The 224913-nt window shown below is 49.4% G+C and overlaps 3 long non-coding RNA genes across 4 annotated transcripts; 1 reads left to right on the forward strand and 2 right to left on the reverse strand.

Annotated features, from left to right (window-relative positions):
* The first annotated feature begins 513 nt into the window (after nucleotides 1-513).
* LOC106728538 lies at nucleotides 514-124861 on the forward strand. 2 transcript variants are annotated; one of them, XR_004313324.1, is made up of 4 exons: nucleotides 514-634; nucleotides 11505-11644; nucleotides 124107-124194; nucleotides 124475-124861. It is a non-coding gene; the product is annotated as an uncharacterized LOC106728538 (long non-coding RNA). The 2 variants fall into 2 exon arrangements; XR_004313325.1 differs by lacking the exons at nucleotides 514-634; nucleotides 11505-11644 and adding an exon at nucleotides 123902-123947.
* LOC116658145 lies at nucleotides 26996-35268 on the reverse strand. The gene is made up of 3 exons (XR_004313322.1): nucleotides 34928-35268; nucleotides 33753-33984; nucleotides 26996-27584 (listed from the first exon to the last, which is right to left on the reverse strand). It is a non-coding gene; the product is annotated as an uncharacterized LOC116658145 (long non-coding RNA).
* On the reverse strand, nucleotides 72634-82806 carry LOC116658146. The gene is made up of 4 exons (XR_004313323.1): nucleotides 82677-82806; nucleotides 76369-76468; nucleotides 75414-76186; nucleotides 72634-74607 (listed from the first exon to the last, which is right to left on the reverse strand). It is a non-coding gene; the product is annotated as an uncharacterized LOC116658146 (long non-coding RNA).
* Nucleotides 124862-224913: the final 100052 nt, after the last annotated feature.

Below are 224913 nucleotides of genomic sequence, written 5' to 3' on the forward strand. Positions count from 1 at the left end.
AAGACCGATGTGACAGTGAATCCTATTCTCACCGTGAATATTTGAATGAATGGTTGGCAGCATAAAAGGGCAGATTTGGGAAGGCTGGATTTAAGCAGAGGTGATGGATAACCAGGAAGGAGGATGTAAAAAGAGACTGGTAAAGTGTTCTGAGGATGTGGGGTTGTCCTAGGTGGCCAGAGAAACCGTGTGGGAGAGGCAAGTCTTCCATTTATCCAGCTCCTTTAATTTGGGGGCCATTGGATGAAACACTGCATGTGTGTTGTTTCATTGTTTCTCGGAGCTCTGAAAGATAGGAAGTATCTCCATTTTCTAGAAAAGGAAGTTGGAGCCTAAGGAAGTGAAGAAAATTGCTTGAAGTTTACTTAGTAAATAAATGACAGGGCCAGGAATAAAATTCAACTCTGACAGCAAAGTCCAAGCTTTTTCCATTCACAGACGTCTTCTCGCATTAAGTCAACAGATGCTCATTACATGACTGCCATATGCCAGATACTGGACCAGAGGATCCAAGCTGCCTTCCCCAGAGGTAACGGTGGTTTACATGTCCACTTACAGTGCTTAAATATACCCGATTCTCCAGCCCATTCACCAAACTGAGTATGCGGTCTGGAACTCTCCAAAACCTGATGGTGTAAGTGGCTTTGTAATTTACATGTTCTTGATTATTAGTGAAGTTGAGCATTTCTTCAAATGGTTATTTTACAAATTTTATTTATTTTTCCCTAAATCATCATGACATACATTTTGTCCGTCTTCCGTTGGGTTGTTTATCTTCTTACAGATTTGTTAATGCTTTTTATGTATGATGAATAGCAATACTCTGTTATTTTATGTTACAAATACTCACTCCCATTAAGTTGCTTTTCATTTTTCCTTTGTTTTTAGTATTTATTTAGAAAGATAACTCCTCACAGCAAGATTATAGAACTGTTGCCTAATTTTTCCTATATTTGTATTTTTATGTAAAATGTAATATTTTTTTCTCAAATGGATAGCCAATTATCTCAAAGCCATCTATTGATTAGTCTATTTTTCTTTCATTGTATCTTAAACTACAATTTATATATGAATCTTATTACCAGAATCTCATCTGTTTCATTGATTCATTTAATTATCTATTCCTTTTTCAATACCAAATCCTTTTAATATAATAGCTTTATTGCATACAGTATATTTGTTATATCATTTTACTCTGTACAGGTCTTCATTTTCAGATTTTCCTTTCTATAACTGTATATTTTTTCTTTCTGAAAAAATACAAGAATCACCTTGTTAATCTTTCCACTGGGATTTTCAAGGGGGAATAACTTTAAATGAACAGATTAATACAAAGTATTTATGTTTTTATAGAATTGTATCCATGCTTTAATTTAGAACTTTAAAGTTTTATATTTTTTTGTCACATAGCTCAAACACTTTTCTTACTAGATTCATGCCAAGGTTTTATAATTTATGTTGTTACTGTGAGTGCGAGTTTATTTTTCCCAATAGTGAATGGCTAAGTAAACTGTGGTACATCTGGACAATGGAATATTAGTCCATGCTTAAAAGATATGAACTATTAAGTCATAAAAAGGCATGGAGGAAACTTACTAAAGACATGGAATGATGCATATTACTAAGTGAAAGAAGCTAATCTGAGAAAGCTATATAGTGTATGATTCCAACTGTATGACATTCTGGAAAAGGCAAAACTATGGTGACAGTAAAAATGTAGATAATGCAGGACACTGTGCACGTGTAGGGGGAGGATGTATATGAGAAATCTCTATACGTTCCTCTCAATTTTACTGTGAACCTAAAATAGCAAGTCTTAAAAAAAAAAAAAAAAAAAAGACCTATGCTGATCACAGTAACAGCAGAGATAACAGTTGTCCCTCAAGGTCTCTAAGCGGTAGAAGAACAACTCAGAACCCCCCTCCACACGTTGGACTTGGTGACCAAAGCCTTTAGTTGGTGTCAGAGAAATGGGATTTTTCTAGAATGGCCCTGGCTCACAGAAATAAGTGGTTTGTTAGGAGAAAGGATAAAGGGTGTGGGGTGAAGAACTTCTGCCCCTTGGAATGGATACCTAGTCACCCACACTGGGAACTGCCATCAGTCACTAATCCAGCTGAGTCCATGGGCACCCTGAGTTCTGGGAGCCACTCTAGCAAATTAGTCCCAGCTATGGAGAGGGTCGTGGCAGTCTGTAGCCAGTCAGTCAGAAGCACAGGTGACAACCTGGGCTTGTGTTTGGTGTCAGCAATGAAAGGCAGACCCATGGGGCTGAGCCCTTAGCCTGTGGGATCTGATGCTATCTTCAGATAAACAGTGTAAAAACTGAGTTGAACTGTGGGACACCCAGCTGGTGTAAGAGAGTTGCTCCTTGGTGGCGTGGGAACGCTCCCTAAAAAGCACACGTTGGAATTGGGTCCAAAACCTTATAATGTGTCATCTAAGAATGGTTATTGCAAATTTTAAGAAACTGTTGCCTGTCTTTTTAAAAATCCCTGAAAAAAAATTCACATAAAGGGCTAATTCATGGAGTTGTAAAGGGCAATGAGAATAAATAGAAGGAAAAGTTATAAAGCATTTCTTCACAATAGCATACAGTCCACTCTGCTACACTGGGAATTTCATTTATATATAGAATGTTTATATGAACGTCTTTGGGATCCAGCATAAATTTTTGATTGCATTTAGAAATACAGGGAAAAAAACATGAAATAGCAAAAATGAAAGAGAATTCAAGGTGAACGGAAACTCTTGGTCAGTTAAAAAGTTTCACACCTCCCTACCTGTCTTTTCTCTGCCTCCTGACTCAAAGCTCTAAGGCATGTAAACACTAGGAACTAGTGTTCCCTGCAGAAGCCTTCTTGGGTTATATAAAACCAAGACAGAGTTCTTAATGAATTAAAACACTGTGGAGAAAGTAGAGCACGTCTGGACTTACCAGCTCCTCAAAAGCAAGACTGTGCATTTTATTTCTTTCAACATGCCCAGAATGCACTGGAAAGACATTCAATAAATACTTACTGAATTGAACCTTAATGAGAAACAGACAATGCTGTTCTTCTAACTGTTGGTTCTATTTTATGGGGGCAGCTTAAAAATTAATCCTTTTGGATGATGACATTCAAGGTCAGGAATGTTCGTTCTCCTTCCTTCTTCTTCACTCTATCTGTGCAAGCCTTTTCAGTTTATTGGATTCAGTGTTCCTCCCTAAAATACTGATACTAGTAACCAGAATTACCAATAAAATGTTAAAAGCAAAAAAAAAAAAAATTGCTCCTGTTAAAAAGTTTTAAAAAGTAATTTTGTCAAGAAATTTTGTGTTCTCTTCAGGTCCAATAAAGGGCTTTGAGGAAAACGCTGGGGAGTTTTGTTTGCTGAAGTCCAAGAAAGACAAAAGGAACCTATATTTAAACTCAGATTGGACTTTGTACTTATTCAGCCTTCACTCAGAAAATATAAGTGCCTACTGCCTACCAGGCGATGTGATAACTGATTGTTAACGCCGGGTTAGCCGGGAAGTAGTATAATGTGAATCATTACAGAGCTTTGATCTGTAGAAGTGAGATAACTCTCTATCCCAGAGAGTTAACAGGAAAACAGGAAAGGGAACTAGGTAAACTCAAGGTGCCCACTAGCTCTCTAACTCTTCCTCCATGCTTATCACAAACCAAGACAGGGAAAATCTCAAGCATTCTGACTTAGGAGGTGTTAACAGATCATAAAGTTTGATAGGGTGAAACAAAGCTATGGGCACCACTCTGTTACCTAAACTTCCAGTAATGAAATTAAGTGAAATGAAACTAAGCATTAGTGGATAATGTAACTTGGTTCAGCGAATCAGTAATTATGGTAACTCCACAATCATAATGAACCTAATTGGTGAAATTTTTCTGCCACTTGAGAACCCAAGATGTACAAGATTAGGTCAAGTGCATTCCATTCTCGAACAACTAAAGAACTCTGGCTGAGACATTTCTAGACCCACCGGCTTCCTTAAGGATCTCTAGAAGTTTAGATACTTTCAGAGCCACCAACCATGTGGATCACCAGAGTGGACCTAGAGGACCATTCTCAGAAATGAATCTGGGGATTATACCAGATAGGTATGATTCTTTATCCTTTTTGCTATTCTGAATTTAATCTGGAATGACAGAATTAGGGTCTAAAAACAAACAAACAAAATGGCATCCAAAGGTAAAACAAGGGACTGAACCTCAAAAGGTGAGTTGGAAATGGAACTGGAGAAGAAAGCTGAAAATAGGCAGTGATGGACCTTATTTGCCACTGTAAGGAGCTAGACTGTTACTGACATTTGGGGAGGGAAAGTTCACTACTGGGTTGTATCACCCCGAGACATCTGGCATACCAGGCTTCCTGATGCCCAGCTGTGACTCTCCCTATACCTTGTTTTGGTTAGGAGTATTTCTTAATCAGATATTGAGACAGAATTTAAATGCAAGTAGTCTATTTGGCAGCTGCAAGAAATCCAGTAGTGGAGAGAGAAAGTGATACAAAGAATGGAAGGCAACCAGTTCAGGGTGTGTTATCAAGCTAGCTACTGCTGATAATACAGGTGACTGAGCCTAATCATGTAGGAAAACTTGAAAACAGCATAGAATAGCACTTTTTAGTTATCTCACCAGGGTGTAGGAGCAGAGGTATTTATACTCCAACTTCTGTTAATCTTGTTTGAAGGCTGCTGATATGATTGGGGGTGTAGAATATTTCTTCAAAAACAGATGAAGTTGGAAACATGGAAGTGTTAAGTCCCACAGGAGGGATGTATGCAGAGAACCAACATTGTTTGCTACCACACACATTTAGTTCTAAATGACCTTCTAGAGGTCAGTATTGATCCTAGCTTGGTCTTGCCCCACCCAACAAGTCAACTGCTTTGGGCTCTCACAAGTCACTGAAGAGTTTTAGAATGTGAAACAATAACTGTCACATGTGCCTTTTTAATAGCATACTCGTTTGGTTATAGAAGGAATGCAACATTGAAGGCCTAGGAGCCAGTTAAGAAGATACCACAGCAGAGAGAGCAGTTAGAAAATAAACAAATAAATAAGTAAAACAGTATGTTAGAAATCAATATGAAAAATAGGAAAAGAGAGTAGAGAAGGGGATAGAGGGTATCAAGAGGTTGAAGCAGAGGGCTGTGTTTCTAGACTGTATGGTTCGAGAAGGTCTCACTGGGAAGGTGATATTTCAACAAAAATATAAAAGAAGTAAGGGAGCAAGCCATGAAGGAATTGGAGGAATGTGCTCAAGGCTGAGGGAAAGTAAAGGCAAAAGCTCTGAGTTGACTATGTGCTTGGCTCTCACAGGGAAAAGGAAAGCGCCAGAGAGCCTGGAGTACTACGAACTAGGGGCTGGGGGCTGAGAGGGTGCAGCATGAAAGATCACCATGGTGGGCAGTCTCCGAGGTGGCTGCAGAGATCCCCAGCTCCTGGGATTCCCTCCTTTGTGTGATCTCTTCCTTTGAGTGTGGTTACACCAATTCACTCACTTCGAGCAAAGAGAAAATGACAGATGGGATGCTGGGAGCAGCCCTATGGAGAGGACCACACGGCATAGTGAGAAGCTGAGGACCTCAGTCTGGCATCTTTCGAGAAACTGAAGCTGGCCACCAGTTACATGAGTGAGCTTGGAAGTGGATCCTTTAGCCTCAGCAGATACTTGAAATGATTAAGCCTGGCCAGCAGCTTGACTGCAACCTCATGAGAGCCCTTCAGCCAGAGTTACTCAGTTCAGATGCTCCCAGATTCCTGACCAAATTGTGACCTAATACATAAAACAATTAAGTGTCATTTTATGCAGCCAAGTTTTGGGTTGCTTTGTTATATAGCTATAGATAATAGTCAGGTAGAGAACTGTAGTCAATTCTGTGATGTTACCTTTTATGCTAAGTGAGAGGAGAAGCCATTGGGAGGTTTAAATAGAAGAGTAAATTATCTAACTTACATATTTAAAGGGTCAGTTTGGCTGCTGTGTTGAGAATAGAGTGTTTGAGGGGAAAGGAAGGAACAGAAAGAATAGTTAAGAAACTACTCAAATAGCCCAGGCAACACATGCTAATGTAGGCTTTGACCAAGATAGTAGCAGTGAGAGGGTCAGAAGGGTTGTACTTTGATACAACTTAAATGTATACTAAACAGAATCTGCTAAAGGATTAGAAAGTGAGGAGAAAGAAAGAAGTCAAAGGTCACTTTGAGGTTTTAGGCCTGAGCAATTGGAAGAATGGGCATGCTATTAATTAAGCTGGAGAAGACTGTGAGAAGAAACAGGTTTGGGTGGGAGACAGGAGGTCAGTTTTGGATGTGTTAGGTTCAAGATGCTTTTTAGGCATCTGAAGGAGCTACTGAGCAGGATGTAGGATATTTCAGTCTGGGGTTCAGGGGGCAGGAATTGACTTAGAGACACAAGATGGGAGAGTCAGACTGCACACAGATGACATATAAAGAGAATGAGTATAGATAGGAAGAGCTGTCTGAAGTCTGAGGCCTGAGGTCCTCCAACATTGAGAATTTGGAGAAATGAGGCATAGCCAGTAGGAAAAATCAGGAGAGTGTGGTACCCTGGGAGTCAAGGAAAAAAAGTCTTTTAAGGGAAGAGTGATCAACGGTGTCTAATGCTGCTAATTGTTCAAATAAGATGAGGACAGAGAATTGGCCAGTGGGTTTGGCAGCAGGGTGCTTGATGCATAACCTTGCCAGAAACAGTTTTAGTTGGTGGTACTTGGAGTGAAATGAGGAGAAAACAAAGAGATGGAAACTGAAAACAGCAAAGGTAGGAGTTTGGATTGGTTTTGCTACAAAAGGAAGGAGAGAAATGGAAGGGACTAGAAGGGGAAATGGGGCTACATAAAATAATTGTGTGTTCGTTGTATATGGGGACAATCCAGCTAGGAAGGACCAAACCAGTGATGCAGGAGAGAGACAAGGGAGGTCTGCTACGGTGGTGACCCTGAGGGGACAAGAGGGACAGGCACAGGCCAGCCTTCCCTGGGGTCTCAGACGACTAATCCACAGAAACAGGGCACAGGGTAGGCGCACAGGTTAGCAGAGGTGGTGTGTGGTAGTAGGGCTTGTGGGACTCTTTTCTGTTTGTTTCCATTTTCTCAGTTAAGGAGAAAGTACGGTGATTGGCTCAGAGTGAGGATGGGGGAGGTGTTAGAAACTTGAGGAGGGGGTGTGAGAGTCATCTAGAAAAGCAGAAATGCAAACAGATCAGGGACAATGCCTGGCAACCCTAAGGGATCACTCAGTTAGTTGTCACCTATTCAAAAGCAAGACCAGTCAGCATATTAAAGAGTTTTTCTTGGGTTGTGTTCAACTGCATGGCCCACGCAGAGAGTTGGATTTATCCAGAACTGTGATTTTGGTAAAGGGGTATGACCAACGAGAGAGGAGGAGGGTGAATAGAAGAGCGTGTTGATAGTGATAAAACATGGAATTAACATCAACAAGGAGAGAAGGGAGGAAATGAGGGGTGAGGGACAGTGAGTGTGGATTGACTGATGTGCAGTGGGTCCTGGCAAGACAGGACGACTGTGGAAGTGCTGGAAGAAGCCAGAAACAAAATAGGAAACAGTGGCTGGAGGGTGGCGACTTGGAACTGAGATCCTGGCATGGATGCACTGGCTTGGGTGCAATCAATGTGGCAGATTGCTATCAGTATCCCTTCAGGAGGACCTAGGAGTCCTGTAACTCTGTTGTCCTGTCAACTGCTTGAGTCTGCTCTTTGGATCTGGGGAAGGCCTAGGAGATGAAAGCCTTTTTATTACAAACATGAAACAAGGGGGCACAGAGGGGCATTTGTACCCCAAAAGGCTCTTCAGGGTCCTGCTTGGTTTCAAAACAAGTTCAATTTTATTTTAAAAAGTTTCAATCAGATTTTATTTGGAAATTTTAAGCAGATTCAGTATATAATATTTTCCTGAATACTTATCATTTATTTTCTTTTAACTGTACAATGCAAAGCAAAAGCAATGGTGTTTTCACCAAGTCCATCCAGATTCCTTGCCATCCCCTGCAGTTTACTAGTGAATGGACGGACTATACTACTTTCCATGACTACCATGAAGTGACATGGTTGAGGGCCACTGATTTCCTTTGGTTGTTAGATGGAAACTTGACTGACCCATTCTGCTCCCAACCCTCCCATAAGACAGGCCCCAACCCTACACTGGAAATACAGTAAGTGAATGTCTTCTGGTTATGACTTTCTCAAAGGATGATGGTTATTTCTGCCTGCAAACCCTCCATCCCTGCCCTCCTGGTCACTTCCCACGTTGCTGAGCCGCCCAAGCCCAGGGCAGCTCCCTGGGACAGTGTGAAGCAAGAGGGTTTGTATGAACCTTACTGCTGATGTGATTCCTGCCTGGTAGTGGCTGACCAGCTCTTCTTCCAGCTCTAAGAGGAAGGGCCCAGCTTTCCAAGAACCTGTAGCTCTTAGAAAAATCCTCTCCTCTTCTCCCTGGTATACACATGCTCTTACTCTGCCAGCAGTGGTAAAAAACTAATACCCCTAATTCTCCTCTTTGGCTTGGAATTTTCTTTCCTTTCCCACTGGGTCTCTGGAGGGAAGGAAAGTAACATTAAATTTGCTTGTGTATTTATCACAGACTGTGAGGCTGAGTCTCTGTGTAAGAACCATTCATCTGGCAGTGACGACTACACATTAGAATCACCTGGAGAGCTTTAAAAGCATACCAAGCCTGGGCTGAACCCCAGACAGACGGAATCAGGATCGCTGAAGGTGGAGTGAGGGCATCAGGAGATTTTAAAAGCTCCTCTGGTGCTTCTAGTATGCAGACACAGTTGAGACCAACTGCTCTTAGCTCTACATGTGAAACTAGAACATTAGGGTCTTTAGTTGACAAGAAGTAACTCAGAAAGATCTAAATTTCAATCTCTGTATCAGTGGCATAAGATTACACGTTAGAATCCTAATCAAAAATTTCAGAGAATTTCCCTTCTTGACCACCAACTGTCTCTCTTTTTCTCATCTCTACAATTTGCAGGGTTCTTTGGGGAATTTTTACAGGCCTGTTCTCATGAGACAGACACAGTTAAGTATAACTAATCCAAGTTAATGCTGGGGTAGTGTCAGACAGTTAAAAGACACTCCCTTTTCCAATTCAGTCTCTTTTCCAATATCATTCATTCTCCTTTTCAAATTCATCAGTTTATTCCATGAATATCTAATTATGTACAAGGAAATTCTCAGATATTGTGGCATAAAAAGATCTTGGGACACTTCTGTGGTCTTCAAAGTGCTTTTGGTCCAGTTTTCTACAACTAACTAAATCCAAGGCAGTGTGTGATGCCTTGAGTGAGGTTCAAAAGTTTTATACCCCAGGAGGGTGGAACTGAAGCTCAAAACAGGCTGGAGCCACGTGGGGGTCGGTCCATGTCAGCAACTGGCACTTCACAGGTGATGAGATTAGGAAACAGGGTGGGTGGTGTGGATGACAAAGAGGCGCTTCAGGAGATGATTTTAGCTTCCGGATGAGCAATGAATTAAGATAGAAAGAGTAACTTTAGCTGAGGCAGGGAAACTAATTAGAAGACTACTTCATGGTTTACGTCGCTGTGAATTAATACGGCCAGACAAAACTCATCTAAGTGCAAAAAACCCCAAACCAAAACAAAACTCAGAACCACGGTTACTTTGCGGAGGAAAAGTGGGAGATGACTGACAAGGGGTATCAGGAAACTTTGGGGGGTGATGGTAATAATTCTGTATCTTGATACAGAATTGGGTAAAAGGGTACATTCATTGGTAAAAACAGTGAATGGACACAGAAGATTTGTACATTACATCATACATGAGTTTTATCAAGGAAGAAAAACTGGCAACAAAGAGAGACCCAAGGTGATGACATTTAAATTGAGTATTTACAGGGACGTGCATTGATGACTGTAATTTATTTTTAAACGCCTCCAAAACTAAGATGGACGGATGGATGGAAAGACATGCAACAAAGCGAGTGTACAGTGACTCGCTCACAGTGGGCACGGATGTTTGTTATACAACTCTTTTAACTTTGCTCTGCGTTTACAATGTTTCCTAATAAAACGGGAAGAAGAAAGGCTCTGAAGCCGAGGACGAGACCAGCGGTATGTCAGGCCTTGACTGACGGGGCCCGTCCTGGCGGAAGGCGGCAGGGCGGCGGAGACCCCGCTCCGGGAAGGACCGGGCGGGGACCCGGGGGACAGCCGCGCAGCCCCCTCGCAGGAGCGCAAACCCGCCGGAGCCTCGGCAGCGCTCACACCGCTACTGTCTCACCCCCACAGCTCTGTACGGAAATCACTCGTTTTCAGATGAGGAAACAGACGCCCAAGCGGGGTTAAGTCCTCACAGGAATGGGCAAGTCAGAAGTCTGAGGGGAAGACGACGAGTAGGATTCTGAGATGAAAGGACATTGAGGAGGTAACGTTACTGACCTTTTTGAGTTGGTCCCCTACAAGGTCCTCCTCCCATGTGTCACTCGAGCCAGCAGAACCAGACGGCCATTCCGTTCAGAAGCAAACGAAAGCAACCTCCCGGGATAAGAAATAAGTGCACAAGCTCGCGCCAAGCGGGGCGGCGCCATTTTATAGGTTGGGGAGGGGGCGGGGTTCTCGTGGGTGGGCGTGGCTGCGCCGCTCAGGCTCCGGGTCCCGAGCAGGTGCAGCCTCTCTGCGAACGGCCCGCCGCCGCCATCTTGAGTCCCGTGCTGTGGGCGGGGCTTCTGCGCACGGAGCCGAGGTGCAGGTGCCGCTCTTTCGCACCAGGAAGTTGGTCTGAAGGGCCCGGCGAGGCCTCTGCACGCGGCCGCGCCACCAAGCACGAAGGGAAAGGAAGGTTAGACTTCATTACCCAGGTTCTGTTTTCAGTTCCCGGGGGTCGTTCCGGGCTTTGCTGGTGACAGGAATACCCAGTGGGGAATCAGAAAGCCGCAGCTCTGAGTCCGAGGAGAAGGCCGCACGCGTAGGCTTGGTGACGTCGGAGGACCCCCCGCCCCGTGCCGCTGCGGCAGTGCTGAGGGCAGGTGGGCACCTGAGGAGGCGGGCGGGCTGCAGGGAGCGCCGGGGCGAGTACGCAGGGGCTGGGGGAAGCCCGGGCCGCGGGAGGACCCGCGGGGCCGAGTGCGGCGGGTCCGGGGCTCCCGGGCGCTTTGCCGCCGCCAGCCGGAGACGCACCCCCGCCCCTCCCTGACCTCGCCTGGGCGCCCTGACCGGCGTGCCGTGCACGTTTGTGGCTTGTCACCAGTGCTGCTTCCCCTCTCGCATGATTGTTTTTCTTCTCCAGCCCCATTTCCCAGTCATGTGGGGTCCGCCTGGGCCTTCACTCAGTGACCTGGGGTAGTCGTGTCCTCAGCCCCTGCTCCTGACTGTGGACCCCAGAAAGGGCAGCCCGGTGACCACAGCTGGGCTGAGGTGCGGTCACTGCTGCTGTCTCGTCAGCTGGTCACGGCCCATCAAGCTTTGACCATTTCCCTTTGGATTCTCTTTCAGGCCCACACGAGTCGGTACACAGAAGAAGTGGGGGTGAGCCAGTGCCAGAGGGGCGCACTGTCACAGCGGAGCAAGGAGATCCGAAGACGATGATCTGCAGTCTTGGCGGATACGGAGGAGACTTAGCGGGATGCGATTAGGTAAGACCTTGGCAGATGGCCTTCGTTTGTTGTCTGACTTAGTAAGTGTAAGAGCTTCTGGTGGAAATACCCACAAACTTTCTACTGTCCACTTTTAACAGTCTATCCGAAAAGCAAACTATATACAAATACGTTTTAATTATTTTAAATTGGCATATAATTGACATATAGCACATTGTATTAATTTTAGATCTACAACCTAAATGGTTTGATGTGTTTATTGCAAAATAATTATCACAATAAGTTTAGTTAACATCCATTGCCACGCATAGTTACAATTTTTTCCTGCGATGAACACTTTTAAGCCTACTCTTTAAGCAAGTTCCAAATATACAATACAGTGTTGTTAACAGTCACCTTGCTGTACATTACATCCCCAGGGCTTATTTCTCTTACAACTGAAAGTTTGTACTTTTCTGACCACCTTCACCCATTTCGCTCACCTCCCCCAACCCCACTTCTAGCAATCATTCTATCTGTTCTCCATATCTGTGACCTCGATTTTTTAAAAAATTGAAGTATAGTTGATTTATAATAATAGTTTCTGGTATACAGCATTGTGATTCAGTATTTTTACAGATTATACTCCATTAAAAATAATTTAAAAACAATGGCTCTATTTCCCTGTTCTATGCAATAAACCCTTGTTGCTTGTCTATGTTATAATTATATATAGTAGTTTGTATCTCTTAACCCCACATCCCTTATTGGCCCCTACCAGCCCTCCTTTTGTAACCACTAGTTTTCTATATCTGAGTCTGTTTCTGTTTTGCATATACATTCATATACATTATTTTTTAGATTCTAGATACAAATGATATCATACAGTATTTATCTTTTGATGTCTGACTTATTCACTAAGCATAATATTCTCTAGATCCATCCACATTGCTGCAAATGGCAGAATTTCATTCTTTTCTTTTTAATGGCTAAATAATACTGCATTGTGTATATATATATACAACTTCTTTATCCAGTCATCTGGTGATGGACACTTAGGTTGTTATGTCTTGGCTATTGTAAATAGTGCTGCTATGAACATTGGGTGCGTGCATTTTTTCTAATTACTGTTTTCATTTTTTCTGGATATGTAACCACAGGTGGAATTGCTAGATCATAAGGCAGTTCTACTTTTAGTCTTTGTTGGAACCTCATACTGTTTTCCACAGTGGCTGCACCAATTTACATTCCACAAGGCTAGGGGACCCTGCGCTGCCCTCTCGAGTTCAATTTTTAAACAAGATTTCACATGTAAGTGAGAAAATTCAGTATTTGTCTTTCTCTCTCTGATTTTATCTCAGTATAATGCCCTCAGGGTCCATCCATGTTGTCACAAATGGCAGGATTTCCTTCTTTTTTATGGCTAAATAACATTCCATGGTGTGTGTGTGGGGGGGGGGGTGTTCCGTATTTTTTAATCTGTTTATCTGTTGATGAACACAGGTTGTTTCCATGTCTTGGCTGTTGGCGATAATGCTGCAGTAAACATGGGGGTGCAGATATCTTTTTGACTTAGTGTGTTTGTTGCTTTGGCTAAATCCCCAGAAGTACAATTGCTGGATCATATGGTAGTTCCATTTTTAATTTTTTCAGGAACCTCTGTGGTGGTTTCCACAGTGACTACACCAGTTTACACCCCCACCAGCAGTGCACAAGGATTCCCTTTTCTCCACATCCTTACCAACACTTGCTATTTCTTGTATTTTTGATAATAGCCATTCTGACAGGTGTGAGGTGATATCTCATTACGGTTTTGACTTGCATCTGCCTGATGATTAGTGATACTGGGCATCTTCCATGTGCCTGTTGATTGTTTTGTCTTACATACAATATATTTTTTAAAAAGTTACATAATGAGAAGGAAATTATTGGAGGTTTCAAGAGTGTTGTTTCTGTAAAGTGGTGAGGGCAATTTCCAAATTTTAGTGGAGGAGGAAGCATTGGATGATGGGGAAATTGAGGTAATTAATGTAGAATTGGAGATCATTTGTGGTAATGTCTGGCTGTGAAAGGCAAAAGGGGAAAGTGGAATGGTTAGGATAGCAAGTAGAAAAAAGTTCAAGGGCTCTTGGTGAAAAAATACGAAACAAGATCTCCTAAACCTGAGTGTTTTATATGACAAGCATCGTGCTGGACACTGAAAATACAAGAGCCATCATAGCACAGCCTTGCCTTCAAGTATCTCAGAGTCTGTTGGAGAAGACAGATACATTAACATGTCGTAACCAAAGGGAGTGTGAAAATGGAAGCATCAGCATGGGCACTTAAGGGAAGGAGTGTCTCACTGTGTCTGGGAGCATTGGCAATGGCTTCATAGAAGAAGTGGCATTTAAGGTGTGTCTTAATGATGGAGTAGCTTGGAAGGATTTAAGGGAAAGTGAATTTCCAGTAAGAGATACAGCATGTGAAGAGGCTTCAGAAGGTGGGGGCGTACGACATGTTCGAGGATTGATGAACAGTTCAGTTTGACTGTTACAGGGTGAATGAAAGGGGGCAGAAGGAGATAAGGCTAGAAAGGTACACAGGACCAGATGGTGAACAGGAACTTGTCTTATCTGGTAAGGAGTTTGGATTTTATTCTGTGGGCAATAAGGAAGTCAGGCTGAGGAGAATATAGTAAAACTTGTGTTTGAAAAAGATAACCAGGGTCCAGGTGTGACAGAACACATAGATTGCACAATACACCCTCTAAGAACAGCTAGAAAAGTCAGGCAAATCCGTAGTCTAGAAATAAGTTTTGGAAGCCTCTACGTACTGCTGAGCAAGTGGAATTAAGGGCACAAAATCCTGGAGAAGGGAGGACCAGTGCAGAGAATTGAGCTGACAGTGTACAGCCGCTTTTCCCTCAGGGCGCTTGTTGATTCTGGGTGTAGAGCAAGAGACCAAGATTTCAGGCCAAGAGATTGCGGATATGATTCCTGCTAAGAACAGAAGAGGTTTCTTACCAAGACAAAATTAGAGACTTAGAGGCTAGATTTTTTTGAGAAAAGAGGTAGGCAACTGACCCCTGTACTCTGTTGGATTTCCCTCAAGACATCTGCTAAATTCTCAGTTTAACTCTGTTAATTTCAGGAGACCTCAAATCACTACAGTATTGAGTCCTCCAATCCGAGAACATAATATAACCTTCCATTCGTTTACAGTACTTCAGTTTCTCTCAGTAGTGGTTTGTAGTTTTTGATGTAGAGGTGTTAACACTTTTTTTTTATTAGATTTACTCCGAGGTTTTTCATCTATTTTTGAAGTTATTGTAAACTGTCATCTTCCAAATTTCATTTTTCTGTTGGTTTGTTGCTAATATTAAAAATACGATTGATTTTTTTATGTTGATCTCACTTCATGAACTTGTTAAATTTACTGAGGAATTGTGATAGTTTTTCTGTGGAGTCTTTTGAATTTTATAAGCACAACATCTTGTTGGGTGAAGATTTCTTTCACCTCTTCTTGTTATGAGTGGTGAAAGTGGAGATGACAGAGGCCCTTTGTGGATTGTGATCCCTAATGACAGACTCCCCTGAGAGCTGGCGGCTGAACGAAGAGCACTACTTGTGACTTGTGTCTTGGAATCCCAGTCTGTTGGAATGGCTGCCAGCTGTATCGTAGTGTACGCGCTTTCTGGGTGGCAGAGGCCAGACTGAATATTCTCACTAGTCATCGACCAAGCTCTCAGGGCCTAGAATAGCATGAAACTGAACCTTCATCCGGTTTTTACATCAGGGACCTACAGCAAAGTTTGTCTAAACAGACGCCATTCTGGTGAGAAGCGTGACCTCACCGGTGTGTGAGGCCAGCTTGAATAACGGGCGTACAGGACCTATGCCTGTGTTCTGCTCTGTGGTTTTCCTTCTTATGACAGGTGACGCAAAAAACAGACTAAAGAGAACAACCGATATCTGAGAGGACAGAGTCCACAGAATGCAAGATACTCAAAGCAGATCTTTACTAGAGTCGCTGCACCCCAGGAACCAGTTTACACAGACGTCTTCTCCTACTGATCTAAATTCAGAAAAAGAAAAGGGCTCTCACCACTCTGGCTTTTAACAGACCAACTCCACGTGCAGAGATGTGGGGGACTGATGTGGTAGGAATCCTCCCCTTCTGCCAGCGCTGACCAGAAGTCCCAGGACCCTCAGCGGCAGCAGCCCTGGAGAACAGCTTCCAGCCGATACCGTCTCCTGGCTCACTTGCCAAAACTGTAGGGGAGAACGACTTTTCCTCTTTTCTCTTCTAAGCTCTTTGACTGGTCTAATAGTTAAATTGACATGAGACAGATTAATAGGAGAAATACGAATTTAATTCCTGTATATGGGAGCTCATAGAAATACGAGACTCAAAGAAGTGGCCAAAGCAGGCAGCTTTTATACCTATTAGACAAAGAAACAATAAATTTGTGAAGAATTGACAAGACAAAGAAGTTTGGGCTTTGGGTAGTAAATTAGTGTAGAAGTAACAGGTTTGTTTAAACAGTCTTCTTGGCTCTAAATTCTCTATCTCTGGTGATAAAGATGTCTGTCTACCTCCTGGTACAGGGAGGGTACCTTTCACAAGGGAGATTTATTTCATACTTTCAGGGGAACAGAGGAGGGATAAGAGTGTCCTTCATGCATTGGCTGTTTCTTAAGTAACTTTTGTTCAAAATAATCAGTATGCCAAAGTATCATATTTTGGGGCGGCCTGCTCTGAGCCCCATCAAACCCAAATGTTTCCACTTTTTAAAATAATCTTTATACAAACCGTGGGGGTCCAGTGGATCCCTACAGTAGTAAAGTAGGGCTTAGTCACATCTTAGAACCTACAAATTCAAGTTTTTAAGGAAATAATGATTTTATTTAATTCAAAATAAAATACTCTCTAAAACTGTGAAATAGGATATCTTTTCACAAATAGGTATAATACTCTATTCTTTATAAGCATACATTTTAGTAGTCTGAAATTCTGATTAAAAAAAACGTTTAACAGCTGGATATCTCATCTTTGCCTGGAATAGTGAGGTATGCATCACCAGAAGGGACTGGAATGTCTTTTCTTTCTTTCTTTATGATTCCTTGTAGCCTGCCTATCATCAGGTTGCTGACGGTGGAGAATCACTGCTAGATCAGGGACCAGAGTATCCTCAATAATCTAATCATCATCCTCTTGATAAAGTTTGGCTTTCCTCACCAGGGAGTGAGCTCTTGGAGATCTCTTCCAGACTGTTGTGAGGATGCTGCGCTAAACTCTGCCAGTGTTCTACCAAAAATTCTCTTCCTTGAGTACTAACCCTAATGTTTGTGAGACAGGATATTGTCCTGGGGCATTTAAAAAATGTTGCTTTCAATTTTACTACTTTAAAAGATTTATTGAGTGCCATTGAACCAGAGACCTTTGGAAAGGTCTTATTACAAAAAAAGCCTCATGGTTGAGTAAGCCTTTTCCAGGAACAAGAAAATCAAAGATGACGAAGAATCCCGGAAAAAGCACATATGAGTATACGCACCACATCAGCCCTGTTTTATTTGTCTCACAGTGGCACCACTGAAACACCTTACTGACATCTATGCAGAAAATATCCCATACCTCTGGCCTTTGAAAATTCAATTTTAACATTTCCACTCCATTTTTAATGATGTAAGGGCTCTTTGGGAGTTGCTATACCAATTTTAGATTGGTTTTGAAGTTTTATAGCTTAAGGCTTGGCTTTTTCCACGGCAGAAGTCACTTTATTTGAATACCAGGGTGTGTTTCTGCTCGATCACTGGCAGAGACGATTGGAAAAAAAAAAAGTGTGAAATCTTACTTTATTGCTACCAGAAAATATTAGCCATACGGTGGAAATGTGAGAAACCCCCCACTTTGCAAGAGGAATCCAGTGTATCAGGCCTCTTGGCTCCGCTGAGATGGGTGACGGGTTCTTAGCACTCTGTACCCAGTGCAGAGAATCGTTTAGCCAGTTAGTGTCCTAACCGGAGGGGGACATGGTGTTCTCCCTGCTGCCCTTCCCGCCGCCCTTCCCTGCCGGCTAGAACGTGCTGTCACAGCTGGAGCTCCAGCACCAAGCGTGGGGGACGAGGAGGCAGAGCAGCAGGTGGGAGGAGTCTGGTTCCTGATGGTCACAGAGCTGCCAGCCTAGCCAAGCCCAGGACGACGTGCCCGGGAAAGGCCAGGTGTTAAGCCCAGGTGGCTCTTAACCTTGAGGAAGACATTGAAGGGGATCAGAATAGGCCACCCCGAAATATGCCACTGAGGCATAAGAATCATTTTGAAATGAAAACAGAGAGAAAAAGCAGACACCAGGGAAGCTTTCTGCCTTCTACCTATCTGCCTCAAGGGAGGATGCACATTTCCCTGGTGAAGGTGTCCCCCCCCATAACAGGAAGTGAGGCTCAATCTTTGTCACAGGAGATGGAACATACCGAGATGCACCTGCATAAACAGACCTTACTGAATACCTTCTGCTGGTTTCTCCCAGACGTTTACTTTCCCAAATGTACTGCCCCTGAGAGCCCAGACTCTTTTCGTTTGTCTTGGCCTTTCTGTACGAATTTATCGCCCTTTGTTAAAATGGTATATAAGCCTCTGATTCTGGTCAGCCTCTTTGGGAATTTCATTTTGTTTCTCTGAGGCCTCCCATATACACACAGAATGAACATTTTCCTCCCATTAATTCTTCTTGTGTAAGTTTGATTCACAGACTGAGGGATTTATGGTATTTAACTGCAGGCACACTGTTGTACAGCAGACCCCAGGCATTTCCCACCTTTCACGACTGGCACTCTCGACCCTTTCTCTACCCACCCCCACTCCCTGGCAGCCCCAGTTCTGCTGCGTTCATTTCTGCTTTTGTGAGTTTGATATCTCCAGATACTTCATTTAAATGAATTCACGTAGCATTTGTCCTTCTGGGACTGGTTTATTTTACTTAGTATAACGTCCTCATGGTTCATCCATGTTATAACATGTTTCTTTCTTCCATGGACAGATTTCCTTCCTTCACAGGGATAAATAATATTTTGTTGTATGCGTAGACCACATTTCTTTATCCATTCATCAATTGGTGGATATGTAGGCTGTTTCCACATCTTGGCTGTGATGTGAATAATGCTGGAGTGAACCTGGGAGTGCAGATAGCTCTCTGAGATCCTGTTTTCAATTCTTTGGACAAATACCCAGACATGGAGTGATAGGGAGCCTCCACACTGTTGTCCATACGCCAGTACTGTCTGTAGCCCCTGAATCTGGTCATTTTTGTGCAGTGTCATCTAGGCCACCCCTGAAATGGATGCTGTCGTGTATTTCTGGTTAACAGAAGGAGACAGAGGAACATGTTAAACCACACCCCAGGGGTGCAACCAAGATGCTCACAGTCTAGGTCATACTGTCTTTTGGGCCCAGCAATGCTGCTGCTCAGGGTGTCCCCCTACTTTGTGCAGCCACGCCTTTAGAGTAGCTCTCGGGTCTGGCTCACATGTCCACACTACAGAGGTCCTGACACTGCATGGGCCTGAGAGTGATGTATCCAGATCTATCCCAAGCGGTTTGCACTATACTCAGACTCACACCGTCTGCCACTAGGATTTGGGCTTTCCCTACTCTTCCACACTAATGAACTCCTGCATAGAACTTTTTCTTCCACTTGTGAGTTAGTTTTCCGGGGCTGGCTGGAACAAAGTACCACAAACTAGGTGGCTTAAAACAGAAATTTACTTTTTCACGGTCCTGGAGGTTAGCAGCCCAAGATCAAGTTGTCAGAAGGGTTGGTTCCCTATGAGGTTGTGAGGGGGAGTCCGGTCCACGACTCGCTTCTGGCCTCCGGCTGCTGGCAGTGCTGGCATCACCTGCCTTGTCAGTGCGTCACTCCAGTCTCTACCTCCATATTCACATGATGCTCTCCTGTGTGTCGCTGTCTTTGTTCTCTCTTCTTATAAGTAATATTTAATTCAGGCCCCACCCTACTCCAGTGTGACTTCATCTTAATTACTTACATCTGCAAGGACCCTTTTTCCAAATAAGGTCACATTCTTTTAGGACTTCAGCGTGTCTTTTGGGGGGACACAGTTTGACCACAATAACTAGTCTGGTGTTGTGCCTGCTACTCTAAGCCCACACCTGCCTTCACCCCTCCTCCATGAGACACAAAACTTGGCTCTTTTAAAGGAAACAGGGAAAGTGCTCCTCGTAGTTTTCCACCATGTGCCTTCAGGAAAAATTAGGCACAGCTTATTTTCAGAAAAATTTAAAGATAACCACAGTAGATCTTTTAATTCAAATTGAAAATGCATGTATTATTTTTATTGATTGTAAGTGGAACACATACCCACTACAAAAATTCAGATAATTTAGAAACATCAGTAAAATATAAAACAGATCTGTCTTCTGATACAACAGAGGAGAGGAAAGGAAAGAACACTTTGTCAACGTGGTCTAAATTGTTGGAACCAACCCTCAGCCTGAAAACACCTAAAGTTTTGGATAAAATATAAAAGATACTTTATTAAAAGCATCAGGAAACTGCCAAGGTGTAAGGAATTGGCTATCCAAAATCTAACAGCAAAGCAAGAAGGCATTTGAGGGCATTTGCTGACACCAGTGCACCCAGTCTTTGGTTTTGATGACTTCAGGAGGTGACAGAAAGCAAATTCCATGGTCAGCCTAAGAAGCGGGGGGTTGTGGAAAGGGCTAGACCCCAGGGTAAAGTATATCAGAAGTGAACTCTGACCAGGCATCTGCAAGAAAAGTTGTCCCTGAGCTGAGCAGAGGTGGAGTGGAGGGCAGGGAAACATGTCCCAGATGTGGTGATCCTTAGCTCCCCACCTGTATCTGTAGCACACACTCATGTCTCCTACATGGTCAGAAATATTTAAGCCTTAAGTGTATTTAAATGTTAGCTTGGTACAATCCCTTTGGAAGGCACTCTGATAGTTTCTCATAAAGTCATTCCTGTACCACCCACATGACCCAGCACGTTTACAGAAATATTTGTAAGTAACTGTTCATGGCAACCTTATTCATAATGACCAAAACCTGGAAAAACTTCAAGTGTCCATGAACTGGAGAATGGATAAATAAATTAATATGTATTTATGCTGTGAATTACTAGTCTGAAATTAAAAGAGCAAATTACTGGTACACACAGCATGAATAGATGTCAAAAACATAAGGCTGAGCTAAGTAGGTAGACACAGAATCATGCATACTCTATGATTCTATTTATATGAAATTCTAGAGCAGGCTAAACTGATGTAGAATGACAGAAAGCAGATTAGTGGCTGTTTGAGGTTGATGGTGGGAAAGAAGGATTACCACAGAGCACAAGGGAACTTTCCAAGGAGAAAAATATTCTATATCACGATGTCAGTGGTGGTTACGTAGCTGTAAACATTTTCAAAAGTCACTGATATACATATATATGTATATATATAATTAAAATATGTAAGTTTTATGTAATTATATCTCAATAGCATTGTTTAAAAAGTAAAAAGATAAAATCAAGTAAGTGGCCCTGGACTGACAGAGCCACAAGATACCTGGCAAGTGGGTAGAGGTACTTCTATCTTAAGCCTCAAAAGAATGTCCACAAGTAATTTTTTATGGACAGCACCTAGCACACAATAAAAAAGTATCATAGATACACTGTATCGTGGACAGGAACCTAATTTTTCAGATACAGCCTTGCAAAGACTTTAGGTAATGAAATTATTGATCATAAAACAGTCATATTCACTATGTTTAAAGAAAAATTATATATGGGGAATAGAACCCTATGAAAAGTGACCTGGTAAATCTAAAAAAGAACTAGAAAATAGAATAAGAAATGGAAAATAAAAAAAAAAACTTTAAAAATGTTTTAAAATCCAATGTTGGATTGTTTAACAGAAGGTTCACCTCTGCTGCAGAGAAAATGAACAAGTTGAGAAGCAGGTCAGAATACATTATCCAGAATGTAGCATAGAGAAACGAAAGGAACAAAAGATAGAAGAAGGATTAGAAAGTTGAGCTCTAAGATGTCTAACTGGAGTTCCAAAGAAGCAGAGAAAATGACAGGTAATGTTTGAGATGATTGTTGAGGATTTTCTAGAACTAATGAAAGACCACCAGTTCACAAATTCAAGAAGCCCACTGAGTGAAAAGAAACTCTTTTCTAGCTTCAGGTAGATACCATAGTCCAATAACAAATCTTAATAAAACTCATGAAGGACAAAGAACATCTTACAGGCAGCTACATTCAAAATACTAACAGCGCAAAAGCAAGCTTCTCAACAGCGGCCCTGAAGTCAGAACTCAGCATACTGCCAACCGTGTGTTCTATAACCAGCAAAAAATACCTTTCCAAAAGTGAGCTGGAAAGCAGCATCTTCCGATAAATAAAAACAGAATTCACTCTCAGCAGGCCCCCACTTAAGGAAATACTAATGAACATACTGCAAGCAAAAGAAGATAATCCTAGTGGAAGATCTGATGCGCAAGAGAGATAAAGCTTAAGGACAGTGGTGAATACCTGGTAAACCTAGTGAACAGTAGACGAGGAATGACGGCATCTGGTGGGACTGAAGAAGCAAGGTGGTGTCAATCCAAGACCAGCGTGTAAATCAGGAAGAAAGCAGGCAAGGTAGAGGAAAAGAGACATTGAATACTTTTTTTCTTTTGAATTTCCCTATTTTTTGGTACGTCAGATAAGTGGAATCACAATATTTGTTCTTTTCATCTGGCGTATTTCACTTACTATATTTTCAAGGTTCATCCATGTTGCCACAGGTGTCAGGTTTTCTTTCCTGTTTAAAGCTGAAGAGTATTCCATTGTGGGTGATCCACATTTTGTTTATACTTTCATCGATCAGTGGACATTTTTTATTGTAAGCTATAATGATTTTACTATTGTCTCATTTTTAAATTGAAATATATTTGTACAATAACTGTAAATTTAAGGTGTATAATATGTTAATTTGATACACATACATTGTAACATGTTTGCCATTGTAGCAATAATTAGCACTTCTGTCACATTACATAATTATCATTTCTTTAGTAATTGGAATTAAGTTCTAGTCTCTTAGCAAGATTAATGATTATAATAATACAGTTGTCTGTATTGACTATACTGTGCATTGGATCTCTAGGACTTTTTACTGCTTGTTGCAGGTTTGTACCCTTTGACAACATCGATCTGACCCCTGCCCCCAGAGGTTTGTGGGAGGACGTCCTGCTGAGGCCCTGATACAGGAACAGTGCCATTTATTATTGTCATCTGCTTCATTCCATCTCTCCTCTCTCCCCCAGTCCTGGAGTCCCTTCTCAGAACTCTGGTGATGCTGGGGAGGTGGATTACTCCCCCTGCAGCCTGCACAGCTTGTGTAGCGAGGTGGTCACTCACCACTTTAGCTTTCCACCTTCTCTGCTGGGAGGCCCCAACAGCTGCCACCAAAAGCCCAGGCCCCTGCAGTGTTGCCCTGGGGAGGGGGCCACCTTCATGAGTTCCTGACTCTTCTCTGCATCCAGACTCATCTCTGTCCCACTCCTGTGGAGTGCTGAAGTCTTCCCTCAGGCAGGCTGGAGTTCACAAATTCTCTCCGCTGTGGGTATCTGCTCAGTTTTGCGCTCTCCAGGTTCTTGGTTTCTGGTCACCACGAGCAGGAGTGTGGCAGGTTCACTGCCTCTTTGGGATCTGCAGCCCTTACTGAGGTCCTGTTTATCTTTGGATGAACAGATGGGCTGGAAACCTCCCGGGTCCCTTGGTGTAATGTGCAGAGGTGCTTTTGTTCAATTATGGATGTCGGATTGATTGTCGAAAAAGGGGGTTGGGGAGGAAGAACGACTTACGCTGCTTTGACGCTGGTGTCTCCTCTTTTTCTCAGTGGACATTTGAGATTTTTCCATCTTCTCGCTATTCTGGATGAAGCTGCCGTGAACACTGATTTACAAATACCTGTTTGAATCTCTGCTTTCAATACTTTTGGGTATATACCAAGAAGTGGAATTGTTGGATCACATGGCAATCCTATGTTAACTTTTTGAGGAATCACCGTATTCCACACCGGCTGCAGCATTTCGTATTAACTAGCAGGGGTGTGTGGGGTCCTGACTTAGCCACATCCTTGCTAACCACCCTGAAGGGTGTGAAGTGTCGTCTCATTGTGATTTTGATTTGCATTTCCTTCATGGCTTGTGGTGTTGAGCATCTTTTCATGTGCTTATTGGCCATTTGAATATCTTCGTTGGAGATATGTCTATTCAAGTCTTTTGCCCATTTTAAAATTGGGTTATTTTTGTTGTTGTTGTTGAGTTTTAGAAGCTCTTTATATATTTTGAATATGAAACTCTGATCTGTATGCTTTGCAGATACTTCCTCTCATTCTTAGGTTTGTCTTCTCACTCTTGATACTGTTTTCCAGTGAGTCAGAGTTTTTGGTTTTGAAGAAGTCCCACTTACCTATTTTTACATTGTTTTGCCTGTGCTTTTGGTGTCACATCCAAGGAATCACTGCCAAACCCAATGCCTTAAAGCTTCCCCTGTGTTTTCTTGTGAGAGTTACCTTTATGCTTATGTTTAGGCCTGTGATCCATCTGAGCTAACATTTGTGTGTGGTATAAGGCAAGGGCCCAACTTCACTACTTTGCAATGTAGAGGTCCAGTTTTCTCAAAATCATTTGTTGAAAACACTGTCTTTTCTCCACTGAATGATCTCGGCACCCTTGTCCAAAATTAATTGGTCATAGATGTAGGGGTTTATTTCTGTGCTCTCTGTTCTGTTCCATTGGTCTATCCCTGTGCCAGTATTTACAGTTTTGGTTTGTTTTTGTTTGGTTTGTAGTAGTTTTTAAAATAACAGGGGTGAGTCCTCCAACCATGTTCTTCTTTCTCAAGACTGTTTCAGCTGTTTGGAGTCTCTTAGAATTTCATATGAATTTTAGGATGGATTTTTCTATTTCTGCAAAAAACATCAGTGAGATTTTAATAGAGTTTACATTGAATATGTAGGTTGCTTTGGATGGTACTGTCATCATAACAATATTAAGTCTTCCAATCCATGAACATGGGACATTCTTCCATACATTTGTGTCCTTAAATTTCTTTCAGAACTGATTTGTAGTTTTAGTATACAAGTCTTTTGCCTCTTTGGTTAAGTTAATAAGTATATTATTCTTTTTGATACCATTGGAAGTATCGTTTTCTTTATTTCTTTTTTGGATTGTTCATTGTTAAGGTATAGAATAGAAATGCAAATTATTTTTGCATGTTGATTTTGCATCCTCAATTCAGCTGAATTCATTAGTTCTAATAGTTTTTTTGTGGAATCTTTACAGTTGTATAATCATTCTTTTAAAATGTTTCTGTAACTTTGTAAAAACTGATCATGTAAAGGCCACAAAGAAAAATCTCAGAAAGTTTTAAGTTAGAAATTCTGACACTTATGCAGTAATGTTAGCAATTAGTAACAAAGCAAAAAGAGCCCTCCCCCCAACAGGTGTTCTGCTAAATAAATTTTGAAGTTCGGAAAAAATTTTAAAACTGTGGTTTTACATGTTTACACTACCACCCACTAGTCTCCTGTTCCTCTTTTCCGCATAAGAGGTGACGACTTCTTGGTTCTTCAGAACGTTCTCCCTGAGCAGATGCAGTCCTGCTACCAGCTCCCTCTGCGTTTCTCTTACTGGAAATAACTGAAGTTGTCACTCTGCTGGCTGCTCAGTAGCTTTTTTTTTTTTTTTTTAATATTTTCATTGAAGTATAGTCAGTTTACCGTGTGTCAATTTCTGGTGTACAGCACAATGCTTCAGTCATACAGGAACATACATATGCTTGTTTTCCTATTCTTTTTCACCATATTTTACTACAAGATACTGAATATAGTTTCCTGTGCTATACAGTATAAACTCGTTGTTTATACATTTAGCTTTTTTAAGAATTACTCTCTTCCTTCTCCCCCACACTCCCACCCTCCTCCCCCACTGGCTGTTTAAACTGGAATTGCTACCCATGATCCAGAGAAGTAACATAAGCACAGTGCTCCCTGGTCTCCCACACCTGTGCCTTCAGGCACACCCTGTGGGAAGAGCTGTTCCTTAAAGAGCCCCTTCCCCATCTTATTCACAGGACACATTCACTCTGTTGGAACCCCTGGGAGAGTGTTTTATGACTGACACAGGCTTCAGGCCTTGGGGGTGGGGTCTTTCAAAGTCTGCCCGATGGGGTCTGGATTTTCCTAAGCAATTAGTGTTTCCAAGGACAATGGGTGAACTGCAGGAACCTTGGGGAAGGGGGTGGCCTCATAACCATGAGTCATACTGTTTGTTTGTTCATTCATTTAAAAAATATTTACTGAGCTCTCGCGGAAAGCCCAGCCTTGCTTAGGTGCCGAAGGTAATAATAGCGAGTGCTGGGACTTGGGACTTGAGCAGCACCAGTTACCAGCGGCACTGTTCTAAGTCTGCACGTAAACCAATTCAGCAAATGAGCCTGTCTGCGTGCCAGGGAGACACTGCATGCGGTGTAGCGGGACAGCGGCACAGCTGACACAGCCAGATGGGGCTCAGGAAGGTGGTAAACCAGGCTGACGCTGACATATGCATCCACCAGGAAAGGGTGAGAACCTGCTTCATCAGGGGAAGGAAGGGGCAGGTGAAGGTGGAAGGCTAGACAAGGACACGCACAAACTTGGGCACCAGGATGGTCCATGGCACCTGGGTGCATGGAGGTGGTGAAGGCTGTTCCCACAGCTCCTGCCAGGGTCATGGGACTCCTGCCTTTGGCCCAGCCTGGACTCCAAGCACAAGCATTCTGCCTGGAGGCACAGCACCGGTCCCCCGACTTTTCCAGCCAGAAAACTACTGCACGTACCCCTCCAAGAAGGCACAGCTTAGAGCTGTCATCTCCTGGGTGAACCCAGCTTGCATGTGAGGCTGCCGGAGGCCAGCATCTAGGAGGTGTGCATGCAGGTGGGTCCGCAGGCCCCGCACTTGCCGGGCCTGGCACTGCGCACAGTGCTTCCCCGGGCAGCACTGTACACAAGGCCCCCCTGCTGGCCAGGTGGACCCAGGGGCCTGATTCAGCTGCAGAAGGATGGAGAAGACCAGGAGATCCTGGGGTGGGGGTCAGGGAGCAGTCTGGCCACCAAGGTCAGAATCAGAGGTGACAGGAGGTTGCCAGAGTCCTGGAGACAGGAGGAGCCAGAGGCCGAAGGAGATGCGGCAGGCCCACTCAGGAAGCCGGTTATAGATCCAAAGTAGTGCTATTTTCATTGTAAATATTGTAAGACCAGACAGGAGAGTGCATTTCTGGACCAAATGAGGTTTATTTCAAACAGCTCTGTTGCAAATGCCCAATGAATTTTAACCCGAATGGAGTAGAAGCAATCTGTGTCAGACCTGTTCTAAGTTCCCTGGTCCTGCCCTCAAAAGGAAAGACACACTGAACCGAGGAGGCCTCATGGCAGGAACAGGGAGGTCCCCCTGCAGCCTCCCACACCCAGCGTGCTGGGCAGCAGGCCTGCTGCCGGACACCCAGCTCTTCCTGGAACTTGCTGCACTGTTTTCCTTTTCCACAGCTTAGCTCTGACCTGGCATTGGAAAATGGATTAGGCTTCTGTACTTTGTAGGTTGTGAAACATTGTACAACGTGAACAGAATGAAATAAATGCATGTAAAATAGAAAAAAATAAAAGATCAAACCCTGTACAGTCTTGGAGCCTCAGGCCCTTGAAGACTGGCTGAACTGGTTACACAGGCTGCCACTTCCTTCTGCCCTGGTTCCTGGCAGGTCAGCAGCCTTCGGCACTGGGCTTGCCTCCGGGAGTGGCAGCGCAGAGGCCCCGGTTCAGAGGGGTCATACTCCTGGATTCTTGCTGTGTTCTCGTTCCCAGGCTGCTCCTTAGGGGATGCTACAGGCTTGACAACCTTCTCTTCCCTTTGTCCTCAAAATGGGGGGAGACTGGAGTTTCAGTCTGCCGTCCGTGGAGGGCCTGACACACTGGCAGCAGAGACAGGAATTAATGCCTCGAAACATTGTTTTAGTTGCGAGAAGAGTCTTAATGATGCAGCAAAGGAAAGGCTGCACAAAGTAAGGACCTGAGGTCCTCTAAATAAATATTTGTTGGCTGAGAGTGAAATGCAGGGTAGCTGTTTCTCTCCAACCAGAGGCTAGGCAGTCACTTAGTGATTCCATCTCTACAGCAGTGGGTCTCAAGATGAGGACCTGGACAAGAAACCTTAGCGTCACAGGGGAACAAGGCCCCATGTGACCTGGGTCTCAGCAAGTCCTCCAGGTGTTTCTGGAGGCACTCGGTCTCTTTTCTTCCGCTGTTTCTCTGCCTGAAAGAGTCCACTTGACACCCTTCCTGTGATAGTTAGATTTTCAGACTCAGATACTCCTCCAGCGTCCTCTCTCAAGAAAGAAGTCAGGGGACTTTGGCTTTTCAACAGACATCTGTAACCTCCAAATCCAGTGTGTGACTTGTTTTTATACAGCTCTAGAAATAAGGAAGGTTTTACATTTTTAAAAGGTTGTTAAGCAAGCATACTTACAAACAACAAAGAAGAATAGGTGGCAGATACAGTATGAGCCTTGAAGCCCAAAATATTTACCATCTGGGCCTTTAGAGAAGGAGCCTGCGGACCGATTCTGTTCGCTAATGTCCCAAGAACCTTCTTTAATTTGAATTAGCAGTCACGTTGCTTCTGTAAATGTGTTCTGTTCTAACATCCAAATTCATGGTAAAATAAACTTGCCTTAATTTATGGAATTGTGTTTTTCTGTTTGTGAAATTTAAACTCTGCACTGCTTTTTATGACTGCCTAGCCTCTGAATGGAGAGAAACAGCTACCCTGTATTTCACTCTCAACTGACAAATATTTATTGAGAGGACACAACAGTTAATAAAGTTAAATTTTGCTTCTGTTTCCTTAAGCATGCGTTAGAGGAGTCTGACACAGGACGGGTGCCACATGAGTGTAAGGGACCTGGGGACACGGAGAAGGGGACACTCACTTAGTATCCCGTTACAGGGATGCACTCTCACTGATTCTTCCTGTGCCCCGAGGAGAGAGATTTTGCTTATTTCAGTCTTTCCTTTTTTCTCTCAAAACAGCGTTGCTATGTGTAACCATGTCCACAGCTCCTTTCATCCACATAAGACAAAGTCCCAGGAGCAAAAGAGTTGAAGGCTCTGGGCTGAGACTGAACACACCAACGGACAACAGCCAGATGGTTGTCTACATAGAATAGAGCTCTGACCCATAATCTGCAGCAACCACCCCAGGAATCCAACCCATTACCTACAGTCACCAGTTCAGAAAACCAAATCACTGTCTGTAGCAACCAGTACAGGAAGCCATACAATAACTTCTCTGTAATAATCAGCCCAGTTGGCCAGGACTTGATTAACAACTGATAGCTTCCCTAATTTTACCCCCGTTTCCAACGTAGCACCAGAGAAATCCAAATACACACCCCTAACCAATCGCACGTACACCCTCTTTTACGTCCCCTGCTGACAGCTTCCCCAGGTCAACAGCCTCCAGTCAGGGCACACCTGAAGCCTTCCCTTGATTCCACTGTAAAGCTTTCCTGCTCCTTTTCCTGGCTTTGAGTCTCTGGCAAACGTAAGTGTGGGATTTTCTCATTTGGTTGGTCTTTGTTTATTTCCATAGTTATAGTGAAGGTCCCGCTGATACACGACTTGCACTGCCTGTTGCCATGGAGCCCAGCCCTCAGCCAGGTGTGGACCCTAGGTTTGGACCCCAGGGGCCCCTTGCACCTGGCTGCTCACAGCACTGATAAGGTGGCTCAGCACTGGGTCTAAACTCCACTCTCTCTGTGTTGGGGTCCTTAGCTGTTCATTCTCGGTTTGAAACCCAGCTTTTGATACTGATTCCCATTATTTTGGCCTCTTTAGTGGAGTCAGGCCATTCTTTCCCATCCCTTTTTGCTGTCTTTTGTTTCTCAGTTTTGTGTTGTGCTGTCATAAGAAGGAGAACCACGGGGCAGGACACAGGCTTTTGTTTGGGCTGACTTTGCAGATCTGTGCATCTGCAGGTCTCACCAGACCAGCGTCTACTGGGACAAATTCTGCATCGGGTCACCAATAAATCTGATTAATGAGGCTCCCCTTCTGTCTTGATTTTGTGTCCTGAGAGTTTTGAGAACAGAGAATGTTCTCGCTATTTTTCTGCCTTTTGGGGGCACGGATTGTGGGGAGTAGACTCCTACATTTGGAGGGAGCCAACTGTCAGGCAGGGGGCTGAGACATGGGGAGATAAGCATTATGTTCCTCCTGACCGTTGCCAGCTCTCATGGGGTTGTCTAAGTCTAAATCCTCTCCTATACCTTGAAAAAGTGCTGCTGCTTGTATGTACTGTCTTTACAACCCTAATCTTTGTGCCTCTCTTTCTAAGTGGCAAAACTTCACCAAAGATGATATAGGCCTTCAGTAGCCACTCTGGGGAATATTTGATTTGAACACAATTATTTATTTGAGAAGAAGAAAGGAAATAATATTTCTTGGACCCAATGGGCAGCATTTTTTTATTGATATGCAGAGGTCTCCAAACAAAATTCTGAGTCAGAAGTCTTCACTAAAAGTTTCTTTGACTGAAGCTGATGAGCAATTCAGCAAACCTGAGTAAACTAGACCCATTTTGATGTCCAGCTGTCCTTCTCCTCCTCATCCTTTTGATCCTCCTCCTCCTGTGCCTCCATCAGCTGCTCTCTCAACTTCTCCTTCTTCAGATGCCCTAAGTTTTCCAGACAACTCTCCTAACACCCAAAATGCAGTTGTTTCCCTCCCACGAGTCTCATATGCAGACAGCTGTAGAATTTAAACCTTGGATCTGAGCTGAATTAAAAACTATAATGAAAGATTTCCCTAAACTCAAGCAAGACCAGCAGATATTTACAGAAGAACTTAAGACATAAGACCTAGGATTACCTGACCTATATCAACTTGTACACATGCTGGTCAGAACCTCAGATGCTAAATCCTGGATGAGGAAAGCTGGTTGGACTGACCTAGAAAAGGATCTACAGGATCCATCTTTCCTCTATAAACTCAATGGTCAAGAAAGTGACAAAAATATAGGTCAAAGTCTCCTAAAAGTCCTATTTCAAAACTTTCTAGCAAAAATCGAGTGCACCATAATTTAATCATGCAAATAAAAAAGATGAAACTATGAATATGTGGAGATTTAAAAACTTGTTACTGAGCAACTATTGTTCAAGAAGAAATCGAGAGAAAAAAATACCTTGAGACAAATGAAAATGGAAGTATAACATATCAAAACTCACAGGATGCAGCAAAAGCAGTTCTAAGAGGCAAATTTATAGTGATAAATGCCTACATCAAGAAACAAGAAAGATATCAAATAAACAACCTAAATTTATACCTTAAGGAACTAGAAAGAGAAGAACAAATGAACCCCGAAGTTAGTAGCAAGGAAGAAAATAACAAAGATCAGAGTGGAATAAAATGAAACAGAGACTAAAAAGACAATAGAAAACACCAATGAAATTAAGTTGATTCTTCGAAAAGATAAACAAAATTGATGAAACTTTGGATAGAGTCACCAAAAAAAAAAAAAAAAGAATCAAATAAATAAAATCAGAATGAAAGAAGAGATACTGCAACTGTAAACCACAGAAATACAAAGGATCATAAGAGAGTACTATGAACAATAAAAGGCCAGGGAATTAAACAAAAATGGAGAAATGGATAAATTCCTAGAAATGGATACAACCTACCAAGACTGAATCATGAAGAAATAGAAAAATCTAAACAGACAATTACTAGTACAGAGATTGAATCAGTAATCAAAAACTTCGCAACAAGCAAAAGTCCAGGACCAGACAGCTTCACTGGTAAAGTCTACCAAACATTCAATGAAGAATTAACACTAATTTTTCTCTAATCCTTCCAAAAAACAGAAGAGGAAGGAATGCTTCCAAATTTATTTTATGAGGACAGCTTTACCCTGATCCCAAAACTCAGACAGGGACTCCACAAGAAAAGAAATATCCCAAGTGAGCGAGATGCAGGAACTCTCAATAAAACATTAGCAAACCAAATTCAACAGTGTATTCAGAGGATGAGACACCACAATCAAGTAGGGTTTATCCCAGGGATGCAAGGATGGGTCAGCATTTGCAGATCAGTCAGCCTGATACAGCACACTGACAAAATGCAGGCTGAAATCATCTCATCATCTCAGTAGAGCATCTGACATGATAAAAACTCACAAAGTAGGTATGGAGGGAACCTAATAAAGGCCATATATGACAAGCCCACAGCTGACACCGGTATTCAGTGGTGAAAAGCTGAAAGCTTTTCCTCTAAGATCAAGAACAAGACAAGGATGCCCACTCTTGCCACTTTTATTCAGCATAGTATTCAAAGTCCTACCCAAGGCAATTATGCAATTAAAAGAAATAAAAGTAATCTAGATTGGAGAAATAAAATTGTCACTCTTTGCAGATAACATCAGATGATCTATGAAAACCCTAAAGCCTCCACTAAAACACTTAGAACTAATAACCAAATTGAGTAGAGCTGTAGAATACAAAATCAATATGCAGAAATCTGTCATGTTTCTATACATAATAACAAACTGTCCAAAAAACTGAGAAAATCATCTCATTTACACTTGTATCAAAAAAAGAGTAAAATACCTAAGATAAATTTTACCAAGAAGGTGAGAGGCCTATATACTGAAAACTAAAATGTTAACGAAAGAAATCAAAGAAAGTGCAAACGAATGGAAGGACACTCTGCTCGTGGTTTGGAAGACTTACTATTGTAAGAATCTCTCTCTGCCTCTCTCTGTCTCTCTCAGCCTCGCCTCTGACTCTGCTTGTCTTTCCTGCTCCAGAGAGGCTCCATCACAGAGCCAGGGCAGGGCCCCGGGAGATTGAGGCTCACTTCTTTAAGACCTTGCAACCAGAGAAGTAAAAAACTCTTCCAGGCCACCTTCAGTTAAAAACAGCTCTGCGATGGGCTCTGATTGGCCCAGCCAGTGTCTGGGGCACTTTGGGGTTGCTGTGATGACAGCCCCCTCTAGGCCACTGCTTTGAAAGAAAATTTTCAAGAAGAGCGGTGAGCTAGGCTGGCCCGGAAAATGGTGCCTGCAGAGGTTGTCTTCCCTGTGGAAGAGAAGAGGGCCACCTCTGGGCCTGGGGCGGCTCCAGATTTGCCTTCTACAAGCCAGTTTGCACATTGCAGTTGGCATTTGTCTGCTTTCGTATTGGAAAACATCTTAGGAAGTAAGGTAAAATGAAAAAAAAAAAATCCTCCCATTTCCTTTGGGAAGGGTGGACAGATGAGTGGAGAGGCTGAGTGGTGATGAGGTTACAGGTTAGAAGGTGGCACAACTTAGTAGAATGGAAACCGTCCTAGTCGCCTGGAACCCAGATGTGTAGACTGTCTTGATGGGGCCCACGGGCAACCCACTTCAGCATCCTGGAACCCCCTGAGCAAATGCCACTTTGGGATAACAATTTATTTTGTGGGTCACAGAGTGTCCCAAAGCCTTAAATCTAAAAACAACATTTACTGATGTGACTTGATTGTAACAATGCAGTTTGCTGTGTTTATATGTAAAGGTGTGAGAGGCTTTTGTTTATTTTATGTATGTAAAGGATTGGTCTGTTTTTGTTTGTGGAGAGCCCAGCTTTGAAATGCCTGGTCTCTCTCTTGGTGATTCCACCAAAGGTAGGGCCCACTGACTTTCTCTCTGCAGTGGTCCGAGGCAGCCCAGTGCTGTGATTGGGGGCTGCAGACACAGTGTGACTGGTCCCCACCCAAAGGATGCAGAATTCAGTTTCCTGGGCATCTACAGGCTGGCTGAGCAAATTAACTGCCTCACAACTCGATGGTTGACACCAGAACCAGCCTGGAGTGGTGAGCTGTGCCCCTTAGACCCCGTTGTTGCTGGATCTCTGACAGTGCCAGGAGGCGTTCACGTTAGCTTGTAATGCGTGCTCGTCTTGTGAGTCTAAGTAAAAACTCATTTACTAAGAAAAAGATAAGTCTCTCAGCTCTACTCTTGGAACTGTAAAGTTTGTCTTAAGGGGACTGCGCGTAAGCCCAGTCAGTGCCCTGCTGTGTGCCTTTGAGTAAACTGCCACAGTGCTCGGGGCGCAGTTACCCACCTGCAAAACTGGAGGGCTGGACTGAGCTCTGCCAAAGGCCCCTCTCAGCCGCAGGGCAGGGCCCAGTGCACGGCAGTGCCTGTGCGTTTTTTCTCCTCCCTCCTGCAACGCAAGCTTCTGCGCGTACCTCTGACTGCGCTGCGGGCCGAAGGTGAAACCGCGACTGAGCGGGCCTGTGGTTCACGCCTCTCTTCTCCTACTGGCTAATCTGCTTCGTGAAGTATCCTGTGATCTGGGGAAATGGAAGAAAAAGAAACCGTGAACCCGAAACTCGCATCTCATTCTAAATTCTGCAGATGAGTTCATTAGTCCCGCAGGATCTCCAGAGCACAGACGTCCACAGTTGCTGTGGGGGAACGTGCTGTGCGGCGCGAAGCTGGCAAGAAGGGGAATCTTTTCCGTAAAAGCCTACAGTGCTAATGATTTTTAAAAAGGATAAATTTTAAATTTCAATTAAAACATTAACACAGTGTTCAAAGGCTTTCTAGCTAAAGCTTTTACTGGAAAGCTTGTACTGTGATTTGCACATTGTGCACAGCATTATGGCTGTTTATTTGTGGCTGTTTTCTCTTCGGCCTGCCCCGAGCCCACCCCCCACAAGGTCCCTCACCAAACCCAGCCCTGTGGACAGCATCATGAGTGTCTTTTGGACCAAATTTTCTGATCTCAGGTCCAGGATTTTTGTTTCTTAATAACAATAATACAATATATGTTTAAAAATACAAAAGATTAGTATGAAATTCCATATAGCTTTAATCAGGGAAAAAATTTAAATAGAAAAAATTTAACACAATGTACAAGGCGAGAATCTATCTGAGAGTCTTTGCACTTGGCTAGAAAAACCCACAGTAGAGTTTATTCTCTAGAAAGTAGTAGGCAGACTATGGCCTGGACACCAGATCTGGTCTGCCAGCGGGTATTGTGCCGTTCTTGCATTAAGACTGGTCCTTACACTATTAAATGGTTGTGTAGGTACACACAAAATATCCTCAATTTTGCCTGTTGACTCTCAAAACCTAAAGTATTTTCTTTCTGGCCCTTTAAGAAGTTTGCCAACCCCTGCCCTACTTGAAAGGGGTAAACAACTCATGGAGCATTTCAGCAGTGCCTCCTGGAAGGAACACTTACAGCAAGCCCAAAACCTTTGGTCACAAAGTTGTTGCACCAGCACCTACGTTTGTAAAGCGTGTCCTCGCCGCTGTGACCACTTTCACTTTTATCTTGTTGGTGTGATTCCAGGTCCTCATGTCAGAGATTGTTCCACTTTGTGAGCAAAGGAAAAAAACCACAGATAAGTGATATCAAATAAAAATACAGTAAAAGAGAAGGTTGTCAGAAGATCCTGACTTGATAGTGGTGTATAAACTAATCTGAGCAGGCTGCCGTCTTGTTGTGTTTGTAACTCCAGACGTAAACTTGTTTTTGTCTCAGGCATGTGGGGCTCTGCCTGTTGATAGGAAAATTCTCTTGTCGTTCCAAAACTCTGTCCTAGGCAAGGTAAACAGCGGTGCCTGTCTTGCTGTGAAACAGATAAAGTGTGTTCCACTGGTTACGGAGACTTGGAAACGAAAGACACCCCCGTCTCTTGAATGTGAGACATGGAGCCAAGAGAAATAGGTGGATCACCAGGCTTTACAAAGGGAGTTCACAGTAGTCTCTGATAGGATGGAATAGTATCTTTGAAAGTTTCAAAACACAGATAAGATTAACTCATTTGTATTTCTTGGGAGTTACTCTTGAAACAGTAAGTTCCAGCCAGGTTCAGGCTGTTCCCGTGTAGTCAATACCGCCACCTGCTGGCCTCATCATGGAATTCTGTTTGTGTCAAGGTTTATAGAAACTGCTGTAAATGCAAAACTCCTCTACTTAACAGTTCAGACTCTTTACTTTCCCTTACCAGTGGACTTCACAGAAATGTGCCTTTATGTGTGATTGGTTTTTTCTATATGAGTTGATATGTGTTGGGATCACGTACGGCTACAACCATTTCCAGTATACTTAAGAAAGTTGCAGGAGTTATAAATCTTTGTGGTGCTAATGATTCCTTTTGTAAATATCTCTGGTTCCAGCTTTTTTGTCTTTTCATTTTTATTTATTTTTTTAAACTTTTTAAAATTGAGCTATAGTCATTTTACAATGTTGTGTCAAATTCCAGTGTAGAGCACAAGTTTTCAGTCATATATGAACATATATTCATTGTCACATTTTTTTTTTTGCTGTGAGCTACCACAAGATCTTGTATATATTTCCCTGTGCTATACAGTATAATCTTGTTTATCTATTCTGCATATGCCTGTCAGTATCTACAAAAAATGTACGCATATTGAAGATAAATTAAGGAAAAGAGGTGAAACTTGCATTAGCTGTTTGTATCTCATTCATTAAATGGTGAGAGGGAAGTTTAAAATTACTGGTTAAAGTGAGGGTCCAGTGACTGATTCTTTGTACTTTGAATCCATTCTTCGTGGATCTAGAACACTATTATTTTAATGGAGCTACATTGATTTAATCATTAAGTCCTGATGTTTATGTCTGTATGTACCTTTTACTGCAGAAAGCCACTTCCCAATAAACGTGCTGGGAACCACACATTTGATTAGAAATTAGTTTAACCAAACATTTTTGCTACTGTTTCTGTAATATGGCTGCATTTGACATTACTTTTGTATTCGTTCTGAATAGAATGTGTACAATCAGTTTAAAACATAGAAGCTGCGTGGAAGAAACACATATAAGTGACGTTTGTGCAACTGTAATGGGCCAGATTCCTTAGAAGTGGGGGTGGAAGGGTGGGTTGGTTTAGGGAAATCTCCATAAAACCATAAATGCTGTATATTTTGTGATTTTTAGGTCAGCTAAAATATCTAAATCTGCACAAAATGATGATACCATACTTCAGTTTTCCAACATATGTAACTTGAAGGGTAAGCATTAATGCCTAAAGACAGGAACGTCTGTTCCTAGGCACGATTTTAGAATTGCAGGCTAAAAAACAGCACCTCCCCCGAACACTAGTAGGCATACATTTAGACTTAAAATAACTTCTGTAACGTTGGAAGTTGGTGTTGGATAACTAACAGTGTTTGTATGAGCACACAAATCAAATATTTCAGTTAAAAACAGATTCAGTTTGTATCCATAAAGCAACACAACTTAAAATTCTAAGTAAGTTTTAAGATTCTTGGAGAGCAGCCCAGGTTTCTTCCTTGGTGGCTGCAGTCCAGTCAGAGTGCTGGGTGTATGTACTTCTTCCGACAGTAGTTTAAACCACTACTCACTGCAAGCGCGGAATGACTGACTCTGCGGCCCTGCCTGATCCGGCCCTTTTTTGTTGGGGGAATGGAGGCCCTGAGTGGCTAGATCAGGTCGACTACGCTGTCAAAATGTGTTTCTGAGTCAGGACAAGGATGGAGGTTTAAATTAGTGGTGGTTTTGACTCTGAGTCCTACTTGAACAGTGAACTTATGGAGCATAACTAAGCCATTTTTTTTTGGACTTGCCCACACATTAATTGGCCCACTTTTTTTCCATCATATTTTAAAAGTCTTTTGGCCCTCAAAAGTTTTTAAAATTTATATTGTGTGTTGATGCGTAAAATGCACAGCATAAAAACCCAGCAGAGTACACGTGATTTCACAATTAGAGGCTTACATCAAGGGATGAAGCCATAGTTAGGTTTTAGGGCTCCGTGCAGCCATTAGACCTGCTCTCGGAGAGGGAGGCTGTGCCACCATGGGGGGCAAGGAAGAGGAGGTAAGTTACTGCCAAGTCCTCGGCTCCTGAGCATCACCTCCCACACTCTCCGCCGCCCTCCACAGACACGGTCCCAGGTGATTGCGCCTCGGCCAGCTGTTCACTCGTTCGTTCACTCACTCCTTCATTCTGTATCTGCTGTGTTTATTGAGAACCTATTACAGCAACACCTCTGCTAAATAATATATGGAAGGAGAAAAGATTAGAGATTCAAAAAAAGTGCAGCTGTATTTTTTCTAATTCTCGCTTTTCTTCTTGTGGGTATTTTTAATCCCCCTTTCCAGCAGACCAGACTCTGAAGTTTCCTTGCCTTTTCCTTCTTGTCAGCACCGTTCCCCAGGGCTCCTGCTCAGAAGCAGCATCATGTTTTATTAATAAGGACTCCTGAGACCTCTAGTTCAGATGCACACTCAGAAAAAGCTGGCATGCTGTATTTTTATATTAAATTAATATGGATTAGCCCATGGATGACTGGCTACATTTTACCTCAATCTTTTTAAGTGTATATATGATAGCATGTCTTTCTTCCTTCTCAAAAATGTACTTTAATAAGAAAAATTCATTTTAAATCCTCCAAGTAGAGATCATCATTTGGCAGATTATCTATAAGCAAGTTTTTCCCCCCTGCATCCTGGGACCTCTCCTCTAACTCGCCTGCAGTCTTAGTCTGGTGAGCTCACGAGTGGGAGCCTAGTGCGAGATGTATCAGCACGTAGAACCGGGCAGCATGACGATGTCGCTGAACCAGCTGGAGAGCCACAAAGTAAACTAGTATAAGTGCTTTTTCTTTTCACTTTAATAATTTGGAAATCTGTTACGTCACACAGTACGAAATGCAGAGGTGAGGTTCCAGGATGAGCAGCGCAGTGTCATCACGAAGGAGGAGCTTGCGTGCTCCACCCTTCCATGCCGGCATCTCTGCTTGCAGGAGACAATTACACATACCCTGCCCCTCACCACGACGGCTGCGCTCTGATCCCCGGGAACTGTGAATAAAGCAAGCAGCAGTTCCCTACTGTGAATTTTTGTCTGCATTTTTTAAGCCAATGAATTCATGGGTCACTGTAAACAAAGCATTTATGCTGTAGTGTAACTGGCTGTACGTGTTCCTGCCTACAAACCAAGTTAATGCAGGGTGTGCAACAATCACATTCAGTATCTGAAGATCAGGAGGTGATCATTTAAGCATTTTACATCCTAACATTAGATACTGCCTCTGTGTTTCTATGTTGCAGTTATGTTTTAGGAAACCCTGCAAAGCAGTGTAACTTTTTTCCATCTCCAAACAATGGGTGATTTTCAGAAACAAATTAATGGTGTTAAGAGGGAAATGCTTGGATTCCCAAATCCACTCCATCCACACCTGCTCTTCCCCGCCCCCCCCAGTCTAAGTCCTGTCTCCTGCCTCGGCTCTGTGGTCGCTTCTGGCTGGTCTTTCTGCTCCCACTCCTGTCTTCCCAGCCAGTTCTCCACAAAGCAGCCAGAGTGGCTTTTAAAGACAGTGGTAGAGTAAACCAATAAGGCTCATGATTTCCATCATTTCTAAGTGGCAGTTCAGTGGCATTAACTGCATCCACACTGTTGGGCAGCCGTCACCGCTGTCAGTCCTGGAACTTCAGTGCAAAGCTTGTGCCTGTGCCGCCCGTGGTCCCGTCGCCCCTTCACTGTCTCGGCGGTGCGCCTGGTCACCACAGTAGGACTGTGGGAAAGCCCTGGACCAGTGTGGTTGTGAGGACCCGCGGAGGAGATACCTTTAGAGTTCCCACGTCGGGGACTGGCTGTCTCTTATCTGTCATCTTTAAGTATACCATACAGGCTGAGCATATTTCCCAGTACCCACTCTGACACAGGCTCATGACCAGGACAGACTACAAACGAAAGAGCCCAGTGTCAACGACAGTCCAGCTCTAGAAGCAGCAGCAGTGGAAACCACCAGACTCATCAGAATGGCAACAGTTAGAAGGCCGGGTGACGCAAGCGCTGACAGAAATGTGGGGAGACTGGGGCGTTGCTAACAGGAGTGCAAACTGGTCCAGTCACTCTGGAAAACCCTAGTTTCCGTGTGAAGTTGAGTGTGCATCTTCCCTCGGACCCAGTGGTCCGCTCCTGAAGTTGTGCAGTGTGCTGCTCTCACAGCCCCAGGCCATGGCGCTGACTCAGGACCACGAAATGAGTGGCCGGAATATCCGGGAGGAGGTCCCCCCACCTGCCAGGTATTCCAGAGATCTAGGCCTGTCCCAGCAGCGGTGCCTGAAAAGGAGAAGTGATGACTGCCAGTGTGTTTCCAGGACTGAGCGGAAAACAGTCATGCCACCCAGGGAGTCCTCACCTCATCGTGGACCTGAAGAAGGTCTGAAGCCGTGTGCCCCCAGGGAGGGAGGGAGGCCTTGGGAGAGTCTGGGTCCTCCCAGCACTGGGAGTTGAGGGGAAGGGATGCAAGTGGACTCACACAGACAGAGAGGAGGGGCTGCGGGGCCTGGGAGGACCCATGTGGCCAGTAAAGGAGGGGTGCGGTGCCGGGGGCCGTGAGAGGCAGGCCAGGGGACCTCAGGGCTGCTGAGGAAGGTGGTGGGGGAGCCTTCCAGGGTTTCCACATCCAGAAGAGAGCAAGGGAGTGCATCTCCTCCAAGGACAGAGGAATCCTGACCCTGGAAGTCCTGTCAGTCTGTAGGGGTGGCGGGGGGGGGGGTCCCCGCTCTGATGAACCTGGGGGCATGCACACGCTTGAGGTTGCCAGCAGTTCCCTCGTGCGGCCCCTGCTCACACCGCGCTTTCCTACCGGATTGCGACTTTCTCAGAAGTGCGGCCTAGCGTTTCCTCTGCTCTGTAGCTCTGTGATCCGGTGCAGAGTCCGAGACACAGCTGTTCTTTGTAAATGTGAGCAGAAGGGGCCAGGGGCTGATGGGCTGCAGAATCAGGTGGACCTTGTGGAGGCCAGAGAGAGGCGGGGGAGCAAGTGGAATCCCAGATGCCGAGGGGCTTCCTCAGAGACCCCCTTTCTGTTTAACAAGAGGGTCACGGCTTACTCCAGGCCATCGGCCCAAACACCCAGTGAGGTAGAGTCACTGCTTCCAGACGGCCCTCCTGAAGGAACAAAGTGTGGGGAAGGCCACTGTTGACAGGGGACGGCTATTCTGTAATCCTGCTGTGTGCTTGCTTGTTGCGGCCCCTTGGAAGTTCATCCTTCCAAACTGCATTTTAAAATCGGGTTTCGTGCTGACCTCTTCTGACCCAGCCAACAACCGAGAAGGTTCTGCCTAGAAAGTTGAATAATGGTTGCAGTTGGAAAAGCAAATGACCCACATTCCAAGAGCTGTTGCACATAGTAGGAATTTAATTCACAATTGTTGATTGATTTACTTCCCTGGAATACATACACTTTATTATAATGCTTTGTACCTGATAGTCCATAAAGAAAAAGTGGGTCATTTCTTCCTAAAGTTGAAGAAGACTGTTCTCTTGTTTTGAAGAAGATTTTTCTTTCGTTTGTTTTCTTTGTTTTCATTTCCACAAATCTTGACCTTTGCTAAGAGAGTTCAGTTGTGGTTTCTCTGTGGTATTTGACAGATTCCAACTGAAGTAAAATCTTCAATCGCAGTAGACGTTGCTCCCTGGAGTGGAAACTTGGGGACGGCATAGTCCAGCCCATTGAGGCTGGTCTGTCTGCTTCACGACAGGTGGGTGCAGACACTTACAGACGGGCTCTGTGGCGCTTGGTGGCTGACGGTATTGACACAGGCCCGTGCAGACCAAGCTCTCAGCAGTCTCTCAGAACGTGATCCTGTCCTCGGAGGAAGGTGCGTTTCAGTGTTTTCCAACTATATGAACGCACCCCCCACGTACTCTTTTCCTGCTCTCCTCTCCCCTCCCCCACAAGGAACTACTGCACACAGTGAGGAGTCACGATGATTACCCTTGTTGAGTGTTTGTGACAGGCACGGTCGGTGCGTGGTCACACGTCCTCCTTGGGGGTGTTATTTTTACTTCCTCAGGAGATGAGGCCTGGAGTGGGTAGGTTTCTTGTCCAGGAGAGAGCAGCTCGGGCTGGAGACGCCAAGACCGTTGCTCTGATCTGGTTAGAGCTTGTGGCTCAAGTTCATCCCTGCCCTGCCTGGCTCTGTTTGGACTGTCCTGCTGAGATGAGCAGGACGTAAGTGCTGTGACCCCTGCCACATACGGGAACTCAGTTCTCTGTCTCCCCACCCTCTGCACCTCTGGCAGGACAGCTCCAGGCAGGAGCAGCTGCTTAGCTGGGCCAGGGGTCCTCCAGCAGGACCTGTGCTGTGGGCAACAGAGGAAGCCCCCGAGGGTCTGGACTTGCCTGCTGCCCTAGCAGAACGTGCCTTATTTTGCCTGATTCAGAACCTTGAGCCTCACGACGTCTGGATCCCTGTACATGAGGGAAGTGTATCAGACAGTCTATTCTGGTAACTATTCCACTGGCCTCCGGTTACTCATTGTGCTGCTCAACATGCTGGAGGGTTTATGCTGATGAGGCTGTGGGGACGAGGTGCCCCACGTCCCTTCACGTCCAGGGATAAGATAAGGGTGAGGGCTGGGAGGTGCGGTGTGGGAGGTACTCAGAGGTGGCAGCTCCAGTCTATAATCTGATCTCTATGTCGACTTTCGTCCTGTTATGAAAAAGTGAAGTAAGGATTTCTAAGATCCTTTATATGAGATAAAATTAGGTCCAGATGGTTTCACTGGTCAGTTCTTCCAAACATTTAAGGATGAAACAATAATTAAGTTAGACAGACTTTTCCAGAACATAGGAAAAAGGGAATGCTTTCTCTTTTTACGAGGCCAGTCTACCCTGAATATCAAAACCTGAAAAAGACATTACAAGAAAGGAAAATTACAAGATGCTAAACTCCCCAACAAAATTATTAGCAAACGAGATCCAGTGATGTATCAAAGGGATAATACATCATGCCAAGTGTGGTTTATTCCAGGAACCCAGGGTGGTTTAGCATTTGAGACTCAATCAATGTAATTCATCAGATTAGTAGGGGAAAAAATGGGGAAATCATATGACCATGTTGATGGATGAAGGAAAAACCCTGTACAAAATTGAATACTCCTTCATGATAAAAAGTCCCAGCAAACCAGGAATAGAAAGTTCCCTAATCTGATGAAGAACATTCACAAAAAAGAGCAGTAGCGTCACACTGGGCAGTGAGACAACACTGGGGAAACAGGCCTTAACCAAGCGGACTTCAGATGTGCCAGAGCACCCCCCTTCCACAAGCTTGTTTGGTGAGTGTGTGTGTGTGTGCGTGCGCACACACGTGTGTATCAGCTTCATAGGCTTCATCATACTGTCTCTCCAAAAGGACCCACACCTGAGTGCTTTCTCACTTCCGTGTTGATTAGAACACTACCTGGGATGTTGAAACTAAGGCAACAAAGCTAAACAGCCCAAAAAAGAAACCTGACATTCGACCAACCGACCAAGACCCCTTCCTACTGAGAAGCTGCTATGATGGTGCAAACGGGGCCTTTGAACGAGTTCTTACTGGAGTCTGGCCTTTGACACTTTATGCTGTTTAGTTCCTGAGCCTCCTTGAACGTTGAAGAGCTTCGTCAGAGCGTCAGTTCCGTCTAGGCCAGTGGTTCTCAGCCTGAAGTGTTCAGACAGCCTCTTTTAAAGAAAAAAAATCCTCACAGAATACCCTGGGGTTTAAGTATGTTTAATATGTGAGTATGTGCAGTCAAAAAAACTATGCATAAGCTCCATTTATTTATAAATTCTGCAGATACGTTACAGAATTTTATATTGTAAGTCTACATTTATGTTTATAGTGCTTTATCTATTGATCAGTGCTATAAAGGATTTTATACCAAATCACTGCTTTCAATGTGAATACAGTATTGAAAATTAAGGTTTAGTTTTTCCCATTTTTAATTCAGTATGACCATTTTATCCTCTTCTGCAAAGTGATTCTGTTCTCCCATCATTTCTCTTGATTCAAAGCACTAGGAGGTGGTGCTTTAACTCTCTGCTATGCCTTCATTGGTCTCAATGCGTCATTTAGATCAGGGTGGGCAGACTCTGGCCCTAGGCCAAACCCAGCCTGAACCCGGTTTTGTAGGTAATACTGTATTGGGACCCAGTCACGCCATTTACTTCCGTATTGTCTGGGGCTGTCCTGCACGTTCGCCACATCTCAGCCATTTTCTGGGAATCTTAAGTGAAATTCTCTGCCAATGCAGATGGCAGGGAGTTGGCCTGATCTTCCACAATCTGTGCTCCCCTTAAAACTATTTCAGTGCAGGAAAGTGGTCAAGAAAGCAGGACTTGAGAAAAATAAGGGCTTTTCCTTCTGTAGTTTGAAAAGAGGTATTTGGAACACAGCCTCTGAAAGCAGAGAGGATGCGTCCCCATCTCTCCTGCCAAAAGGACGTGCTGAGGGCTCCCCATGTGCCGAGTGTTCCGCTGGGTGTGGGGAGACAGCTGTGAGTGGACAGGTGTGCTTCACCTGTTGTGACTCCCAGCCTGGCAGGGCCGGGGTTTGCACGAGCGTGGGAGAGGCACCCCGAGCCCCTGGGACCCGGAGGTAGGGAACACAGGTTCAGTCAGGCAGGAAAACACCTCAGGAAATCGGACTTCAGCTGAGGCCGGAAGCACGTGTGGGGTTACACAGGCCAAGGTGACTGGAGGGGAACTGCAGGCAGCACGGAGCCTGAGCCCAGGCATGTCAGTGGAAGCTTCTGAGGAATGAAGAAATGAAGACGTCTGCAGACATGTGGGTCGTGTATCCCTGAGGACTTGCAAACTCTGCTTTTCAGCCTCCCCTTGCCTCATCTGGGGTCCACGTCCAAGTATCGAGACCTCGTCCCTGTCACAGTTCACAGCTGGAGGTAGCTACGCCATTGTTTCAGTCGGCACAGAGGGAAGTGGTGCTTTCCCACCCACCTAGTTTCCACATAATCTCAAAAGTAATAAAGCAGACAGGCCAGTCTGTATTTGCCAAAGTCTCTTATGCTCTGAGCTTGTAATATATTGGCCTCTTTCTCTTTCCCTCAAAGAAGGAAACTTTGCTCTCATATTTCTTTCTGAGCAAGACAGATGCGCGCACACATATTTCACAGGAGGTAAGAGTGCCTCGCTTCAAGTTCAAGAATGCTCCTTAGTGATGCTTTCTGCCCCTTCCTCACTCAGGCCGATTAGATACAGATGCCCTGAAAGAGACTGGGAACCTGTCTTATTCTGCAAAGGACGACGCTAGAGGAAGTGTAGAGGCAGAGCCTACTGAACGTCTGTGTGTCCTCACAGCCAGCCGCACACCGTCTCTCGTGAGCGGCACAGATGTGTTTGCAACCAGGATTCACTGAAAGACCTTTAAATGAAGTCAGCAGTAGAGGCCCTCTTCCTGCTCGTTCAGAGAAGCAGCCCCCCTGAGCCAGCTTGCTCTGTGTCACAGGCGGGCTCCGGTCCTTGACGGCCGCGGGGAACCCGGAGCAGAGAGCACACTTTCAGGGCTTAGCCTCGCTCCCAGCAAACATGCCAGGGCCCTTGGGCAGGTCATTTATACATTTGGGCATCAGTTTCCCATCTAAAAATGAGATACTTGCACAGATAATCTCTAAAGTCCCTTCTGGCTGTGACGTTCTGTGAATGAGTTTAACGAACATGTTTAAAATCCCTAGACAGATGGAAATGGAGGTTAGAAGTTTATTTACTCAGCGTTTTATGGGAAAACCAGCCCGATCACTGAGCCCCTGCATTGCTGGCCATTGTCGTTTATGCTAGTCAGCTGTTGGTAATGATCATAATTTGGTTTGGTTTCATTTCAAGGGAAACTGGGAGAGGGGAGGTTTTGCACTGGATGTAGAGTCTATCAGATGACAGCTAATATGTCCCCCTGCCGCCCCGCCCAGAGCTTTTACCTGAAAGAGGACTGTTCCAGAACACCTGGGTTCTTTGCATGAGTATCGTGTTATTCTCATTATGAACAAGAACATGAACAATTATGTAAAAGTGTGCACTGGGGGAAAATTCAACACTTTTCACAAGGGAATGGGCACACAAACCCCACTTTGAACCTGCAGCCCCAGGCCAGCCAGCACAGCACAGGTGGGAGCACGCAGGTGAGGGTGATGACAGTGTGCGGCCGCTAGCTCACCTGTCCTCAGACACCTGTCCTCAGACACACCTGGCTCTTATTCCCAGCATCAGGGTGGTTGGAGTGGGTCCCCTCCGTGGCACGTGTCAGTCCCACCGTCTCCTTGGCCCACTCCTAGTGCTGTGTCTGGTTCTCCTTCTCCCCTTCCATCTCATCTCCTCTCTCTTCCTACTCTCCTTTCTTCCTGACTCCTTCTTCTGTTCCAAGGCTGTAAACATGGGCAGATTAGAAAGAAGTGGTGAAAACAGATGTCCTGTTTTAATATTTGACAGTCACTGATACAGCACAAAGTGCAGGAATACCACTGGCATCTGGGAGCACATCTGTATACTTTATTCCTCCCGCAGTGTGTGCCCGGGGTGGTTATCTGCCCCCTGTGCTGTGTGACCGGTGCTAAGCTCAGCCCTGGCAGTGACCAAGGGGAGGGCACGACGAGTTTTTTTATTTGGGGGAAGATCCTTTCTATTCACGCCGGGAGCATCTGTCCCTTGATATAGACACATCACACAAACACGTGCAACACACGGTCACAGCCACATACCTAACACACCTCACAACCCGACACACACACACCACACAGATCCTCTCCACCCAGTAGACACACATACCAGATGTGTGCCCACAACACACATGCACATGCAGTTGTGTGAGCACACCCACAGCCAGATGGGGAAAATCAGGCTCATCCAGAGTCACAGCCAGGAGTGGGGCCGCTGGAGTGAACACACATGTAGAGAGCTCAAGGTGCTTTTCTAATGAAGAGTCTCCCCAAGCTGCCTTTCCCTTATTCTAGGGCTTGGTAGCTCTTACAGTGACGAAAAGAGGGCATATATGCCGAACGTCTTTTATGTAACTATTTGCTTGGTTTTGGTATCTCATGATTTTAAAACAAGCAGCCCCCACCCCAGTCCACCCACACTGTGGTTGATGGCAGCTACCCTCGGGTTGGCCCCGTGTGGTCCAGGGTTTGCAGCAATCCAGGAAGGAGATCGTCTTCCTGCTTGGCCGAGGAGCCCTTTGGTCAGCACCAACCTGTCTCCTGGCCACATGAGTAAAGATGGAGGAAGAAGCCCCAGAGGGAAACCCAATAGTGTCAACCACAGAGGGTTCATGGACGTGCCCAAAGGTCCACCCCGCCACCCCCAACCCCCGTCAGCCCAGACTAGGCAGCGTGTTTCAAGAGTTACCATGGTGATGACCGTTTACAAGCATGAGTCACCTTCTGTTTTTAGGAAGCCCTCACTTCGCACGTCTCTTTTAGCACAATTCCACTGAATGTGGCTTGGCTGCCAAGGGCAATGTGGCAGTGAGTTACTTGAAAATGTGTCACAAAAAGCCAGAGTCCCAGCCCTGGCTCACCTGTGGACCACATAGATGGCTGTAATTGCAAACAGCTGCCACCCACCACCTACCAGTAAGAGAGGTTGGTTAAAAAAATGTTAAAAATAGAAAGTCTTGCAAGCATCCAGTTCATTTGTTGACTCAGAGGTGGTTGCCATCAAGAGGACTGTTCTGAACATACCACCCCCACAACCATGAACGTCTCAGAGAAGGTGCATCTACCAGGGTGAGCCCGGTAATTAAAGACAGTAACACAATGACAGGAGCTCCCGCGTGTTGAACATTTACCGTGTGTCCTGCCACTTCAAGCATCATGCATGACTGACTCAGGTGAATTCTCAGTACCCCTGGGAAGTCAGGACCCTCCTGTCTCACTGAGGAGAATCTTTCTGAGAGAGGCGGAGCCTTTATCAGTGTGACGGAGGCTCTGGTCTGTTTCTGCAGCAAGCCATTCGGGGTGACTAGAATCCTTCCATAAAGAGTGTTCCTCCACTAGTCTTGTGAGGGGCTCCAAAAATAGTGAAGAAGGAAGAAACAGAGATGGAGGGAGGGGAAAATGGAAGAAAGGAAAAAAGGAGGGAGAGAGGGGCAAAGGGAAGGCCCTGCAGTCAGTTCCAGGTTAAGGACTGTTAAACTGTTCTTGTGGGACTTCTCAGAGCCAGTGCTATTTCTCAGAGGTCCACGTTTCCCACCCCTGACCTCGGACGCACATTGCAGCACTGATCTCATTGACACTCAGGGCTCTCTTTCAAGTGCATGTGATTCTAGGCATTCTTAACACCTTTGAGGCAACGGCGGTTCCTTTAGTATCTCCGGTTCCTTTAGTATCTCCGCAGCAGGAGGCAGTGAGATAGTTATGTAAGAGGTGTCTCTTTCCCACCTCTCCTCCCAGGTGAACTGATGTGAAAAGTAAATTTGTGTTTAAATGTTTACAACTTGTTTATTCTGCAGTCTTTTCTTGCTCAATCTTGTTAAAAACAAGGAGAGAAGAATGAATGTCATCTGATGGTCAAGTTATACAAAAATTAGTCCACTCTACTAAAATCCAGTGTGGAAATCGGGTAGAGAGGGAACTAGTATAGTGGGAAGAAGACTCCTTGTGACTTTACTCAATTCATGTATTAGTTCTAATGATTTTTTTTTTTTTTGGTGGCATCTTTAGGATTTCTTACATACAGTATCATGTCATCTGCAAATAGTGGTAGTTTTGCTTTTTCTTTTCCAGTTTGAATGCATTTTATTTATTTTTCTTGCCTAATTGCTGTGGCTGGGACTTCCAATACTATGTTGAATAAAAGTGGCAAGAGTGGGCATCCTGGTCTTGTTCCTGATCTTTGAGGAAAACTTTCAGCTTTTCACCATTGAGAATGATGTTAGTGCTTGTCATATATGGCCTTTATTATGTTGAGGTATATTCCTTCTATACCACTGTGTTGAGAGTTTTTTTTTTTTTAATCATAAGTGGATGTTGGATTTTGTCAAATTTTTGCATCTATTGAGATGGTCATGTGATTTTTAGCCTTCACTTTGTTAATGTGATGTGTCATGATTTGCAGATGTTGAACCATCCTTGTATCTCTGGAATAAATATCACTTGATTGTGATATATGATTCTTTTAATGATATTGTTGCATTCAGTTTGCTAATATTTTGTTGAGGATTTTTGCATCTATGTTCATCAAGGATATTGGCCTGTAATTTTCCTTTTTTTTGTGGCACCTTTGTCTGGTTTTGGTATCAGGGTGATGCTGCCCTCGTAAAATGTGTTTGGAAGTCTTCTATCCTCTTCAGTTTTTTTTGAGGAGTTTGAGAACCATGACTGTTAACCTTTCTTTAAATATTTGGTAGAATTCACCCGTGAAGCCATCTTGTCCTCAGCTTTTATTTGTTGGGAGATGTTTGATTACTGATTCAATCTCCTTGCTAGTAATCAGTTTATTAAGATTTTCTATTTCTTCATAATTCAGTCTTGGGAAATTGTATATTTCTTGGAATTTATCCATTTCTTCTAGGTTGTCCAATTTGTTAGCGTATAATTATTCATAGTAGTCTCTTATGATTCTTTATATTTCTGTGGTATCAACTGAAACTTCTCATTCATTTCTGAAGTTATTTATTTGAATCTTCTCTTTTTCTTGGTTAGTCTAGCTAAAGGTTTGACTTTTTTTTATAGTTTTAAAGAATCAGATGTTAGTTTTTTTATTTTTCTATTTTTTAAGTCTCTATTTCATTTATTTCTGCTCTGATATTTGTTATTCTTCCTTCTACTAATTTTGGACTTCGATTATTCTTTTTGTAATTCCTTTAGGTGTAAAGTTAGATTTTTTATTTGCAATTATTTTTGTTTCTTGAGGTTGGGCTATAATACTATGAATTTCCCTCTTAGAACCAATTTTGTTGCATCCTTTATATTTTTGTATATTGTATTTTTGTTTTTATTTATCTCAAGGTATTTTTATTTCTCCCTTGATTTCTCCTATGATGACCGATTGATTGTTCAAGAGCATGTTGTTTAATCTCCATATTTTTGTGGTTTTTCTCACTTTTTCCTTGACTGATTTCTAGTTTCATACCATGTGGCTGAAGGAGATGCTTGATATGATATAAACTTCTAGGATTTATGAAGATTTGTTTTGTGACCTAACATGTGATCTATCCTGGAGAATGTTCCATGTGCACTTGAGAAGAATGTGTATTCTTCTGCTTTTCATGGAATGTTCTGTAGCTCTCTATTAACTCCGTATGGTCTAATGTGTCATTAAAGGCAAGCGTTTCCTTACTTGATTTTCTGTTTGGATGATCTATCCATTGATGTAAGTGAGATATTAAAGTCTCCTATTATTGTATTGCTTTTAATTTCTCCCTCTCAGTCGGTTAATATTTGCTTTATATGTCTTGGTGCTTCTCTGTTGGGTGCATATACATTTATAAATGTTATACCCTCTTGCTGTATTGACCTTTTATTATTGTGTAATGCCTTCCTTTGTCTTATATTGCAATCTTTGCCTTAAAGTCTATTTTTTCTGATACGAGTTTGGCTACTCTGGCTTCTTTTCCTTTCATTTTCCTATGCATAGAACATCTTTTTCCATCCCTTCACTTTCAGTCTGTGTGTGTTCTTTCTTCTGAAGTGAATCTCTTTTAGGCAGAATATAGATGGCTCTTGTTGTCGTTGTTGTTTTCCCTCCATTCAGCCACTCTATGTCTTTTGATTGGCGTGTTCAGTCCATTTACATTTAAAGTAGTTATTGATAGTATGTAGTTATTTCCATTTTGTTAACTGTTTTCTGGCTGTTTTTGTGGTTCCTCTCTGTTCCTTCATTCTTCTTGTTCTTTCTTTCCTTGTGTTTGGTAGTTTTCTCTAGTGCTATGTTTAGATTTCTTTCCCATTTTCTTTTGTATATTTACTGTAAGTCTTTTTTTCTTGTGGTTACTGTGAACAGTAGCTTGTTTTAAATGGGTAACAGCTTAAATTTGATCACATTTCAAAGCTTTATCTTTTTACTCCTCCCACCATTTTATACTTTCAATGACACATTTTACATATTTTTATTTTATGCATCCCTTAACTAAGTACTGAATTTTAGTTAATTTTATTACTTTTGTCTCTTAATCTTCATGCCTGTTTTACAAGTGATTGATCCACTGCCGTTATTATACATTTACCTTTCCAGTGAGATGTTTACTTTCTTGGGTTCTCTTATATTGATTAGTGTCACTTCTTTTATGCTTAATTAGAAGTCCCTTTAACATTTCTAGTAAGGCCAGTTCAGTGGTGATGAACTTGCTTAGTGTCTGCTTATCTGGAAAACTCTTGATCTCTCCTTCAATTCTGAGTGATAACTTTGCTGGGTAGAGAGTTCTTGTCTGGAAATTTTTTCCTTTCAGCACTTTGCATATGTCATGCCACTCCCTTCTGGACTTCAAAGTTTCTACTGAAAAAATCTGCTGATAGCCTGGGGTTTCCCTTGTATGCAACTGTTTTTCTCTTGCTGCTTTTAAGGTTCTCTCTTTAACTTTTACCATTTTAATTATAATGTGTCTTAGGATGTGTATCTTTGGATTTATCTTATTTGGAAGTCTCTGGACTTCCTGGACCTGGATGTCACTTTCCTTCCCCAGATTAGGGAAGTTTCCAGCCACTATCTTTTCAAATAATTTTTCTGGCATTTTCTCTCTCTCTCTCTTCTCAACTGCCAGCACCAGAATTAGCAAGGTAGCCTGAGATCACAGAAGTGGCTCCAGCAGCGACTCTTTCCCTGGGGAGCATCCCAACTGATTGCTGCCTCTCTCTGGAGGCTTCGAGATTAGTAAATGTGTCCCCTTCCCTAATGGTCTATGCACTTTTCAATCTGGTGTTTTTGTGCTGGCTTTTAGGCTGAGTGAGTCTGCATGTGGGCCCTTTAAGAGCAGACTTACAGTTTTCCTGGATGTGTTTCCTGATGGTTTTCAAGGCCAGGTGTTTGGGGGCTTGTCTCTCGGGTGCAGGACAGAGGAGCTCACATCCCTTTCTCCTCAGGGAAGAGATCTGTGACCCCTCCCTGTCGTGGGTTTCCATGGCTGGGGTGTGGGTTCTTCCTTGGTGAGACCCTCTCTCTGCCTCTCCCAGCCATCTCAGTGCTATCCTCTGTTATGGAGACCATTCATCTAGTTTTCAGGTCCCTTTCCAAGGGAATTATTTTATACATGGTTGTAGATGTTGTGTCCGTGGGAGGAGATGAGTTCAGGATCTTCCTACGTTGCCATTTTGGAGTGCTCTCTTGCTTCTTAATTATCTCTGCTACAGTGAGACAGGCAGCCTCCATCAGGGAAGAGCTGACTATGGTCAAAGACAGGGAGGGGAGGCCCAGGAAAGTAGAAAGAGCCCTGCCTCTACGCATCTGCTTCTCCTGGCCAAGTGCCCTGCTGGCACTCTGGGTAATATACATATGTTCTGGCCATGCTGTTAAACTCAAGTTATAGTATCTTGTTCCTTCTGCAAACACAGAGCCAGTATGAATGGCATTCCCAGTAGCTTTAGTCAGTGGAAAGACTGAGCAACAGAACCCATCTTGTGGCCAGTGAACCTTCAGCACAAGCACATCAAATAGATAAAGCCCAGATTTTGACTACATGGCAGAAATACACGTGTATGTCTACGTATGTGAATGGTTGAGTTGTGCTGAGGAATCAATGAGGACATGGCTGATGGAATAAATAAGGCTCTAACACACACACACACACACACACACACACACACACACACACACACACAAACACACGTCAAAAAGTGCTGGCTGGATGTCCCAGATGTACGATTAATGTGTGAGGTACACACTGTCCTTGATTCAGGAAATAATGAATATGGAATGTGAAGGAGATGAGTTGAGGGAGAAATATCATGATGGTATTTCTCTTTGGGTAAAAAAAGTCCTAATTTTTAAAATTTTTTCAGCATTGATGGTACCAAGAAATTATATAAATAGTTCTGTCTAATTTTGGTAGAAACAGTTTCCCCAAATCGAAGTGGAAGTTGATATTAAAATTTTCTGAGTAAGGAATTCATTCTTTGGACACTGTGCAGTTTTTAAAACCAAGATAAAAGTGTCACTAAGGAAAGGAACCCAATTGGATGGGTGGTAATTGGTCACCGTCTAAGTATTACTAACCTTTTTGGAAAGGACATTTAATCTTTAGATGGTTATTCCAAATTTGACAACCCATTTTTTGCTGAAGTCACAGTCTCACTGCCTGCTCTTCTCTATTCTTTCTTTTAAAAATAAAACTACTAATTCTTTGAAGGAGAACATTGTAGTGAAATTAGCCAGGCAAAAGGAGCCCAGGAGTTACGGTCTTTGATCAGAGCACAGAGTATTGCTTTATGCTAAATGAGAAGTTTAAGATGTCTTTACTTATGTGAATTAAGAAATAAGGGCTGTGTTGAATATCATAATGTAAATAAAAGACATTCTTGGATCGTGTCGTCTTAGGAATGCCTTGTTGCAGGCAAATGTCAGCTGCCAGAGAAATGAAGATAGATTGAATGGTCTAGGAAGTGAGCCAGCACCGACTGATGAAGGACAAAGCCAGCCACCCTAATTTGATGCTGGCTCACTTCTGCCTCACCCCCCTCCTCCGCCAATCCTGGTGCCTTAAAAAGACGTATTTTAACATGTGGCTGGCATCCTATTTAGTTCCTGGCTTCCTAAATTTTGTTTTCCCCTCGACAAAACCCGTTATCGCAGTGACTTCTGTCTCCCCTGACTCATCAGGGGTAGGTGACTGAGGCTGACTTAGCCCTCTGTCTTGCGTCCTCTTCAAATGTCTGTCCACACGACGGACAGCAGGATCTCATTACACAAACTGACACGTCAGGCAACCAGGTATTGGTCGTCGAGGCAGCCTTGTCTAGGAAGTGACCAGCGGCAAAGTCTGAATTACTTTTGGCAACATTTTCAAGCTTTCTGTTCCAGGAAGAGGGAGATGATGACCATGAAACCCAGAAAAATTGGTTTGGGTCAAATGATAGGATACATGATACGTTTCCTGCTTTGGAAAATGGCACGAACAGGGGAGGGAAAGGTAATCCAAATGGCCTTTGGTTAAGAATGTGTTAGGCTCTCAAAGTCCACTGAGGTATGTGTTTAGGGTCTGAAATTCACAGGCATAAGGCAGATGTTTCAATTTCTGTGCTCATTTCAGGAATGTGAGTGAAAACAAAACTGCTTAGAAAGTATCCTTGAGATTTTATGGTACGAGTGCTTACTATGCTGTGACATTTTATGGGAAGAAATATTTTTTTAAAAAGATGAATGTGAAACTTAGAGAAAAAGAATCTTTAGTTTCTTTGCCCAAAAAGGATTTCTTCTCCTTTCTTTCTAACCAGTTTGGTTTCTTGAATCTTTAGTTTCTTTGCCCAAAAAGAAGGATTTCTTCTCCTTTCTTTGTAAGCAGTTTGGGTTCTTTCATCATTGTAACTTGCTTTTGGTTTTGGCAGTTAGTATTGTAAACTCCTGGGTAAAGAGGTTTCTGTTTGAAATTCTAAAAATTCCTCCGAGCAGTCACTTCACACCCACGTAGCCCACACTTGAGTTTACCCTTGAGTTTTCCAACCAGGACACTTCCTTAGAGCAGCTTTTGGGGGTCAATTTTCTGCAGCATATTGGGTTGTTTAGAATCCACCCAGATGCTCTGCAGACGTGGAGAGCTGTTACCTCATCGCCAGCAGCGGGACGCTGTCACCTCTAGGCTTGTGCTGGGCTCTAAGTGACAGAGTACGGTTCACGTATCCTTGATGAGTAAGTTCTCTTTTCACCCGTTAATCCCTGTTTTTCCCAAATAAAAGGCTTTTTTTCACCCCTACTTATAACTCTCCCATTTGTTCATCATGACACGTTCAGAATGGTTTCCAGTCATCGCTGATTCTCAAAAGACCCAGCGGGGCCAATGCCAGGTGACAGCCCATCAGCCCCGCAGGCTGTGAGCTCATGTGCCGTCATCTGAGGAATGCGGGCACATTTCACCTTCTGAAACGTGCACGTCATAGAGGTGATTTTGAGAAAAGAGATTCAGATATAAAAAAAGTTCTTCTCTCTATTTTTCTGTATGTTTGATCATTTTCTCAATAAAAATTTAAAAATGTCTTGACAGACTCATAAATTGCTCCTCAGTATTTGTGAATTCGCCTACTCACTGACATTTGTCTGTAACCCCGGGATCAGCACTTCTGGGGCTTTGGTGGTCGTTTGTGGACATGCACAGAGCAGCAGCAGATTGGGTTGCCTGATGCACGTGGTCTCAGGTGAGGTGGATGCTCTGCCTCTTTGGTTCAGTTCTCATTCTATAAACAAGTGTCATTTTGCAGGTCAACTTAGGGCCCCGGTTTTTGCACTTTTGTGCCTTTTGTTGGTGATTTCTCTGTTTAGTGGCCCCCAGGTGGAGTGATGAATGCCATCTGGTCCTCCTGAGAGCATGACTGAAAGTCATGACTTCTCAAGGAGAAAATGCGTGTGTTGGATGAACAGAGTCACAGTGCTGCTGGCCCTGAGCTCGGTATTAACGAAACAGTAATGTATATCAAAGAAGGTATCTTTGAACAGAAGCATGCATAAAGCAGGTTCTGTGTTGATCAGTTAACAAAAATGTTCTGATCAGAGGCTCGTGGGAGCCTAACCCTGTATTTCCCCAGGAGCCATGGCTCAGTATCTCTCATTCAGTGCTCTGCAAATAAGGAGTTTTTGTGTATAACTGTATCTCATCTACAACTAACCAGCACCGGAAGGTGCTGACTGTGCTGTTCAGCATAGAAGGTTGCTCTGAGAGCCCGCCCAAGGTGGCGCTGTGGCTGAACATCATGCAGGTCAGGCTGGTCATGGTGCACCTGGTCCCCCTGCTGTTCGCTTGGTCCGTTTTAGACATCACCTGGTTCTGTTCCCCGGACTGAAATGGGACCCATAATGCTCTTCAGAGAGTCTTCTTTTTATAATTATCATCATCATCATCATCATCATCATCATTATCATCATCATTTTCTTTTAGTTTTGGCAACTGGCTTCTTGTGAATTCCCCAGGAAAGAAGTCCTGTTTAAAATTATATTAAAGCAAAAGCTGGCAGGTGTGTCCTCATTGCCTCTTTCTCAGAGTTCAGAGTCCGATAGGCTGCACTGTCAGGAAGGTGAGGGACACTGAGCCCTCCTTCACCAATAACGTCTTTCGTAGCCCCAGGACCTGACACGGCGCCTGGCACCCAGGAGGCGTGCGACTGGATGAATGGAGTACTAATTGAATGTGGAGTCATAACGTGTATTAATTTAAAAATCTTACAAAATAGGTAGTGACTAATGTTTAATGTCACAGCTGGGAAACGCTGCCCTCAGGCAGAAGCTGTCTCAGATGTTTAGAGACTAACTATCGGTTACAGAACCTGTAAACTGCACAGAAAGTTTACATAAGTGTCTGTAAAACACACGTATTTCTTGTGATAAATAATAGGGTTTATGTATTTTATTGGCTTGGCAACTGACAGCAATAACTATAAATAAACAACTGAGGTAAACTTTATTAGTTAGACGCAAAATAGTAAAATACTGCCCAGGGGACAGAAAAGCACATTTAAATAATGATATCCTGGCTTGGGAATTACTTCACAATTAAGGTAACTCCTATCAAGAGGGCAGTATTTTCCAGCTGTTCTCGGCAACCTTTACCACTTACATGATACTTTTTATTTTTGTTGAGTAATAGAATCAGTTAATTCTAAGCATTATAGTTTATTCTGCACTTGGTCACTGTGCTTCTCAAGAGCTGATTTTTTTTTTTATCCAGGCAGTTGAATAGGATATAAATGTCATTTTAATAATAGGAACTGAAAATTTAATAATATGGTATTAAACTGTAAGTATAAGTGAATAATACTAGTTCTAGCTCATTTTATTTCCTACATAATTCTGGCCCTATTAATGGAATTTCTGCTCAAAGGAATGCTGTATTGCAAGGTTTTTTTTTTTAAGTGAAGAAGCTTTCAACACAAACAAAGAGTAAAAGGAAGATAAATGTTGAGATATGTACATGGGTTGTTGGAGATACTTAAGTGAGTACTTATGTGGATTAACTTTCCTCTGCTTGAAATGTCCAGAAGGTAACAGGCAAGTAGAGGAGGTTTTCACTTGGAACATTTCTTTAACTCTTCGTGTAATTTGTGGTGCATATATATCCAAGAATACATCGAAAAAACAAAAAAGTGTTTGCATAAAGTGAAAGATAAAACAGAAGCTCTTCCTACAGAACAGAAGAAATAAGCCAAACGTTCTACACAGGGTTTGCATTTGTAACTGGGCTGAAGGTTACTCTAAACTTGCCAGAGAGATGTTACCACAATGGCTTAAATTAGTTCTTTTAAAAATAATAAACATAATTTCTCTCTGTTTTATTTTGGCACATAGATGGAAATATGGCTAGATTATGGCAATAAAAAGCATTATTAGCCATTTTATACGCTTAGTCGCAGAACTTTCACTAAAATGAAGGAAAATGAAAGTTATAAATTGAGAGATAATTGATCAATTAAAATGAACAAATGTATCTATTATACTCAACTACTGTATATTGAACCTTTTCCTGATAAAAACATCTTTTTCTTTCGTTTCGCTTTTCCAGCCCGTTACACACACACCCCTCCCCCCAGGCCCACTGCCATAGGCCAGTGGCCTCACCACGCACCATGCTTTCGCTGACAGCCATGCAGCCAGTCCACCCAGAACAGTCTGTGGGGCAGAAAAAGTCTAAAGTTTTCTTTTGGTTGTTTGCATCTTGGAAATTAAACAGAAGTAAACCCCAGTCTTCCTCTTCCACTGTCCCGAACAGATTATTTTATTTTATTTATTTTTAAGTTCTTTCAGCAATGAAGAACAGACGATTAAAGGGATGGGATACTCTTAAAATACCTTTTTTCCATAGACTTGCCTTATATTGTAACTGTGTCCAGGAACTGCCAGTCTTGGCGCTGTGGGCATGGTGACTATTTCTTGGCTGAGAGACAGATTTCAAGCAAGTACTTGCTTTACACCCACCCATCCAGTCCCAGAAGCTTGCCTGCTCACAGGTGATGGGCTTTGTGCAACTAGGCCTGTGCAAGGCCAAGGGGAAGTACGCACAGTATTTTTATTATAGGACTGTCCTTCTTAAAACACAGCCCAAGGAGCCTGTGGTTTAAATTATAGAGTGTCTCATGAGAGCTTCTAGCATCTGGTTTGACAATCATCTTTTTAAAAATGTAGTCCTTTGTGAGCTTATGGCCCAAAATGATGCGGTAAAACTAATGCTGGAGACTCAGAGCTGCTTAAGTTGCAGAAGTTCTGTAATTAGGAGAAGAGAATAAATAAGACTGGACACTGAGTGGAATTTAATAAAATGTAGCATACAAATGGAAGCCCTGTCTATTATCTGTCTACACAGTAGGGGTGAAATGGAGAACCCTCAAAATGATATGTCCACGTCTTAATTCCCCGAATCTGTGAATATGACCTTATTTGGAAAAAGAATCTTTGCAGAGGTAACTGAGTGAAGGACCTGAAAATGAGATCATCTTAGATTATCTGGGTAGCCCTACACCCCGTGACAGGTGTCTTTACAAGAGACACACAGGGAGAGACACAGAGAGGGGAGCAGGGGGCCTGTGACCACGGGGGCAGACATTGCAGTGATGCACCCACGAGCCAAGGACCTCCAGGAGCCCCCAGAAGCTGAGACAGAAAGGATCCTCCCCAGAGTCCCTGCAGGGAGTGTGTGGTCCTGTTGAGACCTTGATCTCAGACTTCCAGCCTTCAGATTCTAAGAGAATGTTTCTGTTGCTTTAAGCCACCCAGGTTATGATGATTTGGGAACTAGTTTATCCGCCTGCCTGCTTACTTTCCACCTGTCTAACATCTGTTTTAGTACCAGTGCTTGCCCTGTCACTGTATTCCTGTTTTTGTCAACTTGTCCTCATTTATTTAATTACATGTATTTAATTATCCCATGAATGCTAAAAATATTTACCTGTTACCCAAAAAAATCATAAATTCTAACCATTCTCAGTTTGAGGCAATATTTTATTTCTGTGCTCCATTTTATTACATGTGGTAAAAAATAATCATTTTGCAGTCTGTGCCATCTCAGGGTGTTCTTTAATGGTGTCTGTGTTAGATCTCAAGCCTCAAAGAGGAAACTATACGTCTTAGATTCCTTTATAGCAGCTCTGATGACACTATCCCTTATGGCTCACAATTTTCAGGAATAGCCTTTGACTTAAAATTAAGTCTGAATGTGTGTTAAGAAACAAAACCAGGAAACCAAAGCCATCCCACAGACCTGCTTCTATTCAATTTTCCCTTATGTCAGTCCGTACCACGGGACCTGTGGAGTCCCCCACACCAGCGCCTGGCCGGTCCTGGTCCCACCCTCCCTGGGTGCTTCCCTGCCCTGTGATGTCCCCACACCTGTCCCTCCACCTTCCGGGCACCAGCTGGTTCAGGCTGTTACTCTGACCCCTCCCCTTGGGCCTCCCTTTTCCATTCTTTTCTTCTTCCGTCTCACACACACACACGTGCACAGACACACACCGCAGCTGTGAGCACACACGTGCACACACATTTTCATGCAGTTCTGGGCAGGCGATTCTCAGTTACTTGGACCAGCCACTCAGGCAGGACCGTGGCCCTCTGGCTCCCCTGAGAGAGGCTGCAAACCCTCTGGGCTTGTGACAGACTGTGTGGGAGATGCCGTGGATGCGGGGAGGCAGCAGCAGGCACTCTTCTCTGAGCACACTGTCCTGAAAGGATGGGAAAGGCCTGGAACTTGCAGGCAGAGCACTGGACACAGGAACGGGAGCCAAAGAACAAGGGATAGGGGGAAGGGCGCCACCTTGGTCCCTGGATCCCGCAGCGAAGCGGCTTCTGGCCTCTGCCTGCAGGGCATGTGATGCTCTTCTGTCCCTTTGCTGCTTAGGCTAATTGAGTGAGAATTCTGTCACTTGCGATCCAAGTTGTCATGAAGTCTAGCTAGCCAGTGGCCCTGGTGAACATCTTTCCTGTGGCCCCAGAATAAGGCCTTTGCTTCTTCACAGGTCCTGCTGGCCGTTCGCACAAGTTTCTTACTCCTCCAACCTCAGCATCAACCTTCAGCCTCCTGTGTATGGAGGGAACTCAGTAAAAATGCATGTTGGACGGATGCTTGTGTCTTTGTATTACTTTAACGGTCAGGGCAGATGTGGGGAAGGGAAAGATGAGAAATGTGACGATGACAAGGCAGTTTAATGAAGGAGGGGGAATCGAGGGGCACAGATGGATGCACAGCGATGATTTTTTTTTCATAACACACTTCATGTTTGGCTTGGGAGCAAAGAATTCTGAGGCTACTCCATGAATGATCATTGTGGTAGCCACTACATTTTTCTTGGACAAAACCAACTGTGCCAGATCTTGGACAACTGTCAGGAATAATACCAGAAAGTTCAAAGTGAAATCTTTCTCCTTTTTTGAACATCACAGTTGGCTTTCTTGCAGCCAGTCAGACCAGGCTGGCACCGCCCCGCAGAGCCACTGCTCAGGCAGGTGATGACATCTAGTGCCATTGAGCCATGTGAGCTGATGGCTGTCAGCTGGGAATGTCCCCTCCCCACTCAGTCTGTCATGACTGGTCACTATTGCGTCTGTGGCTGCCATGCAGCTTGTGTGCAGTACGGAAGTCGTATGTCACTGGGTACTGATGCTCGGGGAGCCTGAAGCAATTTTCCAGATAATTCAGTCCATAAAAAGCCTTCACATTTTCCTTAACGACTGGAATATTTCGAGTGAACCTGCTCTCTTTGGCCAAAACTACATTGCAGTTGCCTTGGTTCCCTGTCCTCTGGTCATAGATCAAAAGAGCCCTACTGCTTCTTACACGTGCGGCTGGACACCCACACTCTGCAGTTCACCAGACAGTCTCCCAGGGCTTAGCCTGGTCTACGTGTGTGTGTGTACATAGGAAAACCTCTGGCCTCTGTTAGAAAACAGTTTTCCAGATTTGGGGCTTGAATCATGTCCAATCACATACTTTTGTTTTTTTTAATTGAAGTACGGTCGATTTACAGTGTTGTGTTAATTTCTAATGTACAGCACAGTGAGTCAGTTGTACATACGTACATATGTGCTCCTTTTCATGTTCTTTTCTATTGTAGGCAATTACAAGGTATTGAGTATAGTTCCCCACGCTGTGCAGTAGGACCTGGTTTTTCTCTGTTTTACATTATGCTTATTTTTTGTGGAGAGGAGTCATCCACTGAGTTAGGGAGGCTTTGGGAGAATGGTCAGCAGAGAGCAATATCAAGAATGAGTAACAGGCAATGAGGACGCGCTACGTGTGCAGTGTGTGAAACAGTTTTTCCTTCAACCATTCGGCAACTGATGGTCAACAGCACAGGAGTGTGAGGAGTTTAGGTCCCCTGCCCAGGGTCCCTTCGCTAGAAAGGCGACAGAGTCCAAGTCCAGGGATGCTCAGGCTTCTGGCTTACGGGTCTTCTCAGTCAGCGGCGGGTAACACGTTTGTCACTGGTACACACCAGCCTGGAAACTAACCACAGAGGGAGTGCAGGTCCTGAATACACACTCCTTCCAGATTGGAAAGGAAGGTAGTGAGGCACCGGCACGTCTTCTACCCATTTCAACCATCCACTGGCCTCCAGAATTCTCACTCTCGTGGTTCCCACTTCTCGCTGTCTCTTTCCAGAAGAACACAAATTCCTCCAGGACCGTTGCTGAAAATTCACAAACTTTCCGCAAGTCTCAGGAACTAGCCATGGCTGCTTTTTTTAATACTCACGGGTAGTTGGGCCCTGGAGAACTTCCAAAGCCCCCTGATTTTGCCAGCAGACTGGAGAAGGGAAACTCAAGTCGCTGGAGATGAGGGGGCAGAGGGAGGCAGTGGTGTGTGACTGGGCGTGAGCCGTGTGTGTTGGCTCTGGATAACAGTGTGCACTTGCTCCAAGGGCCTTAACTGGCTGATAGAGGGACTGTTTTGGCCAAGGGTCCAATTAATACCCAGCATTTGAGGGTTGGTTTTCCAACCCCAGTTGGATGAGTTTCTTGGCAAGAAAGGGCACCTGCTATAAATTCAGTTCACGTCCTTAGTTCTGCACCCACTCTATAGTGCAAGGGTATCACTTTGTCTGGTTAATTCCAGACAAGGCTCTGTGAGCAGATGCAAAATTTGGATTTTCAAATTGAAAAAAAAGAGAGAGAATCATAAGTGAGTGTGAGTTTTATGCAGTTACCTTGACACTCCCTCCGACTTGTGGAAAATATCTGAAGTCCCAGTGTCACAGAAGGCAGGACTGAGAAGTGACGCAGAGCTCTGAGCCTCGGAGCCCCAGGCTTGCTGAGGAGCTCTGACCCACGGCCTGCTACGACTGTCAGAGGTCCAGGGAACTCTGCAAGGAACTAGAGGACAGAGCGGCTCACCCCTGGCACGGGACGGGGTCTGAGACGGCCACGCGAGGACGCGGCCTGGAGGCGGCGCGGCACACGCTGGAACAGCAGCGGCGCCACGGGCCAGGAGCTGCCAGTTTCTTGGTTGCGAGCACTCAAGGTGCTTAATCTGACTCCTAAAGTTGAGGTGAGAACACTGTCCTTTCAGCTTTTGTAGCAAGGATGACTTCAAAGAATATACGTAAAAGGACAAGACGGTCAACTGACGTTGCCTCCCTCCCCTCGACGCGGGCGGCTGCAGGGGTCAGTCCGACTCACTCTTGCCTTGATCCTTCACTCTGTCTGGGAGAACCCCGGACAGCGTGATGCTTGCGTCCAAATAGCAGCCTCATCATAGCAAATTCCTAGTAAAGCAGGCTTGTGAGATGCAGCTGCTCCCCTGCCCTGTTCACATCCTAGCAGACAGGCTGTCTTAGAGTTTCATCCGCTCGGGTACCGCAGGCTGCCCACTCCTGCTCCTCCTCACAAGGCTTGGCCTTGACTTTTTCTTTTTTCCGTTTTTTCTTGTTTACCAGAGGGAGTGAAGTCTGTTTGTCAAAACATCCTTCCCCTTGATTTACTTTGACCTGATTTTGAAAGCAGCAAGTCACTTTATTCAGGCAGCTGGGAAGAGCACTAAACCAGATGTCGGGGTGCCGGGGTTTCTGGAAGGCATTCCTCTTCTCTCCGCTGAGACGCGTGCTGCATGAAACAGGCACGGCTGGCAGGAAGCCCAGCCCTGCAGCAGCCCACGTGCTCATTCACGTGACCTGTGCTGCCCACCTTTGTCCGCAGGGCCGGGACCCCAGGGCCTGCCTGCTACTCATTCCTGTGTGTTACCCCAACGACCTGGCTCCCCACGGGCACGTCTGCCGGCGGGTAATTCAGTAGCTGAGGGTGGGAGCTCCCAATTACAAGGAATACACCGAGCACTGGAGTTTGTCAAAGGGTCCAGTCCAGGTCCATGTCGTTTTGTTTTAAAGAAGAAAGAAAACTCTCTCAAGATTCCTTACTTTTATTCTTGACTTCTGAGAAAGAGCACTGTGGACAGAAAACAGGTCATTCTTCACGAGTGATTAGCAGACTGGGCCTTGGCTTGGGGTGGGCTGTCCCTGACAGTGAGGTGCTGTCAGTCTGCGTCCGCCTCGGCCTCGTGGGCCAGCGCTGGGCCAGCAGTCCTGCCCCCAACCCCGTGGCAAACAGCAAACTGTGCTCCTGGGGGAAGGAGCATTTTTCTCTGCTTTCCGGTTGTTGGTCATCGGGAAGTGGAGCCAAGGGGAATGAAAGGCATTTATTCATGTGTTTGTGCGCTCAGTCAAGGATTACTTATTGGGCATCTATTATGTGGTGGGCACTATTATGGGGAGGAGGAGGGATGAGACATAGGTCTTGAGCTTGAGTAGACTGAGATGGGGGCAGAGGGCAGGCAGGGACAGGCAGACAAAGAGGCAACCATGATGTGACTTGCTGTGTCTGCTGGACAGGCACTGCTCCCTGGGAGGGGGAGGAGCTTTCCAAGAGGGAGCAGGGCCCCGGCATAGACGTGCAGCGTGAGAGGGAGCTGGTCCTTTGCGGGCAGATGGGGGAGATGTGCCCGTGCGAGGAGGCCTGTGGGTGAGAACTCCAGGCAGAACAGAGGGAGGTGGACTCTGAGGAGCCTGGGGCACCCAGGGGCCTCCACCGGTGGAGGCCGACTCGAGACTGGCCAGGGAGCCTGCCTGGTAGGGCCCCTGAGGTCAGGCTTACGCACTGGGCTCTGGAGTAGCCGTTTCTCACATGGGAGAAGTGGTATTTTTCTTCCAGTTCCCGCAGACTTCAGCAGTGTGTGCAGCAGGGAGGTGCTCTAGACGAGTCTTGGTGGTGGTGTGGGTCAGGCCCCACCCCATCCTTCAGAAGGAACGGTCAAGGGCAGAGCCCGAATCTCCCTGAAGGCCATGAGTGATGGAGATGGCAGAGCTCCTAGCAGACCAGATGCCTCTGCAGTCACTGCAGAGCCTCTGAGAAGTGCAGCCTGGAGTCCGGGTCTCACAGCACAGCGATGAAACCCTGTAGCCGGAGTCCCTTCATTGTGGGGAGGTTAGGATGTGGGCTGGTCTACCTGCGGCTGCGAGACTTCCTTGCTTAACTCTTTACCGCTGACACCTTTCACCTTCAGACAATTCCAGTGAACGTTAGAGTGACCACCTAGCTGTCTGCCCTGGGTGAGGAGGTTCTCCTGGTGCTGGACCTGCAGTACCAAACTGAGAAAGCTCTGGGAAAACTGGTATGAATTAGCCATTCTAAGAATGTCAGCCTTGTGCCAAGCACTTCTGTGTTATAGGATCACATTTGCTCTTTAAAGCGATGCTTTGAGGTAAGTATTATTTCAAGTTCAAAGAATGTGTAAATAAGAGGTGAAGTGAGTTTCCCAAGGCCTGGATTTCAGCTAGGTTGCCTGGCTTAGAGCCCATGTCTTAGTTATCTATTGCTGCAGACTTGCTGGCTTAAACCAGCAATAAAGGGTTATTAATTCATAGTTTCTGCAAATCAGGAATTCAGGAGTGTCTCGGCCGGGTGTTCTGGCTTGGTGCCTCTCATGAGGTTGTAGTCCAGTCCGCTGTGGCAGCCTCATCCCAAGGCCTGGATCCCAGTCCGCGAGGCCCCGTCGGTGGGGCTCCTCGAGCATCCTCATGGCTTGGTGGCTGATTTCCCTCAGAGGGAGAGACCCGAAAGAGAGCAAGATGAAGCCACAGTGTCTTTAGTCATCCAGTCTTCGGAGTCAGGACTCCTCATTTCTGGAACTTCCTGTTATGCAGTCAGCCCTGCTGCACGTGGCAGGGGCTGCACACAGGTGAACACCGGCGGGCACGGAGCGCTGGGGACAGTCCTAGCCCCCCGGAGTCAGGGTCTCACAGTCCACAGCGCCCCAGAGGTCCCCGGCTAAGGTGGGCACCTGAGGGGAGTCTGCAGGGCGAGATGTGAAAAATGTGGACGTGTGAGCACACACACACGAGTATTCATCATACCGTAAACACCACGACTGATACTCTCAAATGAGCGCACTTTTCAGATAGGCACCATCTTGGTGGGTTATATACTTACGCTGATGTTTATTTTAATGTTTCCACTACACCAAATGTTTTTGTTTTGAATATTAATTACGAATGATTACTCCTGATTTTCTAAATTTTATAATACAAACATATACCCTACTTTTAAAATTAGAGGAAGGTTACTTTTAAAACCACTTTTTATATTATAATTTATGTTAACACATATACGATGAACACTGCTTGGAGCTCTTCCTGGGACCTCGTAGAAAAGCAGTCTTACCTGTTTGGACGTTTCTGAAGACAAACTAGATACTGTTACTAATAGATACAATTATACATAGAATTATATGTTCCATTGTAAGTACAAATGATTTCCATCGCCTGGAATTCAAACCCGGAGAAGGCAGGGAAGCCAACCACAAGACGCTGGAGAGCAGAAATGGGAAACCCTTGGCATGAATGTTGCTCAGTCTTAGCACCATGTTGCTGGGTGGCCCATGTTAATTTCAGGGGCTGGAAAGCTACGCTTTCTGAGCCTCAGTTACTTACTGCACGTGTGCAGCGGAGGACGACAGCAGTGCTTGTGCTTTCGACTCCCCAAACTGCTGTAGAAGAGGAAGGTGAGAGACTGAGAGACTAGATGTGGACGTTCTGGGGAGGCTGTGAAGTCCCACCTCAGAGGCAGGTGCTGATCGCGGTCACGTGGTGAGAGCTGTGTTGCTGAAGGTGTGGCAGGACCTCCCCCAGGGCAGAGCTGCCCCCAGACCCCTGCATCACAAGCCCTGGGAGCGCTTCTTTGAGCCAGACGACCTGCTCCAGTTGACAGACCCCTTGGCCACTGTTTCCTGCAGCTCTGCTTCCATGTGCTGCCTGGAAGGACGTGGTTCTGTGGGTGGAAACAGGCTGTCGGCAGGGCTCTTACGCCGTCCGCCTGCCTGTGCCTGGGTGGAAGGTCGGGGGGCCAGGTGTGCATAAGGCCTGCCGCCCATGTGGTGTCCACAGGGCTGGCATCAAGCCACGAAGGATCCCCAGAAAGCAAGTCCAGGAAAGGGAACACGCACACAAACCTGTGGCCGCTGCGCGTGCCTGGCCACAAGAGCAGGCCAGGAACAGGGGGAGAGTTGGCATTCTTTGGCAAACATTTCCTTTTCACTCCTTTTCTTATAAAACTATCCCCAGCTTGTTGGGCTCATCCGGCAGCAGCAGGCGGTGTTCCGGGGATGGCAGGGCAGGTTCCCTGCTTAGACTCCCAGCTCCGTGTGGAGAATGAGCTTCTGCTGAGTGCAGTTCAGCCAAGCGCCTCCCGCGGCCCCCCGGGTCTTGTATCTCCAGACCAGACGTCTCCTCGGGTCCAGAGGGCTGCGCAGGTAGATGTTTAACAGCCGCCTCCAGAGGGGAAGACCCTGAAGTACAGCATTTGCCAGTCTCCATGGTGTAAGTATTCTCACCACAGCCAAGACTGAGCCACTGACACGATACCACTGAAGGTGGCGTGGTGAGAGGCGCGGCGTGGTGAGCCAGCCGCGGGACCCTGCTGCATCTAGATTTACATGCCACGTGCATGCTCCACATCTGTACCTGGAGGCAAAATGAACATCTCAGAATCAGCGTGTACAGAGCTGGACTGGTTCTCCCTTCCTCACACAGCCGTGTCCCCTTCCAGGGCTGCCTCCCTCAGCGCACGTATGGCCCCCAGTGCCGCTGGTGTTACAAGGCAGACCCCGGACACCAGAGTCATCCTGTGTGTTCCCCTTCCTCCTCAGCACCACATCCAGGCCACCACAGGTTCTGCCAGTTTCACTTCCTAAATATTCACAGTCTGTTTTACTCCTCCCTAGACTGTGTCATCATCATTAATTGCCTGGATTATGGAAAAAGGCCAAGTGGTTTTCCTGTATCCAATCTTGCACACGCACACACTCAACCCGTTTTCCTACTGCTGACCAGAGAGATCTTTGAAATGTATATCTGAGAACGTCATTCCTTTGCCTGAGCCCTTCGATGGCCTCCAGCGGCTCAGGATAGTCATCGGAATCCATGAGGCGGCCTGCAGGCACGTCTCCTGCCTACCTTGTGGGTCTCAGTCCTGTGCTGCTCTGGCCCTGTGCCCCTCGCTCCTTCTGCTTCAGCCACCTGACTGTCCTTCAGTGCCTCAAACACGCCAAGTCCTTTTTCAGTTCAGACCTTTGTACAAAGTGTTCTCTCTACCTGGAAATTACTTGATCCTACCAACTCCTTATTCTTTGATCTCAGCTAAATTTTTAGAAAGTTCATCCCAAATCTCCCAGTTTGAAAATGTACCTCTATTATTACCGTCCGTAACATCCTGCTCTTGGTTTATACCCTCAACAGCAGTGTATGAAAGCCAACACTTGGTATCAGCAAGCCTGAAGATACTTGACAACCTGGTGTGGTGGCATCTCATTGTGACTTTAGTTTGCATTTCCTAATAAATTTCAGCATTTAAAGTATGTCTGTTGCCCATCTGGGGTTTTGGTGTGTGCATGCCTGTTTGGGTGTGTTGTGTTATTCTTGGTAAGTAGTAGGAGCGCTTTACATAGGGTGGAGACTAGAGTTCGTGGATTACTCATATCGCAAGTGTCTTCTTCCCTTTTTCTCTTGTTTTCTCATTCTCTTCAAAATGTCTTTTGATGAAAATCAATTTTTAAAATTTGAAGTTATCAAATATTTTATTTTTTCTTTTAATTTCTAGTAGTTTTTGTATTCTTTAGAATTTCTACTTGTAATTCAGGCCTTGAAAGAGTCTGTTGAGCTAAGCTCTGTCAGGTTTTGTTTTTCTGAAACAATTTCTTTTTAAAAATTTTTATTGTAGTATAGTTGATTTAAAATGTTTGTTTCAGTTGTACAGCAAAGCAATTCAATTATACATATACATAGTTTTTTTTCTTTTCAGATTCTTTTTCATTGTATGTTATTACAAGAAATTGAATATAGTTCCCTGGGCTATACAATAGGTCCTTGCTGTTTATCTAATTTATGTATAGTAATATATATATGTTAATCCCAAACTCCTAATTTATCTCTGCCCTGCCCTTTCTCCTTTGGTAACCATAGTTTGTTTTCTATGTCAATTATTTCTTCTTCTTGAAAAAATAATTTGACTGAGTATAGACTTTTAGGAGAATATATTTTATATATAGTAGTGTGTATCTGTTAATCCCAAATTCCTAATTTATCCCTTTCCCCCTGGTAACCATAAGTTTGTTTTCTATGTCTGTGAGTCTGTCTCTGTTTTATAGATAAGTTCATTTGTGTCCTTTTTTTAGATTCCACATGTAAGTGATATATGATATTTGTCTTCCTCTGTCTGACTTCACGTCGTATGACAATCTCTAAGTCCATCCGTGTTGCTGCAAATGGCAATATTTCATTTTTCATGGCCAAGTAGTATTCCATTGTATAAATACACCACATCTTCTTTATCCAGTCCTCTGTTGATGGACATTTAAGTTGTTTCCATGTCTTGGCTACTGTAAATAGTGCTGCTGTGAACACCGGGGCACGTGTATCTTTTCGAGTTAAGAGTTGTCGTCTTTTCCGGATGTGTGCCCAGGAGTGGGAAGGAAGAAGAAAGGATGTTGTGTTTGCAGATTGAGTCCGTGTGTCTCACAGCAGGAATCTGAGGGATCTCGGATCTGATGGCTTCTTTTCTCTCTGAACTGGCAGCAGGGCTGCATTTTGAGAGCGAAGGTCCAGGTGATGGTGTGACGAGTTTTAGGCAAGTCTGACTTAAGGCAAGTAGGAAGATGGTAGAATATATTCTTGGCCCAACCAAAGCTGAAAATCAAGAATTCACAGCAGACACGTCTATACAGTTGTGTGACTTCCCGCAGCAGCATAACTAGCTTGCATGTAGGGCAGAGAGGGGCAGCTAAATGGTCCCTGTTCAGAACAGAGTAACATTTTCTAGGCCCCAGAGTTCTTAGCCTTTTGCAAAGAATCTCTTTTTTCTATATAAGGAAGATGTTCCCGTGCTTCTCCTTTAATCTCCCAAACCACACACACACCACACTTCCCTTCTTACACGAGAGGTATAGGTTTTCCATCACGCAGTCTCTGACACCAGCTGGGTATCCTATAATTTAACTCAATTCTAACACTCTGTGCCTAGAATTAATGTTGGGTCCCACAGGCGGTTAGGAGCTCAGTCCCACAAGATTGCCCTCCCTCTACTCAGATGCCGATCACGAGGCCCAGATCATCCTCTGTGCTTCTGACTGATGGGCTGTAAATGAGGGTCCCCACTACCTGCTCCTTGGGTTTGATAATTTGCTAGATTGGCTCACAGAACTCAGGGAGACACTTACTTACATTTACTGGCTTAATATAAAAGGATATGATAAAGGACACAGATGAACACCCTAAGGGAAGAGACACACAGGGCAAGGTACAGAAGGGGTGGAGCTTCCACGCCACCTCCAGGTGTGCCAGCCTCCAGCACCGCCACGTGTTGAGCAACCAGCACTCTCAGAACAAGTACTTTGGGGATTTTAATGGTGGCATCCTTATGTGGGCATGACCCCCTCAGTCTGCAGCCCTGCCCCTCCCTGACGGATGGAGGGTGGGGCTTAAAGGTCAAGCCTCTAATCATGGTTGGGTCTTTCTGGTGACCAGGCCACGTCTAGAAGCTCTCTAGAAGTCCACCGGGAGTCGCTTCATTAGAACAAAAGACACTCTTGTCACCCAGGGAATGCCAAGGGATTTAGGGAGCTCTGTGTCAGGAACCAGGGAATGGAGGAGGGCAGAGGCCAATGAATATATCTTTTGTTATTTCACATCCCCCCTCCCCCCACTCTCTACACAGTTTCCCTGTTTTAAGACTCATTCTCCTTGATTTAAGTTTTAATTCCATTAGTTAGATTGTTGTTCTCAGTTTCTGTGACTTGACTTAGCACGCTCCTGTCTTCATCGTAATACATCCCTGTGACACTTCATAGGGTTGGTTATTTCTTCAGGACAGAACTGTTCCAGTAAGCAATCATTCCTGCTGGCTTCATCCTCAGGATTAGTAATCTCAACGTTTGGGGCACATCTCACTATAACCTTCTATATGATGACTGCAGGTGCAAGGAGATAAGGAAACAAGACAGTGCTCGCTGGAGACGTTGTAGCAGAAGCCATCAAATGTCTGCGTGCGCCAGTTACGTGGCATGCAAGTGGATGAGTGGGAACATGGACTGTGGACCCTGCTCTTTTTCTTTTTTATTGTAGTAGATTTACCGTGTTGTGTTAGTTTCTGGTGTACAGCACAGTGATTCAGTTATACATGTATAGGTACATATTTTTTTCATTATGGGCTGTTACAAGGTATTGAATATAGTTCCCTGTGCTGTACAGTAGGACCTTGCTGTTTATCTATTTTTTATATGGTAGTTTGTATCTGCTAAACCCAAACTCCCAATTTATCCCTCCCCATCCCCTAATCCCTCTGGTAACCATAAATTTGTTTTCTGTCTTTGAGTCTGTCTCCATTTTGTAAATAAGTTCATTTGTGTCCCCCCCCCCCTTTTGTTTGGATTCCACACATAAGTGGTATCATGGTATTTCTCTTTCTCTTCCTGGTTTACTTCATTTAGTATGACAATCTCCAGGGCCATCCATGTTGCTGCACATAAGCTACAGTAATCAAAACAGTGTAGTATTGGCATAAAAAGAGACATATGGATCGATGGACTAGAAATAAACCCACACACTTACAGTCAGTTACTCTTTGACAAACAAGGCAAGAATATACACTGGAGGAAAAACAGCCTCTTGGACAAGGGGTGCTGGGAAAGCTGGACAGCCACGTGTAAATCAGTGAAGTTAGAGCACTCCCTCACACCATACACAAAAATAAACTCAAAATGGCTTAAAGACTCAAACATAAGACAAGATGCCATAAACTTCCTAGAATAGAACATACGCAAACATTCTCTGACATAAATCTTAGTGATGTTCTCGTAGGGCAGTCTACTGAGGCAACAGAAATAAGAGCAAAAATAAACAAATGGGACCTAATTAAACATAACTTCTTGCACAGCAAAGGAAACCATAAATAAAATAAAAAAACAACTTACCACGAATGAGAGAAAATATTTGCAAACAATGTGACTGACAAGGGCTTAATTTCCAGAATATACAAACAGCTTATACAACTTAATAACAAAAAAACAAACAACCCAATCCAAAAATGGGCAGAAGACCTAAACAAACAATTCTCCAGTGAAGACGTACAAATGACCAATAGGCACATGAAAAAATGCTCAATATCGCTAATTATCAGAGAAACGCAAATCAAAACTAGAATGAGGTATCACCTCACGCCAGTCAGAACGGCCATCGTTCAAAAGCCCACGAAGGATATATGCTGGAGAGGGTGTGGAGAAAAGGAAACCCTCCGACACTGCCGGTGGGAATGCAGTTTGGTGCGGCCACTGTGGAAAACAGTATGGAGATTTCTCAAAAGACTGGAAATAGAGTTACCCTATGACCCAACAGTCCCGCTCTCGGGCCCTACTCTTAGGGTCTCTTACTCAGTGGGTCTGGGACGGAACCAGAGAACTAGAATTTCTCCCAAGTTCCCAGGTGGGGCATGTGGTTCACCTGGGACCACACTTAGAGACCATGGTGCTGAGATGATGGGACAGGTGCTGACAGAGGGTCACAGTGGCGATCAGGTGGTGCTCACCTTCAAAGTGCACACAAAGTCAAGTTTAAAACGCACTCTGTGCATGTGCACAGGAGGCCGTTTCTCTGGGCTCCTCAGTTTCTTTCAGAAGCGTTCTGCTCGTTTCTGTGTCGCACTTACTTAATCGAGTCTACGTGTGAAGGCAGATGGAGGGGACGGGGACCTGGGACCCTAAAGATGGGGACGAAACCACCCCAGCCCCCTAAACACAAAGGGAGATGACGAATGGCTTCTAATGGTTGATGAGAAAGAAATGTTACAATATTTCATAGACCCAGATCAACCAAAAGCTTTGATTTCAGTAAACCAAACTGGGTCTTACTTAGAATGAGAGCCAAAAAGTGAACTTGTATCAGATATATAGTACAGACAAGACATGCCAAATAAACACTGCTTGTTATTGATAATAAATATTAAGGTCACAAAAATCAAAACACATCAAAATTTCCAAAACTAGTCATCAGGAGAATTTCTGAAGTAATGGAACAAGCAACTGTAACAAGGGGCCTGGGTGAGTGAACTTGGCCAGTTTCCTTGGAAGCTGCCTAAATCTTGTCTTCGGTCTCAAAAGGCATGTCTGCAGTCAGCTCGTCTGAAAAATTAACCTAGCTTTCTTGGTTACATGAGTGAATTTTGTGCTCCAGAAAGAAATTAGAGCACTAATAAGAATAACGAATAGAGAAGCAAAGTTAAATCTGTGGAACTAACTCTTTAGTAACCCAGCTTGGATGTAAGTGCAGTGATCCATCGTGTGTTCGTTGTAATTCACTTTCATTGTAATAATGCGTCCTAACGTGCTCAGAGCGCCGGAAGGACTTAAAGACCCATTAAGTCTTTGGAAGACTCTCATTCATTTTTGTTATCAATCATTTGTTTAATGTTGAATCAAATTTTGTAACTTCATAACCTTATATTTAATAGCTATTTAATAATTTAGCTTTTTATTTGATCAGTTTATGAAAGTAGTGGGTAAAATATTTAGGGAAGTGTTAAGTGTTTAAAAAATGATCAATGATGATAAAAAAAGTACGAAAAACAGGGAGCGTGTTTTCCTCTCCACATATAAAAGCTGCTCAGATATTAAAGAATTTTTGTCATAAAACAGACTGGCCAACTGAAGAACCAGCTAATCTCTTTTATAGAAAAGAGTGGTATTTATTGGGTGTGGAAGACACTACAGTCTGTTTATCAAGAGAGTCCCCTCTCAGCTGGCGTGTTCTTGTTGCCGCAGTCACTCTGCTGGCTCCTCTCCACAGACCTCGCTGCTGAAGCTGCGCATCTTGTTTTTCTTCCCGAGAAGAGCACAGTTACTTATTATCTGGGACCATTTTCCAGTTCCACTAGAGAACAGATGAACTGTGTAGTCCCGTAATCTTGCAAAGGCATTTGGCCTGGAAGATGCTCCTTGGCTGTCTGCCATCATCCGTGGATCCAGGGACAACGCTGAGTTCGTCCAAAATGAGCAACTTTAACCTTAATGCTTAATTTCTGCTCAGCTCTTCAGAACTGGCTCAATTTTAGTCCCAGGATGAAGTTTATGAAAAGGAATTTCCATGTCCAAGGAAGAACCAAGACTGCTGAGAGGTAACAGTATGAAAACAGAAAAGAAAAAAAACTCTCCTAAACTGATTTTATTAACTGTCGATAATTACTTTAAAATAATAAATATGGTCTCCAACCATATCAACCTGTGTCAGGAAGCCGAATTCACATAATCCTTCTGGGAAGCCAGTCGGCGGCAAGCCTGGCTCGCGTGTTGGCGAGGAAACCAACAGAGGTATGGCAGCTCTCCTGTTCCCTCGCCCCCCTCTTTTCTTCCCCCTTTACCTGCCTTCTCCGTGGACGACTGGCGATTTATGGCCTTTCAGTACTTACAGATGATGTTTTCATAGGCTCTAATGAGGTCCCAGCAGTTCCTAACAATAACAGGACGTTAATGTTCCTAAGATATATTATGTGTTTCCCCTCCTCCTTCTCCCTTGAATGAAATGCTTAGAAGTACGTTAGCTCCCAGCTCCCTTTCCTTTACTGTGATGAATGGTCTACTTACTTAATACGGCTAAATACTTTGCTGTGACTTTTATAATACTCGCTTGAATTTGAGTAACATCCTACAAGGAAGAGCTTTGGACACTTCCTGGTAGAACACCTGAGCGCGGGCAGAGCACCTGCTGGCCATCGGCCTGGGGAGCCCTCTCCAGCGCCGCCTCGCTAGGCCAGCTGTGCATCCTGCTGGCCGTTCTGGGGGCGTTCTGACGCTCGCCCGTCCCCCTGGTTCTGAGTCCGGCCCCAGCCACGTGAGCCGGCCTTACCAAGGACTGGCCCCGCCACCGGGCTGCCTGGAAAGGTCAGGCCTCTGCTGCCAGACCACAGAGCCATCACTTGGAGGAGACTCACTCCTGACGGTGGCGACAGGGCCGAGAGCCAGTCTCCAGGTGTTCTCTCCTTAAAGGTCAGACAGACTGAAAGGAAGCCACACAGAAAGGACCCTCGCCGTGCCCGCGATGTGACACCCGGGCTCCTCAGCACAGTGGGCATCTTCCTTTGAGGAGTCAGGGCCCGGGGACACCTTCAGCCAGAGGGGCTTCGAGGAGGGCGCGCGCCGCGGCCCTGTGTCGGCGCTGGGTGCTGCGCTGGGCGGCTCTCACCGTGCCCTGAAACGGCGTGTTATAAATGGGCTGGTTGGGTCTCCAGCACTGGCAAGGAAGCCGGCTTGAAAACCCGTTCTGGGAAATGCACTGACTCATTTGTTTGGGTTCAGAAAGTAGTCGCTGGGCCTTGAGAACTCAGCAGGCTGGCAGCAAGGCCCCCCAACAAACACATCGTGTTTGCGGACCGGTGGCCCCAGTCCTCCTCCATCCCAGGCGTTCGCTCTATGGCCCGTTGCTTCCCTGCTCACACTCAGGACTTAGTTTCTGGAGACAGATCTACAGAGCCTCCCTTTCTGGATTCCTGTGGGAGAGAAACCACAGAGCCGTTCAGCACCACCTGCAATAACCCTCGTTTTCCGTCCTGTCTTCTGGGCAACTGCCTTTGTGCTTTGCACACACGTATCGACTGAAAATGAATTCCAGGCGAGAGCAGAAAAAGCAGCCTGGTGGTCCGCTCCACGCGGACCTGACGTTGTCCTGCTGCGTTCACATCCTTGCGCCCCTGCATCCCAACCCGGACGGCATCCCTCCACCCTGGGGCAGGAGGGGCCCTGCCGACGATGCTCTTTGTAGGGCCGGCTCCTTGGGATCCATTCTACTTAGTGGTTATTGGTCCCTTTTTTCCAAACAAGCTGTCTGTCCCAAAAAAGGATCAAATGGAAAACTTTATAAATACTCCAAATGGTGGAAACAGGAAGAGGAATAAAAGTGACGCAGCTATTCACAGAAAACATGCTGTCACTTCTCCAAAAACGTATCCTATTCACGTTCAGAAAGAGGCTAGGCCCAAAGCCAGGGAGAAGCCCCCACTGCCTCCGGCTTTGGACCGTCTCCAGAGCTGCCCCCTGTCGTGTGCAGGTGCCCTTGGGGTGCGCGGGGGCAGGGAGACCCGTGAGAGGTAGGTGAAATGCAAGTGGTGCCTGGTGGGGGCCCCGGGGGCCGGTGCCCTGTGACTTGTCGAACAGATACGTCCTCAGCACCAAGTGTAAGTGTAGCAGCAGCAGCCATCCCGGTTCCCGTGACCTCAGTCCTAACCGCATCCAACTTCTCCCTGTTACCCTCATTCACATGACATCAGTAATGACAACTGATATGCAGAATGCTTACCGTCCTCAGGGTGCTGGGCTAGGCCTTCACAGGGATCGACTCGTCTCACCCGCAGCAGTCCTACGTGGGCAGTGTTGTCAGCACCCCGTTTTCAGATGAGCAGACTGATGCCCCAAGAACGACTGGCTCTCCTGAGGGCACAACTCGGAGGTGAGGAGCTGAGACTCATGGCCAGGTGGTCGGGCGTTGCCCCATTGCCTTCTTAGTACCCCTTTATTGTGGATTGAGAAAACACTAAAAAGCAACCACTATGAACAAGTCAAATTTTAAAAATTGACACTGTTTGGACCTCATGAAATATTAAATGAATGTAATTTTGATGGGGTTGCTTGGCCTACACAGTGAAACAGGTGGCATCCAATCCAGTCACATAACAGAGAGCGTGGAAGGTGCCAGACAGTGGAGACCCTGCTGAAGGTGGAGGAGAGACTGGAGTGATGTGGCCACAAGCCAGGGGAGGCTGGCAACCCCCAAACCTGCAAGAGGCTAGAAACGGATTCCCCCCTGAAGCCTCGGGAGGGTAGACAGCCCCACTGACATCGTGATGTCAGCCCAATGATGCTAGGTTCACACTGCTGGCCCCCTGAGTGCGGCTGCCTGAATTCTGTCTGTTAATTAAAGCTGTAGTCATTCAAGGGTCGAGGAGAAAGAAAAGGACTGAATGCCTTATCCTCTGTGGTGCACTGGTTTGAATCAGTAGTTTTCAGACGTCTTGGCTTTGGTGCCCCTTCTCACTCAGAAACGTTGCTGAAGACTCTTCATGCACAGTGTATCTGCAGATATTCAATATATTAGAAGTCAAAACTGAGCAAATTGAAAAATGCTTATTAATTCATATAAAAATGGTAAACCTGTTACATGTTGACATAAGAACCATAATTTTATGAAAATGGCAGTTTCCAAAACAAAACAATTAGTGAGTAGAGTGGCATTGTTTTACATTTTTGCAGATCACCTTCCTTTCTGAAGACAATTGGATTCTCCTACTTGCTTTGCGTTCAGTCTGTTGTTCTGATTGAAGTGTATGGAGAAAATCTGGGCTCACATAGATGTACCTGCAAAAGGAGAATACTTTAATAGCCTTTTGGATAATTATAATTATTCTTCTCTGAGTCTTCATAAAAAATTAATGATAATTATTAAAAGTTAGGTGTAACGTAGGCTCTGGAACAGTATCCTTGAATTTTGGAACCACGCTACTGCAAAATCCATTGGTGTATTTTGTACTTTGGCTCTTTTTCACCCATGAATAATTTTTATTTATTTATTTATTTTAAAATTGTGGTAATATAGGCATAACATAAAATTCACCGTCTTGACCATTTTTAAGTGTACAGGGCCGTAGTTTTAAGTGCATTCACCTGGCCATGCGGCCATCACACCCTCCATCTCCAAGACTCTTTCCATCTTGAAAAACTGAAAGAGAAGGAGAAGTTCCCTCTGCTCAGCCGTCTGGGTCTGCTCGGGCTTCAGCTGGATGTGAGGAGGCACACTCACATCGTGGGCGACAGTCTGACGTCTGTCTGATCGATGCTGATCGCATCCCCGGACACCCTCACAGACACGCTCAGAGCAGTGTTTGACCAGCTGTCGGCACCGCCTGGACCGGCCAGGCTGACACGCAAAGTCAGCCATGACAGCAGCCGTCCTGGGGGGCGCGAAGTGGGAGCTCACTGTGCTCTGGCCGTGCTTTTCCTAACGACTGGTCTACCACCTCTCCTCGTGCTCGTTGGCCTTTGTGTATCTTCTTTGAAGAAGTGGCCATTCATATTCTCTCCTCATTTCTGAATCAGTTACTTGGTTTTCTGTTGTTCAGTTGTAGGGGCTTTTATATATGATGGATATTAACATCTTATCAGATATATGCTTTACAAATACTTCTTCAGTCCTGTGGGTTGCCTTTTCACTCTGTTGGCTTGTGTCATTTGATGATAGAGGTTTTTAATTAAAATTTTTTCTGTGAAAAAAAGTGCATAACATGAAATTTACCATCTTAACCATTCTTAAGTGTACGGTTCAATAAAGTTAAGCATAATCACATTGTTGTGCAACCAAGTTCCTAAACTTTTTCATCTTGCAAAACTGCAATTCTGTACCATTAAAAAAGTTTACCATTTGACTCCTCTAGGTACCTCGTGTAAGTGGAATCACAGTTTTTGTCCTTTTGCGATTGGCTTATTTCATTGAGCGTAATGTCCTCAAGGTTCCTCTGAGGTATATCCTATGTTATAATTTCCTTTCTTTTTAAGGCTGAACAGCACTCCGCTGTATGCATAGACCACGTTTTGTTTATCTATTTATCCATCAGTGGACACTTTGGTTGCCTCTGCCTCTTGGCTGTTGAGAATAGTGTTGCATTGCTCATGGGTTTGCAAATATCTGTTGGAGACCCTGCTTTCAGTTCTTTTAGAAGGATGCCTGGAAGTGGAATGACTGGACCATATGTCAATTCTATTCTGCATGTAATTTAACGCCTTACTACTTTCCATAGTGGCTGCACCGTTTTACAGCTCCACCACCAGGACAGCACAAGGGTTCCAATTTCTCTACACCCTTGCCAACACTTCTTTTCCTTAAAAAAAAAAAATGGTAAATATCTTAATGGATGTGAGGCAATATCTCATTGTGATTTTGATTTTCATTGCTCTTATGACTAATGATGTTGAGCATCTTTTCACGTACTTTTTGGCCATTTCTGTATCTTCTTTGCCCACTTTTTAATCAAGTTATTTGTTTATTGTTGTTGAGTTGCAGGAGTTTTCGTCTTCATATCAACTCTTCTCATGTATATGACTTGCAGATATTTTCTATTATTTCATAGGTTTCCTTTTCAGTCTGTTGATGGTGTCCTTTGATGCGCAGAAGTTTTTAATTTTGATATAGTCCAATTTGTATCTTTTTACTTTTTTTGCCTGTGGTTTTGGTATCGTGTTCAGGAAGTCCTTGCCAAACCAATGTCATGAAACTTTCCATCAATTCTTCCTTCTAAGAGTTCTACAGTTTAAGGTCTTACATTTAGGGTGGATTTTGAGCTAATTTTTGTGTATGTTTAAGATCAGCATCAACTTTTGCACGTGGGTGTCCAGTTTTCCCAGCACCACTTGTTGAAAACACTGTTCTTGGTGCCCTTGTGGAAGGCCAGCTGACCAAGTTGTTCCTGGGCTCTCATTGAGTTTTTTATATTTTCTAAATGTTGACATATTTCATTCACAGTATCAAAATGTCACATTCATAGTATCACCACCAAACTCATCAAAAAGTCCTAAAGCATCGGTAGGCTGCTCGCAGTGATAGATCATGTTTTCCTAGACTAATTTTTACTAGATAGCTCAAATTTTTATGATTGTCAATGAGACTGATTGTCGTTTACCTTGTAGTGACAGGGTCACTGCTTTTATTTCAAGATAATCTCTGCCAAGTACCCAAATCTGAATATACACATGCTGTATAATTCCAGGTGTTGATAAGGGCGGGAGTAGGGAGTGTGGACCAGGGAGGCGTCTTTGAGGAGCTGGCGTTTGAGTAAAGCTCTGGATGAAATGAAGGAGTGAAGTGCGTGCAGATCTTCCAGGGGGAGTCATGTGGACATTAGTGAGGCCGCATTTAATGAGGAGAAGTGACGGTGGAATTGCTTAACAGGTTGACTTTATAGCATTTCCTGAAAGAAGTCGGCCTTGAGTTACACCTTCTGTCACAGACCTGTACGAAGCCTTGGGGAGGCCAGCCCTGTCCCTCGGAGGCCACTGCAAGGAGACGTGCTTTTCCGAGGACCCCCTTCTGTGGGCTTAAATCAGAGTTGACCTATTAGGAAATTATAGGCTGATACTTAAAGACAGGGTTCAAAAACTAAAGAGAAATTTGAAAACCACTGTGTTGAAGTCTAAGAGCTCTAGCATGTGGCCCTCGTGGGCACGTGGCAGGGATGTGAGTTTCCTGGAGAGCTTTGCAAAACTGAACATTCTCCTTCCTCACTCCCGCAGGTCTGATGCTTCCAGCAGGACAGGGAATCTCAGCAACCTACGGGCATTCTTAACAACTGTATGTATTTTTAGGGCAGCTTTAGGGTCGTAGCAAATTTGGAAGGTCCAGAGATTTCCCGCCTGACTCCTGCCCCCAGACGTGCACCGTTTACTGAATTAACAGCCTCCCCCCCAGAGAGGGACACTTGTTACAGCGATTGTCACTCAGAGCTCACAGTTTACATTATGGGTCACTCGGTGTTGCATATTTTGCAGGTTCGGACACGTGTGTGACATGTCCCCAGTGTTGCAATGTCACACAGAGTGATTCTATGCCCTAAAACCCCTCCCCCTGCCAGCCTCTGGCAGCCACTGATATTTTCACAGTCTCCATATTGTCACAGCCTGCCTCCTGCAGAGTGTCATATAGATGGAAAATACACTAAGCAGCCTTTTCAGATTGGCTCCTTTTACTCAGTAATATGCATTTAAGGTTTTCCACGTCTTTCCATGGCCTGATAGCCCATTTCGTTTTAGCGTTGGCTAATACTCTTTTGGCTGGATGGACCACAGCTTGCTTATCCATCCACCTGCCGAAGGACATCTTGGTAGCCTCCAAGTTTTGGCAGTTTTGGGTAAAGCTGCTATAAACTTACATGTGCAAGTTTTTGTGTGGATGTAGATTTGGGTAAATACCAAGGAGCATGAGTGGTGAATGGTGGGAAGAGGATGAGGTAAGTGAAGAAGAATTAAGTTTCTTGGGAGTCAGACCTAACTGAGATTGTATTTTTTGTTAAGGAAACAGGACCAAGCCAGAAAGAAGCAGAGAGTTGAGGATGTATGTGCAGAGAAGTGACTCACTGCGGGGTTTAGGCTGAGTGAGTTTAAGGCGGGGTCTCGCTTGAGAGTGGCTCGCGGAGGGGCCAGGTGGGAGGGTTAGAGGCAGCCATGAGGCGGATGCGTCACTGAGTTGGCGATCAGAGGGGCTGAGCAAGAGAGCGAAGGTGGTGGTCGGAGACAGGAGTTTTCAGTGCTATTAGAAGCTGTATGTTCCTTAAGAAGAGGTTACTTCTTCAGGAAAGAGACCTTCAGCATATCTAGTAAAAGGAGGGGGCACTGTCAAGTCAAAGAAAGAATTGCTTGTCGATCATCTATCTGCTTTATACCCTGCTGTGTGCTTGCCTTTTGTGGGAACTTTTGGTTTAGTTGGACCTCCCACACTTTCTAACAATTGCTAGTTAAGAACTGAACTAGAGCAAATTGACTGTCGGACTTGGGTGCGTAGAGACAGGAGAGGGCGGCGGCAGAGGGGGGTCAGCGGGGGCTCCCCCGGGGGGCTGCTCCTTGTAGGTCCTGCAGCCACTGCCCGCCCCTCCACCCGGCAGGCTCACACTGTGTGTGTGTGTATGTGCATATGTGTATGTGTGTACATGTGTGTATGTATGTGCATGTGTGTATTTGTGTGTATGTGTGTTTGTATGTATGTGCATATATGCGTATGTGTGTGTGTGTGTGTGTGTGTGTGTGTGTGTGTATTCCCCAAACACAGGACTTGGGACCCTGACATCTGGAGTAGACTTACCGAGACAGTGAGGAACCCAATTTAACATCTGACGGTGTCCTGGATATCTCAGGATATGTGGCCAACGTTTGACACAGAAGTGCAGTCAGTCACAGTGTCCCTTCCTAATCTGCGCCCCAGTGACACCCAGTGTAAACGCTGCCCTTGGAGTTGTGACCACAGGTTCCCTATGCCTCCTTAGATGTAAATCCTCGTTGGAATTTCTGAACTGCCAAGACCAAGCATCGCAGGAAGCTCGTGTCACCAACTTAGGCGAGCAGACCCCTCACTCCCAGACCCAGAGACCCCAGTGTCTCCAGTTCCACAAATCCCTGTGCCACAGTGAAAACAATGTCACTGTCTCCCATAAAGTCTTGTTTTTTCAGGCTGTTTTCCACTCAGACCCTCATACGTTGTTAACGTGAGAGAGCACAGAGCAAACAAATGCCAGTGGAAACAGAGGGTGGGGTCCAGAGCTGACATGCTCGTTTGTTCCCCAGGGCCGACCCTCTCTTTGTGTTCATTCCTTTTCCAGCTGGCCCTGCGCTTCTTATCAGCAGTCTGCCAGTCACAGTCAGTGGCCTGGAGCTCACCCTCCTCATCACCCTCTGCCTGAATTATTTGTTTAACCCTTTGGTATCGATAGTTTAAGCTGGGTAAGCAAGGAGTTATTCCCCCTTCCTTGGAAAGAGTTCCAAGAGGGTGGGAGGAGACCTAGAAAAAGGCCAAAAAACTCTGACTGCACATGTGGACTTGGGTCACCCTTGGGGCGAAGGGTGAGCCGGGGTGGGAGGGTGGGGTGAGAAGGGACAAAGACGAGGCCTGGGTCCAAACCAGAAGTTATGCCTCTGACAGTTCCTTTCATCTTTTCTTTGAGTTAAGGCTTCACTTCTTTTCTTGCAAACTCAGGCCAAACGTGCGGTCATATTCTGCCCATCAGGGGAGAAAGGAAGAGAAGGTGGTGGCAGGCAGAGCCAAGGCTGGCACGGTGCTCCCGGCCACCAAAGCCCATTTCTCACGCCTCCCTGGTATTTACTTCTTCTAACCAGGTGGAAACCAAAGCAGGTATTCACAGAGGAAAGTGTAACTTTGGGACCTTGGTCGGTGAGGTTCTTTCTTGTCCTGTTGTTCCTGGGCGCTTGCTGAGGCACCTGCTGAAGCCCAGTTTCTGCCCAAACGTACTTCCTGTGCAAAAGCAGTTGCCCTGGCCCCGACCTCCTTCCAGATCGTGTGTCTCACCCGCCCTTCCCCGGGCAAGACTGCGGTCTACTTCCTGAGCCCGCGGTGCAACCGATTCTCTGTATTCCGCCCCATTCATTTCAAGGGCTGTTTACCTCATTTACTGAAATTACATAATTTTCTTGAAAAAACAATTTGATCTTGGATATGAGTTCTCTAAGAAGAGGGGCTTATGTCTCTTGCTAACTGAGCTTTTGGCCTGTCCCTTCAATTTTGATACACCTGCTTGGAGACTGACCTAAAAGTATTCGCTGCTAATACCATGAAGACCCTATTAAGTGGCATTAAATTTAACTTCTTGTAAGAGCTCTGTTGGAAAGCTGTTTATGATTTCAAGGGCAGCTTGTACTTTCTAGATGTCCGCTCTGTTGGCCTGACATGTGGGATGGAGTGCCGAGGACAAAAGGTCAAAGGACAGAGCCAGCCCTGCACCCCTGGGCGTGCACCCCTGCGAGGGAGCCCTGGGCCCATGGCGGGGGGGATGACTCACTGTTCTTCACCCACCATCTGGGTCTCCAGATTTCACAGGTCCGGTGACAGACACGTGGGTCCAGGAGCTGTGGTGTAGCTCTTCCACCTCAGAACAGATGGTGGCCATGGGTAACAACCTGGTGACCCGTGTTGGAGCAGAAACATGCATCTCCGTCTCCAGAGGCACACACTCTGCGATTCCATTTATATTACATTCAGAGCAGGCAGCGCGAGTCTATGGTGACGTGTCAGGAGAGCGGGAAGGGGCGGGGGCAGGCGCCTCGGGTCCTAGAAGCACACGCATGAGTCCTGACCTGGCTGGGGCTACGCCGGGGCACGCTTGTGTGAGTGCTGGCTGAGCTGTCACTCTACATGCAAATTCTACTGCAGTTATGGAGCTAGTAGTCTTGTAGGAGAACAGTGTGGAGGGGAGTCATTTCCCGGGAGTGTGCTGAGAGCTGCCCTGGAGGTTTGGAGGAGACACAGCAAGAAGACAGCCGAGGCTCCGGGAAGGGCTCGGAGAGACGCGGGCTCCCTGGGAAGGAGGTGGGGGCAGCACCCCGACGTCTGGGGCGGGGCGTGTCACTGTCACCCCAGATCACCGAGTGCAGGGGACAGTTGCCGGCTCCTCTGCATTTCAGCCTCTGTGGGCATCTGGTTTCGCCGACTGCTTTCAGAAACTGTGGGTCCGAGATTTCGTTCCCCACAGGTCCTCCTCCTCCCTCTCAGCCATCCTGGTCCCTTCCTTTCTGGTTCCCTGTCCCTTGTCTTGGCCTCTAAAGATCACCGACCTGAAGAAGACCTGTGGTCATCCCTCTCGCATGCTTGTCCACCTGTGTCCATGGTTTGGGCCCCATGTCGTCGGCTCCAAATTTGGTGTCTCCAGCCCACATCTCCATGCCCAGCCTCAGAGTGGTCCTCGGACGTGCCAACTGGACTCCAACGTTGGTGTCCTGCAGGCAGCTCAGGATGTAATAACCCCAGACCCGAGCCCCTCTGCCCCACATCCTCTCCTTCTGTTTGCCCTCAACCAGCAAATGGCCCCTGAGTGCAGATGGCCTCTGTCTGTGAGGCCAGTGTAACCGGCACACGCCTCCGCCGTAACTCGGTTCACACTTGGTCTAAGCAGTGGACAAAGCGGCGGCCACTGCTGTTGTGTACCCTCCTCCAAGAAGCCCGCCTGGGTTAATGCTTAGTGGGACATGATTGGGCCTAACAGTGCTGGCCTTTCTGGCAGGACTCGCCGTGGCTTCACAGCCGTCCCACCCTCCCGGTGGTGTGGAGAGAACACGGCATCGCGGGTCCTGTCTTTCTTCGGCCGGCGATAGAACTGCAGCTGCTGACTTAACGCCAGTGGGGATGTCCTGAGAGGGCCGGGTCTGACCTTGGGCGTAACAGATCGGCCCTCCCTTCCCTCCGCCCAGGCTCTCCATCTGCTCTCCTGCCCGCTGGCCGTGCTCCCAGGTGAGCCACTGAAGGCTCGCGTTCCAGGACTGGGTGGTCGGCAGTTCTCTCTGTGTCTCTCCAGCAAACCTCTCCAGAGAGTCCGTGTGGCCTGACGTGGCCCATGAGCTTCGCTGAGCTGGCCCCTGAGAGCAGGGGGAGGGAAGGCCCATGGTCGAGGCCTGCCCCGGGGGAAGAGGGAGGGGTGGCCTGCCCACGGCTGCCTCTGCCGGGCCGAGCCGGTGCTGTGCTCTAGGCTGGCAGCAGCACCGTGACCCTGGGGGCCGGCCCACCTTCCCGACTGTGGTTTAGCCTCTGATTCACTCCATCTGTCACTTGTCTCTCCTGTCAGCCACCCACTTCCTCAGACGGGTCATTGTCAGGGGAACGGGAATCAAAGAAAGGGACCCTTTCAGCCTGTATTTTCAGTTCGCCCTCTGTCCTTGCCTGCCCCGCCCTGTCCCGTGTCATGGGAATGAGGAAGGAAGACGCCGCCGGCAGGTTCTGGCCAGTCCGGGCGGAGCACTTGCAAGTCACGCAGAACAGGCTGCTGAGGGGTCGGGTTTCCAGGAAACGGCATCTCCAGCACCGTCTTGTCCATGGCACCTGGCACGGGCTCTGACCCCCGCCCCTGCCCCTGCAGACTGTAAATCAAAGGACTGTTTGGAGGAAAGACAGAGCTGCTGCCCCACAGCCCAAGCTAAGATGAGTCGCCGGCAGTGGACAGAGCGCTGGGCGGCTGGGTGGCTGGGCGGCCACCAGCCGACCTCCCACTCCGTACTCGTCCCTGCCCTCCTGGTCTGCGCACGGCCAGGTCCCTGTCCCCGCCCCCGTCCCCACGCTGGCTCGTGCACTCACGCCTGCCTTGACCCCATCTAGGCCCCAGCTTTCTGTCAGCGGAATGAGAAGCCGGACACAAACACTCCTGTTAACTCAACACGTGCCTACAGTCCTGGGATCTTTCACTTAGGAGAAAGCCCACCACACACACAAAACACAGCTCCTGTATTCTGGAGCTGATGTGGTAAAATCACCACAAACCATTTGAACTGTCCAGCAATTTACTAGTCACGCACTTCCCGAAGAGGAGAGGGGAGGCCGCGGTTTCTCCCTGTTGTACGGATTCAATGTGTGCTGTTCCTGAAAATAAAAATCAACGTCGCACAAAGCTGCTGAAAGCTTTATGTGGTCTTAGAGCGCACCACACCCAGACTCGGCGGGGCCCGTTTCCTTGTTGGAGGGCGCGCAGCGGAGAGCCCCACACGATGGCTCCGCTGTCCAACGTGTGCTTCGTGGATTAGCAAAGTTAACAAATGATACCTTATTCCTGGCTCCTTCTGCTGAAACGTAATATTTCCAAAGGCGAATAAGCTGCTCGCACTCGGTGACCTTCCTCCTCCAGGGCCAACATGCTTGCTTCTCTCAGCCGAGGCCTTTCCCTCCCCACAGAGTAAAGCAGAACATCCGGAGAAACTGGGGGGTCCCTTTCCAGGAGATTATGCCTTCTTCTCGGCTCCGAGTTTTCTGGGAGATGAGTCTTGACAGCTCGAAGTTAGAAGCTGGTGTTTGGGTGGCTCGTGAGACCGGCCAAAGTCTGGGGGCCATGCTGTCCCCCTCCTCCCGTTGCCCCTTCTCGTCCTTTCAGGCCCTCTTTCCTTTTCACTGCCTTCCCTGCTCTGGGCCCTGACCCCTGAGAATACAATGCACAAAGGACCACGGCCACACCTGGGCCACCGGGAAGGGAGTCCCTTGCTGACGCTCTGCCTCTCCTCCTGGCCTGGCCTGAGACCGGGGCTGCTGGTTGAGCAGCCTCGTGGCAGGTGGACGGGTTCTGTCCCGGCCGCGGTGGGGGCTTTGGTGTGTCAGCCCTACTCACTGGTCACCCTCCACGCTGCCCCCTCCCATCAAAGAGAGCAGCCTGGCTGAGTGTCTGCTCTCACCGTGGAGCCGACTGGCGGGGGCTCTTTGGAGACAAGGCACAGGGACCACTTACAGGCTGAGGGGAAAGGAGAAGGCCCAGCCGTAGGGCGTGTCAGGAAGGAGCTGGGTTCTCAGGACTCCGTCCTCTCAGCTCCCAGTGAGAAGCTGTGAGCCAGGCTCTTGAAATCCAGCTCTCATGGCATTTGGTCAGAGAGAGAAAGGATGAGGCGAAGGGTCGCTGGAGTGCCAGGAGGACAGGTGTCTGGGAGGAGACACACCGCCCCTCGGGGTATGGACGGTGGAGGCCGAGCGCCTGTGTGTTTGGTGAAAAGCAGGGAGACGGAGCGTAAGTGGCGGGAAGGCTAGGCACCGAGGAGGAGGAAGGCCTGAGGAGCCCCGGCCCGGGCTGGCGGGCTTCCTGCAGGCGGAGTGTGAGACGTGAGCCACGCACACAGCGCTCCCTCCCACGCACTAAGGAAACAGAGCGGGCCGGGCGCGGAGCTGAACTGGGCGCCCTTCTTGGCTCCAAACCACTTCTTTACAATGATGGACCGTTAGGTTTTGGAGGGCCCCGCTTTCCACCAGCCCTGGCTGGTGCTGGAACAGAGCGCGGGCCACCAGCTGAGAAAACAAACCCGAGGGAGAGAAAGTCCACTTGGGTCGGCAGCCAGGCTCGGCGCCCCCCGTCCCGGGTGGAAGGGGGCATTGGGGACAGGACTGGGACGGGGCTTGGGCAGGAGGGGTCCTCGGCGGGGGCAGGGCCTGGTGGCCCCGCAGCCCCACAGAACACAGAGAGATTTCCAGCCCCCTGCTCCTGAATTCTGTGTCATGGGAACCAGAGGTGCAGGAAGGAGGCAGCACGTATGCCCTAAGGAAGTGAGGGGCAGGAGTGAGGGTGCCTCTGAGCACAGCGCACACTGGCACACGGGACTCAACACCGCAGTCCTGCTCAGCCCCTCCGCACGCGGGTGACGGAGCCCCGGGCACACCCGATGTGGGTGCAGGGTGGCCTCCAGAAGGGTCATCGCGTCTAGGGCTTCTCAGAGAGGGTGACCTAGGGTGAAACCCCAAATGGGCCGTGGCGAGATTTTTCCTCTTTCGCTTGGAAATCTTTGTTTATTCTAAGCAGCTTTCCATACATTTGTTTCTGGTTGGTTCTTTCCTTTTCCAGACCTAGTTGGGTTGAAAACTGCCTTTGGCCCAGAGGGCCCTTGGTGGCGTGTGCGTGTGGAGCCATCTCTGTGTGTGACACATGGGGTCCTCGCGCCCATTCTTCAGGAGCTGGCCGGCTGAGCGGGGCTGACATCCCAGGCTCTTGTCCACAAGCTCTGACGGGGTGTTTCTTCCTGACGAGCTGTGACCCTTCCCGGGGACAGAACTCGCAGCTGCCAGGACGAGCCCTGGCCTGAGGACTAAATCCTGCTTTTAGAGACACAGGTTTCTTTCCTTTTTTCCACACTCACACCTGGATTCTGATTCATCAACTAAATTCGGGTGGAAGAAATCAGATGCGTATAAAAATATTCTCAGAAGTCACTGCCTAACCTTTAAGGGGAACGGTCTAGATGCTTCGTTAAACATTTATCACTTTTCGGGGGGGAGATAAACTTTATTTTCCTCTCTCGGGGAATTACCCAGAAGCCATAAAATGTTGTTTTATAACTGAATATCCCGGTTTACATCTCGTGGAACGAAGCAAAATAAACATAAACTTTAAAAATATGGTCACGGCCCATATATTTAGAAAGTGTTGCGACCACGGACCAGCGCAGCTCAAATATGTTTCTTTCATGTTTAACCTTACAGGGTGAATGGGTTCTTCCCCCTAATCTCTATCTTATTTCTCAATTAACTGATTTCTGCTGCAGTTTTGATTAGGAAAAAAGGAGTGTGATGGATTCTTACGTCTATTTCAAAAGTAAACCGTAATCAAAGTCTGAGAAATCTTCCTGGGGGCGAATGCCTTTCCCCGCTGCCCCACCCGGTCCTTCACATGTCCCTTCAGTGGCATTGCTTTTGCTTGTTTTCCAGTTTTGCTTTCCCTTGGAGTTCATAGGCACCTTCTCTGTGACAAACTTATCCTAGTTTAAGTGTGCTCTCCCTGCATATGAAAGTACCGTGAAGGGAGCGGTTTGGGGCCTGGGGTTTGCCTCGGGACACTCCAGTGGGGTGAGGTGGTGGGGTGGGGGTTGCAGGGGAGACTGCGTGGCCCGGAGCTGGTCATCACTGAGGCTGTCCGTGGGCACGGAGGTTCGCTGCGTTATTCTGGTCAGAACATGCCTGAGATTTTCCACAGAAGGTCTCTCCTGGGCTCTCTCCTGTCCTCACTGCTCTCGTCTTCTGGGCGCTGGTTGTTGATCCTTATCCCTCCTCGAGACCCTCAGTGTTTACTCTGGAAAGGACGCCAGTGTGCCCCGCTGGCTGCCTCCGGCAGTGGGGCTTCTGGCGCTCTTCCTGGCGGTGCCCCCGCCCCAAGGAGACAGTGCTGATCGGCTGCGTGTCTGCGTGCGCTCACTCTCACTTCTGTCCAGGCGGGTGAGCCCCCCGGGAGCAGCAGGGTCCACTTTTGCCCCCTCCCTTCTCCTTTCTTCTTTCCTCTCGGTACCAACGCAACGCCCTTTCCTGTATTGTGTCCGGAAAGCTGTCCTATAGCAAAGTCTCAAATTCAAACTCCTGCAGAGTCAGACCGGTGGCCAGAGCGCTCAGCTGCAGGAGGGCATCCACACAACACGCGGGAACAGCTGTCTCCACACAGACACGGGGCAGAGCAGCTCCAAAGGGAAGAAATCGCACTCTGCCTACAGCTGGGGAGCAGACACGTTCAGGGAAAGCCAGGGGGATCTGCTGGGCGAGGGCGTCACCACCTGGAGTCAGAATGCAGAGATGGACTCTAACTTCTGGAAGTCTCTCCACTTTACCAGGCTCCTCAGAACACAGTAAAACTTCCTTTTACGCTCTCTCTAAGGATTGGGTGGGTAACTCATAAAATATTAGATAGATAATAGTACCAGAACCCCAAATTACTTCAATAGACAAGAATGACGAATTAGAGCCAAGAAGGTGAAACACAGTAAAAACAGTTGTACGTCCTGCATTTGGGTGACAAGGCCTGACGGCAGCGATACAGCAAAGACCTGACACTGCACACACAGAGAGGGCCTGCGGTCCCAGAGAACCTAGTTTGAGCCACAGTGAAGTGCAGTTACTGGAAAAGAGAACACACTTCAAGCAGCAGGCATGCGTTCATGGTGTCCAGATCAAGGGAGGCAGTAGTTCCGTATGTGGTGCCCCCCTTTAAGAAAGATACTAACACATTTGGGGAAATCCAGAGGCAAGTGAGTGAGATGAAAAGGAGTCTGGGAACGATCATTTGTAGGGTCATGAAAGGAAACTGGGGTGGTTCTCTGGAAGAGAAATGGGGACTAGATGGCAGGTCCTCGCAGAGGGCAGGGGGCAGGTGGTTCCTGATGCAGTGGAGGGTGCCCCCCCGTCTCTCCCACTGAGTGGAGAGGCAGGACCTGGGCAGGGCCGTGGAGCAGGCAGTGGAAGGCGGGCTGGAAGAGAGAAGAGAATGCCGAGTACCACTGAGCGGGCAGTGCGACGCCACCTTTTCCTGTTCCCTCGTTGGTCCAGGGTAGGGGTGTAGCTTTTGGGGGTGGGGCTCAGTAGGTGGGTAACTAGAGCCCCAGATTTCTAGGCGGAGGACAAAAGGGGGCCCCGGGAAACTGGGAAGTACTCACAAGGGCACAGGAGCAAGGTGTTAGGGGAAGTAAAGTTGTTCATGAAATTCTGGGCTCACCCCGAGTTGCACACGAATGAATCTAATTCTACTCAGCACATAAACGGCTTTGAGAACAGACTCAACCCATCCAGGTCCCAGACCAGTCACTGTGTAGCACCTGTGTGGGGGCAGATCCAAGTAACACTGCAAAGGCTCTAAGACTGAATTGACCGTGAAAGCACAGAGATGGCGGGTCGCCACTTGCAGCGTGAACCTACCCAGGGTGACTGTCTGCTAAAACACAAGCGTCAGCATGTTCTGTATATTTTAACCAGACCAGACTCATGACATAATAGTCAAAATGTCCAGGATACCATGTAAAATTACTTGGCATAGAAAGATTTAGAAAAATCTCAACTCCCGTGGCAAAAGGCAATCAACAGACACAAAAGAAATGACACAGATGTTGGAATTATGGCAGAGATATTCGAGAAACCGTTATTTACATGTCCCCAAAGCAACTGTGAAAACGCTTCAAACAAACAGAAAGAAAGAACTGGGAAAAAACATAACTGAAATAAAAAGCTCACTAGACAGGCTTATTGAGATCATTTAAGATAATGTGTTTTTAATATTATTTATTTAATTATAAGTGTATATAATGTTTTTTTAAAACAGTGACTGTTTTTAGAAACCTGTTTGCAAACTTCTGAACGTTAAATAGTCAGCTCTTGTGAGCTGGTACCAGCCAGTTCACAGCACAACTGACCCCGCGGGGAGCAACCTGTCTCAGTGAGCAGGAGAGGACCCTGCGCTGTCGGACCTCCTGGGGAAGTCAGTACAGAGACGGGCGTGTGAAATGCCGGGCAGGAGGTGACTGTGCTTCTAGAGGAAGTTAAACCGTGGTCCAGGGAGTATACGTCAGGGGAATGCTGACCCCCACAGACAGGCTCCCCCACGATTCTCGTACTCTCCCGACCGTGTTTCCCTCTTTCCCTCGCTGCGTGGGCTCCCGCACCCCTGCATCCAGCCCACGTCCAGGCCTTTGCCCTCTCCCGTCGCCTGTCTTCTTTCTGCACCCCCCTCTGTCACGCAGCCCTTGGCACAAAGCAGGCCCTTGTCGCTGTCCTCCGTAGGCGGCAGCCGAGGCTGCCGTCCGGATGCGGCCGTGGGGGTTTCGGGAGGGCCGCTCTGCTCTTCTGCTGCTTCTTTCCCCCAGACCTAGCACGTAGGCTGACGCCCTCGGGACTGCCTCTCACATATCCACACACTCTGCAGCTGCTCAATCACAGAGAAGACGGAGACCGTCTTAAGGGCTTGGCAAGTGGAGCCTCCGGGAAATGTTAGCCAGCAGCTCCCTGCTTGGTGCCGTGTGACTGTCCTCCGTCCCCATCTGTGTTGACCGTCCCCCGACCCGTTACCTGCTGGAGCCCCGAGCCCTCGCTCACAAGAGCGGAAAGAGCCGAACAGTGTGAGGCAGTGTGACTCCCGCCCTGGGGCTCGGAGGGACCGGCGTCACAGGTGTGCTATCGGCGGCGTCCCCGGGTCACTTTTGGGAAGTGCCACTTTTTTCTTTAGAGTATGTTTACGTCAGTGAGCGTCTCCCTGAATTGCAGGACTTGGACCCCATTTCTCTTACTTTGCACACAGCTGTTTTACCTGTGTTGACAGTTTTCCCAGAGAAAAATTTTGCCCCTTGTGGAGCTAGAGCCCCTTTCCGTGTTGCCGCGTCTGAGACACAAACGCCGCGCGCGTGCAGCCCGGGGCGCCGGCCCTTACAGCAAGTGGGGCCTGGGGCTCCAGGGGCTGGGGACAAGGATGCGTGCAGGGGGCGACTGGCTTGAAGACCCGAAAACCTGCCGACCGCTCTTTGGGAACTGATATTTAAACTTAAAATGGCTGAAATAATTAAATTCAAAACAGAAGCCGGCCACCACAAGACGTCATCTTGCCACTCCTCGTATGGGCACTTTGAAATCATAGTTTAAACTTCGGCAAATTGGTTTCCGGGCAGCTTTGCTGACACACTTGCGGATTACCAGTGTGAGGCTGTTGGTTCCCTCTGCACGCTCCTTCAGAAGAATGGAGTCGCCCGCACAGTGTGACTGGGCTGTGATTCGTCACCACGCCACTCAGCAGTATGTCTCTTGTCTGTAAATTGTAGCACACTTCCTTCCTTTAGACCTGCCAGGTGTTTTGGAATACGTAGATTTATTGACTTTTTTTTTTTTTTTTTTTTTTTTTACTGTTCCAAAATTTGTGGTCTCATCAGGGGGATGAGTAAATTCAGGCTGAGTGTCTTTCCTCTTTCTCTGCATCTTGAACTCCTGAGAGAGAGCTTGTCGGGCCGCCTTATCCAGGCGCACGGGAGAAACTGTTCTAAGACGTCACATATTTGGTAACTTGCAGTTTGAAGCACTGATCATAGTTTCAAGATCAAGGACTCCATTTAGTCACAAAGGGATCCTCCAGGCTGGACAGGGTACAAGCAGTAGACACAGCGTTATTCTAATTATCTGCCAGTTTTAATGGGCAAGATAGAACCATCTTTATTTCGACGAGCTTCAGTGTTGCTAGTAGTTTACAAATACACATCACACCTGTGTTCTCATGGGTGCGTCAGCTCCGTAGATAAAGTTTGCCCCCACTACAATGAATAAAGTCAATTTAATCTTTTTTAAAAAGAAAGAAGGGCAGATCTTACCCCACTTGTTTTAGGCAGTATTTGGCTTAACTCAGTAACAGAGGTGTAATTGTGATCAGTTAAAAATGAAGTTATCGTCATTATAAAGGGGGTTTCACTGCTGCTGCTGCTGAGAACTGAGGAGACCCTCCCCGTCAAGTTCAGAGGATCACACGCCCCTCCAGTCTGTGGTGTCAGCCTTTGTCCAAAACCAGCTTTTGAGAGAGGACGGTCTAGGCGAGGCAGAAGGAAAACAGAAAATTCCACTGAAAAGAAGACATGAATCCGAGCTGTATATTTAAAACAAAGAAACCAGCACTTTCCAAGGTAAATGAAAAAAGTTTATCTTATTTTTCTCAGAAAGGGAAGAGTTGAAAGCTAACCCATGTCTGATGTCAAGGTCATCGGCGGATGAGTAACACAGTCGTGGATCCGGGGTTCACCTTACAGCAGCACGGGATTTAACAAATAGGAACTCCTACAATATTATTTCACCCAAAGCATAATAAATACAGAGAGGAAGGTCACTGGAGTTGATGATTTAAACAAACACTGTCACTCAGGAGATGTCCAAGTTCTGAGGAGAAGGGTGAAAACAGCATTATTCTGCCGGGTGTTTTAAACACCCTCCTCCACCGTGATTAGCATGAAGATAAGCCAAGGAAGGCCAGCTTTGCATTTTTCTTTCAGGTCAAGAAAGTCACTGAGATACAGTTTCAGGTCCTACTTTGAAAATCCGGGGTGGGCGTTGTCCTGATTTAGGCCGCGTTTTGCTGGGCTGAGCTGGGAGAGCAGAGTCGCCGCGGGGCGCGGTGACTTCGTTCCTCGGGAGAGCAAGATGCCGGCTTCCCGTGCCTCCCCAGGCGCGAGGGTGCGCCCGTTGCTGGGGTGCGGAGCCGGAGCCCCCGCCTGGCAGGGAGATGCCGCGTCAGCACGCCGGATCAGACGTGACCTTCTCGGGGGGGGGGGGGCGTGATGCTCTCATCTGGAGGGCGTCGGGAAGGGTGGTGGAAACAAGCCGCACAGTTCTCTGCAGCATCCGGGAGTCAGCGTGCTCCCTTCAGTTCCTTGCCCTGAAGACTGGCCTTCAGGGGCTGGAGTCCAGGCCCCAGATCCTCTAAGGGTCCTCCGACTTCGCCCCCTGCGACGCAGCTCAGACCAGTGGAGGAGGCCTCCTTGCACGGCAGTGAGCCCAAACATGCTTAGCTCTGCTTCGCAGTCAGCAGACTGGTGCTATTTCAGGGACTCACCAGTCATCACCACATGGCGAGTCTGATCTCTGGGACGTGTCCTCCACAGGTGCTGCTGAGCCACTGTGGCTGCAGGTCCTTCCCACTGGCCCCCGGCCACTCGCCCTCGAGGATTCAGTCGGGTGTCTGAGGACGTGGGACACCAGCTGCCCAGGGAGCGCAATGCCTTTCATTTGCTCCCCACTGTCAGAAGCCAGACGGGGTATCCCTTATGCCTCGCTCCTGGGGCTGCTGGACCAGCGGGCTCGTTGCCTCTTTCCAGGGCAGAAACCCCGATTTGCTATGTACCCCACAATACCTGCTTAGTTTTGCATATGGAAAAACCCAGGAAGCAGCTTGAACTAGATATTCTGCTCAGATGACCGAGGTGGTAGCAGAATTAATGGTGACAGGTGTCTAGTTCAGGGTCACACTGAGTGGGCTGGTGGTTTGGACCCTCAGGTTCACCCCTGGGCTGGGCTGAAGAGCAGGGGCATCTGATTCCAGCTCTCGGGCTGAGTCCCGGGGTTTGCTGTCAGCCTGGCTTCTCAAACACGTTATCCCCTAAGCTGCGTCTTCCATCAAGCAGAACACGCAATTGGCCAAGTTACCTCCATCTGGCTTTTGGCAGCAGAATAGGTTGGGAGGGGAAAGAAAACTTATCTCCTGTCTTCTCCCAAAGCTGAGGTGCTGGCAAGTCTGCACTCGTTTGTCAATCTATAGACTCCTCTTTATATCTTCATGCAACATAGACAAATGGGATTTTAAATCTGAAGTCCCACAGAGACGGCATGGCACAGTCCTCCTCAGTTTAAGTGCCCCTGGTGTCTGGGCAGAAGGGTTGTCAGATTTAGCAAATAAAGTTACAGGAAGAACAGAGAAAATTGAATCTCAGATAAACAACAAGTAATATTTAGTAGAAGTATATTGCAAATACTGCATGGGACATACACTAAAACATTATCTGAATTTCAGGCTTAAATACGTGTCCTGTATCTTATCTGGCAGCCTTCCTGGGGCTCATGAAACGCGCCTCAGCTTCCACCTGCGGGCAGTCCCGGAGTCCTTGGGTCAGGCTGCGGCGGCTTCCCTCTCGCGGGTTAGCGATGTGACGTGTGACCTGGAGGGGTCTGGCAGTGAGGCGCTGCGCAGAAGGTCCTGCCGTGGAGAAGCAGAAGTTGCTGTGGGAAAGGAGGAAAGGAAAAGTCAGGAAGGAAACCAGGTCTGTGGAGTCCAGGCATCGGGGAGGGGTGCCTCGCAGAGGTCTGAAGGGTAGTGGTTGAAAATAATACTCGGCTGCCCCAGCTCGGTTTAAAGCGGTGTCTTTCTGTCATTCTCGCCAGGGCCTGCCGGTGAGACTCAGGCGGGGGGTTATTCTGTGACATCAGACTGACTGCGGCCAGACGCCAGCCTCGCTGTTTGCTCTATGCTGCTACGTTATCTTTACCCCCGCACAACAGTGGGGTGAAATGGGACTCCTAGTACATGGCGGTCAGCACCTCAAATTACGAGGTCTGAGAAGCCTGTGCTCATCTTGAAAAAATGTTTCTACCCTCTTCTAAAGTCCACTCATTTATCTCAGTATCTTTCAACTAAGAACCCTACGTTCACGCTCTGAAAAAAATCCCCAACTGGGGGTAAAATACGCTGATGACTGCACATCGTGTTCCCATTACGGTGGGAAAGAGCCCTTCTCCCTTAGAAAGGGGCCGGTCCTGGGCGTGTGTGGAAGCCCAGCAGGACAATGGCGCCCCCCACTGTCCGCCGGCGGGACTGTGTGCCGGGGTGCGGGCGGGCCGCGCCAAAGCGTCTGCAGGCCCCAGGCTGCTCTGCTGCTGGCAGCCCAGGCATGAGGGTATCAGAACACAGGCACGTGGTCGGATCCGGCCATCTGCGGGGGTAATCGCAAGGACGATCCAAAGAAGTGTCACCGGCTCTGGGTGGTAGATAGGAGGGAAGCCCTGAGCCGTGTGAAGTGTGTATTTCTCGGTGACGTCATTTGCAGGGCGCGCGAGCCTCCCCCTGTGGTTAGAGGGCTGCCCCCTCCTGCGCACTGGACTGGATTTCCACGGAGAGAATTAAAATCGGGCGTAGCTCTCAGGAGCGTGAAAGGAGGCCGGGTGTGGCACCGCCCCTGTAACCTCAGCCATGAGCCCGTCTGCTCCGGAGCCGAGGGCACCTGGGTGTCGGGGCGGGCTGCCGCTCGCAGCCCCTGCCACCTCTCCCTCCTCTAGACGCCCGGGGTCAGCCTCTTCCTTTCACACTTTACAAGCCGGGGTGACCTGTCCAGAGCCACGGGTCATCTCTACACAAATATTTTATTTCCACTAGCTGCAGTGTTGTGAATAACCCAAGTACTATTCTGTTTTTAAACTTCGCACTTTGCATGGCAAAGTTAATTTTCAGAGATGTTGCGTAAAGGACAGGTTGTCCCAAAGAGACGTGGGAGGTGGGTGCTTAGGTACCAGCCAGCCCTCTCAGACAGTTTTATTGCTTTTCAAGTCTGTTTTGTTTGTAGGAATGTATGAAGTCACACCCCAAACAGAAGGAGGGCTGGTTCTGGTCTGACGGAGAAGCGTCCTTCCACGGCAGGGTGTGTGAAGGCCAGGGCGAACAGCCGGGCTCCAGGCAGGCGAGGCAAGGTCACAGCTCCTTACGGGCTCATGGCGGTCAAGTTACCTTCAGGGCCAGATTAACGTGCTTTGCAAAATGGAGCAGTGTTTCGGTAAAATTAAACAAGAAGAGACGAACCAACAGTGTCTCGGACACTTCAGTTCTCTTTCATAAACCAAAGAACTCTGAGTCTCTGTGCTTAATTCTTCTCAATCGTAGGTTTACACAATTGAAGAACACGAAAACAAAAATCTAAAAAGAAAAGGAAAAACAAACTTGAGTTGACTCTCTTAAAAGGTAAAGGTCCTTAAAGCATCTTCATCGTCTGGGCCGGGCCACCAGGCGTTTTTAATAAATTATGGTAAATAGATGTCGAGAAGTAAATTCACGTGGAGGGTCGTCTCTCAGAAACCCAGTCTGGAAATCTCGTCAGGAGTCAGTTGCAAACCGTCCTCCTCCGCCTGCGCGGTTGGGTTTGTTTTGTCACTGCTGTTACTGGGAAAGGCAGCTGTGGGCCATTTCGCCTCATGTTTTCTGAAGGGTGCCACATAGACTTCTTCTGTGACCAATTTCCATAAAGCTCATTTAGCAGTTCAAACTTTATTAAGACTCTTGACAAAAACAGCTGCTAGAATTGCAAAGGAATGTAATAAAAATACAGGGTTAGAAACAACCGGAGTCTATAAAAGCAACGTCTGCAAGGTCCAGGGCCCCTCCCGGGGGTGTGCATGCAGATCACAGCCTCCGCTAGGACCGTGGGGACCCCCGAGTGGACAGCGGGGCCCCGGGCCCGGCCAAGGCTCTGAGGCGGAGGCTGCCTGCCATCACCGGGCTGATAACCTGGTTCAGGTCTGGGCAGGGTGCCAACCCAAGAGCAGGCCCGGGGGTGGGGGGCCTGGGGGGTGCGGCGCGGTGGTTCTAAAGGGTGAGGGAGCGCTGGAGGGAATTCATTTTATGTTGGTTTTATGATTCAGTAAAAAATCTCCAACACATACTCATTTACTGAAAAAGAAAACAATAAATGTTCGGTTGATTGTAGTCTCCATATTAGCACGAAGGGGCGCAGATTAGAACTAGCCAGATACTCCGGGGTGCACCTGGGGGCCTTGGGGCGTTCAGGGTCTGAACAGAAGCACACGGTGGGGACTGGTGTTGGCAGCCCCCTGCTTTGATTTGGGAGAACCTTTGACACACACTGTGTAGTACTGAAATGACATCTGGACGTCTCAGGGGAAATGGGGACGCAACAACCGTCATTGCTGTCCACGTAAAAGTGTAATATTCCCGAAACAGAAAATTAGAAAATACAGCTTATTTTTGTGATTTTGACTGAAATCACAGATGAGGCCATTTGAAGAGGCTGGCGTGGTAGTGGAGGAAAGGGACGTGAGAGCTCTGTCCCCGGCACTGCCCCCAGCCTCCAGCCCCACAACACGCAGGCCGAGTGGGGGAGGGAGCCCTCTCCGAGCCCAGGGGGCCACCTCCCACGTGAAAGGCAGGAGCGGGCACGCCAGGCCCTGCCCGTGGTTACTTACGAACAGTCATTCTGGGGGGTCGTGGACAAGTGGCCTTCCTCCGAAACTGGGGGTTACTCACTCTGTCCTGCCTTGAGAGGGTTGGAGTCTGCCTGGGGAAACGCCAAGCCTACAGGAACACGGAGGGGTGGTCGCTCCCCCTGCTGCCCAGCTCCCGGGCCCGCTTACATCAGATTCTGTGGGGTGCAACTGCCCTGCCCCCTTCAATGCGCGTGTGGTCCCTGGGCTGCCCAGTGCTGTGGCCATGTGTGCCTGCATTCATTCACTCATTCAACAGACGAGAGAGCTTGTGTGCACCAGCCACTGTCCAAGCACTGGGGACCCAGAGGTCCTCGTGCAGGTGGGAGCGGAGAGGGAGGCCGACAGCCTGAGACTTGAGGGACTGGAGGGGGTCAAAGACGAGGCAGCCCTGGACCGAGAGCCAGACACGAAGCAGGAGCCAGGCAGGCAGAAGGAGGCAGCGGGGGTCCAGGCTGGAAACTGCCGACCCGTCCAGAGGGCCAGCTGGTGTGGCTGGAGGGCTGCACGTGACCCGGCCCTGCCTGGCTCAGGGGAGGTGGCGGGCTGGGGGCTTGTCCCCTCTCCGCCTGCACCACCCGAGGAGGTCCGGGGTCTCGCCTTCTCCCAGATCACCATTTTCCGGAAGTGTCTGCTATTCCCCCGGTTGCTGAGTCCTGTTTAAGGACAAGTGAATAGCTTAATTGTCTGAGCTCCACCAGAGGGCCCCTGCTGGTTCTTGTCCCCGCAGAGGCCAAGTGGACCCTGCACGAGCCCTTCCCCCGCACACTGGAAGACGTGAAGGCGCCACTCCCCGGTCCCCAGGTCAACCCCACTGACGCTGACGTGGACAGCGGGGAGCTGCCCCTGCAGCTTCCTGGGCTGAGGTCCCGGCGCTTAGCACCGGGCTCGGTGGCTTTGTCCCCTCCAGCAGCCACACCTTTGGTGGACGTCAGCCCTGCTGGGGGTTGTAGATCTTTTTTGGTGTATGGTGTCTGTCTCTTTTTATTGCCCTTTGGACCTCACAGATACTGAGATTTTATAAACTGAAGGTTTGGGGCAACCCTGCGTCGAGCAAGTCTCCCAGCACCATTTCCCCAATAGCGTTTGCTCACTTCATGTCTCTGTGTCACATTTTGATAATCCTTCCAATAGTTCAGACTTTTTCATTATTATTATATTTATGCTATGGTACCTGAAATAAGTGATCGTTGGTGTTACTACTATGACTTGCTGAAGGCTCAGGTGATGGTTAGCATTTTTTAGCAATAGAGTGTCTTTAAATTAAGGTGTGCACAGTGTTTTTTTTAGACATAATGCTATTACACACTTAATAGAGTGCAATATAGTGTAAACATATATATGCACTGGGGAACCTAAAAACTCAAGTGACTTGCTTTATTGTGATATTTGCTTTTATTGCAGTGGTCTGGAACTGAATCCGTAAAATCTCTGAGGTCTGCCTGTATTTTTTGCAGTTTTATTGAGATAGATTTTACATACCATACAATTCACCCACTTACAGTATGCAGTGGTTTTTGGTATATTACATTATTAATTTTTAAAAACTGTGGTAAGATATATATAACACTTTTTTGCCACTTTAACAACTTTAAGTGTATGATTCAAAAGCATTAATTCCATTCACAATATTGTGCAACCATCACCATATCTTTTCACAAAACCTTTTCGTCACCCCAAACCGAAACTCTGCTTAGCAGGTGTCAGATGCTCCTCCCTGTTCAGGGCTGAGTAGTTCTCTGCTGTGTGGATGGGCCACCTTGTGTTTAGCCTTCACCTGCTGATGACATTGATTTGGGTTGTTTCCACCTTTCGGCTATTGTGAATAATACTGCTGTGAACATGGGTCTGTATCTTTTGAGTCCCTGTTTTCAGTTCTTTTGGGTATATTCCTAAGAGTGGAATTGCTGGGTCATATGGTGATTTATGCTTAGGTTTTGGGGGGAAAACACCAAACTGTTTTCCATAACTCTTTTCCATTCCCACCAGCCATGGAAGAGAGTTCTAATTTCTACACATCCCTGATACTTGTTTTCCATCAAAAGCACCGTGACAACCACCCTGGTGGATATGAAGGGGCGTCTCGCCGTGGCTGTGATCTGCGTTTCCCTGGTGGCTGCTGATGTGAAGCGTTCTCTTGTGTGCTTGCTGGCCGTCTGTAAATATTCTTTGGAGAAAAGTCTATTCAAGTCCTTTTCTGGTTTTAAACTGAGTTGTGTGTCCTTTGGCTGTTAGGTTGTTAAGTTATATGCACCCATCACCCGGCTTCGGCACCTAGCAAAGCTGGCCAATCCCGCTTCAGGTGTCCCCCGTCCTCCCCCTTTATATGTTCTGGATGTTAGAACCTAATCAAATGTGTGATTTCCAAATGTTGTCTCCCATTCTGTAGGTTGTCTTTTCACTTCCAATAATATCCTTTGCCAACTTACAGCTTTTTCAGGCAGGCGAAAGGGTTTTACTCCTCCTTCCCACCCCTGTCTCCTCGCTGTCCTGCTCCGGGAGGGTGGGCGGTCCAGCGAGTGGAACAGGAAGGGGCAGACGGAGACCTCAGTCCAGTTTTCTCAGAGATGCGCTTTCTTTCCTGAGGGCATCCCGCTGTAGAATGGAAGATTCCTCATGGTGAATTAACCCTTCCCATTTTCAGAGACTACCTTTCAAAGTAAATAGTCCAGTCATCTCCTCGCTCCTGAGCAAAGTCCTGGCTCTGCTTGCCACGGCCGCGGCCAGCACTGCGTGTCCGGCCGCTGCATTCCATCCATGCTGTCCCAGAGCATTGTGGCCAAGCCTTTGTCTCTGCCGTCCTCAGAATGGGGAGGAGACGTGTGTGAGTGCTTTGAATTAAGTCAGGGTGTGGGAACCTAGTCCTACAGTAAAATGACAGGAACCTCAAAGCTGGGGTCACTGCAAAGGAGGCTGTTCATGTTTTCCATCTGGGTCCAGGATGGACTTGGCGTTCTGCAGAGCGTGGTCAGGTTTCATTAACAGGGTCGGGGCCACTCCAGCTCCCAGGCACCCCCTCAGCTGGGCCTGTGCCCACACCTGCCACCAGCCCACTCCATCATCCGCACCCAACTCAATAGGTCCAGAGGATGGTGAAGACGTTCCTTCCCCCAGGACTGTGCCAGTGAATCTCAGCCAAAGTTTTGTGCTTTAAAAGAAACAAACAACTTTTATTGTGAAAAATTTTAAGCACAAGCAAGAGGAAACCCTCAGGTCCTTGTCCCCCAGCCTCAGCAATGATCAAAGCTGGCCAGTCTCCCTGCCCAGGGCCATTTTGACGCAAAACCCAAGCCTCCTGTAATTTCATTCTTAAAGGTTTCGGATGTATTTATAAAAGGTAGGAACCTGTGGGTGAGAAGATGTGAATCTGTGGTCGCACGTCCACGGTATTAACCGTGCTCTCTTGCCGGCTGAACCCAGTCCTCACTCACATTTCTAATTGTCTCATCCACGTCTTCTTAACTGTTCTAAGGTTGGTGTGATTGAATCAGGATGCAAAGGAGGTGCACACGTTACTTTTGTCAACGTGTTTCTCTTGATCTATAGGTCCCCCCCACTTCCATTCCCCGCCCCTGGCCCCAAAATGCATTTGTTGAAGAAACTGAGTTGTTTGTCCGTTTGTGCTGTGGAGTTTCCCATACCGCACTGGTAACTGCATCGCAGTGGTTAACACAGTTCTCTGCTAACCTGGCGGCTGACTCTGCCAGCGCTGGAGGTGAGGACAGAGCGGATGCAGCCCTGAGCCGTGGCTACACTGGGTTTGAAGTAAGCCAGCCTGGGCTGAGGTGAGGGCGGTACCAGCAGGCTCCGGAGGGTGGGCCTCACGGCAGGCGAGGCCCTGAGTTTAGGTGTCCTGATCCATTCAGGTGCCTTATTTCTCAGGAAGTGCCCTTCAGCCAGAGGTGTGGCCAGTGGACAGTGAGACACTAAATCCTCCGTGGTGTGAATGTGGTCCCATGGCACTCTCGGTCGGTAGCCACCCAAGGTGGGGGGTCGCTAGGGTGGGGGGCGAACCAGGGGTGCCACGCCTGAGAAGTCGGGGGTGCCCAGGGGCCCTGCTGGTGTCACGTGACCTTGTCGGGACACCAGCCTCTCAGTGTTAAATGAGGGCGGCCCTGTCTGGTCATGCGGCTGGAACTGAGAGGCACCCAGGCCTTTCTTTAAATCAGGCGCGTCAGGGATTAGAAGCGACAAACCCCAGGCCCTGTAACTTCCAGTGTTTTTCCAAAGTGTCAAAACTACACTTCATAGTTCTGCAAATACAATTGAGAACAAAGCCGGAACGTGCCCATGCACATCTGTCCACCCACACCTGTGCCTGTGAGCTGTGAGTCCAGCTTGGAGCTCACCACTTCCTTGGGTGGGTGTTTCTTTGTCACCTGAAGCCTTGGTGATGTCTGGTGGTCTGTCGCGGTCCCCTCCTCATCTTTTAAATTCAGGGGACGTTTTTGTTTACTTGATCAGCTGACTTTTCAGGCCCTTGAGCTTTAACTCACTGTCCAGGCCCTGGCACCCCCTGTGGACGGACCCTCAGGGCCTCCACCTTAGACCCCGGAGAACTCCTAGGCCCAGAGGTCTGCTGCACCCTCCCTTAGCTGGCAGCCGCACCCTTTCCTGTCTCACTGGCTGCCCTTCTCAGTTAATGTATTCATGTAAATGAAGGAATCAGGAAAGAAAACATATCAGCTGAATCAGGGCAGAGCCCAGAAGTGAAGGAGTTTACAGCTGGAACGTTTTGATTGTTCCAAGAACGTTATTTCTCCCCGAGGCTAGGAACAAAGGCTGCTGATTTGCCTGGATGGGCATTGCCCTACTGGAATATGCTTACTTACTTTAATTTTATGATTGTAGCCTCTTAAGTCATCTCAAGGCACAAGTGCAGAGGAATAACAATTAGTTAATTGAAACACGTGACTGGTATAAAATTACCAGTTTAAAAATCAGTAAAGCATACGAAGATCTCTCTTCTTTATACAAATTAGCACTGAAAGGTTACGCTGTCTTGGCCAAGGACCCAGTTGCAAAAGCAGAGGGTAATTCAACCTCGTGTAACTCCCCAGTTCAAGCTGAGGTGGCGGACGTCCACTGCGCCGTCCACTCTGACACCGAGCGGTTCACCTGAGCACAGTGTTTGACGTAACAGGGCTTGTGGCAGGCCTGGGAGTACGAGGCTTGTTCAGCGTCTCACGATTACCTTTTGCAGCAATAAAAGCCAGAGAAGGAGGGAGAGAAGAAAACAGAGGGGCAGAGAGTGAAGGAGAAGAAAAGGGAAACTCTTGCCGTCCGCTGTCCCTGGGCGGGCGCCCTCTGTTGAACAGGGCTCGGACCAGCCCTGGAGAGCTGGGCGAAGTCCTGACACGGCGCTCAGGTGTTCCCATGCACCTTCTTGGGGGTTTTGTCGTTTCAAGTGTACGCGTTTTGCCGAAGGGCCAAAGAGCGGGACGCTCCCGGCATCTGCCACTGATTCTTCAGAGAAGCTCCCCCACCTCTGGGCACTGAGTACCTGCAGGAGGGGCAGGCAGACTGGCCCCTGGCCAGAGCCACAGCCCAGCTGGAGGCAACACTCCTGCTCACTTTTCCAGGAAGTTTCTGGGAAGGAAAGGATGCCTGGGACCCGTCCACTGCCTAACGGTGATGGGTGCTTGTGCAGACGGAGTGCATTTTCAAGTCTGCTTCTTGAGGGCCCGAGCGTCAGAAGAGCCACTGAAAACCACCTTTCCAGAGCTGGCTGGTTGCTGTCCCAGGCTTCTGGGACGCAGCAATGAATAAAGCACATCTCTGGCCTCCAGGAGCCTGCAGGCCTGGAGAGGGGGACGATAGGAAACAGAACGACCAGGATGCGCAGCCCGGCTGTCCTCCCCGGGGCTCCGAGCCCCCGGCCTCGAGGCCCTTCGTTGGGTTTGATGGGTCCTGCCACCGAGGGTGGTGTGCTCCTCTTCCACGTGGCTTTGCCGAAGGAAGATGTGTCGTTAGTTATTCGTCCTTGTCTGGTCGCACTAAGCTTCGTACAATGTTGGGAAAAAGAAAATGACTTGGATGACACCACTGGGTATCAAGTCCCTGAGCCATGAAATGCTTTTTTTAAAAGTTAGTTCTTATTTGGTAACAGTTTCAAAGTCTATCAAAGAAATCCTGCTGTCCTCCCCAAACGGCATCAAGTGTCATCACTGAATTCAGAGGTGTTTGACTTCCAATGAAGGTACATGCTGGTTCAGAAAATTAGATTGGCCTCCAGTTACGTTAATGAAGCAAGAGGGCTGTGCGTTAGCGCCAGTCGGTCCACCTGCTGTTCCTAACGCCTCGCCACTGTCACGTCCGTTGAATGGGTGACAGACCATCAGATCTGGAAGGGAGCTTAGTGCCAGGGTGGCAGGTAACTTTTATTTCCAAAGCCAGTGCTGGCTGGTAGTGGCTGCCTGAGCCCTGCGTTGAGAAGGATTCTGAGTTCACGCTGGAGCTCGGTGTCATGACTGACTAATGATGTCCGTGCAGACACAGACACAGGGAGGGTGGCAGTGCCTCTTGTTTGCCTACTTCCTTTTGTTGAGGACAAGGAGTCACCTGCTCTGAACCCACTGACTTCCAGAAAGCCCCGGGGGGAGCTGGTTGCAGAGCGTGGAGTGGAAACCGTGTTTCCGCCATGAGCAGGAGCAGATGGAGGAAGCAGCAGGTGTGTGGGTGTGCAGCCAGGGGTCCCCCGGAGAGAGCTTCCCAGCTCCAGACAGAGCTTCTCACCGCTGGAGGCACCTTCTCACAGGTGGACGGGGTGAGCTCGAGCAGCACCTGACCCGAGGGGCGGGGAGGCTGGCGACCAGGAGGGAAAGGATTTCTTGCGCGAGTGGCCGGTGATTAGTCACACTCGGTTCCAACCCTGGTTCCAGAGCTGGCTTATCTTTAACACCCTGTCTGCCTCAAGACAAACAACATAAAGGAGAGAAAAACATTTTGGGGTCATTTGGAAATACTCACGTCACAGCTCGAATGGCAAAGGCAGTGACGGGCATTAGGGCGCGGAGACAGGGTGGTGCCGGCCCCCGCTCAGGCCGCCGGCCCCTCTCTCCTTGTTGTTAGCAATTTTTTGCCAGGATTTAGAGACTCGTGTTTTCTTCCAGAAGTTCTTTATCCTGTCTCCAAACCAACTTGCCCCCAAATATCAAGAAACATTTCAAATTTCAACATCTGAATTGAGCTGAAGAAAATAGCGTATTTGGGAAGAAGAAGGAATTCCATTGTGGGGATTTCTATGCTAAGGAGCAACATTTGAGGTCTAGGAAAAGAAAAAGCCAAAAAAATGTTGGATTTAGAGGGAACAAAAGACCCCCTATGAGACGAGCAAAGCGAACCCCAGCAGGCAGCCGCTGAGCCTGCGGCCCGTGTGCACCTGGCTACCTGAGCAAAGTGGCATTTCTGATTCCACTCTGAAGTTTAAGAGGAAACGGTCCCTGGTACTTGAGTTAACTGGGGTCCGAGGGTGGGGTGTGCAGGGGTCCATGGCCCCCTGGGCTCTGGTGGACCTGCACCCTGACTCTGTTCTCCAAAACTTGGTTGAGTCGCGTCTCGGTCCCCTTTGTCCACCACCTGACAAGCCTGAGACCTCACCCACCCCTCGGGCCCTGGTCAGAGCCTCTCATGAAGCTTTGCCGCCCAGTCCCACTTCCCATCTCTCAAACAGCCCCCGTCCTCGCCTGCAGCAGCGGCAACGCCCCGTCACTGCTGTGGTGCCGCTGTTCTGGCCACAGCTCTGCGGTGCCTGAGCAGGTTTGTCTGGAGTCCTCCTGGGGGCCAACTCTGTTGCCTGACTGATAAACTCTTGGTACCAGGGGACCCCAGTTTTCTAGCAGGAGAAGCTGCCCTAGTTTGCTTCCCTTGGGACTGGTGGTTCCTCCCCTTACAAGGAGACTGCAGTTTCCTGCAGGCCCCCCAGCCCCCAGGTTCAGGGTAGCTGAGATTCTGTGACAGTGTTTAATCCTGTAAACAGATGACACCCCGACCCAGACTGTCTGGGGCCGAGCACCCTGCTCATCCCCCGTCGACAGGAATGCTTTGCCACGAGAGGGAGTCCCACGTGCTGGCCGGGCGCCTGCACTGGTCCTGAATGACAAGTCCCTGCCGTGCCCAGCTCTGGGACATCTGTCCATGGGACATTGGGACACTCAGGGGCCTGAGCCCTCTCTTCTCTTACTGACCCCTGACCCCTGACCCAATGACGTTTTCTGACAAAGCTCGTTCCTCACCCACACTGTGTAACCTCTGGAATTTCTCCTGAACTTGGCGAATGACCGTGGACACTCAGGACCTTGCTGAGTGTGAAAAGGCCGCCTTCCACGACAACGACTCCCCTCAGGAACAGACTGTTCAGCTGGACTGGAGCCGCAGTAGCTCCCTCTGCTGGGGCGGGGGGAGCCTGGGGGTGTGAGGAGACCCCAGAAGACGGCAGGGGTTGCCATGGAGACAATGCGATGCCTGCATGAAGGTTGAGGGGTGGGACTAAGGGACCCTTCAGAGGGAGAGTCACAAAATGAGCCCTCGTGCTGAGCCCACGTGCACGCACGTGAAGACACTCCAAGCCTCCAGGTCTCATCCTGATATGGAGACCAGGTCCTTCCTGCCTACGATTCTACGACTCGCGCCTCTGAGGCCCTTCCCGGCTGCCCGCCACAGTCGATCCCTTTCCCTTCGGCCTCCGTGAACATCCCCCGCTTCACCTTCGCCTACGCTCTGAAGACTCTTGGTTTGTCCTTCTCCATCTGCTCCTTTGACCTCTCCTCCCAGCCCGTCTCCCCTTCTGATGGCCAGACCCGCCCCGGGGCAGACACTGCGTCCGTCCACCTTGGCATGTGCTGAATTTAGTTGAGGAGAAAACGGGTAGGTGATGGAAGGGGGAAGTGCAGCGGTGAGGGGATGCTACGATCCTGGGGGGTCTGCAGGCAGCCCATGGGGAGTGATGAGTGCCCCCAGAGTAGGCGCAGGGGCCATGAGCCCCTAGGCTCCAGCTCCAGAGCTGTGACGGGCCCTGGGCAGCTGCTGGCTGTGAAACCAGCCCTGGGATCCCATCTTTCCTCTGCGCCAGGGACCAGGCAGCAGGGCTGCGGAGGCAGCCCCTTTCTGGGAGACCAGGGCTCCCTCCTCAGATGGGCGGCGTGGCCAGAGGCCTTCCTGAGGGCCTGGCAAGAACGTCCTTGACTGTGCAGCCGTCCGGGCTGCCACCTCCAGCCTCCCGCTTTCCATTCAGGGTCAGGCTCGCACCACAGTCTGACGGTGCCCCAGCCGCACGGGCTCCCTCCTTCCAGGTGTTTCCCCTATAAAATCCTTGCACACCAGCACCCTGACTTGGCACCTGCTTCTCGGAGACCTGGACTGACTGTCAGCCTTGCCCTCGGGGTAAGCGCCAGCAGACACAGGGAAGAAACTCAGGTGCCAGCCCCCAAAGTTTGGAAATTTGAACCCTGATGAGTTTACAGTATCTGCTGTTTCCCACTCCTGGCCAGTAATCCAAACAAACGGCCCGTGTCTGCAGAGCTGTAAGACGAGGCAGGTCTGTGAGACACATGACAGTGCCCGAGCCGCGCAAGGAGAAGGTGGGAGAAAGCAATCCGCGCGGTCCGGTCCCGGGGCCAGAGCGGAGCCGAAACAGCCCGCTTCTGCCAGCTGCCCACGTCTGTGATTTGGAAGGCCTGGCACAAGTCTCTCTGCTGGCTCGAGCAAGCCTACTCTGTGAAAGCACTGGGGTGTAGTTCGTAGGAAATTCGGGTGATAAGACTGTGGAGAGCTCTGTACAAATACAAATGCTTGGACCCCCCAGGTGCTCTGGAAACTGTTGTTAATGGAAATAATAATTCTAAATTACACGGTGAAGACGCAAGTGTCTGGCAGGGGTTGGACCGCTCCATCGGGGGCTCATGGTTTGGTCAGGGAGGTGTGGAATGGCTTACAGAAACAGGGACAGTGTGCTGACCTGGCCGCCTCATGGGTGTGGTTTTCACAGCATCTCTATAAAGCATTAGGTGTTATCCCCATTTTGCAGGTGTGGAAACTGAGGTTTAGGGTAGTTAACTTTTGCAGCTAGTCAGTGGAGACTGACCCACAGCTGTCTGGGGCTTGTGGGTCTTCACTGTTTTCAGACTAGACTCATTCAGCAACTACACGGTCGCCCTCCTCTGGGACAGTCTTACTTCCAAAAGGCAGGCTCATTGGCCCTGTTCTTTGGGCTGGAAAATCCAGTCACTCAGCACATCACGCCGTCAGCCCTTGTGGTCTGAGTTGTACCCAGTGACCCGGAGGGCTCCTGGTACCCCTAGAAATGGGACAGTGTGTTCTGCTGGGCGAGGTGTGTCCACGCGGCCTTGAGCTGGCCCTTCCACCTGTACCTCAGGAAAGCCTGATTTAAAAGTGTGTCTTTCTTAATACTAAAGAGACATGTTCATTGTAGATACCGTGCACATACAAATAAGCAAAACGAAGAGAGTTTAAAGGCACCATGATCTCATCACCCGGAGACGACCAGTGCTCACACCTCGCACACCTCGCACACACCCTCCTGTCCCTGGATACCTGCCCCAGGGCTCCAAAACCTTTCCGCAGACACCCCGGCGCCGACGTTTCTCTCTGCGCCGCAGGGGTGCTGGAGGTGGGGGTTTGGGATGTCAAGACATTCAGAGCAGATACCGGTTAACACCGGTTTCCTACTTGTCAGAACATACAGTAACAGAGTCTTGATATCTTTAATGGAGATACTCTGTATTTAAATATGGTTACTACATTGTCATCAGTTTATACCTGCTACTCTGTAATTAATCTTTTTCTTAGTTTAAAATCAAGTGAACGTTTTTCTATGTAAATACGTAAAAACACACACCCTCGTTTTAAACAGCAGAACAGCACCCCTTGTCCTGTGTGCGCGGTTCTTGGGCAGCCAGCCGTCAGTTACTTGGTATTTAGTTGTTGTGAACCATCTGCCCCCAGCTCTTTGCAGACAAACCGTTCTCCTGGGAAAATCATTTTACTAAATCTTACTGTTCTTTTTCCCTAGGATATAGACTTCAGAGTAGAATCTGTACTTTGGGTCAAAGGGTATGCACATTTCCAAGTCCTCAAATACTTTTGCCAAATAGCCTCACGGGAAAGTCCTCACCGCCAGTCCCACAGCTGTCTCTGAGAGTGCCCATTCTCCTGCAACACCCTCCTGCATAGACGTATGTTTTGGATTTCCAATCTGATAGAAAAAATTTTAGTTTTAAAAATTTGGAATGCAATTGTTCTTGTAACTTCTTTCCCCATGGTTGGTTTTCTAAAAAATGAACCTGCTCTTCTTAAGAAAGAATTCCTAGGTCGTTGGTGTCTCTGGATGGAAATGCCTGTTTTAAAATAGAGGTTTTATTATTATTCAAGTATGGTGAGGCCAACAGGTCAAGACACAGCTGCCACTTAGAAAACAGTCTGCTCCTCTCAGTTCCCAGGAGGAGGGGCCTCACCAGGGCACGCAGGACCGCCTGGGGAGGCGCCAGGGTGGCCCGGAGGCAGAGGGGGACATGGCCAAGAGCCCTTGCTGTTGTTCTGGGGGAGGAACAGATGAGGCAGGACACACAGGCTCAGGCTGGCCAGGCTGAGACACTGCAGTGGGGCTGGTCCCCGGCCCTATGGTGACTGGGGCGGGTGGACAGTGCCCAGAGTGTGCGGCCCTCATCAGGACAGGGCTGGGGGTGTGGGGTCTGGCTGGGTTGGTCCACTTGTGGGCAAGTCCTTTCCTGTCTCTAGGCACTGGCCCAACCTGGTCTCCAGATTGATGAGGCCCTGGGATGTCCGAGTATCAGATACAGGCAGTAAAAGGCATGGCTGGTTCAGCCAGTCACTGGCTCCCAGAGGGTGTGTGTGTGTGTGAAACGACCTGCACTCAGTTAGGCTGTAACCCCTCCTTACGTCCAGGGACAGTGAGGCCAGCTGCCACCAGCGCTCAGGCCCGGGCTGTAGGATGAATGGCAGCCTGTCATAGGCCCCTGTGCACCACTGTCCCCCGGGTGGGGCCAAGGGCCCGGCCCCCTCCCACACCAGGATCAGCAGTGCTAGGAGGGTGCAGCCTCAGAACTCAGCTCCTCAAGGGTGGGTGATGGGATCAGACTCCTGTTTGCCACAGGAAAGCTCAGAATCTCTTCAAGTAGGAGGACGAACTCTGTCATTTAGAGCTCTCTGTTTTCTCACTGCATACTCCATTTCTGAGCCATTTCTTATACATCCTATTTAGCCAAGGCTCTTTGCCAAGGGGTGTCCACTCATCGTCTGCTGTTTGGGACCACGCTCGCCGTGAGCTGGGTTTCCTCACTCCTCCTCCCGCCTCTGCCGCCGCCTCTGAAAACTGCAGTTAATTGATGGGGCCTGGGCCACAGAAGCCTGTTATTGGGACATGGAAGGGTTTAGGGGCTGGATTTTTTCTTCTTCTTGAGAAGTTATCAGCTAACCCCAAATTATAGCAAGAATTCTTAAGGTTCAATAATTAAAAGCAAAAGGCGGTCCCCTTGGGAGAGAAAACAGTGTGGTCTGGAAGGCATCTTTCAGATTGAAGCAGACTGTGTAACTCCCAAACATTATGGATACAAATTAGCTATGTTTGATCGCTGGATCCTATTTACCCTAATTGTCTTCATTTCTGTGGTTTCCCATACATTTTGTCCAAAGCACATTTCGTTTAGCAGTTCTGTGTTGGAGTCTGCGGTGGTGGTGAGTGCAGGCTTCAGATTACGAGAGAGAGGAGAGGCCTTTGTCAGTAGATTTGTGTTTTTCCTCAAAGACGTGGAAGTCTTATAAATTCAGACCAAAGATATGCTAAAAAACCAACAAATTTTGTTCTGTGAAATGTTTTGCTTGTCTCTTGAAACGATTGATGTGAACCTGAGAGAAATTTGAAATCCGAGCAGCTAAGTAACCAGAACTAGGACCTTATCTAAAATCCAGGCAGAAACCCCAGACCATGGTGGCTGAGAAACCGGGTCAGAAATCTCCGGAGAAGTGGCTTTCCCGCAAGACTGCTGGTGCTTCCGAGCTCTGAATGGATGAGAAATATGGCAGGAATGTACACTGGGTGTCCTTGACCCTTGCTCTGGTTTGGGCAGAAGAAAGGAACCCAGGGCTGCAAATAAACGAGTCCACAAGAGTCCGCGAGAGTCCCTCCAGGGCCGGCTCCGGGCTCCAGCGCCTGGTGGGTTGGGCTGCGCTTCCTCCTGTTCCCGGAACGCATGCCTGCAGCGGACGTGGCACGTTTACTGCAGGGGGGGGTGCTGGCAGGCTGTCCCCTCTGGAGACCTGGATTCAGACTCCTTTGGTTTAGAAGGGAAACAAGGCCATGGTCTCCACCCAGACTCTTGCAGGCCTGTGTCCACGCGGCCCGCTCTGTCCAGCCGTGCGCATCCCGGGGGAGTCCCGGAGCGGCGGCGGGAGGAGGGCGCGTGGGCGAGGCTGGCGGTGGCCTCGCTGTCACCGCGTTTGCCGTGCGTGGGCCAGGGATTTGGCCCGTGTTCGATGAGGACCGTGTCCGCCTCCCCTGTGCCGCCCCAGCCACGCCCCCGCCGAGCACTGGCAGGAGCACGGCCGGGCCGCGGGGCTGCGTGTGCGGCTGAGGGGAAGCCGGAGCCAGTGCGAGTGAGAGGGAGTGTGTGCATGTGTGTGTGCGCACGTGTGGTGGGGCCGGGTCCTGGTCTCCATGACGGACCACGGCGAGCTGCGTGGGTGTCTGACAAGCTGGGTCCTTGTGTCGCCCTCTCTGTGGCAAACCAGCTGTGCTCGCGGACGCCCTGTCCCTGGGGAGTGCTGCCCGTCCTTGCGCCCGGCCCGGCTCCGGTCCTGGTGGCGCGGCGTGGGGCGGGGCGGGCCCTGCGGCCGCGCCTCCCTGTGACGCGAAGCTCACTTTGCTCTCTGTCTCCTGAACAAAACTGCAGTGTTACAGACTCAAGGAGGTGTTTTTGATCATTTGGTTTCCTGTCCCCACGTGACGGGCCTCACGCGTTCCCCTGACCGGCTCTGACGACGGGCCATCTTCTCCAGGGGAGAAGGGTGGGCGCGGGCTTGGCGGCAGGAAGGAAATGAGCATCCTCAGAAAGGGTTAAAACCTCACACAAGCACGGGGTCCTCCTGCGGCCACCTGGGGGCTGGGAATTCTGTAAGGACCACGAGGCCGCCACCTGCTTCCTTGAGGAATTTGTTTAAAATCATACATGATTCATAATATTTTGCTGTAAGGTGGCAATATTTTAAAATAAATGACTGCAGTTATCTCTATGCCTTTTATTCTTTTAATTTTAATTTACATTTGCTAGAAACCTTTGCTGGGCTTCCTCTGTTGATCATAACTTATTATTATTTACTTGGCATATGAAAATAATCTCTGTTAAAAATAAATTACCTTTCAGTGTATTTTATATCCCACCACCCAGTAACAGAAGCCAATACTTACGTCTGTCTGTTGTCTGTCCACCTTCCCGTGACCCCTCTGTCTCCAGCACCTGGTCAGTCCCGTTACTTTGGGCCGATGACATCTCTTTAGCTCTTGCTTGCCTCCAGCTTGCAGTAACATAACCTTTCAAAAAACACGTCTTTAAAAGTTCATAGTTCACAGTCTGCAGGTTTAGAGCTTCCCCAAGCTCATGATTTATTTAAGTTCAATAGCTGTCATTCTAGATGTGCTTCTGCCACCAAGAAGCTTGTTAAACCCATAACCACAGATGGGTCTGTTCATTCATTTCTGCAAAACCCACAGACCCAGCGCGCGTGCGTGCAGGCAGCGCACAGCTTCCCGCGTCACCACGCAGAAGTGAGTATCGGCCTAAAACAGAGTTGTAGCAAACGTACACTTCACGTCCATGAACTTGACTCTGTGAGTCCAGCAACAATAGACAAACGCTAAAGCCTGGTCGGTCACTCCCACCGGTGAGCATATTACAGCCCAGCATGCACCACGGTGGCTGGTTCTGGATGCCCCGCGCCCCCATGGCTGGGAGCCCCCCGTGTCTCCGGTGTAAACATCCCATGAGCTGAGCTTGAGGAGAAGTGGCCTCGAAACTTGCGTGAACAGTTCGTGGTGTCCAAGCAACGGAGCAGCCCATGCTTCCACTGACGCAGGAGCTGTCTGGAGCGGTGCCCGATGCGGGGCTCCCGGGGTCGTTCCTGGTGGTCCCCTGTGTCCCTGCTGTGTGCTGGTTTCAGGAGCTCACTGCGGGGCAGACGCAGCTCCCCCCAAAACAGATGGCACACGGAGGGGTTTCTGCACAGTAGCTTCTTCCTCACGTCTACTTCCGTGACGTTTCTGCGACCCCTTTCTGGACTTCAGCGCCCACGGAGGAATCTAGGGTGAAGACATCCACGTGTGGAAAAGTCAGAATGGAGTCCGCAGGCCGATCAGTCTTCCTTACGGTCGGGGCAGCACCTGAGCAAATACTGTTTATAGAATAGAAAATAATTCAGTTGTTAAATGTGCGACTCTCACAGAAACCTCGGCCTCTCAAGAATTTTCAGGGAATGGCCACATTCTACTCAAGCATCCGACCCAACCTCACCTCCGTTTTTCAGTTTCTGCTTTTAAAAGAACCATTATTATGAAAACAAGCCCTGCCCTGAGCTGAGCTTGGCTGTGAATTTTGCCCTCAGCTGTGGGTGTTACGCCGCAGAGCGAACTGCCTTCATTTCCTCAGCTCCCTTGTCTCACACTAAGTGTGACAAACAGGCCGTTCACAGTCACAGCCCGAGTCGGGCACTTCTGAGCACACGCGATGACGCATTTCTTTGGGGCCGAATGGTCTGAGGTGACTTCTTATGGAATAAAAATACACGTCATAGATTGAGACTCCCCAGATTTCTCTATTTTGGTTATTATTCAAGTCACATGTAATCGAAAGTCCCTTTGCCATGGCTGACCAAGAGAGTCACCCTAATGTCACCAGGCTTGCCAGTTCCAGGCCGCGAGGTCACGCTGACGGGGAGAGGCCAGGAGCGGTGGTGTGGTGGGTCCTGTTGTTAGCTGGACCCCTCCCCGCTGCCCAGAGGCCTCCCAGCTGCACCTCGGCCTGCTCAGGCCTGCTCTGCACCATGGGTGGGGGGACGCTGCTCCACAGAGTCGGACGGCCTTCCCCCACTCCCACCCACGGGCCGTCCTGCGACTGCATCACGTGAGGCCGTGCTGGGCGCGATCCGACAAGAGTGATTTACAGAGGAAACGCACAACAGCGAGAACCGTGCGTCACGGATGCGAGCCCGGAGGTGCGCGGGACCCCCAGAGCTGTCAGCATCTGGGCCACTGGGGGCGCTGGTGAGCCCTGGAAGCACGGGTGACCCCATTTCTTCCCGGTGAGGAGCAGGTCCCTTCCCGCCTCGTCTGGACGCCCCACCCAGGTTTGTCAGTGAGTTCCTTGTGCTGCGGAAGCGCGGCCAGCACCTCCAGAAGCCGTCTTCCAGGCTCCCTTGTCTCCTGAGTTACGGCAAGAGAGCTCCGTGAGTCCTGAGGGTCTCACACTTCTGTCGAGGCTTGTTACAGGCTCGCCGCACTCCTTCCACGGTGGCAAGAACTGTGCTCCTGGACACGTGGGAGGAAAATGTGTGGGCCAGCTTCAGGTTGTGGGGGAATCACACGGGCCCTGGGCTGGAAAATGTGCCCCAGGTTGGGACAGAGGGTCTTTGCAGGTGTGGCCCAGTGAGAAGGGTGAAACTGGGGAGGGCGGGCCCTACGTCCAGCACGGCTGGTGACTAAAGAGGGGAAACGACACAGACACGCCGCTGGAGATGGACACAGACGTCCAGGTGCACGGCTACGAGCCCAGGACGGCCGAGGGTCGCCCGCAACCCCCAGCAGAGGCAGACTCTCCCTTGGAGCCTTCAGGAGAAACCAACCCTCAGACACCTGGACTCCAGACTCCCAGCCTCCAGAATGGAGAGAGAACAAATTCATGGTCTTTCAAGCCGCTCACTCTGAGGACGTTCGTAACGGCAGGCCTGGGAAACGAATGCAGGGAGTTAGAACCGTGACTACGTTGGTCACAGCCCCGATTAAGTGAGAAGTCGGAGGCGAAACGCCAGTCAGGAGGATTCGCAGCAGCATTTAAGCATCCTACGCCGGTAGCCGCGGGGCCACGGCAGTCACTTCCCACTTAGGACCCCTCGCCGGGCAGAGGCCTCGCAGGGCTGTCCTCTTGGCCCATCGCAACGAAACGCCTGGGCCTGTGTCTTCCTGTGTCGGGTGGGGCAGAGTAAGAGACATGTTCTCCTGGTCCACTTGATACAGGCACCCCCGCCCCGCCAGCACTCAGGCCATGCCCGGGCAGCACAGGGCAGCGGTAAGGTGTGGGCGACCTCCGGCCCGGCACCCCTGGCGGGTCTCAGAGCCACGTGGCACAGTCTTGTGTGTGCTGACCCCGCCCTCGCCCCAAACCTCTTTTCCTGTCTGCCCTGAACAGCACTGATCAGCGGGGAACGTGGGTCAGAAGCCCCCGACTCCGGACACGAACACACGGTGTGTTCGGCAGAGGACGCGGTGACGTGTTCACAGCAGCCTGTTCCACACCCGCCCTGGAAGCAGCGCAAGAGCCCTTCTAGGAGAGGATGGATAAACACCCTGTGGCGTGTTCGCGGAGTGGAGGCCGGTCCACAGCGGAGGTGAACACAAGCAACAGCGTGCGTGAGTCTCACAACGCGACGCAGAGCAGAAGCAAAGCCGGGCACGGAAGGGCTCCTGCTGTGTGATCCTTCTACGGCAGCTCTCGAGCAGGCAGAACAGAGCTGTGCAGCTGACAGTGAGCGTCCGGGCTGCCCCGGAGGTGGGGTGACAGGGGTGGGGAGGTCTGCGCCTTGATCTGGGGGCTGTGGTGATGATGTGTCCCTGGTCATGTTCCACACACAGCGCTCACCCGGGACCCTCGCCCTAGCCCTCCAGCTGAGGGGCTTGCAGTGACCAGCTGGAGAGAACGGACCAGTAAGAACAGTGACGCTCCGACAGCTTCCCGGGAAGACCCCGCGGGTGTGGAGACCCCGACGGGCTGCCTGGAGGGGCACTGCTCTGGTCTGTCCTTTCTGTACCACAGACGGCTCCGGACAACCCCACATGTGGTGGTGGCTTCGTTCTCGCTTGACCAGGGCTTCCCCTTAGAAGTCAGGGTCTCCACAGGAAATACATGGCGTCTTCAAATTACGATCTTTTAAGGAGGATTTAATAAGGGGGCTGTTTACAAAGTCGAGGGAACAAGGAAGAGACAAGCAGTAGCCTGAGGCATGGCCGTCTGCATTCAGCGGGAGGGGCCAGGGTGTCCTGTGGGGAGGGCCACCTGGGGAGCTGTGACCACAGCACCAGTGACCGTGACCCCAGGAGTCTCTGGGGGAACAAGCACCCTCCACGGCAGGTCAGTACCGGCCAGCCCCCCGCCCAGAGCCACCAGGAGAAGGATGCAGAGTGGGTCTGGGGGCCGCACTGAGAACCCGGTGGAGGCCCCCGGGGTGGGGAGCCAGTGCCGCTCATCGTCCGGTGTGCCGGCTCCAGAGAACGCAATGGGCTCATTTTGCCTAATTCACTAGCGTCATACGCCGTCTCAGAAGCACTTTGATTACTGCTCAGAAAAGGATGCTTTTAAAACAGGTTCAGAAACGGAATGAAGTCCTTGTACAGGTCATCCTGGAAGAAAACACAGCAATAAGACTTTTTTTTCTTTTTCAAAACCTCTTGTCTTGAAGTCTGTTATACACAAATGTAACAAAATCAAAAACCTGCAAGGTGGCAGTTGCTGACTGAACTGTGGGGTGGGTGACAAGCCCACTCCTCAAATCCAGGGCAGACGCAGTCAGTGACGGGAGGTTGGGGTCCAGCGTCTGCCTCCTGCCTGAAGCCGGTTCTCTGGCATCGCAGTCACAGCACGGTCACCCCAAGGCTCAGGGTCCCCACGCACGCTGGACAGCTTGTCACTGGCTTGCTTCTCCCCTCTCACAGACGTGTTCACGCCAGAGAGGCGGGCAGAGGGTCACGGCTTATGTTCACCAGGAATTACGCTGCTGGAGCATGAGGGACACTTGGAAACGTGCCCACAGAAGCAAAGTCTCGGGATTTCCACAGCGCAGGCCCTGTCCACGTGTAGGCCAGGCCGCGCGACAGTGCGAGCTGTGGGCCGGCTACTCTGGGGCGAGCGGGCTGCACCTCAGACCAGCCTTCTTGTTTCTGGTCTCCTCGGAAAATGATGGATTTTCCAGAGGGGAAAAATTATCAGAGAAAAATGCTTGCTAAGAGTTCTGGAAAGGAAAGAAAAACAAGACAGTTAAATGGGACGGGATGAATGGAAGATGATGCAGGAAGCGCTAGGCTGTATTTCGCAGAAAGTTACAAAATGGCATTTTGCAGAAACACCAGTCATCTGTGTCCAACATCCTTCACTTATCTGGAGACAGGAGAACCATTAAAAAAAAAAGTCATGAGTAAACGTCGTTAATGCTGAGCCATTACTCGCTGCAGAGCAGAAATGTCAACATTTGGGATGACTTTAGAGCACAAAGAAGATGTGTTTATAGAAACTTAATTGAAATCTCCAGGCTGACAATGGGCTTAATAAAAACGTCCAGCTCTATTTCTGCTACTTTGTTTATTACCTGGAATTCAGTAGGAAAGACTAATGCATGTGGTCGCTCTGTCAAACCCCCTGCCGCCGCGGCCCGGGGACTTGGTGAGACTGACCAGACTTCACGAGACCTGGATTCTTTTGGTCCATTAATAGTATGGAGAGCGAGCTGTAACCGCAGATGGCGCTGAGGGGAGGCCTGTCGCAGCAAGCCTTCGCGTCTAGGGGCTTACCCCGCTCTCCGCTTGTGTTTCCCATATAGGATTACATAATTGGCTAGCAACTGCATAATGGTTTGGATGTAATAATGGCATGGTCTGACTTCCTAGGGGGCCCTCACTTTCTGAAAACCAGATTCATCCAAAAACTTAAGGACCAAATAAATATTCCTTCAAGTGATTACGGCATTGCAGTTGTCATCTGGCTTGTAATGACGGGTTTCCAGGGCCGCGCGATGGCCTGAGCTGAGAATAAATCTCGCCCCAATCCTCCATGTCAGCACAGGCATTAAAGACCATAAAGCACGCTCCGCCCGCCTGTCAGCCGCTGCCACACTCCGGGCCGAGCTCCGTAAACCTGCCGGCTGGCCCGAGCCCCACCCGACACTTCATGCTGCTTTTCCCTAAGCCAGATGAAAACGATTATAAACAACAAGGGCTCTTTTGACGCAGCCTATTAATAGCCGGGCTGTTTTGGGGAGGGGGGAGTGTTGGCTGGGGATGGGTGGGAAGTGGGCGCTGCCCCCAACCCCCATGCAGCTGCGTCGGAAGTCGGTCCCCTCCCCAGTCCCCGGACGTGCATGCCTGCCCGGCTGCGTCTCCCCCACGGCTCTGGGCCGTGGAGAGGGCTGCTGTCCATCCCTTCTCTGGGAAAGAATGTTCAACATCCGAGCTATTCCAAGCAGCGTCCTTGACGTCTCGTGTCGGGGGTCCGTTTCACGCGGCAGCGACCGCGAGCCGCTCACTTTCATACCTCGGCTGTTTGTCTTGGCGGCCCCCCCTGTTTTGCTAACTGGACGGGATCAGGCCAAGGCGGCCTCCCCTGCGCACGCGGGCAGGGTCGCCATCCATCACCCCTCTGCCAGCCAGTGGGACGCCCGGCGGAGGCGGGGGCAAGGCCAGAGGGCCAGTGTCCCCCATCCGTCTCCGTCTCCGTCTCCCTCTCCCTCCCCAAGCTGTGAGGGAGACGCTAAAGCAGAGGTTTTGCTCACAACCATCTGGACACACTTTGAAGAAAATCCATGAGGGGGCTGGTAGGGTTGAGTTGGCGGTGATGACGGGGTCGGGGGAGCACGCTGGCCCCCCTACTCCAGGGAGGTGCTCCTACCCCATCCGTAACAGGAAGTGCCTGTGAGGGCGGGAGTGTCCACACACTCAAGGGGGTCAAGAGCTCGAGGTTTGTGTCATTTCAGACCTTGAGGCTCCTCAAAATCGCAAACACTGTCTGATGTCGAAGGGAGGACGCGTGAGCAGGAGACGTGCAGCCTAAACACGGAGCCCTCCCCGAGTCAGGATGGACTGAGTGGCCGGCCATGGCATCTGAGGGCCACCACAGAGGGAGCAGATGGACGGTCCGGCACGTGGAGGCAGGACCCCCACTGCTGGCCACACAGAGAAGCAGAAGGCGTCTTCACCCCAGGCCCACCGACGGATCTCTGTGCTTGTGGCCGGTGTCCGACACTAGCCTTTGGGAAAGGTGCGCCGAGTGTCCCGGGTTGGTCTCCTCAGCACTCACTGGGCGTTTCCCTACTGGAACGTATGTTCGTGTAAACACCCTCCAGGGGCGGGAGCCTTCGGACAAGTGTCAAGGCATCTGATGAAGACGGCAGTCCCTGGACACTGGCCGCGGTGACCGCCCTAGTCTCTGGCGCGTCCGGGGCTCGGCTTGACCTTGGCCAAGAGCGAGTCGGAATGGGCCTGGAGCGAGTGACCTGTGGGGCGGGGCCGGCGGGGGCAGGACAGGGGCAGGGCTGAGAGCGCTGCGGACGGGCAGGATGGCCTTCTCCGGCGCCCGGCTGGTGAAGGACGCGTGGTCAGACTTCACCCAGCCAGGTGTCTCCGAGGAGGAAGACGCCTGTGGGCACCTTAGCAAGTGGCCGCTGACCGATCAGGACAGGATGTTCTGGAGAGCTTGTCTTAACAAGGAAAAATCAGTTCTGCAGAAGGTCGCACAGGAGTGACGACTCGCAGGGCCCACGTGGGGTCCCTCTCTGGCCGTGTTTGGGGGCAGTGGGAATGCAGTGATGGGGGTGCCTTTCTCGTGTCCTGCTTTCACGTCACTTTGGAGCCGTTTCTCTCGGGCTCAGACTCGCTCACCGCGCTGACCGAGCGGCGTCACTCTCCCACTGCCCGGCCGTGGCCCTGGGGCGCCTCACTCCGCCTTGCTGAGCCTCAGTGGACTCAGCGACCAGCGGGAGGAACGCTGACGACCGCCGGGGGTTCCCAGGATCGGTATCTAGGTAAAGCACGCTGCTCTGCTGCCCGGCTGAAGGTGGGACGAGAGAGCAGCCCGAGGCCCGCAGGCCCCCCACCCGCGGCCGCCCTGTGGGAAGGTGCCCCCGCCAGCCCCTCCCTGCCTGCGCACAGGGCTCAGGCAGCAGGCTCGCAGGGTCTGTGACGTGACAAGGCCGGGCCGCGCTCAGGGGTGTGGGGCGAGCCTCACTGTGTGTCCCCGTCCGTCCCTCTGCAGCCAGCGCCCCCACCGGTTACACTGGCCACGTGCTGTGACCTGAGGGAACCCAGCCATGGCATGGCTGGAAGCAGCCCCCAGGGTGAGTGCAGGGGCTTCCTGGGGCGTCCTGTCGTGAGTGGCCCTTCCGTGAGAGGGAACCTGGGCTGTTGCAGAGCCGCAGAGGCATCGGCCTGGCCCTTGCAGCCCCGAGGCCGGGGCACTTCCAGCTCATCAGGAGCAGAGGTGAGGCCCTGCCTGGCTAGCCCATCCCCACACCCCTGCCCCCCCGCGTTGCAGCTCACCACATCACTGCATCGGAGATGTAACGCCACAGCGTCCCTGCCACCTCTGAGTTCCCTCTGTGGCCGGAGAGATGCCACCGTCCTCAGCAGAGGCCTCTGTGTGACGGCACTGAGGGGACCAGAGCCCCCGGAGGTTCTTCAACTTGGAAAGCGGATGTCGGGGAGGGACCGCAGCTTGTGCCTGTGTTTAGGGGTTTGGAGGGAAAATCCACCCACCCCTCCTGCGGTGGCCCCGCAGAGGGAAGGGGGCGGCAGTTCTGCCCTGGGAGCTGCTGGGCCCGAGCGGGCAGGGGTGGCCAGTGTTCTGGAAGCTGCCTCTGTGTGTGACGAGAAAGAGTGTCTCCAAGGGCTGCCCTTTGGGGCTCCAACACTCGGGTATTTCGGTGGCAAGCAATGCTTGGAAGGGGCCTGTCCTCCCTGAGGACCGGGGGCCTGTTGTGCTGGCCCGCCTGCAGCACGGCCCTGCCCCGGGGATCGCGGTTCCCTCCAGCTGCCCTTGGCCAGGACGCTGTCCCGTCTCCACCTTGGACCACAAATCCCTGGGGCTCGTGGACAATTCTGGGAAGGGGGCTCCTAAGAGAGCAATGTTAGGGTTTCATGTTTTGATTTATTACGTGAGAAAGTGAAGGAGATTTGACTGGATCTGTGCCTCACTCTGCTGATCCTGTCAATTTAAGTAGGTCTGAAATACTGAATCACGTTTATTTCTGGCTTCTGAAATGCCACAGAGCGATGTCTCAGTAAAACATTTAATTCCTAAACCCACGTCTGTAACAAAATCTTCACTTACCTGTGGCAAAAACAAATATGAGGTAACTATCCCTAAAGTTAAATTTGTTAAATTTCTGGTCCTGGGCTTTATTCTGATAACGCATCGTTGTATACTTTCATGATTTCACAGGGTAACACTTTTCTTCCTCTTACAGAGTGTTTGTGATTTTAAATAATGGGATTTTAAAAATATTTTTTACTTGGCAAAATAAAGATTTGGCAAACCAATACCGATTTCTCAGAATGTTTCCAACTTTTACTTATGTATGAAATCTAGGAGTCCATGAGCTAAAGACCTTTATTTCTCCAAACGTAATCACAATTAAAAAGCGTAAAACACTGCGTAGTTCACATAACATTTCTGTATCTAGTATCTTGAAAGCACCAAGTTAAAGGAGTGGAACTTAGTAATAACTTTATTCTTTGTCACAACTGCCAGGCAAGCTCGCTGTGTTGGCTTCTCTTTTCTCTGAATAGAATCTGGGATAAATCCTGTGATTTTTCTAATCACACTACATTAAAAAAAAACTTAAAAGCCCTCCTCTGGCCACATCTAGCCACCAAACAGGTTAAATTTCATAATTAAAAGATCTGCTTCAATGCAAAAATAACGACTCCAAACTTCTGTGTTTGGGGAAAGAAAATGCATAGCACAGAAAACTGTCCAAATACGGTCTTGCCCCTGTTTCCCTCAGGATCCGCCTCCCTCCCTTGGGATGGTGTTGAGCCGTTGGGGCAAAGCAGCCCTGGGCACCCCGCTCACCTGGTCCTGCCCGGCACCCAGGCCTCGCCGGGCACACAGACCTCGCTGGGCATGTGGATCTCACTGGGCACCCGGGCCTCACTGGGCACGTGGACCTCGCTGGGCACCCGGGCCTCACTGGGCACGTGGACCTCGCTGGGCACCCGGGCCTCGCTGGGCACACGGGCCTCTCTGGGCGCGTGGATCTCGCTGGGCACCCGGGCCTCGCTGGGCACCCGGGACTCGCTGGGCACCCGGACCTCGCTGGGCACCCAGGTCTCGCTGGGCACGCGGGCCTCACTGGGCACGTGGACCTCGCTGGGCACCTGGGCCTCGCTGGGCACGTGGACCTCGCTGGGCACCCGGACCTCGCTGGGCACATGGACCTTGCTGGGCGCCCGGGCCTCTCTGGGCACAGTGGATCTCGCTGGGCACTCGGGCCTCTCTGGGCACGCGGACGCTGTGGCCGCTGCGGGTTTTCCTTGCCTCATCGCTGTTTGGGGGTTCTGTGGTGATGTGTGTGGCTTTGTTTTCATTCTGGGTCATTTTTTTCCCTCATCTGTCAAACGAGGACGTGTTACCAGGTCCCACAGTGAGCACGGTGTCCTGCAGCTCTTGGCAGTACAGTTCACGGCCTCTCAGGGCCACCGTGGGCAAGGCCGCGCTGTGCCCGAGACGCTTGAGGCTACTCGTTCCTCTCGCAGACGGCTCCCTGAAGTCCACGGGCCTGGGTGACGGTGAGGGAAGGAGACTATCCTCAAATGACCAAGAAGGAAGCGTTTCTGTCACGTGCGCTGGTCCAGACCCAGAGCGAGGGGCCTGAGGCTTAGACAGTTGGAGCTGGAGGGTAGAATGCAAACACACATTGTAGTGGAACTGCTCTTGCTGTGCTCAGGGGGACAAGAGGTAAAGCTGAGGATTTTGGTAGAAAACAGACCATGCCCACAAAAGAAGAAAAGCAAATTCCAGCCCAAATTAAGAACTTACGGGTGTAAACTGGTCGCGTGAGCTCTTGGAGTTTGGGACCCCGGGCCCTGCCCTTCTCCGGCTTCACGGGGAGGGGGTAATGGAAGAGCAAGGGTGGTCCACGTTGTGGGTGCACAGTGTGACCGGTCTTGTGTTCGCTGCCTGTGAAACCATCACCACCATCATCTCTTTTTAAAAGTACTTTATTCTGCAGGCCCTGTGGAAGGGATTCATAGATAGCATAGCCCACCTACAAGTGTATTTTTTAAATCAGTATAACGATCAGTCGCTAAATGTTCAGGTAGCTCTGCACCAGAAAGCACGTGAGGGGTCTGACGGGCGTGTCAGGCAGCAGGGTGCCACCGTGTGCAGGCAGACCAACACGGGTGTCAAACACCGCAGACGGCTTTGTGACCGGCGCAGTGCGCGAGGCTGGTTATAGTCCCGAACGACAGAAGGAACCAAGGGTCCCCAGATCCACACGGCAGTCGTATATGACGCCTGTGCAGAACCACTCTGTGTCCACGCGTGCCGAGGGAGGGGGCATCGCGGCTGGACGCCAGAAGGGTCTACAGCCTCTCGGAACGTGAGATGATTCTGTGGAGCGCTGCGCGTCGCAGGGCGTCTGCCATCCCTGCCCCACCCAGGAAATGCTCCGAGTGCCCTGCCCGCTATCAGACAGGCCCCAGGTGCCCCACCGCTTCTGCTGAGAGCACGGACATCGAGCACGAGGACGCCTTTTGCAGAGACACTTCTTGTGCTCTGGGTGTGTTAGCTAAGTTGCTTCCAGTCATAAATAACGGAAGGTCCCGCTCCCACTGGTTGGAACAACCCAGTGCTTTATTATCTCAGAAGACCAGCTCAGCAGGGACTCGGGGCCCGGCCCTTCCTCCTGCCTGTCCCGACACCCTGCGGCCGGTGGCAGATGGCTGCCCAGTCCGGGCACCGGTCCAGATGCGGGTACCGCCCGAGGAGAAGGGGACAACTCAAAGGTTTCCCCCTCTGTCAGCTTCCCTCTCTGGAAAAATGGGGCAACCGTGATTGAGGAAGAGGAACAGGGGTCTCCCAGGGGCAGGAGCTGAGCTCACCGAGAGAGGAGCAGACGCCCGAACAAAATGCAGAAGTTAGAGGGGGATTTGGGTTGTGGGTTCAGCAAAGCTGTCCAGTGTGTTGAGAGACGGGGGACATGGACCGACTGCTCGGGGGGCAGGGGTAGAAACAGACGTGCCTGAGAGTGTTAGGCTTGGATCCTGAGATCTCTGTCCTTTCTCCTGTTTCCTAGGTCGGCAATGGAAGAGGCCAGTGCAGAGGGAAGAAAGCACGGCTCTGAAGACCCGACGTTTCCCCAGCCCTTCCGACCGGAGGGTCAGGTGAGGGTGCTGGTCTCGGGGCGTCTCTTGGGTCTCACAGCTGCAGACTGTCTCCCGCTTGCCATCCAGGGCAGGGGTCACGTGAGGGTGGGCTTCCGTCCTGTTGTGCCCGAGGCCCCGCACATGCCCTGAAGTGCTTGGTGATGCTTTATGGGCCAGCGGGACGGGCGGCTTGTCTGCCTGGTCTCACCACTTGCCAGGGACAGCCTGAATCCCCGCCCCGTCTCACCCTTCGTCCAGCGCTGCCTGCCTAACTCCTCCACCTCCGTCTTGATACCAGGGTCATGGTCGCTCCTTCTGAGGATGTTGGGGGAAGCTGTCGCTCTGAGGACTGTCTGCAGAGTTTCTCCTTAGGAATATATCTAAACAGGCAAGTTTGTTTGTGGAGATGAGGACAGGGCCAGGAAGGTCCGGGAGAAACCTCACAGGGCTCAGAAAAGAACAGGAAGGTGTCGGGGGAGACCACCACCACCACCAGCAGCAGCAGCAGCAGCGAGAACGCGCCGAGGCCAGACGAGGAAGGCTAGGGGGGAGCAGGGAAGGTCGGCGGCTGCGACGCCCCCGGGGACAGGTGTGGCAGCGGGGCCGGCCTCTCGCCTGGAACCGTCCGCTGTGCTGCGCTGTGTGCACCCCATCCCCATGCTCTTTAAGTCTGAGTAAAGGTCTCCTAAACACCCACTGACCCTTGAGAGTGGAGTCTGATGAGTCAGGGGAGGGGGCGCTGGCCGGGTTTGGGTGGACAGAGGGCGGTCCCTGGAGGTGAGCTGGGCATGACATCTCGAGGCCAGCGGGACAGGAAATTGGAACCTGAGATGACCCAGGGAATGCCACCCCCACGGAGTTTACAGGAATCTCGGGCCGGGCCCCGGACTTCCCACAGGATGTGGGAAGGAGGCTCAGCCAACGCTGTTTGAGTCCAGAGGCCCTGGCGAGCCCAGCTGACCTCTGAGTTACACAACCTCCAGCGCTCACTCTTCTGGCCAAAAGTCGAGACAAAGGACCAAGAGACTCGGGTCTCGATGTCACTGCAGATGCGTCCAAGGCAGACGTGTGACGGCACCGGGCAGCTCCGCCACGTGCCCCATCGTGCTCCTCCCACCCGCGTGCTGGACGCAGACGTGGGCTCGGGCCGCCCCCTCTGCGGGCCGCCTCACGTGAGACCAGCCGCCCTGCTTGTCCCGACTGTCTGAGGCGCTTCCTCCTCTGTCTTTGTTGTAACAGTCTGCCGCCCTGTCGCCTGCTGCCTGGTGGGGCTGACCTGCCCCCGGGAGTCTGGGAGCTTATCTAGAGGAAGACCCTTTGAGCTGAGTGAGACCCACAGGATGAGCTGGTAGGAAGGAGGGGGCGGGCGGGCCAGAGGAGCAACGAGCATTCCAAGCCCCCGGGCTCAGCCCGGCTCCGCCTCTGCTGACGGACCAGCCCTGGGACCCTCAGAGGGTGGGATCGTCTTCAAAACACTGTGGGTCCGGGTGTCTGTGCCCTGAGCTCCTGCAGCCCCGTGTGCACGTGGGCAGACACACACCAAGTCACAGAGCGCTCTCTCCTCAGCCTCCCAGGCATCGGAGCCTGGGGGGAGTGTGTGTGTGTGTGTGTGAGAGAGACACCCATCCCGCTCCTGCTGTACAGAGAATGCGGACGGGGTGCTCTGGTAGGTGCACGTGTGTCTGGGTGGAGACCTGGGGGCAGACGTGGGTAAGAAGACAAAGACGCCGTCTGGGTCCAGAGTCGGGCTCGGTGAGGCCAAGCTGTGTGAGCCCCTGACCTCCTGTGGCTCCAGTTTTCTGTCCCCAGATATTATCTGTCCACAGGATGGTGGCGAGGAAGGAAAGGGTTAATGCTGGGCGCGCGCTAAGTGCTCACTAGAGATCAGTTGTGGTGACAACAGGTCCTTTAGTTTCCCGACTCAGAGGGGCAAGTGTTGCCGGGTTCTGCCTCTGGATCCGAGAGCGAAGCCTCCCCTCCCGCCACTCCCCGCCGCCGGGCGCAGTCGCTCGGGTGGCCAGGTGCTCCTGTGTAAGAGGATGAACCGAGGGCCGCCCGGGCGGACTGAGAATGTCCCTGAGGGCCTTCGGGCAAGTCAGGCCTCCAGGACACCCTCAGTGCGGGCGACTGGGCAGGCACAGAGCCAGGAGAGGGAGAGCGGGCCGCAGGCCCGGCCCCAGGCGGTCCCCAGTGTGTTCGTCTCTCAAGTAGGTCTGATTTGCTCCGCTCTTGTGGTCCGTGCCGTTCAGATGGGAACGTGTAAACAAAGCTCCGTACAAGTGTGGCCCATTCCACGGGTAATGGTGACACCTGCGTCCGTGTCCCACTGGCGCTGTTCTGGTAAGAAGCCATCATTTCTTCGAGGATTTCTCGAGCTACACGAAGGGAGAGTGGTCGACGTAATTTCTCTGTGACTGCCAGGCGTTTGGGGCTGAAAGGCGGTTTATAAACGTGATGTATGACCGCTGTTGTCTGCGGTGATCGACAGTCTTAAGCTGCCACAAATCAAAAGCAAGACAGCTGGTCCTGGGCGTCCCATTAAGAGTCCCAGAGCCAAGGAGAAGACGAGGAGCGTGGCCTTTCGCCGGTGTAGCTTCCCTTCCCAGAGGCCCCAAGACAAGTCCTGCTGGGGTGATTGAGAGAGGGGCACTTGGACAAGGCACCGCCCAGCTCTCGTTTCTCTATAAAGCCTCCCTGGTGTAAAGTTAGCTGTGCGTCTTTCAAACAAGCCACTTTGAATGACTCTGTCATTAGGAAAGAATTTAGTGGCCTTACATTTAATACAAGCTAATGGTTTCTGGAGGATTTTGAGCAGCAAATAATAAGTTTAAGCAGCCTCCTGAGAAGCCTGAATGACGTATGAGCTCCAAGGCACCTGACGTCAGCCGCCACCGTCTCCAGGAGCAAAGGGTCGACTGTTCAGCTTAGTTCCGTACATTTGTCTGAAAAACACTGCCCCCCGTCCTCCGTGTGTGCACTTAGCCTCTCATTTCTCTCATCGTGTGGATGAGTCTCCTTTCCAGCGTCCGTGGTAGCTGTGTGCGTGTTTCCCGCGCAGGAGCAGGCGGGCGGACTCTGTGGGTGCGCGTGGGGAAGAGAAAAGCGCCGTCCACCAGGTCCGAGCGCAGCGCAGGGAATGCGCGGACCCGTCGGCGGGCGCCTGGGGGCCGTCACCTACAGCCGTTCTCGGGCACTGAGATAGCTTGCGTCCGACACCGGTGGCCGTGGGAACGACCATAATGTAATGCCGCTGACAGTGTAGCTTGCCTGCTTGCTTGCTTGTGGTAAAGTACCCGTAACAACACAGTGACTGCTCTCCCCACTTGGCCGCGTGCAGCGCAGGGGCAGTCACACCGTGGCGCAGCCATCACCACCACCCACCTCCGAGCGTCTCACCTTTCCCAGCTGAAACTCCGCGCCATCAAGCAGCTTCATGTTTATCAACGAGCGGATGGGCTGAGATGACAGGTCGCAGCGACACACTGAAATTCCCCCCCGGTCCCCCTGGAGGAGACACTGAGTCATGTCTCCAGGGGAGGGTCAGCCGCAGGGCAGCGGCCCCCCTCCCCCCCGCAGAGGGCAGGTGCTGGGACTGCGCCCCCGTGTGGGCAGGGCCGGTGCCGTCCCCGTCGGCTCGGGTTCTGCTCTTCCTCCAGTAACAACGTGAAGGAGGGCAGCTCGCTGTCCCCAGAGTGGCTCCTTTCCTTTGCTCCAGGCAGACCCCATCTCAAGCCCTCTTGGGAGTGCAGGAATATACCAACATGTTCCCATTTATGGTTCAAGGCTGGTACTTAAAAAAAAACCCATCTACAAATTTGGCTAGTGCCAAAGTGCCCCAAAGAAATCACCTTTGAGCAGGGGGAAGTATTTGTTACTCCTGGCATGGGGCTTTCTCCCAAGTTAACAGCAGTGCCCTCCCACGAACAACCGGTCTGCGCACAGGGGCGTGGGCACTTAGGTTCGGTCAGAGCCATAAGGAGCCCGGGTCTCAGCCAGCCACGCTGCGGGGAGCGCCTTCCAAGGACGAGGCCTCTTGCTCTGCTGTCTGGAAAAAGCTTCCAGGAGAAAGGATGGAGCCCCCAGAGAGAAGAAAGGAGTGACAGGGCCGTGGTGGCAGGGACGGTGGGAGGAGGGCCGTCCGAGGGCTCTGGCTCTGTGGCTGCAGTCCGGCGTGGGCCGGGCGCCGGGTGGCACGTGGAGCCCCAGCTGCTGGCTTCACAAGGGAGGGGGAGGGCCTGCAGCGGGGGTGGACTGGTTTGGGAGTTAAAGATCATTTAGACACTATTTTCTGAAACACAGCTCTCGTGTTTCGTGTTTTCATGACCTAGAATCACCTCGGGGCCGTGAGGGTGAGAGCACCCCCTCTGGGAGGCGAGCGGCACCACGTGCAGAAATTGTGGTTCGCAGGGAGAGTGCTTTTTACCGTCCGCGTGCCCGCTCGGCGCCATCCCCATGGCCACCAGCGTTGGGCAACAGCGCTCTCCAAGGCGCGGACGCTCACACGGCATAAGGGGCTTGGGGAAGACAGACGCAGAAAGGGAAGAGGCACTGCGTCAGTGGACAGCTCGTGGTACCAGCCGCCTCGCTCTGCTGTTGGGGTCTTGGGAGATGAGGCTCCGAGAGCTTGGATGACTGGACAGGACACACGGTTTATGAGCGTTACATGCCCGGCTCCTTGACGCCGCAGACCACGCTCTTCCAGTCACAAGCTCTTGCAGAGACAGTCCGGGCGGCCTGACTGCTTGCACCTCGAAGGAGTGGGTACCGGTCGGGGATCTCCGAGGAACAGAGCCAAAGGGATGGACATCGATTTATCATCTACTGATCAATCAGTGGACCTCTGTCATCTGTCTGTCTGTCACTTATCCTTCTATCCCTCCATCATCTGTCTGTGTTACCTATTATCTGTCACTGTCATCTGTCTAGTCTGGGTTACCTCTCTCACCCCGCCCCCATCATCTCTCCACATCTGTGAGGGAGGACTTACCTGTGAGGAATCGGCTCACACAGTCATGGAGGCCGACAAGACAAGACCTGCAGTTGGCGGTGGGGAGACCCTGGAGAGCTGACGGTGTAAATTCTGGTCCAAGTCCAAGTCTGAAGACAGGAAAAGACCAGTGTCCCAGCCTGAAGACGGGCAGGGGGAGTGCATTCTCTCTTACTCAGCGTCTTTGCGCTTTCAAGCCTTCAGTGGGTGGGACGAGAACCCCCGACGTTGGGGACGGCCATCCACTTTACTCAGTCTACTGAATCAAATGTTAATCTCTCCCCGAAACACCCTCACAGACACACCCAGGAAAATGTTTGACCGAATACCTGGCTCCTCAGTGGCCCAGCCAAGTTAATGCATAAATCACAGGGTACTTACTATAAAAGGATTTTAGATACATCATTTCAAGAAGGAATAGACATTAAGGAAGTTATAGTAAAAGGTTTTTGAAAATTTTAGCAGTAGTATTTTCCATTCATATAAAGTAAAATGATGGATTTTATGTGTGATCTAAGAGACTTTATATAGATTTGTAATTTTTTAAACCATCCTTTGAAGTCAGGTACTAATATTCCCATTTTATTGACAGAGACACTGAGGTCCAAAGAGACTGAGTGACTTCCGTAAGGTCATAAGTGAAGAAAGAGGAAGAATTAGCCCTAAATTCAGATCGATCAAAAAGGTAACCATCAGTAGGTAAATTATAGTTTTGTTCATTTGTCTATAAACCTTTTCAAAAGGTTTTTAAAGTAAAAAAAATTGAAAACTAGTACTTGATGTACTTAGATTTAAAAATGCCAAACTCTTTCCAGAATAAAGTCTGTGTGAGTCTCAGATGCTCTGAAAAGTTTTTGCAATCTTAAAACATAATGCATAACACAGATTGAAGCTACTGACCACCAGGGAGGGGGAGAGTGGTTAAGAAAGTCGGAAGAGACAGCAGGAGCCTAGAAAACTGTCATTTTCTTGGACAAGGAGCGTGACCTGGCTGTATGCTGTCCAATAAATGCCGTATTTCTCTGTTCAGCCCACGCCCAGCCCTCTGAGGGGCAGGAGGAGTCCTCTGGATGGAGGGCGGCCCAAGTTCTTGGGGGAATAGGCTGTGGAAGGGACCAGCATCCTGGAGCTGCGGCTGAAAAAGAACCCCAGTTGTCCCAACTGGGGACCAAGACAGTGACTCTAGTGTGTGAGACCCAGAGTCAAACATTTCTCAGCAGAGCTCGGACGAGGGGCCTGGGGGAGCTGTGATGAAGTGCCAAGGCTGGGGGAGCGGGCTGGGGAGAGCAGTGTTAGGAGTGATTGATAACAGCTAGAGGTGTCCAGATGTTTTTATTACTTTCAGTCTTGCTCCCGGCATCGTGTTTGCAAGTAGACTAGTAACGCCAGCTGTGCTCATGCGTAACCTTTACCATGTCATGTAGGTCATCGTGCCTACCTCTGGCCCAGACCGCCCTCTGAGACCCAGGCCTGTGGACCCCCTGCCCGCTTGAGAGTTCCTCGGAGATCTCTCAGAGTGGCTCAGTTCGAACGTGGCCAACACCAAAGTCAGGTTTTCCCTTGAAAGCCTCGCGCTTGCTTAGCTATTATCCCGATGAGTGGCACCGCCAACCAATGACCTGGGGCACACTTGAGCACCCTGGGAGTCACCTCCGGCTCCTCCCCTCCTCCTCCTGCACCCAGCCCGTCGCCCCGTCCAGGCCATCGGCTGGTCCTCTCCTCAGACCATCACAGCGGTCCACTCTGCCTACATCCCCTGTTGCCCATTTGGGTGGAGCTCCCACCCTGCAGCTGGAACAGTCTTGTTAACAATGAAACTAGAGACGGCCACGCCCGTCTCTGCAGGGTCGCCTCACGCCAGTGTCTTCCCCCTGCACCCTGTGCTCCGGCTCCACAGCAGGTCCCACGCTCCCTTGGCCGGTCCATCCCAGCCCCACCCACTGACACGGGCCCCTTTGGTGTATTGGTCCCTCTGCCTGGACCAGACTTTCCTTCTGGCTTTGCCTATGGAACTCCCACTGCTCCGTCTCCTTCACACCTCAGCTCGGCCCCGACTTCCTCCCGGAGTCCTTTCCCGACCTCCCCATCGGGTCAGCCCCTTGTAGGAAGACTCAGAGCTCCCCCAACCTCTCCTCTGAAGCTTGCTTGCTTGCTTGCTTGCTTGCTTGCTTGCTTGCTTTCTCTCTTTCTTTCCTTTTTTCTTTTCTTTTCTCTTTTCTTTTCTTTTCTTTTCTTGTCTTTTCTTTTCTTTACAATTGTAATTTAACACGTACTCATGTGGTCATTGAATGAGTGTCCCCACTCCTGACACAGGCAGGGTCAGTTTCTGGTTTCATTCTTTTTATTTTGGAATCGAAAGTATAAATAATAAGTGAATCCAAACTGAGCAGGGAATTTCTTATGGCTTTTTGTGGCCACCATGTCTGTGGTCACCGGTCAGTCCCTGGGTGTCACCACCAACTCACTATTGCTCACTCTTTGCAGTTTGCTCTGTTAAACAAGATAGGAAATTGGGAAGCGGCTGGGCTAAGAATTGCACTAGAAGCGCAAACTTTAAAGATTATGCTAAAAAGTCCCTGGCAAATGGGTCTGTCAAAACATAATAAAATTTGATTCTGCAGAACGTAACTTTGAAAACATTTAACCAGACCCCTTCATTTCCTTCATTTCCCCTTTTCCCTCATGCTCGGGGAAGGACAGAATGCATTCCGCATACGTTAATTTCCTAATTTTCTAGTGAATTATCTCCTTATTTTTCCATTATCGCACTTTTTGGTATATCTCTGCACAATCAGGTCTTAACTTGGGACCTCTCTGGGATGAGACGGTCCCACAAACGGGGAGGATGCCAGGCCTGAGGAGAACGTCGAAGCGTCTTGGCATCCGAGGTGAGTCAGCTCAGCACCACGTCCACCTCAGGTGGTTCTTTAAAATTTCTGTTGGTTTTCACCAAAGCATTTCACATCACACAGCTGAAGTTTTGTGGAGAAGTTTAGAAAGTTGCACCACGGGGTCAGCAAGCCTTCCGTGTTCCCAGCTTGCTGGAGATGAAAGTTAATCTCCACCTAGAGGCACTCAGCAAGCGGAAGTTTGAGTTTTGGGCAAAGCTCCTTGATTTGTGAGTATTTGCTGGCGCTTCAGACCATCTCTGCATTAACATTCTTAAATTTCACACAATTTACAAAGGCGGTGGGACCAAGAAGTGATCGCACACCCGCGGGGACTTTGGTGATGCTGTAAATCAGCCGCTCCACTCGGAGGGCTGGCCAGACCTCTCGGCCTTTGGATTTTCGGAACATAATTCAGTCTCAGCCTTGGGTTCATCTCTGTCTTCTTCCCAGAAGAGCAGGGGGAACATCCTGAGAGTTTTCGGGTTACAGTTTATTAAAGTTCTTAAATCATCTCAAGAAGGGAAATATGACCTGAGTAAAACAAGTGCTTTTTTTTAAAATGGCCATCAGAACAAAGCCTGGTGTCCGAAACTGAACAGTTAACTGTGAACTTGGCTGCTCAGGCCCAGAGAACCACTGCAGGCTCCTGTTGGATTTCAGCCACGTACTCATCACCATGTGTTAATAAGTCTGTCACACTTCAGAAACGTGTCTGTGCATTTTACACGTAACACTCACAATACTGAGAAACTTGAGGCCAGCTTTCAACAGCTGCGGCAGAAGTTTTGACAGTTTTCCTGTGAATTAGCATCATTCTGAATTAGCAGCTTGGTTACACAGTCAATTTGGACAATTTGGACCCCAAAGTGGTGCCTCAGGTCTGATGTATTTGTGTAGCCATCTGGACGACTCCCAGGTGACCGCTCGTGGAGAACACAGGGCAATGCCCTTCCGGCAGGCGGCCCCCTTTCCGGGCAGACGTCTGACTGTGCGGCAGTAAGAATTTGCCTTTCCTGTGATTGAGGCAATGACTTCAGAAGGTCCAACGCTTTCCCTCTTCATTCTTGAAACCCAGACAGCACTGGGAGCCCCCTGAGCCCCTGATGGCAATTGTGGGATGAAATGTTTTAATTGACAAAAGAGCCCCTTGGCTAAATTCTCATCTTTGTAGAACTTGTCAGAAGTGTTCAGTTTCAAGCCAAAAAGCTGCCAGAATGAAGGCCAATCACTAATGACAGAAAGATTAGGAGAGCAGAGGTCTCCGGGCTGCACAAAAGCACATGATGGGACAAAAGGCAGGGGGTCAGCTGAGGGCAGTGAACCCACAGCCGATCCGCACGAGGAGGGACCTGGTACCTGACGCCCAGCACCTCGCGCCCGCGCTGCACACCTGGAGCAGCGGTTCATCTCTGCCCTGAGGAGCTGAAAATAGACACCCCAAGAGTATTTGTAACTATGTGTCTTTTTTCTCATTGTGTGTCTACACTGTTCCAGGCCAGGAGAACACAGTGGAGAGACGCAAGTGACCACACAGGTTATTTTCTGGGGGAGCCTATCAGGCAGGTCCCTATATTCCAGTGACAAACACACACACACACAATATACATGCACACATACACACATGTACATACACACCCCACATATGTGCACACACACACACACACAGTATACATACACACCCACACACATACACACAGTATACATGCACACATATGTACACCCCACATGTACATGGACACACACATGAACACACACACACGGAGTAGACTCCAGACAACCCATGGTGGGTTTTCTGCAGGCTGTGGATTACCTCCAAGAAAGCCCCTCACGGTCCTGAGCTGTAGATGGGCTGGAAGTGGGCTACTTTAGCTCAGTTGAGGAAGGTGTACCAAAGGGCCAGCGGGAAGACAGGCGTGAATGGTCCCGAGGACAGTTCGGCCCAGGCCTTGGTGATGGTGGTTGCTGAAGGCCGCTGCGCAGGGCTTCATGTCGGATACAGAGGGAGTGGGGGCATCTTCCCCTTGACTTTCCCACAGCCGCGCCTTCTCCAGGGCCAAATCACAAGGCTCAGCGGGGTGAAGAAACCGGATTCGAACTGCTCGATCTCGGGACTTACTGTTAGTTCTGATTACCTAGAAAAGAAGTTGGAATTTGGCTACAGAGAAATTTTGAATGTTTACATTTTCCCTAAACTGTGGAATCTTTTGCCCCTTCAGTAGCCCCGTCTGCACCCCCAAACCCCGCTGCTGCCCAATGAGAGGGGTTCTGTCTTAACCTACTCTGCTTCGGGGCCTCTCGGGGCAGGATTAAAGTAATGACCGGGTGGCAGAGGCGGAGAATCTGGGGAGAGTTGATTGGCTTCCAGAAAGTTCTAGGAGGGAAAGGGGTAGGTGGGCAGGGAGATTGGCAGGCTTCAGCTGAACCTGACTTGAAGGAGTCTTTTTAAAAAATTGAAATATAGTCGATTTACAGTGTTGTGTTAGTTTCTGGTGCACAGCACGATGATTCAGTTATACACATACACACATATACAGATTCTTTTCCAGATTCCTTTCCATTATATACTATTATAAGATGTTGACTATAGTTCCTTGTGCTGTACAGCAGGACCTTGTTATCTGTTTTACATATAGTGGTTTGTATTTGCTAATCCCAAACCCCTAATTTATCCCTCCCCCCACACCTTTCCCCTTTGGTGACCGTAAGTTTGTTTTCTGTGTCTGTGAGTCTGTTCAGTCTTCTTGACAAGCTTGGAGAGAAGCAGAGAGAGGTTTGAGGAGATGCTGACATGTGCTGAAGACACTGAAGGATAAAGAGTGATTTCTGGAGTCCTTTATGTGCTCGTATGTTTGTTTTTAATTAATAGAATCCCGTTTTGCATTTTAAAGAGACCCCAGGAAAATACATTTTAATTGCTTTTCTAATGAAAACCATGGATGTCAGACAGTGTTTCTTTGTACTTGACCTCTTGCCAAGACCGGGAGGCGGTGTCTGGCCTACGTGGGTGACAAATGTGACCAAAGCCCCACGTGCCGGTGCTGAGCGGGAACTGCGTCCAGGGACCCAGCGTCCCGACGTCTTCCTGTGGCTGTGCCGAGCTGCCTCCACGCGGGCCCGGTGTGCCGACGTCCCCGTGTCCCGGTGTGACGCCCGTCGAACCTCAACAGTTAAGGCTCCAGTAGCAGCAGGAGTGACTAAAGCAGGGACGTAAATATGATCCTAGTCACTTGTGCCTGTTTCAAATCCACACACTTTGAAATAAAATGGCTTGTTTGAAACCTTTTGTGTAACCACGGCAGGGCTAGAACTTTGACACTAGAAGATACACTTTTCTATTTTTAAAAAATGCCACTATTTTCAAAAACAAAAGAGAGCAAAACAGTCACCACAAAGTGAAGGAGTCAGCGTTTGCTGGTGACTTTCCATCTGTGCCAGAGCGAGTTTCACTAGCAATTTTAAAAATCCTGTCATAAGCAGAAAACAGACTTGGCCACGAACATAAACTCCCTTTCCTGCTGGTGATTGAATGTGACTTCCAGATTTATAAACTCACAGGCCACTCACATCGCGTTAGTTGTTGAACTGGGGCAAGGTTTGGCTTTGAAAGATGTTTACAATATTTTTCAAGTTTTGTAATAAGCGAGTGTCCAGTGAAATGCACCATGTGGACAGCAGGAATGAGGCAGCCTGACAGTTTTCTGCTTGTGTTCCCGGTGTCAGCTGCCTGCACGCCCAGCCCCGGGTGGCTGCCTCGCTCGAAGATAGAGGCTTAAACAGTATCACAATGACACGGTGATGCTGAGCTGGGGTGCTGAAAGACGTTATCTATGGCGGCCTACGTACTGACTCTAAGTGAAGTCATCCTTTCTCAAAGTTTAGCCAGTTAAAGTCGTACATTGGTCCTGGGCAAGAAGCCAGCTGTTTCTGGAAACATAAGAAAGGTGCAGATTGGAATCTCCTTTACGTTTTCATGCCGTGTGAGTTCACTCTGCTCAGACTGTTACGTCTGAACCCGATCTGGGAACCCGGGCTGGCAGGTAGCAGCAGAGCTGTCGGATAGCTCAGCTGCCCTGGTGTCCGGTGTCCTGGCGACCCCCGGCCCTCAGAGTGGCTGCAACTCACTCCCAGCCGTCGTCACCAACAGGTCCCTCAACTCGGATTTCATGGCAGGTCGTTGCCTCCAGACCCTTGGCATTTGGAGGCTATTGGAGGCTTTGGCTGTGAGATGGGGTCTCTGCTGGGAATGGAGGGAGGGAGGTGGATGCTGGGAGTGGAGTCGCCTGGGGCCCTCAGATGTAACCAGGTGGAACCCCAGAGCCATCTATTCGGCAATGATTCCCCACTCTTTCTGTAGTCTCCCCCAGGCTGCAGGGTCATTCTGCCTGGGACAGCCCCTCTACACTGCAGGCCTGCACTTTGTCTGTTTCTTTTTGGACCAGACTCAGTACAAAGATGTCAAGGAGGGTGGGGGAGGGGCAGGAAGACACGCGGACTGGCTTGGAGGCCACACACACACACACCTGGTTTCCATGACCCTGCCCCTTTGTGTCTCTGTGTGTTTTGGTTGTGCAGAGTTTCACTCTTTTCTCTTCCTACTTAAAGTGTTCTATACAATGTACTCATTGCTCAGTTTAATGTGAATTAAAGTGAAACCTTTTTGAGAGCTGATCTAAGATACCCTGAATGTTAGGCATGTGTTTGACCGAATGTAACAGAAAATGTGAAGATGTTTAAAAAATATTTGTGCCAGGTAACAAGACATTTTAGTGTGGCTGAAACAGAGCTAATATCAAGGTTCCATCTGTCTTCCTGCTCTGCCTTAGTTTGTGGGTCTTCATCCTCATGGTGGCAAAATGGCTGCTGCAGCTCCAGGCACTACATTTCAGGCAGAAAGAAAGGAAAGGGGCAAAAGGTGGAAAGGGGCAGGCCTACTGGGTCCTTCATCTTTCAAAATCTTTCTAGGACCTTCTTCCCTAGGACATCTACTTATATCTCACAGCCCAGAACAAACCGGCTCTCATATCTACCCTCTACTGCACAAATTCTATAGCTTCCGTATTAGAGGAAGGGGGACTGTATGAATTTTGAGTAGCTTTGTGAGGACTTTAACACTCTAAGATAACCCGTAGGAAATGCATATTTTGAATGTGGACCTGAGGACGGTTTAAAGTGAGTCAGGACTACCTATGCGTAGGGTGACTGTATGTCTGAGCTTGTCTGAGACGCTTCAGTTTAGCCCGAGTTCCTGGCCTAATTGCCGACGGTGCCTCCCTTCGCCTCTCTCCCAACTTGTTACTCTGAAGAAGTTCTGGGCGTTTTCAGCACAGATGATTCTGCCTGTTCTGGGGCTTCAGAGGGCTGGAGTCGCGCAGCAGCCCCTCCTCTGGGCAAGTGGAAACTCAGGGTACTAGTCTGAGAATCACCTAGGTGTGTTACTGTGAAAGCTAATTTATTTCGCACATTTTCTAAGACCCAAATGAACTCTGGGTCCCAGTTGGGTCCAGATCACCTATTTTCAAGGCTTATTTTGAAAAAATCTCTACAGGGAGCAAAACAAAGCCACCTCAGCAACGAGCTCTTCTCTGGGGCAAAGAATGTGGACTCCTGGAAGCCAAGATCTTTATTTCACAGGAAGGAATGCGGGTTTGGGAACTTCTGAATGGCTCTTTTCAAATTTAAGGTCTCTAAGAGATACAAATTAGCAGCACAAAATCTTAGTCCCTTTGAGTGCTTCAGCCTGTGAACTGTAAGTTAAAGTTTGTGTAGCCGTTTGGTGGGGGTTAACCCTGCCAGAAAGAGCTGTTAAATATTTTATGGTGTCTCAACGTGCTTGCAACCTTGGGCACCATTCCTGCCTGTCCCCTGGCACATTTTTGTTCGAGTAAGAAAGGGAACAACAGAATGCACATAAAAATATTCCCAGTTAACAGAAGTTTCAATGAATTAAAGAAAGAAAGAACACACATGTTTGCACTTAGGCGTGGTATGGGGCCAATTTTTTCACGAAGACGGCCTTATTACTTGTGCGCTAAACGAAGCTCTGAATGGTCAGCATTTGACAAGGGGGATTTCCCTCCCTGCTCCTTCCCCGATAGTATATATTAAACTAATTGCTTTATTTTAACGAGCGGGACCCTGTTTCCCCCAACCATCCTCCTGACCCACAATGTGAACTTCAGCTCTGAGAGTCTTTGCTGAGATAATTGCGCCACCGATATGATTTAATGCGCTTTCCCTCCAGTGCAGCAAGTCTTCTCTGTCTCTAAAATAGTTTTAACTCTCAAAGGGTCAGGTTCCCATCCTACATAATTCTTGGAGAGTCATATAAAAAATTTGGCCCAGAGTTTCCTTATCATTTATAATTTTCAAAATACTCTCCGAGTCACCCAACTATCTAGTGTTTCAGAGATGAACAATTTGCTGTTTTCCACGAATAAAAATTCTCTGAAGAGTAATAGAAGGAAGCCAATAGGATTAAAACTGTCACAGGGAAACTGTGACAAACATGCAGGCCCCATCTCTGGTCTGCATTTGCAAACAGACCTGTCTTTGGTGTCTTCTAAAAAAATTCCTTGTGATTGAGGTGAACACACATGGGAAACTGGCAGGTGGTGGGGGACTGGCCTTCCTGCCACGGACAGAGACATGGAAACGGGTGCCATTCCAAGGGTCCCCTTCCCTGGAAACCTCCCCCTGATCTGCTGGCTCCCAAGTCCCAGAGCAGCACTGAGTTCTATGGTTTTCCTTCTCACCTCCCATGTTCTTCCTGGCAGGATGCCTCGTGCCTTTGTGGACTTCACACACACACACACACACACACACACACACACTCAAAATACACTTTGCCCCACAGAGAAATCCACGTACATCCCATAACCAACTCCTACATGCAGACACACACACACTTCCACAATTAGCATTATGCTTAATTGTTTTACATTCTACCTGGTCCTTGCTCCTTAAGGAAGAATCTTGCTCTCTTGGGATACGCTTAAGCAAACACTTTCAACGCTAACTCTTTAGGGAAGGCATTGGATCAGTCGGGAGGTAAACATAGTCCGTCCGGGCAGCTTCGGCGGATGGAATGCGGAGGAGCTGGCGTCCCAAGACCCGGGCCTGCCCTGGCCCTGACAGTTTCAGCTGAATCATCTCGGACAAGGTACCTTGCCTTTCTGGTTCTCAGCGGTCTCATCTGCAAAATGGGAATGAAATGACCACCGCCCCCCAGCATTGTCGTGAGGCTGTATGAGACGCAGGCATTTTAAATCCGTAGAACACCTCCAGACAGCCGTCTCCTTTCAGGCGAGGCCGGCAGCTGAGCAAGCCTTTAGGATTTGAACAAAGTGCTAGATGGCAGTGAACACACCTTCCAGAAATGAACAGAAATAAGGTGAGATCTGCACAAAGCTCCCTTTAGCTCTCAGCTGGGCAGGGGCTGCTTTCCTGCCCGCACCTGCGAGGCTGGACACGCCCGCGGCGGCTGCGTGGGGCTGGCAGCACAGCGCTCCAGGGGATAAACAAAAGGAGCCTCCCAGGAACCGCGGGGACGCGGGGGCGGCCACTCCCGCCCTCCCGGGACTGCGCGTCCTCTCTGCACAGGGAGGCTCCCCTTTCTTCTCGGTTGGGAGTCCTTCCGGGGTCTCAGCAGGGGATGCCCCCCCGACCCAGCACCCGGCCCCACGGTGCGGCGGAGAGCGGGGACCAGGACCAGGGCCAGCACGGGAGGAGGGAAGGGGGAGGCCGCTCATCAGATAACTCGCTCGGTGTCCCTTGTCCGTCTCAGGTCAGCCCCGCACGGCCTTCCTGCCGCTGTCGGGAGTGGGGTCCATTTCGCCTGGAATCGGGGGTGGGGACGAGCATGCTGCGCGCGACCGTGCACGGCCCTGTGTCCTGGTGCCGTGTCTTCCGCGCCCCGGCTCGTGGGCCCGCGCCCTGGACTCGGTCTGCCCTTGTTCTCGGGGGTGGGGGTCAGCCTCTTGTCCCGCGCTGCCGTTAGTGCTGTGGTTTCTCACCCGCTGTCCCTCCGCTCGTGGGCCTCGCTTTAACCCAATTCTTTCCGTTACCTTTTTTTTTTTTTTAAATCCTTGAATCATTGCCAACCATTTCCAACCACACGCTTCCCGTTTCTCTCCGTGGCAAGTGGGTAGTTGATGGAAACCCAGTGGCAATAAAGCTATAGGTGTGCGTGGCTGCAATTTCTGAGCGATTAAGTTGCACCAAGGCCAGGTAGCCCGTCTCCTAAACGTCCAGCCATCTGTTAACCTAGCACAGGTTTGGCGTTGGTCCCCTGGAAAAGGTCAGGCGTTGGGTGGGTCTGTATAAACCCAACATCCGGGCTGCAGAAACAGTTTCTGGAGGAAGCCCTGCTGGTGGCTCCATCCATCAGTACTGCACGGATGGTACCAGTTTGCCCCCAAATGGCCACCCCCAGCTCCTCCTAAAACTTCAGGCCCCCGGGCTCGTTCCTCCCTTCCTGCAGAGGGTGGATCTTCCTGCGGCTGCCCTGACTTCACCCTTACGCTGAACTTGCTCACGTGTGTTTTTATAGACCTGTCTTCCGCTAGACCAGGGCTCATCAACATTCTTCTGTGAAGCCAGACAATAACTACCTTAGACCTGGCGGCCACGCAGTCGGTCTCAGCTACCCAGCGCCGCAGTGATGGCACAAAACAGCCGCGTGAACATTTAAAGCAGCGGCGTGGCCCTGCTCCAATGGAGCTTGTTTATGGACATTAAAATTTGTATTGAATCTAATTTTTACATGAAATATTATTCTTTTCATTAAAAGAACACTTAAAACTGTAAAAATGACATTTAGCTCACAGGCTGTAAATAAAGACATGGGCTGGATGGGGCCCGCCTATTACAGTTGGCTGAACCCTGTGCTCATGAGAGTGCAAATTCCCGGGGCCGGACTTTTCATGCTGGTGTGTTCTCGAGCCTTGGCCCGTGACAGGTGCTTAATTAACACTGGTTCAATAAAAGAGCAAACTAGAGAATTTCTTCTGAGTCTGTAATATAATTATAATGCATGTTTATTAATATGCATTATATTATGTAATGTTATAATAATACACTGTATGATGTAAATATAATATGTTAACTTATCTTTGTTTAGTTCTTTGCAGTTGAACAAATGCTTCCACAAACGTCGTTTGCTTTGTCTGCATGCCTGTGCTAACAAGCCTGTTTTACAGGTGATGGAATCTGTCCTAGAGTGCGTTTTGGCTTTTGTGAACACATCATACAAACACTGATTTTCAGTGGTGTCCAAAGAATTGCCCTTATAGAAACTGCCTTCCTCTTTTGTTTTTGTTTTCTACTCTTCAATTACTTTTGGAGATGCTTTAGGTGATTTTTCGGACCTAATAATGCATCAGTTTCCTGTAACACATCTCAGCTCCTCGGTGACTTTGGTTCACACCCCGGGGAGAGGGCAAATTCTAACGTCCTCAGGAACGTGAGATCAGGGTGATCGCCGGACATTCTACTGCCAGTGGTGCAAGCTCTGAAGGAAGAAGACTGTCCGCGGGGCAGATGGCAGCTGTGCGGGCCGCAGGGCCGAGTTATTCTCCATCCTTCTCAGCCTGCTCTGTGCCCGGGGAGGCTGGCGTCCAGTTGGGTTTGACCAGTGGACAATGCCTGTGGGCTATCAGAGGATATCAGAGGATGGGGCAGAAAGAGGTTGGAAGTTTACCCAGCTGTCCCAGGTCTGCAGTGACCATGTCCCCCATGGGGAGACTCCCCCGCCTTACCTTTTAGGTGGGGGTGCTAATGGTTTTCCGTGTTGCTTCTGGAATACCTGACTACACCCTCACCTGCCCAAACCTCTGTAAATAATGTCTTCATTAAAAGCTTCCCTGGTAAACTGTGTGAGTCGCCTTCTCTTCCTGTGTGGACCCGGGCTGCCGAGCAGCCTGTGGGCTATGCCTGGGGGACACTGGGGCCCAACTCATAGCGATGACTTCAGAAACTCTCCTGCTGAAAACTTCCTCTTTGGGTCACGACTCCAGGCATCTCTTTGGCATTGCAGACAGCCCTCGCCCACGCCACCTGTTAAGGAGACATCAGTCATCTGTCCTTACGGCCAGCGTGGGGAAACAGGCTAGCTGTCCCACTCTCTTCTGTGACATGGTGGCCTCAGGCCACTGAGGGAATTTCGGCTCATCTGAGCAACTGGAGCCAGTGCAGCAAGAAAGGAAAGCTGGGAACCCACTTATGGAGGTCAGACCGAGTTGGGCCTTCAAAGAGGAGGCTGAAGGCGCACGGCACCCACGGGAGGAGGGAGGGGCTTAACCCTCCACAATGGGTTCAGGAACTGGAGTTGGGGACACTAACGATAATTTGTGTCTATTTTTTCACACTTTCACCACCACGGATGAGCCCTCTGGCTTCTCTTACAAGGACACTAATCCTAGTGGACCAGGACCCCACCCTCACGGTCTCTTTCAACCTTAAGTACTACCTTAGAGACCCCATCTTCAATACGGCCACACTGGGGGTCAGGGCTTCAACCTATGAGTCTGTGGGGGTGCAGTGCCCCAGAGGTTGTCCTCCTGCTCTGACCTCTGAGCCCTGGGGCGTCAGGGCTGGGCAGGGTCCCTGGCTCTGGACGACGTCCCTGCCCCATGGCTCCTCCTGTGCCTCCCAGGCCTCAGGCAGTGCTGCCTTTTTGTTTGCTTATGTCTGTATTTCTGTCCTTCGGTGTAGGTCTTCACTTAGGTTTTGCGAATGACTTACTCATTACATTCTCCGTATTTCATATTCCTTTCACATTGGGGTCTTTTCTTTCATCACATTTTGAAAGCTTGCTTATTATAGAAACTTTCTACTGGGCCATGTTGCTGAATCTGATTATTGTCTGTAATAGTTTTGGACTGACTGTTAGGTGTCCTAGTAAAACAGTATCGTCTGCAGATGAAATGATTTTACTTTCCATTTTCCAATTTCAAGTGCCTTTCTTTTCTTTTTCTAATTGAATTTCTAGTGTCTATAGAACAATTCTAAGTCACAGCGGTGATAAAAGGCATCTATTTTTCATTTCTGAATTTAAAAGCAATTTTCTTACCAAAGAATTCATCTCTTCCTAAATTATTTTTTTTTAAATCAAGAATAGGTTTGGATGTTGGATTTTACCAATTTTTAAAGTCACCTATGGAGACCACATAATTTTTTCTTTTGACAGTTTTAATATGGTGGATGATGCTAATGGCTTTCCTAACGTCGAACTATCCTTGAATTCTTGAGATCGGCCCACTTGGTAGCGGCACATAATTCTTCCAATATTTTTCTGGATTTTACTTACTGATCACGCAGTAAGCGTTAATCTGTCCCAGGCTGACTTCTGGAAACCTGGCGTCCAGAAGAGGAGCTGCTCTTTCAAGCCACGTGGAAGGCAGCTACAGGCCAGAGTTTAAGGCGTCAATTCTGGTCAGCTGCTAGGTCTGAGCAGGCCGGGACACGGGCTGGTGTTTCCCCAAATGCGACTGCCATTGCGACAAATCCTGCTCTGACTTCGCTCCTTCACATACCTCTAGCTCCACGTTTGAACTACAGTTCCTTTCTCACGGGGGAGGACGGGGAGTCCAAGATTCCCCTCCCCAGTCTGTGAACCTTGGTTGCAGCACAGAACTGAAGCCAAGGTTCCATTGCACCATACCGGTTTCGCAGCTTGGTCCCTGATCACGTCAGGCAAGTGCTGGTGGCCCCTCAGCCTGAGAGTCAGGATCCCTCCCCTGGGGTATCAGGTCTGGCTCAGCCAGAGAGCCAGGCGGTGCCTCAGAGTGTGATGGACAACAAGGGGCCACACATCCCCCAGAGATGTCATCTCTCAGTGTCCCCAGTGCACATTGGCCCAGCAGGGCCATTTGTCCAGTTTGTGTGACGTTGTTAGGGTTTTCTTCATCGGTGTTTTCAAGTGAAATTGCCCTGCAGTCTTCCCTCATGTGAATGTTTGGGAGGTCTTGTTATCAACATTATGCTACTTGCATGAATAGAATATGACTGCTCTGAAACAGAGCGAATAGCATTGGGGGTACTTGTTCCTTAAGCTTTGGTGGAAATCTCTGGAACTGTCCAGACTTGGTGCATTTTAGGGAGCAGATCTTTAATAATTTTATTTCTTCTGTGTTAATTGATCTGAGTGGATTTTTCTGTTCTGGGGTCAATTTTTCTAATTTATACACATTTATTTGTATGAAGGTTTAAACTTAGCCTCTTAGAATTTAGAAAATTTACTTTACATTTGCATTATCATTTGAGTTTTCCACATTTGTATTTCTTCCCTCAACATTCCAATGATTTTTAATGTTTTACTAAAACCAATGCTTATGTTTACTTTTTGGTATTCCCGTTTTTCTATTTTTTTAGTTTTTCATCTCTGACTTGATTTGTAGTTATGCCTTCTTTCTGTTTTCCTTAAATTCATTTTGTTGTTTTTTTTTTTTTCCAGGTTCTTAAACTGCATGCTCTCTTTGCTCATCTTTCATAGTTTCTTTTCAATAATGTTAAGAATCTAAAGCGACTCCTTTCCTCCGGAAACGTCTTTCATTGTGCCTCAGAGGTTTTGATATGCGCGGTTTTCTAAATATTCAGCTGTTTTGATTTTGGTTTTTCGGTGGCAGAAGAATTTAAAGTTTTAAAAATATTTCTAGATGGTAGATTTATTTGTTTTTAAGTTTCTACTTTTATTATTAATTTCTTGTTTTATTGTGGTATCAAAAAATGTTATTTTTCCTTTTTAATGTGAAAATATGTATGGAGATCTTCTTTCTTGCTGACCAGAATCCATGTGTGTAGCATTTAAAAGGTCATGTGGAAAAAAAGAATTTCTCTCTGATTTTTAGGATACAGAGTGGGATGTATAGCGATCACCTCGTTGTTTGTCAATTTGGTCTTCTATTTCGTTGTGTGTGTCTACACATATTCAACTTTTCACCCTCCCGAGCTTTTCACTCATTTAATTTTTTTTTTAACTTTCACCGTGTGCTGCTCTTTCCTATACGTGCATTTTGCAAAGGCAACAAAATCCAAGTCTGACAGGTCGTCCTATCTCTCCAGATCAGATGAGCTCAGAGCAACTTCTTGGCCCTGACATGCTATGCAGAGGCACCAGGCCAGCCTTTGAAAGCACAAATGGGGGCAAGTTGGAAATAAAGCAAGAGTGACATGTCAGAACAGTCAGGGTGACAGATGAGCTCTTTGGCTGAGGACCCAGTGGTTGAATTTTCTTACCTGGCGGGTCTGTATCCACGTGGGGCCTCAGAACACTCGTCTACACAGTGTGCACAGTGGCTGGAGGGGCCGGGGCCACCAGCTGCCTGTGGTCTTGTTTTCCTGCTTCTAAAAGATGTGCGCCCTCATCAAGGCACGTGTTAGAACAAGAGCACAAACGGGGAGCCCGAGGTAAGGCCAGGTCACCGCAGATTCTGATTCTGAGCAGAATTGGTATTGGGAGCTTATGGTCACCTGGTTACAAATGCACCTATAAGAAAACAGCTAATTTTGTTAAGCCATAAGTAATGGAGGGTGACAGTTGTTGTAGTATTTTATTATGGGACATTACACATTGGAACGTTTATTTCAGAAATTTCAGCAAGCTTTTAAAATTAGAATGGATGAACATACAGATTAGTAAATAGACAAACATGGAAATGTAATTTCAGAGTCCCTTTGTCAGTAACTCATGGAGGATCAGAGCAGTGGCACCAGAGGGAGGGAGCAGGTCAGGTTCTTAGTTCCCTTGTTTAAGCATAAGGGCTGAACTTTGGAAATTATGAGCCTGGAGGTTTGAAATCCATCCCCAGCAACATTCTGGAGCAGACCACTAAATGAGCACTCGCCAGCAGAGATGGCCCATGGGAGGAGCAGACCCCACGCTGCTCTTCTGCTGGGTTTGCAGCAGAGAACTTAGAGGTGGGCCGAGAGCGAGCGCCTCCCGCAGAACTGCCGGGGAATGTGGAGACTCCCACTTCCGATAGCTGCTGAGCCCGAGCTCCATGAGGAAGGATAGCTGGTTCCCAGCTCGTTCAGCGTTTTGCCTGAATACCACTGGTGACATTCTCATCCGCTGGGAGACAGCCACCCACCGCCTAGCTGCCCCCCGCCCCGGCCAGGGGAGCAGGGGAGCAGAGGGAGCAAACGGGCAGTGCTGGGATCCGGGGACCTGGGTTCTGGACCACTCGTGCTCCGCTGTGGCCTTGAGGGGTTATTATTTCACTCACGAGCTGATTTACCGTGTCAGTGAGCACTTACGGAGCTCCTGTTGTGCTAGGTGTGTTTGTAGGTTGAGGGAATCAGCAGTGAACAGAATACTATGAATGAATGAATGAACGAACGAATTCCTGTCCTCTTGAAACTTATACCATGAACCTTGTATCATGTGCAATAAAAAATTAATACATAAAACACATGGGCTGTCAGATGGTAACTGGCACTAGACTGAAAATGAAGCTGGGAAAGGGAATACTTACCAGCAACGGGGTTTTTATGTTAGAGCATCAAGGAAAGGCCTCACGGGGAAAGTGATATTTTAGCAAAGACTTGAAGCATGTCAGGCACAGGGAACAGCAATTGTAAGCACCCTGAGGTGGGAGTATGTGGGCTAATCTGAGGAGCAGAAAGGAAGTCAGAAGAAATGACAGGTGAGATGAGGTTTGGTCAGGGTCTAGTCAAAGACAAAAATATAGTTTGCTTTTTTTAATGTTGCAAGACGTTTATGATTGAGACATTTTGTAATAATATTTTGTTTAGAATCTCATTCCTTTTCCCTAAAAATCAAATCATAACCATATGTGGACATCAAAGTTTAATCACATTCTTTTTTTGTTTTTGTTTTTTACTATTTTTGACCATTTTTAGCCACTTAACCATTTTTTACAGTGTACCGTTGTAAAGTTGTAGGTGTTGATTTTATTGCCTGGATATCAGTCCCTTATCAGGTACACGGTTTGCAGCTATTTTCTCCCATTTTGTAGGTTGCCTTTCACTCTGTTGATCGTTTCCTTTGATGTGCAGGGTTTTTAAGCTTGGTGTAGTCCTATTTGTCTATTTTTCCTTTTGTTGCCTGTGCTTTTGGTGTTGTATCCAAGAACCATTGCCAAATCCAGTGTTGTGAAGGTGTCCCCTTATATTTTCTTTAGTTTTATAGTTTTAGCTCTTCATGTTTAGGTCTTACTCCATTTTGAGGACATTTCTGTTTATGGCGTGAGGTAAGGATCCAGTTAACTTTATTCCTTTGCATGTGGATGTCCAGTTTTCCCAACACCATTTGTCGAAGAGACTGTCCTTTCCCCTTGTGTGGTGTTGGCTCTCTTGTCAAAGATCATTTGACCGCAGTGGCAAGCCTGTTTCTGGGTTCTCTTGTTCTGTTCCACTGGCCTGTTTGTCTGTCTTCATGCCAGCACCACACTGCTTTGATCACTGTAGCTTTGTAATATGTTTTGAAATCAGGAAGTATGATGCCTTCAACTTTGTTCTTTTTCAAGATTGTTTTGGTGATTTGGAGAGTCCATATGAATTTTAGGACTTTTTTTCTACTTCTGCAAAAAAATGCCTTTGGCATTTTGATGGAGATTGCATTGGCTCTGTAGATTGCTTTGGGTAATGTGGACATTTTAACAGTTTAAGTCTGATGTCTAATTTTAACATTTTAAATATTCCAATCCAGACATGGAAAGTCTCTCCATTTATTTCTCTCTTCTTTAATCTCTTCCAGCTGCGTTTTCAGCTTTCCGTGCACAAGGTTTTCACCTCTTTGGTTAAGCTGATCACCAAGTGTCTTATTCTCTTTGATGATGTTGTGAATGAGATTGTTTTCCTGATCTCCTTTTCAGAATGTTCTCTGTTGGTGCACAGAATCACAACTGATTTCTGTCACACTAAGTTTTTGCAGAGGGACATTTCCTATAAAACTATTAACTAGTAAAAGGAGGATTACCTACTAAGAGACAGACCCCTCAGGAAATGGGAATAGCAGATGCAGGGAGAAGCACTGAGGGCTGAGTCAGCACCCAAGGAAGGGATAAACCTGGACCAGCCTCTCCCATCCCAGCAGAGGCACAGATTCAGACGTGTTGGAGAGGGTATGACATGGTCCCCTGGAAGCAGAGATTCACTGATGAACTGCAGGTGGGGCGGAAGCCTTTGATAAGGATCCCAGCAAAACCTTGTAGAGGGTGGACCTCTCTGGACAGTGGGCCTCTCTGGGTCTCCTGCACAACACTGGCAGCTGGACTCTACCCACCAGATCCAACACCACCCTTCCTCCTGCAGCGCCCTCTCCTGACAGAACTGGGCACTGTGCCCTGAGAACGTCACAGGGACCCGCTCCAGGGTGAGGAGGCGGGCAAGGAAGAGCAGGTCCATGTAGCTGTGGACCCTCATGGACACCGGGCATGGGGGAGCTGGGGGCTGCTCTATTGGAACTCACACCATGATGAGGGCTTTTACTGGGACGCCTTCAGAGTGTTGAGTGGAAGACTGGCACGGTCTTATTCGTGCTACTAGCAGGATGATTCTGGTACTGGTTTGAGGGTGGACTGAAGGCAGACAAGGTGGAGCCCATTAAGAGGCTCCTGCAGTAATAGTGCAGTAAGAATTTAAGCATGTTGTTTCAACATCTGTGTAACAAAGCTATCCGAACTGGGATGTTCATGACTTCTTGGCCAATTCTCTCTCTCATGCTTGACTCTAGGTCTAAATAAGAAGTGATGTATCTTTAAAAGAACATATAAAAGTCAATCACCGTAAAATACATGCTGATTTTTCTACTAAGTGACAAGATCTATCAACAAAAGCAAAAATAAACAAGCGGGACTACGTCAAACCTAAAAGCTTCTGCACATAAAAAAGAAACCATCAACAAAATGAAAAGACAACCTGCAGGGTGGTAGGCAGTATTTGCAAACCACACATATGATGAGGAGTTACTATCCAAAATATGTAAGTAACTCATCCAACTCAGCAGCAAAAAACCTAAGTAATCCGTTTTGAAAATGGGCAAAGGACCTGAATAGATATTTTTTCAAAGAAGACATCCAAGAGGTACATGAGAAGGTGCTCAACATCACTGATTGTCAAGAAAATGCAAATCAAAACCACCGAGCTCTCGCCTGCAGCAGTGACTATTAACACGAAGGCCAGAGGTACCAAGCACTGGTGAGGGCGTGGCGAGAAGGGAGCCCTTTGCACCGCTGGTGGAATGTAAATTGGTGCAGTCACTATGGAAACAATGCGGAGTCTTCTCAAAAAACTAAAACTAGAACCACCATCTGATCCAGCAATTCCGCTCCTGGGTACGTGTCTGAACGAAACAAAATCACTATCTTGAGGAGACGCCTGCAACCCCGTGTTCATCAAAGCGTCATTACAATAGTCCAGACGTGGAGGCCTCCTCAGTGTCCACTGGCGGATGAATGAAGAGCTGTGCGGCATGTGTGTGTGCAATGGCCTGTTATTCAGCCATAAAAGAAGGAAGTCCTGCTCTGTGTGACCACATGGAGGCCCCTTGAAGGCATTTTGCATTGTTCTCAGTCAGACAGAGGAAGCCGAATACTGTATGATCTCATTTACATGTGGAATCTTAAAAAGGAAACCTCATGTGAGCTGGTGGTGGCCGGGGGTTATACATGAGCAAGTCCCGGGGGTGTGAGGTGCAGCCAGGCAGCTCTAGTGAGCAGCGCTGACCGTGCGTTTGAAAGCTGCTAAGAGGGTAGGTTGGAAAGTCCTCGCCGCACACGCAACAGGAGAACCGCTGCTGTGTGGGGTGAGGGGTGTGCCGGCTAAGCTCACTGTGGTAGCCATTTCACAGCGTGTACGCACTTCATGTCGTTACCTCGGACGCCTTAACCTTACATGGTGTTGTATGTCAACTGTATCTCAATGAAGCTGAAAGGAAAAGAAATGGAAAGATACGCAGTAGAAAGTCTTCCTCCTGCCTCCACCTGCTACCCATCCTACTCCCACAGAAAGCTTTGCTTCTTGCGCATCCCTCCAGAGTTTTTAAATATAACTACTAGCAAACACAAATATATAATTTCATCCCTCCTTTCATTGTTACACAGAAGCAATACGCTATATTCTCAGCTTTTTCACCTTGCTTTTTTCACAAAATTATAGATCTGGAGATTTTCCCCCTATCAATTTGTAGAAAAACTCCTCATTTCTTTTCAAATAACTGCATGTTCCATACTCCAAATAGTTCCTACTGATGGAAATTTGGGGTGTTTCCAGTCCTTTGTTATTATAAACAATGCTGCAATGGAAACCTTTTATACATGCCTTTCTGCACGTGTGCAAGTATTCGTAGGATAAGGTTGCAGACGGGAATTCATGGGTTACAGGGTAACGTGCGTTTATAACTCTGATAGCTGTTGCCAAACAGAGCATCGTCGGGGTGCGGGGACACACGCTCCCACCGGCAGTTCCCGCGACCTCACCGACGGAAAGCACTCACTGATGTGTGATTGATGAAAAATGACATCTTGGTAGAGTTTTAATTTGCATTTTTCTTACACTAAGTGCAGTGAGCATCTTTTCCTATATTCCCTATTTTTAAGATACAATTATTGTCTGTTCCTATCCTTTGCCCATTTTTCCATTGGATTGTTGCTCTTGGCTCTGTGTTTTTAAGAAAATGTCAAGTACTATAAATTATTTTGAGTCTAAAAAATCCCAACACATTTTTAATGTTGTAAAACTTACAATAAGCCTGCCATTTTAATACTAGTAAATATGTCTTATTATACTGCAAAATAGCTTCTTTGTTCAGAGGCTGAAATTAGGAATTTCAACATGGCCATATGTATGTGTGTGTGCATATAATGATGGCCTTTTTATAAAGTCACATGAGGCCATAAAACTTTACTCCAAAAAGGGAAACCAAACTCAAATGAGGTCTCTGGAATACAGCTATGCTGAGGCTTAAAAATAAGGTCTCAGATTAGTCTAAGCATAGCTCACACTGAAGGGGATAACATTTCTAATTACATTTCTAATTATTTTTTAAGCCCATTTGTTGAACAGATTCCAGTCTAAATCATTAGCATCAAACCAGAGTCCTGCATCGGCCTGTTTGGACGGTGTACAGTGCATTATATTTTTATTGAACTCCATTTTATTAATAATTGTAAAAAGCATAACAGACATTGTGAAATCGAACGTCAGGGCTTGTCACCTTGTCTAATCTCCCCTTTTCAGTCGACCATTAGTAGGGGCTTTGATTCTCCCTCCTCTCTCTTAATTTTCCTTCACTTTTACAATGCTCAGCGCACCTCGCTGTCCCTGTTGTAGGCAAGTCCGCCCAGCTTCCGCGGCGCACGATGCTCTCCACACCTCTGTGCACGCAGCCTTCCTTGGCGACTCCAGGTTTCAGGGGTCACTGGAGAAAACTCTGTAGGACAGTGAACAACTTCCATTGTTCTCTACGTCGATGGGCTTCAGCTCCCCCAGGGGCCCATTAAGCATTTCTGACTAGAAGTCTTCCAAGGTTCCCAAGCACCAGCCATTTCTGCGTCTGCGAGAGGGCCGCAAGGTGGGCAACAGACCCCCCCCCCGCTCTCCCGAGGGCAGGGCTGCCCTGCTTTGGGCAGAGTTAGTATTTCTGTGTAGCTTTGTTTCATTCTATTTCCTGAGGTCGTAACAGTCTGGGTTCCAATTACATTCCTGGCATAGTGAGCCTGTTACAGTAAATGAACATTTTCAAGTGCAGCCGAATAACCATCTATTGAAGGTGCCGGCACCTAATAATTTTCCTTGGCAGGAGGAAAGATGTAGGCACTAGGGTGACAGAAGGTGGTCTGGGAAACACCATAGAAAAAGGGGGATGAGCGTTAAGATGGCTCTCGTGCCCCTCTTGGCCCTTGTGTGATGTTGACGTAGGCTGTGGGGGGCGGAGGCCGCGGGGGGGTGGAGGCCGTGGGGGGACGCAGGCCGCGGGGGACGGAGGCCGCGGGGGGCAGAGGCCGCGGGGGACAGGCTGTGGACGTCCTCTGCAAACGCCGAGGCTCCCTCGTCCACGCTGCTTCAGGTCCTAAGCTGGTCTTCCGTCCCCCCCGTGGGGAGCCGTGGTTGATGTCACGTGACAGCTCAGCACCCTGATCTTACTGGGTTAGCGCTCTCGCAAGGAAGGGAGTTGGATCAGGTGGTTGTGTTGAGAGAGTAAGCTTTAGGAACAGATATTTTTTAAAATGTTAGGAACATAGTTTTAAACAAAGCATGTTCTCTGCAACCATATTGCCCTTGACTTTGAAATCTTTTCAGTATGCTTTTTATCAAGGCAGCTTTGTGACTGGATGTGCGCATGGTAGGTGTCCCTGTCAAGAAGGCAAAGAGGAAACTGGTCAGTAGCTGTCGAGTGGGAAGTCCCGGTGGAGAAGACCCTCAGCAGGGTGCGAAGAAAGGCCCCAGGCCAGGGGAGGAGGAGGGAAGGGTGAGGCGTCCCCATCTGCAAGGGCCTGGGCCTGCCTCTCTTGTCGACAACGGCCGCCGCGCAAGTTTCACACGCCGTGAGTAAGACTGATTTCAGGGAGGGCTCTACCCATTTCTGGCCCCACAAGTCTCTGTATGAATTTGTGCAGATTCCTGTCTTTTCTGCATCTGTGTCGTCTACCCAAGGCCAACCAAGCAGAAGCGCCACCTGCACACACGGCACTGAGGCTGGACGTGGCGTTGCCGCCAGAGCAGAGTCTGCTGGTCTGGGGGACGAGCTCTTTTCTGTTCCGCCAGAAAGAGTTGTATTCATGTAGAACAGACAGTAGCACTCGCTTACAGCTCTGTCCCCGGACTGTTAGCTTTCCCGCCCTCTGTGTCAGCGCAGGAAATGCGGACCGCTGGGCGCCGTGAGGCCGAGGCTGTGCCCCCCCGCCAGTGGCCGAGCTCGGCGGGAGCGAAGCGGGCCCATTCCTGCAGGCATGGAGCCCTTCCCGTGGGCAGCCTTTACTCAGAGATCTTGCAGCCTGGCTGAGACTGTCTCCATTTCTTGGAGGACCTGAGCTAAGTCAGGTTACACGTATCTGTAAAGACAAGAAGTTAGTTAATAGATGAAGTCAGTCTTCAGCTTCGAAAGGACGGGGTGTTGTCCTGTTGGACGCACATGGGGTGCCCAAGTGAGCCACAGTTTTAGTCTGCAGGTGCGCTGTTGTGTGCTGAGGTTAAGGACACAGCTCACGGAGCCACACCAGCCCAGCTTTGCCCCCCCACGAGCTCACCCACTTTGGGTCAGTAACCCTTCACGTTTGGTTTCCAAATATGGAAACTGAGTGTATCAGCCAAGGTGCAGGCAGGAGGAAGACAGTTCACAAGGCGCTTGAACAGACAGAATTTAAAATAAGGAACCTTAATTTTGGTACAGATTTAACTATGTAAATCAGAAGAAGAAAGGACACAGTAAGATGTCATGGAAAGAGTGGCTTCAGGAAGCACCACCACCCAGGACGGGGGGGGGGGGGGGGAGGGCAGTGGCAGGAATCGCTGCGCTGAGAAGTTCGGAGGGAAGCCCTGCACTCGCTCCCCAGGGCAGCCTTAACGGAGTGCCGCAGACCGGGCGGTTTAAACAAAAGAAACGCATTGTCTTACGTTTCTGGCGTCTGGAAGTCCAAGATCGAGGTGTCAGCAGGGCCGGGGGCAGAATCTGCTCGGAGCCTCTCCCCTGCATCTGGTGGTTTGCTGGCCATCCTCGGTGCTCCTGTCCGCCTTCGTCTTCACGCGGGAGTCTCCCTGTGTGCACATCTGCGTCCAAATTTCCCCTTTGTATAAGGACACCAGTCCCATTGGATTCGGGCCCACCGTACTGACCTCATCGTAACAACCATAGCTGCTGTGACCCCATTTGTAAAGAAAGCCACACTGGAGGGATGCTGTGGGGCCAGTTAGACGTCAGCATGTGAACTGGGGGGAGAAAATCCAGCCTGCAGAGGCCCCGCAGCGTCGGGGCCTGTCGAGGGCCTCTGCGGGTACCAGCCAGCTTTGACTCAGCCTCTGCTTCGAGAAGAAACTGTAGCTCCTGGATTGAAGGATTGAGTGCTGGGGTGACACCGAAAAGAAGAGCAGGCAGACGGGAAGCCCACAGGAAGGAGGCTCCTCTGTTGACCTTCCAGCCCCTCCCTGGGGACCCGGGAACACGGGGGCCCCAGGGAAGCCGAGCGTGGCTGCAGAGCCCAGCCCCCACGCCACAGAGCAGAGGACGGACGGAGGAGGGCCCCGTGGTGAAGCCAACGTCGCGGTCCTGCCCTGTGTCCAAGCCACCTCCAGACGCACCTGCTGCTGTCTGAATCCCGCCCTGCGCCCAGAACAGCCACGTCTGCCTGACAAGGTGTGACTGTCCTCGGGGCAAAGATGATCTTAGCCTCTCCTCCAAGTGAGGAGAAGCTCTTCTCTTTGATGTGATAACTATTTCCAGTTAGTAAAGGCAATCTAGTATGTTTTTATAAACATAATTACTTGTGTGCTTAAAAGAACTACATTGGGTTTAGTGGGTACGGAGTTTCAGTCTGGGAAGATGAGAACGTTCTGGAGGTGAATGGCGGTGAGTCTTACGCAGCAACGTGAAAGGTCTCCATGTGGCTAAAATGGCAAATTTATGTGGTGTGTGTTTTACCACGATTTTTTTTTAAAGAAATGAAATAAGGGCACTGAGTCAGACCTGAGCACGATGATTGCTCCATTTATTAAATTACTTACACTTTCAAAGACCATTTCTTCATCTGCAAAATGGGATAATAGTTCCTCCCTCCTAAGGCTGTTGCAAGGATTAAGTGAGAAATGCAGAAACACTGCAGTGAGAGCAGTCTCCGGCCCCGGCAGACTCAGTGTCACCGCGGACAAGGTGACGACAGCCCCTCCCCGGGCAGCGCGTCCGCCCTCCTCTCACTGCAGGTGTCCCCCCGCCCCCGCATCCTGCCCTCTCTGATGTCACCGCATTTCCTGCTTTGCTGGGTCATTCATACCCGCATGCAGACTTGCCCTTACTTCTCCCAATGGCACCCTCGGGCCCCCACCTCTCCCGCCAGCTACTTTCGGTTCTACTTTTCTGCTCTTCCCGAGAAAATCGTGCAGAACCGCGGTTTCCCCTTCTCCCCTCGTTCTTAGGCTCCTCCCAGTGGCCTCTGCTCAGTCTGCTCCGTGTGGTTCCCGTGTGGTCCCCGTGCAGTCCCTGTGCTGCCCACGCAGCCAGCTCCAGGGCAGATCCTGGTCCTGGGAGAGCTCGCCCTTGGACCACGGCACCCTCCTCCTCTTGACCCCCAGGACCCTCCGGGCCTCCTACATAAACCCCCATTTCTCAGTCTCCTTCACGGTTCCTCCTCTCTGTTTACATTCACCCCGCAATCTGATGACTGAGGTCCCGTCTGTGTGCGAAGGTCCCACAGGCGCGCTGCAGGCCGGTCTCCCCCAGCTCCAGACGCCTGGATCTCACCCCCTCCCGAATTTCTAGCAAAGGCTGGTCCATGGCGAGTCTCCCATACAGGTAGTGGGCATCCCCACCATCCAGCTGCTTATGCCAAGAGGCTTGGGCGTCTCTTGACTCTCCCAACCCACAGGCTCTCAAAGGAAATCGTTGGGGCTCTATCGTCCCTTCAGGATGTATCCAGGACCTGACCCCTCCTCCCCATCAGAGCCACCACGATGGCTTTCTTTTCTGAACTCCTGCCACTGGCTTCCCAGCTGGTGTCCCTGCTGCCGCCCTCGCCCCGTGGGCTTTGACCGTGACCGCGGTCACGGCCGCCTTTTTGAGATGCCGCTCACCTCACAGCGCCCTCTGCTCTGGTGCCCGTTCTCCCGAAGGTCTTCGAGTTCCCATAGGATCTGCCCGCCCGCCGCCTCTCTGCTCTTCCTGCTGCTGCTCCACACAGCTCTCCCGGGCCAGGTGCTGCCCCCGCTCAGTATTCCAGGCTCACTCCACTCTCAGGAATGTCCCTCTGCCCGCAGCCCACGTCACGAACGCCCCACCTGCTCCCGGGTGTTGATCAAGTGCCACCCTCTCCGGGAGCTGCCCCCGCCTGCTGCACGCACAGGCTCCACGTGGCACAGCGCTCGCCTGCCAGCACGCGCGCTGCTGTCTGCAGTCCGCCTTCCGCGAGGACATAAGCCCCACGGGGCAGGGACTTTGTCCGGGTCGTTCACTGCAGTTTCCCACATGCGGCAACAGGGTCTGGCACATCCAAAAACACACACCGGCGAATGAAGGCGCAAAAGCAGGGCCATCACGACAGCTGCTGTCTTCTCTAATCTTCAGTGTGTCCCTCACTTCCTGATAGTTCATAGAGTGTGAATTTATATATATTTTGATACTGTTATAACAGACACTTTATAATTTAATGTGTACATAATATTTTATAACAGGAGTCGACCAGATTTTTCCATGAAAAGCAGGTGGCACACATTTTAGGCGATGGAGGTCGCGTTGTGTCCCTTAGCTTGTGGGCTGTTTAAAAGGCTGCACAGACTCACGTGTTATGATTAAGGTAACAGTTGCTCCATCATCAGGCACGTGAACCGTTTCCCGTTTTCACTATTACAAGTTCCATGTTCACATTCAATTAACAAAGTGTTGTCTGTTAGGTTTACTTCCATTTTTCCCTATTTCATTGTTTTCTGTATTATTTTCTTCCTTTATTCTTTCTTTCACTGATTGAGAAGTAACATAATTCTCTCTAACATTGCACAAATTCATTATTTCACCTCAAAAAATTCTATCATTAATATTTTAATATAAAGATCACACGTGCTCATTATAGGACAACTGGGAAACAGGAAAATGTGAAGAAGGGAACACACGGCACTAGCAGGCGCGGCTCAGCGCGGCCGCTGCGAGCAGTCTTACGGGCCGTTTCCAGTCATTTCTTCTCAGCATATGTTTATATACTTTTAAAATGAACAACAAAATCAAGATAGCACTATATACACACAATTTTCAGTCTTGAATTTTCCCCCTTAGCCACGAGAGCATTTTCCAATAATGCAGTTTAGATGGTGGCTACATTATATAATAATTTATGACCATTACACCTATTTAAACTGCTGCCATGTTTTAAGCAATGCTTTTTCTGAGTTTCTGACTACTTTTTTGGATCAATTCCAGAAGGGGATTGGGTTTCTTTGGTTCTTCTTGAGAAATATGTTCTCAGAAAGGACAGACCAACACTCAGTTCTCTGAGCTCTGCAGGGCCCCGTGCGCCTGTCATGGTGAAGCTTGGGGACTGCGCCTGGGAGACGGTGACCCATGGGCCCTGCTCAGGGCGGCCTAACCGGACGGCTCCTGTAGCCCCTCCGGTCTGCCTGGCGGGGCCGTGTCCGGGACGACGTGCGTTTGGATCAGATGCTTGGCTCAGCCACTTAGTCGTAATGCAACCGTGGCCTGAGTAATTTACTCAGTACTCAGTCTCCTCGTTTGTAACGGAGATAAGGACCCTGCTTCCGGGGCTGCTGCGAGGCCGGGGCGGCCGGGTGCAGGTGTGCGGCCCGCGGGCTGGAGGACGTCTTCAGTGAGGGTCAGCTGTTCTCGGGTTTAATCCATTCCCTGAGTCGTTTCACATGCACACACTCCTTTTTAATTCTTTTTTTTTTTAATGTTGGACTTTTCTGAGCGCTTCACGTTTTCAGTTTGAAAAGGTTTTCATAACCTTCAGATCACTTTTTTCCCTTGGTGTTGTTTTTGGAGTTACTTTGTTGACCTTTTATCACAACCTGGCTTTCACGTAAGACACATTACTGGCCCTTTCCTACCGCCGCTGGACGGTCGGTGCTGCTGCCGGCGCGGCCCCTGCCCGGAGCTCCGCGGGCTGAGTGCTACCCACCACCCGAGGCGAGGCGACAGGTGAGCGGGCAGTTTTACCTGGAGAGGAGAGAGTGTCATGGGGTCACACAGGATGGACACAGAGCTCTCTTCATTTTTATTAATTTAAATTTAAATCCAAGTAGCCACTTGTGGCTGGCCACCACTGCTGTTGGATGTGCAGCTGTGGACCACACACTCCCCGAGACTTTCTCTCGCCTTCCTAGTCAGGTACCTGTGAGTGAATAAATGAATTGTACTGAGTTGAATTTGACCAAGGAGGCTGTGTATCTCAAACCAAATGTCCTGTATGAAGAACACTCTCTGACTGGTTTCACATACTCTGCAGGACAAACCCTGCAATTTTTCTTGTTGGGTCAGTGGTGAGAACTTGCCAGGGTGTCCTATGCATCATCTGATTAAAATCCACTAATTTCCCATGTGGCACCTTGAGGCAGATTGCATGTACCAATAGTTTTTAGGAAATAAGACCAAGAATGGAATTGTTACTCTGATAGAGGCCAAATGAAAATTTAAAAGGAATGAGACACAGCTAATCAGGCAGAAACTCCAGAAAGCTAATAAAATTCTTCAGAGAAACAGGCAAAAACTATTGGCTTACATCAAAAACTGACTTAAAAAAAGTTTTGAACCAGCCATATAGACCAATGGAACAGAATAGAGAGCCCAGAAATGAACCCACAAACTTTTGGTCAACTAATCTTCAACAAAGGAGGCAAGAATATACAATGGAATAAAGACAGTCTCTTCAGCAAATGGTGTTGGGAAAACTGGACAAGCAGCATGTAAAACAAGTGAAGCTAGAACACTCCCTTACACCATATACAAAAATCAACTCAAAATGGATTAAAGACTTAAACATAAGACAAGATACAATAAACCTCCTAGAGGAAATATAGGCAAAACATTATCTGACATACATCTCAAACATTTTCTCCTAGAAGAAATAAAAGCAAGAATAAACAAATGGGACCTAATGAAACTTACAAGCTTCTGCACAGCAAAGGAAACCAGAAGTAAAACAAGAAGAAAACCTATGGAATGGGAGAAAATTTTTGCAAATGAAACCGACAAAGGCTTGATCTCCAGAATATATAAGCAGCTCATACGACTCAATAAGAAAAAAATAAACAATCCAATCCAAAAATGGGCAGAAGACCTAAACAAGCAATTCTCCAAGGAAGACATACAAATGCTCAATAGACACATAAAAAATGCTCAATATCACTAATTATCAGAGAAATGCAAATCAAAACTACAATGAGGTATCACCTCACACCAGTCAGAATGGCCATCATTCAAAAATCCACAAATGACAAATGCTGGAGAGGCTGTGGAGAAAAGGGAACCCTCCTTCACTGCTGGTGGGAATGCAGTTTGGTGCAGCCACTATGGAAAACAGTATGGAGAGTCCTTAAAAAACTGAAAATAGAGTTACCATATGATCCAGGAATCCTGCTCCTGGGCATATATCCAGAAGGAACCCTACTTCAGGATGACACCTGCACCCCAATGTTCATAGCAGCACTATTTACAATAGCCAAGACATGGAAACGGCCTAAATGTCCATCAACAGATGACTGGATAAAGAAGATATGGTATATTTATACAATGGAATACTACTCAGCCATAAAAACTGACAACATACCGCCATTTGCAGCAACATGGATGCTCCTGGAGAATGTCATTCTAAGTGAAGAAAGCCAGAAAGAGAAAGAAAAATACCATATGAGATCGCTCATATGTGTAATTTAAAAACAAACAAACAAACAAAGCATAAATACAAAACAGAAACAGACTCACAGACATAGAATACAAACTTGTGGTTGCCAAGGGGGCGGAGGGTGGGAAGGGATAGACGGGATTTCAAAATTGTAGAATAGATAAACAAGATTATATTGTATAGCACAGGGAAATATACGCAAGATCTTATGGTAGCTCATAGGGAAAAAAATGTGACAATGAATATACATATGTTCATGTATAACTGAAAAATTGTGCTCTACACTGGAATTTGACACAACATTGTAAAATGATTATAAATCAATAAAAAATGTTTTTAAAAAAGTTTTCAACATTAAGACTAAGTTAGCTCAGAGGTCCAGGAGCACTGGAGGCAGGAGCTTGCCCGGCTCCAGTGTGGGTGCCCCCGCGCCGGGCCCACCATCTCTGTGAAGGCAGAGCTCACGTCCAGTGGGTTTAAATGTAACTTCAGGGAGCCACATGTGGCCAGTTGCCCCAATTCAGGGCACTTGGTTAAATCTGAGTTTCAGATAAAGAACGTCAGTCTTACCTGAGAAGTAACTGCATTGCCTGTGTCTTTCTTTGCTAACCCTCACAGCCCTATTTTCAGTCCATGGGGTACACAGCCACGGAGGGTGAAACTGGGCTGTCAGGCCGCAGACGCGCCGTGACGCGGAGTTAGTTCCATGCTCAGCAGTGGCTGAGAGGGTTTCCTCTTTCTTGTCTCTTTGTGTCTCTTTGGGGGAGAAACGCCGTCCTTTCTGCATGGTTTGCTCCTCTTGATCTGGACCAGATTTTAGCATCTTTCTTGCACTGAACGATGCCCTTGGAGTGTAAGAATTTCTGTTTTCATAAAACAGCAGGAAAATGCAATCACCTACGCGTTCCTGAGGACGGTAGCTTTGTGTTTGGCGAACCTCGTAGCCCCACGTCCAGCACAGCGCCCGGCCCGGCAGGTCATCACTTGATGTCCGCTCCTTCCTTAGACGTGCTGGAGGTGGGGTGTGGGCAGAATTGTCACTAGCGTGCCCACATGTGGTTCAGCCTGTCATTCCCAATGCTTTGCACAGTGCCTCGGCTATAAGTGGCGCTCAACCAATGCTCAATGAATTGAACTCAGGTGATTTAAGACCATGTGATTCCTTGCTACCAGGATAGATGTTTCTTGAGAAGCATTTTTACGATTTCACATAGCATGGAAATTCAGGATTTGCTACACACCTCAGTACCACACTTATTATTTTATTAGTCTTTTTTACTCCTGTGGGTTTCTTGTTCACAGTACACAGTGCTCTCTGGTGTGGCAGATCTTGGCATTGGCAAGTCCAAACCTCAGGGCTCTCTCACCATGTAGCTCAGTGCAGTCACAGGAGTCCTTGAGGGACTGGGTTCGCAAAGTGGACGTAAGCAAACAGACAGGGTAGAAACAGGTAGGGCAACATCTGGAGGGGACCCCAGCCAGGACTCACGTCTAGCCTGCCTCCATCTCCCCCTCCCCCTGGGTCTCCACGCTCCTCCAGATTAGCACGTGATGGGTCACAGGACATTCCCTTGGGCTGCACTGGAGTCTGTCCCAGTCACCCTCCAGCCCTTCCAGGTAGCAACACCCAAACCAATGAATCGGTCATTTTCCCAAGCACCGTGGCTAAGTTTGGGTCTGATCTTGTACCCCCTGAAAATGATCCTATGTGTAAACTCTTAAATAATCTTTTAAAATCTCTAACTTCTTTGAATGTTCTACACAGCATTCACATACAAGAATTCTAGCGTGGCCACGACCCCTTTAATGAAATTAAAGATAGGACGAAAAACGAGAATGCTCATTGTCCAGGTGGTGGAATGTTTGGGTTTAAGGTATGCACACTCTTTCCTGGATCTCGAAGATAGATTTTATGGTTTTAATCAAAAGTGTAAGCTTTCAGGATAATGCTAAGAGATGGTCCATTGAACTGCATTCTTAAAATATGAAAGGTATCCAATCATTTTACAGCCCCCATTGTAAAATTTTATGTCTCAACTACAGTTAATTTCCCATCACCCAAGGCGCTTGGCTGGACGTCCACATTTCTCAGTAATGACGCCCCTCACTCGGCTAGTCATGTTAAATTTAGCAAAAGCTGGGGTGCTGACCGCCTGCGCGTCCCCGTGCCGCCCTGGGCTTCTTTCGTCACGTTGTGGGTCTCCCGTCACTGTGGCCTGCGTTATTCAGAAATCGCTTATTTGGTTGTCCACCCAGGCAGGCCCATCAGTCCTTTCACATCAGCTCGCCTGAGTCTGGAACCTAAACGGGTGGCTGCAGGAAACAGGCCTGGGTGTCCCCGCACTCACACAGGGAGGGGGTAGTTAAGGGTGCTGGCTGACTGCACCCCTGTGTGTGAATGTTTCAAGAGTAGGAGGTGGAAACCCACCTTGTTCACAGAGCTGTGGCTTCGGGGGGGAGGGGCCAAGCCCCCCTGCTTCTCCCCTACACACTCCGCAGTCGGTCTCTGTGCACCACACGGCGACTTACGGAGCAGAAGAGACGGGGGGAGACAGAGGTCAAGGGTTTTCAGGTTTTACCAGTGGACAAACCACAGAATAATATCCCAAGGACTATGATTCCAGCAGAGGGTGAGTGGTGGAAATGCGGCATGTTGTTTCTCTCTTGTTCCTGGACGTGAGGGGTGTGCTCTGGTCTCTGCTGACCTCCCCACCTGAGTCTCGCGGGCCTCCCGCCCCTTACTCAAAGCCACGTTTGTGCTAGGACAGCCTCATCCCCAGTGCCCTGTGCTCACCTCTACTTCTCTCTGATGTGCTTCTTGATAAGTCTGTTTATCTGCCCTTCCGTGACTCCTCTCCCTCCTCACACACGCATGCACACACATGCACACGCACACGCACACACGCATGCGTGCGCACACACACTGGGACAGATGTGTCTATTTAGCTACATGCAGGCACCAGCCCCCACACACTGTGTCTAGTTCTCCCCTGTGACCAGGGTCCTTGCTCAGAGCAGGTGGTCGGTAACAGCGAATGTCCAATGAGGAGCAGGGTCTCAGAAAGGTGCCCCTCTTGTGGTCAACTGCTGTCAATATTTGATCAGGGATTTCCCACCCATTTTGATTCTAGGTAAGATTCCGCTGATCACAAGTTGCACTTTGAAGGCCAATTACTTCTCCCCAGTTCCCCAAATACACCAACTCAGGGCGAGATGAAGTATATGTGGCAAGGTAGCTGGCAAGAGCAAGGTCATGCAGGCGTCTGATCAGCTCCCGTCAGGGACCCAGACAAACAAACCCAACAGCTCCCACTCCTGGACAAACTGCCGTCTGCACAGATCACAGGTCAGTATGTACCAGCTAGTGGGGTCAGATTACTGCCAGCTGTCCAAGATCAGCTTCGGCACAAGCAAAAGCAAGTTATGTATAAAATATAATAATGTCATGAACCACAGACTAAGAAATTTCAACTGCATGAATGATGTAAGTGAAGATCTTATACACACACACACACACACATACACGTATAGATAGACAGATGGATAGACAGACAGACAGACAGATGGGATGACAGATGGATAGATGGACAGATGGACAAAGAGATGGACGGAAAGTGTAGACCATACTGAGGGAAGATGGCCTATTTTACCCTTTTGAGGCTGAGGATGAGAGAAGTGAATTTGCCAGCGCTTGAACATGAACACGGGGGGGCGTGGGAGCCTCCAGGTGAGGCTAGGTGGATGCCAGAGAGAGTCTGAGTCAGTGGGGGGTCAAACAGCTCATCCCAGCTGCTTTGGCAAACTCCCTTCACTCCAGGACACGGTCGGGGCCTGGGGAGGCGCAGGGGCGCCCGCAGAGGCCGAGCGAGGGAGGAACAAGAACACAGGAGAGGGACAAGTGGCCTGAGCCCTCTGCCCGCCCCCGCCCCGAGGGCCACGCCTTCACTCCAGACCAGCAGGAAAGATCTTCAGTGCCGTCCAGTGTTTTCTGGAACAGGAACTGAGTTTCTTTTATCTTCCACACCCACAAAGACTGTGCTTCAGGGCCCAGGACGCTGTGCAAATCGGGATGAGGATAAAACCTCCTGATTATTGCACTTGGCAAAGCGTCTCCGCACTTTGTGTCTTGCTCAGCCTGTGTTGGGGGAGGCGGCTCCCGCGCCCACCCGAGGGCCGTGGGCTGCCAGGCCCTCTGTCCCCGGCAGCCCCACCCGAGGCCCTGGATTGTAGCAGTGACTCCACCACCATGCGTGGCCTTCCAGAAACGGTGCCCCAAAGACCCGGGCTCGGGGCGTTTCCTGAAGCGTAGTATCTTACAGTAAACGGTTTCCTTATGTTTGATAGCTCAGAATTTTCCTCCAGTGCTCATATTTCTCCCAATGGGATAAACATAAAGATCCTTGCATCTCGAAGTGCAGTCCATGGACCAGCAACACCTGGGGTCTTGTTAAAATGCAGACTCCCAGGCCTCAGCGCAGACCTGCCGATTCAGGGTCTGCATCTTAACCGCATCCCAGGGGGTTTGTGTGCACGCTGCACCTTGAGAAGCTGTGTTAGGCTGGTTCTACGTGCATGAAAAATGTCTACTATATGCAGAAATTCTTAATTTTTAGATTTTGTGGATAAATGCAGTATTTGTTATGTGTTCATCCCCTAGATTTTGTTAGTTTGAATACTAATATTCTGGTGCGGGGAGGAGCTGCATTTATTTATGTAATTAGCTGCATTTATCTGTTTGTTTATTTATTTTTAATGGAGATACTGGGGATTGAACCCAGGACCTCATGCATGCTAAGCACGGCACTCTCCTGCTGTGCTGCACTGTCTCCCCCAATTACTAATGTTCTGGATGCTTTAAATTTGCAGTAAGTTGGAGAGAGGGTTTTGTTACTGACTTGTCACCCAGCTCTAGTAATATAAAGGACACAGACCTGAAGCCCAGAATCCAGGGCCTCAGGGAGCATCGAGAAGTGGGAGTTACCAGGGAGAATTGTGGCTACTTTTGCACATAGTTTGAGACAAATACTTTAATTCCTGGGTAATCTAGTGTTAATATATTCAGAATAATAATCTGCATGGAACGAACGCAGCTTTATTTACAGCAGCAGGAAGATGGATGGGATGATCTCTGCTGTTCAGGGAGGCCTCACAGAACTTACAACTAGAAGGGGAGAGCCATTTTTTTTTAACTTTTTAAATTGAAGTATAGGTGATTTACAATGTTATATTTGTTTCTGGTGTACAGCTCAGTGATTCAGTTTTACATATATATGTATATTGTTTTCAGATTCTTTTTCATTATAGCCTATTACATGATACTGAATGTAGTTCCCTGTGCTGTACACACAGTGGGACCTTGTTGTTTATTTATTCTGTGCATAGTAGTGTGTGTCTGCCAATCCCAAACTCCCAGTTTATCCCTTTCTCCTCTCTTTCCCCCACCCCGGTAATCTTAATTTTGTTTTCTATGTCTGCGAGGCTCAGAAAGCCATTATTTTTATTTGTCAGGGTGCATTTAAAACTTACCAAAGGAATCAGGAAGAGGAATTTGGATATCAAGTAACTGACAAGAGTGGGAATTCATAATGGCAAGATTTGCAGCATCCGGGAGCTCACACAACGCACACAACACACAGTCGAGGTCCACGGCGGTCACGCCGGCAGTCCCAGAAGCCTGCTACCAGGAGGCGGGGATCTCAGCACACTTTTCTGTTACCAAGGCTCTCAGCATCGTGTCTGACATACAGAATGTGCTCATTAAATACTTTCAAAACTTAAAAACTCAAAGTCATGTTTCTGAGAGTTTTGCTGATCTGTCCGGAGAAGGGCTGACACGTTGCAGACACATTTAGCAGGCCCTGCATCTCTTCTTCCAGGTGCCTCACGCTGACCCCCTGAACATAAAATCCCCACAAACGTGCCTGGCAGAGCAGTGAGCCTCTGAGAAGCTGCCGAAGCAGTGAGAAAGTGAATTTATCTTCCCAAATCCTGCACTTGCCCCTTTGCGGAGTGGAGTCCTGTGGCCATGGGGGGACCTGACTGCTGGACGACCCACAGACACAGCTGAAATCTGGCCGAAGTTACAACTAGGAACTGATCATTTTCTCAAAAATTCTCTAAAAAACCGGCAGAAGTTGAAAAAGTACATTCTAATTTTATACAGATTTATTACTGAGTCAGAACAGAACTTACATTCTTGGAAGAAATTTTCTGGGTAAAAAATAAACTTAAATAAAGGATCGTATCTGATTATTGTTGAAAATGTCTAAAATAGAGCACACCAGAAGAGGAACTGAATCCCTCATACTCATCACTGGGGGACAGCCATGGTTTTAGCTGGATATGCTCTCCTTCCATCTATTTTGTGTGTGTGCAATACACATTCATAAAGCCAGAATCATTGCATTTCTGATTTTATATTTTACTCTTTTCCCCTAACATCATAGCACAAAGTATTTTCCAATATTAATAAACATTCTTTGAAAATAGCATACCAGTGACTGCACATGAGCATAAACAAAACGTATTTAAACCTTCCCTAGGGCTGCGATCCTAAACAGCGGGAAGCACTCCTTGCGTGCAAATCCTGCCCACATCTCTGGTCATTTTCTCGGGGTGGTTTCCTGGGAAGCACGGCTTTCAGAAGAGCAGCGGCTCACTCACGACGTCAGGTGAGGCTAGGGAGCAGCAGTGGTGGGGACCGTTTCGGGCCACTGTCGAGGGCACGTCCTACTGGCCGGGCCTCACGGGCACCTGGTGGCCCCTCAGATCGCTGAGTTGCTCTTGAAGAGTTTCTTAAATTTCCTGGCTTCTCAAGGAGAGAGAAGTTCTCTAACATCGACTCCATTAGCTCAGGGGAAAAGGTGGAAAAAGTATGTATTTTCCAGCAATGTGATCTCAGCCCACTCATCTTTGAAGGACTAGTGTTAATCTGAAGTCAATTTGAGTTAATAAAGTGTGCTTTTCCTTACAACGACCTTTTGTTGCAGGTATTTGAGGTTTATTTTTATAAATAGTTCTTACTTAAATGAGAATCTTGTTATAAAATTATTTTAAAAGTCAGTTACACTGTGTCAGGGGACACAGAGCAAAAGCTTGCTTTCACCAAATTTGGAAAATACATCTGCCCTTTGGAAATGAAATGACTTCAGTCTGATTTTAGTAGTAACACACGACTTATGCATGTATATGAAATAACACACATGCAGGTGCACATATATAATAATGTATAATTTCATCCACAAGTACACAGCCATTTGCAGTTAACAACACATTTTTCAGCCGTGATCTCTTTGGCAGTCATAACAACAGAACCTTAGGCGTGCTTGGTGTTATTTCAGTTTTGCTGGTGAAAATAATGAAGCTTTAGGTTAACTATGTCGTCCAAGGTCACCTGCCCAGCTCACTGGTTCCTGGATGCCACCTTCCCCAGCCCTCCCGCCACCACTCAGATGCCCTAAGATCCTCCGTGGGCTCGGTCACTGATGAAAAAAATCTTGGTTTCAGTTTCATCTTGTAGAACACGAAGATGACTTTCTCCCCACCGCTCGCAGAGACATTATGGAGACAAGTGAACTAGTCTGAACACTGAACACACACATCCTCACCTCCTGTTTTCAGAAAGGATTTGAGAAGGTTGACACCCACAGGAGGAACAGTAATCATTTCACTGAAAAAGACAACAGCAAAAAAAAGGCTTAAAAATTTTTAGTCACAGAAGCTCTACTATTTAGTACACACCACGTGTTCACACTCTGGGGATGATAGCAAAATGAGACTTTTCCCTCCCGTCGGTGACATCTCAAAGATCAAAGTCGCTCAGAAAAGACAGCAGAGCTCTGCGTTGGCTAACAGTGTGAACCAAGTAGGCTACAAAAGAAAAAAGCCAGCGGCCGGCCACGCCCGGTGCTGAGGGTGAAAATGTAAGCCTGCGAAGTACAAGCTCAGGGACCGGGGTCTCCCCAGTCTGCCTCCTGAAAACAGTCTGCGCAGACACCCCTGAAGCTGTGACTTTCCCAGACCTCAATTTCATTATCTGTAACAAAGAAGCAAATATATTTTCTGGGTTGATATTCGTAATGTGGACAGTTTATATGAGACTGCTTTGTTAAGTCACTTTGGCAATTTTAGCCAGCAAAATCGTTTAAAATAGTAAACCTTGGAGAAAATTAATACAATGTGAACTGCACTGCAGATACGAAGTGTGCCGTAAATGCTTTGTGATGGGGTGATGAAAACACAGACGAGGCTACAAATCGCCAGTTGTACCTCTGACTCCACCACCGCAGAGTGAGTCTGGCAACTGTAATCTTGCAAAGTATAGATTTTTTTTTTTTTTTAATGAACACAGACCGTGACAGATGTTACCTCTCCAAGCAACGCCTGACACATAAGTCCCGAATAATGTCAGGCAAACTCGGCTTCTCAGCCGTCAAGTCGGGGACAGACCTGCCTCCCCCATCGCTTCAGCCTCGCGGGACAGGCGGGGCCTCTTCCCTGCCTGGTCCTGAGGGTCCCCAGCCCCTGCCGGTGGAAAGCTGAGACTCCAGCCTGGTTTCCTGAAGGCTTTCTGGGCGGGGATTCCAAGGCACCAGCGCAGAGTTTGCCTTTTCCTGACGCATGTAGCTTTCCGGACAGTCTTGGCTTGACTTTCCAGAAGGGGATTCTTTCTCTCGCCTTCCCTCCCACCCTCCCTTCGTTTTTCTTCTCTCAAGAGTAAAAACTAGCCGAGCTGAGTGATCACTTTGTCCTCGGGCTTGCTGTGGGATCGCTAGCGCCCTCTGCAGCTCAAGTGGGGCAGCTACCCGCTTCTCCCTCCCTCCTACTAAGGGGGCGCACGCCCGATTTAGTCAGGAAAGAGAACCCTGTCCCTCAGACAAGCAAATGTGTACACACCACGGTGGGTAAATGCGCAGTGAACACCGCTGCAGACTACGATGAAAAGAACTACATATCCCCCAAACAACATACACACATACACGTGTGCACCTGTGTACGTATGCACGCGTACTTGGGGGAGGATATTTGCACACACACGCACGCGCACGCACTCTCAATAGGTCTGTTCTGGCTCCCAGAGTTTCTGAACAAGCTCTGAGACTCATTGCAAATCAAGTCTCTTCATCCCAGCGCTGAGGTCTGACCTGGTCCCCTCCCACCTGCACACTGTCCACGAGGATGCCACCAACTCCCATGCCTGTCCCCCGGGCCCTCACCTGAGCGACACAGCATCCTTGTAGGGTGGAGGCTTTGAAAACTGCCCCACGCCTGGACCCCCAGAGGAGAGAGTCCAGTCTGTGTGCTCGGGCCCGGGCCCCAGCATTCTTCAGTGTTTCCCCGAGTGTTTTCAGGAGCAGCTGAGGTTAAGACCTAAGAGGACAAGTCACAGGAACCAGCGGGTGGGATTCTAATGTTTGCACTTGGGGGACCCTGCGTTCTGGGCTGAGCTCACGCCGTGACCAACTGTCCAGTGCGAACCTGGTCATCCAGGCTTCTGCTGCCCCGTCAGGCCTGGCGCCACCAACGCTATCGCTTCTCATCCACTCTTTCCCCAGCAAACCCGCAGAGGCCTTGGGGACCCAAAGGCCAGAGATGCGGAGTCTGGGGCCACTGGAAGCTGAGGACATCACACATCTTCCCTTGGGGCCAGCCCACCTGCCCTGCGAGCACCACCACATTCCCTCAGCGCTTTGATTTTAAATCCACTGGCTCCGGCACAGAGGTGGCACCTCAGGGCACTGGCTCCAGCCTCCACGTCACTGCATCATCCCCCAACCCCAACTAGTTCAAGGTGTGAAGGAACAAGGAAGGAGGGAGGAAGCAGCGAGAAGAACGGACCGCTGTTTCAGCAGCAGACGCCTCCTGTCCTTCCTCGCAGGTCAAGTGCCCAGCGTGTGTGTCCACATGTGTGCACCTATGTGTTTCCACGTGTGCATGTGTGCGCATACCTGTGTGCATTTGTGTGTCTGCCCCCTGCACTGACTCGGTCCTGGGGCCTCTGCCGTCTGCCATGTGAACTGTGCCTGTGTTTCTCCTGTGTAAGCATCTCGGGCCCTCCTCACCCCTCTCAGTCCCCCAGGGACCATCAACAGTGGTGAGAGTCGAGAGGTGTGGACATGCAGTGCCCAGCAGCGTGCCCGGCCTGTCATGGGGCCCACTCTCTTCAATAAGATGTGCCGTGTGCCCTCCCTGGAGCCCGCTGCCCGTTCGGCACGTAGCGGATGTGCCACAGCCTCATTCCTCAAATGAATGTACAAGCTGTGCAGCGGAGGCTCAGTCGGACTCCAGGGTGGTCCAGCTCCAACCCTGAGGAGGCCCCGCACCATGGGCACCACCCCAAACCCAGCTGGGGGGCTGCTCAAGTGCCCCCACGTCGAGCTCTGGGGCACCCCCAGCACCGCGCTCTTGCCTCATTCCATTCCTGGTTCTCGCGATGGGAGTGGGATGCAGGAAACAGAGAGGCCCCCTTCCTCCTGCGACCTCCCTCCTGGGAGAAGAAGCCGGCAGGTGGCCAGGCACCTGCACCCACACAGGGTCACAGCTGGGGCTGGGACGGGGGCAGTGGAGGCAGCCTCTGGGAAGAGAGGTACGCCCACTGGGGGGTTTCTTCCCATAATCCGAGTGGGCATCTCGTGCTTGGGGATAGAAGTGGAAACCACGCCCACACCCGTGTGCCCTCCCGGGCTTGGTCTCCGTGGCCGTGGAGACGGCTGCTTGACCACAGCCATAGCTGGCAGGGATCTGCTGGCCGCGGTGTGACGCGAGGGCATCTGGTAAGAGGGGACAGAGGAAAAGCCCATGGCAGGGACGCCCGCGTAGCTGGAGGCTCCAGGCAAACCAGTCTCTGAAAAGCAGCCTGTCGATCCCTCTTCTCTCCTCAAAGGCCAGCGAGACCCTTCCGGGCGTGCGCATCGGCATCTGTGTGCAAGGCCCTCTCAGTCATCAGCTGGAAGTTCATGTTCCACAGACCGCGTGTTCAAAGGCTCACTTCCCCCCTTGTTTATGAAAAGGCAGAGCCCCACGTTTCCAAGTGTGCCCTGGCTCCTCCCGAGGGCCCGCCTGGCGGGTGGGGGCCGGGGGCAGAGGAGGTCAGCGCTCCCTCCTCCAGGAGTCTCGGAGCTTGCTGGAACCTTCCAGCGTGTGGGTGGTAGACGTATCAGCTGACGGGGGAAGGGAGGGCGTGAAGGCGGCCACCCAAGACTTCAGGTCACCGCTGATGGAGCTCAGATCTCAGCCTGGGAGGGCACCTGCTGGCCTTGCCAAAACAAACCAGCCCCACTAGGGGCACGCAGCAAAGGAGGGGGGCCGGGGGGCCGGGGCTCTGGGTCTCACTGAAACGGCTCAAATAACGTGCGCAAGGATGCGACGTTCTTGGGCGCTGTGGGCAGACGGAGGTCCGGGCCCCTGTCCGGATCTGGGGAGCGTCCCAGCGGAGTTCTGGAAAGGAGCCCCCACATCTCTAGCCCTGGCGCTGGTGGTCTTCGGCCGACGGGGCCCCAGCCTGCTGTCTGTTGTCGGAGGGCGGAGAGTCCATCTGGTTTTGATTCAGGAGGCCTCGGGTTTGCCTCAGAGGTGAAAAGGGTACACACTCAATGGAATTTCTCACAAATTCCCAACCAGAAGGTCCCAGTCTTCACATACAAAGCCCTGCTCTGCCTGGGCAGCCTCGGCCCTCGAAGCCCGGCAGGATCAGTTTCGCCTGTTTGGCTCAGGGAGCCCGTGGGAGCCACGTGAAAAGGCTCAGCGACCCGTGTGATCAGACACTGCCTGCCTGCGCGACCTCTCACTGGCCTCCTGGCACTTCTCTTGGCAGGGACGGTGGTTCAGGGTCCTGGTGGGGCAGGTCCGGGTCCTTGGACCAGCCTCGGACTGAGTAGCTCTGGGTACGTACTAGGGTTCAGTATCCCAGCTAAACAGCATTACGGGAGAAGGAAGCTTTGTATGTAACGGGGGACACGTCTGAGTCTGAGCCATTGAAATTAAGATCTCCCTGGAGGCTGCCGGGCAGGGGGCAAGGCTTCAGGTGAGAAACGTTTAGGCTTTTGCCCTTGTTTCAGGGGTCGTCTTGCAGACAGCCCTCATGTTGTCAGGCGGGGGAAGGAGGCAGGACAGGTGGGGTCTCTTCGCAGGAGACGCGGTCCAGCGGGCACCTGCTGGGAGTACCCCTCCACGTGGGGCCTGTCCGCTGCCTGGGGCAGCGCGGGCCTCCCGGAGCTGCAACTTGTCATCACAGCCACTTGTCCTTATTAAAAACCACAGCCCAGACGAATGAACAGAAGGTGAATCCTCTAAAACAGGCACCGGCAAACTCTGGCTGGTTGGCCAGGTCCAGCCCACAGCATGTTTCCATCTGTACAGTTTTACCGGTGCACGAGTGCACGCACACACACACACATGCACACACACCATTGTCACATGCTCACCATGCTGCTGACGCAAGGGCCCAGTTGCGCAGCTGTGACAGTGACTGCAGAGCTGAAGGTACTACTGTGTGCTCCTTCACAGAGAAAGTGTGCTGACCATGCTCCAGCATGTGCAGTTCTGTTTCCTTTAGTCAAAGGACAATGTTCTTCAAAGTGACCCAGGAGATTAAAGGACCCCTGAGGACGGGGTGGCAGCACGGCCATGGGATGGACTCTGGGGAGTCTGGGACACACTCCCACCTGTCTGCTCTCTGTGGAAAAGCCCCCTTTGGTCCCGGAGATGCCAAGGTGCATGAGGATGTCAAAAATATAAGGGCCCTCGTATCTTGGAGAGTCTCGCTGACAACTTCTTGGCTGTTCTGGAGCTTAACTGGCTCATCTCTCTTCCCACAGGTCCTGGGCTGCCCCAAGTACTACCCGCCCCCTTCGTGTTATGACACCACCACAGCTGCACCGTGCACGCTGGCCATGCCGTGACCACGGTGACTGTGGACTTGGGTCTTTCTCAGCGTGGTCTGGTGTGGAGGCCGTGGTTGGCCAGGGAAACGCTGAGATTTCCAAACTTCCTATTCCTCCTCCCCACCTCATCCACCGTCTCTCTTTCCACAGTGAAGCTTCTGGTCGCAGCCACACCGTGAATTAATCCGACACGGACAACAAAGCTCTGGTGTGGCTGGAATGTGAGGGAGGGAGTGGGAATTAATGGACTGAGTTCCGTCCCGCTGCTGCCCCACCCCGCGGGGTTACGGTGGTGGGTTTGCTCAAACAGAACATTTAAAAAGTCATCCTGGGGGGAGGGCTCGGCTCGCAGCAGAGCGTGTGCTTAGCATGCAGGCCCTGGGTTCCATCCCTGGTTCCCCATTAAAATAAGTTATCCTGCTGCACAGTGCTTTCTCCTCCTTGCTGGAATTATGTTTTGTGGTCTTCAGGTAGGAAAAAATGATACTCATCTGTGTTACATATATTTAGGTTTTACATACGTGTATATGCATACATATTCAAAGCTGTAGGAATGAATGCCCTCCTAATCTATCGGTAAAGCCCTCTCACCCTTTCTGGGCTCACAATGACCCCCTCCAACAAGAAACAAGACCTCTGTTTGCCAGAATTGAGATCTGCTTTCTGGTTTGGTTAAGTTAGTCCTGGTAAAGCAAGATGCAGGTGTATTTCCCAACAGGGCCCGACCCCTACACTGTGGTTATTTTCCTTTGTTTGTGACAGGGGTTCTACTCCGTGAGGGAGGAGCCATGGTCCTCTCCGCATTTCTCACATGAACCACTGTGGACGGGGCGTGAGTCAGTAAGATGCCAAGGGTGTGTGGTGTCCTCTGTCCAGCCCCGTCCCCAGCTCTGACTGTCCACTAACACCCCGTGGGCACAAGGTGCAGGCTCAGGCAGCCTCCTCCTGGGCACCCCAACCCGGTCTTCTTCAGTCATCATGTTATTATCTAAGGTAGTAAAGCTGTTGGCCTTCTTTTGCAAGAAGTAATCAAAACCCATGGTCCCCTTTCCAGAGATCAAAAAGCAGATGGTGCGGCAAAGAGATGGGGTGGGGACCGCAGGGAGGGCACGTCCCCTGCCGCTGTCCCCTGGGCTACCCGGGAACGCCAGCGACACCGAAGCCTGATTTCCTATTCAGAAAAACAGCGCTCCGTCCCTGAAGCCAGCCACACTGGACGACAGCTGGAAAGCACTCCGAATTAGGCAAAAATCTTGGAATTCCCTAATACTCAAACACACACTGGATTATTTTCTCCAGCCTCATCTGTCAGCATCTCGGGCGGGTGTGGCAGTAGTGTCATCAGGGGCCTCTTGGGGTCTTCATGTGAAAAAGCAGCTTGGGACGATCCTATCTCCACAGGAAGAAGAGATCTGGGCAGGGGTCAGCCGTCTGAAGTCCAGCTTTCCAAAGGAGCGCAGAGGGAAGCGGGGAACAGAAAGGCGGCCCTGGGCCTGGATGAATGCAAACCTCTGTGTGCCTTGGCCGGCGCTTTCCTGGAGCCAACAGAGTGCGGCGTGACTCTGGGCTCCCTCTGTGACACGCGGACCACACAAGACAAAGGAGGGCAGTGCTGGGAGCGCAGGCTGTTTCTCCCGCTATGCTCTCAAGGGCATGGTTTCAAGGAGCACGCTAATGGCCTCACTACAAAAGCGTCCCGGGGGTCCCTGAAGCTTGACCCCAAAACTTGAACTCTACCTGAACCGATTTTTTTCTTTTTTTCTTTTTTGAGGTTGAGAACATTTAATCAAGTCTCCTCCCAGGACATTTGGTTTCTGCGCTGCTGCACTTGTGGGCTCCATCTGGGGAGAGGAGTGCCAAAACCACCGCTGGAAAGGCCGCTCCGAGGCATTTTCAGTCCGACAGGAAGCAGCAGGTAACGGAAATCTTATGAGACGGCTTGTTCCCAGGAGAGTTTTTTGGGTCCAGTTTTGCTGACCAAAGCATTCCCCCGGTTTGGATAAACCTTGAATTAGAGACGGCTCTTGGAAACACTGGTTCTTGGTTCTAACTGCGATGGAAGTGCTCGCAAGCCCCACCCCCTGCTCTCGCAGTCTGCTGTCGCTGGTTTGTCCCCTGGAATCCCAACAGAAACACAGGGCTGTGGTGGGGGATCATCTACGTGCTTTCAGTTCAAGTCAGTGAGCATCCTTCCACCATCAACAACATTCCCACCGTGAGCGGGGACTGAGGGAGGCGGCCTGACAGCCTCGCGGGAAAGGCAGACGCACCTTCACGTGACAGTATAAGGAACTCTAACCAGTTCGCATCAAGTTTCAGGAGAGCACTCAGACGTGGCGGAGATGCACCAGAAGTTCATAATTGTTTATTTTTTAATAACTGATCACACAAAGGTCTTTCCCCCAAATGCCAGTTGTTTTAGGGAGTGCTTACTTCTGTTCTGTTTAAACAATAACGTCTACAGACCAGGGAGCAGCAAGCAGTTTTCAAGCCTGAGCTCACTGAACGGACTGGTGGTTGCTCTCTGGGGCACTGTGCTGAGGAGGACTCTGAGGCTGTTTTTGGTCTCAAGAGGAGATGGTGCTGGGACTGACTGGCTGTCCTTGATGCCTCGCGGAGGAGGACAGGCGTTCGGGGCGTGGATACGCCCACGTAGGAACCAACACAGAGTAAAGCCGTAGCCTGCCACGTACACTTCCTTGGCCCCCACGGGGACCGGCAGCAGCACCTCTGTGACAGAGTCCTCCTGATACTGACTTGTGTGCATGTGAGTCACATGCTAGTTCCAGAAATACAAAACACAAGAGGAAAATGAGAGACACCAACACATCAGAGTCCACCTAGACCCCCCACTCTGAGATTATAAAAGGGTCTTGATCCCAAAGAACGATCAGAATAACACCCTCCCACAATGGTGCTCCCGCACTGGAAGGGCGCTGTGGCCTGTCAGTAGGTACAGACAGGATTATTCAAGAACTTCAGATTTACCAAACAACAAGTGGTGATTTCTGACTACAAACCTCAGTATCTACCCAGAGATGTGACACACGTGTGCTTGCTGAGCAGTGGAATTCCCAGCTAATTTTGAAAGGCGGAAAGTCCAGCTAGGGCGGCCCTGACAGCAGGTCACGAGGCAGCTTCTGGTCGTGACGCACAAGGACACACTTACCATCCTGAGGCTTCCGTGGCCAGAGCGCTGTGAAACTGCCCGGGTATTCTGGGGAATGTTCTTATTAAACTAAAGTTCTGTTAAGGTGAAACACACCCCTATTTAGATTCCTGTCCACTGGGCGGCATTTGTTGCGTAACTCTGGCAGGGGAGAACCGGCCCACGGGAACTGGATGCTGGAAAGAGCATGCCTTCAACATCAAGAACACGGCCACATATTTTTTAATTGTTTCCCTCGCAAATAATTTTTAAGCAGCCTTACCAGAACATTTTCCCTGCTTCACTCCCCAGTGAGTTAAAAATGCACACCCGCGGTTGCCAGCTGGCATAATCTCCTGTGATTCCAGCAGATGGCGGTGGGATGTGTGAGGCGATTGTTGGGTGGGGGATTGCTTCTTTGCAGTAGACAAAATGCTCCTCTTTATTCTAACTAATTCCGTAAAGAAAAAGCACCTCCCATCCACAAGCGTTGCCTAATTGGGGGACATGGAAAATGAATGGAGAAACAAGCCTCAAACAGTTTGCTGCCCCTGTTTCAGCCCTAATTAATTGTTGTTGTCAGTGAACTGAACGTGGGCACAAGATTACATTTTCCTGAGTCTTGCCTGGGCCTCTGGGGGGTGGACGTGTGGCCCCGGCTTAGCCTGGTGGTGGGAGCCCAGTGCAAGCAGCCGGGAATCTTGGTCACACGCTCCTGCTGTGTCAAGGCTGAAGTGCTTCACAAGTTTTGGCTTGTGGTTCTAAAATGAGACGCTTTTCTACTCCAGCTGTATTGCGGTGGATGAAACATTACAAAATAAGCCTCAAATAGGAGTGTAGCCTTACCCCAAGCAAAAGCACGTGTGTCCAGATGCACTGGTCGTGCGCTGACACCTTGATCCACGCAGGCTGTTCCTGCCACATCTGGGGCGTCTTCCGGGCACAAACTGTAAAGAAGGCAGAAATTTGGATGTGACACTTTCCCAACTCCCTGCATACCTTAAAAAAAATTTTTTAAGCTCTGCTCCTCTGCTTTTTTATCCAATGAGAGCCATCTCTTCCATTCTCTCTCCCACCTTTGCACTGTGCTGTATTCTGGTCCACACAGGTGTGGTCGAACCACATTGGAAAGGTCACTGGCTGGGGAGTTCTTTATTCTTTGACTTATTCAACAAGTATTTTGTACCTATTGGATGCTGGCCTCTGGGCCAGGAGTTAGGGATGCAATGCAGAGCAAATCAGACGTGTCCCTGCTCCCTGCTGTGCAGCAGGGGAGACAGACGTGACCAAAATAGTCCCAAGAATGGCTTAAGTTCACTCCACTGGAAGTACTGTACTATGAACAGAGGGGTTAGTTAACCTTGCCCGGGTGAGGGAAGTGGGCAGAGGTAAGGGAGTCAGGGAAAACGTCTCTGCTTTGACCAAGAGTAGCTACATGAACTGGAGGAAGGAAGAACGTTCCCACATAAGTAGGATGTGCCTGGATCTTCGGGAGTTCCCAGGATGCAGGATTTTCAGAGCTAAACTGGGACCGTCCCTGGCAAACCTACTCGTAAGGGTGTAGCGTGTGCACAGACCCCATCACAGGTGGGAGCATGGACCTTTTAAGGAACAGAAAGGAGACCAGGGTTGCTGGAAAAAGCTGGCAGCACTGCCCCCTCCCCAAGATGTGATCCAATGAGAGAGACAGGTGGGGGCCAAACCACTTAGGGTCATAAAGGTCATGTTAAGGTCTCTATCCTGAGAGCAATGAAAAGTGTTTTAAGCAAGTAAATGACAGGGTCTATTTCCCTCTCAGAAAGTCAATTCAAGTTAGAACATGGAGACAATCTCTGTGCAAAGTTTGGAAGTCTCTCCCTCAAGCATAGCTAGCTGTGCTCCCTCGGCAGTGCTGTGCTGGCAAAGGTCTAACAGCTGGCTCTTTGTGAGGGATGGAGGGAGTGTTGGAGGGTTGAGACCCTGACTGAAAGAATTTGCCAATTTCCATGGTGTAAAGCCTCCACCTGGTCGACTTCAAGCCCCCACATGACATCACTGAATGCAGCGCTGGGAAGGGATGCAATAGCGAGGTCTAAGAGCCGTGCTGGTCCCTTCCGTTCCCGAAAAGCTAGAGGGCTGTCCAGACAAAATCTGACTCCAGTGACCAGTAAGTGTGAGCCTGTCCCCTGACCGCTGAGGAATCCTGACACAGGACTTCTGCTACATGATGTGAAAATGTGACAGGCATTGGCCAGGCTTGCCACGCTAAGTCTCAAGGGTCCCAATAACATACAAAACCCAGACACTGATAGAAACATGAAAGTCACACTAGTTTTATAAAGGCTCTTTAGAAACCATGGAAACATTTCTGCAGCCTCCTGTGATGTAGGATGTCCACCAGGAAGCTAAATGCCAAGACCATTGTGGTGCCCCAACATCACTAAGGTTTCTGCTATCCTGCCACTCAGGCTGACAAATTTTGGAACTCCAACCAACATATTAAAAAAAAAATCCACCAAACTTCAGGCTTAGAATGCTGTGTGCCCAGGGCTTTGCATTATTTTAACCCTAAACAACCAGAGCTGTAGAAACTCAGGCACAGGGTCAAGGAAATCTGCATTTCTTTTTTAAATGAAGTATAGTCAGTTACAAGGTGTCAATTTCTGGTGTACAGCACAGTGTCCCAGTCATGCATATACATACATATATTCGTTTTCATATTCTTTTTCATTAAAGGTTATTACAAGATACTGATTATAGTTCCCTGTGCTATACAGAAGAAATTCGGTTTATTTAAAATCTGTTTATATATATATAGTGGCTAATCTTTGCAAATCTCCAACTCACAAATTTATTCCTTCCACCCGCCGTCCCTCGGCAACCACAGATTGTTTACTGTGTCTGCCTGTTCTTGACCTCACGAGGAAAGCAGTCAGTCTTTCACTGTTAAACATAATGTTGGCTGTATGGTTTTTGTAGATACTCTTTATCAAGTTGAAGTTTTCCTCTATTCTTACCTTTCTGAGAATTTTTATCATGAATGAGTTTTGGATTTTGTCAAACACTTCTTCTTCACTGACTGAATCACGTATTTTTTGCATTTGGCATGTTAATATTATGGATCACATTGGTTGATTTTTAAATATTTAAAATTTTGTATCTTTAGAATAAACACTACCTGATCATGATACACAATTATTTTTATATATTGATGAGTTCTATTTGCCTGTATTTTGTTGAGGATTTTTACATGTCTGTTAATGAAGGCTATTGATTGGGAGGTACTCCCTCCTCTTCTGTTTTCTGTAAGAGATTGCATAGAATTAGTGTTTGTTCTTTAGATGCTTGGTAGAATTCTCAGATGAAACCACCTGGGTCTGGAGATTGCATTTTGAAGAACTTTTAAATTATGAATTCAATTTCCTTTATAGTTATAGGGCTATTCAAATTATCCATTTTATTTTGAGTGAGTTGCAGTAATTTGTGCTTTTTAGCATTTGGTCCACTTGATCTAAGTTGTCAAATTCATGTATTTTACTATCACCTCATTATCCTTTTGATATTTCTAGGATCTATAGTGAAAATATTTAAATCAATTATGATATTAATGGGGAAGGTAAAGTGACATAAATGGATGTAAGGTCTCTATACTTAACTTAAACCGGCTAAATGTTGATATCCATAGACTGTGACATTAACCACCAAAAAAGCTATACAAAGAGACAGACTCAAAAATATTACAGATAAATGTCACATCAATCACCAAACATAATTTAGAAAATTCAAGAAGAGAAGGAAAATGGATGGTATTTATCTATATTTCAGTCTTTCTGTTGCTTTTTCTTCCTTCCTGGTATTTCAAGAGTCCTTTCCTATTTTCTTACTTTTTGAAGAACCTCCTTTAACCATCCTTTTAGAGTAAGTCTGGTGCTGGCAAATTATCTTCATTTTCCTTCAGCTGAGAATATTTTAATTTCCCCTTCATACCTGAAGGATATTTTCACTTGATATACAGTTCTTGGCTGACAAGGTTTTTTTTTTTTTTTTTTAAATTTTAGCCCTTAAAACACGCTATGCCCCTTCTTTCTGCTTCTCTATGGTTTCTCATGAGAAATCTGCTGACATTTGAATTATTCTTTTTTCCCCCTATAGATGAGGTATCATTTCTCTTTTGCTGCTATCAAGGTTTTTCCTTTGTCCTAAGTTTTCAGAGGTTTGACGTGGTATGTCTTGGTGTAGGTTTCTTTGGGTTTATCCATTTAAGGGTTTGCTCAGAATCTTGGATCTGTAGGTTTGTATCTTTTGCCATATTTGGGGGAATTTTTAGCCATTATTTCTTCAAGTACTTTTTTTTTTTTAGATCTCTGCTCTGTCTTCTCCTTCTGGGAACAAAGATGACACAAATAGTAGATCTTTTATTACAGTCCCACAGATCTGTAAGCCTCTTTTAATCTTTTTCAGTCTATTTTCTGTTGTTCAGATTGGGAAATTTCTACCGTTATATCACCAGCTTCACTAATTTTTTTTTCCTTTATCTCTTCCATTCTGCTGTGAAGCCAATCTATTGAGTTTTTATTTTTGACCATTGTGTATTTCAGTTCTAAAATTTCCATCTTGTTCTTTTCTAGTTTTGGGTTTTGTGTTTTGCTTGCTTGCTTGTTTTTGACTTTTTCTTTTCTGAAACCTTTTATTTTTTCATTTGTTTCAAGTGTGTTTATAATTTCTATTGAAGCATTTTTATCATGGCCACTCTAAACTCTGTCAGATCATCTGAACGTCTCTGTTACCTCAGTGATGGCTTCTGTTGACTGTCTTCTTTTTCATCCAAACTGTAATTTTCCTGATTCTTGGTATTATGAGTGATTTTTAATTAAAGCCTGGAAATTTGGGGTATTATGTTGAGACCCTGGAGCTTATTTAAAGCCTCTATTTTATCTGGCTTCCTGTGGCACCTCTTTGACAGGGAACAGGAAAGGGACACTGCCTCATTACTGACTGGTGGAAGTAGAAGTCCAGTTTCCCTACGTGACGTCCACAGACACTGGGGAGGTGAGTGGAAGGAAGAAGAGGCTCATTTCTTCCAGAATAGATGAAAGTCCCAGCTCTACACTCAACTTTCTCCGATACTACCCTGCTGAGAGGTCGGGGCTCATTACAGTGGAGGAAGGGTAGATGACTGGGCTCTCCACTTGGCCTTCGCTAATGTGGCAGGGGCCGATGTTTCTTCTGTGGTATTTGGCTGGAGGAAAGCAATTATTATCTATAAGTTTTCTGTCTTGCTAGGCAACCCTTCCCTGGTTCTTTGGTCAGAGAAAGCAGGTTTTGTTGGGAAGTACTTTTCTGTACCTGTTAATGTTTGTGGGTTGCCCCTCCTTCAGCCCCAAGTCTGGGATATGTGAGGCAAAAAGAAAACCCAAGGAACTCACTGCTATGTTGGTCCTAGGGTCTTGATGTCCCCAGGTGATCTGACCTTTTCAGGGTCTTCTTATGTTTGCTTTATATATAATGGCCAGGGTTTTCTAGTTGCAGTTAAGAGAGCAGACTAGGGGAAAATGTTACTCTGTCTTTCTGGAAGGCAGAATTCCTATTGAGTCCTTTTGTCTTATTATTTTCTGAGTGTAAAAGATGTGTGTTCACTTGAGAAAATTCAGGAATTATGGAGAACTGAAAAAAAATCATTTGTGATCCCTGATATGTTCACTGTTAGCATTTCCTTTAATTCAGTTTTTTAAAGTTCACATATAAATTATAGATTTTTTTCTAATAAGGACTACTGTAAATTCATTTTATATCTTATATTGAATGTAGAACATATTATGAATATTTTTATTATAATCATTGAAAACGTAGTTCTTAATAACTGCATAATATTACCAGTATGGTTGGATTTAACCATTATCCCTATTTTAGGCATGGACTTGTTTCTAATTCTCTGCTTCTCTTGGTGCCCTAATACATGTAACAAATACTGTTAATAAATGTTGCTTATTAACATTAATAACTAATTAATGTTAAAACAAATAAATTTTGTTTGCCTTTTAGATTACGTCCCTAGGATAGATTCTTAGAAGGTAAAAGGATACGGGCCATTTAAAGTTTCTTACACAGGCCGTCGAGCTGACTTCTAGAAAGGTCAAGTGCACGAACTACCCGCCGGAGCGCCAGCACCTCCGCCAGCGTCGCCGCTTTGTGTGCTGCCACAGGAGAGAGCCCAGGGGCCCGCTCTGCTTGGGGGCAATACCGTGTGGGGGCCGGCGAGCACGTTCAGGTCCCCCGCGATGCTCTCCTGTGCGTGATGAGAAGAAAGTCCCCAGGGAGGGGCCTGCGAGGGCAGCGTTTCGTCCTGGCGCCTCGGCTGCCGCGCCTCAGCACAGTTCGGGGCCCCGGGACCTGCGCGGGCGTGAATCCGGGCCGGAGGGGCTGTGGAACCGCCTCTCGGCCGCCCGCAGCCCTGACGGAGCATCGCTCCCTCGCCGGTTCTCCGGGGCAGGGTTCGCCGAGCTGGCGGGGCCGCGAGGGCTCTCAGGGGCTCTCCTGGGCCCAGTTCCCAGGCCGTCCGGGGCTTCAGGTTCTACCCTCAGCCCGAGAAGAGGGGAAGAGGCGGCCTCCAGGGCTCAGCCTCCGTGCCCTACCGACCCCGGCTTGCGGGGAGCCCCCGCACCCCGAACTCCTCCGGAGGCGGCGTGTACAGAGCGGCGGCGGCGGCCGCGGCGGCGCGGGACTAGGGCACGCTCACTTCCGGCCGCGCCTCGCGCTCACTTCCGGCCGCGCCTGGCACTGCGCCTTCAGGTCCCGGCTGCTCGAGGGAGGGACGGAGTGTATGTGACCGTGTGTCCGCGGCGCCACCGCCTCAGGGCCGGCCCGGGCGCGGGCGGCCGCGTTGGCGGAGCGAGTCCAACGACCTGACAGGACCGGCGCTTCCAGTCAGCCGTCAGCCCTGGCGAGCTCACGTGTCGGCGGGAACGCGCCCTCCCACCGCCGCTCGGGGCGGGCGGGGCGGCCTCCCTCTCGGGCCTGGCGGGGCCCGCTCCCTCCCGCGGACACACACCGCCCGCAGAGGGCGGGTTACCGCGTGGTCGTGGGCACAGGCTGCGCAGCCTGGGACTCTGAGCGCCCGGGTGGTGCTGGGGAAGTCTGGTGGCCATTTGTGACGGGAAAACAAAACAAGACAGAACAGCAAGACGCGGGGGCGGCAGCGGGGCAGTTCTTGGAAGTGAGGAGAAAGGCGGTAACAAGCCTGCCTTCTCCGCCAGTGACCTCGGGCCGCCGGCCGGGCGGCTCCGCGTGGCTCCTCTGATGTCATCTCGGACTCGGACGACCCAGAGCTGAGGTCACCCCCTCGACCTGGCTTCTCTCCGGCCTCGGCCAGTGAGACGGCGCGCTTGCCGACGCCCGGCCCAGGGCCTTCGGGGGCGGCCCTGACCGCCCCTTCTTCCCGGCCCTGCTGGCTGTTCGTCGGGCTCCGGGTGTCTTCCTCGGAGCTTTCTGAGTCAGGATTTCAAAAGTCGTTGCTCACAAAAGTCAACAGAGTTAAAGGGATCACGGAAGAAAAGGAATTTCAAAGAGGAGAACTAAGCCAGAAGTCGGCGTGAACCAGGGCACCTCCCACTGCTTCGCTGGGCCAGGAGGATGCCTGCGCGGCCCCCGGGCCCCCAGCCTGAGCCTGCGCTGGCCACGTGAGCCCGGGGCCCGGGCTTCTGACCCAGCCTTTCTTGGCTTTGCTGTTTCTGTTCCGACACTCACCAGTCCTCCCCGCCTGCCTCGTGAAATGCCCTCCTCAGCCCTCTGAACTCAGTGGCACCATCAGAGCCCGCCTCTGCTGTGCAGCCTCTGTCCCTGCACCCCCGAGTCCTGCCCGCCCCGAGTCTCCCGCGCCCGCGGCGAGGACAAGGGAGTGTTGCAAGCACAGGCCCCAGAACCGCGCGACGTGGGTGTATCAGGGGGAGCTGTGCAATTCGGCCAGGTTGCTCAACATTTCAGAGCCTCTGTTGCCTCATCTGTACAATGGGACTGAAAATAGGGCCTAGCTTGTGAGGTTGAGAGAATTACATAGCCTTTGCACCCAGTGTGCTTAGTACACGATCTGGTGATTCATTACTGATCAGTCAACAGATTCCTGTTGTCATTGCTGTACTTTTTCTTCCTGTTTCAGGTTTCCTCTGTTTGTTTTCATGTGGCCATCTTGTCAACCACCATTAACTTGAAAGTTCTTAAAGGGTAAAGATAATTCTACCTTTGTGTTATGTTCTGCCCCCAGTGGCATGTGTACACACACACACACACACACACAAACACACACACTCTGGACATTGCTGGACATATGTTGGGTGCTGAGTAGTGGAGCTGACAAACTTCCGATCTGTCTGTGTACAGGGAGGTGGAGGACTGCGTCACTCTAACGATGAAACGTGGACTCTGAGCAAAGGAGAGGCGGTGAGGGTCCTTCCAAGGAGCACAGTTATTTAGCCAGTGTTACCCAATGGAAGGATAGCATAATATGCTCTGACCTTGGGGAATTTATAAAACAAATGGAGAACCATTGACAAGGAAATGACAGCTTCTAGATTCAGGATTTCAGACGACTGTGAGAAGGAATTAGAAGAAAGGTGAAGAAAGAGAGGCAGAGAGGATCACAAACCATGGCCCTGGGTGATTTTGTCTGATCCAGGAACAAAATAGACCTCCTCCCTTTCAGAGTCATAGTTCTGACACTAGTTTCTCATCAAACAAAACTGAACTTAAGGTAAAATTGAAGGAGAAACCAACAGAAGGCAACTGAGGACAGGAAAAGTGAACCAAAATAGTGAAGGATTCCTTTATAACCTCGTGCCTCAAAACAGAAGGAAAAGACAAGCAGCAACAGCCCCCAGATGCCTCTCTGGTTTCCCAGCCCGCGACTCCTGAGTCGGAGTCGGAGCACCTCCTCTCATTGTTGTCTCAGTCCAGCCTCCAGGGAACTGATTTTATCTCTTCAGATTTATTCAGTTGTTTTCCTATCTCTAAAATGCACCATTGTATAGAATCTGGGCATGGCTACAACATCACCCCCTTCTCAGCGTGTGTGCGCTAATCACTAATCACAGCCCCTTCCGCCCACGCTCCCACCTGGGGACGATTAGCACACCTGAGCCCTTTTCCTCCGTCAACACCTTTTAGCACCGTAGGAGAGTAAAAATAGTTAGAAAGGCACGTTTGGGGTATAAAAACCAATGATTTTGACTCTGACCAGACAAACAGAAGAAAAGCCTCCTTCTAGGGAGAGGACCCTCCACTAAAACACAACGACCACAAAATAAAGTCAGGAACGGCAGAATAATGAGTCACTCAGCAGTGTAGAGGTTTGTGTTTTAGCTACAGTGTAGAGGTTTGTGTTTTAGCTAAACTCACCCTCTTGGTTTCTGTACTAAATAGATTGGGCTTGGTGGGAGATAGAAGTGGACGTGTTTGCATCCTGGCTAGTGTGATTTCTGCAACTTTGCAGGTTGATGGAGCCAGTTAACGAAGGAAATAAGAAAGGAAGGAATAGAAATGACTGTCCCAGGGTACGCTGCTGGGTCGCACCTGCTTTTTTTTTTTTTTACAGGTGTCAGATTTCAGAATCAGATTTATTGCCAGTACAATAAGGACTCAGTCCTGGCGGGGGCCACTGCCTCGTCCCCCTTGCAGAAGGAAGCATCAGAGGGAGAAACATGCAGGAGCCCACGCCGGAGGGAGTGGTGCCGCTGCCGGCTCTTTATGTAGGCCTAGCCTGTGTCCCAGTTCGAAGTTTCAAATGTTTACTACTTGTAAGTTGCAAAACTTACAACAAGGTCTTACTGTACAGCACGAGGAACTATATTCAACATCTTGTAATAACCTGCAATAGAAAATATGAAAAAGAAAATATATGTATAACGGAATCGCTCTGCTGTACATCAGAACTAACACAACTTTGTAAATCAACTCTACTTCACTTTAAAAAATTAAAAAAGAACATATTAGATAGGCTTGAGACCTAGGGACATCTGTGGGACTAAAATAAAGCAGTCTTTCCCTTGTCCTGGAGAACTGAGACCAGAAATTAAACAGCCAAGTCTTGGTTATCAGAAGGGGTATTACCTGCTCTTTATCTGACAGTTTGGGGCTAGCTTTGGGCCACTCTCTCCATCTTTCAGTCAGAGAGCACAGAGCGCAAAGTCCAACTTTACAGTTCATCTAAGCAAAATATCCCTGAGCTGGCAAATCTGCAAAATACCCAAAATTAAAACAACTCCAGACAAGAACTGCATCCCCTGCACACACACTATGCCTTGTGGAGGCAAATAGCGATCGATGCCTTTTCCATGACCTGCTTCCCTCCCGTGCACGTGAGAACTGGATACTGTGTCAGAATTACAGTCTCCAGGTCATTGCTGGGACCAGGAGGTCTGCCTTTCCCCGGGTCTGAGGAAAACATGTGCCTGGTGGCCTGCCAGACATTTATTGCCACGATCCAGCCCTGGGCTGCCAATGTCGGAGCCAAGAAGGGCGTCTGAAAATGTGCAAAAGTGAGTTCTCGTTGACTGCCTGGCACAGACCCGACCTAAGAGAGGGGAACTAGAGGTTTTCCTGCCAGAATCCAGTCCCCAACTTCATGGAAACTGGGGATAAGTTCTGACGCTCCTTTTGACTCTGCCAAGGTTAATTGCAGTGGTGGTCACTCCACCGCCCACTCAAGTACATCTTGGTCCTGAGATCTTGGCGAGGTCTGGTTCTTAATAATTACACATGTATTAATAAAAACCAGTGTGATATATCATGATACATATATACCACAATAATATAAGGATATTATATATTGATATAAGAATAGCATATTAATATTGTTACTAATTAATACTATATTCATATTAACTGTATTGTAAAATAAGAGCAACATGTTAATATAAGAACACATTACATAAATATTGTGAAAATTGATGCACACGGCAATCGTAGGTGCTGCACTGGTCCATCCAGATGCCGGCGGCCGGTACTCCTGGCTGGCAGAGCTCAGCCCTCAGCCCTCTCCAGGAACTGCTCTTGGCCGAAGCCAGGCACCTCGCCCAGGTTTCCTGACCTCTTCCGGGGACAAGCTGCAGCCACATAACTGGTTGATGTGCAGTGTTAAGGCTTGGTCCCCTCGCTCTAACTTGGGCGAGCTTGTAAGACCAAGTGCTCCCTGTGGGGCAGGGTGAGACCCCCTTCCTCTGCCCACTCCGACTGCCTTCTCTCCCCTCCAGCTGTTACCCCGAAAGGGCTCCATAGCGGACTCGCGGCTGCTCTTCATCCCAGGCCCACCTCCCGGGGTAGCTGGTGTGCAGTCAGGCTGTCGCTAGAGGCAGCAGAGTCTATGGAGGAAAGTCTAGAAGGGATTGCTCAGCAACCGAAGTCTGGGCACAAGAGCTCAAAGGGGTCTTTGGCAAAATATGAAAAGACCCTCATGTCCTGCAGCCAAAGCAGGAGGGGTGAGCACCAGGTTCAGGGTGAGATAGGAGACACCCAGAGAAAGCCAGCCCCCAACCCGGGCGGGTCTGCTAAGCTGGGATCAGGGACCTGCTTGGGGAGGCGGCCCTGTACATCCTAGGGCAAGGCCGTCTTGGGGGACGCCTTTGGACACCTTAAATCCCAGACTCTTTTGAAGCCTCTGGGCTGCCAGAGGTGACCCACTCCCCCTCTGAGGCTCGTGCTCCTTCCCCTTGCAGACTACATGGAGGCCTCTTCCCTGTAAGGCAGCGCGCACCCCCTGCCTGGGACCACCCTGGCTTACCCCTCGCCACCCCAGGCCATGCCGGAGGGCTGAGTCACAGCGTGACCCGGCCGAAGACGGCTGCAGGGCCCGCCAGCACGAGCTGCCAGAGGTCAGGAGGGCACGGGGGCCAGATGCTGAGGGGGCTGAGGACGAAGTGCGGTCCGGGAGGCTTTATGGATGTGGGGAAGCCCTCCCAGGACACAAGATCTGACACCCCGTCGAGGAACCTGGAGGTGGTGCTAAGATGCTGTTAGAAGCTAGAAAAAGTGGCGGTCCCACCAAGGGAAGCAGGGAGGCCCGGTGTGCCACCACACGTGGTGGAAGAGGCCCATAGCCCAGAGACGTTCACCCAGGAAGCCGGCCCTGCACGGCCGTGTTCTCAGGACACGCCTTCTAGCTGGAGAATCAGACCCTTCTGGACCGGGGTCAGGGTAGGGGTGCAGGGACAGAGAGATTAGGGACTTTGAGAACCACAGCCCTCGCCCGGCTCCCTCACTGCCCCGAGAACCCCCACCTGATGAGGGGCCCTCACGTGTCTTATCTGAGACCGTTTCCCAGTCAGAGGAAATGGGCCACAGACACATGGGTTCCTCCGAATGCCACACCACACTTCCTTCACAGAGAAGCGGCTCCAGAAAAAAAAAATCATTACAGGACAAAAACTGTTGTTAAAATAAAGTGAGTGGAAACATAAGGAAGCCCTTCACCGGCTTAAGAAAATAAACCAAAATCCAAATATTCTGAGAAGCACATTAGGGAATTAGGGGGGATCAGAAAGTCCACAGTAAGGCCAGTTACACGTCAGGCTCAGAAACGGATTTAATTCTGCGCTAATGGCAAGGAGACCTCAGTTCTGTTCCCAGCACTCTCTCATTCTGAGAAAGTCACTTCAGTTTTCTGTTCTTTGTCCACATAATGAAAACAAAGCTAGTCTGTCATTTGGGATGTCATGAGTACTGTTAGGGTGCTCTGAGCTAGCTTTTCCAGAAGCACAAGCACCACACTTACTCAACTCAAGGCAGCGCCTCGGGTCAGCGCCCGCCACCCAGCCACGCGCTCGGGGTGAACTCCGGTGCTGCCCAGCCCGCCGTGACACAGAGGCTACTCTCACCTCTTCCTGCTCACCCCGCAGTCAAGCCCACGTCCTCCGTGAGCACAGGTGCAGACCTAAGTTTCCACATTCTGGAAACAGGCACAAGTGTATATAATTACTTAGTATGTGATAAATGTAGTATTTCATGTGCACAGTGAAGGGTAAATTATTAAATGTACTGGAAAAATACTAGCTGGAAAAATTCAAGTAATCTTTTTACCTTACTTCAAACATCAAAATGAATTCTAGGTGGATTAAAGAGATAAAATGTTAAAAATGAAGCCTTGCAAGTAATAAAATAAATTTAGATAAGTATATAATTTGGAAGTTTGAAAAGCCCTTTCTAAAAATAACACCAAAGGCAGAGATTATAAAATAAATCATCAACAGGTATGACTACATATCATAAATTCCCCAAATCCCATAAGCAATATTAAATGTCACTTAACAAAATAGGACAGGTATGTTATATATGTCCCAGATAAAGGACCAAGATCCTTTGTATATAAAGAGCTCTTGCAAGTCAGTATGTGGGAGAAAAACTCTTTGTCTGCCGATTCCATTTCCTGAAATTCATCCTAAGGAAATGAGCCTGGAAGTGATTATCATAGTACTTGCCCTTTTAACACCCACGGAGTTGGGTGGCCAGGGGACCTCCCTTTCCTAGGAGAGAGTGACTCGGCTAGTCAGCAGGAGGGATGCTGAGGGAGGAAGCATCATCAGTTTGTGGAGGAAAGGGTTCTGAGAACGGGAAGAGGGCATCAGATAAGAGGGGGACCACACCACACTGGGTGGGTCCACACCTAAAAACAAAGACCCCCCCACTTCGGGGCCCAATAAAAATTGTAACGCTCAGCGAGAGTAACATGGAAGACTGCAAATGATCCTCAAAACAACCCCGTGACCCCAGTCAGTGCTCACATCACCCTGTTTTAAAGGCTGAGAAAGGGTCAGTCACCCAAGCATTCATTCTTGAAAAAGAGGGAAGGCTCAAACGCAGATCTTCCACGTTCAAGTTCTGTGCTCTTTTGGCTGCGTTCCTTCTTGGCGTCTTAGCCCGTGTTTCTCCTTCCGGCATTCTCATGGGACAACGGCAGAGGGTCCTTCTGGGGCAACATCGATGTGGCCACCTGCAAACCAAGCTCGGGAAGGGCAGGCTTTCTCATGGAAGCGTTTCCCAGCTTCACGGGGCTCTGGACTGTGTCCACTGACTATTGCCAGAAAGCTCCTGCGAGGTCTGGAAGCAGAGAAGGGAGCTCTGTGTGCTGCCTTCAAGGTCGGGTTTCACCCCGCAGGCCTACATTTCCCTTAATAAACTACAGGTCCTGCCACCGCGGTGTGAATGGAGACCAGTAATTGGCGATTTAGGGGCACACGGAGGCCAGACTCTTTAAAAGTCAGTTTCTTTTTGTCTGTTTTTACCAGAAGGTGGAAAGTCGGGTTTGAGAACCTTCAGTGTCTCGGGAGAGACTTTGTGAGCCGGTGTCGTCAGGGCTGAGTTGCCTGATCTGAGCCCGGGTACCAGGTTATTGAAAGATTAAAAAGTCCTTCTCATTCAGACTTGTAGAGGTCACAGGTATGGGGTTAGAGCCTGCCTGCCTGCCTTGATTTCCTCTCTCACTGCTGCTCCTGACTGCCGAGCTGGCGGGTCACCAGTAAAGCCCAGAAACAGGGATTTTCAGGGCCCCCTCCTTGGGGCCGGGCACACGTTTCCTGAAAGTGTGACTGCTGTAGGCTCTCTGGGGCCGGATGGTCTCTGGCACGACTGCTTAAGACCACCGTTTGAAAGTAGCCACATCTTCAAACACCTGGGCGTGGCTGTGTTCCAATAAAACTTTATTTACAAGAACAAGATGTGGCTGGAGGTGGCCCCAGGCCATGGTGTGCCAACCCTGCTCCGGTCAAAACTCCTGAGCTTCACTTTCTGTTTTTCCACTTACTCCATCTCTTTTTCTTGCTTCTTCCAAATTTTCCATAACATCTGTAACGTAACCAGCCCACCAGCAACCAAACTGAGGAAGTTGGGGTTTGAACAGTTCAGTACCTGGAACCTGAATACGCCCCCTCCTCCGGGTTCCTGTTCCCAAGGAGGGTGCGCACAGGTGTGTGTTGAAGTGTCGTCGCGCATTTCCCAGTCTGGACGGGGTGGCTGTGCTGTGTGCGGATGGGCCCAGCAACCCGCGCTGCCCGTCTTGCAGGGCGGTGTCCTGAGGTGGCTTCTCTTTGCGGACACTTGGAGCATTTCCGTCCACTGCTTTCAGCTGCTCTTTGTGCTCAGTTCGCAGGTGCAAGGAGGAAAGCATCCTGACCCCTGCGAGCCCCTCTTGCCCTGCAGCGCCTGCTGCTCGTGAAGGCTGTCGAGACCCTAATGCTTAAGCTTCAGTGTCCAGATGAATTACAGTGCCTCGGAGTGAGGCCCTACTCAGTACAAAGAGCCCTCCAGCTGCTCAGCCCTCATCACATAGAATCACCCGCCGACTCCATACCCAGCTTGCAAGAAGACACAACAGGCAGACTTGCCCTGCTGTGCGGAGGTGTGGCCGGGATGAAGGCCGGAGTTTGCCTGCCCCCCGCCCCCGGGACTTTATCTGTTACACAATTGAATCGTTATTAATAATTTGCCCATTCAATCCTACGTCACCCACCAAATACTTAGCAATCCTTTCTCATTCCCCAGGGACTGGGCCAGGCCCTGGGGATGCAGCAGGGAGCCAGCAGACGTGGTCCTGTGGGCTCTGAGCTCTCAGGTGCTCACCCGGAGTCACGCCACAACTGCGTCACCTCGGTGTGGCCAGGGCTGTGAGGGAGCCACGCCCGCAGGTGACCCAGGGACCCAAGCATGCCAGCCCGCTGCCTGTCAGGGCCAGAAACTTATTCAAGGGCGGTGACTTCTCTTATTTATTCACCGCATTATGTCCTGTCCTGTGGGCCAGACAGTCCTGGTTTCTCCCTCTTCGCTACCCGAAGCGCGCAGGTGAACGGTGAGTGGCAGAGACCAGGGTGCCTGAGCGGCCTTCTGTGAAGCAGCCAGAGGTAATGAACCTCCCGCACCGTGGGAAGGCCTTAAAAGCAGGTGGTGGGGGGAGTAACAGAAAGAGAGCCATGCGTGGAGGGTAACGCACACACATGGAACTGCCCAGTGTGTTGTAGGAAAAGAATGCGTGATCATTTAGGGAGCACGGGAGACACCTGAGACTGGCCGGGCCCGGGGCCAGGGCCCGGGGATAGCTGCGAAGTCAGAATAAAGGGGGAAAAAGCACGGGAGGAGTCTTGCACGTCTGTACTGAGAAACGCGATTGATTACATCTCTGCCCCTGAGGTCCCCAGAATAAACAACAAAAGCAAAAGGTCATCTGACAAAGCAAGTCGCCTCGCTGTTGTACTGAACAGAGGGTGATGACCTTTAAATGCTGGCCCTTAGCCTCAGGCGGAGAGGTTTCAAAATGGGACACGGGGCAGGAAAGATGGAGGCAGAGAGGCGGGGTCTGTCAGGAGAGCAAGGCAGAGGCAAGCGAAGAGGGCAGCTGCGGGGCTGGCGGGGAGAGCGCCTGTAAACGTGTGCTGTAGAGACGCTGGCTCCCCTGACAGCAAGGACCGATCTTCAGTCCTCCGTGCAAGGGTCTCGAGGGGCCAGGGAGGCCTGAGTGTTTGGTGTCCCCGGGTATTTAAGGGACGGCAGCAGGGCTGCCATTGGGGGGCTCCTCCTGGAACACCCACTGGGAGGTCTGCTTGGGGTGCGAAACAGTAGCTGGTCCCCGGCACTGATGGTCTCACGAGGCCACGGGCCCTCTGCCGCAAGGTGGGGCTGGTGCGACCCCACGACGCAGAGGAGCAGGCATCTGGTGTCTGCCTCCTGCGCAGCCTGTTCCAAAAGCACTGCTGTCATTTCAGTTCTTTGCAGTAACAACACCACCGCATTTGTTAGGAAACACCACATACATCTTTCCACCCCCACGCCACCCCCTCCCCCCCGCCCGAGGTAATGAATAGCGAGTTTGGAAAGGAAAGAACGCGGACATATCCCCCAGCAGCCGAGAGCCAAGAAATTTAGGTTCAGTCCTTTGCCTCCAAGTAAAACCTTGGGCCCGAGGGCGGTGACACCAAGAGGGGTCCGGAGCGAGGCTGCTGTGCCAGCGTCACACGGGGAGCTGATTTGTGGTTAGCAGCGCGCGGCGAGGCAGAGAGGGCATCGCTTATTTCCTGCCTGACCTGGGGCCTTGATTTATCTCAAAACCAAGAGAACTTTCCTCTTGGTAAAGGAGGGCTAATTCTTTCAGTAAGTCTTGGAAAGCTCCTGCCATCAAAAACAATCCCCTGCTGAAGGCACAGAAAGGCCCTGAATTGAAGAGAGGCAGCCTGGGGAGTAGCGGGCTGGGGCTGGTGGGGGGAGGGGTGCGAGAAGGAAAGGGAGCTGGAAGAGCTGGGGGGACGGACGTGGGGCTAGGGGTGCACATGTTAAGATGGAAAGGGAAGGCCAGCATTGGGGGACGGATGGAGTCGTCCCTGCCAGTCCCCTGCCCTCCCCGGCTGACCTCCCCCTGACTCCAGGGGGAGAAGACTGGGGCTCTGTGTCCTCGCTGGGCAGGGCCTTCCTGTGACCCGCCAGGGACCCTGGGCCCTTTCCCACAGCCCTCCCCCCAAGCCTCGCTGCTGCTCCGGGTTTATTTTTTCAGGTGAGTAAACTCTGTATCGAATGCTGGTTTCTCAGTTGCTTTTAATTAGGCTTCTGGGCCCCTCTCTTTCATCTCGGTGAAATCTGCGTCACTTTTCTCCAGCTATTTTTGGTTCTAAAGCCTGGGTTTGCTTTCATTTAGCTAATTGAGGGCACACAGGAAAGGAGAAAGGGGCTAATCCCAGTAACTCGACTTTTCTTAAGGTTGTGATAAGACACACGTTTTCTCGCAGCAGAAAATCGTTTTCCAAATGTTAACTCTGCAGCCTCTTCCCTGAGGGGCAGCGGTGCCTGCCCACCAAGGCTCCAAGGCGAGGGACCTGCGCACTCCCTGGAACCCTGGATTCCGGGGAGAGGGTGGGCGGGCAGGTGAGAGGTCCTGCTGTGGCCAGAGACCCCTCCACACGCGCCTCTTCCCCTGGCGGGCGCCAGCCCTCCAGCTCCGGCTGTGGGGCTGAGTGACGCCCAGCTCTGCGCTGAAGGCCCTGGCAGACACCCGCTGATGTCAGAGGACAAAGCGGGTGGCGATGCCCTTGACATGAACGGCCAGCAGCCAGGTGCCTCTTTAATCCCAGGAAGGACACTCTCTCTATATTTTTTAAGTAAAATTTTATTAAATCTTAATACAATTAAAAGACAATAAAAATAAAAAGACCCTTTGTTTGCCCTCTGGACCAAAAGATTCTGTGAAAACTATATTCACGAAGTATGTATAATTTGTTGTTTTTACCAAGGCTGTTCCATAAACTTTAGATCTTGTTAGGATAATAAAAACAGGCTTATGTCGTACAAATATTTACATTTACCACTGTTACTGTGTTTTTATAATTGCCGATAGGCTTCCAGGTGTTCCATACGTTTCTACAAAATGGAAAAAATAGCCTACGTTTTTGTTGCCAAAGAAATCAAAATCATATTTGCATTTACAGCTCAAGATACTGTTGTCCCCAAGTCCACTCCAGGAGACAAAACAGCACAAACTACCAGCTACTTTTCATCTGAGAAGTAAAGAACTTAGATTGTCCAAAACCGTCCATTGACAAGAAACCCAAATTCCACGTTCAAGTCACTTTCAGAGGACAACAAGCGGTGAAAATATTTGCAACTCATTCACGCAGATGAAATAACTCACACCTAAACAGCGCCCCGCCAGTCTGCGCAGAAAAGCCGACGACCCATGCCCCCACGTTCAGATACACGAGAAGACGCTCAGCTTCACTCACAGTGAGTGAAACACAGGTTAAACTGGACTGAGATTCCGTTTTCCAACTCCTAGTTTGTTTAAAGAAAAGAATATGACGTGGTTGCAAAGAAGAAAAAAGTCACTTATGAAAAGCATGTGTATGTGAAAAACATGGGTTCCCACCAGCAGTGCATGTTGTTTTCAGTTTCTATGGGGAATCTGGTAACAGCTGTTAATACTGTAAATGCATATACTCCTTGACTCAAAGTTCTTTTCCTAAGAACTTATTCTATAAATATATTCATTGAAGGGAGAAATAAATAATGCACAAGGTTATTCAGTGTGGCATTGGCTGCCATAGCAAAAGATGAGAAACAACCTAAATTTCCTCAATAAGGACTGGTTAAGTAATTCTGCTACAACTCTTCAATGGACTACTATACAGCTGTGAAAAGGAGGAATCTCTGTGAAGCAAACTCCACTACATAGTGTTAAATGGGAAGAAGTCCAGTGTATGTAATACATTGTCACTTGTTAACAGTAGGAGGTCTCAATACAGACTGATAGTGACAAGGCGTAAAGGCAGGACTCACCTACGGGGTTCTTGTTTGTTTGTTATAATATAAAATAGCTCTGGAGGCACACATAAGAAGTATTTATGTGCCTCTATAAGGAGTAAGTGGGCTGGAGAAGAGGCTGGAAGAATCTTCACCATACACCCTGTTACAGGTGGAACTGTGTCCCCCAAAGACATGTCAGGGTTTTAACTCCCAGTCCCTGTGAATGGGACCCTCTTTGGAAATAAGGTCTTTGAAGATGTCATCAAGTTCACATGAAGTCATGCTGGGCTGAGTGGCCCTAATGCAACAGGACTATTGTCCTTATTAGAAGGATAAAGAGACACAAGCACACGTAGGCACGCACACACACACGCACACATGCTCACACACGTGTGTGAGCGGGTCATGTGGAGATGAAAGCGGGCACTGGGGTGATGTGACAACGGGCCAGGGACACCAGATGCCGGCAACCACAGCCGCCAGGAGGGGAGCCTGGAGCAGGCGCCCCCCCGCCCCCACCCAGCCCTCGGAAGGAAGCAACCCAGCTGCTGCCTCAACTTCCACTTCCGCCCCCAGGGCTGGGAGACAGCTCACTGACGGGGGCGCTTTGCTACGGGGGGCCTAGGAGACTAGTGCAGGCCCTCTGCCGTTTTTAAATTTTGAACCATGGGAATGTAATTTCTCTTCAATGAAATAAGTAAGTAGATTAGAAATTTTCTGGCCAAAAGTGAGAAGAAATAAGTAAAGTGGGTCTTCTTCTACCCTGGCTCTGGCATGATTTCTAAGATCAGGCAGAACGTCACAAGATACATGGGGCATTCATTTCAGTCACGTCACCCACCCATAGGCTCGCAGTCTGCAAATGAAAGAAAGAGACTCTCAGAAACCTAGTGGACGCGGGGCCCCGGCCCTCTCTGTGCCTGAGCCGAGACTCGGCTGTGGCCGGACTGGCCCTTTTCTCATCTTGCCTTCCTACCATGCATTTGTTTGTTTCGTTTTTTTTTAAGAAAAAAGGTGAGTTCATTTGATGAGCAAGGAAAGCCCGCCTTTGCCCACCAGAGTGAGCAGAGCTGTCCTGGAGAGCTGGGTCTGGAGGGCTCTCGGGCACACTGACATCAGACCATCATCCCCACGTACGCCATGACGATGCCGGCGTCACCGGTACTGGGGCTCCTTCCCCACTTATGGAACGAGACTCGGCTTCCTGCCAGCGAGGACTGGATCACGTTTATATCTGGTATTAGCTCCGAAATCGGAAAAGTGGTTGCAACCACAATGCAACCAAGACACCAAAGTGTCTGTGCAACCAATGAAATCAAAACACAGCGGGCTTCAACATCAGATGCTTGGCTGAACTTTTTTAAAAGCACTTTTTAGTAGGATATTTTAGATTTATAGGAAAATTACAAAAGCAGTGCAGAACATTCTATCTGTCCCACACCCAGCTGCCCCGATTACTGACCTCCCGTTAGTCTGGTCCCTTTGTTACAATGAATGAACCGACAGTGATGACTCTGCTACTAACTAAACTTCACACTTCATTCAGGTTTTCTTAATTTGCACCGAATGTCCTGCTCTGCCCCAGGAGCCCATGCAGGGCACCTCGTCACATTAGTCATCATGTCTCCTGTGGGCTCCTCGGGGCTGTGACAGTTTCTCAGACTTTCCTGGGTTTTGAGACCTGGACAGTCTTCAGGACTGCTGGTCAGGAATTTTGTGGAACGTCTCTCAGTAGGGAATTGTCTGAATTTTTTTCTCATGACTCACTGGGTTTATGGTTTGGGGGAGGAAGACCGCAGAGGCAAGAGGCCCTCCTCGTCACCTCCCGTCAAGGGTACGCGTGACTGTCGATGTTGACCTTGACATCTGACTGAGGTCGTGTCTGCCGGGCTTCTCCGCTGCACTGTTTCCACACCGTCCTCGGTGGAAGGAAGCCACCATGTGCGTCACACACTTAGGGGTGAGAGGTTCTGTGCACCACCTCCTTGAGGACAGAAGTTCTCCATAAATTATTTGGAATTTTCTGCATAGAAGATTTGTCTCTTTTCTCCCATTTATTTATGTATTCAGTCATTTGTTTATATCAGCATGGGCTCACGGATATTTATTTTATACTTCGGGTTATAATTCAATGCTACTTTATTTACTTAGCTGGATTTTTTTATTAAATAGAATGATTGTCTTGGCATTATGAGCAGATCAGCTTAGAACCCAAAGTTCACTGCACAACTATTCACCGTAATCTCTTTATTTGTGCTCACGTGGTAACCGTATTGCTAATAACTCACTGCTGAGCATGTACGCACCAGGTGCGCTCACTGTGCTGCACGCGGAGGGGGGGGGGAGGCGAGGGGAGGGCAGAACGGGGCACGTGCCCACCCACAGGCGTCGTCACCTCACGTTTGGCTTTTTTATTTGCACACAGCACAGCTTTAGGAAATGGGGGTGACAACAGAGACCATGTAATTCCTGTCTTCAAGAAGCTCCAACAGTCGTTCAAGCAGGCGAGATACACACCCAGGAGAACCTCCCATGCTGTAAGTGGGAGTGGAGTTTGGTGCAGCCACTATGGAAGTCAGGATGGAGATTCCTTCAAAAACCGAAAATAGACTTACCATAGGGTCCAGCAGTCCCACTCCCAGTCATATACCAGGGAAAATTCTAATTCAGAAAGATACATGCATTCCAATGTTCACAGCAGCACTATTACAATAGCCAAGACATAGAAACAACCTAAATGTCCATCGACAGATGACTGGATAAAGAAGCTGTGCTATGTTTATACAATGGAATACAACTCTGCCATAAAAAAGAATGCCATTTGCAGCAACATGGATGGACCTGGAGATCATCATAGTAAGTGAAATAAGCCAGAAAGAGAAAGAAAAATACCATATGATACCTCTCACATGTAAAATCTAAAAAAAAAAGACACCATGAACTCATCTATAAAATAGAAACAGACTCTGAGACGTGGTAAGCAATCTTATGGTTACCAGGGAAAGGAGGTGGGAAGGGATTAAATTTGGGAGTTTGAGATTTGCAAATGTTAACAAATATATATACAAATAGATTTAAAAAAATTTTTTTTTGTCTAGCACAGCGAACTATGTTCAATATCTTGTAATAACCTTTAATGAAAAAGAATATGAAAGCCAGTAGATGTATGTGTATGCATGACTGGGACATTGTGATGCACACCAGGAATTGACACGCTGTAACTGACTGTACTTCAATTTTAAAAAATTGACAAGAAAAAAAAAGAAAAAAAACTGAGAGACCTGTAAAGTATATATATATATAGGAATAACAGTGGTGTGGTTAAGTGTTCTCCGTGTATCACAGCCACTGACAGTGGTTTCCCGTGAGCCAAACCTCATATGATGCTTTGCACAAATGTATTCACTAGGATGTGCTTTTAAAAAAAATACAAACTTGGAAGAGATGGATGCTTTCGTTTCAGGTCTGAGATTTTAAAATAACTGTAGGACTTGACTCTGCATTAGCTTTTACAGCGTGACGTCCATCCTTCCTCCCGCAGGTCAGGTTCCTTGGGTCCTTTCCATTTCCTCCAAGACCATCATCCTCCCTCCTGCTCCCCCCAACCCAGAGGTCCCACCAAGCAGATGCTGGATATGATTCTTCCTCAGAGCCTCGCAAATGTTTGGAAATTACCACAACAGGGCTTCCGAAAGAACGAGGCCAACGATTTTCTCTCGGGAAGCGTGATGTGGTAAGGGGTCCCATGGCAAAATCCCCTGACTCCTAGCTGGGGCCCCGGCCACCCAGGGGACCATCACCATCAGGGTCTTTACATCTTAACTTCCTGCTGACATTCAGCTGACCTCACTGGACCAGCGAAGTGGCCGTGGGAACCGAGGCCACTGGGCTCCATCCCCATCCACACTGTTTCCGAGGTGTTGGAAATAGGAGGGGTTCATCAAAAGCCCAAATCCTCCAAACCGAGCTCCCCGGCTACCTGGAGACCCACTGTCTCCTCCTCACTGAGCAGGGCCTCCTCGGTTTTCACACTGAATTGTATGTGTTAAGGAAGTACAACATAAATTTGCATCTTCCTCATCACAGAGGACAAGTTCCTCTGCTACTTACTAAGGGGGAATGGCCCCAGTGATTAAGAAGGAGAGTGACGCCCGGCATTTCTGCCGCTCTTTGGAAAGTCCTGCACATCCGAGGGGTTTCGTGCATCTTCCTATCTTGTGTTTGCGACGCTCTCTTTACAAACGACATCCTTAGTGTCAGTCTGGCTATAATGATCACAGCGAACCTGGATGTTCATTTTATGTCCATTTACTCCTTACAATAGCCTCTGGCAGGCACTGTTCTCCTCCATCTCACAGAGGAGAAAACCAGGGTACGACAGCCTGCCTGTGCATGCACGCACCCTGTGGCCTGGGTCCTCGCCTGCACTCACGCCTGCTCTGCTGGGTGGCCGTGGGCCAGTTGCCGACGTCTTTGTCTCAGTCCCTCCCCTTTAAATGAGGGCAGTAATACCTGTCACCCGGGGACTCGTCAGAACTGAATGACATAGTTCACATGAAGTTCCTGCCGTGTGCCGCATAGATGTTGGATGGCATTTTTATTTGGACCCCATTGTCCTTTGACAGCGCTGAGCTCTGTTATGTGCCAGGCACTAGCCTCATGCTGAGGACGTCGGTTCCCTGTCGCTGCTGTGACAAATGGTCACAAACCTGGTGGCTTAAAACCACACAGGGTTGTCATGTTACAGCCCCACAGGTCAGAAGTCCTCCACGGGTCTCACTGGCTGAGATGAGGGTGTCGGGAGGGTGGTGCCCATTCTGGGGGCTCCAGGAGGCCCCGCTGTGCTGTGCTCCACCTTCAAAGCCAACGATGACGGTTGACTCCTCTCACATCCATTGTTCCGACCTCCTTTCCCAGCACACCTCCTTTTTCCCTGGTTAGGACCCTGGTGAGGGCACTGGGCTCACCCAGATCACCCAGGGTCACCCCATCTCAAGGACCCTAACTGCAGTCTGCCTGCAAAGTACCTTTCCCCGTGTCAAATAAAATGTGCAGACGTGCAGGGAATTAGGACGCGGATATCTTTGGGGGCCCTTCTTCTGTCTCCAGCAAATGGTAACCAGACACAGTCCCTGATTTAATGAGGTTTACTTTTGACCCCATTTCCAGCTGAGAAAGCTTAGAAATAAGAGATGAAATGGTTTATGGGGGCCGTTGGAAAGGCCAGCCAGTGTCAGACAATTTTAAGATTCTGGGAAACTGAGCTTTTTATAAAATGCATCGATTTCTCTCTAAAAACACAATAATACATCAGATTAAAAAGAAAGAAAGAAAAGAAAAGAGAAAGAAGTCAGTGTTGCCAAAGACATCCACTGTGATATTCTAGTGACCCCTTTGTTTGTCTCCCTGATGCTTGGGGTGTAAGACTGACGTGTTAATACATTGATGCTGGAGGGGCTATTTCAGGAATATTTTGAAAATATAACTAAAATTCTTAATCTGAAGAGAGATTCAGGGAACTATTTTACTTTGTTCCTATAATCAGTCAAATTCACTTTCACAAAACAAATATTCTGCTTGAGGATAGTCAAAGCCAACTCTGCGCTGTGGTCGCACTGCTGTTAACGCCCCTCTCTAGGGCAGACCTCGGCTCCCAGCCCCCGTGCGAACCAGCGCTCCCATGTCCTGCAGAGCTTCTAGAAATCTCCTTGATGTAACCAAAGTTCTCCTTCAGTCTGTGGTGTCACTGAGCTCGGGCATCAGAGCTTTGAAGTCTCAGAGTGTCTGCAAGAAATAGTATTTCCTAGGCTGAAAGTTCATGGTGCCTAGAACTTAATGAGGCTTAGAAAAATAAATAAATTTTAAAAAGTGAGAGCCCACCAGCCTTGCGGCACTGTATCATTACTATTCTGGCCCTTCTGCTGTTGTTTAAAATCTTCTCTAAAAGCCAGAATCCTTCATATCCTTACAGATACTTCATGTAAGCCCCTGTTTGTCAGTGAATATCAAAGAGCGTCCTTACTGAGGGAAACACGGACGTCACAAGCAGCGGCCGTCCACACGCTGCGTGGCAGTGGACTGATTTTGCCGGAGTCAGGCCTCCATGGGGCGCTTTGGAGGTTTAACCACACCGTGTCCCCCCAGGAAGCTGGGACCCCGTAGGGTGTGGGAATTGGCTTTATTCTGACCCACCCCAGTGAGACCCCAAGGCTGTAACAGAAAATTCTCGCCACAAATCAAGAAGACGACTGATTCTCGTGTTTCCAGTATATAGGTCAGTGAGTTCAGAGAAACTGCCATTCAGTTCAAAAACTGGAAGAGATTATTGATCATCCACCCTAATTTCACGATTTTCTGAATGGAGTGAGTAGGGCCCAGAGAGCTGGGGGATGGGCCAGGGCTGCCCTCCAGCCAAGGACAGAGCCAGGGGCGTGGAGAGCAGTGACTCACATCCCACCTTCCTGGGCTCTGAACTCAGTGGAGGAAACTCTTTGTCATAAAAATTAAACCTTTCTGTCTCAAAACTACGGAACTTCCTGCCTCTGTAGGGAAAATAACACTTGTGTGTGTGTAAAACCAAGAAAAAGTAGTGAAATAACACACCATTGAAGAGTTTAATGGTGATGTCAAGGATGAGGGGTCGAGAAAGATACTTTTGATTAATTTTGAAAAAATTCTGGGTGTCAGTAAAGGTTTAAATGTGCAGATAGTGTGCTTCCTCAGTTCACATCTTAAACATGTGTGAACTGTAACACCCCTCCTCTCCTCACAGCCACCTCCAGGACCAGGAGCGGCCATGGCCCCACCCCTGTCCCCTAATTGCTCACCCCGTCCCCCTCTTGTCTGGCCCGTCCTCTAGCACGCCTCCAAAAACCATCTTTCTCAAAATGCAGTGTATGGCTCCGCCCCTCCGGAGTTCCTCTGCAGTGCTCCCGGACAGTCTCAGCACGGGAGCCACTGCACCCACGACCCTGCTCCCTGGCCGCTACCTCTCCAATCCCAAGCCCCTTTCCTCCCCACAAATCATAGGCTCCAGACACTGACAGGGCAGTGTGTGCAGAACCAGCCAGCTTGGTCAGCCCCTGCACCTTTGCACCTGCCCACCCCTCTGATTAAGGCTCCTGCCCTGCCCGCTCTGATTAGGGCACAAGCCCCGCCCCCTCTGATTAGGGCACAAGCCCCGTCCCCTCTGATTTAGGCACAAGCCCCGCCCCCCGATTAAGGCACAAGCCCCGCCCCCCCATTAAGGCACATGCCCCGCCCGCCCCACACGCCCCTACGGCATCCCTGCGGCACTTGCTGGCCTTCAGCCCAGGCATCTCCTCCTGGCCCCCGACTTCCCTGACCGTCTTTTGTGCCACGCTTGGAGCCGTACTGACCTCCACTGTAGCCCGCGGGCCCCTGTGACGGCCACGGCTGTTCTGTTTTCTTGTAGACCCTCAGGGCCTGACACACACAGGAGCTCAAGGCTCATTTGCTGGATAAATGAATACTAAAGGTCTCCGGATTGAGCTTCAGGCAGGAAGGGGTGGGAAAAACCGTCTCAGTCGAACAAGCAGCCCTCCCGAAGGACACGGCTGGTTCTTCCGGGCGCCGTGCTGTGCTTCCCTCTAGGGACTGTGAGCGGCGGGGAGCCTGCGTTTCTAAACGGGAACATCCTGAGGAAGCCGGTCTGTCTGGGGACTTTCTCGCGCTTTGTTCTCTGCCGCTCCTCACGTCTCGTGTACTCACACAGCAGAAACCCTCCTGACAGGGAGCGCTGGGCACGCTGACCTATCAAGGGGTGGAAGCGGGCTCCAGCTCCAGGGCCAGACTGAGAGTTCCCAGAGCCACCTTGCACGCCGAGGAGCTCCCAGGCTGGGGGAATTTCCAGCTCCCCTCTACTCGTGGGTGTGCAAAGTAGCATTTTCTGTACGTTGTGGATACGAGGCTCAGTGGCCGAGCGCTTGGACTCTGGAGGCAGACTGACCTGGGTTCAATCCCAGCTTCGACACCTGCTGAATGTGCGACCTTTGACATGCAATGGCTCTAATCCTCCTTTTTTTCCCTCTTTGAAGCAGGTGGTTGTTGTGAGTCTTGAGAAAATGCAGGGGAGACACTAAGCAGGGCACCTGGCATATAGGAAGCGATCAAAATGCTGAAAGCTGGTGATTGTCATTGCATTGTAACTGTTGACTTTGGGACAGGCTGCTGGCTTGAACGTGTCCCAGATAAGTGCACATGCCTCGTGTTATCATGTTATAACTAACGCTGCGGAAGGTCAGGACAATAATCCTCTTATGATAGGTTGCAGTTAATTCGCCTCAGCTGATGGAATCGTGTGTGTAAATTCCACTTAGTCACCTAAGTGACACTGATTTTCCTGGTATGTTGTGCGTGTGTTTTGGTCACATGTTGCTGCTTAGAAATACTGCCTTCAAACCTTAAATGCATATTAGACCTTAAATGCATGAAAGAAGCCCATCTGAAAAGGCTACAAGCTGTGTGCCCCCCACAATAGGACATTCTGGGAAAGAACTGTGTAAACAGACTGCAATGAAAAGATCAGTGATTGTCGGGGTGGGAGGGTGGAGGCGGGGAAGAAAACGGGATTTTTAGGGCAGAGAAATTATTCTACATGATACTGTAATGGTGGACATGTGACAGAGATTTGTCAAAACACGTAGAATGTACACCACCAGGAGTGACTCTGCATGGAACCTGTGAACCTGGGGGGAGGGTACAGCTCAGCAGCGGCGCACATACTTAGCATGCGTAACGTCCTGGCTGCTACCCCCAGTACCTCCATTAAAAAAAATAAGTAAATAAATAAATAAGCCTGATTACCTCCCCCCTTCAAAAAATAAACAAAATAAAAATAAAACAAATAAGTCGGTAAACAAACTGATTAAAAAAAGTAAGCATGCAAACTAACAAAAAATAAAGTTAAAAACAGACAAACAAAACCTGTGGCCCTTAGTTATAATAACCTATCAACATTCACCCGTCAGTTCTAACGAGTGCACCGCACTAATCCCCGTGTGCAGGAGGCTGGCGGCACGTGAGAGCTCTCTTCTGATCAATTTTTCCATAAAGCTAAAACTTCTCTAAATTAAAAAAAAAAATTTCTTTAGTCTTAATTTTTTTAAACTTTAAAACTGTTTAAATTTCAATTTTTCTTTTAAATGAAAAAAAAAATGTTAGTCTATGAGTTTTTTAAAAACTGCCCCAAACTTAGTGAGAGCCCAGAGTCTAAAGAGAACAAGTGGCTTCCCTTCTCAACACAAGGCCGAGAGCTCACGGCCGTCCGTGATGGACTGCAGCAAGCTGGCTCACGTCTCCAGCAAGTAAGATGACCCTACTGGAGAAAAAGATTAAAGAGAGAGTCACTGTTCTCAAGGTTGAATGGCTGCATTTCCCAGGACGCTTCGTAAAAAGCGCTAAGTAACACTGAGGGCTCCGTCACAACCCGCCACGCAGCGCACAGAGGAAGGCTGGTCCGCACAATCGCCTTGCTAGAGGACTGGAGCCAAACTGCATTGTTTCCAAATAATTCACAGGAGGGCTGGTGTAAATTCATGAAAATTTAATTTTATCACTTTCAAGCAAAAGCAATCATTAGACACAGGCTAACTGCATTTCTTACTAAGCTCTTAAGTATTGCAGCAAATGTCCCAGGGAGCAGTGGGGTCCCCCGGGGCCTTCAGGACTCCTGGACACGACAAGGGCCCCGGGAGTCTTGGGAGGAGCTGATGGCTCGGAGGCCCGAGTGCATTGTTCCAGTCTGGGGTCCCGCTGCTTCCCTGGTGGCTCCCGGAAGCCTGCCCCCCCAACCTGCCCCAAGCCTCGGGGGTCTCTCCTCCAGTCTCGCCCTCCTGCCCTTGGCTATCACGTTGCCTGTGTCCTGCATCTTTTCCTAAATGACTGGCATTTGGGTGCACAAAAGCCAGAGGTGTTCTTGGACCTCTTTTCTCTCTGGCCTGACACAGCCTCCTGCGAGTCGGGAGATCTCCAGCCAGATACCAGCCAGACATGTCACAGAACTCAGTGTCATCAAGGGAAGACAAGGAGGGGCGGGTATAGCTCAAGTGGTACAGTGTGTGCTCACCACGCACAAGGTCCTGGGTTCAGTCCCCAGTACCCCTTCCAAAAAATAAATAAACGAGTAAACCTAATTTCCTTCCCCCCCAACCAAACCAAAACAGACGGTAATAAAAGGAAGACAAGCCAAGATGAACTGGGGCGGAGAAAAATCCGTCGACTGGGAAAACAGTGCAATCGTGGGGTGGGGGAACCAGAACATGCTGGTCAAAACGGGCTCGTTTCAGGATTGACAGGTGCAGGTACTAAGGGCCTCTCGGTGGGGGTGAGGGGCGGGGGTGGCCCAGCGGGGCGGGTAGGAGGAAAAGGAAGAGGAGACAGGGGCCAAGGAGGAGGAAGGAGAGGAGGGTGAGACAGCCAGGTTCTGTGGGAAGCAGGTGGAGAAACTCCAGCGAATATTTGACACGAGATAGTCTGAAGTAAGGCCCAGGCCAAAAAGAGCCTCCTTTTTCCCGGTTGTGAGGCCAGGAAGACACAGAGAACCACGAAGAAAGGGCTGAGACTTCCGAGGTGGGGCTACAGGAAAGGTTATCTGGAAGGAGGGGCAGGGTGAGCTCACCTGTGCCGACCAGGGGACGTGCGACCAAGTGCAGCCCGGCAAAGTGACATGGGCCCCTGCAGCGGCCCGGCCTCGGTGACAGGGACTCAGAAGGTGGCGACAGTCTCCGGGGGTGAGGAGAGGAGGGGCAGGACCACAAGTCCCACCGGAGGCCCTGTTTGGGGAAGGAAAGCGTTTCTTCTCCTTTTCTTGGGTGATAGCTGCCAAATTCATCCAAAGGGAACGTCTCAGGAGTCAGGCAGGACCACCCCTCTTCCTGGTACCTGAGCAGCCAGGAAGCTACAAGAACTTTACTTCATAAGCAGACGTTTATAATTTAGTGCCTGGACTGCCTAGCACTGGCTGGCAGTTGCTGAGAGTCTTTCATGGCTGTGAGCAGGCAGAACCGTCCGCCACGGCTGCACTGTTAGCACAGCCTTTCTCCTTGGAGAGAGCAAAAATAAACTCTAGTTAATACTCCCAACCCAAGTTGCAAATTTGGTAATCTACACGCTTTTCTTTCTCTTTGTGCCGCTTCCATTAGAAAGATACGCACCCACGGCCTGTATCACAGCGATAATCACAAACGTCACTAAGACACACCATCTGCTTGGAGAGTGGGAGGGAGCGGATGCCAAGCGGTATTTGCAACCAGCTAGTGAGGGTTTTCCTCTAGAGCCCAGTTACTCAAGTTCAGAAAATCATTTCCATCTGAGGAAGGTCTGGGGCCCAGGGTATCAAGAGGGGTGGGGTCAGCCAGTAATCTGATCTGCAGAAAAACTGTCACAATTATCACCTATGCTGGTGGTCTTGGCCCAGGTTCCAACTGACCAGGAACAAGGGGGAATCACTTCTTGTTCTCATTCCCAGAGGCATGGCTAGCGTAGTTCCGGGGCCCTCTGTGGTCAACGAAGGGTGAAGGGCAGGCTGTCTGTGAGGCTGGAGCCAGCCCAGGACTTGGAGACCCAAAAGCCATCATCTCAAAGCCCAGGACATTTAGAAGACCCCTGTAGGGGGCAGAATTCTGAGGTGGCCCCAAGATTTCCATCCATGGTGTGTGCGCACCTCCCAGCCATTCAGGTAAAGACAATCTGGGCAGTGCTGTGAGGGGCTTTCCCAGATGTAGGTCAGGTCCCAAATCAGTACCTGAAGGTAGGGAGATCCTCCAGGGGCTGACCTGATCACGTGCGGCCTTGAACTCTGGAGGCAGGGCGCAGAGGGTCAGAGCCTGACAGGGACCTGGTGTGCTGCTGCTGACTGGAAGGGGCAGCGGCCACCTGGCGAGGGCTGCAGGGACTCCGCCCCCGGCTAGCGGCTCTCCGCGGACACTAGCGGGGCGACTGGGGCCTCAGTCCGACGACCACAGGGAACTGGCTCCTGCCAGCAGCGAGGATGAGCTTGCAAACGGATGCTTCCCTACAGAACCTCCAGACAAGGGCCCAGCCAGCCGCACTCACAGAAACGTGAGTGATGCTGAGGCGCCAAATGTGTGCGGCTTCAGACCACCCAGCTTGTGCTCGTGCGGTTTTCCGCAGCAGGGAGGGCGCGCAGCCCCGTGCGGCCTTCTGTGCTTGCCGTCCTCCTTGTGTCCCGCTTACCCTCATTCTCTGTCTCTGAAGCAAGTGACACCCAAGGCAAGCCAGGCAGGGGACAGTGATTCTCTGGATCTGAAAGAGGAGGGTCCTTTACATATTTAAAATGGAATTAATGTTTCTGTAACAACGTTTTGGTATTTAGGGTTTTGTTTCACTTCAAAAACAAAACAAGGCAGGTTGTTGACTGTGTACAGTGGGAACAGGCCATCCCCAGTGACGCTGACGACCGTATACCACCACACCCGCAGCCCGCAGATTCTCAGAGATGGGACAGTGGGGCCAGCATGGGGGGGGGGGGGGGACCGAGCGAGACACAAAATTCCAGGGGCGCCAAAAACTCAGTCATTAAGAGAAATCCTATTTTACAATGTGGGCAAACCCACAGAGCATAAAATGTCCCTTTTAACTATTTTTAAGCTCAGTGGCATTAAGTGCATTCACACCGTTGTGGAGCTGCCCCCAGCACCCACCTCCAAGACTCCTTCCCTCCTGCAAAACCGAGACTCTGCACCCGTCACACAGTAGCTTCCCAGATAAATGACATCTCAATGCAGTTTTCAATTGAACTGTTTTTTAGAGCAGTTTTAAGTTCACAGCAAAATCGAGAGGAAGGTACAGAGTTTCCCATCTGCCCCCTCCCCCCAACAGCCTCCTGCGTTTTCAACACCCCCACCAGTGGTACAGTTGTCATCGGTGAGCCTGCACTGACACATATTCGTCACCCAGCGTCCACCGCTGTCCACGGGCTTGGACACATGTGCAGTGACACATACTCATCACCACAGGTTCACTAAAACCTTCTGTGCACCTGTTCCCCCTTCCCCCAACCCCGGGCAACCACTGATCTGTTCCCCGTGCCCATGGTTTTGCCTTTTCTAGGATGTCATGGAGCTGGAGTCATTCAGGATGCAGCCTTTTCAGACTGGCTTCTTTCACTTAGGAATTGGCATTTAAGTTTCCTAATGCAATACTTTTTTAAAGATCAAAGTTAATGCACAAAAAATCCAGGATGAACAAAATATCAAAATTGAAAGACTGGGTCAGTATTAGTCTTCCCACTGTAGCTCGCTCTGCAATCTGACTGTGTAACAGATTCTGGCCTGTGAGGAAATTGGGGCACTTTCTCTTGACCGTTTGCTGCCAATATTTTCGCTTATTTTGAGGAGAGCAGCTAAGTGAATTAGTAAGTCGGCCGTGACAGATGGGAAATGGAGTCAGGCGTTCCTGCTCGCCCCGCCCCTCCCCTGCCGGACGTTTCTGGGAAGTTCACAGGTGGTGGGTGGTGTAGACTGCAGCTGCGAAGTTAGCTCAGATCACGCAGATAAATAAGGGTTGGAGGCGCCTGTCCGCCCCTTCCAGCTCACACTCCCATCAGAGCTTCCAGAACTTTTGCTGGAGTTACTTCAAAACAACTTCGTTCCAAATTTCAGCAGCAAAGTGCTGAGCATTACTTGGTGATGGGGAAAGCAGAGTGCTGTCCCTTCGCAAGCTCCCTCCCCCTCCAGCCCTCTCCCCCCCCCCCCCCCCGGGCGCTGACGTGGGGGTGGAGGGGCCGGGGTGCTGGGGGAGCACCCCGGGAGGCACTGAGCGGGGCCTGACTCACCGGGCAGGCGTTTTCAAGGAGCCTCAGAGCGCACTGCCGCGACGGGGGTGGGGGGGAGCTGTCATTGCTCTGAGCCAGGCCCAGGGAGGACGTCGGAACGCGCCGTTTCTGACACCCCCCGGGGGGCAGATGGGCTCTGGGCTTCTCAGATGCCAGCAGTGACTCAGCCAGTGCTGACTTCTCAGGCGGCGGGGTCCGGGGGCGAGGGAGGGGCCCCCTCCGAGTCTGACACGGTGGCAGCGGTGCGGGAAGATGGAGGAGAAACACGGAGGTCGGGTGGGGCACGTCCGGGGTGGGGCACGTCCGGGGAGAGGAGGCCCGCCTGAACGCCACCTGAAGCCTCTTCTGGACACAGAGCCCTTCCCAGGGCTGCCCGGCTCCGGGCAGAGGGCAGACGCCGTCAGGTGCTCTTCCCCCCCAACAACAAAGAGCCCCCCCCCCCGCTCCCAGGAGGGAGGGAGTGCCCCGAGCAGATCCAGGGGAACCCACGGGCTCACAGGGGAGCGGCACTCGCTCCCTTCTATGTCTGGTCTCCTCAGGCTGTTACGGATGTGCTGCTTTAAAAAGGAATGCAGATGGGTTTTACTGTTGATCTCTTGGAAGTAGCTCTTAGCTTCTAGAATTCTCAAGGGTCTAGAAAATCAGTGGGTGAAAATTCTGCATCTCTTCCCCACTTCCATGAATCTCAACACCAGGAGAACAAAACCCGCATCCTTCGCTAGAGCTGGGGGCCATTCCTCATAGGCAATGTCTCTGTATAAAAGGAAGAGACAGATTGGAGTGCGTTTTGGGGCAAAAACCCTGTGTCCCAGTATTTTCATGTAGGTCTTTGCACCGACCTTTGCACCTGCTTTGGGGAAAGAATTCATCTCTTGATTTCAGTGATGGGCAAACAAGCTCTCAGAGGCTTCGGGCAGCCCCGTGCCTCCCCCCGCGCCCCCCACCCGGGCCTGGAGAGCTGGCCCCGGGGACCTGAGGCCACATGTGGGGCGGGGGTTGAGGGGTGTGAGCGCTGTGAGCGAAGTCAAGTCAGACCACGCGTTTGTCCCCAGTAGTCCAAGGCTTCCTTTTGAGAAATGGAATCTTATTTTATGTGTTTCCTAGCCTGTGAAGCACCAGGTGTCTCCAGGTGACCTGGTCCCACTGGAGGAGACGGACGTCCCTCCCCTCCCCAGGCATCTTCTGTGCTCTCAGCCACCGGCAATGAGACAGGGACCTTTGATGCACCTGTCAAGTGGGGTTCCAAGGCCTAGGAGCTCCCCCGAGTCACGGGACTTTAGCCCGTGTCCTGACAGTGGGTTTCCACAGCAAGGAACAGTGCGGGGAGGACAGGTCCCCTGACATCTCGTGGCGCCGTGGTGGGGCTTGTGGGATGAGGGACCTGGGGTCCCCTGGGTCTCATCCAAGGCCCAGCAGCAGCTGACCCTTCTTTCCTAACCCCCAAAAGAGAGGATGAGTGCTGCTCCCTGGTCTTGCCCAGTGGCTTAGGGCTGGGGTGGGGGTCCAAAGGGGACTATAAAGTTAGACGTCTCCAACAGGGTGAGGATGATGTATCCACACTTCCTCGGGGTGAAAACTCACACGTGGAGCTGTCCAGGGGCCAGGGTGGAGGCTCCCTGGGAAAGCCAGCCCACGGTGAGGCCTGTGGCCAGCCAGCCAGGCCCCAGGCGGCCTTGTCCTTTAACCCATCCCTCACCGCCAAGATTATCTCTCTTCCTGGCGGTGAACTGCCAAGCCAAGGAGCCCACAGCAGAAGGAAAAGGGAACCATTTCAGACCGTGCAGGTGTGTTTCTGTTTCATCCTTTTAGCAGGAAAGTCCACACAAGAACAAAACAAAATACAAATAAAAACACAACCTCAAGCGCTGTGTGTTGACATCCACCCCGACCCGCACCCCCTTGCTGTGTCTTGGCTGCATCCTGGGCCTCTAACTGCGATTTTCTTTCCTCCCCTGTTAGATTCCTGCTCTTTTGAAGTTAGGAAACGTCCGTGGTTTCTTTCAAGCGTTTGGGGCAAGTTTTTTCTTTAAGAGTCAGAGCAGGAAGAGGCGTCCAGCTTACCTTGCTCCCTTCCTGAAGTCCAAACAAGCGCCCAGAAAGCCGCGTCACACCCCTCCGTTCAGCGGGGCTCAGTACCCGGACAGGAGGTTTCAGAGCCGTTTCGCTTTTGTGAAGACCTTTGGAACTGGTTTGAAAAGCTTCCAAAGACTTGGAGAGACAGCTTGGACCGCTGGAGGCTAAACCTGGTGTGGTTATTTCCCTCCTGAGGCAATGGTTCAGAAAAACCCTCCCTTTCCTCAGAGGACTCCATCCCCACTGGCCACCCACATTGGGGATCCACATTGACTGGCGGCTGGGATTTCCCATATCTTGTCCTAATTCCATTTCTCTGTTGCATGGAGAAGGCCACCAGGTGTGCCTGCCGCTCCCCTGGTCCTAACAGAGAATCAGACCCTGAGATCTGCAAGTGATGGAAATGAACAATTTTGAATGAATTTACATGCCCTTATCAAATAGTACCTCTTTAAGACCCTTTTACCAAAACAAAACCAAAACAAACACCATGACACTTAATCCCTACATATTTCAACATGTATCTCTAAAGAGCAGGGATGTTTCTCCAATTAATATATTACAAATACCAATACTATATGTGGCAAATGTAGCAATGATTCCTTAGCATCACCTGAAACTCACTTCATATTCAAATTTCTATTATTGTCCTAAAAATATGTTTTATAACTGTTTCTTTGAAACCAGGATCCAGTAAGTTTCATGCAATAAATTTGCTTATTATGGCTCTTAAAAAAAAGACTCACAGAACATTAAGTTTCTCACTATGCCAAAAAAAAAAAAAAAGAAAAGAAATTCCGACCCAAACTCCCCATTTCATCTCATTTTCTCAAAAAAGGTGTGGAGCTCCCCGTCTTAAAAGATGGTTACAGGGAGGGCTGGGCACAAATCAGCTCAGTTCTCAACCGTAGCGGTCACCTCTTGGTCAATAATCTGTGTCCTGCTTTCCAGATTACTCTCCTTTTAATAAAGCAAAGCAGAAATGCCAAGCTCTGTGTGTGCTAAGGCCCTGGCAGCAGGAAGCAGGCAGTGTCCAACCTCCTCACTTGACGTGGAAAACTCCGTAGACAGTACCTGGCATCATCTTGGCCACTTGACAGACAGAGTGGGTGTGTGGGCGTCCTTAATGCCACAGCCGCTGAGGCTACAATTAACTTTGAGTGGTCACATCTCTGAATAGAAGCAGTGACTCCCAGAGGCCTGCGATGGTGGCTGTGTTGGGTGTCGGCCACCAGGGTAACAAGCTAGTTGTCACCGAGGCAGACAGTGGACGTAGTCACCCATCACCCCCGCTGCTCCATGGAAGCCACGGCTCATCAGAGGAGCCGGCGGGGCTCCAGCCGCAGAAGGAGCCCAGCCCTCCAATGTGGGCTGGATTTTTTTTTAAGTTCCATGATCAAACCCGGGATTTGTAGCCATATTTCATTGTCGGAGTTAGAAATAAAAGCTAGTCCTCCCAAATCACGACATCCAATTCTCTCTGTTAGAACGTGGTTGCTTGCTACTTTTGGGTGAATTCCAGTGACACCATAAATATTGAGCTTCTTTGGTAAAGGAGAGACTACTCGTGAGTGAGCCGTGAAGGCAGCTCTGCTTAACTAGAAAACGTTACAAAGGAAAAGATTCAGTAAATGGGCTTTTATAGTCTACGGGGTTTTTTGGTAAGATTTAATAATGGTAAATATATCTATTCCCCCCAAATTAATTTATATGCTAAATTTAGTTCAAATAAAAATCTTAACAGAACTTATTTAAAAAAAACCAAAAAGATAGCTTCTGCTTATCCTTTTAAGCAGCACATTTTTATTTTGAATCATATCCATTTTGGTTACTTTTTTCCCCCAAAACATATTACGAACTTCTCAGCCACCTTGATAACTGATTTTTAAAAAGTTACAGTAACACACACATCACACAGTTTATGGTTCTCATCAGTTCTCAGCGTGCTGCTCGGTGGTGTTAAATGCATTCACCTGGTGGGACCGTCACCACCACCCACAGGATCCGGTGATTTTCAACATGAATGAACTTTCTTTGACGCTCAGTGTCGCCTTTAAGCCCAGTGCTGCACTGTGTTGTGACATCACTCGCAGGGGGCAGAGAATGATCCGTGCTGCTTATCCCTGTCCATGGGACCTCTCGGGCTGCTAAGGTTGGGGCGTGAGATGTGTCTCTATGGCCCCTCTTCCAGCAGAGGGTCTAACAACCATTTTTTGCCTGCTTTCAGGACGCTTGCCTGTGACACTGCGCCTCCCCGGGCTTTCCGGCGAGTAAGGCTCAGACGCCCTCCGGAGGGGCCTCACGGTGCGCGTCTCCAGGCTTTGGAAGATTCTCAACTTTGCCCTGGATTGTAGTGACTGACATGAGTCTGACCTGTAAATGAAAGAAGACTCTTCCTCTTGGGAATCTTGGTGGCCTGAGCTTCCCTCAACATCAAAAGGCAAAACACAGAATAACATCCGGAGGCCTCGTCCCCACGGTGACAGCAGAGGAGAAAACTCAATTATGGAGACAGAAGAATCTAACCCAAACCCCCTTTTCGGCTACTGTCACTTCCTGCCCTAGACTTGGAAGGCAGGTTCTTTCTCTGTTTGCCCTCAATTTGGCTCGACCATATCACTTTTACTCACGGCATTATTTCTCCTGAATACAGCCGGCAGAGAAATAAACTCGGAATCTGAAGGTCGAGGGCGACCGTGAAGAGGGGAGGCGGGTGGGGAGGCCACGCCTTCGAGGATGGTCTCCTTTCTGCCCAGTGTCTGCCGGCGGGTGAGCGAGGGTTTGCTGGAGGCACCTGCTCTGGGTACTTTATTTGGGGCTTTTAGCTAAGTCAGGGGTTCTCAGCTGGGGGTGGTTTCATCCCCGTGGGGCACTGGGCGAGGTCTGGAGTCTGTTTGCTTTGCACAGCTGGGGAGCGCTGGAGTCAGCAGAGTCCGGGGGGCCCTCAAACACCCCCCAGCACACAGGGACCCCCAGCTTGGACGATCCAGTCCCAGGGTCAACAGTGCTGGGCTGGGAAACCCAGAACTGGGCGGTCCAGAGGCCACGGAAGAGATGGATGCCGCAGGGAGGGGACAGAGAGGGATGCAGTGACCACAAGAGGGTCACCATTTATGAAATGTTAGTGGGTGCAGACTTCCTGAAAACGGACTTTTGAAGCTAGAGGACTATTGCTTTTTGGAGTTTGACCCTGTAAAATGTGAAGGGTCCCGTCACACAGTTAAGGCTGCAAGGTCGGGCTGCCCTGAGCATTCCGAGAACTGTTGTGATCGTGTAAACGGCAGCAATGAAGTGTCTACATGGAGTGAGAGCGCACACCTGAGATCTACAGACATACAGACACAGATGGGTAATGACTCTATACGCGCTACGGGTTCTGCTTCTCTGGGGAACCCTATCGTGACCCCAACTAGTTGAGAAGAAAAACAATTGAAGACAGTTTAAATTCTCAACAGTAGGAGCCAATATATTCATATGATGGAATACAAAATATTCATTAAAATGAACAATTAAACTTATCTTTCCACCTGAGCAGCTCTTGAAAATAAAATGTCGAATATACAGAACAGTCCTAAACACCATACACAACAGGATTTAAATGTACGTACATAAATTTTAAAAATCTAAAGCAATGCCTTTATTATGGAAAATAGAAGTGTAATAAAAATACAAAAACACGGACTGGAAGGGCACACATCAAACTGATTGGCGTCGTGGCCTCTGAGGAGGGAGGGGGTGTGGGGAGGCAGGAGGCCAAGGAAGAGCACGGAGGAGACTTCCATTTCCTCAGTGACACTGGTTGTTTTATGACGAGTGCCCGAGGCACGTGCGACACGTCACTGCCCTTGCTCTTCGCAGGTGCAGGGCCAGCGGGTTGGATTGTGGCCCCTGCCAGTTGCGTCCACAAGGAGCCCGAGAATGTGACGTGATCCGGAAAGAGAGCCTTTGCTGGTGTGGTGCAGGATTCGAGATGAGGCCACCTGGATTAGGATGGGCCCTAAATCCAAGGGCAAGTCCCGCTTCGCACCACGGACTTCAATTCTGCTTCCCAAATCCCGGGGCTGTTATCCCAACATGTGCAAACACCCTGGAGAGAGAATGAAGGCAGCGCCCACAAACGCGACCGTGAGGCCTTGTCCTTCGGCAGGTGGTCCCCGAGGGGGTTTGTTCACAGGGGATCAGAAATGGAAATGGAGAGGAGAACTTTCTGCGTTAAGTCCGCTTACCTTTTGTTTTCTTGATGTTCCCCTAAAATATGGTATGTGGGATGTTCAATGTTAAAGAGTTGTAGGTTTTTAAATTATTTTTATAGTTGTAAAAAAATTAAGTGAACGCCGAGTGTTCTCTGTGCGTTATTGATGTTCCTGAAGGTTCTTTCCTACAGATGGGAGACATAGTTTTTTGCGCTTCGGTCGCTTGCTCTGGTTTTGGCATCAGAATACGGTCTTAAGGCCGTTTAGCCCGCACTCGGGCCCTCTCCTCCGCCGTGGCAGTGGTGGAGGCCACGTGCTCCATGACAGAGCCGCAGAGGAAGGGCCCGGACCCCTGGTCACCTCTGGGAGGGCCCCACCCCCACCCTGAGAGACGGGCGACCTGCCCTCGGACAACAGAGGTGAACTTCTGCTGTGATAGGAGACCTACCTGAGGGCTCCTCTCTTTCTGCAGCACAGCCCCTGTTTCCTGACTGATACAAGCCGCCTCGACGACCTCTGTGAACAGGTCCCACCGACGTAACCCTCCATCAAGGAAGCTGGCGCAGGCAGCTCCCCTCAGGACCACAGCAGCACTCGTAAGCACGCGGTCAAGTTGGTTTACTGTCTCTTTCCTCGGATTTCACAAATCGCTGCCAAACAGTTTACCTCTCTCCTCTGACTCAGCACGTTGTTGTTTGAACACCTTTGGCACAATAATGAAAACAAAGGTGCTTTCAGAGTTGGCACTGGACACCAGGGCCTGGGCTCTGAGGCCCAGCCAGCACAGCTCTGCCGGGTCACATGCTCCTCCAAAAGGCGGGTGGGCCAGCCCTGCACTGGTGCTGGCGTGTCGGTGCGTGTGTGTGTGTGTGTGTGTGCGCGCGCGCATGTGTGTGTGTGTATCTTTGCTGAGTCTAAGGCTTCCCAGCCCAACACTGAGGTTTTCTGTAGACTTCTCGCATGCAAACAGCTCACACATGATGCATATGTGACTCAAGGAAGCAGCGTAGTGATGCCAGCAGGGGTTGACGTTCGAGGGACCTGGGTTCAAAGCCTGGCCCTCACCAGCAGTGTGTGCTTGTGTCGGCTTGATCTCCTCTTGCGGAAAGTGGGCAGTGGTATCATCCCGCGGAGTTCATCCTGAGTATTGAAGGTGCTCAGCGGAGCACCTGGTTGGTCTTGAGCTCTGACTGGAGTTGACTAGCCACATAGGAGTCCCCAGAGGTCTGCTAGCCCACAGGTCAAGGAAGATGAAGATGAAGGTGGCGACCACATCCTTGAAGTCCTGCCCCCTCGAGGCAGGTGTCATTTCCTCCCTTGGAAGCCGACACCCTGGGAAGGGCCAAGGGTGGACCCAGCCTCGGAGGAGGAGGAGGAGGAGGAGTGGACACCAGGGGCCGGGTGAGGAAACCCCACAGCCAGGAGGGCCCTTCCCTTCCCGGGAATTCCAGGCTCAACCCTCAGGCAAATCTGAAGACCAGAAAGACACCTGCCTCAGCTCAACTAGGTGTGTTGTGACCAATTTTCAAGCAGCAAAAACCTGTGTGTTGGCAATCTTGTCCTGAAGTTGATGCCGAAGAGAGACATCGTGAGGGCTGTTCGTTCCAGTGTTTCCGGTTATCCCCGTATGATGGTGTTCCAGAGGACTTTTCCGAGTTTATTTAACAAAAGCAATCAAGTCATTTTCCTAAGAAAAATCAATGAAAATAAGGAGGAAGCACCCGAGTTCTGAGTCAGAGGCCTGGCTCCAAATCCCAACCCTGCCACCGCCAGCTGTGGCCCTGGGGGAGTCCTGTCAACTCTGAGGACCTCAGTTTCCGCACCTGCAGGGTGGAGCTGTCAGTACTCACCTCCTAGGATTATTTGAAGCTTAAAGTGCATAGCTTACAACCTGCAGAACAGCTGGAAGATGGCTTGGAACGTGATAAGGATTTTTTTAAATTTTAACACTCCAGAACAACTTGGGGAAAGTCATTTTTCTTGGGCAGTGTTGACTTTATTGGAGACTGAGCACCCCCAGGAAAACCGGAGAGGGGCAGTGCTCCGCCTCACCTCCCAAGGCCTCCGAGTCCCTGGCTTGGGGTGGGGGCTGGGGGAGAAGAGGAGGGGGAAAGTCAGAGCTGCTGAAGCCAGAGGGTAATGTCATCTCCTGTTCAGACTTCAGCTGTCACAGCCAAACGGACATTCAGCCCCAGAGAAGGTACCTGAAGCCACAGCAGCCGTGCAGCTCACCCCACCCACGCTTGCGACCCCACCCCGGCCCTGGCCGACCCTCCGCAGAGGTCCCCCCGGGAGCGCCAGCGGCTCAAGCCCACCTCCGTGTTAACTCGGTCCAGGCTCTTCCCTGCAGGGCCCGTGGTGGAGGGAAGACGCCAGAGGGAGGAGAGGACCCTCCTCCACCACGGCGTTTCTGTAGTTCCTCCTCTTCTCACCCCCTCCCCACCCCTTGCCATCCATCTCCTTCCAAAAGTTGGCAGGTTAGCTGGAGGCGAGTCCCCCGCCAGCTCCTCTGTCTTTTCCAACTTCAGGTTGGAATCCACAGCCGGCTCATCAATAACTTCGCCAGCAGATCCCTCCGCCCAGCCGCCTCTCCGCCAGATTCCGCCCGACTGCCCCGGGGGCTTCCAGCCCCACCATCGCCCATTTCCCTCCTCCCGGGGCCTCAGGCTGTCTCCCCCTGCTTTAACCCTACGCTCACTGTGTCACTGCTGCCACGGGCACTCCGTTGCTTTCCTGCGACATCAGCCACCCTTGGGGACCTCCCCAGGGCTTGCAGTTCTGTAGCAGAGAGGGATTTTCTACCGAAAGCAGATTAATGGTCTTGTTTTTTTAAAATGGCAACAAGCTAACAGAACCAGGTAGTCTAAAGGCGTGCAGCCCACGGCACTCACGTGGAGAGAAATGACTTTCCTGTGCTCAGTTTGCCCCCTTTCCTTAACCAAAGGTGCACAGGCTGTGGCCTCGGTGATGACACTTGAGTCCCTCCATGGCTCGTTGGAGGCCCCTGATGTGTGTCCCGCAGGGTCTCCCTCCCTCCTGCAAACAGGGAAGGACCACTGGTGAAGGATGAGCCACAGGAGACCCACCCTCTCGGGCCCGTGTCTTCACAGCAGCTCCAGGCCAGCCCTGCTCCCCTCTGGGGCCGCTGAGCTCTGGATGCCCCCTCCTCCCGGCTGGCAGGAAGGCTCGTGGGATAAAGGCAATGACACCCTTCTAAGTGGACTTGCACACGCACGTCTCGGGGTTTCCTTAGGAGCCAGCAAAGTGCAGCAAAGGGGCCTGGTGTCCAAGAGCCCAGGGAGGGGCCTCGGTCCAGCTCTCGGAGGTATCTCGTTGTCCATGTAACCTTGACCGGCCATCAGCTTCCCCCTCTGTAAAGTGGTGAAGACACGCCTGCTCAGCTAGATTGTTGGGAAAATCGCCTAAATCAAACAGGTAGATGCAGCGTGTTGGATGGACCAGGGGACTTGGCGCAGGTCAGCGTGTGCACGGGCTGCGAGGAGGCGGGCGCGGCTCCAGGGAGCAACATGGGAACGGCCAGCCCTCACCACCCACAGTTCCTCTTGGACTCGCACAGAGGTGTCATTTTCATCAAGCGTCTCTGTTTTTGTTATGATCCCACCGGCGTGCCCCCTGCTGGCTCGACCCCACTGATGTGACGTCCCAGAACCCCGATTTATCATTTCTGCAGCTGCCCTTAAAGTCTCCATCTGAACCTCCAGCCCAGTCAGAACGCTGTCCCCAGCGTCCCCAGCGCCTGCTCAGGAGCTCATTTGCATCAGTCCCCTGAACTGAGGTCCTGCGCCCCGCAGACTGAGCAGGGCCTGCGGGAGCCGGTCCCAGTGCTGGACTGAGAACAAGGGCCGAGCGGGCCCAGCAGGTCTGAGCTGGAATGTTTTGACTGCTCACGTCCCGAGCCGTCTCCCCTCCATCTTTCATGGGAGCAGATCCATGCACGTGCCCCGCTGGGGAGGCTGTTTTCCCGGCTCGCTGCGGACCCTCCCGCCCGGGCCCTTCTGTCAGCAGATTTCTTGCCAGGTGTCCACCTGCGAGCCTCCACCAGACCACCGTACGCTTCACTGGGGTTGCTTCCTTGCTCGGTTAATGCTTCTGCGAGCTTCCTCTGAAGCAGGTGGGGGTGGGGACTCTGCGGCGGGATGGCGCTTTATAAATCAAAAAATAATAATGGGGTGCAGGCTGAGCGCCCGAGGCTGGAGGGGCTTGGCGTCCGGCCGCGCGCCGGAGCCGCCGGGCGCCTAGTGAATGGCAACACTGCCCCCTGGTGGCCGCGCGCAGAGCCGGCCGCGCGCGGGGCCCCGGACCCACGGGCTTCCCGCTGAAGGCCCGCAGGAGCCCAGCAGAGCCGCTGGTGCCCCCAGGAAGCGTTCAGGCCGGGAAGACGCAGGGTAGAGAATCCCATCTTTTTAGACTTTGCCTTTTTTTTCGTCCCCAGATAATGAGCCGACTTTCTGAGTAGCTCCGAGCTCACTAAAGCAGCCCAGACTTCTCAGGGCAGTCTGTGATGTTGCTTTTCATGCACCAAATGTTCAGGACGTGGCCACGCCTGATAGTGAGGGTGACTGTTGACCAAAAACGCCTGTGAAACTCGAAAAGGAGTGCACGCCTGTGCTTCCTCTGCGTGAAGGAGAAATGCCAGGGCTTCTGTTTAATTATTCAGACTGGGAGCTCCATGTGTAAACGCAGGGCTGAGACTCTTTCTGAGCCAGGAAGCTGGCTCCCGCCCCCGGTCCGCACGCCCGTGAGCGTGGCACGCGTGACGCTGGGCGCACAAGCCAAGCCAAGTGAAGAAGCCGGCCGTTAACAGAGCATTTCATTACAGCTCCAGCCGCTCGCTGTAAATATCTCCAGTCTAGACTGAGGAAAAAGTTGTAGCCTGTTTGGAAAACGGGGCAGGAGTGTTGTCGTCCAAGAAGGCCTATTCCTTCTGGTATTTTCCACTCTCTCGGCTGTTTCTTCGTAGCTGGAAGAATCCCACTGTTTCCTGTTCTATCCCGTTATTGTGTGGGAAAGATTAATGAGACAGAGTTTTATGAAGCACTTGAGTTTCTTTCAAGGGAACAGCTTCACGATAGTTACTTTCAGTGAAGCATAAAAAACTAGACATATTTAGGGAGAATGCTCCCAAGTGCTCTAAACTTTGTGGATCAAATCTGCCCTAAAATAAACTGGTACAAATTCGAGGGAAGCACACGCGTGGCCTTGCGCATTTATTTCATGGGGCTCACACACCCGAGGAACGGGAACGTCGGTCCAGAGGAAGAGGCGTTCCCCAGAACGGCCGTAGTCACCACAGCTCCGGAAAGTAGAACCCAAACGCGCACAGAGAGGCAGGCGACGGCCCAGCCAGTGCGGCCCGAGCGCCGGCCCTGCTCAGGGCCCGGGGAGCTGACCAGGGCGCCACGGGGGCAGAGGACAGCGGCCCGCGCGGCCGCAGGGGCCGCGGCCCCGGGCGGGGCCGGCGCTCGGTGAGGCGGGCGACTGTCTCCTTCACGTTGAGAGCTCACCTTTCGCTGGTTTCAGAGCCGCTCTCTTCCTTTTTAAATTGTGGTAAAATACATCCACATAAAATTTACGATCGGAACCGTTTTTTAGTGCATGGTTGGCGGTGTTCACATTGTTACACACTCATCACCACCGTCCACCTCCAGAACTCTCCATCGGGAAAACCCGAAACTCTGTCCCCAGAAAACGCTAACCGCCCCCACCCCACGTTGGTCTCTGAGAATCTGACTGCTCCAGGGGCCTCGTACAAGTGAAGTCATTCAGTGTTTGTCCTTTGTGTCTGGCTTACTTCACTGAGCATGTTTTCCAGGTCCGTCCATGCTGTGGCCTGTGTCAGAACTTCCTTCCTGTGTAAGGCTGAGCAATGTTCCATTGTCTGGATGGACCACGTTGTGTTCATACGTCACCTGCTGATGGACAGTTGGGTGGCTGCCACTTTTTGGCTGCTGTGAACATGGCACCTTTTTCTGAGTCCTTGCTTTGAATTCTGTGGGTGTGTATTCAGAAGAATGGAATTGCTGGATCCCAAAGTACGTCTGTGTTTAATTTTTGAGGAACAACTGTGCTGTTTTCCGTATCAGCTGCAGGTTTGCGTCCCCACCGACAGTGCACAAGGCTCCAATTTCTCGCCAACCCTGGTTTCTGTTTCTTAGATGGGCTTGAGGTGACAGAGCTGCCTTCCTCTGATTGATGTGACGCTCGCGCCCCCTGCCTGGGAGTTCTGCGCGTGATTTCTTTTCATGGGATCTCAGACGAGAAAGTAATGTAGTAGTTGTAGTCAGTCAAGGTTTACTCAGCACAGAAGTGATGATTCTCCGTTTCTCTGCTCCACCTGCCCCCACTTTTCCAGCCCTCCCACCTAAAAGGACCTTGGGAGTGGGTGGAGAAGGGACATCCAGGACTGGGGGACCCTGGAGCCCCAGCGACCCAGTGCCTGGCTGGCATCCAGGGGGCAGCAGCAGCCAGGACAGACCGCCAGCCGCCCCACAAAGCCCCAGCACCCTAAACGCATCTGCCTTGAGGTCCAGGGCCCCGTGGAAGCCTGGCCAGGGGCAGTGCTGTTGTGGTTTCCAAAGGAGCCTGGGAATGAGGAGGGACCCAGACTATAGGGGAGCAAGACCCCAAGAGACGAAAATGACCCAACGGGAAGCCATGGTGGCCCTGACCAGGTCCGGAGTGAGGGGGACGGGAAGGCATCTAAGTAGAGCCTGTTCACGGCAGTGATCTGACCTTCCAGGCACGGTTTGTGCTCAAGTCGATGACCAGGGCGCAGTTGTTCTAAACTGGTCGTTGTTATCACTGGCTTTTGATGTACACTTGAAATGATTTTATTGTAGGCTGCAGAGAATGGTGGCCCCAGGCTTCTGCTGCGGTTGGAAAGTACACACACCTTCCCGTGGACGCTTGGTCCCTCCGCCTGTTCTGGGGTTTGAATATTTAAAACAAGATAAAAATAATGTGAAGAGGTCATCTCTCTTCTCAGTTCCCAGCATTCATCTTACTTCCTCAGTTCCCTCCTGAAAAGTGCACACTAGCTCTTTACTTAGTGAAGAGCTGCAAAGGTAAATAAACCTCAATTATGGGCCCATTTCAGAGGGCGGTAAGTGGGGGCACTGGGGGGCCGAGGAGCCCAGTCACAGGAGCTGTCCTCTTGGGGACAGAATGGAATTCCAAGTGTGGTCAGAGTCTCCCCACCTGAACCCGTGAGTGGACTTGGTAAGATGCCCCTGAGTAATCAACCGAGCCGTGTTTCTCCGTGAAAACCCCACGCTGCTGTCTCTCCTCCCGTCAGTCACTCCCCAGGCTCCGTGGCCCTGCAGCGTCCGCAGCGAGTGACCCCCGCCCTTGCTACCTGTGCCCAGGCTGTGCCCTGGAGGGAGGGATGGGGCTGGCTGGGGGCGGGGCCGGGCAGCAGGTGTGACGGGCCCCCAGCCCAGTCGCAGGTGCCCACCCGTGGGAGGCCAGTGCCAGCGGAGGGAGGACACGCAGCCCTCGAGAGCGTGCAGATGGGAACCACTGCGGCCGGATGTTTCAAAAAAAAAAAAAAACGATGGATGGAGGATTCTTCGATTTGGGGTGGCGAGCAGGTGGCCTCTGAGGGAACTGAGACTTTAGGCAGTTTGAAAGTGAAGCCAAGGACAAAACACATCATCACAGACACAAAACCACGACGGAGAGCAGAGCCGTGTGAACCCTGCTTTCATCCAAAGACTTTCCTCCTCCGACCTGGTTAGAAATGCTCTCCAGGTATGAATTTAATTAATTCACTCCACAGGGCAAGTGACCGCAGAGAACCAGAGGGAAGCCCTGGAGCTCTTCCAACATGAGCCCTCCTCCCACGACTTCAGCACACACAGGCGCAGGCACCCACGCAGGGCACACCCGTGTACACGTGTGTACACACACACACACATCCAGACACATGCACCCACTCACACGTGCATGCACACGCACACACTAATCACCACTGTGTGAATGAATCTCTGTCTTCCCTTCCAGTAACAGATCAGCTTCCTTTTTGCCTGTTGAAAACCGTCTCCTCTTTTCCTGAGATTAGCTATTTCCCAGGGCCCTTCTACACTTCTAAAAATAAATATACTAGTGTATTTTATTTTAGAGAATCTCATTTTTTTTTAATACAGAGGAACAGATGAGGTCACAGAAAACAGAAGCAGGGGAGAGAACAGAGAATCAAAAAATATAGAAAACTCTGGAACGCCGACTCCAACACTCCTAACTGCCTTTTCTAAGACATTTGCAGTGTTCTCCAACCTCTGGCTTCCATCTGTGTTTCCCAGGAAGCCGGAGCTCCAGGTCCTTTTACTCCTGAGGGTGAAACCACACGCCCTCCACCCCCCACACTCACCCGAAGTCCAGGGTCATGAGCCCCTTTCTTAGCACCTCGCTGGCGGGGGCCTTGGGTACTTCCTCCCCCGGGGCGCTGAGCCCCCACTCCACCAGGGTGGGAGGTGTTCGGGGTGTCAGCAAAAGGGGAAGGGAGACTTGAGAGCCTGGGGTCTTGGCCACCTGCCCCCCAGAGCACGGGGGAGACAAAACGAAGACCTGCTTCCTGCAGCCTCCAAATGGGCCAAGTCGCGGAGGCGAAGGCTCGCTAGCTCAGCAGTAACTCCAGCTCTGGCCAGTCGAGTGTGTGGGGAAGCCGCTTATGGAGTCTGGGGGAGACGGTCAGGGACCCAGTGGCGTGAAAGAACGCAGCACGTGGCAACGTCGAAGAGCTGACTGCTGATGTCAGGACACGACACAATACTAAGGTCAAAGTGTGCCAGCAGCCCGTGAGAGTGTCGCGTGACCCACGCACCCGCAAGCCCCTCCCCGGGCAGGTGCTCCCCGCACCGCAAGCACGGGGCCTGGCGGGGACCCCGCTCCCGGCAGCCTCATCCCAGTCCTGCCGGAAGCAGCTCCGACCAGTCATCGGCCATGAGGAGCCTCAGGTCCTCACCGGGAGGTCAGTGGCCGTAACGGCTACCTGGGTCAGTGCTTCCCCGAAGAGCGCTTTGGCATCTTGTCTACCAGCAGTATATCCGGGCAGTAAACACACAGAAAGCTGCTCGACATCGTTACTCATCAGAGAGATGCAGCCGGAGGCCGCACGGAGACAGCACCGCTCTCTGCAAGTAAACAGGCTTGACTCGACCCTCGTTCCCAGGGCGGGAGCGCTGGGACTGCCTCCTGCTTGGCGGGGCGCGCAGGGTGCGACCACCTTGGAAACCCACGTGGCTGTGTGGGAAGCTTGTCCTCGCCGCGGCCCAGCCATCCCACGCCTGGGTCTCTGCCCAAGAGAAACAAGTCGTACGTCCTCAAAGACAAACGCGGGCTCACGGCAGCGTTGTTCACACAGCCGGGACCTAGAAACAGCTCAGACGCCCTGGAGCTGCTGAGTGCGTGAGCAGAGCCTGGCGTTCCTGCCACGGAGAACTGCTGAGCAGCGGGAAGGGGCAAAGCCTGCACGCAAGCGGCAACGTGAACGAGACACTGCTGCGTGGAGGAAGCTGACTTTCTTCTCACAAAAACTACGTATTGCTCCGTCCTACTTACAGGGAAGCCCAGAAAAGGCAAGACTATAGTGACACCAATTAATCGATTTAGCTGGGGGCTGGGACCCGGGGAGGGGCTCGGCTGTAAAGACGCACAGGGACGTTCTCGGGGGATGGAAATCTCTCGGATTGTGATGGAGGCAACAGCTGGGTATAAAGTCACCAATGCTCATCACGCCATGTTGCGCGGTGTGTGAGGTGTGGTGTGTGCATCTTAAATATTATTATATGTAAATGATGCCTCAAGAAAGCTAGGAAAATCTAAATCCCCCACGAGACATCCATTTCAATACTGCCGTGGGGGCATCTCCCTCAGGGCAGACCTGTCTGCTGGCTCCCACTCACAGGGCAGGTGAGAAGTTTAGGGACCAGCGTCGGCCCAGCCCCCTCCCCTCCGTGCTTTCTAAGGGGACAGCCGTTTT

This window comes from Camelus ferus, chromosome 20, assembly GCF_009834535.1.
Source record: "Camelus ferus isolate YT-003-E chromosome 20, BCGSAC_Cfer_1.0, whole genome shotgun sequence".
Classification (NCBI taxonomy): Eukaryota; Metazoa; Chordata; class Mammalia; order Artiodactyla; family Camelidae; genus Camelus; species Camelus ferus.